The sequence below is a fragment of the Chiroxiphia lanceolata genome, chromosome 4 (genome assembly GCF_009829145.1).
Source record: "Chiroxiphia lanceolata isolate bChiLan1 chromosome 4, bChiLan1.pri, whole genome shotgun sequence".
Classification (NCBI taxonomy): Eukaryota; Metazoa; Chordata; class Aves; order Passeriformes; family Pipridae; genus Chiroxiphia; species Chiroxiphia lanceolata.
In genome coordinates, this window is record NC_045640.1 from 25,913,860 (window position 1) to 26,202,217 (window position 288,358).

At 37.3% G+C, this 288,358-nt stretch overlaps 2 protein-coding genes and 1 long non-coding RNA gene across 4 annotated transcripts; all 3 read right to left on the minus strand.

The window, feature by feature from the left end:
- Window positions 1–127,891: 127,891 nt before the first annotated feature.
- On the minus strand, window positions 127,892–227,737 carry KCTD8 (potassium channel tetramerization domain containing 8). The gene is made up of 2 exons (XM_032686318.1): window positions 226,834–227,737; window positions 127,892–129,206 (listed from the first exon to the last, which is right to left on the minus strand). Exons 1-2 carry the CDS (start codon window positions 227,675–227,677, stop codon window positions 128,746–128,748), a joined length of 1,305 nt encoding a protein of 434 aa, XP_032542209.1. The 5' UTR covers window positions 227,678–227,737; the 3' UTR covers window positions 127,892–128,745.
- A 25,373-nt stretch (window positions 227,738–253,110) lies between these two features.
- Window positions 253,111–260,163, minus strand: LOC116786045. The gene is made up of 5 exons (XR_004356806.1): window positions 260,106–260,163; window positions 259,193–259,335; window positions 257,639–257,798; window positions 254,486–254,627; window positions 253,111–253,283 (listed from the first exon to the last, which is right to left on the minus strand). It is a non-coding gene; the product is annotated as an uncharacterized LOC116786045 (long non-coding RNA).
- Window positions 260,164–271,866: 11,703 nt separating this feature from the next.
- Window positions 271,867–285,941, minus strand: YIPF7 (Yip1 domain family member 7). 2 transcript variants are annotated; one of them, XR_004356884.1, is made up of 7 exons: window positions 285,873–285,941; window positions 283,528–283,644; window positions 282,635–282,801; window positions 280,794–280,939; window positions 276,176–276,357; window positions 273,206–273,389; window positions 271,999–272,087 (listed from the first exon to the last, which is right to left on the minus strand). XR_004356884.1 is itself a non-coding variant. In XM_032686855.1 (6 exons), the coding sequence occupies exons 2-6, from the start codon at window positions 283,641–283,643 to the stop codon at window positions 271,925–271,927; spliced, it is 774 nt and encodes a 257-aa protein (XP_032542746.1). In that variant the 5' UTR covers window position 283,644; window positions 285,873–285,941; the 3' UTR covers window positions 271,867–271,924. The 2 variants fall into 2 exon arrangements, 1 of the variants encoding a protein (XP_032542746.1); XM_032686855.1 differs by lacking the exon at window positions 273,206–273,389 and having other exon boundaries at window positions 271,867–272,087.
- Between the last annotated feature and the right edge of the window lie 2,417 nt (window positions 285,942–288,358).

Below are 288,358 nucleotides of genomic sequence, written 5' to 3' on the forward strand. Positions count from 1 at the left end.
CTGGAAGGCAGCAAAAAGGTCTCCCTGAAGCCTTCTCTTCTCCTGGCTGAACAATCCCAGCTCTCTCAGACTGTCTTCATAGGCATCGCTCTGATCATCTTCATGGCCTCCTCTGGACTCACCCTAACACGTCCATATCTGTCTTGTTTTTAGGACCCCAGAGCTGGAGGCAGCACTCCAGGTGGGGTCTCACAAGAGTAGAGTTGAGGGACAGAACCATCTCCCTTGATCACTCCTCTTTTGATGCAGCCCTTTATGCCATTGGCCTTCTGGGCTGTGAGCACATACTGTTGGCTCATGTCCAGCTTTTCATCCACAAGAATGCCCAAGTCCTTCTCTGCAGGGCTGCTCTCAATGACTTTTTCTCCCAGTGTATACACACGTCTGGGATTGCCCCGACCCAGGTGCAGCACCTTGCACTTGGAGCTGTTGAACTTCATGAGGTTCCCACAGGCCCACTTTTCAAGTTTGTCCAGGTCCCTCTGAATGACATCGTGCCTTTCTGTTTTGTCACATGCACCACTCAGCTTCATGTCACCAGCAAACTTGCTGAAGGTACACTTGATCTCACTGTCTGTGTCACTGATGAAGATATTGATGAACAATGGTCCCAAGACTGAGCCCTGTGGGACACCACTTGTCACTAGCCTCCACCTGGACATAGAGCCATTGACCACAACTTTCTGACTGCATCCATGCAGTCAATTCCTTATCCACTGAATAGTTCATCCAATCTGGAGATAAGGATATAATGTGAGACTATATCAAAGGCCTTACAGAAGTCTAGACAGATGACATCTGTCAGTCTTTCCTTGTCGACCATTGCCATCATTCCAACATAGAAGGCCACCAGATTGGTCAGGCATGATTTGTCCCTATGGAGGCCATTCTCCAAATGCCTCTTGAACACTGGCAGGCTTGGAGCATCCCTCTATGAAGACTATTCCTGTGTTTGACCACCCTGTCAGTAAAGAAATGTTTTCTAATGTCCAGTCTAAACCTCCCCTGGCGCGGTTCTGAACCATTCCCATATGGATACCAGGGAGAAGTGATCAGCATGAAGAAAAGATGTGAACAGAAAAACGAAAAATTGTGGATCTGAGGCCACAGAGGAAGGGAACAGGGAATAACCTCCACCTTGCAGTGAAGCAGAAGTGGCAAAACTATGTGACAAGTTGCTGAAAAATCAAGTCTGTGCACCCAGACACCGCTGAGTCCACAGACACAGAGGGATTCTGCAGGGGCATCATTTTCCATTCCGCACTCTGCCCCACCCCCCAAGCTCAGGGGCATTTGTTCAGGCTGTTACACCAGGTCAAAACTAAATTTATGTCTTGGTGCTGTTATGTTACGTTTACACAAAAAATAGTTTGACACCAGTACATTTTTACTGATTTCCAGATAAACACCACTGAATATGTGAAGCTGTCTTTCACAGCATCAGTGCATCTGCTTATTAATAAAATGGATTTTTGTTTTAGAAGGCTGCTTCCCCATAAAGCTATGAAAATATGCTAAAAGCAGCCCTATAAACTGTTTTTTACAGACAACTATTTCTATTACTTATTTCTTCAACATCAGTGTCAGGAAAGGACTGCTATTGTGAAGTATTTTCTGTATTTTACAAAGCTACTCTTGTTTAAGCATAAAATAAATAATTTTTCTCTACTGAATTTTTAAATTGGGCAATTCATGGATAGCAAAACTCTCAGGGTTCAAAATTCACAGCTGAATCCTGCTTTTTCTTCTTGCTTCTCTGATCAAAAGTATCATGTCAAAGGAAGTTGATGAAATACTTTTGAGCATTTTTAAATACAAAATTTTACAGTTAAAAGCAAGTTATTTGACATTTTTTACTTAATTGTCTGTCTATGTGGCAATCAAACTATTATTCTGAGCACAGTTTGTAAGTGATGATTTGTGTAATTAAAAGGAAATATAGAAATAGTATTTGTTCTTCTACCAATAATGAATTTTGTCCTCTCATGTAAAATCAATTTGTTTTCTCCCAGTAGTACCACAATATATTTTGCCTTCAATGCCTAAGCACTTAAAATTTTTTGCCTCATTGATCACTAAAAGGACAGGGAAGCTCAGGGAAAAAAAAAGAGAAAATACAAACCTCAAAGTCCAGTATGATACAGCTGAACACTGAAGACCAAATCATTTCAGGCAATATACACCCAATCTGTTGTCAATATACAGAAAAGTGTCATACAGAGCATAATAAACCATGCGTATCTATAGATTTCTGGATGAACATGTTATTGATTCTAGTAGTAATTTTGCATTAGAGTAATTGCTCTCCCCTGTGTCTTCAGACAATATTTGTCCTCAGCCACATACAAACACAGAGATTTGTAGAACTGTTTAGGACAGCCATGCTGCTGAGCATCCCCACTTATCAGAAGGGCAAAATGGTCTGGTTTAAGATAAGCCATCATGATAATACTATTTTACCTGTTTAGTAACAAAACCTGATGAATAATCTCAAATATTTTTAAAGTCTAACTCATTTAGTCTCTCTGAAGTTCATGCTGCGAAGATATTTTAAAATGGATGCATTAGAAGCACAGAGCAAAATGTGACAAAATGCCATCCTAATGACCTTCCGTACAAGGCTACTGGCAGGTTAATCTCTGATAGTACTGTATGACTATCACTAGAATTAAGGACCTACAGTCACCAGTTGGTAATATGCATAGATCTTCTCTTCACATGCATCAGATACAAGCAGAGGACACATTGCTGATGTTAACAAAGAGAGATGAAAATTTCCATTACAAAATATCTTCAACGTTATAGCAAAGATTCATTAAATTTACCTTATTCTAACTCCTTGTTTTTTTAAAATAGTCCTTTTTAGGTGTCTGGGAATTGTTAGTTTGCTTTTATATGTCAGCAACATCTTCAATAGGAAGAAACTCAATAATCACATGCAAATAGATATGACTAGGGTTTTTTTTTCCAGTCATGTTTGCCATTATTCCTTCTTAATTCTTTTCTTTCTAATTTAATGCTGCATTGAGTGCATGCTATTTCCTTCTCTGGAAAAAAAAAAAAGGTTCACAATTAGCGTATCTGAATGGCAAGATGTCATTTCCCTGCCTGAGGATGATAAATACATTGTTGCTAGGAAACAGTTTCTAAAGACAAAATTTTCAAAGGACAGCAGTTATATAGAATTTTAAAAAAATCTGAAGTGTAATCTCAAAGCAATGCGGAAACCTAAATAAAATTCATTTACAGAATTGGAAGGTGAAGGAGGGAGAGGTTCTGTAGGCAGAGACGGCTAGTTAGTAACCTGTTTTACTAGATAACCCTTTTACTACATATCCTAATTTTAACCTCTTTCTATATCATGCAAAACACGTATTTCCAAGACTATAATTCAAGTAGTATTCAAGATTGTTTGTAACTCCCATTTTTCAGGCACAGAATCTGATCATCAAAAACATTGTCTACATGAATAAAAACATGTTAGCTCAGAACAGGACATAGTATGGTCCTTCCTGAAAAGTATTGGTTTGCATATTTAGCTGTATCTGAATTGACGTATTTTTTTTTTTAAAAAAAGACTATTAAATTAGATTAAAAAAAGAGTATTAATTTAGAGAATGGATAACTCTTTTTTGAAAGTCTCAGTAATGTGCCACCATGGCAGCCTCAGTAAAATCTGGGTGATGTGAAATCTGCACTGTAATTATTCAGATACTACAAATGTTTCTGCATGGCCCAGATATCAAATATGTGAGATTTTTCTCTCCTAAAGTGGCTTTTAGAGAATGCTGATTTGGGAGAGTACTCTGCTCAGGTGCATAACTTTGTAGTTATGGGCATAACTTTAGAGAAGTCAGTGTTATACCCCTGATCCTAGATGCCCTCTTGTCCAGTCTGGGACCTCTCCACACTGTGGGCTCCAGGCAAGGTGAAACCACTACATATTCCCAAGGAAACCAGTCACACACTCCCATGACTTGCAGCTCACAGCCTCTGTGCTGAGCAGTGCGGGATAGACCTACTTTTCCCTGCTGTGTTGTTTTCACAGCAATCTCTTGTACATACCTTCCCTACTACGCTGTCCTTTGCTCTGAGACATCTGTGATAACATCCAGGCTGCATTTCAGAAGCATCTGTAGAAAATAACCCAAACCTGCTGTCTCTTGTCCTTGCTCTGTTTCAGGGACATTATTTTTTAGCAGCTGTTTTCTCATTAGTGGTTTAGGCACAACCATGGGAGGGAAATAGACTCTCCAATGCCTGCAATGGCCATGACCAGTAAAGGATATATCCTTCATTGCACCAATGGGAACTTTAAGGACTGAAGGCAATATTCTTGCAGAGAAAGAGGCTGGCTGTGAGCTCAGAAGCTAGAAGTACATACGTGCATAGATATTGGCAGTACCAATTATTGATTGAGATTCTCAAATAAATAAATGCTTAGCAGTCTGGCTGGTATTCTGGTTCCTCTGATTGCTTCATTTGCCAACATCCAAATGAGATATTCCAGTCTGTCCTTTAAAATTCCCTTTCTGCTTTATCAGAGAAAGTTTTTTCCAGAAGTTAACTAATTCACTAAGGTAGTGAAAGTCTATCAGGAAGCAAACAGAATGAAGCAAAGGCCCTGAAGTCAGAGCTCAAGGGATGCTTGGTTGAACAAGAAAAATGCTGATGAGATATTCAAGCTGTGCAAGTGCATGAGACAAAGTGTCTATGTAATGATCATTCCTTTTCTACAGAAGACAAATTCTAACATTCCTTTGGTCCTTACAATAGAAATGAGTTTGATTTTTTTCAAAATGTGAAACTTAGATGACTTTCTTGATGTAAACTAATCAAATTTCCATTATGATTAGAAGTATTTAGTATTTCAAAAAAGCAAAATATATACAGAGAAAACATACACACTGTTACAACTAATAAGTACAATTTTGCAGATGCATAACCAAATTCAGGATTTCCTTGAATGAACAGTTTCTCAATTCAGAGTTTTTGATCTAAGGTAAACATCTGTTTGTAAAGAAACAATAGTAACATCAGCTTGTTCTGACAATGACTATGGAATTTTCATTGTAATAAATTATGATCCAAGCATTTTCCAATCTTTTTATTAGTCGCCCAGGTAAGACTGATTTAAGTATAGAATCATAGCTACATCACTGGATTAGGAAAAAACCTCCAGGATCACTGAGTCCACCTTTTGACCAAACACCGCCATGCCAACTAAACCACAGCAGTAAATACCATGTCCAGTTGTTTCCTTAATGGTTCGAGAGATGGTGACTTCAACACCTTCCCGGGCAGCCCATTCCAATGCTTAACCACCAGGGAAACAATTATTCATAATGTCCAACCCGAACCTCCCCTGGTACAGTTTGAGGCTGTCCTGTCCCATCACTGGGAGCAGAGGCCAACCTTACATTGCTACGATCTCCTTTCAGGTAGTTGTAGAGAGCTATGAGGTCCCCCTGAGCCTTGTCTTCTCCAGACCAAACAAATCGAACTCCCTCAGCTACTCTTCCTATTACTTACTCTCTAAACCCTTCAACAGCTTTGTTGGCCTTCTCTGGACATGCTCCAGAACCTCAATTTTTTTCTTGCAGTTTGAGACCCAAAACTCAACACAGGCCTCAAGGTGCAGCCTCACTGGTGCTGAGTACAGGGGAATCATCACTGCCCTGTCGTGCTGGTCACACTATTTATGATACAAGCCAGGATGCCACTGGCCTTCTTGGCCACCTGGACACACCTTCAGCTCATGTTTAGCCAGATGTCAACACACATCCCTAGATTTTGGCAGGTTTTCAGCCACTCACTTCCAAGCCTATAGCACTCCATGGGATTGTTGTGAGCCAAGGGCAGGACCCAGCACTTCATCTTATTGAGGCTCGTACAATTAGCCTCAGCCCATTGCTCCAGCCTGCCCACATCCCTCTGCAGAGCTTTCCTGTCCTCCATCAGGTCAACACTCTCACCCAACTTAGTGTCACCAGCAAACTTATGAAGGGTGTACTTAATCCCCTCATCCAAATAATGTCTGAAGTCCTATTGCAAGGTATTTCCAGTACACAGAGGTAGGAGTTCTCTAATACACAAACTGAGCAGCATTTTTTTTCTGACTTTAAAGTTTTGTATTCTTACAATGTAGAACAGGTAATGATCGCCCTTACTGGAACTGCATTTACATCTGTAATATGCACTGGCATTAAACAAACCAAAATGAAATTGCTTAAATATCTCAGAATGTAATAATGATTTCTAAGTTATGCCTCTGAGCCTGTAAACTAATGGCTAAATAAAAAAGAAAGATCCTAGGTACACAAGGTAACAAGTGCAGTCCCAAAAGCCCTTCACTAGTTGTTTAGCTTCACGTCTAGAAGTTTTGCTTTTAGGACCCTGCAGTTTTGCAGCCTCAGAAACTGATGTATCAGGTATCTCAGGTAAGTCAGGTGTCTTAGAGACCTCACTGGAACTGTGTTTCTCAGCCCTCTGGGGTTACCAGTCTCGTGGGCGTAAAATGTTGGTGTCCAAGTGCCTTTTTCAGCCAAATTCACCAATACACTTCATCAAAACTTTGCACCTAACAAAAGCCATACACCAGCACTAGCGTCAAACTTGTCCTGGCAGACACAAATTATATTCTGGATCAAAAAGGGCACTTTAAAACACAAGATAAAAAACGTTCAGCAAGATTTACAACTTTCCTCCAGTTTACATGGCTAGTCAGAATTTGTGGGTGTTTAGAACCACAGTGCAGTTCATCTGGAAGGGACCTCTGGAGATGATCAAACCCATACTGCAGTTAAGGCAGACTAACTTCAAACTTTGGAAAAATTGCTTCATGTAAAATCAGTAGTGCAAATCTCCAGAGGTGAAGAGTCCACAACATTGCTTGGTAACTACTGTCAGTGCTTAATCACTCATTTTTATTCCCCACCCCATCCCATATTTGAGTTTTATTTGATACAACTCATGACCACTGCATATGATGTTGCCATAATTTGATGCATAGAACATATATTTAGAGTTTGCTACTATATATTTTTTGTGAGCACTGGATTGGATGAGGTTTGTAGTAATAAATTTAGAGTTTGTGTATTATATATATTTGTGAACACTGGATTAGATGAGGCTTGTAGTAAAAAGAGATTGATAATGTTTTTATCTTACAGATGTCTTTTGGATATGTAAACCCAAAAACTTACAGTAAAGTTGATCATTAGGATTTGTCACTTAGATTATTTTATTTAAATAAGGCTTCTTTAATAGATTTCCACTGTTTAAAACAGATTTTCTAGACAAGAAACATCTAATTGGTGTCAATCGAAATGTAAACTATGCCATAATTGAAGGCAAAATAAAAACTGTTACAGAAATCATTCCTTAACAAGATTTCTGAAACAGGAATATTGAATTTAAATAAAAGTTTGTTCTAAACTGAAAGTATTTGGAAATAATCACTGGATAGTAAGCAACTTCTTCAATGGGAAAATAGGATGAAAATTAACCTCAAGGAAAGAAAGTTTCTATATGCCATGAAATAACCATTGGAGTTATGATTTGCAAAAGCAAAATGCAGGTATTTTTAGGAATTGATTGAAACACATGTAAAGTAATATGTATAATTCCTAGATTAGCCCCTCCTAACTGAGGAGGAATGGTTTTACCAGCAAATTTTTTTACAGAATCAAGCAAATTAAAATGAATTTTTAAGCATTCGTTATTTATAAAGTAGTTCAGCTTCTTTGAAACCTTTAATTCTTAGCAAATCGAGTTTCCAATAAACAGGGGTAGTTTCTGAACATATGACTAAGTTCTCTGAAACATTTCTGATATAAGCTACTGCAGTTAGAGTATTTGCCAGTACATTCTTTCTCTACAACTTTTGTCTGAGGAGAGACCACTCAGCCTAACCTTGAATTTCAAAGCAGAACTTATCAATAAGTTTGACACAAAGCTGTACACCTAAGGTTTTATAGGAGACTATGTGTTCAAATACAATGTCAGTTCTATCCTTAAAATGCATTGTGGAAATGCTGATTTTCTTCAATAGCAAGTCACAGAAAATCTGTTTGGCCCAATAAGAAACTGCATTTACTTCTGAATTCATAAGCTGATCTAAATATTTTAATTGAAAAGCTGCTTTTTTTCTTTTTTTTTTTTTTTTTACAAGTTTGGAGGGATTTCATGTATTCAAAACATTTACCCTTAGTTTTTTTGTCAAGGTTTGAAAAGAGAATTTCTTGACACCTACTTTGGGATTGCTTTGTGCCACTTCTCTAGATAAATTAACTAATTAACTTTGTTTCCTTCTTACTTGTGTGTGTATGTATAAGTAAATGTACTTATCATATTTTACATATATAGATGTATGAAGAATGTTTTCAGTTTTGGCATGATCAAGTGTCACTGGAGGAACAAAGTTCCATCTTTCTTGCAATAACAACAGATGTGCTCTTCTAAATTCAGAGTGGCAGGAAGGCAAAACTGTTCTTCTATTGCAGCCAGCAACTGAGCCCCACACAGGGGCTCACTTACCCCTTGTTGGTTAGATGGGGGAGAAAATCAAAAAGGGCAAAATTGAGCAAACTCATGCATTGAGATAAAAGCAGTTTAATATGTAAAGCAAATCTGCACACAAAACCAAAGTAAAACAAGCAATTGATTCACCACTTTTCATGGACAGGTAGGTGTTCAGCTATCCCCAGGAAAGCAGGGCTCCATCACATGTAATGGTGACTTGGGAATACAAACACCATTATTCTGAAAGTCCTCCCCTTCCTTCTTCATCTGTCAGCTCTATATGCTGAGCATGATGTCTTACGGTATGGAATATCCCTTGGTTCAGTTGGGGTCAGGTGTCCCAGATGTGTCTCCTCCCATATTCTTGTGCCTCCCCACCCTCCTTGCTGGTGGAGTGGGGTGAGGTGCAAAGAAGGCCTTGGCTCTGTGTAAGCACTGCTTGGCAGTAAAAAAACCATCCCTGTGTTATCAACACTGTTTCCAGCAAAAATCCAAAGTTTATTCTCATACTAGCTATGCTGAAGAAAATTAACTCTATACCAGACAAAACTGGCGCAGCTTGTATTATCTCTCAATTAATTCACATCCTCTAGTGTAGCAATATAATACAAAGAAATTACTATCCTCTGATTCTTTTCTACTCTGTAATCAATGCCATGGTTTTCCTTCTAATTCTGTAATGCTCTCCATTGATTCAATCAAACAGAAACAATCCTGTCGTGAGGCTTTATAAGGATGAAATTATTTAGGTTTGACAAGATTTGGGCAGAAAAAGAAAGACTTTCTAAAACTGTTATGTAATTACATAATGGCAGCTGAAATTCAACATGGAGAAATGCAAAGCACTGCGTATCAGGGGGACCAGTTTAAAACTTCTCACATATAAAGTAAGTCCTGAGAAGGGCAATTAAAATTATGGAAGTCTACAAGATTAAGAACTTCTCTAAAAGGAAAGACTGAAAGCAGCAGGACTAATTAATTTAAAGGGAGCAGGGAGCAATTTTGTTATAAGAGAGTGAAAGCTGTTATGGTAAAGATATATATTAAATCAGAAATTATAAGAAGAATGTTAGTCCATGCCCTTCCCGTAATATAAATATGGGAAAGCATTTACAGACAGTAAGATTAATGTATTTGAAATGGTTCAGGGGAATACTTTTTCATGCAAAGTGCAACCTACCTGCAAAACTCCCTGTGAAATATATCATTCTTCCTTATTGTTTAGGATATTAACTCCTCACTTCCCTTGACCAGTAAGAGTAGTGGTTCCCTAGATATCTAGTGTTATGGATTACAATCTCCTCTGAAGCATCCTTACAGTATATCCTCTGAGACCCAGTTTTAAGAGCTGTGTCATATTCTGCTTCAGTACCTGGCTGAGGACCCCAGAATGGGAGAACCGTAAATTCCTAGTTCTCATTGCTAGTGCAGGAGAAATAAGCTTCAGGTAGCTGAGCATTTCCCTGCAGTGGTACTTCTCCTCTAAAAGGAGGGTTTTTTTAAAAATCCCATTGTACTAAGTGTTGTATACGTTGATTCATATCCATGAGGGTACTATAACTTATGCTTAACTTGAGTGTTCATACTGGTTTGTTTCTGCACAAATCTTAGCCCTTGAATCTAGAGGTAACTACAGAGAAAGAGAAGAAATCTGTATCCATTCACTACAGAGACAGCAGACCTCAGCAATGCCATTCCCTAGTGACATCTCACAGAAGGCAACCTTTTTTGACTTTCTCCACAAAGAGTATAAGAAAGCTAAAACTCAGCAAGTAAGCCTTAATTTACAATATATCAGGATGAATTTTTTCTTTCCAATGCTTCTTACTTCCTGATAGATCTCGGGGAAAATGGTTAGTCCTTGCATTCAGGGCCTCTCTGGATTTTCTTCCATGCATCTTTCCCATCTCCTTGTTCTAATAAAAATGCTAAAATAATGTCTTTTTTCCTTGAGGCAATATGGGGTTTATATAAACTTACTGACTGTTATACAGCTACTTGCAGCTGTGTATCTCATAACACTTCCATAGAAATCACGACTTGATGCCTTAAGGCCCTTTTAGTTTCTTATTTTTCTAATTTTGTAAGCTTTATGTGTTTTATAAGAAGTAGAAGTAGATTTTAGAAGCAGCAGCCCTTATTCCCTAACCCTTTAGCACAAGTAGTTTACACATTCCTCAACCCTCTTACCCCATTCCATGCTCCCCATATCAATTCTACCCCTGAATTCAGTAGAAAATGTTTAGTCTTTTGTCAAGGCAAGGCCTATGTTGTTTAGAGAACACTCTTATCTAGGTCTGAACAACAGAACACAGTCAAGAACTAGGTGACTGTGTACCCTTTGTGCTCTGAAGATGATGAAAACGATGAAGAAGTGGTCCCAAAAAGCCCCCAGACCCAATTCCCAGGGGGTGGGCAGGGGGAGGACCAGAGCAAAGGCTACAGGGTGGAAACACTTGGGATTGGACAGATAGTATTATAAATTGTAACATCTCAGGCATGGCCTGCATGCATCTTGTAACACCTATACCTAGGAGCAAATGAAATCCTTTCCTTATTTCACCCTCAATTAACTGCTTCGGAGTTTTTTTTTCTTTAGCAACATTTTAGGCATCAATTGATTTTATAGATTTTTAAAATCTCCTGTGTCACATTCCAGAAACAAAGTACTAAAAACTATTTCTTATCATAACAAAGTCCACTACAAGCTCAGATTTTTTGAATATATGAGTTGCATGCACATAGAATAATTTAATAAAATAATCAGGAAGTTAATTTTAAAGGAGTTTTAAAATAACATCTGGTAAGTTTTTTTACAACAATTTTCAAAATATTTTAAAATCTTAGAAGTATCCTCTGAAAGGAAACAAACACATTTTTAGGTTTTTTTTTCTTTTAGGGTTGAAGATTGAAAATTTGACATATAATACAAGCTTAACTTTGATCATAATACTGGTTTAGGGAATTACTGACTTTCATGAGTATTCAAATCACTAAAAAAAAAAAAAGAGATGGGAAAAGGATTATGTAAATAAAAACAGCAGGAATTTTGGATAAGGGGTTATTTTACAAGCCTAGTTAAGCATAGTAGGACAGTTATACAGCCCAGTCAAGTATGGCTGATTGATTTTTATCTGCAAATTGTTATCAACTGTGAAAGCTAACTGCAGGTTGCTAAAATCAAGAGCCCTGTGCATTCTATTTAGAGAACAGTGGTTGCATAATAAATCTGTTTTCCCATAAAAAGCAAGGAATTAGTATTAATGACTTCATCACAAAGAGCAAGAGAACACTTAAAAGTTGCCAGAGATGCTGGGTTGAGAAACACTGTTAAAATGAAGATTATGATGTTACACAGGAAGAACAGGATTACTCCAAACCCTGGAGGAAAAGAGCAAGACCTCAGAAAAATAGTGCAAATAACAGCACAATATGCAAACTACGCACAGGATTCTTGACAAAGTGGGAACTGTCTAGATCAAAAATTAGTAAATAAATATAGCCCACTAATACACAGTGGCCATGTGTTGGGCGGATTAAGTTTTAAGAGTTATTTCCAGTATAAAATGGTAATGACAATACAGTATTAATGTTAAGATATAATAGGCTGAACATACCACAGGTTACAATCTTACCCTCATATTTTGAGGAAATACAGAATTAAGAGGTGGAGTTAAAGATTGAGAGCTCTCTGTGTGACCGGGGACTAAAAAAGCTTGATTTTTAGTTTAGCAAAACAAAAGTTCATAGGGATTATAATTCCTGTCTATAAATGCAGCAAAGGAGTAAACACGTGGAAAGGAAAGAGCAAACATGAGAGAACATATCCAAAACATTTTTATGTGAATTATTAAAGGTATACACTTTGACTGCATTTACATTTTGTTAGATTGGCTTGTCATGATACTTCAGCTTTCTAGAAGACAAGCACAAAGTTGAATACAAGTTGATAACCAAGTTAAGGATTGGTAGCTGGTCTGCTCTGTGGAACATTGCATGGCAGGAGGGAGTTTTTTAGAGAATAGGGGGAAACATGCTTAGATGTAGACAGAAAGCTCTACATGAAAAATCTCATTTCTGCAGCAGTGCCAAGCAGGTAACAGGGGTGTTTAAGCACCAGTGATGACAAATTAACAAGTAGGATGTCCCGCAGTTCATCAGAATACAATCTACAAAATGTGTAAATCTACAAAAATGTCAATGATATGCATTACATGAAATAGAATCTACAGAACTTCCAATAAAGCTTATCTAAATAGTTAGCATATGAATAATTAACTAGCTCCAAAAGTGCCTTGTAGATACATAATAGAAGACAACAATCAGTAAAAGAATGACACAATAAATGAGGAACTAATTAAAAATATAAAGTGGGTGTTGTAGTTCAGATTTTCTGCATTTCAACCACTGGCCAGCTGGACCTATGTACACCTTGATCATTAGTCTATTGTAGCAATGTGCTGGACATGTATTACACTGCTCTGAATTGATATTACTGTGTGACAGAACAGATGCTGATGAAAATTAAAATGCAGATTGAGCCTAATTTCTGGAAAATCTGGAAGCAGAAAAAACTTCTGGAGAAAACATCTCCAGGCAGTAAGAAAGGTTCTCTGCTTCAGAGCACTGAGAGTACTTTCTGGGACAGATGCTGGGAAGAGCATCTGACTTCTGGGCTGCAGGTTTTGGGCTTCTGGAAGAGGAGCTTTGTACAGCAGAAGTCAGTTCCTTAGGACAAATGTGCAATTCTGTTTTATTCTGTAGCCAAAACCATCTACTCAAGCAAGAAAAATTATTTTTGGAACCTTTTCCTGAAAAACCTCTTGCTGACATTCTGCAAATAATTCTCCTGTCAATGGTGAGTGGAGATTGAGCCAAAGGTGGGAGGTAAAATGTTTCAACCTATGAAAGCCAGCCCACTACTGGTCAGAGCCATCTCACAGTCATAGTATGGCTGTCATGGACTATACCATCACTTTCCCCAACTGACACCATCACTTTCACTGACAAATAACTAGCAACATCCCCATTATCAGTGGAGACTTCAAAACGTCCTGTGACTGCAAAAGTCCTTGAGTAAAATAAAACAAAACAGACCACAGTATCTACAATGAGAACATTTAGAATGCTTAATCCTAGTGTGAATTCTCTAAAACAATTAGGCAGGTTTTGTATTCCAGTGAGGAATATATGCTTAAATACCAGGGATTTGCCTGAGAAACATTTGAAGCTAGGTCATGCTTTCTCTTTTCTACCAAATACAATTAAAAATGTATTGAAATGTGCAAGCTGCACTGTTCATTAAGCATTTGCAGATGCAACACCATGAGGAGCACTGCTGCTGTTCTGTTTTTGGCACTTGACATTACCACAGCAAAAAACATGCTGAGCTAATAGTGTCTGCACATCAGAAAATAAAGCATGACTGGGGTTGAGAAAAGCAATTCCCTAAACTAAATTTCACCTGCAATGCAACTTCTTGAAATTCTCCTTTAAATAAACAAATTCATGGTGAAAATCTAACAAATAAAGACTGTGACTGGCTGAAAGCATAAACAGGTATTTCTTTATCTTCCCAACTATTTCTGTAAGTTTGGATTTCTGTTCTTATTTAGAACTAACCCACAATTATCAAGTTTGAAATCCTTTACAAATTTTCTTTTATTTATTAAATATGTTCAAGCATTATCCTAAATCATGAAAATTTATTTTAAACCTCAAGATTATTAAGAGCAAAATGAATTCAAGATCAGGGAGAATTCTCCTGAAAGTTGTAGGTTTTCAATAGGGCAACTGCAAGAATGTAGTTAAACACATACCTTACATCACAAAAATGCAGGATCATAGAATCAATCATTTAGGCTGCAAAAAGACCTTTAAGATCATCAAGTCCAACTATTAATCTAGCACTGTCAAGTCAACCACTGAAGAATGCCCCTAAGTACCACATAGACATGTCTTTTAAATACCTCCAGGGATGGTGACTCAACTCCTTCCTTGGGCAGCCTGTTGCAATGATTGACAACTCTTTTGATGAAGCAATTTTTCCTAATATCTAATCTAAACCTCCCCTGCTGCAACCTGAGGCCATCTCCTCTTGTCTCATTGCCTGCTACTTGCTAGAAGAGACTGACTCACATCGATGTCTAACCTTCTTTCAGGTAGTTGTAGAAAGTGATAAGGTCTGCCCGGAGTATCCTTTTCTCCAGGATGAATAACCCCACTACTCTCAGAGCAATGGCTTCCAGCTCCTCCTCTTTATTGCCCATGCTGCATGCATTGGCTTAGATGAACTTCATTGATCCCACCACCTTGTTGTTTTTAAGATTGAAACACTTGATCATGTTCAGTAAAAACTTGGTTCCCTGCTCTTCTGGTTCAGCAAAATTCTCTATTTTGCAGCTTATCTTCTAGATTTGTTCTCTGTGTCTGGCCAACAATACAGTTTTTTTCAAGCCAAACTTAATTTGAAACACTCTTATTGGTAGGTAGTCAAGTCTCAGTTTGAATTTTTCTCTGAGTATCTCAGAAAATCCATTTAATGGAGTCATGTAAGACACCAGCCCTAGAGCAAGAAGCTCAGCTAGAAGTTTTACTTCTAAAAATATGCAAGGCTCCAAAAATTCACCCACCAAATGCTTTGAAAAGCCCTCAGTTGTCTAATATCTTGAGGTAAAGAGATGACAATGCACACATTTTCTCAGGAGATACTTTTACTGATAATTTTAGAAAATAAGGGAGAAAATAAGAGATCTAGGCAAAGCATTCCACAAAGCACTGACCCTGCACACACTAAGCCACACAACTTAGCAAAATCCAACCCACCAGTTTTAAGTTACCCAAACTATTAAGAAAAGAGACTAAGAGAAGAAAAAAAAGTAAAGAAAGAGTAAAGACCCCAGAGAGTGCTGAGCAAGTCCAGCTTTCACAGGGTGGAAGCAGGTCTGAAGAGACATAGAGACCATATGCTGCTGAGTTTATGTGCTCCCGTGACCGTGGCCGCCCCTCCCAGGCGGGACTTCCAGCCCACCGGTCACTCTGGGGCTCCAGCGGATAGCGAGGGGTATTGTAGCCATTCAGAGGCTGGGTTGGGCTCCAGGAGGTGCGGTGTGGGTATGCTCCTGGGCTACCTTTTGACTGACAGCTGCTCTAGGTCTGTCCCGTGAGGCTGCAGGGGCTGCTATCAGGGCTACAGACTGACCTCACTGCCGTGAGATTGGTCCCAACCCCACCCCCGGACAGAGACACACACACTTGAGTTGGTTCCAACCAAATAATATAATAATCTGGTGTCTCACAAGTTGCCGTCAAGATAGTCCACCTGGTGTAATATGGGTCGTCATTGTCCTTTTTCGCTTCTTTTCCTTCATGGACAATGATCTCTGGTCATTAGTTTAATGACTAGAGAAGCTCTCCCCATGTACTTGTTTTTTTAGTTCCAGTAAAACAAGGAGAATCAGACATTTCTCTTGGCACACAGTGATTCCTGTTCACTAAAAACTCTCTCACTACAGGTTATTTTTACAAAATCTATAAACATTTTTAAGCATCATAACCCACCAAAGTTGCTTGTGATTTTGAATTGTAGCTTATCTCTGTCCAATGCCATTCTTGGCTGATGGCCTGGCAGAATTATCTAGATCTGGAAAGGTCAAAAAACAAATTTGGTGCCAAAGTGATGATAAGCTGCAGGCGGGACTCCAAGCTTTCCAAATCGCATAAAATGCCAGGGGAATCTTCCTAAAAGATTTTTTCAAATTAATAATTTAAATAAAAAATATTAATATATCTGTGACATGTAAGTAGCAGAAGAAAAACTATAATTTTTCCTGTGTCTGTAAATTATTTTATTCATCAGAATTTTTAAAAACACAATACTAGAGTCAGTGAAATATTACCAGATCATGTGCTGTATTACAAATTCTCTTCAGTGAATGTTTTGTTATTTTGTGCTATGTATGTGTATGTGTTATGTGATCATTTGGAAATAATTTGTGCAATCAGAATGGTGAAAAATACATGTTCTTATGGTGTACAGACTTCTCACTCCTTAAAGTCCACAGTTAATTCAGTGCTTTGTAATTACATAAGAAGAAAAAAACACCTGGCAGAAGTGAATAGATGCAGGAAAGTAAAAAGGTTAAAGAAGGGACATATTAATGGGAGCAGGAGGCTATAGATAGGCAGTGAGCTTGCCATGCCCAATTTGGCTTGGAAAATGGCAGTGGAAAATAAACAGAGCAGCCCAGCAAAGTACATATCTATGCAGGATGCTCAGAAGTAGGTGGGTGCTGGAGCCCTATTCCCGTCTGAACACTGAGAGTCAGGTGAAGCTCTGCTCTCCTGTAGAGCTGCCAGTGCCCTTGACACTTTATTCAGGGCTATCTTTTGCATCTGTGCATGATACGAGATGCATAAAGAAATGTGTCCATGTCAGATCATAGAAAAAAAACCAAACAAAGGTATTGAAGGACAGTTATATGCCAGTTAAAAATGCAAAAGTCATTAGAAAATAAAAAAGAAAAGAAGCTGAAATACCTTATAAAATCATTTTTTCCCAGGTCAGGTGATCATCCTATATTCTTTCCAGATTAGTCTTGCCCATTTCCTCTTTTTCAAATGGATGAAAATATTTAGTTTAATGCGTAGTCTACAGCTCTGATATATCAGGCAGTCAGGAGCTGAGACTGCCACTGCAAAGCCCATAGCTATGGCTAGAACTGTAGCAGCCTGCTTATTTGGCTGCTTCTCACCTCTTCCCTTTTCAAATAATCTGCAAATACTATTATCCTATCAAATGAAACATTCTTTTTCCCCCAGAGGTTTAATTATCAACTTGAAAGATCTACAGTTCCATTCAAACTTGGGAGTGCTTCTGGGATGGGTTTTTTTGTTGTTGATGGTGATATTGATATGAACTGCAGAATGCTTCAAGATGTTTCTCCAGTAGGTGATGAAAAAGATTTTGTGATATGGTTGATAACAACAGTAGGAGTAGTTCATATGTTCTTGGATGAGCAGACTCTAAAAAAACCCCCAAAATCACAATTAAGTGGTCCTCAGAAAAAATGTAGCAATACTCACTGTTATAGTTTTCATACAGCAATGGCTTAGATTTCTCCATCTTACTGCTTTGAGGGTATTAGAAGTAAGACAAACAGCAAGGATTGCAGTCACACTTTTTATTAGTGTTTATAAGCATTAAGTGATGGGAACTAAGTGAATAACTTATTTTCATTTTAGTATCAGGGGATAACAAGTATCAGCACCAATGGCTTGGAAATGTTGTCATCTCTGAGGATGCTGTGACAGACAGGGGATAGTACATATACAGCAACATTAATCCTTTATTAATACCTTGTGACTGGTGTATCCATATGGATCATGAGGCTGCTGTGTGGTTACTCAATACCTGTCTCAGATAAATGTACAGTCACAGGTACTTCCCATGGCATTCAAAATAAATTTATTTAAGAGTGAAATAGCATGCAGATTATCAACAGATGCGGATTTTGGATGTATATGTTTTTCACTATCTGCAATTTTTTTCCCTAGTTTAAATAGAGCATGTTAATACCTTATCATTAACCTTTTATCTTTGTTCTGCAGGCTCCAAAAACTCTGGACTTTCTTGTATTTCCTTTATATTGGATCTGGAAACTACTGTAAACCCAGAAAAATACTAAATGGGTCTCTAACTTGATACTCATTAAAATCTAATTTGGAAAAAATATATTCACATTAACCTCAGGGCTGTATTGAAACCCTTTCAGGTGTCAAAGAGGTTAAATTCACAGTAAGCCCACATAATTAATAAGGCTGACATTAAAGCCTTTATTTTGAGAAGTCTGTTTTAAAGATATATGCTTTCCTGGCTATTCTATTTTTTACAAATAAAATGAATCATCACGCAAATATTTATTAATATGTACATTAATTTATTAATATTTACATTAATTGCTTCCACCAATGTTTGGAGTTTAGGAGTTTGTATTTAAAGATTAACTCATTAATGCTATTGAAAAGCTTTTGCATTCTGATAATCATTGAAGTTATCTGATATTTATTATTTTTTGAAGTTTTTCTAGAACTAACTTTCCTTTCCCTGTCACACAGAGGGTTGGTTTACTAACAGTAAAATGGAAAAACAGTGTGAGATTTTGTTCTCGTATACACAGCAATAAAAATGTTTTAAAAATTACTTCGAATAGACAAATACACAATTTTAATTTACATTAATATATTTGAAAATAATGAACAAATTAATCACAAAATCTTAAAATATATTGTATGGTACTTGTCTTTATGTATTAAATTCAATTTCAGCATGTTCTTCCACAATTAATTGTGTGCTTTAGTTTATTAACTGTTAGAAGTTTCGAAATGTTTTAACTTGTACGATACTTAGAACTGACTACATTTGCTACTGGCTTACTTGAAAAATAGCGTTTTCTGAATGAGATATCTGCCAAATCCTTCTGACTTCAGCTCCACAACTGTGCTGTTTTCTACAGTTTTTTGTGGAAATTTTTAGCAAGTTTAATTAAAATCTGAACTGGAAATTATAAGCTAATAAAAAGAGGTGGTATTAACAAATTGTCACTATTTTCAAAGCAAACTTTTATTTGTGAGCATTTCCTTTTCACCCACCCTCTAGGATACACATGACCCCTTACAGCTACTCTGAGGCACAGGTACTTCAGCAAGTCCCCATTCTTTGCCAGACACTCACTGCTAATTTGCTTTTCCTCATGTTCCCTCAGTAATGAGTTGTTCTTCTGGAGTACACCAACTAAAACACCCAGTCCTCGTGTTTGCAGGTGCTAACCTACTGCTGAATTATTTTGTGTGAAGTGTATTTGTTGCAGATGGTGTAAGCAAGTCTCACCAGGCTCTGCCACTCCTATACACTGTGAGCATTTGCTTCTACATTCTCCTTTACCACAGCAAGGGCTCCTAGCATCCTCAGCAGGGCAATTTGACACCTTTAACTGTGTAGCCTCCCCATTATCAGCAGAAGAAAAGATAGGATTTAGGGCAAGAAATAACCGTACTTAAGAGGTTTTCATTACCATAATTTATTTTTCTACATTCTTGTTGTAAGTACATAAACACTGATAACAAGGCACAATTGTTTCCTTTTTGGTTTTCACTGGTTAGGGGTTTTTTTCAGTTGTTTTTTTTTTGTGGTTTTGTTTTTTTGTTTTTGTTTTTTGAGGCATAAAATATTAAATAGGAAAATTCCTATTCAAATGTCAAAGTACTGAGGTAAAGAGATAGTAATAGACTTTCACGCAGACTTATGATTACTTAAATATGTTGTCTTGAAAAGGCAAACAATCAGCAGAGTTTTTTAAAAGGTTCAGTGCAAATTAGTTTCTGGCAAGGACTGTATGTTGTTCAAGGCATCATTAAAGCCCTTCATTTACGAATTATCTCAGAAAATTAGAAAGGATGCTATGTATGCTGCAAAATGAGACAAAAACATCAGAAGCCCTTTCAGGGCATTGGGTGGCTTGTTCTAGATGGGTAGTGCGGGGTATCATCTGTCACTGCCTTTAGCTCACAGGTAGCAGGAGCACTTGGGAAGTAAAAACATTAATCAGAAATTAATATTCATGTGTGTGCCTCTTAAGAGTCTAATTCTAATCTGGTGCAGTATTTTAAATGTTAAATGTAAACATTTATTCTCCCCATTTTTCAAAGGAGAAGTGTATTTGAGGGCATGTAGTACCATGCTGACTCCTATCTGTAGTCTTTGCCAATAGGTGGCACTAGGAATTTTCACATGCAAATCTGTTGAACTTAACCTTCAGCTTTTAGCCACTCAAATAGTCCTGCATAAACATTTCCCTGTATAAAATGTTTTGGAAATATCACTAGTCCTATCCTTCAGTTATCTACATAGCATCCTTCCACTGTTTTGAGAGAATTTGTTAAAGAAATGTAATGAGTATGTTACTATTCACAGTATTGACACAGGGAGACATTTTTGTCTTTCTTTTTTCTAGCTTATTTATTTTCTATCATTCTTGTACGAGTTAATTTGTTGGAGTTTCTTTTTCAGCTCCCTAGGATGTTTATTGGAACATGACAAATGTTGCAGCTATTTTATGTACACTTTCCACAACTTTTACCAGTGTGGTTCAATAAAAGAAGAAAATGAAAGACATTTGCACCCTGTCATGAGGTTTCTCCTAAGAGCATCAATGCTCTTGCTAGATTCCCTTCATATTGAATAGGGTGTGATGGCTAAATGTTCTTCACAAGGAGGATGTACCTGTGAACAAGCTCTTTGGTTCCTTTCCAAACCAGTTGTGGAAAGATGATCTCTGGAGTGTGATGGAAACAAGCTTCTGCTGATTCCAGTGGGAGTAGGACATCACTGAGAGCTTCTGAGAGGGTTGCAACTCTAGCAGAGAATGAAGCTTGTGAGCTTTTATCTTTTTAATTGACTCTGCTATTAAAAAGTCAATAGCTTTATGCAACAGAAACTTGAATAAAATATAACTACTCTTCTAATGGCTCCTCTTCTGACCTTGCTGGTGATCAACATATTTTTACTGGACTGAGGTTGCAATCGTACTTTTGGTTTCCAAGCCGAATCTTATTATATGTGATATTTGAAAAAGTGCACCTTCGTGAAATCTGACTGGGGGGGGGGAAAAATGACATTTGAAACTGGGTAAGAAAGAGACCAAAATTGGCGGCGGGGAGGGGGGGGGGAGTGGAGAAGAAGAAAGAAAAAGATGGGAGAGCTCTTCATAGAAATACAGGGATGAGTGCAGTAAACAGTGCAGTAAACAACGCATTAATGGCAAATTTTCAAACAGTTTATTCCACAAATAAAAGTTATTGCTAGAAGGATACTTTTTCCAGAACCTGGGTGGTGTCTGCTGAACAGCAAATTAATCAATATTCTTATGTTGAAACAGTTACCTCTGTACTTCCTAAACTCCAGTCCTTCTGCAAGTAACAAAACAAAGGGTGACAGTGGCAGAGCGCTTGACAGTTATCTCTACCCCTGCTGCCTGCCTCTAGCGCAGTCTGATACTGTGCTGGAGCAGTGCTGAGCTCTGCTAGCTCTCTGTTCAGAAGGTCAGCATCAGTAGGCTTCATCTGGGTCAAACTAAACACTTCCTCAGGACTTCTGGTTAGCTTAGACAGTATGAACAAAACCCAGTCTCACCACCTTGCGAAAAACACACTCAGCAGGATGTGCCAAGTGTACCATTTTATTTGAAACCATTGGTTCATGAAGAAACTATCTCAAACCATTCAGTGATGTTCTGCCTCTGAAGCTCCTAGAGGATTGTAAACCAGATGGCATCATGGATAGGCTTCCACTCCTGGACCAGGCTAGCACAGAGACTAAACCTGAATGCTGAAGACCTGCTTCAGTATGGGCAAACAGCAAAGGGAAGATGCGGGAGAAGTAGCAAAAAGGAGTGGGAAATCTTTCTGCAGCTGTGCAATTTGCAGCATAAGGCCAGTCTTACACCCTGGAGCATCTCATTTCACAGGGATAGAAGTGGAGAAGGAGGGAAAGTCATTGGGATTCTCCTGAGGCCTTGTCTGAGATTTCTTTCTCTGCATTCAAGGTGCTTCCCAAGTCATCTATGCCTCATTTCCTTAACAAAGAGAGTGTGGACAGCTATTTTCTGGACAATTTATTTTTTCTTAAAGGATCTCCATCATTAGGCTCATGGCAAACAGAACTATTTCAGGAGGAGCCCAAACTGTAACCCTCCTTAAGAGGGAAGAAAAACCTTCTGCAGGAAGAGAGCACCATTACAGATCTCTGTCTTAGAAAAACTTTTGCTCAGCTTTATCTAGCCCCAAAGAAGTGGTCACAGCACCAAGCCTGGCAGAGTTCAAGAAGCATTTGGACAGTAGTCTCAGGCACATGATGTGACTGTTGGGGGTGGACCTGTGCAGGGCTGAGAGTTGGACTCGACGATCCTTGTGGGTCCCTTCCAACTTGGGAGATTCTGTGTATAAAAACACACATACTATGGCAGATCAGAATAGAAAACAAATACCATGTGGCAAACATCTCACATACTTAACAAACTGACAACATATGCTCAATACTATAGTGTTAGGAACAATACAGGAAATTATATAAACAAAATCAGAACAGGGCTAAGCATATAAACTCAGTATTTCTCAGTAGAGTTTGATGGAAAAAGCTATTTTAAAGTTTTCTTACGGGATTTTAATGCAATTTACATTGACACCTGACAAATGATTGCCAAAAAATTTTATATGTCATTCAATATATGTTGCAAATTTTCATAACAGATTTTGCAAGGGTTATGATATTAAATTTGCATCATCAGTCTTTTTTAAAATAAATAACAACAATTTGAAAGCACTAAAATGATTACTAGGAAGAAGCATTGAAAAAAATCCAATTCATTTTGTATTTTCTAAGACCTCTGCTGTTTTCTGAAGTCCCCATTTATCTCAGAATTTTGAGCTTGTTATGTTGTCAAAGCTTTTGCTTAACATATGTCTTTGTGAACATTAATTTGTGTTTTGGAAAGAACATTTTCTTAAAATTGTTTTGTAGAGTTGTATGAAATTTCCTTCTAAGATGCTTTGATACTGAAGACTTTTTATATATTTAACATGGATGTTTTCTTTTGTACTTAATGTTTTCAGTCACTATTTTTTGGGTGCAACAGAAAAGATCTGGCTGTTGTTAGAGGCTAGCATTGCTAATATACTTAATTCTTATTATTGTTGCTTTTTACCTGTTGCTCAAATGGGTCCATTGATAAAATCCCTTTCTGATATCACTGGCACTACAAAGAACTTGGGGATTTCTTATCATTCCTTTCAGTACTGCCTTTCAGCAACAATTATATAGAGTAGGGCCTGGGTCCTAACTGCTTTTGTACATATTCTAAACAAAATTTTTCATGTCAACAACATACAATGTACTTCTGCAAACACAAGTTGTGGAGCAGGCAGCTTTTTCTGACCAAGTCAGTCTGTTTCTTCTGTTCTTTGTGGCTGGAACTCTGTTTCTTTTTCATTCTGGACTTTGACCAGGATTTTATCATCAAACCATGCTTTAAAATGGTTCTTATTGTGAATATTTGCTTAATTGATTCAAAATTTTAATTATCACAATGGATCGATTAAGTGTGGTTTACTGCATCATACCAATGAGCAGAATTGTTAGTTTTTAGTTTAAAACTTATAAACTACATGATCAAGGATCCTTCGCTGCCACGATGATTTCGACCTTGGATTTTATGACATAAATTGCAGAAATTACTGCTTTTGTATGAAATGACATCCTGCTTTTCTTCTAAGCCCTGAAGTTCTTGACAGAAAATGTGTTCAGAGGGGTTTTTTTCAGTAGCATTGAATGCTCAACACCTGTCTGCTGGCTCACTTAGCAGTCAGAGTTGCAGGCTAAGCCTAGGAATCACATACCATGAACATTTTGTCAGAACAGTGTCTTTTCCTTAGCCTACAGAACATGAGGCTAGCAAAAATAAAATCTTCTTAAAGGAGAATTAGAAAGATTGAAACAATTGATCATAGTTTTCTTCCCATGTTTCTCATTTTTTTCTCATCTTGCTGTTGACAGCTGTGTTGAATACTAATTTTACAGGCACTGGGTTTCCTAGACAAAAATTGAGCTCCTTATTTAAGATCACCAAATCCTGATTTTATGAATTACTGGAAACCTCATGAGAGATGTTGAAGCCTGTTCCTACTGGACTGAAGAAAAAAAAAGCCTTAGATCTCCTCAGAAGCATACGCATTATGGATTTGTCATAAACTCAATATTCAAAGCACACTATTAATGTACCAATACCATATTGGGAGAGGATAGTTTTGTGGCTATGAAGAGAATTGCTCTCAAAAGCACACAGTTTTTTTTGAACCATCTTAATCTTTCTTTATGCTCATGAATAAACTAGGGGTCAGTTAACTTGCCTGTCAATTTTTGTACAGTTGTTACCACATTGTTTTTAGAATCCTGGCATAATTATTTGTGGTTTGTTTCTGTGTCATTTCACAAGACAAAATACACAGAACAGCAAGAACTTGCGAAACAAAATAGAAATAGAAGAACTTTCCTGATTATCTAAGGACCTGTCCTAACTTATTTTTCCCATTGCAGTGAAATCTGACATAGATGTAGGGATGTGTCCTGAGGCGCATCACATGGGTTCCACCAAGGCAAGGAGACAATGACTCACTTTGGGAATCCTGCATAATGTGTCTTTACTTTCAAACCCGGCAACTGCTAATGAAACATTCCAGCTGACATAATCTCTTCCATTAAAATACAAACTGAGGAGATATTTCAAAGATAATCTCCTTTACACCCCAAAACTTCCTTGAAGTTTGAATGCACAGCTAACTGATTTTCTGTGTGAAAAGTCACTCAATGGGGAAACAGATTTCATTTTGCTTCACTGGAATTGTCAAGTAGTTTTCCCCTGGTCTTTTACGGTATTTAGATTGATCTTCTTGTTACAACACCTTATTGTATGTCATTAAATTAATGAAACATTGATTCATCTCACGATGCTGACTGAGTAGGTGTTAAAGTAGCAGATGAAATTCAACACTGATAAGCACAAAGTAGTTCTCTCACAGAAAAATAAACCAAACTATACATACCTAATGAAGGGGTTTAAGTTAACCATTACAACTTTGAAAGAAGATCTTTAAGATGTCTTGGGTAGGGTTCTAAAACATTATCTCCACCCTTAGAAGTTGTAGAAGAACAGTAGTAGAATGCCTTAAGTAAAAGACTGAGAGAAAACAAGAAGTGGTTATACCACTGAATAGCTCTTTGATATGGTCACATCTTTATACATGCACTCTTCTGAACTCAGGTAAAAAATATAGCAGAACTGAAAAAGGTAGAAAGACAAACAGGAAAGATGGACAGAGTTATAGAACAGTGCCCACTCAAGAAGGAGTTCTCACATTAGTTCTCCAGTAGCAGTAATAGGATAGAAAATGAAAAAGCATCAGGAGACCAACAAAGTGATCTGCAAAGAGGTTTATTGTATTGTGTTCCTAGACTGCAGTGCATTGTAAAGATGAGTCAGAAGTGGAGAAACTGATTGAAAATTTCTTGGGTCAGCTCATTTACTTGGAGTGGTAAGTCTGCTAAGAGTGGAGGACCAGTGACAACTTGTTCTGTCTGAGAAGTTGCCCCCTGTGGCATGTCAATCACTGTTTACAGCATCACAGTTCTGTATCTCAATGAATGTTACAGCCACTGGGGTTTTCTGCATGATCATTAGCTTAGCCTGTGAAATGCAGCAAAAGGCATTAGAGTATTAGCTTCAGTCCTGGGGCACAACTTCAGCCGTTAGGCTGTCTGCTTTGTGCAAAGTGGAGCTACCTGGGTTTATTTACTTTGTATGAACAAAACATCTGATTGCTTCTATATATTTCTGAAAACTATGGAGACTTCATAATGATCAAAAAGACAGTGTCTCAGGACTGTGTTTCCAGATTGATGGAGTATCTGATATAAGCATAAAAAAACCCAAATAATGTGCAGGGCTAATGCTAAGTGTATATTAAATTTGGCTGTTATATATACTGAGTGCCTGAAAGCTCTCAGATCTAGTTGTACTTCCTGGCTGCAGGCTTGCTCCATGCCATGCATGGAAGGACTTTGCATGTATCAGCTCCTTTACCCCTGTTTTCATTGGAGGGAGATTATTGTGTCAGAACTGAATGACATTTACTCTAATAGGTCCTGAAATCACCCTGAAATGGGGGATGTGCAACTAATGTACCTGCTTTTCCATTCAGGTGTAAATGAGAAATTTAGTGGGAACAAAACAAGGAAAGATAAATTTAATCTTCCTGGACCTTCTGTTAAAAATTTTGGTAAAGACAGGATAGTTTCGCTTTGGAGAGTTCAGATATTGATACCCAACAGGTACATAAGTAGATCATACTCCTAGGCTGGTGAGCATTTCATATTATTATTCTGTGAAATAATATCCACTATTTTCTTCACAAAATTTGACTTGGGGCATAGTTCTGTGTTTTCTCTCTAGTCGTAGTCTAGAGGTTTTATCTGTAAACATAACCATGAAAAAGAAATCAGCTTGCCTAATTAATAATTTATTGTTATTTCTTCTGTTTCAAAGCTAACTGCTTCCAATTTTCTACTTCCTGCAGGGTGCCCTGACCCATAATTAGTCTGGTGAAAGGATTTGTTGTTATCAGATCTATTTTCGGGCATGCTAAATAGATGCTATATCAACCACCTCTTGTATTATGAGAACTGTTTTTAATATATGTTTGTATATATTGCAGAATTATCAGAATCCCAGGAAAAGCCGACTGTGATACAAATGTTTTTTATTTTATGAAATATTTTTATTTTATAGTCAATTGCTATTAAAAAAAAAATGGCTGTTGCATATATATTCCCTCAAGCAGTGATTTGGACTTCTGGGTGCAGGATGCATTAGCTAAGATATACAACACAATCCTGAGGTGAAGATCCTGTCAATTAGGGGATCCGTGGTAGGAGTAATTATACACATCTCTTGAGCTCCTCAGTGAGATTTTAATAATTCTTTAAACAGCTTTTAGATAATTAGTACTGTTGAATGTCATTTACTGGTATCAATACAATAGCCTTAATTAACAGAGAGATAAAAAAAAAAAGATAGAACAATGCATCGGGAATTTTGAAAATATTAGGTAAAGCTAACTTTGTAATTACATTGAAGTTTTGTGTCTGACACTTCAAATCAATCTCATTATTACAAAAAGAGCGGAAAGAGTTAATAGAATGTGACAAAAAGGTGAGATTTTGACCATTTAAATAATATGCTGATGTCGACCATTCGAAAACCGATGTCACACCTTTGTCTTCCTTTGAACGATTCTAAAGCAATATTTTCTTTGGTATTGGGAGTTGGTAGTGCTTTGGTCTATGAGGACATTGTAAGAGACCCGAACAGAGACAAGACATTAAATTTTGGCTGCCTTGTATAATAAGATTCTATGAAGAAATTAATTTTATTTAATATGCATTTATTACGCATCAGTCTGACTTTTTACTCCTAAAGTAGATCTTCTAATAATGAATTGGAAGATTCACTTTTTCAGTGTTAATGAAAATAGTTCTGCATTTTACAAATGTTAATTTTGATAACACTACCCATTATAAATTAAATGTAATATCTGTATGTGGAAAAATGTGATGTTTTGCCACTTGTTGAGCACTGAAAGATGTGAGTTTTTGATCTTGGAGATCAGCAGGAAAGAAAGAACAACAGTTTACTTCTGTAGTAATTAAAAAGTAAACTGAACATTAGGTTTATGTTTCTCAGATATAAGAGAGATATCTGTTTCTCAGATATAAGAGATATGGGTGATACTAGCAATAGAAATGCAGTCATCAGTAGTAATCTGAAAGGCGAAAAGATGTGAAAGTGTAAGATATCCTCAGGAGCAAGAACAGGTGTTCTTGCATCCTATTTGCTAGCATGCTAAGGATGTTATGGTACGGGACACTTCAGAACCTTAACCCTCCTATATCTTCCTATTCATGTTGCCTCCCTTTCTCTCCAGTGCTTCATATTCTGTGCTGACAAACAAACCTTTTAAAGAAAAATGAAGGATTTTCAATTAAAAAGGAGTTGAAGAAGAAAGTGCTCTTTTTATCTCATACTCTATGAATGTCATCTATTTGTGCCTAAATCAACACTGCATAATAATTTAACACATTTGTTTATTCTTCATTTCCTCACTAGTACCAGACCTTCAACATAATTTACTCTGAAATGTATAGAAAGCCTAAGAGCCAGTGGAAGTAAGATAGGGAAATGGAGTAATGGCTCTTATTCTATGGTCACAAGGGATGGTAATACATGTCCTTGTTTTGAAACATTCCTTCCTTTGTTGTTGTTAGGTTTGGGGGTTGGTTTGGTGTTTTTTGGTTTGTTTGTTTTTTGGTTTGGTTTTGGGTTTGGTTTTTTTTTTTTAAGAGAGGCAAAGCTGGTAAGAGATGGAAACTGCAATCCTACCAAGAAATTGAATAACCATGCTAGAAACAGTGCATAGCAGGTATTATTTACTATTTGTAACAGCTTAAATTTACTGCATTTTCCTGCTCAATTAAAGCATGTTTTTCTCTTGACATCTGTAAATGGGTTGTTGTCTTTTTAGAAGAAGAGAAAGGAGGAAAAAAGAGGAAATTATCCATAAAGAGAACAATGAAGAAACGTAAAAAATTAAACCGCATAGAAATGGCCTGAGTGATTTTTTTTCTGTTTTACATAGGTTTCAGGAAGTTGACACTACGAAAATCATTCATCTGCTATCTGTAAAGTGCACCTTAGCCATCAAAAAATATTTTTCTTGCACACGGTAGGAGACAGATGTATCAGTAAGGTAGACTGGGGATGGGTCTAGCCCATCAGTTCTCAGTTCTGCAGCTGGGAACCATCACATTTTTCTTTTGGAGTGAGACAAAAAAGAAAACATAGTAAAAAGTACCACAATGATGCAATCAGGACAGCCAGCAAAACAGAAACAGACACTTATTTACCCTTGTGGTACAGCCCAGAGACACAATGTAAATTCATTTATTAATAATAAATTCAGTAGCAGAGTGCTTTAGATACATAAGCCTAAATGTTTGTTTAGTAGCTGCTAATCATGGTCATTACTTTCTCGTGATGTCAACAAACATTCACAAAAAGTAGAAAATCTTTAAACTTGATACTCTTTGAAAAGTATACCTGCCTCATACATGCACTAAAAATAAGCCTTAGCAAAATAGAAGGAGGTAGATCCTTTCTTTCCTTGTCAGAAAACAGTCTTAGAAGAAAGTAGGATGAGTACATGAATGTTACCTACTTTGGAATGAGCTTTCCTTTTATGTCTTGAAATAATATACTTGGTCTGTGAATAGTTATCCTGCATAAGTCTGCATTGTTTAAATTTTTGTCAGATAATAATCCATATTAGTATACTGAACGTTCTAGATAAAAATAATGTACGAATCAAAGCAAGAGCAACAAAACAGGCACAATACCCGTTGCTAATAATTTCTTCAGCTATTCACTAGGCTATGGATTTTGTTTCTGTCATTTCAATTATACTATCTCCATTACATTTTCCTTTCCACTAAGAGGATTATAGTTCCTCTCTAAAATTAATTTGGTGTCTATGGATAGTTGCATTTTGATAAGTGCAGTCAATGAGGCTAATTTTACATGTTGATTCATGTAATTTAAGTCAGGAAGGAACTCTTAGATTACTTAGTCTGATCTCCTGTATACTTGGGGTTATATATTTTTCCACAGGTGTGAAACTTACTGGTTGTGTGTGAAATAATTGTTCCATTGAATAATACATAAAATAGCAAATCCATTTTTTTCAGTATATTGTACTGTATATTGTATTACTAAGTCACATTTGCAGTCACAAAATAAAGAAATAACTGTCAATTTGTAATCATTGATTATTGCTTAAGGAGACCCTTAGGAACTTGTATTCCTTGCATTTGTTTTATGTTAAGTTTTTATTTTAAACTATTTCTTAGGAACTGGTGTTCCTAAGAAATAGGAATGTGTGTTGCAATTATCTTCCATCTGTCAACATGCTTTTGAAATACAACATTAAAACTGTTGCATATTTTCCACACCATACTTAAAAATTGCCTCCCTCAACCTATTCACTGCTGTCTATTTGTACAGTGAAAACTCTCTTATACCGTTTTTGTCCATTCCACATCTTGGAAGTCGATGTTCTCTCCTCTGGCCCATGAGATTTGCAAATCTATTTTAGACTTATTCCTTTCTCTCACTGTCTCCTCTTGCATAACTGTCATGTCTTTCCGGATGTGAAAGTTTGCAGCTGGCTACATTAAACATACAAATTGCTCAACAAATTATTCAAGGTTCCAGTTAATCTGTATGGTTGCTCTGAATTCATGGAGATTTATTACATTTTCAGTGTGGTCTATTCATTTTATAACTAAAAATAAGTATTATTTCATATTTACTCTGAATGACGACTGGAAGTGTTGAAGGCTGTTGAGCCTGTAGGGAACCTTGCCCATATCCCCTGATGACTCCATCCAACAGCAGCATTTAAAAATCTGAAATACAGCCCTATTTTTAATATCAGAACACAGGGTTCTTGGATGTCAAATGCCTGGTGCCATTGCCTCTAAAAATCAAACCTGTAATTTTCTCAGATAATTAAACTCAATCATTTGCAAGATACATTTCCTAGGAAAGCATACCAGTTGTTTGCATTATATTTTTACTCTTTGTCTTGTATTAATTACAGTTCTTTATATTAATTATTTTTTGAATTCTTTATGAGCTCTCTCATTATTTTTCCCAGGGGTGGTGTCTAGCCAACCTGCCTATAGTCATGTGGGTCAGTCAGCACACCCTGTCTGAATGTTTGCAATGGCATACTTTATTCATTTGTATTTTTTCTGGCATGCAGAGGATTAATTAAAATCGCTAACAGAGGGTCAGAGATGTCCTCTATCTACAATTTCAGTAAAATGGGGTGGTAATTTTAAAATGTTTTCTTCTAGTAAAGCCCCCTGAATTACAGCTGGAAGAGCTTTGACATTATCAATTTACATATAAACCAGAAAATTATTATGCATCATTATGAAGAATGCTATCATCAAGTGGTGAACTAAGTGGAACTATAACCCTCATTTTTAAAAAGAGAAATGAGGAAGGCCTGGGTTCTACAAGCTGGTCAGTCTGACCTCTGTGCATGGCAAGATCATAGAGCAGATCCTCCTGGAAACTGTGCTAAGGCACATGGAAAACAAGGAGGTGATTGGTGACAGCCAACATGACTTCACAAAAGAGAAATCGTGCCTGAAAAATTTGGGGGGATTCTACAATGGAGTTACAGCACTGGTGGATCAGGGAAAATAAACTGACATCATTTACCTGGACTTGTACCTCTTTCTTGGTGACACTCATAAAAACGAAAGCTGCATTATGATTTATCTGTACTTGAAGTTTCTTCCTTTCCTATCTCCATTTATGAGTGCAAAGATATACTGTGTTTTATCTGCTTAAATTTAGGCAGACAGGTCAGATGGTCATAGAAATGAAGACCACGGTGCCCTGTGGCACTTCTAAATCTAATCCAATACACCTCTCAGTACACCACACAAAAGTTACTTCTGAAACAGATAAAAAGTGAGGCCAGATGAAGGTAATAACTAATTTATAAGCTTAGCAGAAATACTTCCATCTCAAGGGTTAGGTCAGAAATCTCAGAGAGGAAAAGTGAAAGAGAAATGAAGAAACAAAAGTAAAAAACATGACTCACAAATTCAGATCTAGGAACAAAACTTGACTCTTTAAACGTGGTTTTGTTCAGGTCTGATACTAGGATACTGAGCTGGTACAGGAAATAAGGCATTATGTCAAACAATATCAAACAATATCAATTATATCAAACAATATCAAACAATGATATTAGCCAAACCTTATCTTCACAGAATAGTAATTTGTGTATGGCTTGCAATAAGATTTTATGGTCTGACATTGCTTTTCTTCTAAATAACAAGTTGATTAATCCTTAAAAAGTTGTAGATAATTAGTAGATTTGACTTAGTTCCTGTGCTCCTATTGTAACAGTTACACAGGTTTTAGTATTTTCTAACAGCAGGCATTCAACGGTAAGAGAGTGATGAGCAGGCACTATTTATTGAATCTTAGTTTTAGCTAAAACATACACAAATCTGTCTATTCAGTCCTTAGTGAATTCCCCACCACCATCACCCCAACTACACAGGTGACTCCAGGAGGACATGTTATCTGCTGTTGCAGAGTGGCTGCCTTTCACTATCTGGGGAGCTTGAGGCACCAGACACTCCCAGGGCACACCTGGTATGCTGAGAGGGGACTCTTCACAAATTGCAGCACATGTGGGGAGAAAAGGTGGTTAAGCCTCTTTGTAGAGTAGATGAATGGTTATAAAAACCTTGGGCTTATTTTTGTAGATGAATGGTTATAAAAACCTTGGGCTTATTTTTGGACCTGTTTGAGCTATACAGCAAGGAGAGAATCTGGAGAAGGATGGGAAAACAAAAAAGAGAACACAGAGGGAAGTGACAGTGCTGCTGATGGCACCCAAATCTCAAAAAATGTCTGTACATTTGTGCAAAACTGAATGAAGCAGACATGTAGTTTGGACTGAAACAATGACTGAACCTAAGGGTTCTTTTCTCTTGCTGTTTCTTTGTTCTTTAGATTGCTTCACTCTTTCTCCACTGCTGTTGTGAGTTTTATCTTCCACAGACAGGTGATTTCTAAAGCAATCTGAATGTATACATTGATATGACAAAGCTAGACAAATAGCTGTTTAGTGAAATTCTAATATTTTTATGCTGGTTGTTGCAAGTGTACCTCTTGAACTACTTTGTCCTGTTTATCTCTGTGCCTGTATATTTGTGTTTATACATATATATGCATACGTTTTGTTTTGGTTTACACTTGCTGTATTCACAATTGCTGCATATCTGAATCCCAGTACTGACTTCACCATGATTAAAATTTAATACTTTACAATTAGTCAGCTATTCACTGTGGCCCTTTTTGAAGTGGTGAAGCTATGTGTGAAACGAACAGTCTTTTCCCTTTGGATAAAACTCTTGGCCCTTTTATTGGCTATTTATATCAGATTTCTTCCACCCTTTCCCTCTGCCTCTTAAGTGCACATTTTGGGAACGAGGTGTCACCCATATCATTAAAAAAATACTTCACCAAGATTGACTGTGCCTGTAAATTGAACGTGAAGTGTATAATTTCTAGGGTCACTTGCCTCAAGAAATGGAAAAATCTTCATTTTTCCAGCTCTTTGGTTTTCAAATTGTCATTCTCACTCAGTGAGGTCACAGGATGAAAACTCCCTTGTTGAAAACCTGTGTATTGATCACAGTTATGTCTCTGCAGATGCACCATTTTATGGCCTTGCTCTGACATTTCCCACTGCTTCTTGAGCTGTGCTCTGCTGGTTTATTGCATCAAGTATTACCTTCAACAACAATGGTATTCTAGTGGTGACACAGGAAACAATCTCTCAGTTTACACAATGATCATGAAAATATCACGCATAAGTAAATTCAACATAAATTGGTGCAGATGAATCATGAATGTCTCTAGTCAGGTTATGACATTGAAATATATTCTGTCAAGAGCAACTGCCATTTCACAAGGGTATTATTAACACAAGTAGAGGAAAATGGGTATTTCTGAGGATGAGAAATGTTCTATAGCTCTTTGAGGCAATTCTTGTTCTTACTACCCATCAGATACTTCAAGAATACATTTCTGAGAAAAAATGGGAATTGATTTTATCTTCAACTCAGTAATGTTTCCCAATTTTCTAAACACTTCAACTAAATAAAGCTTACTTGTCTTTCCATAGCTAAAATAGTTTGTATGAATGCTTTTCTTGTTTGAGGGGGAGTTGGTTTTTCACAGTTTTCCTAAAAAAAAATTTGCCGAATGGGACAGGCCAAAAATGAAAAAAAAAATAAAAATTAACCCTCTGCTGCCAGCTGTGGAACAATTTGCACGAGCAGATTAATTATTCTTAGGTCACTACAGGTCAATAAAAGCCAATTTTGGTCAAACAATATCAGTTTTCAGTGTTAGAAGGGTATTGTTAGGTAAATTATTGCTCATTTGTTTCTCTGAGGAGTCTACTCTAGACCTCACTCCTATGGAGGACTAGACATGTGCAAGGAATTGAAGGAAAAAAAAAAACTGTTGTGAAAATAATGACTTTCCAAATAAAAATAAAATCACTCCATTAGAATAATCTTGTAAAACAGAAAATCTTGAATATATTCAAGTGATCATACAGCTCACTGGATTTTGCTGTGAGACAATGCTTGATCTGAATCTTCAGGTCATTTTGTGGGAAGGCAAGTGGTAAATGCTGTTTTTTCTAATGCTGATCTACTACTATTTCTGTGTACTGGAAAATCAGAGAGAAAGCTAAAGTAACCATAGTTTACCTTCTGCACAAAAGACATTTTGAGGAATGCTGAAAAAGAAAGCTTGGTAACCCTAAGAAAGCACAGAGTCAGTTTAGGAATCTGCCAAATAGCCTTAATATTAAGACAATTTCAAAGCAACAGTAAAAACTGAAAATTGAAGAAGGTTCATCCACAGCTTTCTATCCCTGCTGTTTTATATGAAATATTTTAATCAAAAGAAAGCAAAGCAAAAAAAAAAAAAAAAAAAAAAGAAATTACATAAAGTTGGTTTTCTCTTAAGACATTGCTTTTTCAAGATTGATCTCTGGAAAGCTGCAGTAACTATTCTTTATTTCTATGAATATCCACCTCTATTACCTGCACACAGAGAAGTGTTTTAGTTTCCTAGTGCTTCCAGTCACATACAGTGAACAGGCAAGAGAGGTAACTGAGAATTTGAAGAATGTGTACTCTGACCTAGTATTGGTCTTTTTAAGGGACACCTTGGGAAATGCTGGGCTGTTTTGTTCTTTGCCTGAGAAACTTGTGAGTTAGGAAAAGCCACTTTTCCCCTGAGTGCCTGAAAAGCTCACAGATGCAGACTACATACCATGCCAGTACTCTAGCTGAGCTACTGGGAAATAAAGGTTAAACCAGATCCTTGGAATAGGTTACTGTGTGGAGACTCAGTAGGAGTCTGTCCACATGGTTATTCAGGGTGGATCAAAGCCATGCAGATGTTTTTTCTTGCCAAGCTTGGGCTTAAACCAAGCACCAGGGGAAAAGCTCAGGCTCTTGGTGTTAGACTTGCCTTTTAGCTGTCCCACTGTGGGCTGTGAGCCAGTACTGATAGGGCAGATTGCACTTCAGCAGGGCTCACCAGTGTGTATCCTGAGCACAGCCTCAAGCCCAGGTGGACACTTCAAATCAGAGCTACAACAAGCTGGCTACGTGGAATGAAAATTTACTTACACAAGACCTTAGCAGGTTTGAGCCTTCTCTCAAGTTACCCTCACTCACCTCATAGGGCAGATACAACTTCAGAGTGAGAGAAGAATAACAAAAAAACTGAGGATATCATGACAAATTATGAGTACATCAGTACTCTTTGCCTCTTTGTGGCAAAGTGTAGTAAGACACAGAGAGTTGAGCTACGCAGAAATTGTGCCTCGAACAACATCAACATGTTGTACAATAAAAAACTTACATTGTTCATGAGGGACAGCCTTTTTTACTGTCTCCTCAGTCTGTCTGTTTTTTCTCCATACTATTTTTTGACCACTCAAAACTCATATTTCATTATTATTGCAGAGATTTGCAAATCTCTTTTTAGTTATTTAGAACCTGAAAAACCCTTTCAACTTTTTGTCCTATGAATCTGCAAACCATGTAAAGGAATAAAACCAGAACTGCATCTCACAAGATACTACTATGTTTCTACAATTTTTAAACTGAGCATCCCAAGGGGAGTCTTTATAATAGTCTTCATATAACAAGAACAAGAAAGTAGCAGCCATAAAACCGCTTACCTGTTAAGGTTAAAGTATCTTCTATTGATTCTGCAAATAAGTTCATCAGAGAAATACAAAGTCTTTAAAATGATTTCTGTGTAAAGCACTGCACACCATATTGCAACATAAATGGTCCCTAAACAAGCATGTTTGAGAAATCAGTGAAGAAAAATAACTCATTAGGAAAACGATTTTAAAATAGTTTGCTCCTTCATCGATGGAATGGGTATTATTGCCCTAGAATGATTTAATTCACCCTAATTATATTCTGTTTGATATCTGCAGCTGTTTTGGAAACAGGCTACTGCTGTGTAAATCCAAGAGATGTTCTTCATGTCATTTGAAACCCCAAAGTGCTCTCATTTTCAAAGGCATTTTAAGCTGATCTTTACTTAGAATCATTGAATTTTTCAGAGGAATATAAATAAATAACTCAAATTTCTGAATCCTATCACTTACTTAGAGCCTATTCATCCTCAGTGTACCTCAAAAATGTATATACATAGAATAAAGTATGTATTGGCATTACAGTTTAGAAAGTTGTATAGATGCATGACTGTATGTGAACAGAAATATCTTTGTTTTGAAATGTTCATTGAACATATCAGTAATTTTGGTGGTTTTTTTCAGTTTCAACTTACTTTATAACAGCTGTGAAGTTGTCTCTTCAGCAGCTTTTCAACGCAGTCAGTAAACCATTTTGTCTGAACCAAAAGAGGATACATTTCCGCCAAAAAATAAGTGTTGTATAATCATCCTTCAATGTCATTGGCAGTAGCTGTCCATGTTACAGTGCTACACTGCATAATACACATAATGGTGATGTGAAGGAATTTTTAATTAAATATTGACTCAGAGATGGCCACCAGAAATGGAAAACAGCAAACACTGGTATTTATACTGGATTATCATCATCAATTGCAGGCAAGATAGCAAAGTGTCAAAAACCACAAGGGCCTGTAAAATGCATGAACAGTAAGTGATGGCTTCCTGCTGCTCTCTACAAATTACTAATCAACAAAACAGAGCAGTTTGTTTTCTTCTACTGTGAAGGAAAGTGTTCTCTTTAAGTAATCTTAGAAATGGTTACAATTTGTTTGGAGAGAAAACAAGGGAAGTCAAATGCTTTCCTTCAAATAAACTTTACTTTAAACGATAGAATGTTAATCACGGGTTAGAAATTTAAAGTCAATGAAGTTTTATGCTTTGGAGGTAGAACATGAGCAGAATTTAAGTAATGATTCAAAAAAATAATCTGCAAACTTCCATCCATAATTACTATGTTTTTTTTATCAGGCGAGCTGATAATAGGACTAGGTTGTAGCTAAATAGAACATCAGGGGTCTTAAAATGGGGACCTCCCACACTGAGTTTACCAAAGAAGTCAGTTCATTAGACCCAGTTTTAGACTATCCAGTGCTTCCTAGCTTTCCACTCCCCCAGCTGAATGTCACAGTCTAACACGGTCCAATCCCCATGTATGAACCAACTTAATCCTGAAGTGTATTCTGCTATGGTGTCTGCAGGAAAAATGAAAATTATTTTTCTGCCCTACAGTTCCCCTCCCAGTTAAACAAATATATAGACTGATCAGACAGTTGACCACAGGGGTATGAGAGGCAGGTTTGATTCCTGCCCTCTACTGTGAAATCTACCGCCCACTCTCACTTAAAACTCACAAGCTTTTGCAAAGGGAGACCACCACCAAAAATAAAAAGACTGTTCTTGTTCCTCTTTGGAAGGAATGAAGCACAAGGTTTGGCCAGTGAATCCCAATTTGCCATGGATCTTCAAATCTCTCATCCTCAAATTCTTAAAATCAACTATTCTTTCATTCATGATTGGCTATTTTATCTGCTCCATCCTGCCATGCTCTTTGCAATGATTTCCTTGAAAAGGTTCACAAGCATCATCATGAACTAAGCAGTGAGTAAATGTTACTAATCCCTGAGAAAAATTTGGTTTAATATGTAGGTTCATGGAATTAAAAGTTCTTTTGTGGATGTAGCAAAATCAAAGAAAAGCTACAATGATAACATGTACTCCTGAATATCCTGACATTAACTTCTGGAGACTGAAAAATTCCATTCACAAAAGGAGACATCTGAAGTTATTAAAAAAATACTCCTCATCTAGAAATAAATGGTGTTTTGGGAAACAGATTAAAGCTCGAATATTTAAATTTTACACATTTTTAATAAAAGAAGCCTCATACATTTTAAACACTATCAAGATTATTCTTCAGAGAGTGTTTCAAAGCTACGTTTAGGGAAAGATCTGGAAAGAAATATAACTCAGACATTTACCAAACAGTTGTAATGTACAAAGATCTCAGGACTCAGAATTCAAATTATTTTTGGACAAATTCTCAATCATCCCCTTTCTTTTAAATAAATGGGCAGATCATGAATAAATGTCAGTACACAAAAACACCTTCGTTTTCAATTGCATGCAAAACTGATAAAAGAACGTGAAAAAATATAAGGACTCTGTGGAAAACAAATTGCATTAAACAGATGCAGTTTGTTATTTTCCTAAAATATTCCAATTCATTGCATATGAGAAATGGCAAATGCTGGAACTACAGAGAAGATTTATGTGACCACAGAGATTTCGTGCCAACATATGAAAAAGCTTTTATTTAGAATCTAATAATAAGGTCTTCAGGTGAGCCTTTGAACACAAGCAGCTACAAATGTTCACCTCATGTCTAAATCAATGTTAGAATAATGAGCAAAATAGAAAGATTTTATTTGCGATAAAGAAATTTCTACAGCAATTTATAAGCATAACAGAGAAAAAATTAAAAGTTTCAATGGAATGCTTTCATTTTTAAGTCATAATTTTGAAGATTTATGGTGGTGACTTTCTTCAGCTGTCAGAGATCTCCTCTATTCTCCATCACCTTTCAAAAATTATAGAAATTAGTCTTAAAAGGATCTCATCCCACTCTTTCAGCAGTCTGGTTGTATTCCACTGGGTGCCATAGACTAATATATGTCAGTTGTTTCCAAGTAATACCCAAATATATGCTTATCCACTGCTAATTGTTCTTCTCCTGGAATCTTTTTTTCCCTAAGCACAGGGTCATGGAAGACCTTGTCGGTGAAGACTGAAGCAAAGAAGGAATTGAGCATCTTAGCCTTATTCAGCATCTGAGGATGCTTCAAGAAGAGACTGAGAACTTGGGACTGTTCAGCCAGGAGAAGAAAAAATTTGCAGGGATCTTACCTGTGTGTAAGTAGCTGGTGGGGGTGGAGGGAATAAATGAGACAGTCTTTCTCTATTTGGTGATTATATAGATTATATGTGAATAAGTAGACTGGAATGGCCACGTGGTTAAGCTAGTATAAAGGAAGGGTGGACCATAACACATGAACAGTACAATCAGCCCCTTTGGTGAAATAAAAGACAAGGCTTTTGTGTAAAACTTTATTTAAAACATTTCTTACTCTGTTGCCTCCCAAGCCCCTTCATCTGTGTTCTTTTCTGTGACAGCAGCATTCCTCCAAACAACAGCAATACCTGATTGTAAGGCAGGTGGGGATTTTTATTCAGCAGATATGTAAATTTTATGTTGATGAAGATTTTTACAATGTGTGTGTCTGGAGATATTTGGCTTGTACTTTTCAAATTCCCGTGGCAGACAGAGTCTTGCTGAGCAGACTAGTCTGTTTTAATCTTGGGCTCAGCAATTTGCCAGGATTACATGATTTAGACTGCATTCATAAGTAAATCAGGACCTGATGAGACTCTTTCACTTTTATGTCACTTAGAAAAAGGAGGTAAAGGAGATGTCATCTCAAGCTAAGTCCATATATTTGGAAAACTACAAGGAAAATCTTTTACTATCTTATGAAAATATCCTGTGACAGTGGTAGAGAGTAGTAAACGGGATCTACAGAACACAGAGGTGTGAGAGGAAGGCAGATGGGAAAGATGCAGAGACATCTGAAACAGAATTTCATTAAGATACTTGTCAGGCCAGAGGGAAAAAAATATGAAAATGAAAAAATAATTTGTTTCACTGTGAAGCTCCAGTAGGATTTAAAAAAAAAATAATAATTATATGGCATTCTTTGAAATGATTCATAAAGATAGGCAGCAGTAGGCTTTGTTAAGACTGTGATTTGGGGATTACACAAGAAAACTCCAAAGCAAACCAATTAGCAACAAACACATCACACAACAGGGGCAAACTGATGCTGGAGAAATTAACTTATACTTGAAAAAATAAATTATACAAGCAGGTGCACAGTACTACTAATCTGTAGTATTGAAGTCATTGTACCATCTCTCTGCAAGACTTTGTGATTCATCAACCTTTCAAAGATATATATACAACTGATACGTAGTATAATTGTTGGTAAAGCCGGTAAGCAAATTTGTCAGAAATTTGCATACACAACTTAAACATGTTTGAGATGTCTGAGACTCGGAGGATAGACTTACTGATAGAATTCTAGCTTGGCAGAGTAGTGGGGAGTTGACAAGCTGTACCCTGGATGGAACAGGCATTAACAACAAAAGACCCTTGGCTGTATTGTTAGCTGACTTGCTTGGCATCCAAAAGTGCCAGGATCATGTAAAAGCCTGACCAGTGTTTGTCGATTGTCATGCAAACTGCTGCAGGTAAGAGGTTTTTGAGGAGCAGCAGCATAGATTTTTATACATGACAAACTTTATGGTCCCATCAGCACTGTTGGTTCAGTCGTTTATTAGGGCAGCTGAAGCGCTGCAAGAACGTTATGTGCTGAGGAATAAATGATTCTGTATGTGTGTATATATATGCTCAGTGAATAACAGGGTTGGTTTGTAGCACAAGCTGATCTGTTCTGAAGATTAAGATAGTATATTCTTGACAGTGAAAGTAAGATACCAGTTCCGAGCCAGCCCTGTGCACTCACCTCTTCTCTAGGATTCTTGCAGTTTCCTATACTTGAGTGTAGCTTTGACTGCTAGAAATTCTATGTGTTCCTGAAATATTTTGTTTTTATTTTAGCCAGGTTCTGTCTTCTTTTTCAACCTACTAACCCATTTTCTTTGCTGATGGACAGACTCTCTGCACAGAGGCCTGGCAAGTACCTTAGGAATTTTTGGCTTGTGCACAATATTACAAGGAAAGTTGTAAAATAGATTATTATGTCATTTGGCATGTGGTTCCAAATCTATGAAAAAATAAGTCACACAAAACTTTTACAAGGAGTTAGAAAACAATCTTGTCTGAGTGCAATTTAGATGACTTTCTGGAACCAGTAGTTTATTTCTCTAGGTAGTACCATAACAACATATTAGCTAGTGATAAACTTGACACAATTTGTAGTGTTTATCTGAAATACACCATATGGGACTGTTATATCTGTCTACACAGCTGATCCTATCTCTGACGTTCCTTAATAGTCTTACTTTGTAAGTCACTGTTGAAATGGCAATTTTCATTTCTTGATACTTCTCCTGAAGTATCTCAGGCTTCTATACTACCTTAATTCTTATAAGCCAGTTATCTAAAAGTGGATATTCTATAAACTCTACAGACCTCACAGAAAACGTTCATTTGTTGACTGTCGTTTCATAATGGTTTGTTTTCTCCCTAGATCTAAGTTAGGATGAGAAGAAACAGAAGCTTGAGAGTTCCCTTCAGAATCTTTCCTGAAGCCATTCAAGGCAAGGTTGGATGGGTCTCTGAATAACCTGGTCTAGGGGTAACTGGAACTAGAGATTCTTTATGGTCTCTTCCAACCTTTACCATTCTGTGACTCTATAATTCTATGATTTTCTAAACTATTTTCTTTGAGAGAAAAGTAGCTACAGCAGTATTTCCTGTCTTTCAATTTTTATTTCATCGTGCTAATGGGATATAGCAGCTGAGGTAGCATTTCAAATGAAGACAACACAAGTGGGAATATTAAAGGACTTCAAATAATATTTTTTAAAGGCTCTCTTCAGTCAGACAATTCACTTTCCTGTGTATAGACAAAAACTGTGCTTTTGGCAACAAATATAATAGGAAGATGTCTTTTTCCAATATACAGATTTTCTTTGATTCAAAGCAGAGAACATTGCAGACTGTAGGGAAGACAAAATTTCAGGGGATCTATGACTTATATGAGGTAAGAGACACTATTTGCAGTAACCGTTGTATGGTAATAAAGACATACAAACTGTTTACTGCATGAAGAAAACAGATTATGGAAATGCAGATGAGGCTGAAAATGGTGTTAATGGAGGTGAGATTCATAGCTGGTAGTGAAAATCACAAAAAAAATTATTCAACTACCAACTAATGGAGATAAAAGCTGGAGTTTATGGTAGACTGTGATGTAGGAGTGATACACAATTCACCAGAACCTGAAAATGAGCATAACTGGTCTTGATAATACTGTAATAAATGTTATCTTCTTTCTTTATAACGTCAGCTGACCTGGGTAACATTTCCATGGTATTGTGAGTTTTTAATCCCACAGGGCATTTGATCATATGCATAATGTTCGCCAATAGGAAAACTGTAGACAAAAAGGAGGTGTATAGAAAGTGAAAAGAACACCTTTTTTGTATCAAACAGCTCCACAAAATACGACTCAGACCAGGTACTGGAGATAAAATTCAACAGTCATGTAGCACACAAATCTGAATGGCCACAGCTGCATTTAAAACAACTTAAGCAAAGACTGAAGAAAAAATTTCTTTTTTTCCTGCCACAGAAGTATGTTTATGTTGTTTCTTCTTTCAGATTTCCATTTAAAGAAATGCCATTGTAATTGATGTAACATTTTAAGGCAGAAATTTTGTCACTTTTTAAACAAAAACCTGTGGAACAGAGATGAATCGTGTGGATGTGTGCCAGTTATTTTTCCTCACCTAGCACCTAGGTGAGCACCTTTATGTATATAGGGTATAGAAACAAAAGCAATTATGCAAAGGACAAAAAAGAAGTTGCTGAAGGGACATATACTGCATTAATTTGTACCAGAGAATAGTTGATTAACTCCACCTTACACTTCTTATAATCTCCTACTTAATTTCTCTTCTTTTTTTCCCTTCTCTTTGCTCTTGGTAACGCAAATTCATTCTCTAGCCAGAGCTAAGAAGCTAAAAAGATTTAGGTCATGATTAAATGCTCCAGTACCAATGACTATCAGTAGATGCAAACCTATAAAAAGGATTCAGTTTCTCAGTTAACTATGAGGATATCTGATTTCACAGCCTCTTTTCATTCACTTTAGAGAAATTCAGTGAAAATAGCATCACTCCATAGTAGAGCATACTAACCACTGTGAAGAAAATTAATTCTACTCCAGCCAAAACCAGTACAATTGGATATTACATAATGGAATTACAGTAAATTTATTTTCTTTAAGTTGTCAAGAATGAGTTATTTGCCTAGGACGGGTTTCTCAATAAATTGAAACATGCTGAATTAAACAGAATGCTTGTAGCTTAATCATGGGCTGATAAAATGCCTGGGTCAACCTCTTCCATTAATAAGGACAAATGTAAATGACCATTTACTCAGTTGTTACTAGTGAATATGATTTCCTGTGTGCTTAGTAATATATGTGTATATATATATATATATATATATATAAAAGCACAATTCTTTCAAAATGAGATTTAGAAGCAGTCACAATAAACCATAAAAACTGACAAATCACATGTTGAAATACATAGAAATTTCCAGGTAGGTACCTAAATAGGTCCTTTCATATGGCCAACATATGTACAGGAGATAGCATCTTAGTATCTGGGTTACTTTTAAATTTTAGCATCTTATTGCTTACACTAAAGTATAAAAAGCAGATCTGGCAGCTACTTTTGTTAGAAAACAGAGAGGTATGCGTGTTTTCCACCCTAACTAATAACCCCTCTTCAATCTGGAGAGAATCTTTCTCCTCGAATTTCACTTCTTCAGGATTCCCCAAGTGGCTGAAACTGAGCCAGAGGATTCATGATGAAAGAAAGGAGCATGAAAAAAGATTATTTCCAAGCTTCATGTTCAGGGTGATGATTGTGTTCAATTTCTTAATCCACACTTTACATGATACAGATGCTTTATTAAAAATACAATGTTATTGTAAACTCACAACCCTGGTCATATTATGCCTTCAACAGGAGACACTTTCCTTAGGCCTCCACAGATAATATTAATTAGGTGACAGGTTTTCAGTAGTATTACCTAAGATATGAAACCTGAATGGGCTTTTCAGCTTCTGCAGTCCTGAATCAAATCAAGGATTAATTAGAGTAGGGTACGTGGTGATCTCACAAAATATATTATTAGTCCTTCATGTATGACAATAAATGGCTTTAAAACACCTTGTACTTTTTTTTCTTTAATAACTGTCACTGGATTTCTACCATAGCAAAATTTTCCTGGAAAAGCTTTAATGAAGAGAAGTTTTGAGATGTTGTGACAAATGCTGATGAAATGCAGATGCAGCCCTTGCTTGACCTAGGAAGCGTCCACCTATTTTATGGGGTTTAGCTAGCTGTACCACAGCCTTAAAGATTTATGAGAGTTTCCTAGGAACAATTCTGTTTATTAATTTCAGTGCATGCTCAGTCATCAAAACAAGTTGCTGGTAGCTAGAGCCTCTGGTCTGCATAGATGCCAAGGCAACTAAGAAAGAAAAAGTGTTTCTAAATTATTAGTGATACATTCACAGGAGAGTTGGAGTGGATCTCTAGTCATGGTCTTTAGTGTTGTGCATTGTGTCACTGGGTTACAGTAAAATAAAAAAAAAAGAGGGGGAAAAGAGGAGTTAGGTGGCGACACAGATTAAAGAATATACAGAATATTTCTTGAATAATTTCCTCCTTCTCCTCCTTATAGGCTGCGAAAACCTTTCCTTTGAAATGTAATGGTTTTGTGTCTATGTGTCTGCATGGAGTTTTTCTACATTTTTTCTATTCTTTTTATGTCTCAACAGATGCCATCAAGGAAGCAGAATATACTTTTTTATTTGATCAGGAATCCCAAGCCCTTTGCTTAATTTCCTCGTTCCCCACTGCTCTCAGCTCTCCTGTTTAGAGACAGTTCCTCAAGAGTGCCATCTAGGTTATGTTCTATACCTGTGATGATTTATCAGCAACTCTAACACCTTTATGATGTAAAGAATATATAGAAAACATAGTAATGGGAGGAAAAAGAGAAGGGCACAACTGAAACACCAAAACTTTGGAAAATATTCAAAAGTAAAGCTATGCAGACAAAAATATAAATTTCCTAGAGGAAAATAACATATTAAAGAGGAAAGGAACACGGATAGACTCCAGTGAAGAGAGCTACCTCTGATACTTTTCTGACCTTGTTTCCTGCAGTCTTATGTGTTACAGGTTCAAGGGAAGTAGTGTTAATGAGCTCAGACAAAAGAGGAGGGTTAACTAATTCCTTGAGAGTGAAAGAAATCTAACATCTTTATTTGTAGTTCCTTTAGGTATCTGTCAAGTGTATTCATTACCTTTCAATAATAATATTTCAGCTGCAAACATACAGTCTGCAAACTGAATGCAAGGCTGGAAGAGTTTCTGGCTGCAGATACACTTGCTAGAGTATCTGACAAAAGAGGACTTGAGCAAAGTGCATGAGATGTCAGTCTGATAAAAATCACTTGACCTAGGATGAGACAAAATACGGACTTATTGCTACAACTGCTGCCCAGGGAAACAGCCTGCAAACAGATATCAATGCTGTCAGCACAAGCCTGCTGCAACAGTCTCAATTAGCAATGTGGCATGGGCCACCTGGGTCCTGCAGCTCACACGTGTTTCCTGATGCACAACTGCTAAAGATTTCAGAAATCTAGGAAGAGAGGGAGTTTATTTCCCCACAGCAGCTCTCACAGTGCTGTGCTTTGCATTGGTACCTAGAAGGGTGTTGATAACACACCAGTGTTTTGGCTGCTATTGAGCACAGCATCAGCACTGTAACATTCCTTCCTCGGGTGAGGGCAAGATCAAGAGGGAGGGGACCCAAGTAGGCCAGCTGACCCAAACTGACCAAAGGGATATTCCATACCATATGGCATCAGCTCAGATATAAAAGCTAAGGAAAGAAGTAGGAAGGGAGGCATTTGTTGTTTCCAGTGGCTGCCTGCTAAGCAACCATTACGCAGTGCTGAAGCCCAGCTTCTCGGAGGTGGCTGGTCATCACTGCTTGTGGGAAGTAGAGAACAAACCTTGTCACTTTTTGCTTTACTTTTGCATGCACAAGATTTTGCTTTGCTTTTGCCATAGTAAACTGCCTTATCCCAACTCATGAGTAATTTTTCATTTTATTCTCTCTCCCCTTTATGGCTGGAAAGGGGTGTGATAGAACAGCTGAGTGGGCACCTGGCATCCAGTCAAGGTCAATCCACTAAAAGGGGATGCTTCATATTTTCTTTGAGTGAATGGTGCAGTTGACAAAGGTGGACTCTGGATGCCAGTCAAGCAGTTCCAGTACTGGGAGCCACAGTCACCTTTTGGAAGAGAGCCTGTGAGAAAAAAAAAGCAGCTCCAGGAAAAGCATAAAGGGCTGTGTGCAATCTAGGAATTCTACAGTGGCAGATGGGAGCAATGGAGCTCCAGAGAGTGAAGTGTCGTATAGAAGGACTATCAATACTGATTTTTCATTTGGCAAGAGAGAGGGTTGTTAGAGATTGCTAGCTTCAGAGACAGGCAGCTCTGCTGGTTGCTTGTTGCCATGGGTGGTCAGCTGGAAGCTGAATATAAGAGACGCCTGGAAGTTGCAAAGTAACCCCTAACAGCTAAAATGCTTTGAGCTTCTCTTCCTTTTCCCAGCAAAATACTAGGTCATTATAGGTTTTATATGAACTCTGTTCCTGCTTGCATCCTTTGGCCTCACTCCTTACACTAGCAGCATGTCCTGCTCTACCAGACTGCATCTTCAGGGGATCCCCTTTCTGTTCTCAGTCAGTCCTACCTTTCTGGTTACACTTAGTTCAGGCCAGAATCAGTAACATAGATAAGGCATGAATAATTTATATCCACCAGGATTGGTTTTAGTCTCTAATGGGAGCCCATGAGAGTGACCCTTTTGTAAACTCAACTCTCAGCTTTGTATACTCACTCTGCTGCTTCAAAACATTCAGAATCCCAGGAGAACTATACTTCTTTAAACCTGCATCTCAGCTGTCTTTGATCTGTCAATAAAAAATTGATTCTGCAGACGGGTCTTATCATTCACTGATATGGTAGAAGGCTTAGCAACATTAATTTTTTTTCTCACTTTCCCCCTTAAATTCACTTCTAAAATATCTATGCAACATCTTCTACTACATGAAACAAAATATATATTTGATCTGATTCCGGTTATATTTCTTTTGGATTTATACTGTTTAACTTAACTGTCTTCTGTTGTATAAGTGATGATTTACATTACCTTGAGTACAGCTTCACCAGCCATTATCCCAGACTTCAAGAATATCCTCTAAACTCTCTCTCAGGTGTTATTGCAAAGTTAACCCACAGCAGTAGACAGGTTAGACAACCTGACTCATGTTAACAACCAATTTTTTTCCCCATCTATTTAATAGCTCATGAAGTTTAAAAGCCAGGTTCCTCATTTACTTTTTACATTTAAACCAATTCATTCTGGTAATGTCTCCCTGTAAAAAGGAGATAACATGCTGTAAAGATAAAAGGGTACCAACATGCACTTTACTGAACGTCGGCATTATGGGGGTTCTGTGTGTCATAGCTGCTGTGCTATTTGAAGATGACTTGAAATAAGCCCTTTAATTGATCTGCACATCAAATGGTGTGAAAATGTAAAAGAGGGGCTTAGACTGTCAGTAGCTTGGTTAGCTCACAGTGTATTGTCTCCAGTGTAATTTCTTTAACAGGCATGGTGATAACCATGGCTAAAATTCATCTGCTGTTAATGTCAATAAATTTCAACAAAAATTCACAACAGGTTGTTGGAAAGTTTTCTTGTCGTATTTCTTTCTTGAATGCGGAATCACTAAAGCAGTGTCAGGATATTTTAGCATAATATCTGCTGGGTCATTTTCACCATCTCTGGCTGTCACAGAAGTACATGGTGTTTATAGAGTGGAAAAAGGTTGGGAAACAGTGTGCTGCAGGCTTTCTGAGAACAGATGTCAGTTAGACACAGAAAAAATAAACTTGGCTCAACTGAGTTTACCTTATAGACATCCTTGGGCTATTAAAAAAAAAACCAACTTGATTCCTGTTCATAGAATTAGAATCACATAGAATTAGTTTGCTGTTAACTTTGTGCTTGATCTAACACTGATGAATTTAACAGTCTTACACCAGGGATGAATGCAACCCTTGGTCTTTAAGGCAATCTTTCCCCTTGTGTGTAACAAAAACACCATATGGTGTCCTTGGCTTCGTATCCATAGCTCAGCTTGCTATTGTTCCTTTCTGGTTCTGTTGATGGAAAAGGTTAGAGCCTGCAGAGCTGGTTCAGTCAGTGCAAAACCTGCAACAACAGAGGGTGAAAAAGGAGTTAAAAGAGAGCTTCATCCATATGAGCCGTCCTGCTCATTCTCCAGGAGCTGTACATTATATGTGTTGAACTCTTTGCTTTTATGGAGTCATAGACTTGAGACCTACAGAGAATCAGAGCAACAATCCTCTTTTTGAAACTGTTCAGTTCCTGTATTTCAGTCAGTGAGATATCCCTCCTCCTAAGCACTTGGGAAAGAAGCAGTGCCTGGATAAGCTCCCCTTCACACCATCTAAATGAAGACCTTTGCCATAGAATATGGTCACCAGTAATACAGCAAGGAGTTAGGGAGCCCAGAGAATTGGCTTTGTCATAGTTCAAAATATAGTCTGAGGATCTTCACTCAAAAATTCTCCTTCCAATGGTGAATCTGTAAGCAAGGAAGCTCCTGTTACAACGATATATCTGCTGAATTTAATTGTCTGAAGTGCTTTTGTCCTACACGGGTATAAAACCTGTGCTTGCATACTGCAACTGGGTGGAATTGTCAATCTGATCATGCCAGTCTCTTCAAAGCCTCTCCACTAGTTTCCTTTCTAAAACTACACCCAGCACAAACACTGTGCCATGAACTGCAGAGCTGCAGCTTCGCCTTCTGCCACATGCCTTGTAGCAGGATTAGCCCCTGCTTGGTCTGTTATGCCAGCCTTTGACTTGCTGTTTGTCTCAAGCATGTCTCAAGTTTCTCTGCTGAGCTGCATGTGGACAATAGATTTCAGATCAGTTTGATACTTTCAGCTCTCTCTCTGAAGCTGTTCTAACACATTCAGAAAGCTTCCGCTGTGGGCTCTCAAAATACTAAATTATGATTGTTTCATATTTCAAGATGGTTTTGTATGTAAAGAAAGATTCAAACACCCTTATATAAAAATAATTATTTTGTTTTATCCAAAGTTTTAGCAAGTACTGAGTTTCTTTTGCAAATAAATTAATTAGTCTTTCATTTGAAAATCAATCCTTTAGGGATTTTTCATGCTGTTTCCAATCATGCATTTATCTCAGCTGAGTTCAGAAACAGCAAGACAGCTCTTCAAACTTCCTGTATCATTAAAATTCACAGAGCATTTATGGAAGAAGAACCATTAAAAGATTTATTTCAATGTTACTGGTGGGGTTGTTTTCGCTCGTCTTTAATAATTGATGGTTCTTTTTCCTGCATAACAAGTTTATACACTTGCAGCATGGCACAGAGGAAAATTCACAAAGCATAGCTGAGTTCTAGAGGTGCTACCTGCCCTGGGTCCCTTGCTCAGTTGAGGGGAAGAGGTAAACTTGACTGAAAAGCAATTATAGAATAAGAGCCCATTTTAAGGCATATAAATCCTCTCCTGAGGAGCTGTGTCTGCCAGTCGATAACAGGACTGGGGGTTAAAAACTCCAGTATTAAAGCTAGCTTTTGTGGACACCCCTCTTTCCTCCCATGGCTTTTTACTGAATAATCACCTACTTTCTGTTTCACAGATTTCTGCCTTGTTGGGTGCACTGAAGGGAAGAACAGGCTGTGTCAGTACTTATTTATTTTTCCTGCCAGCTTCTCTGTCAACCTGTGGTCTTCTGCTTTATTTACTGCCAACTGTTAGGATCCTGCTCTGAGGGCAGAAAACACATCATTTTCCAATCTGCCTGTGAGATGAGAGGGTAGGATTGTTCCCCTTTTACCAATCAGGACACGAAGGGCAGTGAAATTACAGTCACAAAAGAAAAAAACTATAAACACGTTGAGCCATACACAAGCAGAACTGTAATAAGCATTACAGCGTTTTCATTCTCTGTATGAACCAGTATCAATGGAGCGTGAGATTCACACCTTAGCAAAAACTTCTCAAGCTCTGTGGTCTGTTGTGTATCTGTCACGTGGATGGATTTCTGCACTTGAAGAGATGCTTCTCCCTCCTTCAGGCCTGCATCTCCCTGTCCCTTTAGCTTGCCCATTCCCAGTCCTCATCTGAACTGCTTTCAGAGACAACTGGCACACTCTTCAGAAGAAGGAACATTGGAAACCTGAAAAACAGTAGGGCTTTTTTCACAGGTTAGTAAGTTGACCATGTTTTTGTAGGCATTCAGTGAAACAGCTACTTTCCTTAGTCAAAATCAGGGATATTTTGGAAGGCCTTATTCCACAGACTCTTGATTTCAATGTAACATAAACCAATTACTAGTCTTTGCTGCTACCGTTGGAAGCTTTTTTTTTAGAAACTTTCCAAAGAAATGCTGTCTGAAGAGTATTTGCTGACAGGGAAAATTTTAGCTGCAACAGCTGAAATTTGACAAACTGATAGATAATTGAATGCAGGATCTTATACAGGAAGTGTTAGATGGTAGCCATTTTTATACTCATATTACTTCTTAGTGCCATTTGTAATGAGCCACTTGTTATATAACTACATTCCAATTACTACAGCAGTGGATGAGAAAAATATTATTCAACTTTTCATCATTTTCTTGCAATTATAAATGAAATAATTACATTATTAGGGTGTGAAACTTTTCATGCAAAATGTAATGATGATTTCTGGATATTCTTATTTAGACCTTAATGGTAATATGCATAACATTAGTTTAGATTGAAATCAATAGAATCCATAATCATGATAATTTTTTAAGTTATGATGATTATGTGTTATTTTTGGTATTCAAGTTCTATGCTTTTACTACTTTTGGTATTGTTTGGTTTCACACGTAAAAATGTGCAAGCACCAATGTAGAAAATTTGTGTTACCAGGAAAAAGCAGGTTATTATTTTTAAGATAATTGTTTTATGGGTTTGACATAAACCTGCTTTCTCTGTCTCTTGACTGCTGCAACTCATAGGAAGATTATGAGTCACCAGCCAGCAGACCTTTGTAAACTAAGGATAGTAAATTAGATGTGTGAGAGCTTTTCCATTTTGTTGTGGTAGCTGTTACAAAACCAGAAGCGTAGTTTAGGCCTTCATATAACTATTGTAATGTAATTACACTTAATAGAGAATGTTTAAAGGGCTATTTGGGCCAAGCAGATGAAATAGTAGGATATAAACCCCACGTTTATGAGACAAAGTAGCTGTTTAGCTGAAAGTGCTTGTGTCCCTACTTCATTTTTTTTACGGGGCACAAGAAAACAATGTTCAGCATTAACCAGTGAGAGTACATAGTCTTGGAGAAGCCCTGAGGTGCTTTGTTTCAATTCCCTTTCTTTAACAAATGCAAACTGGCATTCTCTGGTAACTGTGTGTGTGCAAAAATGAGGCTGCGGCTTTTCCTCTGACTGCAGAAACTATGGAGTAATCAACCGAATACTCCACAGAGCTCCTACCCATCTGCCATATGACACAATTTAATAAACTGCATTTTTTGTAATCCCCAGACAAAATTTGCACATCTGTTAGCTGCATTAGCCACCTGGGCTTGTTGTAGTATTTTTAAAATATATTAAATGTGTTTTAAGACAGTGAGTGCATTTCTTTGAAATTATCTATTGGAAAAATGCACGCTCAAAGGGTGAGTTTGTAATAATTACAACTCAGTTTACTCACCTTCAGCTGGTCTCAAGCAAAAGGATAGCTCCTGGGAATCATGAGCATGGATATTTATAAGCTACAGGAAATGGGTCCTGAGAGTACCTGTTTTTTCTGCTGTGGTAATATCTCCAGGTTTCCAACTACATAGGCAAAAAAATAAAAAAATTAAAAAGAATATTTCATGGCACTTTATTTATCAGCCCTTATTATGAACTTTAAGTTTAGTGGTGCTTACTCATAATAGGAGCACAAGGTAGTTCACCTTGCACAGGTTGTTGCCTTTTTGTTTTGTGATTTTGTGGCAGAGGCTAAGCACACTACAGCTATATTTGATTCCGTGAAACAGGACTCTGGGTCCGTCCTTGTTCATAGTTAAAAATAGCTGAGAAGAGAGATGTTTCTTTAATGGGAAAGCAAAAAACAAGGCTATAAATCGGCTATAAATTAATTTATCCTGGACTAAAGCTTTGTCCTATTTATTTTCAAATTCAAATGTCTTCCATGAATGAATGGAACTTCTTGAATGAATTGAGAAAACTGGTTCAAATATTTATAAACTAACAAGCAAAAGATTAAATGGAGGCAAAAATGAGACCTGACAAGCTAAGAAATAAAGATTAAGACAGAATAACTCTGCCAGAATATTTAACACTGCTTCCAGCTAATCATATCTACAGCAGGTAGAAGGTGCTGAAATCAATTAACTACAAGTAGTATTGATACTACTTTCTTGTAGATTCATAGGTTTTTGAAGACATAAAAGATCATCAGATCATCCGCTCTCAGCTGTATAATACAGTTCATAAGACATATATTGAGTGCAATAGACTGCATCTCAGTAAATATTTTAGTAAAATATTCCGTCTTGATTTTAAAACAAAAAAGGGTAAAGAATTTAATGCTTTCTTTTTTAATTTTTTCCAAATTGTTAGTCACCTCTACCAGTAAAAACCAAAACCAAAGCAAACTTTTTAAACTAGACTTTGTCTAACTGGAAGTTAATCTTTTATATCTCTGTCAATGTCATTGCTGTCCAGGCTACAGGATATATGTCTGTTGGCATGACTTTTATTCATTGTCCCTTAGTGTATGTATTAAAATAAACTCACTTTGTTTGAATAGCCTCAATTTAAAGGAGAGACCTGTATTATTCCATATGACTGCCCTGTGCTCAGGAGTATTCACCATTGTGTCTGTTTCTTCTGCAAGTTTTGTACTTGTTTCTAGAAGGATGAAATGCAAAAACTATTGAGAGGTAAAGTATAAGAAATAAAAATCTTTCTATGTGGAATCTTGATTTTATTCAATCTCCTATAGCTGCAGAAAGAGACTATTTTGTAAAGCAAGGAAGTAGAGTCGTAGGTTTGATAAGAATTCTACACTAAAGTAAAAAAATTGATAAACTAAGAAGAGCCACATTTGATAATGAAAGACTCAGGCATGGAGGTGTGGATGAAAGAGAAGGAGGAAGCAGGCCAGTGGAAAATACTGTGCATACTGGAGTCCTTTGTAAAGGTCTTAACAATATTCTTAGTTATTGCTGATTAGAGTATTTAAATTAAAACACTGGAATAAGTACAATTCCATGTTACACATAAAGTAATTTTGTCATTTTTTTGAGTACTGACTTTTCACCACTAGATCCTGGGGAAGTTCTCTATGTCTGAAATGTATGACCAGTGTACAGCCTCTCCCTCATGCCACAAAATGCCCTGTAGTAGGGACACAGTTTGCCCTGCTGACATTATCGGAGAATCACCCAAGTTTCCTGAACTCGTGTGTATATTCTGTCTTTGATATGCTCAGTAACACGAACAGACACACCATGTAGCTTCTATGTACAACAATACTGGAAGCATAAATAGGTTACAACAGAGCATCTAATGGCTTTCGTATATGTGGCATATAGATTAGTACATACTTGTTCTATTGAGAAATAGTATTTTTTTTCTGAGAGATCAGCAGAGTGCAGTGTCACTTTATTCCTTCTTCATTTCACTGAATATAAAGAAACAACTAGGAGTTTCAATTTGGTTTTATTGAAATATAATTTTCTTGACTAGCTTTCTTGGGAAGTTAAATTTTATCTTTATTATATACTTTACACAGTTTCCACAAGGGGTAAATGATTATTAATAGCAGATTTTGCACATTTAATGAGCACCTGCTATGCAGAGTGGGTCAGTGTTTTTGATGAAACATTATGAGACACTTATTATAATTAGTGCAGTTAGATCTTCCAAATAGCTGCCTTATCCGTAGAAAATCAGATTCTCAGACTTACTTTGCAGGTGGTTATAATACCTGCTGATTTAGATGAGTTTCTGGCTGTTTGGGAAACATTTATTACATTGTCAGTATTTCTGGAGAAGTGCTTAACTGCAGTGGCTATAACCATGCAGAAATGTTCATATTTGATTAGGCCAGTTGCCTATTTATACGTCTGTCCTGTCTTTGACAATGGTTAGTATGAAACAATTCAAGGGGAAACGCGAGAGGTTGCCTCCTAGGCAAGCACAAATCATCCTTCTTGATTGAAAGTTTCTCTTTAGTAGTCCTCAGCTGGATTCACTGCAAGCATGTGAATCACATCTAAAATGGGTGGTTCTTCTCTAATTTAGCTCTCTGTTTGCTTTTTCCTTGTAAAAAGTCTTAGTTCAAACATGCCTTGAGTGGACCAGCACTGGGGCCTGCTTTTCTTTATCGATGTCACCCTGCTAAGTTTGGACATGGCCACTGACCTACATATGTACACTGCCTTTTTCCCATTTCATCTTTAGCCTGCCTCATTTATTTAGACTGTCAGTTCTGCATACAGCACAGCCAAAAGAGCATCCCTTATATGGAAACTCTACATCTCTGCATGTGAGTGTAGCAAAAATAATTAATAAGATTCCTTTTCAGTTACATACCAAATTGGATTACTAAGATCATGACATTATTTATTTATTTATTTATTTATGAGGGTTATTTTCAGCAATATTGGTTCCTTTCATGCAAAAGCTTTGATTTTGTCAAAGGTTTTCTTTAAACCAAATTAAGTTATACCAAATGTCTCTGCTAAGAAGGCAATGTTACCCCTTGCCTTACTTCTGACATATTAAAATATTCTTTGAAATGCTCAATTCAAACAATTTTAATAAGAATTTTAAGACTGCTAATTCTGCAGAAAATGTTCATGTTACTTTTGAAATACTCCTCAGTAATGAGTTCTGAGAACTGGCCTTCTGTGTGTGTTTGTTGAACTGCAAAAAAAAAAAAAGTTTTAATATAATATATCCTTTTAGTCAAATAACATCCTTGAAATGTAAATGTGGAACCATAAAAATAAAAAAATAATTTGTTCACTGCAAACTGGTTAATTACCTTATGAAGCAGATTAAACTACCTTTATTTTCAATTTATGCCCTTCCAATAACCTACAAGATAACCATAAATTATCTTAAAGAGAAAAACATGTTAACATTTAGTAAATGAAGTATTGGAGAGGTATTTTAACAGAATGTACTGCAACCACACAGTGTTCTAGTTTCATAACCTGCTATGTTCCATATAGTATGGCTGGTAGTGTTTTAGGGGCCCAGATTCTTGTAACTAGCTAACTGTTCTGTTGCTGAAAAAATGTATTATATCTGTTGGTTTACCTTGCATTAAGACTCTCATTTTCAAACCTCAGTTTTACTCATTTTTTCTTCAAGGAGAAAAAATAGAGAAACAATTTAGCACAGAGTTTGAAACATAAAGCTATGAGATTGCTATGGGCAAGTTGATCATTAACTTTGAAATTCCGTTTGACTAACTTTTCCATGCCCATTATGCAAGGTTATTTTCAGATTTGGTAAATATTTCCAGCATGAGAAAATATTGGTGCAAAATAAACACATGGAAACTTATCAACACAAACATTGAAAATATGTTTGCAAATATGAGTGAATTTCTGCTTTATGCTTGCAGAAAATTCACTCTACTTCAAAAGCACAAACACTTAAAAAGAAGATATTTTTAAAAGAATAGTATTAAAGCATTACAGTTTATTCTTCAGTCTTTTCTGTTTACAGTCTGACTAAATAATAGCTAAATCTGAACTAAGTGTATCTGTAATGTTGGTATCTTACCGATTATAGTGTGATGTATGTAGACATTTTGCATATGCCAATATTATCTACATGATGCTAAGCATCATTTTTCCTTTCATATATTCTGGCTCAGGGAAATCACTCATGTTAGCAGGGTCAAAAAGCACTATAGGTAAGATGCCAGCTCAGAATGAATCATTATGTTTACAGTTTGGAGAAATCAGTTCAGTTTCCAAATTAAAAAAAAAAAAAGTTTTAAGAATTCTGCTAATGTTCCTAACAACTCTAGTATTAATTACCTATACATCTCTTGGGCTCAAAATACACTAAATGAAACAAATCTTTCCTCTCCCCACTTTCCAAATCCTTATTATCAGTTCTTAATAATCATCTGCCAAATGATGGTCAAAATATTTCATATATTGTTTCATAACTTGGGAAAAAACTAATAAACAAAGGAGTGCTTTGATCAAAGACTCCTCTTGAAGAGAAGATGCAGTTTATTTGGAGGCTAATAATCTTGAAGTGCTTCAATACTTCAGATCTGCTACAATACAGTTGTCAAAATATTTTCATTTTCAGAACCCCTGACTTCAGAGAAGCAACTCTTATTGTCATAATGATCCATGACCTAGTTAAAAACACATTTATTTCCTACTTTTCTCTTCCTTCCTCTTTTCCCTTCCCTTCCCTTCCCTGCCCTTCCCTTCCCAAACCTTCCCAAACCTTCCCAAACCTTCCCAAGCCTTCCCAAACCTTCCCTTCCCTTCCCCCTCCCCTTCCCCCTCCCCTTCCCCTTCCCCTTCCCCTTCCCCTTCCCCTTCCCTTTCCCTTTCCCCTTGCTTTTCCTTGCCTTGCCTTGCCGGCTTTATTTTGCTTTACTTTATTCTCTGCCTTGAGGTAGCTTTAGGATAAGAATCACACCATTGCCAAAAGAAGGGAACATGCTGGCTGGTACAGGTGCTTCAGCCCTGATCTGAGAGCACCAGAATGCTGGTGCTACCAGAGTAACCAGTCACAGCTACACGGACAAGGTAAAAATACAGTAAATTCTGTACATTTTGTGTACAGCTGTGTTCTGTAACAATCTAACCAAGCTTCCTTCCTCAGCTCCTTTTCCTTCATTGTACTGTCCTTAATCCAGTGTGGGAATTGTCCTAAGAATATGCATGTAGCCATTTGCATCAAAATAGCATAGGTACACCAAATCTAATGTTCCTGTGAGCCAAACAGCTTCACACACAAAATCCCAAAGCAGGAGAGAAAGTTGTTCCAAGCTTCAAGGACCTATGAAATGCTTTTTTTTCCAAATGAGTGGTTCAGGCATAGATTGCTTTTCAGGGATCAGAAACAGCACCAGAGATTGCTTCTATATACTATTTTCAAGTCACACCTGCTCACCATGAGGCAAGATGTCAGAAAATAATGAAGCAACATTATACATATTGAAGTTGCAAGATGGGAAATGGGATCAGATCAAAGGTCTCTGAAGGATGAAACTTAGAAACAAATGAATTTCTGACACTGAAGAGTGAATAATCTATCTTTGAAAAATCTTTCCTCAGTCATTGGAGCATGCTTAATGGGTTTTCTGTTATCTTTTTTTCCTTCATGTTCTTTTTTGAAACATCTCATATGACAGAATTGAGTATTAAAAACACAGAACTCAGTCCAGCTACTGCTGTATATTTTCCACAAAACAAAAAGTTACACTGGTATTTTACATACAGATGTCTATAAGTGATGTATTTACTGACCTCAGTATGTGTCCTGGCAAGTAATCTTGAAAGTTGGCTGGACAAAACTACAGAAAAGATTGCCATTTCATGTTAGTCTTTGGGTACCCATGCTGTGGTGGTGTGTTTCAGCTGTATGTTCCCAGATGTGTGGCCATTGAGAAAGTGCAGATCTCTGCAATTTTTGCGTTTTGATTCCTATACAAAATTCAGACATGGTGATGCAAACTGGCGCGTGCAATTGCAAAACAGGTTAGTCTAACATACTAGGGAGTTAATTAACGTTATTCAGAATATTCTCATGTTGGGTTGCTGTAGCACACATGGTAGGTGCTGTCACCATCAAAAGCTTGGAGCTGAGTGCCTGAAATGAGAAAGAACCCCTAATTGGCATCACAGCTACTACTCCACTGACTGCTGATGCTTACAGTACAAATGATCAAATACAAGTAGCTGAGTAGTTAGTGGAGCTGAGGGAAACAGCCCACTACCGTGACCCAGTTCACTGAACTCGGTGGAGACATGATGATTTATTTCAGGTGAGGACGTGGGCCAAACAACGAGCTTCAGCACTTTGAACACTGCTGAACTTCTATCTCACCATGTCACAGGGCATGCTCCTTTCATTTTCAGCAGAGTGCTTTAGAGACTACTCTCTTTAGATACTGTAAATGCTGCCCTGCACTGAAAATATCCCTCTCTTCAGTCATTTTGGTTTTAAAAGTCACAGGATCACAGATGAAACCTTGGAAAGGTGTCTCTTTCCATCCTGTATTAATTCATTGAAATTCTACTCATATTTAGCGTAAAAGGCAAAATATTTCCCATGAATCTCTGGTCAATTAACTTTTTAATGTTCTTAAATAATTCTTTTCCAGAAACATTAATGCTTATAGTAACGAAAATTGCTTCCGAAATCCACAGAGTGTTCAAAGTCTTTGGAAAATAAGATATAATACAGAATATTAGAAAAGAAAATATAGATATGAGCTTATTTCTTTACTGAAAAGTCAGGCTTGTGAATCAAAGTGAATTTAAATAATTGTTTTTCAATTTTAAACAGACTTGCAAGGAAGACTATTGTTTCCTTTGACATAGTAGAACAATTTTGAGAACAGGCAATCTTATTTGAAATGACTGTGTAGGTGTCGTGCTTAGCTAATCATGAAATGTCATTTTCAAAAACATTAATGTATTCCTCTTAGAATGGGAAGCAAAGTAATGCACTTTGTAAATGAGATCAGGATTCTTCAAGCTTAGAGAAGTACTATTCACTGGCTGCCATAATGCTGGTTTCTGTCTTCTAGTAATAAAAGCTGTCATACTTCCTCCTATGAAGTGCTTGAAGGTGAGGACTGATAAGATGAACAAACAATAAAACCACCACAAACAATGCTCTTGTAAAGAACACACAAAGCCGTAATAGCAGATTTTAGAAATTTAAGTGCAACAACAGAACTGAACTTCCAAAAAATTGTTCCTGTATTCACATATTACCCGAGTAAGTGGGAGAGGGGGATTTGTAGTACTCCTCATAGAAGATCTGAAGCCTGGAAGGTCACATTGTGGTGGTCTAAACAGCTCTTAGAGTGAACAAAATACATTCTGAACCTGCTGTATAAATCTAATGAAAGAGCATAGCTCTTTTTATGGCACGAAAAAGCTTATTCTAAAGCAGAGTTATGGAGTTACTGTTAGTTCAAAAGAAAAATAAGTCCTCCACAACTGATATATACTGCCCCAGCCAATAAGAACACTTTTATTTTTTTCTTATTTTAAGCAATTCTGCATTTTTTCTACTTTTTTTAAAGTTCTCTTCATAAGCATAACATGCAAATTTTCACCATCATTTAAGGATTAGTGAAGGTGAAATCCTGGAACACAAAAGCTAAAACCTCTCAGATTTCATTTAGTTTACTCTCTCAAGCAGTTATTTATGTGACAATGTTGATTTTTCAGTAATTCATGCATGAAACTGTCAAAAAACTATTTCCACTTTCCAGGAGTACAGTGAGTTTTTTGACATACATATTGGTGATAGACTGAACAAATAAACTATCTGTGAAAATTTTAAAGGGTTGAAAAATAAGGACATTTTTCCAGACCAGCAAACTGCTTCATGTAACCTCCTCATAAACCAAGAGCTGCCAAAGCACACATTAATTTTGCTAGCTTAGTTTCACATCCATTTTGCACTTTTGAATCATAAATCACAATGTCAAAGCATGTTATATTTTACTATTTCTAACTTTTAGGCTGAGATAACAAAACAAGTATATTTTCTAGGAATGATAGGCACATAATATTTTCTGATGAAATACAACAAGCAACTATGGAGTAACTAACAATAAAGATGGGCCAAAATTCATTTTCCTTGTTGTCTGGAAGTGTTATTTATAATGACATGCTTCGTGCTAATGCCCAGCATACGAAGTACTCACTGAGGCAAAAAGCAAGGAGTATGTAGTTAAAACTTCCCCAAAGTACAATCTTCTTTGTAAACATTTTGGAATTTTGCCTACAACACCTTTCTGATACCTAAAAGGAACATTTCATTCAACATTATAACTCCTGATGTATCTTTCAGTGACAGAGAAACTGGGTAAAGTAACTTGATTATAATGGAATAAAGAGAGATTTTCAATCAATGACTCTTAAATAATCATGCATAAAATTCTAGAGAAACTGAGTAATACATCTTTGATTATTGGTGGTTTGGGACTAATGTTGTCCGTTATTATATATGCCTGCATAGCTTATCCAAAATGAGTCCCAATCTGTTTTCAGTTGTTACTGTTTCATTTTTTTTAACTCTTCAGTATTCATAGTCATCACAATGGTGGAAACAGAAAACAGCTGAAGCTGGAAGAGTTCAGTGTGACTTAATTGACCTATGAGTTTTCTGTTTCAAAGATTTGCCTTTTTTTCCTTGCAGCCTGGATCTTCTACCTAGGCCCTCTATTTTTGAACTATCATCCATATTTTTTTTTCAGACATGGCATTTTATTTCAATATTAGCTATGAAAAGAAAGGCAATCCCCTTTTGCACAGAAGTATGAGTATCACTTATAACATGAAGTCCTTTTGATGTGTTAGTAAATGTGAAAAAAGGTGAGTATTCAGACACTAAAATAATATGTCCTAGTTCTCTTGAAACAAAACTCTGCTACTGTGACTGAAAAATAATATAACTTTTTTTTGTTCACATGCTTTTTCCTTTAAAACATAATGTTCATCGTATATTTCCTTCTTGTCAAGTGGGAACCACACGTTCTCTGGTCAGAAACAAGTTTAAAGGACTGCTCTCTCTACCTCTGGTATGCAGTTTTATTGGGAAAGCATTGTTCCTTCAATTCCTTATTTGAATATTAAATCAACTTCTGTCATAACAGCTCTGCCTCAGTTGTTGGATAAATTCAGTTTAATGCTGTTGGTCAGGCTTTGAGTCACTCTTGAAATATTCAGTGATCTTGAGGGTATCCTCATCTACAAAAGTTAGTCCAACTGAAAAGAAACTCTTCATTGACAGTCACTAACATCTGGAGAGACTAGTGGATCTCACTCTGAATTTTTTGTTAACAAGAATTGAGTGAACAGTCAAAAAAGCAATCATTGCAAGAAAAGAACTCTGAGATATTGGCAGGATCAATATGTATTGCCACTCTGCCAGCCAGAATAGTGTCTACAGCCTGCCATTTTCATGTATTTTTCGTACTTTTTTTATATAGAGAATACAGGAGTGTTGAGGCATATTTAAAAAAGGTGTATTAAAGATGCTTCAAATTCAGCCTTTTACTTTTTCTTTCTAGATGCTTTTTTAGTTTCTGGGAAATTCATTTGGGCATCCATGCCGAACTATTCTTCTGGCTAGTAAAACCAGCAGTATTCAAGGTAAGTCTCTCTCGAATTTGACAGCTATTTATATTTATTATCCAAAAAGTCTTCTCTTGCATACTGTTTATGTTTGTGCTCTTGCTTCCTTTCCAAAGATGCTTATATTTGCTGAGAGAGATGCACCTAGGAAAAGCAGCCATGCTGCTATTCATTTTCACCCCCTCCTTTCATTTCTGTAAGAAGTTCACACTATCACCGTATGTGTCAAGTAATTTCTCTCAGCACTGGAGGATGCAACAAGTGGACTTGGTCCTATCTCTTGAATGAGAATATTCACATTGAAACAGTCTTATCATCCATCCCAATGGTGAGCTGAAAAAATTAGAATGGCCATGTATGTTTAGTTATCACTGGTGCTATTCTGTACTGTCTTTAATGAAGAGACATGCTAAAGACTGCTTTCATTTAAAACCAACCTGAAAACACCTCTGTATGAATGTTTTCCAACATATCCCTTACTTTTCATATATGGCATATAAATAATTGCCGTAGACATGTACATGTCTCTAGGTACTTGGAATGAGACTGGAATGAGACTGTAGATAATGAGGTAAGAAACACCCTCTCTTCTACCTTCATGTCACTTCTATCAAAAAACTCAAAGAAAAAGGGTTTCTGAAAGGATAATTGCAACACACAGATTTTAAGACTAATTTTCCCTTTCTGTGCTACTAAGGCTTTGAACACTCGGAAATGGTCCTGTCTGATTTATTTAATCACTTCTGATCACTTTTTGTCTAGGGCTCTGTATTAAGGGATGCCCCTTTCAATTAAAAAAAAAAAAAAAACCACAGCAAAATTTTCCTGTTTCCAGTAAGGGAATACACACCCCCCCAAGCTTACCCACCTGTGGATACTCATGTCAGCAAAACTCAGTGACTTTTGTTTCCTGTGGAGCAACATGATGCCCCAAGCAAACAGGAAAAATGCATAAGCACAGCTGAATCTACATAAATTTTACATCCAAATAAGTCCTTGTGAAAATGGTGTTATGTTAATTGTCTGACTCAGTATGCTATCATGTCAAAATGTAATCATCCAAATTCATCACTAGATCCAAATGTGTCACCAGCTGCATGTATCAGCAATTGAGTTACATGAGCCATTCATTTGGCCCTGTATGTAATTTATCTAGTATTTATGTGATCTATATAAAAATAATTTCTTCCTGGGTCAGGACAGTGCTGCAAAGTTGATTAATGCTTTTGTCATTTCACATATTGATTATTGTAATTCACTCCTTATTGGTTCCCTCCCTGCATGTTGCACAAGCTTGAGATTATAAAAAATGCTGCTGCACATATCCCAGTCAAATTATAAAAGTTTAATAACATCACCCTGGTTTTAATGAAACCTCACTGCCTCACTGCTCATCCATGGAATAAGTATGGTGTTCACAATTGTTGGTGTAATATGTAACCTTTCTGAACATTTGCTGACTTATTGAGGGAAATGACCTTTCTCTTTTGTCACATATTGGTTTCTTGCTTAGTTTACAGCAGTCATGCAGCAAACAAAAACATGACTTGTTTCTTTTTGAGTCCCTTATGCTACTGATCTACTTTTTTTCATGTTATGTTGTTTTGAAACGTACTTCTCACAGAAGTACATTTCATCAACTTTAAACACGCCCTCTGAAATATTATTTTTCCAAGGAAAAGAAGAAGTATAAAGAAGATTGATCATAGTCTTTGCTACCTGTTTTTTACCTTTAAGTGGTCCCACTTAACTTCTTGAAGTTATAATCTGCAAAAAAGAATTTTCCCCTTGTTTAATGATATATTTGAGTCTTTGAAAGATGTGCTAAAATTCTTATATTTTCCCTCAAAATCTGGAAACTAATCCATCCATACATTTTAAAGGAATTCAGGAAACAAGTCCATATAAATACTCGAAGTTTTCCAAAAGTAGATTTTCTTCTAGGGTTCATATTATCTTTGAGAAAGAAATTATCAGTTTTTCTTGGCTGTTTGGTGTAATTGAAAGAGTATGCAAACAGGTAAGTAGACAGTGAACAAAAAAGGTGTGATCTATTATAAGTGTTCTTGAAAGAGCAGTGCTTCCCTTGTCTGAAGAAAGTTGTCTTTCAATACAGGTAGATTATACGTAATTTCAATAATGGGGACAGTTTAGGAAAGGCAGGTGTTTAAAGAAATGTCTTCTTCTGTGAAGTCTACACACTGTATATTACATGACATTTTACAGAACTTAAAGAAACTGTAAATATAAGGAAAAACAGAATATGGAAAACATACAGTATATCTTACTCCATAGCTCATCAAGGTGTTACAGAAAAAAAGATTCCTGGGCATTAAGTTATTATTTAGACAAAACTTTATGAGACAGTTCTTAAATGTAATTGTTTTATGCCTTTAGCATATTTTTGTTTTAACTGAGCAATAATGGTCAAGTGAGGGCACTTCCTGATGATTAGCAATTAAAGAGAGGAGATGATGGCCTCAGGTTGAGCTGGTGTTAATTCCTAAATTATGTCTGAACAAAGTCTGATTTCATTATTCTAAGATGAATTCCCTTTTTTTCATGTAATTTAGTGTGGACTGACAACAGAGAAGATCAAAACCTTCTTTTTTATCCAGAGACTTATTTCTAGACCACCACACAGCAGTGTGGCTCAAGACCAGAAGCAGTCTGGTACAAAAAATGTGAGAAGTAGCCCAGGCAATGATGTTCTGCAGTTAACATGAGACCAGTTTTGCAGCATGTGCTGAAGTGCCTTTTATGGGACAGACACCAGTTGCCTTTCTCCCACTGTGTAAAAGAGGGTGTTGCTGTGGATTTAAAAAAAAAACAGCCCTTCCATCAAGCACAACTTCCCAAGGGAGGGTTTGAAAACATATACTGCACTAGAAACAGGATTTTACTTCAGGATGAAAATCCCTGTTTGATTATGCTCTCAGCTGAAAGAAACTGGGTTTTTGCTTGAACATTCACCTTCCAGGGTTTTTTTAACCTGCTTCTATTCTTCTAGTCAATATTAATTTCAGAGACATTTACAGTAATCAGTGCAAATGTATAATAGGCACAAGAACAAAAGGCTGAATTTGCAGGCAATCCTTTAATGCAATGCAACAACAGAGGAAAATAAACAGAAGAAAAGAACAAGAAACTTCTCTTTCTGCAGACAGAAGAAAAGAACATTAGGTAAACCAAAATATTTATATAGTATGTGGTAGTTTACCCTTATTTTCCTTAACTTTTTATGAAGTCTTGTTTAGGCTGTAAAGAAGTCTGAATTTAGCAGAGTTCCTGCTGGGAGTATTCTATTTTTTTTTTCTTTTTTTTTTTTTCTACAGTTGAAAAAGTTCTTCTGGATTATTTTTGCCAGGATTTACAAAGAAACATCAACATAGACAAATAGTTTAGGTAGGTGAAATAGGCAAAAATTATATATTTTATTCAGTCATCACCATATATTTGAGACTACTCAAACATTGTAATGAAGCTAGGAAATGTATAGCAGTATACCTATAGAAAAATACATAAACTGCTAACTATTGGCAAAAACAAAATTAATTTTATTACTATTAGTTTAATAGTACTGTTTATTTTCAAGATCAACCAGAAGAAATCAATATCCTGCATTAAATGCTTCTACCATTAATAAAGAGAAAGTAGAAAATTTAGGTTATGCAGTAAAGCAAGCAGAGAAGATGAGAGAGTGAGGGTATCTTGAAAGTCCCAGAAGGGTAACTGTGTAGATGGTCTTTTCATACCACCATAGGTGTAAATTAACATTCCTGGCAGGTTCAGACAGACAGTAGAGTAACTGTGTTGGAATGAAGACAGCAAGAAAATGAATTCTTTATGCAGCTTTCATACTGGCACAACCTTTACTTATGTGCTGATTTTGGCTGTGGTAGGGTTAATTTTCATAGTAGTAACTGATATTATCAAGTATTGTAATGGGCTACCCAGGGAAGCTGTTGAGTCAGCGTCCCTGGAGCTATTTGGAAGACGTGGCACCTGCGGCCAGGGTTTTGTGGTGGACTTGGCAGTGCTGGGCTGGATTCAATGATCTTAGAGGTCTTTTCCGGCCTAAATGATACTATAATTCTATGATTCTGTGATCCTAGTATGGGACTATATTTCAATTTGTGCTGGAAACAGTGTTGATAATTCAGGGATGTTTTAGTTATTGCACAGCAGTGCTTACACAGAGCCAAGGCCTATTCTGTGTGTTGTACTGCCCCAACAGTGAGGAGCCTGGGGGTACACAAGAGGAGATGCAGCAGGAACAGCTGACACATAATGACCAAAGGGATGTTCCTTACAATATGGAATATGACTATATGCATCATGTTCAGCATACAGAACTTGAAGAAGATGATTGAAAGGGGGATGTTTGAAGTGATGGTGTTTGTTTTCCAAAGTAACTGTTACGTGTGCCGGAACCTGGCTTTCCTTGGGAGGGCTGAACACCTGCATGCCCATGGAAAGCGGTGAATTAATTCCTTGGTTTGCTTTGCTTGCATGAGCAGCTTTTACTTTACCTATTGAACTGTCTTAATCTACAAGTTTCCTCACTTTTATCCTTCCAAATCTCTCCCTCATATAGACATGCCAGGGAGCAACCAAACATCTCTGTGGGATTTAGTGACAGGTTGGGGTAACAACATAATCAAAACTACTTTCAGAAGACCCACCCCTGTGAGTGAGGGCCTGATGAGATACTCCTTCCAACAATTGTATCAGGAAGCTCTTAGCAGAATATTATCTCTGCAATAATAGGGGACTACTCACTAGTATATCATGTTCTTACTGCAAAAGGATTTTTTTGATGGTATCAAACTTCATATTGTCATTTCAGATTAAAAGGTCAATAAAATTGCTTTATCTTGCTAATAACAAACATTGATGATTGGTCAAATGTTCTTTTCGTAATTTCATTTTGTGGGATATACTAGAATTTCTGCTTTTGAGCAAAAATGGATGCCTAAATCATGGGAAATTAAAATGGAAATTCTCACCTGCATCTCTTTAACCTAATGTTCTTCCTAGGATGGATGAGCACATCAATGAAATGTGCTTCGACAAAATCTTTAATGTCTGTCATTAAAAGTATGTAAACCAAAATGTGTTTTGACAGGATTAACAGATATACACATTCACTTGAAACACTGAATAAATTTCTAGTTAACTCTGACCCCATTCTGATATTACTTTGGGAAAAAAAGGCAGGAGGTGAAACATAGTAAAGGCTGAAACCTGTTTGAGAAAATAAAAGCTCTGCCTATTTTTTGTTTCACTCAGTAGTTTCTGGTGATTTGTTTTTTTGTGTAGTTTCTTTGGTTTGTTTTTTTTGTTTTGTTTTTTTTTAAATAATCTTCAATGCTGGGAAAACATTACTATTTAAAAATATGTAAACGCATAGCACATGTTCAGGAAACTCAAATACAGTCTGAACAATCAAAAGACCATTAAGAACATATTTTGGTTTTGCATAAAATTATAACTCTCAGAACTAGTGATCTGAATCATTGCAAAGCTTAGAAGTAGAAGCTGTATGATTGTAACTTGGCTGTATTTGGGTAATTCAGCTAGATATAAATTCAAGTTTACGAAGTAGTATGTGCTATTTGCTTAAACAGTTCGGGTAAAAATAGATTCTGAAAAATCTGTCTATACCATAGCTCAAAACCCAGCAACAATTAATACTTAACTGATCACAGCTATGTTCTTAATTGTTCTCATACACTTTGTGCATCATTTTTTCCTGAGTTTTAGTGCAGTAATAAAAACTTTCTCCCAAGAAAAATTAACTAGCACTAAAAATTAACTGAGTTATAATGTGCAGACTTTGATCTAAAGGTGAACTGCCAAAAAAGCAAGTCCATGTAGAAGATTTTGCCTGTCTACACTAGAAACACCACTGTTGGAAAATTCACTAAGAATTGAATAAAATTTACTGTTTATAAAAGCACATTTCTGTGCTACCGTATAAACACATTGTGCAATGTGATTTATTGAGTGCAAAGGATGAATTTCATTTCTCAAAATCAGATGTACCACAATACTAAACAAAAGAAAGAAAATTGTTAGTAATAGGTTGTGCCAGTCACAGCAACTAGCACAAACAGAAACATGATCATATATCAAAAGTCAAAGTTTTATACACATCCAAATGAAACATTCCCCATGTGGATGTACTCCATATACACTTACACATAACCACACGTGGATATTCTCCACATGGATGCATTGCTATATCACAGCAACCATAAATATCAGATAGATCAGTTAAATTCCCTTAGATAAAATGATGGCTTGTGATAGAAAGCCATTAACCAAACTGCCACAGTGGCGGTCTGAAAAATAAAAGCTAAACACGATCCAGTATGGGGGAACTGGAATAGTTTATTGAACACAAGAACACTATTTTAAAGGTATCTGAGGTTGGACATGTTAATGAAGGGGACGAGCTATGTTAATTATGGAATTACACAAGTTTTTACTACTGTTGCCCAATGGGTTAAACATTTCCTTCAACTAAGATTACATAGGGGGAAAGGATTAAGGGGTTTAGACATGGTTTGATACAATCATCTCAAAAGTCTTCTCTGATATCTGCTGGAGCCAGGCTTGATCCATAAGGTAGAACTTTAACAGGTCTTGTGAGAAGGGTCCAGCTCCTTCAGATCACGAGGTTTTTGTCAGCCCTTGTTTTCCTTTGCTGAAAGCTGGGTTTGGGCTCCCACATGCCACAGATTTGCATACTTTGCTTTCTGTGCTCCAGGCACCCAGTTACCCTGGTGCTACACCAAGATATTTAGCTGTGTGGTTTTAACTTTGGTCTATAGATCCTTGCAAGTCACTGTACTGCTTTGAAAAACATCGATGAAAGGAGTTGAGAAAAGGAAGCACCTTTCAGTACTGCAGGAAATCTTTTCAGCAGCCAACAGATCTCAAGAACTGGAGGTACAGAAATTATATATTGGGTCTAGCCACAGGGGTGCCGGCTGTATTCCATAAAGGACACAGCCAAGTGGAGGTATCTGATATATGAAAGATGTTGCATACTGGAAGGCTGCTAAGAAATGGTTTCCCTCATCTATGGAAGCAAGTAGCCATTGAAAGAGGAATCAGAAATAAATTTAATTCACACACTACTGTTTCTGAAGCAGAATTTGATTGTCTCTGTTGGGAAGTTTTGAGATGAATGGAAGGTGCAGGCACAGTCACTTCAGGACTGAGTATTATGGTAAGGTCAGCACAGATATGTTTGAATTAAACAGAGATGGTAGCTTTAGTATGGGGTCAATACTCACTTTGGGGGAAAAAAACCAATTTCTTGTAGAGCACACCTAACTCTGCACACCACAGCTGTACGTTTTAGGCCCTAGAAATGTCATGAAAAAGGGTCATGATTTTCGAATGACTTATTACTGCAATTATTTTTTGCATAGCTCTTTTTATTTACAAGCAAACGTGTTAACAGACAGCCTCTACCAGCAGCAGTAGATTTGACTCGGAGTTCTCCTGGAAAACTCCAAGGGTATATGACTGTAGATGGGGTGTCCCAGTGCAGCTCATAGATGTTCAGCAGAACGAAAAGCATCAGTATCAAATTCAAGTGCTTCTTAGTGTAAAAACAGCAGATAAAACAGGACATGTTTTGAGTCTATGACTTTAGCAGTCACTACATTTGGCACCCTTATCTTCATATTTGTCCTGGAAATTCTTAGGTTCTGGCTGTTTCGTGTTTCAGCCTCTCTCTATAACAGTTCCTTTGCCCAAAAGGACTAATATTTTTGGATTTTAGTAACTCTATAAGTAGCCAAGTAGTTAGAAAGGTAAATTGATTTCTCTCACTGCAAGCTTGCTAAATCATATTGTCTTTTCAATATCAAAATTAAAATAAGCTCAAAAGCCAGACTTTCTGTTCTCTCTCTCGATGTCTTGTACTACTGCTGTTCTGCCTTCTCTCTGCAGGATCCAGCTTGTCATATTTTGAGTGTAATGAACTATAAGGGGATTGAAAAAACATGTAATTTTGCCCTCCGAGTGATTTTTGACAGTCCTTTTATCTCTCAGAAGCTCAGTTCTGTCTGCAAAATGGGGGTAATGGGTTAATTTTCTTCTCAGACAGATATAATGGTGGGAACTAGTAATGAGACAATTTTGTATAAAATTAAGTAAGCAGTCTAATATGGTTCCTAGAAGCTGTCAGCAGCTTCTCATTATTCTATTTTCTCTCTAAAGCACAGTTAAGACTTTTTGTTGCCATTAGTTACACTTTAAATACAAGGTCTGGGCCAAACTAATGGTCTTAGTAACCCCACAGATCAGTCAGTGTGAATCTGCTGAAGTTATTAATGGTGTTACACCAAAGCTCAAACGATGGAGGGAAAACGAGACTCATGCTCTTAATGTTAAAGGTGACCTCTGCTATGCATGCACACTATGAAAATCTACAGCCCGCAGGCAATTTGATTTTTTGCCTGAAAATTACAGTAAAGACTTCTGTATCTGTGAAGCAGCCTCCTCTATTTTTCCGTTTTAAAATATTATTAGTGTGAAGGGCAGAGTGAAAATATTAAAAATCAAATCAGGACTGAGCTAAGAATCTGGTATTAAGAGTCCTTTAGCTTTAGAAATAAGGCGTAGTTCAGAGGTACAGGGGCAGTTTGTGCACATTTGGTGGTTTCTGGTTGCACAGACTCTGCTGACTGAATTTTCCATCTCATTAACCTGAGGTTCCCTAGAGGTGGAGAGAGTCTCTAGTGCTCAGGAATTGTCAGACACAGCTAGATCTGTCATTTGTTTTCCTTCTGAGAAGGCAAAAAATTACTTCCGTTTGACTGGTACCTTCCTCCTGAACCACCCATGGCATGTCCCACGCAGATGCTGCAGTTCCGGCACTGGGGTATGTGGCTGGACATATGTAGAAGGATCTTCCCCTTTGCAGACACATGAGGGAAAGAGAGAGCTTGGGAGATGGCAAAATAAGCTAGAAGCAACATCTTTGTGGTCCAGGAAACAAAAGAGAACAAATAAAGATGAGACAAAGCCTTTACCCTCCCTCACCTTCTGTTGACCTGTACAGGTTGGGTTACACCATGCAAAGGACCACAGCGCTTCCTATATGGCTGACCCTCTAGAGTCTTGTGTGCATACGCAAGACAGCAATACACAAAATGAAACATGGCTCACATGTACTTGCAAAAGTCTCTTTCAGTGTGGGGTATCACAAAGAGTAAATCAGATACTTTCCAGGGATTTCTCAGGAGCAGACACAGATGTTGGCACAGACTGGTAAGGCCGGCTGGTGTTTCTGGTGGCTGGTAGGTCACGTAAAATCATTGGGGTGCACTCAGAGGGAAACTAGGCATGAGATCCTGCCAATGGCCACCTAAATTCGAAATGAATGTGTCTATAGCGATCCATTTGTCATATTTTCTACATTATGCAAGCTGTTGATTTTTCCAAAACTAGTTGTCAAAAAGCATATGGGGAAAAAAATCTTCTACGCTCTCATCATGCTGTAATTCAAATGATTTATTCAAACTAGAGCTGCCAAGCATGGCTTGCTGACTCAGGTGCTAACACACAAGTCCCTAAAGCCGCTCTTGCTTAGTCTTATTCATAACTTGAGTTCATGACAAAGGGTAAGCCTCCCAAATTGCTCAAATTTGTACCTCTGAGACACAGAGTAAGTTCAGAATAAATAAAATGCATTAGAAAATAATTAACCTATTTCTGGTGTAAGTGAGCCAAAATTTGAAGGGCTCAGAGAAGAAAGAAAGGAAAATGAGAATGTGCTTAATTGTAAAATTGTAGATTCTTCCAATGAGAAAAAGATAAAGAGAGAGAAGATGAAGAAGCCAGGGAGCAGAAGGAACTGAACTCCAAGCAACCATTGGCAGCTTGGGGTAGAATACACAGAAGTGACAAGTTGCAGTGGGGAGGTTGTAGCTCACAAAGAAGGCACTGAGAGTTTCCAAATCAGTGAAATGGGAGTTCAAAATAGGAAGGGGGATAATGAGGTTAGGCTAAGAAAAAACTCTTATAAGTTGAACAGAAGGTTTGCAGTGTAAAGTCCAAGAAGAAAAGAGGAAAGCTGAATCAGGTGAGGGGAGAGATGATAAGACAGTTTTGATAAATTATCAGAACAGTATCAGCTGCAATACAAAGGAAATTATATAGCTTCTTCGTCTTACTGAGGAAGAACTGGTGACTTTTAATAGCATTCTAGCAGTGGGTGGAAAGGGAAAAGAGGGATTGAGTTCAACATTCTGCTATTAAGCCTGAGTGACTGGGAGCATAGTAGAATAATCTCACAGTGAGGAGGAATGGAGGGAGGGGAGACACAGAAAGGAAATTAAGGAATATGATGTTTCTATAAAGTTATTTTTCTGTATGTATATAAGAATAATTAATAAAACTTGGTATAAAGGCTTATTTTATCTTCGTGTACTCCATACCTGTCAAGCACAGACTGCAACACAGCACAATAACTGCACAGTGCTATCTGCTCTCAATGAACAAGAGCAGGGATAATTCATTTTCATGTCATGTATCACTCACAGCTGTCTGCTGTGATTGCAAAAGTCAAATTACCACATCCTACATTCACACTAAGCCAAATCTGTTTGGGAAGTGGGGGAAAGAAAGTGGGTGTGTTAATAGCAGATAATTTCCTGAATATATTTATGAGGTCAAAATGGGAACATTAATAGTCCTGTGTGGTATCTAGTACTATTAAATGCGTAGGGTAAATATTCTTGTAACACTTATCCAAAGCATAACACACAAGAGCTTAACTTTATCTTGTTATAGCGTGCTATAACATCTTATAATTTTCTATGTACTTTTTCCGCTTTCTGATAACATGTCTCTAAGCAAGCATCTGAAAGGGTCTTATTCCTGAAAAAAAAAAAAAATGAGATGCAAGACACATATATCAAAACCCAAAGAAAGGGGAATTTTAAAATTAGCCATTCAAGCTATTTGGCCAATGGTCCCTACTGTGCTATTCCACATTCTGGAGACTACAGAACCTGATCCAAAGTCTAGGTAGGGTACTTTTTGCTGCCTTTTTTTGTAAACAGAATTTGATAAAATAAACTAAAGTAAGTCTGTGATTATTACTTTAGTTTTGAAGAAAATTAATTGATGGAAAAATATATTTTTTTCTGTTTCAGGTCTGGTTACTGTTATAAAAATAAAAAATTGTACTTCCTTCCCTGATATAGACTGTGTTGGGATTTAAGCATATGGAAGAATAATTCAGAACAAAACCTAAAATTGTGAATTTTCTAATTGTAGCCTTTCAAAAAAAAATTCAAATTCAGTAGTAAAGTCATGTGTTAGTACAGACAAACTGAGCATTTTGTTGCTATTTTGTCGCTTTGAGGTTGGTGACAAAATTTTTCTGTAGAATACTGATCTCTTCATAAAGACTACTAAACTGCAGTTAGAATAACTTGGCTTAGTCCAATGTGTTTTCTTCCTTGAAGGAATAACTTAAAGTGTGTTGGTGCTGCTGCCCATTTAAAGGATCAATACCAACGTTCAGGGCCTGAATTTATGGCATAATTTAACATCAGTACAAGGCATAGAGGGTATTTTGACTTACAGATAGAGCTTGCTTCGGGTTCTTCCCTCTCTGTCATATGTGGTGAAGCAGTTAGAAGGTGTCCTGCAAAGAAACTACCTGAGATTCAGCCCAAGACCCGATGACAGGAGTTTACCTTGAGTGTCACTGTTTTAGTTATTTTGACAGATCTTTGGTCTTTTAGCAGTGAGAGACAGTGTTCTTTCTCTCTCTTGTGGGGCATTGTTATATGGGAGGTCTATCTCTCTCTTCCGTGAATCCTGCTGCCATCAAAACATCCTGCCAGAGAGTAAGAGAAACAAAGAGAAAGACCTCTACAAAGTGGTTTGGCTACTCTCTTGTGAGGGTCCCACAGAGTGAATGGTTACTGTTTATCGGTAGTTTCACATGAAGGGTTCTGAGATTCCTAGTTTCAGCAAAATGTGACTGTTTACAAGATGTTTTGCTTCCTTGGTGCTATTACTTTGACTCTAGTTCCAGGGCTTGGAGGATTCTTTAGAGTCTTATCTCGTGGAACAGCAGCATTTCAGACACAGTTCTGTCTTTGCATCTGTCCTTCTAAATGTGTATTCAAAAGTACTCTATTGGAGGACTTACTGCACTGGTAGTATGTACAAGCAAGAGGATATTTTTCTGTAGCATAACTTAAATTAGATTTGATTGAAAATACATATAAAAGTGTCTAAAATCCAGAATGACAAAATGAATCAATTGTGTCAATTATCAACCTGCAATAATGCACTTTTGTTACTACTGAGACTCAGTTTCCCTGAAATTTTTTGTTATTGCTTATTTATATTGCTCAACCACTACTGTGCTACACTGCCAATCAAATATAAAGTATCACAAAAATATCTCTGAAGGACATGAGTGCTTTCACCTAAATACATGTTTTGAGCTTAGAAAGAAGAAGGTAGTTTATAATGATAGAGTGGTTCAATATAAAAAATAGTAATTGAATTCCATCCTGTCAGGGATAAATAAATATAAGGAAGAAAAAGTTTCTCTTGTGAGTATTAGGACAGGAAAGTTGAGGAAAGAAATAAATTAGAATAGAAAAGTTTAATAAGATGTCAAGTGTAATAATGGAAATTGCATTTTCCACTGGGTACACATGGGTATGAAATAGCCAGTTGGTGTTGATTCTGTGATTACATTTAAAGATACATTTCATTAAAAAGTGTAGTTGGAATTCTGGAGCCATTAAAAATTGCATCATATGATGCATTCCATTCCCGTTCAAATTGAATGATACCTTTTATTATTTTTCCCTCTAAAAAACACCTTACCCAAAACCACTCATACCATACCTGTTGTATGAGAAAAACTAATTTCATAGATAGAAAATATTTTTGTAATTAGTTTTAACTTGATAGATACATGGGCATGAGTTAATTTTGAAGTGCGTAAATTTAATATATCTCCTACCCCTTTGTAAGGTGATAGATAAGGCCATACAAAAGAAGAAAAAGGCTCCTGATGGTCCCCTGGAAAAACTGTGCACCTGGGGAGACATTCTCAGAAATTGATAAAAGGATTAAAACAAAGAAAGGAGTGATATGGAGACAATACAGCCTTTTTTCGTGAACATCCTGGCTGCCGGCAACTCAGAAAGTGGACCCTTGGGCCTATTTCATCTGTTTATCACCCCAAAATTAGTTTATTGGCTATAGCCACTCAAACTGCCTAAAGAAAAAGGTACAAAAAGAGATTGGACGTAAGCGAAAATTGTGGAGAAGTTCCATCAACTCTGCAGAGGTAACAGATGGGCTGCCTTTTCTCCCTTCACCTTCCTAGGATGCCTTGGGGTGAGTGATTGCTTTATACATATATACTAATTTTACTTTTGCTCCATAGTACTTTAAAATTTTACTTATTCTTTGTTAGTTCTTTTGCTTTAGGGTGGGTGCTTAAATTTTTCCTTTACTTATCATTTGTAAGCTGTCTTACTTATTTGTAAGTTGCTTTTGCTTTAGCATGTGTGCCTATGCTTTGCATTACTATTATTACTACATAGTTTAAGTGTGAGTTTTTTGCAGTTAGACCCTATTCCGGACACAACAAACACCATTAATTGCCAATATTTGTATTAATAAACGTGTTATTTTGTGAACTGTTAGAGTGAGTCCCTTTTTAGGTGCTGACAGTTTCATCCATGGCAAAATAACTCATAGGAAAAAACCTGCTGAGGGGTTTTTCTACCTCCGTTAAGTGTAGTCCTTATATAAAGAGGTATCAAATGTTCTGTCCATCTCTGTGAATCTGTTAAACGAGGGGTCTCATTAGGTGAGATGCTAACAGAATGTTTTGGACATTAAAAGGCTTTGATCTCCTAGGGGACGCTGATAGGAAAAAAATAAAACAATACAAGTTGGACAGAAAATTCATCTTTTCTGCCCCTTTGCACATGACACCTTTTTTCCCCAAAATATCTTAGTCTGTCTTCAACCAAGACAGTAGGGCCCATGAAAAGTCATTTCTGGCTTATAGCTGATAAAGAGAAGTGAGGTAAGAATGGAAGCATCCCTTGCAGACTACAACTTGAGCAGTTCATATTTGTCTATATGAGAAAGCCCCTGTCTCAAGCTGTTCGATTTCACTCAACCATACTAGTGTGTCTCTGAGAAAGAGGTGTTATCTCAGGTAACCAGGACTTGAGTTATAAAACATAATAGATTCAAATCAGAAATTGCAACTTCAGTCTTACTGGTCTCTCTAAGTTTTTTGCATTAGCAAAGTGCAGCTTCACTTAATGACAGAAAGCATCATTTTGGACTTGACTTTGTTTTAGAGTAGTTTGAACAATAGCTTCAGCAGGACCGCAATGAAGTTTTTAATATAGAAGTAACAAAAATCTATGGCTTGTTGCATACCAGAAAGTTCTAAAAATGTAATATAATAATTTGTATCACAGAAAGAAAACTTTAGATTTTTCTAATTTCTGGATTCTAATTTCTCCTAATTATGCCTCCTTCATCACTGAGAGTAAACTATTTAATATAAGTAAGAGTACATGCTCTGACTGGAGGATCACCTTACTCCCTGCTTTCTCATAAGAATACTTACTTAGCTAAGATATAGATGAATCAATATTTGTAAAATATTCAATGGAAGCTGTAGTTTTGTCATCTAAATGGAACATAAATGCAATGGGGAATTAAAACTCTAAAATTAGTCTCAATGGACAACACCCTTGGCTTAATTTGATTTTTTTTTTATGGGGCATTTTTTTCTTAGCATTCATGAGACATATCATAAATTACACTGGTGAACTATAGCAATCTGTCCTTTTCAGTATTTGGTAGTTTGAATGTCTAGAAAGGATAATTTGCAAAAATTACAGGAGCATAATACTTTCCCTTCATGTAATGGAGGGTGATATGTGTCTTTAGAAGCTAAAGTGAAGGTAACTGTATGCAGTGAGATGACCCTGGCTGGATGCTAGGTCCCCACCAAAGCCACTTTATCACTGCCCTCCTCAGCTGCACCGGGGAGAGAAAAAGTCTAGTGAATCAGGATACAGATAGAGAGAGATAACTCACCAATTACTGTCATGGCCAAAACAGGCTTGACTAGGGGAAAATTAGATTAATTTGTTGCCAGTCAAGTTGGATTAGGGTATGAGGCATAAAATCAAATCTTAAAAAACACTTCTCCCCCCCCTTCCCTTCTTCCTGGACTCAAGTTTATTCCAGATTTTCTCTACCTCCATGTTTTCTCTACCTCCTTTCCCATAGTGCTACAAGAGGGGAGGATTTACAGAATCACACAATATGCTGAGTTGGAAGGGACCCACAAGGATCACTGAGTCCAGCTCCTGGCCCTGCACAGGATCATCCCCAAGAGTCACACCATGTGCCCCAAAGCATTGTCCAAATGCTTCTTCAACTCTGTCAGGTTTGCTGCTGTGACCACTTCCCTGGGGAGCCTGTTCCAGTACCCAGCCACCCCCTGGGTGAAGAATCTTTTTCTAATATCCAACGTAAACCTCCCCTGACACAGCTTCAGGCCATTCCCTCAGGTCCTGTCTTTGGTCACCACAGAGAGGAGATCAGTACCTGCCCCTCCTCTTCCCTTCACGAGGAAGTTGTGACTGCAATGAAGTCTTCCCTCAGTGTTCTCTTCTCGAGGCAGAGCAGAACAAGTGCTCTCAAACACTCCTCACGCGGCTTCCCCCCAAGGCCCTTCACCATCTTCCTTGCCCTTCTTTGGACACTCTCTAAGAGCTTAATATCTTTCCTATATTGCAGTGCCCAAAACTGCACACCATATTCAAGGGAGGCCACACCAGCACAGAGCAGAGCGGGACAATCCCCTCTCTCGACCGGCTGGTGATGCTGCGCCTGATGTCCCCAGGACATGGTTGGCCCTCCTGGCTGCCAGGGCACTGCTGACTCATATTCAACTTCCCATCGACCAGGACCCCCAAGTCCCTTTCCACAACACTGCTTTCCAGCATCTCATTCCCCAGTCTGTATGTACATCCAGGGTTACCTCATCCCAGGCTGCAGAATCCAGCACTTCTCCTTGTTGAACTTCATATGGTTGGTGTTTGCCCAGTCCTCTAATTTGTGAGGTCTCTCTGCAGGGCCTCCCTACCTTCCAGTGAGTCAACAGCTCCTCACAGTTTTATGTTGACTGCAAACTTACTTGGTATCTCTTCCAGTCCTACATCCAAGTCATTTATGGAGACGTTAAAGAGCACAGGGCCCAAGATGGAGCCCTGTGGAACCCCACTAGTAACAGGTCTCCAGCCTGATGTCACCCCATTCACTATTACCCTCTGTGCTCAACCCATGAGCCAATTGCTCACCCACCACATGATGTGTTTATCCAGCTGTGTGCTGGACAGTTTGTCCAGAAGGATCCTGTGAGAGACAGTATGGAAAGCTTACTGAAAGCCAATTGGCTTCCATTGATCCACTAGGTGGGTTACCTTGTCACTGAAGGAAATCAGGTTGGATAAGCAGGACTTTCCTCTCATGAAGCTATCCTTCTGTAGTCCTTCTTGCCCTCCTTGAAAATTGGGACAATATTTGTCAGCTTCCAGTCAGCTGGGACCTCTCTGGATTCCCAAGACCACTCAAAAATCGTCAAGAGAAGTTTTGCAATGATGTCAGCCAGCTCTTTGAGGATTCTGGGATGAATCCCATCAGGGCCTGTAGATTTGTAGGGATCCAGCTGCAGCAGCAGATCCCACACAGTTTCAGGGTTGATTGGGAGTTGATCATTCTCTCAGTCATGGTCCTCCAGCTCAGGGCACTGAGACCCCCTTGGGGGGTCTCATGTTAAAGAGACCCCTTGGGGGGTCATCCATGTTAAAGACAGAGGCAAAGAAAGCATTAAACACCTCTGTCTCTGTTCCTGTTTGTGAGGTGACAATCCTCATACTGTAACGGGCCAATAATATTTCTATACTGCTTATTGCCATTAATGTATTTGAAAAAACTCTTTTTATTGTCCCCCAAATTTCTAGCCAGCTTCAACTCCAGCTAAACTTTGGCTGCAGTCACAAAATCACACCTTTTCCTCCTGCTCCTTCCTCCTCACACAGTTACCCTGCTACAGCATTTGATCCATCCTCTGGGAGACAGTCTTCCACAAACTTCTTCAACCTGAGTCCTTGCCACGAGTTGCAGTTCTTCATGAACTGTTTCAGCGTGGGTGCCTCCCACAGGGTGTAGTCCTTCAGAAACAGGTTGCTCCATCATAGGTTCTCCATGCAGCCAGCAAAGTGCTGCCAGCAAACCTCCTCCAGAGTGGGCTCCTCTCTCTGTGAAACCTCAGATCCTGCCAGGAGCCTGCTCTGGTGTGGGCTTCCCATAGTGTCACAGCCTCCTTTGGGCATCCACCTGATCTGGTACGGGGTTCTTCAGGTGCTGCAGGTGGATTTCTCGTCCACCATGGACTTCTATGGGCAGCAGAGGGACAGCCTGTCTCACCATGGTCTTCACCATGGAATGCAGCGGAACCTCTGCTCTGGCACCTGGAGCACCTTCACCCCCTCCTTCTGCACTGACCTTGGTATCTACAAAGCTGTTTCTCTCACGTATTCTGACACCTTTCTTTGGCTACAGTTGTGCAGTGATTTTTTCTTCTTAAATATGTTATCACAGCAGTGCTACCACCATTGCTGATGGACTCAGCCTTGGCTGGTGGTGGGTCCATCTTGGAACTGTCTGGCATTTGGCTTGTTGGACACAGGAAGCTTCAGACAGCTTTTCTCAGAAGTCACCCCGGTAGCACCGCACTAAGCAAACCTAGCCATGGAAACCCAATACAGTGTAATATAACAAATTTGTGTTACCCTTCAGTCTTCCATGTTTTACAGCAGCAATAAAGTCAGAAATCCAAGTTTAATATTTACTTTTTGTGGGATATACCAGATTAGTAGAATTGGAGAATTTTCAGCAAAGGACATCAAGGTTAATTCAAATTATGTAATGGCTTATGTATGAGAAGTGTATTTATAGAGCAGAAAACATCCTCAAAAAGAAGCAAATATTAGGGAAAAGGTGAGAGGTAAAAAAATTGTGTACCTCATCAAGTAATTTGAACAGAGTGAATAGTGCATGAAACCAAATAATGAAGAGTGAATCTGATCAAATGGTCATGGTCTCCTCCAATAAAAGAGTAAAAAAGCTTCAATAGAAACTAAAAGGTAATTCTGCAAGTGAGGGATTTATTCTGCAACTCACTAAGGAGATGCTTATGCCATGGAAGGAGACATAAAAATTCCCTGTTAAGATTAGAAATAACCGTATGTGACAGGCATTAGCACGTTATGGAAGTGTGTGCAAACTGATGAAAATTATAGGAATGTGCTCATATATTTGTAATATAACGTGAAAAGATTTTTTTCTTAATAATTTAAATATGAAGAAAAAAGAGTGAAACCTATGATCTAACTTTTCAACTTGAAATTAAAAGAAGCTAAACAGAAAACTACTTTTCTTAATTGTAAATAATTGAATGTAAGATTCTTTTCTGAAAACTAGGCTAGCTGTAAGGTCTCTGTAAAGAGCTGGAAAATTACAAAATATTTTATATTTTCAACACCAAAGCTCTCCAGTTAATAGTTTTCTTTGTCAGATTTTTTCCCTTCAGGCTGCTTGCACAGGCCTAGGTTTTGCAAGGTAACCTGACTGCACAGAACACCTCAATGAATCAGGTACCTAAGAAGAGGTATGAACTGCATTAATGACTGCTTCAGAACATGCTACCACTTCAAAGTGCAGGCAACTTTTCTTCCCCTCCCACACCAGATGACATATCATAAAGCAAAACTGAAAAGCACTATTGATGAAAGCACCGTTATATATCTCTGTGATTTTTTTCCCATTAATTTACTTTTATTCCTGGAGGACAGTTGCCTAGATCACAGTCCTCCCCAGAAACCGTGCTGTCATGACTTCAAAAGTAGTCAGGAAGCTTTGAACTTTAGAAACAGTTATTTCCTTCTTAGGAGACTATGAACAAAGATTAAAGAAATAATAAATTACTAGAATCTATAGCACTTATTACTGTCTCAGAGAAAAATAAGATTTTTAAAATATGGAATTCAACAGCAAAATCAGGTTGATCTACATACCCACACACTGAACAGTGAACTTTTAATTACATGTACACAAACACATCCACAGCGTTGTGGTTTAATGCTTTCTTCATCTTCTTTCTGCTCTAGGTGACAAAGATCATCAGGAAGGAAAAAAAAAATCACCATCTACCAGGATACCCTGACACAGTATTTATTCTCTTCTTAAATTCTACACTCATCCTTTTCTGTCTTGAAGACTTGCCAATGCATTTGAACTTGGGCAAAAGCTATGGCAAAGTGATCTGTTTGTCAAAGCAACGTTATTTCTGCAGAATGCCTTCTCATCTTGATTAGATATAATTGTCTTCACCAAACTGAGGTTTGCATTCTACAGTGACTTCCTATTTGTCTGTCTCTCTTGAGACTGGGATTCATTTAGTCTCATTTTGACTATCTGAATGGTGAGGATCTATCTATGCTAATCATCTACATCTCTTGGAAGACAACAGAAGAAGATGAACATTTGTCAGGAAGTGGTTCAGGTGATAAAGTAAGACTTTTCTCCCTTGACGGAGGAAATCTAGTTAGATAATTTATGGCTAGCTTAGACTGGATGGTCTTTTTTGGTGGCTAAAGTCAAGGGAGATATATCCCATCCTTAACATAGATTTTGTCACTTTAAGCTACATTAAACAGTCTGTGTTTGGAAGTGCAGGAGTCAGAAGCTATTACCTGTGTGATCAGTCACATGGAAGATGTTTGACCCTAGTAGCACAATAAGGAGTTTTTTGCTTTGTCAAACACGAATCTATATTTGCAAGTGCCACCATATCCACTGTTCTCCTTTGTGCTCAAAGACACTTTGACATTAACGCATGACTGACTCTCATGAAAACCACATACCACCATTCCATGATAGTCAGGATGAATGGCTTCACGGGCCATTTTTTTCAGCTGTTTTAGGGAAAAATAAAAGGGATATTTTGTGTGTAATTTCCCCATTTGTATTCAATCCTATTTGTACAGATACCTCACTCTGACACCAGCCAGATCTGGGGAAAGGTCAAGATAATCCACACTTGGACTCAATGAAAGAGAAAGTGAAGCTGGTCCTCCTTAGAATGACATAATAACAAGCCACTGGTATTTTCATATTCATTGCATGTCTCACACAGAGGTTTCAAAGAAAAGAAAGCAGGATTCGTGACAAGGGACAGCCTTAGGACACATGAAAAATGCTTGATTGGCTTTTTTTGTCATTTGAGAGAGAAAATAATATCTTTCAAGGATATTTACATTTTCCTTCACTTCCCCACCCACACCTGTCCTAAGTCTTATCATTCTCAAGGGGGAACAGCTTTAAAGATTTGATTTTAAATTTTACATATTGATTGTCACCCACTGACATGAAAGAAGTACCAGGTGTGTGAAATGAATGAATGTAGTAGCAGCAGAGTTCTCTGCCTCTGAAACACTGGCTTGTGAACTGGAATTCAGGAGTGGCCTGTCCTCTGTTTGTCTGACAGTTGACACAGAGTTTAATAGTTTTGTGCCTTGCTTTGCCCATCTGGACAGTGCTTACATCTTTGCAATGGTATTGAGCTCCAAAGGAGATACCTCCATTTGAGAGATGTCACCTATAATTTTAATTTCATCTGTAAGATTCTGCCTTACCTATTTTATCCCAATTCTCAATTTCTTTATCACATCTTGTTTCTCTCCAACATACAGTATTTGATCCTTCCACAATTTAATACACTGGAGAAATTATTCTCCTGTAAATTTGCTTTACATTGGCACTCAAGAATTCTTCTGCACAATTTACCCCATTGCTGGTGCCCTTGAATCAGTATTACTCTGGTATCAAAATCGAAGCAATGCACCAGGACACCAAAATATTTTATGAGGAATCTCTTATGACAAACAAACTTCATTATTTTCCCTCAACTTTCTGTAATATAGGCAGCAGCTACAGTTTCTTATGAGTACATGAACCTGAAAGAATCTCCTGGACTTCTTCCAGGCACCAAGGACATATCCAAAGAAAGCATCAAATTTTCTAAAAATATGTTCATTATGCATTTCACTTCTGAGGACATCCAAAAAGAAACCAGTCATCTGAGTTTATTTTTATCTAGCACAGAACCAAGTTTCTATCTCATATAAGTCAATGGTAAGTTTCTATTGATTCCAGTGACACCAGGATTTTGCCTGTACAGCTCAGAATTGGGTCTTAAAGTCTTCCTTCCAGTCAAGAGAAGTGTGAAAAAATTATTCAAATGTCCACTTACAAAGAAACAGGAATTATTTTACAATGTCTGCCTATTATAGAATTTCTTCTACATGAATAGAAAGGAACCCGTCCATGCTATTGAAAACTTTTTCTTTCTCTTGATGCACAAACACTGCTTGTTTGGAAAATAATTTTGCAGGCTTCAGTGATTTATTTCACAGAATCAGAGAATGGGTAAGGTTGGAAGGTGGGTCGTCTACTCCAACCTCCCTGCTCAAGGAGGGCCGTTCTAGACCACATTGCACAGGATTGTGTCCAGATGGTTCTTGAGTAACTTCAGTGAAGGAGACTGCACAACCCTCTCTGAGTAATCTGTTCCAGTGCTTGGTCACCCACACAGTAAAGAAGCTCTTCCTCATATTCAGGTGGAATTTCCTGTGCATCAGTTTCTATCCATTGCCTCTAGTCCTATGGCATGGCAGAATCAAGAGATAAGTCTGATTCTATCCTCCCTTCAGATACTTCTGTACATTGATGAGGTCCCCTCTCAGTTTTCTCTTCTCAAGGCTGAACATGTCCATCTCACTCATCCTTTCCTCATAAGAGATGCTCCAGTTCCTTAATCATCCTTGCAGCCCTCCACCGGACTTGCTTCAGGAGCTCCATGTCTCTCTTGTACTGAGGAGCCAACAACCTGTCACAGTGCTCCAGATGCGGTCTCCCTCCACCTTAACTCACTCTATTGTCATTAGGATGAGAAAACAGTCACTTAGAGAAGTTTGAAATTACGTACTTCTAACAAAGCCAGTGGAGGTAATTATGCAGTAGATGTTGTACCCGATCCACTGTCTAAGACACAGCAGGTAAAAAAAGTTGAAGTGGTATCACACACACTTTCTGATGGTTAGAAAGAGAACAGATTTTTCTAAGTCTCTTTGGACAGGGTAACTAATTTCTAGCTGATTAATAATTTCACTTCAGCTCCACCTGGAAAATGAGATAGAGGTTTGTCCTGTATCTCATTCCCTGCATGTTGTATATTAATTTCTGCAGTGTTTATACTTAAGGATGAATCCTTCAAAATGCTGTCCTGTGGCATAGTGTTCTACTGACACTTCTCTTATTACTGCAAATAAACCCTAAAAATATTTTATAATCGGTGAAGAGTAGGAAGTTAAATTGTTTCTGAGAAAACCACTGTGTAGCCCGAGCTCTAAAGAATGTTAATAGGAACAGAGCAAAGTAATCCTAACAGTGGTATCACCAGAGGCAGGATTTCAAACAGTGAAAGGGAAATCAGGATGTTTACCTTACTAGAAACCATTAATCCCTTTTAGGATTTAATATTTAATTATGGGAAAGTGTCAATCAATGACTGGGTCTCCACTGTGCTATACAGAGAATTCTGTCTGGCAAAACTAAATCTAAAGCTAAAGCTCTTGTCTTGCCCATGTGAATTCTGGGTTTGATTGTTACTGGCTATGAAACCATTGTTCAAAATTCCATGAATAATTCAGAACATATATTTGTTTGCAGCAAGAAGTCCAGAAGCAAGAGTTCCCAAATTGCTCTTGCAATTTTCCACGAAGCACATCTGACTTTGTCAGGAGATAACACATGGAGAATAAAATTTATGAGCTCTGGTTTTTCAGTTCCCCTTTATATCTGGAATGAGATTTCTGCTTCCTCTAACCTAGAAGAGTGCTGCTACTGGGCTTGAGCTTTAAACTGGGAAATTCTGAATGAGCTTGATTATATCATCTCTGGTTTCAGAAGCGGTGCTATCCTGCTTTATTCTTCTGGGTAAAGCTTTAGTCCCGACCACTAAAGAAGACTCTTCTAGCTTTGCTGACTAAGACAGTGTCAGTCTGACAAGGTGTCACCATTGTGCAGACATCTGAATTCTCCAAGAAATTCAAACCAAAGATCCCCTGATGTAACTCTGTATCCTGCTCTGGGAGGGAGACAGCAAAGAATTCTCTTATCGCTTTTGGAGCAGAGCTGGTAGTGATCACTTGCTCGCTTCCTGAGCAGCTATGAATAGATCCCCTTACATAAGGTGAGTGAAGTGGAAAGACATACATTAAACACATTGTGGGAACAAGGTGTATGTCAGACAAGTCTGAAAATTTGTTTCCCCGCAGTCTTCTGAAAATGTACATTAAAAGTGTGCTACAGGCAGTCCCTACATCAGGCACTTCTGAAACTTGTCCAGAAACAGTTTACAGCACATCAGCCCAAAGGGAGAGACAACAATGAGGGCAAGTATCTCTGCACTGCACAAAGGTGGGCTGACTCTGACTGTACTATGCTAAAAATACTGGTAAAGCTGTACAAAGTAAGAGAGTACTTCATAATTAATTTTCGTACCTGTAAAAACTAGAATTGTCTGGAAAACATCAGATTCATTACAATAGACTTTCTTTGCACAGGTGCAGCAAATAACCTTCTGTGATTTCCTGAATCAAACAGAAAAATGAAGGCTGGATTATAAAACTTAAATAGTCTTCAATGAGTTCTTTGCATTAAAAAAAAAAGTTATAAGGAAGATTTAATAGTACAAAAACCTGTATTGATTGTATGAAATGGGAAAAAAAAAGAGTGGCTAGAATTATTTTCTTATTATATAAAAAAAATATGAAACTTGAAATCAATTCTTTGTCAGTGCTGTCATTTTTACCAACCTCAATACATCACCATTACCCCATTTAGGATGAGAACAAAGATACAGAAATACAGACCATCAGTTTGTCATCACATTTTTTTTTTCCAGGGATGGAATGTGTTCTGTCTAGTTTTTCATTTTGCTGTTCTTCTACTGATTCAGATTATCTTTCTTTCAGATTGTATTCCCATATTTGAAGCCTTTTAAATGAGAGAAATGAAATAATGGACCCTCTTCTGCTTTTGCAAAAATAGTGTCCAGGAACAAAGGAATGGAAACCATGGATGTGATGCATATGCAAATATATCTGTAAATTCGTTCATTGCTCTGTGAAGCTGAGCTATATATCCTCAGTGGATATATTTTTCTATAGATTTTGGAAAGTATAAATGTTTGTCCTTTTTTCCTGTTTAGTTCTTAGCTTTTCATTAAATATTTATTGAAAGTAGGATCTAAGAATCCAGTTAACTAACAGATTTTCTTCTGACTCATTTCAAGGTCATTTGAATTTTTTTGAGCAAAGACATTAGCTCAATAGAAATTAGTCTGCCATATATAATTTCATCTCCAGTAACACTGATGAACTTCACTTGTTGAAGCACTGTTATGATCTGCATATCTGTCCTCTTTACTTGTTGATATGCTTATTATGTAATCAAAAGTAATGGTCCAAATTCAAATTTATTGAACACATGTGGTTGGTAAGTACCTTACTATAAGCTACACTGATTACATCTTCCTCATTCTCAGGTATCAGACATAATTTTTAAACTAATTATTTCAGAGTTTTTAGGATAAAATGCAAAATACATGAAGACAGTGAATGTTATTTATACTTAGGCTGAGCGGGGATGCAAATAATTTTACAAACATGTGGCATACACAGGAGATCTTCCAATCAGAGCCTGATCTTTTCAAACAGGGTTCTGGTGAATTTATTTTTAATCTCTTTGGCTTTTTAATTCAGGCTTGAGTGCAATTTACCTAATTTCATGCAATTAGCAGAGGTGCTTATGTTAGGATTATAAGCACTCTAGGCTCCTTTAGTAGTCAATGGAAAAAGTCAACACCTCTAGACAACTATTTAGCTCATTAAACTTTGCAGTTTTCCTTTAGATATGTCTCCTTCTCCATCTTCCTAGTGATAGAGGGGGTCTGAGGAGATAATATTCCCGTCTCCTCAGTGCTTTACTGCAGTGGGATTATTCCATGATCTGCGTAGAAGTGGGAGCTTGTCTGAGCTCAATGGAGCATGGCCAAAACTAATATCAGGGTAAATATTTTGACTCTAAAATTCAATCTCCTTGGAAGAAACAACATTAGTTTGGTCTGTGATTTGTACATACACCATTCTGAAAACCATTCTTGAGTCAGAAATGACCTAAAATATGTTGCAATTATTATTTTAGTAATGGTTAAAGTTGCAAATCACTGTTGCCATATTCCTTCTCTTTTCCACATTTCTTGTCATTTGTTTGGAGAATAAATATCCTATAATGTCAGTCTAATGATAAGAATCGCTATAAATGTTACAAAGTAAATAGAGCCAGTGTCAGTAACATAGTAATTATTCTTGCACCTTTTACCAAGTAATCTGCAGGAACATGCAATTATCTCACCACCTTTTCACTTGCTTCATTTCTATTTTATCCAGAAAGGAATTCAAAATCACCTTAACTTCTAAGTTCTTCATGGTCTCTTTACACTTTTGCTGCTTGCTCCCCCAGTGTCTCACTCTAATTGTGAAAGCCCAGTCTATTCTGTCCTCTCCATTTGACTGCACACATCAGGATAAGACAATCACTTCTTTAACTTGTCATATTAACATTTACAAATGCAAACATTTTCATTTTTATTTTTAGGTAACCGTCCAAGTGTAAACAAATCACTGCTTAAATTCCTGCTCTGGGAAGACAGTAATCCATTAAGGATATTTCCTTTTGGAATAAGAGGATAAATAGTGCAGTGTAGAGATTTCAACACTTTCACAAGAAAAGACTAGCACTTTCCTACTGTAATTCCTTCTAGTGTGGATTTTGAGACCATTTTCATTTTTGTTACAGCTATACATACGATTTTAACAGCTCATCGTCAAGATTTAAAATTGTCTCTCTCCTACTTCCACCTGCTTATCCAATTCTCTTTCATCTGTTTCTACCACATTTTTCCCCACTAATATTTTGCCTCATATGTTCTTATGCTTTCTATACCTTATAAGATAGATAAGTATCTGATGCCTTGGACAAACAAATGAATAATTGGTGTAGAGAGAGAATAATGAAGCCAACAGCAAAAGACCTTGGGCAAGTTTCATTAAAAACAAACAAATAAAACTAATAAGAAAATGAAACCAAAACATAGACAAAAGAAAAAAAAATCCAACCAAAAGTAAATGCACAGAAACCCACCTTCCTTCCCCAAACCAGCTTTGATATTTGTGCTTGTGCTCTTATTGTATTGTCCCTACCTGCCCCATGACATTCATCCAAATCTCCATCTGCTCCAGCCTGCTTGAAAAGGTTGTGCAATCTGACTGCTCCTTCCAGGAGAAAATAAAAAAGTACTCTAAAAATCCACAGAAAATAGGTAGAGAAGCTGTACAGGACAACCCCTATTCACCCCTTTTTGGGTCTCTGCATCCGGTACTAACTCTTATATGGCCACAGAACCAGAAAGATTTAGACTATGAGAAAGGCTTGAATCTCTTCCAAAACCAGCAAAAATAGAGTAATTGAAGAAATATGCTTGTAATTTTCTATGGTCAAGATAAGACTGGCCCCAAGTATTTCATTTTCTCAGCAAATTATTTCCTTTCCAATTTTTTATCATTTCATTAACTTTCCCTTACAGTAAATTTTGGTATCTTTTGGAATGGACAGGTTCTGGTCTGTAAGATCTGTAAGACTGATTTATTTCTTATCTGTAAGATTGATCAATCTGTAAGATTGATTTATTTCTACAATAACATTAATTAAAATATTAATTCATATTGGAGTTCTGCACTGCACAGTAAAGACTCCTTTGCTTTTGATGGCAACTTGTTTATGACTACTTGGGTATCTGACAGAGTTTCCACTTTCATAAATTTGAAATTTATTCCCTTGGCATTAGTCTTATACGTATTTTTTTTACTCAGTTTATCTTAGCCATCTCTCATTTGGTCTATGGATAAACTAAAAAGAGGTAATTATAAAAGCAGGAAGAAAAAACCATAAACAGCAGAAACTTACATCTCATACTTAAGATTCAGAAGCAATAAGGCAATAGTGGCCAAAGAATAAAGAAGTAGGAAAAATATTTGGACTCTACAATGAAAACTTTATCCTTCCACTATTGCTTTTAACACTGATTTCACAGGTAGTATCTCAGAAGATGAAGTTAGATATTGCTTCTAATTTATCTCAGAATATATTCCCATATCAAATAAAAATGTGTAAAGGAAGATTATGGACTTCATTGGCTCTACAGTGGTGCAAAACCTGTAATGGAAGTTCCTAGCATCACTGAACGTCAGTAAAATGCAAGCTGGACTCCTTATGCAACCGCGTAGCCACCAAATTCCTGACCTTTGACAGCTACTGCTCTCACGTACACATCCATTTAAGCTTTTTCTTTAAAGAGGTTATGTGACCTTTTTCCTCTTTCCTTGAACAATGTTATGGTTTAAAGTATAAAGATATTAAAGCAAGCTTCTGTTCCTGTTGTATCATAGGGAATATTCTAAAATGCTGCTATATTCGAATCACAATCTGAAGGTCATTTCATTGATTTCCATGCCATTGGTCCCAAGAGGTGTTTTGGTAGGAAAGCATCTTTGCCGTCTCTCCCAGCAAGGATTGCTGAGAACAGATCTCTTTCCACAAGGAATCACCTCTTTCGTGCTGCAGGTGGAAAAAATTGCTTAACTAGCACCAGATAGGAAAACAGAAAACGAACAGCAATACATCTGAAGAAGCTGAACACCCTCTACTCTCTTGCCATGAGAGAGAATCATGGTCAGTCAAGAGGGAATGGATGTAGTTCCACAGTAGTTTAACTCTGGGTTTAACACAGTAGTTTAATACTGGGTTGTTTCCATACAGAAAGTTACCAGGCACCTAAGTAACATCTGCTTAACATTGGGAAGACCTTCAGTGTCTGAGGAATGCTTTCTAGATCTTAGACCTGACTCAAAATCACTGTCTATGGAAAGTCAAGACTGTTTCTTATGTTCTTCAGTACTTCATCACATTGTGTTTTTAATTGTTCAAAAATACAATTTCCATGAGCTCCATCAGAAAGTTATTCCAGAAACTGGTGTTCACCAGGGTTGAGGGGTTTCTGTGATTTCTCTGTCATTCTTGTGCCTGCTGACAATTTTCTTTCAGTTTAAATAGGAAGAGCAATGGCTGAATTACTCCACTATAATATGTATGCACTCATTTGTAGCTCATTTCCGCTCCCATTAACAAGCTTTTCAACACCCTTAAGTAGTAGGAAAGAAAATATTTGCAGCCATTAACAAATGCACCACTTAATGACACTATAAGCCTGCCTGATCAGAGCCCTTTACTAGATATTGGATTGCTTGTTGAAAGTCAATTTTACAAGGAAATAAACACCAGCATGACATAAATTTCACTAGTTTAGTTTTCAGAGGTAGTTATATGCCATATTACTCCTCAGGGGTGAAAAACATAATGTGTGCAAATGAATTTACATACACAGCAACTGATTTTCCAGTGACAATATAATTAAGGCTGTAAAAGACTGCCTATACGTAACAGCTACTGTGGGAGCCTCTTGCGTGCTCTTATATATACACAACAACCATATTTTGTTTTTCTTACTTTGCTGTAACACTTGTCTTTTTGTAAAAAATACAAATTACACTGTGTCTAAAAAGTTTCTAAAAGACTGAAAAGCGCGATATTTAGACCACTGACTCAAATTTTGCATTAGAGAAAAATAAACACTGCTGAATCAAAATATATCCTATTTGTTTGGTATAAGTACTTGTTTTCAATATAGACACATGTACATCATGGGAACAAAGTGAGTAGTTTTAGCACTTTGGTTTTCAACTCTTTTCCAAGATGATCACCTGGTATCTGAACCAAGTGCCTGTTAGAGCCCCTCTGGCTCCTGATCAAAATATTACTCCACTGTGGCTTCACCTGGTATTAGGACAGTACCAAGGAGACACAGTTCATTTTCTTCTGTATTAAGGAAGGCTTCACTGCATCACTTTATTTTTTAATTTTTTTACTGCTACTGGAGGAATTGACTGTGTTGCAATTACAGGCACCATTCAAATTTCTGTTCTCTTTGTACACCTGAGAAAGCAGAAGATAAGTGATGGTGGCTTTAAGTAGCATAAGCATGAGTATAAGCACAAGAGTGGAAGGCGAAAGGATAAAGACATCCAAGACTAGGACCTGACCTCCATCACTGAAAAGAAATCCAAGCTATTCTAAAATGCATTTTGGAATCCATGAATAAGGATATTTAAACCAGTACTTTAAACAGGCACAGTAGATAAATATTAATAAATTGAACTTCATTCTGCAGCATGAAGTGGAGAACTATTTAAGTAGATATTTGCATACGCTTTTTACTCTAGTTTTCTATGTAAAATTTCACAGATTTCTCTAGGAATTTTGATTCACTTCAAAACAAAAGCAAAATAAAAAGATAGACCTTTTGAAGCATAAGAAAAGGATATTACTTTCCTTCAGTCACATAAGACATTAATGTATAATAGTTAATAATAAAGGCTGATCAACAGAATTTGTTAAATTACTTTACCAATAAAAACCTACATTTTTCTGGGAAAAAAATCTGCTTTTAATAGACAGGTTAATATTGTCTTAGAAAATCAAGGAACTGAGAAAAGAAACCTTTGAAGCTTTGTATGAGAATATGGAATATTTTATTTGAAAGACAAAAAAAATTCAACTCAAACAGTGCTATTTTCTGCTGTGAGTTATGCTTTCTAATTCAATTGTAGCTCATAAATCACATAATATGTCCTCCATCTTCATTGAGAGGAGATAAACAGATGAACAATATGATAAGGAGTCAGTCTGGAGAGACCATCAAAATGGCAGAATGGGATTGTAAATCCTGAGCAACAATTATAATAGGATCTTCATAGAATCATAGAATAGTTTGAGTTGGAAGGGACCTTTAAAATCCATCCCCCCTGCCATGGTCAAGGGCATCTCAGCTAAGTCAGGTTACTCAGAGCCCAGTCCAACCTGACCTTAAATATTTCCAGGGATGAGGCAACCTGTTCCAGTGTTTGTGAAACCCCATTGTAAAAAACTTCTTTCTTATATCTAATCTAAATTGAACCTCCTTCAGTTTAAAACCATTACCCCATGTTGTATTGCAACAGGCCCCGCTAAAAAGTCTGTTCACATCTTTCTTGTAAGAGCCGTTTAAGTACTGAAAGGCTGCAACGAAGTTTCGCCAGAGCCTTCTGTTTTTAGGCCAAACAGTCCCAAATCTCTCAATCTTTCCTCACATGAGAGATGGTCTGATCATCCTGGTGGCCCTCCTCTGGAATCAGTCTAACAGTTTGATTTCCTTCCTGTGCTGGGGACTCCAGAGACAGATGCAGTACTTTGGGTGGGGTCTCCCCAGAGCAGAGTAGAGGGGTGCTGGCCACGCTGCCTTTGATGCAGCCCAGGATACAGTTGGCTTTCTGGGCTGCAAGTGCACACTGCTGGCTCATGTCCAGCCTCTCATCTACCAGCACTCCCAAGTCCTTCTTAGCAAGGACTGCTCTCAATCCATTCATCCTCCAGCCTGCATTGATACCAGGGGTTACCCTAATCCAGGTGCAGACTTAGCCTGGTTAAACCTCACAAGATTTTCATGGACCCAGTGCTTGAAGTTATTCAGGTCCTCTTGGATGGTATCCTGTCCCTAGGGTGTGTCAACCACACTAATTTAACTTGGTGTCAGCCGCAAACTTCATGAAGGTCCCTTTGTCTATGTCATTGATAAAGATATTAAGTAGCACATTTGTCACCATTTTGAAGAGAGTACCTTGGCATGTTTCAGTTCTGGACTAGTTACTGAAAGAAAGGAACCTTTTCAGTTTAAAACTTTGATGTTTCAAGGCACTTTGAAATTAATTTTAATATTTACCACATCCTTGCCTTTGAATCTCTGTTTTTGCAATATGCATGTTCACAGTGCATCACCCCACACAGAACGTAATCTGCACTTTATTCAGACTAATATTCCTTATTACCAGTTGAACTATCATCTTCAATGCCTTTGGAGCCTTGCTTTTCTTTCATTAGAGATGCTTAGGGATCCTCCCAGATTAAATTTACTGATATACTAAGTCTCAGATTAGATACGCACCACAGCTGCCAAACAAGCAGAGGCAATTTCAGAGCCAGTACCATGAGAAACATAGATCTGTAATGTATTTCTTAAAAAAAAATAGTAAAAATGGAAGGCTCTGAAAGTGTCATTAATGCAAATACATAATGCTGCTATTCCTTGCACACACACAAAAAAGTCTTTTGGAGGTTTCCTGAAAAGAGATGTGTTTTATCTTCTCCACTTCTGATTTCATTGTTTTAAAGACTCTCCATAGTGTCCAATTTTCCCTCACAACAGCTTTAGAAAAAATATTACATATAGTGAAATGTCAGACTGCAAATATCAAATAACCTTAAATTCACACAATCCTACTGGGCCCAGTCAATACACACTTAAATGTATTGCAATATTTCCATTCACTCAGGTATCTATTTCGAAGCTTCACAAATTCAGAAGTGAAATATATATTTGGTCTTCATCATTTTCTATTTTCCTGTTACAAAACTTCATATTCTATCAGGGGCATAAAAAATATCAGGCAATTTTGGTGACTACTTGTGAGCTTTCAGTAATAGTGTGTTTGGATGCTTGAGAGAAGAATTCTATGTCAATGTCTGTCATAATTTTTAATTGTTCTTAAATGACAAACACAGAAATATTTCATAATTAATTGGAAATATGTCAAAAAATCCTAATGAATTTTCAGTGTCTTATTTCATTGTGACTCTGGGTGACCTTCGGTAATATTGTTATAAACCATTTTTCAAGTAGTTGAGATTGTATGTGCCATCTTATTGACATCTCAGTTGTTCTTCTACACACAGGCAGAAAAGAAAAGTTAATTCAGCAATGTGATTACAAGAGCTTTCAAGTCTTCTAGGTCTTTTATAATTAGGCCTTTTATAATATGCCCTCACCATGTCCAAAAGAAAAGTTTGCTTATTTTATTCTCAGTAACCTAACCAATTAGTGGGTGACACAAAACCAAGAAAACACCAAGGGCTTGGACACACAGATCAGACTTTGTTTTCAACAAAAATCTGCTGCTTTGTGGTCCTTAGGGTGTAATGTCACATATTTATAATGTAGTTCTCTATTGCCTCCTACAGCTCTTGCAGTTGGCATTGTTCCAGCAGCTCTGAAGTTCAAAACTGGGATGGCTTGTTTTATTAGGAATTTGATTGTTATCTTGACAGTACTCTTTTGTTTTCACTAGCACTTCAGTTGCAAGTATAAGAAATGCTGATGCCTGAACAGCCTTACAGCTCTAACAACCGCTTTCACAACCATGAAAAATTTTAGACAGATACTAAGTCCTAATGTTCACAGCTGATTCTCAGATATTGCCCTTATTCCAGGGCAATAAATATAATCACAGAGGCATCTATTAAGAAAACCTAACATACTTTCCGCCCATTCTCTTGCTTCTAAAGACTACTACCACAAAGCAGTTTACACAAATCAATAATTCTGTTCCCACTGGAAATGGAAGAGCCACAGTTCTTTTCTGCATTTACACTCATGGTGTAAAATACCTATCCAATTCCACCAGGAAGTCCCAGAGATTTGTACATGCTTTGAGGGCAGCAAGAGAGGAGAGGATACATGAATCATCTAACTAAGATCATTTAGGTGAGAAAATGTTCCCCAGAATGAGCAAGGGGTACACAAGATCCTATTATATAATTTTCTGTCCAGCTTGAAAATTATGGTTTTGTTTGCTACAACAGGAACAATAAGCTCAGAGCTTTACTGCTCCCAGGAGATCAAGGGATTTACTACAGTAATTATAGTAACAGATACAAAAAACCTCACAAATTTGGTGCTCACCTACTGATTTTTAAGGTTTGGGTTTTTTTGGGTTTTTTGGTTGGTTGGTTGGTTTTGTTTTGTTTTGGGGGATTTTTTTGTTGTTTTTTTTTTCGCCAAAGGGAGAGGAAAAATGGATTGCAGCAGCTTGAATCAGGGAGAAAACAGGTATATCTGAAACCAAGTTAAGAAGAATAAAGAAGATAACTGTAATTTTATGTGGAAAAAAGAAAATATGAGAAAACATTAAGGTCTACTTTGTGAGACAGGGATAACTAAGATTTTCACACTTATATTTCAAAGCAAAACTCTGCTCAAAATCTCAAGACAAAATATTGGTTAATCAGTAAGTCCAGCTGCTAGCCAGATAAGGGAAAAAAATAACAAAAGAGATAATTTATAACATTTTCAAAACTGCTAAAGTGAAAAAGAACCTTAAATTGCCCTTACAATATAAAAGATTTCCTAACAGCTTTAGTGAAAATCAATTAACAATACTTTCTCCTGTGTGGCTTCTAATGCACTCCAGGCTTGGTATCAACATGCTCCAGTGGAAAACTCCACACAAAGTTGTTTTTTTGTTCAATACTGCTCCTATTATACAGTGTGATAAATAAATACAGAGAATGAAATTAATTTATTTCTAGATTCAAATGTATCTACTCAACTTAAATGCTGAGCTTCTTTTTTAAGATAGTTTTTCAGAATCATTTTGCTGAAACCATGGGTTTTGAGCAAAATGAGAACCTGACATGATGGTGGGTACCTATTTTCTGGAAATTAAACCCAGGAGTTGAAATGCACAGAGAATGCAGGTTAGAATAAAACCTAAAAAAAAGCATTATTCTTAACACATTTTGTCTATTTATTCCCATGAGAAATCAAAATAGAAAATTCATAACACTAAAAAGAGAAGGAAGTTTACAATGGCAAATATAAGGTTATGACTTATCTAGTGACAAGTTTCACTCCTTGTCTTCATTATTATTTTTTGTATACATCTAAATGTTATTCTCTATATAACATAATATAAAATAATAGCATCATCATGAAGGCTATACTTGCAAAGGCTAGATTTAACTATTCTTCCCAAAAGCAAGTGACCTCCTAGGACCACCAGTTTATTTTATACCTGAAATTTCTCTTCCAGCCATTATATTGTGTTGTTGTATTCGGGTTTCTTGGGAGTTTTTTGTTCTGTTCCATGAGGGTTAGGCCTTGACTGCTCATGTGTCTCAGCACTGACTGATGACTCTGAGTTTAGATGGTGCAGCTGTCAATGGAAAAAGTGTTCTGCTCAGGAAGGCAAAGGCTGTAGCCCTGCTTTTAACTTACAGTAATAGCCTGTGTTTATTTTAACAAAAATAGGTATATTAAATGCTATGGGGTGGTGGTCATAGTGCTGATCATTGGCTCCTAACTATCTTAACAACATTCACAACCAATTGCTGTACAGTTATATATAAGGTTACTAAGCAACAAAACCATAGTAGAGAGCAAGCCAAAGACCTCAAAAAATGAGAACATATAATAATAAACAGTGGCATTGGAGGTCAGAAAGAATACTCCATCTGTGTCCAAAGACATCGTCATTGATTTCTTATCACAATGATGTGATTCTTCATGGTTCCTTAGAACTGATTAACAAAGAGAAGTTATAGAAGAAGTACTGAAGTGCTATTAGTTGCATCTAAAATGCTGCTCTTACCAGGCAGACACCAGATTCCAAGTTGTGGTGAGTTTGGTCTTTACTTGCAGTTAACAAGAGGCTTTCCTTTCCTTTCCTGTTATATCTCCCTACCTATTTTTAGAAGCCTCTCACACTTATTCATGCAGAGCTCGTCAATGTGTGAAATTAAAGTATGAACTGATCAGTGTGTGAAAGTGAGGTTCAGATAGTTAATTTATGAATAAATTATACCAGGGATCTTGAATGCGTTTAAGGGAGGCTGTGCCACCTGCTGAAATGAGCTGCTACTACTACACTGAGAGCTGAAATCAGAATGGCTGAAAGCAAAGACTGGCTGAAATGTACTAAGGTCAGGCAAATTACTAAATACAAACAGGTAATTGCATTTTGCTGGTATGGCTACTATAAAATCATATCTTTAAACAGGAAAGGCAGGATTGCAAAAACTCAGTTTGTACTGTTAAAGGCGTACAATTTAAAGCTAAAGTTTTAAGCTATAGATGTGGTTTACAAATAAACTGTATTTTTCTGCTTAAGTTATCGAAATGAATTGATCCATGTGTGATTCTAATGTCTGGGTGATGTAAGTGCTTTATCTTTTCAAAATAAGTTATTCTGGAGTAAGTAAGAAGTGGATATATCCTATTAGATTAGTCTCATGCTCCCAAATAAACTGAATCAATTTCTTGCAGCTTGGGCTCAAAGAGACTGTGAAGAACATTCAGAGTTAGGAATAAAATTAAATGGAGAAAAATAATAGCATGGAAGAATACCAAAGGTAAATGCTCCATTAGACCTGAACTCCTCTCAAAACTCAAAGCATCCAAGAAAGATTGAAGCTATATACAGGGCACTGGTAGGAAGACAATCAGAAGGTAGCCTTATTCCTGATAATGGAAGGTTCTGGTACACTTAATGCAACTAGAAAGATAATTTTCAAGCCAATTGTGCAGGAGGTGGGATATGTAGCATACTAATCTTTGGTGTGATTGGTAGTACCTCTCCACTTTCAAACAGAGTGGTGGTGGGCTTTGATAGCATATTTTACAGCACTGGCTACAAAGTATTATGTGGACATGATGACGAAAATAAATAAGATAATGTTGGCCTTCTCATCCTCAAAATTCTTCTAAAATGTGCTTTTGCTTTTTCTGAGTTGTTCTGCGAGTATTTGACAAGCAGAACATGTTAGGTAATTCAGTTGTGGGAAAAGTGAAAATTTAGAGACAGATATTTTCCTGAAAAATTACGCTTTAAAACTATGATAAATTTAAAACCATAATAATTAAAAAAATGTTCACATAGGTTTAAAACTGTGGTCCTAAGTCCACAATTAATTCTATGAAGGTGGACCTCTGTGCCTACATAAAATCTGACAATAAGCTGGGAGATACATTCAAGCTCAGCACCTTCTGAAACTGATGAAGACTATTTCAGAGATTTAGAACTAGTGAGCAGAAACATTACCGTGCAGTTTTGTAGACCAGAACAGTTGTGTTGCACCACTAAAAGAAAGCAGATTTGTGATTAAATCATCTAACAAAAAAATAAATTAGTTATTTCTCTGGTCAGAGTAAGGAAGCTCACTGCAGTTCATCATGAGTTTCAAAAATCTTACAAGACATATGGAGAATCTTTCATTCTTGAAAAACTGCAGATTTCCTCAAACATTTGAGTAACTCTAAGATTAAACTGTACTTGCTTATTCAACTCTAAAAATTTCTTAGGTTTTTCACATTTTTTTCAGGGTAATGTTTTAAAGGTGAAATTAGAATGACTTTAAGACTTTCCACAGCTTCTGTCAGCAGGTTTTTTTTCTTCCAAATAATACTACATGGTAGTATTTTGACATTTGTGGAAGATAAGGTTTGCTTTTGCACTTTATAAATGAAACAAAATTTTTTGTTTTCAAATATATAACTAATGGAAACTATAATATTGATTATAAAGTCACAGTTGTTTATTTGTCACTGTTTTAGTTGATTAGGTGACACTTTAATTTTTTTCTGTTCCAATGTTGAAGGAAACCATTCTAAAAGTGTGAAGTTATGTGTAAAAAAAAAAAATTTATATATATATTCCTATTTCACCAGAGTAGTAATGTACTAGATGTCAAGGTAATAGCTGAAGGTCCTTCAAGAATGATGGCATTTTTCAGAGGTAAAAGATATAAGGGATATAGTTCTAGGAAGTGCAACTAGGAAAGGATGAAATTAAAGAAGTTTTGTGGGATAAAAAAAGGAAAGTATGAGAAGATATTTTGCAGCACAGCTTTTGATGTGATTAATGAAGCTTGGTACAATAGTGCACTAAAAAAAGGCTTTTACTTTATGTCATATTGTCTGATCTGGTAATTTTGGAGACTGATTTTCAACATATCTGATAGTTTTATCTAGTTTTTTCTAATCCATTAGTTAGCCCTGTTTTGGCTAGAAGCAGGTATGTGTCAGCTGAAAGGACACAGCCACTTATGTTTATTTCTGCTAAGACTACATTTATACTACCTCTGAAAGGAAATGAAATGCTTTAAGTTTATTTAAAAGGAGGTAGGTTTCTAGGAATAAAAATGGAAATGTGATCAGCTCTATTTGCGTAAGTTGTACATACTTTCCGTTTTAAAAAACCTGTAGTTCCCTGTGTACTACCCTTGTTCCCTAAATAAAAGTGCAACTTGGTGCACAATTAAATCATACAAAAAAATACATTAAAAGCTCTAATGCTGCCTTGTATGGCATGTGAAATAATCAACATTTTCTGCTCATAGTCTCAGCCATTATAATGTTATTACGCAGTCATTAAATTGAAGCTGTTATTCCACTGCTAAAACAACTGATCAATATCCATTACCCTTCAGTGATGGTTGGAGCCAAAATGAGATTATATTGCAAATGAGCCACAGACAAGGTAATAATCCCTCCACTTTGATATATTTAATGGCATCCCTAAAGAAGATAATTTCCTTAAGAGAGAGTACAACTTTTCTATCACGTCTCCAATCTAAGAAATAAAAATGTTCTTTAATTATAAAAAGCCTTACGTACTATGGTTTATAATGAAATAATACTGTTCTTGGCAAAGATAACCACTGCTGGATCAATGAAATTGTTTCTAGTTTCTGCCTATTGAGTTTTACATGTTATAAATGCTGTATTGTATAGAGCCTGTGCCTTACCAAGGAAATGAACAAAATGATGTTTTCTTGAAGTCCGAATGTGTCTGACAGTATAGTATACTTCAAATCTTGCCCAAATATAAATAAATAGAGATGAGAGACACCTCCTTACAAGGATTTTAGTGTCTTTTTCCTATAAGACCTGCAATAATCTTGTTTTCCCTTTCTTAACACTTACAAAATCTGGCTGAATATCTTCTAAGCTGTGCTTGAGTAGTTCTTCCAAGGCCCTGTCAGTCGTTAATTTGAGGGATCCAGCTTTTGCTTTCATCTCTTATCTCTGGATCATTAGTGTATCTGCGTGTTATTATGGGTAATATAATTAGTTATTATTATACTAATTATTGTTATGTATTAATATATTAATTCTGTGTTATGTTGTTATGTATTATATTATTATGTGAGGTTTTTTCTTTTATATTAACAGGGTATTCTCACAAGACAGATGTCCTTACACCCAGATATCCACATCTCCTTTACATTCCACACATCATTATGATATGCAGAACGCAGATGGTTTTTTGACTGCTCAGTCTTGCACTTTTCAGCTGGTCCAGCAGTTTCCCTATGAAGCAAAAGACTTCTCAAGTTGTCAAATAAATTTGGACAATTTCCTAATATATAGTATAAGATAGTACTAAAACATATCTTACTGCTATATCTCAAGTTCTGTTTCCCTTTCCCACTTGTTTTTCTTCTATATTTGCCAGATTTAATTAATTTTATTTTCCAAAGTGTATGTTGTTTTGTCATACGTGGACAAAATACTCAGTTTCCTCCAAAAAACCCTTTTAGGACTAGGACTTTTGGTTTTTTTTTTAATCCAACCTTCTGTGATTTTGAATATACTTCTGGAATATAAATAACACTTCAGCCCTCAATAAGGAAGAGCAGCTAAAAAAAAAAGGCTTTACTTTTAATATTGTAATGACTACTTGGAAGGAAAAATTAACAGTAACTATGATAGGCTTATATAGGCATTTATACTAAGTATAAATAGTTCCTATGGCAGAAAGAATTTTTCCAATACCAAGGTAAAAATATTGGAAGTCTAATAGCTCCTTTTCACATGTTTATATTTGATATTCCTGTGAGTCTTACTTTCTGTAATACTGTTCAGCCTGAGCTCTGCAGCAAGGGTCTGCGAGACTTTTGGCTTGTCCAAATGTCAGTATCTCTGTAAATGTACGTAGAAATAGAGGTAAAGAAGTTTAGCTCTTTCATGGATAACAGTTAGGCTGTTCTCTTTGTAGTCCTTCATACCCATGAAATAGAGGCTATGATTTAATTTTCTACAAAATGGCATTGTGCATCTGAGCTATTCAGTAGGAAAAACCTTCTTGGATATAGTCTGGGTTCCAATAGTAACTTTTGTCATTGCTCTCTTCTTTCTTATGTAAAGCTAAGAACTCCTGCAGTTTTTGAAAAGCTCATATTCCTGGTCCGTTTCTTTGGATAAGCCATCCTTAGCTTCTCACCTCTCTGGCTTGTTCTTTTGTTCTTCTCAAAAGCTTTTTCCTCTTAATGACCCTATTTGATACCTCCATTTAGCAAGCACAACTTGGTTTTCTCCACCAAGGAGAAGCCTCTCTGAGTCTTGAAAGAACTCTGCAAGAAAAAACACTTCTTTGCAAAATCTCCACTTTTTCCTTATCAAGCCACCTGGCTTGGCCACCACCATCATCACTAATGTACTACAGACTGCAGTGGGAGCAGCCCAAGGCCATAGAGTGCTAAGATCATATGGGGAATGGACTGAGGAAGCCATAATGCATACTACAGGGATTTCACTGCTCCTGGCAACCATGCTAGAGTGAGTAAAGTTGACCTGCTATACTGCAGTCACACCTTTGATTGCTCTCTAAACGTACTCTCAGTTAAAAGTTTGTGGCAGAATGGTACGTGGCAGCAAGAACAATTGGATCATAGTCCATGGCTACTCTGAGACAAGATGATAATTCTAGCAATAAATAATTAAAAAAAATAACTTTGCATCATCTGACAGCTCAAATGCATATTTAAAGCTAAAATAAATAAATAATTGTTCTGAGGAGACCCTTACAGCCCCTTCTGTACTACTACATTCTGCTTTATTTAATGTAAAGTACGTAACCCAGCCTGAAAACCCTGACAGCAGAACTGCCACAAGGCTTAGTGGAATTATATGATTTTCTTCCTCTGATCAAACTGAGAACTGACTTGTTTTGGCAAAATTGTAACGAGGTTCTCAACATTGACAGAAGAACGGCAAGTTAGGGAAAAGTGCAGATCGTAAACGCTATCTAATCTAATAAATACTATAATTCTTAATGAGTTTTTTTCTTGGTTTTAATTTTTTCCTTACACAGTTGTTTCTAGAAAGTTTTCTACTCCTAGTTTATGTTTTCTATACAAATACATTAACTGCATCTTAGCTTTCAGAGATCTGAGGGCTGGTGCTGATAGCAAAACTAGATGCTCCTATTTATAACAACTGTTTGATCAATAATGTATTGAAGATGCACAGCCCATAGTACATTGTTACAAACATACAAATGGAATGCCTTTCTCCTACACATGCTCCACAGCAGCTTGCTTTGCAGTGCCCAGCACTATTCCGCTCAGAGGCCAAAGAAAATCTTGCTGTTTAATTGCAAGTCCATTAAAACACCACTAAAGGTTAAGATATTGCAGTTACTGACATTTAAGTCGTAAATAAGCAAGGCTTGAAGAGAAGAAAGGAAGTGGGATGCTATTTTTATTGCATAAAAAGAAAAAATTTTGCTGGAGTCATAAGGCCATTTCTGTTGTTTTTTCAGAGCTGCATTCTCATTGGCTGTGGTTGAATACAACAAAACCATGTCGAAAAAAGAATTTTAAAAGATTGAAATGAAAGAAGACCTTAATTTCCTTTTACTTATACCTGCCTCATCAAGACTTACTGCAGTGGAGGAAAAGTGTACGTGAAGTGATTCTGGTGGATTGATTCTCTTTTATGACACGAAAGTCAAATGAACAGAATCACAACCTGTCCATCTAACTTCATCAAGTTCAGTTGGTACAAATGAGAATAATTTCTAGTGTAGTGCAACGTAATATAGACAGCAGGCCTATTTAGATTTGATGTCATTACTATAGAAAATGAAAATTATTGCGTTCTGTTCAATAAGTAATAATGATCCACTGTAGTCTTCAAATGTCTTAATTTGTAAGAATGGCTTACATAGCCCTAAGCTGCATAGATATTAATGAGAATGTTTTCTCTTTCATAAAAAAAAAAAATTCAAAATGCTTTTTGCTACCCAAACTGATAACATTGTTTCAAGGAATAACATGACTTCATCATTACTTTGAGGTCTTAAATTGATATTAAAAGTCTTTCTGTAGATAATAATCTGAAACTTCTTGAGCTGAATGCAAGAACTGCTTGGTAAAATTCTATAGCTTTGGTTACAAAGAAAGATGTACTCATCTCTTTTACCTTTAATATCTAATACTATTACCTTCCACGATGTTACATACATAAAGAGCACAGTCAACATACTTCATCAAGATAAATAATGTGAAAATAGAAGAGATGTTATTTTAATTCTTTCAGAAGCTACACAAAAAACAATTAACATACTATATTGAATCTTTTGCTGTAATTTTTAAAGTGGTTTTTTCCATTGATTCTTTTTTTGGATTAATTTTTTTTTAGGTTTATTATTATACACTATTTTGCATGATTTCCATTTTCCTCAGAAATTCACGTAATTTGCTTTGCTCAACAGATGGTAACTTAATAGACAATGGCCATCCTGATATTTGAGAATAATTCAGAAAATAATTGTTTTCTGATGATTTTCAGATACCTTAAAGTACACTTGATTATTAAGATATGTCTTACGAACTCAGAAACTTACATAGCCAAGGCTAGTTACCCTTCTCAAGAAAGTCAATATATTAAAAACCAATATCAATTATATTCCCTTTAACATGTTTGAACCTTGAGTCACTTTGTTTCTGTTACAAAAAATACTCATTGTGTAATGGGGTAAATAGAGTTCTGTTTTATACAAGGAAAAAATTCATTACCAAAACCAGTCTATAGACAGAACACATAAATTAAAGTTTAATGCCTGGCCGTTAATCATAATTCTATCATAATAAACTTTTATTCTTTAAGGTTAGTCTCATACATTTTCCTGTTAAATTATGTAAATATTTCTTTTGTTGTTTAGTCTTGATGTTTTCCTAAAAAGTCTTTTTATATGCCTCAGTTTAACAGTAGCTGCACATTGTTTTATATTTCTGCAACACTTTAGTTTATAAATTGAAAAAAACCAGACAAACTGTACCAATTCATCTGGGTCTTCTTGCCTTCTGAGCACATCACTGATGTGTGTAGTGTTGTCTGTTGGATAACAAGTGATTGATGGTACTTTTTTCCTACCTAAATGCTGTGTTATAAGTGTTTAGAATAAAATTAGTTTTTCTAATGGAGTTTACTGGAGTACAAACATCAGTGGAGAGTGTACTAACTCAGTTTTTCAATGGTCCAATCCTTCTCCAGCAGGACTTGAAGTCATTGGAAAACATACATTAATTTTCACAGAGGCAAGTTTTGGTCACAAAAAATTCAGATAGAAAGTCATACAGCACAAAAATAAATTGTCTAAATTCCTGTATCCTTTATCCCAACTTTTTAAACGTATAACTGTCAACATCACTGGAGCTGCTCCCAATTACATTGATATATATAAACAGATTGGGCCCACTAAGATCACGTTAAGACTAAGATTTAAAACAGCCACATTGGAGAATTACCTGATTCAGGTTATCAAAATAAACACTCTAATTTCTGCAGGATTGCCTACACAGACTAAGAGACACAGAACTAAATCCGAAGCAGTAGGAGTCTACAGCTTTTTTTCTGCATCATTGGTTTAATCATAGTGGAAGACCACATTACAGTTTTATGCATCCATATGTACATTTGACATGTCTCTGAGGAGTTGGATGTTTATTACTTTGACCTTAAGTAAAAAGGAAAAAATGCTTCCTTTTCTTTTAAGAACTTGATCATCCGCAGCACTGAGCACATTGTAGAAATGTCAAGGGCTTTGAATTGCCATTAAAGCCAGCAGCTTGAAAGGTTGAGTCATATAGATATTTATTTTATAGCAATTAATAACCTAAGAAATTAACTCACTAATATACTATACATCTTAATTAGAAGCCACATCTTCATTTTAATTAACTTCCTTTAACTTATCCTCTATTTAATTACTTTCCTTTGCAGTTTGCATAACAAAGGTGCAGATTCTATATAAGATTTACAATGAATTCAATTGTTGTTTTGTTGTTTGTTTATGTGAAACTTGATGAGAAGAAAGATGAACACTAAGTGATCTATTTTTACTCTCTAGTTGACATGCACAATTCTCACTGATGCTGGAAGACACATCACAGAGTGTACTCCCTAGTGACTTTAGGGAAGTATTGAAGCAACCCTGTATTTTAGATGTCTAGTTTGTTTTAGTTTATTCCTTCGCACCTTTTGCAATAATTTGTGTTGCAGTTTATGTTACTGCATTACTGTCCAATTACAATTATAGGCTCAAAAAAGTGAAAAATACCAGAATGGAAGAAGATTTGCTTTAAATACAGAATTCAAAACAAGTCATGGACTAAAATAGATGTCTCAACTTTTGAAAAAAAGAAAGACCAAAAAAAAACCCAGCTGAAAAAATACCCCCAGCAACCTCTTCCACCAATGTAGCCTAGTGAATTTACTAAATTAACTTTTCAAGCTTTGCGTAGATTTGTTCCCATTTTTCACTAACTCAGTGCTACACATCTAACTAACATGCTGAGTTTAGTCCACTTCCATGTACACCTTACCTCAGCTAATTGTGCCTTTACGTATCTCCTATTCAGATTACATAAACCAGCTGCACACAGTAATTTTGAATACAATACCACATCACCTGTGCAATGGTTCTACCAGAATATATGATCAGATTCATCATGTACTGTTATAGGTTAGAAATTCAGCAGAATATTTCTTCCCCCGCTCCACTCTAAGAAAAATGGAGTGAGTGAGTGTGGGGAAGGGAGCCAATTAGCTTTACAGAAGATCTAGCCAAATTCCTGGCTAATGGACCATCAGAGAGGCTGGAGGGAGAGGGGAGGAGTTTTGGGAGGGGGTGGCTGGCCCTGTTCGGAGGGGAGAGATTCAGACTGCTGGGTTCTTTTTGGAGGATGGAGACAGGGTCTGTGTTCGGGGCATTTGGAGAGAAGGCCCGGAAGCCTGTTGGTCTGGCTTCCCGCCCTGGTCAGTCCTGACTGCTGGCTTCAACTTGCCTGCGAGCTGACTTTTGTCTCCAGCCTGGACCTACTGTGTTTTCATCAGAGGGTCTCTGTGCTTGCTGGGAGAAAAGGAGGAGCTTTTTGGGGCGCCATCAACTGAGAACCACAGTGAGTCCTGTTGGGGGGTGAACTGCTTTCCTTACCCCTTTTCCTTCCATTGGGGGAAGGGTCCCCCATCTTCTTTTCGGCTTCTCCCGTGACCCGAGACCATCCCCTCAGACCCCTCTCCCTGCGTGGTGACCGCCAGAGCCCAACAGCGCCCCCTGCAGGACAACACAGAGAACTGCAGGATCTGCACCTCCAGTGATCAACCAGCGCCCCCTGCAGGCCACGATTAGGACTGCACTAAAGGACAGAGAAGTATTCATTCAGACCTTTTTTCCTAAGATTACTGTCTAGTTTTTTTTGTGTTCTGTTACTGTTTTTTGCCAACATACATATATTTTTTAATAAAGGGTTGTTATTTCTTCTGTTTTTTCCACACTTCCTCGATTAAAGTCCCTTAATTTTGAATTTACAATTGCTGAGAGAGAGGAGTTTGGTCTATCTCATAACTCATCCTCTTTAGCAAACATTCCAGTCTGCTCAGGCTGAGACATGTACCCAGTTCTTTGAATTTATAAGAAATAAGAGACGGTGAATCAATCTTTCTCATCTTTTAGGCAGCTTTTAGGCAGACTCCAATTCTGCTGTCAAAGGATCAGGCACCAGAATTCCAGCCCCTCAGGTGATTAGCCTAGATAAATGCCTATGTTCACTTAATGCTGACACTGTCCCCCAACTGGCATGCTGTCTCCAATACTCTAATCTCTGCTTCACATAGAATCATGAAATGGTTTGGGTTGGAAGGGACCTTAAAGATCATCTCATTCCAACCCACCTGCTGCTGGCAGGGACACCTTTGACTAGATCGAATTGCTCAGAGCTCCAGGGATGGGATATCCACAACTTCTCTAGGAAACCTGGTCCAGTGCTGCACCACCCTCACAGGAGAGAATTTCTTCCTCATATCTGATCAAAACATACTCACTTTCAGTTTAAAGCCATTCCCCCTTGTCCTGTTGCTACATGCTCTTGTAAAAATCCCTCTCCAGCTTTCCTGTCAGGTACCGGAAGGCTGTAATTGGGTCACCCTGAAGCCTTCTCTTCTCCAGGCTGAACAATCCCAAATCTCTCATCTTTTCCTCATAGGAGAGTTGCTGCATACCTCTAATCATCTTGGTGGCCCTCCTCTGGGCTTGCTCCATGGCTTGGCCCTTCCCATAGTGCATAGTCTGGTTTTTTTTATGGTCACAGCATGCCCCCTTTTTTCACAGGCATCTTCTTTCTCCCTCTGCTTGTTCCAGGTGCCAGTAGTTTGGTTTTAGAGCCTCAGAGACACTTGTCAATTGTAAAAAAACTGTCAAGAAAGCCCTCATAGTTCTTTAAGCCTGAAAGGATCTTGGCCATCTCCTAGTCTAAGCTGTTTAGATGTCTCTACCTTCCTGTTATCCTAGGTCCTCAGTGCTCGTGAAAGGAATTGCAACCTTCCCATTTGAAAGAAAGCAAAGATGTGCACTGAAAGCCTAAATGCAAAAGAAGGCCCAACCCTTGAATTTTTTTTGCATTTTGCAAAAGGAAGCCAGGTGCCTAAATCAGGGCCATGGATCCAGCTTCTAGGTGACAAATAAGCTTATCTAAGTTTGTAAATGTGTTGCTATAGGATGTTTCAGAACTAAATGTATGAATTGGTTAATGGGCAGTCTTGGAGAATAGATGTATGTTGAACATAATGATCCTTCATTTAGGTCAGGAAAACCCCCAGCTGCTGAGACTCAGTTGTGGGAGGGGATGTGAGGATAAGGATGCTGTTTCCCACACTGTTTGCTGAGGCACCTATTATGAATCAATTATGAATACAGAGCATCAGACTGGATGGGTTTTGTTGTGATCCCAGAAAGCTGAGACTAAGATACATCTTGATTTAAGATACTCAGGATGCCAGAATAAATTAAAATGAAGCCATAATAACATACATCTAAAAGGAGAATACCAGCACCGAAGAAATTATATTTTTGTCATAAACACTATCCTGGAGCAAAGAGCACAATGAATAGCAATGATTTTTTAGATAACATTTTTTCTTTGGGACCAAATATAATCTTTTCTATCTCAGTGAACTGTACATTAAAAAGTTTAAATTAGCTGTATCAGAAATCTACAATAAAGGTGAAGCTGGTTTGAAGCTGGCTTCCTGTCAAGTCTCCAAACCTTACCACAAGAAGTTCCCCTCCCCAGCCTCAGGGAGAAGAGGGAGAAAAAAACAACTAAGAAAACCCGAAACGAGAGAGAGAGCTAAAGCAATATATATAAATATATTTACACTTATGTTACAATTGAAATATATACAATTTCACAAGGGAAAGGGAAGGGGGAAAGGAAAAAGGAACAAAACCAAAATAATATATATATATATATATATATATATATATATATATATATATATCCCTATTAGTAGCCTGAGATCTAGTAACTAAAGAGTTCGCAAAGAAATATCCCACCACTCTCCTTGGGACAACTGAGAGTCGCTCTGGAAAGATCGCCGGCAACCTCCGCCTCCCAAGGTCAACAAGGCCTTACCAGGCCTCGCTCCCCAACCCGGCAGACTCAACAGCAGGGAACCTGCACCTCCAAGCTGCCGGAAGGAAAGAGAGCGAAGGCCTTCCCTCCTTTCTTCTTATAGTCTGGCTTACGTAAAAATCGTAGGAAATACTGGGGTTCGGTAGGTTCAAAATGGCATGCAGTTGCTTCCAAGAGCTCTTCACTCAAGCAGATCACCATACCTTTCCCTTCGGAAAGATCTGAAGTAATAAAGGTACTTCAATTTGCAACAGAACACCTCTCTGCTGAAATCTTGCTGTCCCTTGTACATCTCTGCCAGCCTCTGCATTGGTATTGATTTCTCAGTTAAGTGCAGAGGAGCAGAAGAATAACAGAGCATACCGTCTCTGCATGTCAGCTTCTACAAATATAATTAGAAAGGTTTTTCCCTCAGTTCAGAGTTGATGAGCATTCAGAAAATGCCACAGGTGAGAATGCATCCTCTTGTCCCTTCCTCTGTTGGGACACTTTTGAGACAGCAAGGTTTGCTTTCTGTTGCTCACTTGGACAGAGCGCAAAGGCCGGTGGCAGCTTGCCAGTTTATCTGCATCCCTACCACTGTATCATCTGTACACTGCACCCCATGCCTTGAGCAGTCTTCCAGTTGGAAGCACTCCTGATTCAAATAGTCCAGCATCTCAATATGAGTAGTAATGAGTGCACTTGACTGGGTACCCACAAATTAAACAGTCCAGTTCTTCCTACAGGCTGCTATAGCATCTCCTGTGAAAAATCACTTGCCTCTTGGGAACTGAGAGCAGCCTGGGGTGTGTTAGCACAGATCTGGCTGACTTTGCCTGTGGTGATCTCTCAATACCTTTAGACCTCAGAAACCCTTTTCTTTCTTTAGAGGATCATTTCATGGTCTCATGTCCTTCATGGATCTTACTTTTGGATGGTTACAGTTTGTTTTCCTAAATGTAATGTGGTCAAAACATTTGCTTTAAAGCAATATTTTACCACTACATTCAATTCTGCACCAGGGAACTCAAGGATTTTGGAAGTGATTTAGCTTCTGTTATTACTTCTGAAGACATTAAAAATAATAAATAAAAACATAGCAACCAGGGTGAATTCAAGAGACAATGAAAAGTATTCAGAGGTTTATATATATTACATTTCAAATATTTTTTCAGAAGGTATACAAAAAAAAATCTAGTGTCAGAGGTTCCTCTGCTGCTGTCTTATGGAAGAACAAATCCATGTATGCATGCATGATGGAGGGAGTGGGGAAGATGGGGAAAAGACAGATAGTTCTGGGAGCCACACTTTCAGCTCAGGAGTAAGAAAGCTTCCATCTAAAGAAAGATTTTCTTTACAAAATTTCAAAAATTCAGGCATAATGAATATTTGCTAAAAAAAATGAGTATTTTAAAATATTTATTTAATGACCTAAATGTGACAGCAATCTTAAGAAAAAACACTATGCATTCAGATGAGATTATTTAAGATGTTTGTATATTTTTTAAATGCCCAATGTAAGCAAAGATTCCTAACTTTGCACTGACTTTTAAACTTTTAACAAATATCTTCCAAAAAAACCACTTTCCTAGATAACATAATAGGTGAGTTCTGTAGTATGTCCTTAATAACCTTCTGGAACAGAATTTTAAACTTATATTTTTTCACTATTTTGTTTTTATTTTAGTTTATTATATTTTGGGTTTTTTTATCTTATACTCGCTTTTTCTAATAATAATATTAGAAAATATAAAACAGTATTATGCAGTGAAAAGATTCACAAAAGCTATTTCACAATGGAATCCTGTTATGCTAAAATACAGTATCCATAATAGAAAAATTATTTTTGAATGAAATTTATATTTAAGAATTGTTCACTAGCTGTTGAAACTGGAGAGCTCCCAACAGTAATAATAAAGAATAATAATAATAATAATAAAATAATATAATAGATTATTATAGACAAAATAATCTAGAATTATATAAGTTTTGTACATTTAAGCAAAGAAATTGCATCTTGTTTTATATGCTTTAATTGTAGTGTCTTCATGCTATTTTTCTTTAAGAATTACTTAAAACATGTTATTTTGAATTATTTTCTGTGGCTTTAAACTTGAATAGATGGACTTTTTTTCTTCCACTGACAGATCTTGAAACAGAAACTTTTTTGCTGTTGGCTCATGATCATCTCATGATGAAACCATTATAGGTTGACTCCATGAAAAGAAGAACATAGATAGTATGTAGTTTTGTAGTTTGGGCTCAAAAGCATGCAGGTTCAAAGCATTAGGGATTACATATCTATTGTGTTTTATTTCCTTTTTCTCATCTTCTTTTTATTGTAATACTCATCTTAACTCTCACTAAAGTTAAGAAAAGGGAAACTTTTACCTGCAGTAGTTTCTTTAAATGACTTTTCATAATGCACTGGATAATGCACTGTAGGTGCTGGATAAGTGAGGAAAAAGGAAACTAGAACACATGGGATTTTGAATGCTTGCAAAATGTTTTAATTTTAAATGTTTAGGCATGCAATCTAAGCAACTTTCTGACATCCTAAGCAAATGATTTATGGAAGGTGGGGGAAGAAACTCTTATGGCAAAACACATAACACCCACGTCTGTAATTGTTTCTGCCTACAGAATTCCTGCTTGTTTGTGCTGCATTGTTTAGTCAACATAATTTATTTTATTGTGTTTTTAAATCATTGTATCACATTTTTTTATTTTCAGATTAAATCTTTTTCAATCTACAAAGAAGACAACACTTCATAGCTTTTGCAAATATTTACGATCAAGAAAATTACAATTTCTCAATTCTGAATGTATTTAAATATCTGATGTAGGAAATAGCTAATAACAGAGCAGGTTCTCATCATGTGCAGTAGGACACTTGAAATTAAGGGGTTTTGTATCATGGCAGGTGAATAATTTTAGATAATATTCAGCAGAGCCAGCTGAGGTGAAAGAAATATTTTCTTGTGCATCCCACAGAAATAACAGATGACAGTAAAATGAAATAACATCTGTCCTAGGACAGGAGGAAGGGAAGGCTTGGACAGAAGATGAAGAATTTCAGAAAGCTGAAAATGAAGAGGCCTCAATTCTTGAAGATGCCTGGTTTCGGTAACTGATTTTTCCAATTGTGAGTAAATGGAAATCAATAGAGCTAAGGGGGCCCCGGCTGCAGTCTTAGCTGTGAAGACCTAGCTAATTTTTTAGCTAATTGGAGCTACCAGGACCAAAGCAGATCCACTGTACTAATGATTGCATTATTTTGATTTCAGAGTATACTTGCAGATGTGAGTCCTGCATAGAAAATATGAGCTCACATACAGTCATATCAAATCAGGATGCCAGTTTCTATCAGCCTTAATACAAAGAGAATTAATAAAGGGAGAAAGTCAGATAGCTTTGTGTTTCAAGTTATTTTCAAAATAGAAGGTGGGAGTTTCCAAACTAAAGCTGTTGTTGTACTTGTTATCTAAATCAGCAAAGTCTCATTATCTGATCTAAAACTTACTAAAGTTACTGTGCTTGTCTCCACTAATTTCAATTGGCTGCAAAACAAAATTAACTTGGTATTTGGCTAAATTTGTAATAGAAAGGGACAGAACATTAATCTTGGGATCTTTGAGTCCTATATGATGGTTTAAGGTCAGATTTTATTCCCAAAGGTCTTAGTTTGAAATTGTAGTAGTATACTGCTTTTTTTCTGGTAAATTGTCTTTACAAATAGTTTTTTTGTCTCTTGTTTTGTTCATTGTTCATTTGTTCTATCAGAGGTGACACACAGTTTGCTTAGTCTCATTATTGAAACTTGTGCTGTCTTAATAACCTTTCTCACAGTTCTTCCTCAGTCTTTTCCTTACAGGACAGAAAACAAATTTGCAAAGGCGATGCTTCATTAATCAGATTGATTCTATGTCATTAATGACTGTTAATTACAAAGCAAGAAGAAATAAATGTACCCCCTCAACCATTTTGTTTCCTTCCGGAGACATCTTTATGGCCTTTTGAAAGTTAAATGTTTTCTAATATAAATATGTTCCATCTCATCAGAAATATAATTTAATTCTAATTTAATACAATTTGACATCAAAGTTTCTATAAAACAATAACATGATTTTGGTACGATAAATGGTTTGTATTTCTGCTACATTCATATTCTGTTTATTTTCTTCTGATTTTTGTATGGCACAAGCTAGCTGATTGTTCACTGAAACACAAATTGTTATTCCAGTCAGAGAGTCCACTTGCCCTATACATAAAAAAAATTAAGACATTTTAATTACTTGGTGAAAACGGCTTCCTGAATGCAATCACAAAAAATCTTTACTTAATAGCGACGTTTCATATGACATTATTAGAAATCTGTCAAAGAAATAAGGGCATGTAATTTTGATAATGGTAAAACTGGCAAATAAGAGCATCCCAAAATTCAGGTATTATTGCTAAAGAAAGGAAAAACAATAACTTTCACACAAATATCTTAGATATGTGTCTATCTATCAGAGTCCCCAAGGTAATGAAAACTCAAGAAGACTGACTGTCAAAGCACTTGCTAACTTCAGTGTGTCAGGATGGGCTCAGAGGAAACTCTTAAACCTCCTTTAAGAAATGGAGTATATAATTTGCATTGGTAGGCTCTTTGCATTTCTTCATTCATATGTCCGTAGTTTAACTTTAGGTCAAAGACTAGAACTTCATTATCAGGGAATTAGTGGGAATGGTCCCAAAAGCTTTTTGACAGCAAACTTTTCAATCTTTCCTCACATAGGAATAAGAGACAAAAAGCAGAGAATGTCTGACTGCAGGTTACTGCTGTTAATGGAAAAGCTATTACTTAATGCTATGAAGTATGCAAGTTTTTTAATATGATGGATGGCAAAGGCATGGACATTTAATGAGAGAGCAGTAGTTTTCTGAAAAGTAAAATATAAAATGCTTTTGTATCAACAAATATGAAAAATCATGCATGGATTTAAAATAGAAGTCTGCCTTTTTCATACAAAATCATAGAGAAGAAAGCTGACAGGACATATGATGTGGGAGTAAAAATTATTGACTGTGAGATGCAGATCACAGAGGGAAAGAGATGAAAGAAAAATTAAATTGAGAACTTTCCCTGATAGATTGGCTAGTTGTCTACATTTTATATATGTGTAAATAGATTGTGTATGAAAAGAAGCGGTAGTCTAAATTGCATATCTCTGATAGAGTGATATGTTACCTTTTGTTTTAAAATATGGTTTATTTCTCAGGATATATTTGAAAGATTATTCAATCAAAGTTTACTTAATGCATGATGGCAACTGTAAATAGAGAAAAATAGGAACATAGAATTATAATAATAATCTTTTGAAAAAATGCAAAGTTCAAAATAAATAATGATAACCTTGGAGGGACTAGATGGGAAGCAGAGTGTGTGTGGTGTTTATTTAGCAGAGCACATCTGTTGTAAGGACTGATGTCAGCACTGGACAGGATGGAACTCCAATATATGGCAGTGAGACAGAAGATTCCTCAGGCAACAGGAACTTAATTTAATTGCAGTGCAGGTAACTGAAATCACACTGATCAACAGCGTGTGTCAGGAAAAGAAGCAGCAGCTCTGTGGAGGACAATACCTGCATGTCTTTCCACTCTAAAGGGTGAGTCCTACATTTTCCCATGTATTTACATTCCGGTCTAAACTAGGGAGAATTCAATGAGAAAGTAGAGGCCAAAAATGAAACCAACAAATGATTATAGAGACAATAACATATATTTGTGTTAAAACAATCCCCAAGATATATCCTTTCTGGGCAGCATGAAAGAAAACATCTGTTGCAGAGAGAGCAGAGGCTCCGCATTCAGATGATGTTCATCTTTTATGCGCAGTTTGGTCTTTTATGCATATTATGGGACACTAAAGTGATACCTCACATAAACTGTGTCTCCCTTGTGGAATCTCACATTGGGGTAGGTTATTGGAAGCTAACATCCATTACAGCGGTAATTCGAGCTGGGATAGAGTAATGGTATTGTATCAAATTTGCAGATGACACCAAGTTGGGGGGGGAATGTTGATCAGCTGGAAGGCAGGAGGGCTCTTCAGAGGGGCCTGGACAAACTGGAGAGATGGTCCGATTCCAACGGGATGAGGTTCAACAAGGCCAAGTGCCTGGTCCTGCACTTTGGCCACTACAACCCCCTGCAGCGCTACAGACTGGGGGCAGAGTGGTTGGAGACCAACCAGGCAGAAAGGGACCTGGGAGTTTGGATTGACAGGAAGCTGAACAGGAGCCAGCAGTGTGCCCAGGTGGCCAAGAAGGCCAATGGCATCCTGGCCTGTATCAGGAACAGTGTGGCCAACAGGACCAGGGAAGTGATTCTTCCCCTGTACTCAGTGCTGGTGAGGCCACACCTGGAGTACTGTGTCCAGCTCTGAGCCCCTCAGTTCAGAAAGGATATTGAGGGGCTGGAGTGGGTCCAGAGAAGAGCAACAAGGCTGGGGAAGGGACTTGAGCACAAGTCCTGTGAGGAGAGGCTGAGAGAGCTGGGGTTGTTCAGCCTGGAGAAGAAGAGGCTCAGGGGAGACCTCATTGCTCTCTACAACTCCCTGAAAGGAGATTGTAGCCAGGTGGGGGTTGGTCTCTTCTCCCAGGCAACCAGCAGTAGGACAAGAGGGCATGGTCTTAAGCTGTGCCAGGGGAGGTTTAGGTTGGATATTAGGAAGAAGTTTTTTACAGAGAGAGTAATCAGACATCAGAATGGGCTGCCCAGGGAGGTGCTGGATTCACTGTCCCTGGAGGTTTTTAAGATGAGACTGGCTGCGTCACTTAGTGCCATGGTCTAGTAACCACGGCGGTGTTGGATCAATGGTTGGACTTGATGATGTCTTTTCCAACCCTCTTGATTCTATGATTCTGTGATTATCAACCAATAACAGCATACTAATGTTTGTAGGATGCTGTTGCAGTGCATAATAATGAAAGGGAAGTATAAGTTTATATATAAGCATATATAAGTTTATATATAAGTCCTGCTTTATATGCTTCTATTGTGAACTCCTCCATTCAAAATATTATTTGAAGCCCCCCTGCTGAAGCCTTTGGGTCTTCCTAGAAATGAACAGAAACAGATTTAAAATGGTAGTCTTCATTGGTCAGGAATTATTAAACTAACTATTTGTATTTTCTATAGAGAGGAATTTTCTTCCTCTCAGAATACACATTTATTATCAATCCCCCACAGTTTGTTATTTATTGCCTGCTCACAGGTCAGGTCAACCAATTCAATTTTTTAATGTCCAATCATGATTTTAGGATATTTAATTTAAGGCAATAAGTAAGTTGCTAGAAATTTCAGCACATTCCAGGTCAATTCAATAAGTTTTATAATTCTTCTGAAGTTTAAATTTAACACTTTTCTGCTGAATTGCAATCTAATTAATTATCTTCTACGCTACTCATCAAAAGGACTCCTCTTCTCCTACCTTAACCTGCTAATAAATGTCAGTGTTTATGAAGAGGAAGGTGCCCGATTTTCATTTGCACTGATGCTCTTTATAAGGAGTGACAGTAAAAGAGGCCTAATAGGACTGTAAGATTCTTTGTCTCCAGTTTTAAAGACCCCTCTCTACTGATAGAATGGACAGCTGTTCTGGCAGTGTCTAAATAAGCAAAGATTTAAGATTTTGCTAGTAGAGAGGTGAACAGACAGCGAATGACAAATGCCAGCTCTAGGATTTAGAACGCATTAAATGTATATACACTATTTTTTTTTATAAATTGTTCATTTATTACAATAGGAAGAAATTTTTTTTCTCCATAACTCTAGGGACATGCTTAACTCTCTTCCTGTTGATAAGACTTTTTAAGGCTCATATTTTTCCTTCTACCAGCTCCATTGTTTTTAAAAGTCAGTCTTAGCAGTTACATAAATTGAAGGGAGAGGGGGGCAGAGAATGCGGTTATTTTTTTTTTTGTTTCTCTGACAACCAGATATTTCCAGAAGCAGGCTGACATTTCATCATCTTGTATTCTCGAAGAAGGGCTATATTTTGTGGGTGATTGTTTCCAATACACAGAGTTACAGCTTCATTCCTGTCCTGTATTAGTTGAAGCACATAACCTTTTTGTCCTGCATGAAATTATTATGAGTGGTTTCAAATGCAAGGAAGGGGAATTGAGCAGTGAGCAGAACTGTCCAAGGCAGATATTTGCACAGCTTCTATTCCTCCACCTGAAAAATATAGAAAAATGACAGGGAAGTGATTACTTTTAATCAACCACAACTGTAATGACAGAGACATTGTTGCTGTTCCTGCATTTTTGTGATTATTCCATTGTTTTTACTATTTTAGTATTCCAATCTTATTTTAATTCCTAAGAATATATCTAGCTGAACAGCTTTTGTATGCATATACATTGTTAGGGACCATGGTGGCTCCCTGGAGAGCAGCAGGGCAGGAATGGGCAGCCAGGGCTGTTCCCACTGTCCCAGCCAGGGAGCAGGGCAGCTGGGACTCAGGGCCAGCCCCAGCCCTGGGCAGTGTGCACCTCCCTGGGGATGGAGATGGACGGAAGCCAGGGCATCAGCCCATGGAGGGGGATTCATAAAGAGGCAGACTGGCAGCTTTGCTTACAATCCAGGCATCCCAAACTTTGGTTAAACTGTAACTTACCTGCTGCCTAAACCTTCAGGTATCTGTCCATCCATCATCACCTACCTACCCAAATGTCGCAACATGAGTACTCACCAAATAGTTACACTGCAGGCTTTGCAGACAGCTCTTCCAGAAGAACATCTGGTCAGTCACATCAGTCACATCTTGGAATCCCTTTGCTGCTCTGGATTTTCCTGAAAACCTAATTTTATTTTAATTTTATTTTTTTAATGAGATGAGGGCCACTGTCGGGGATGGCTGTTAGTGATGCTAGAGATGAGTAGTCGTTCCTCAACCTATAGATTCGTGCCTGATATGCAGCACTGCTGCAATGCAATCGGTTGAAAGGCAGCCGGTGAAGAAAGCACCATGACTGGATGGGAAAGGGGGGGAAAGGCAACATCTGTGCTGGGAGTGAAAGGGTATATTAATAAGAGAGAAAGTTTTCTGGGCCAGACAAGGTTGGCAGAATTCGGAAATGCCTCCTTTCATTTCTCTGCTGCCTCCCAGCATAGATGTTGCCCTACTATTCAACTTCATTTCCTTTGGAAGGCATGTTTGTACCCTATGCAGCTTACAGAGGAAGAAATAAGTTTCCCATTCTACCCTCATCATCCCCTTACTGCACAGTCACTGCTTACTTTCATGCCCTTAACTCCAGTCTGAAGTCCCCTTTCACTACCTCTCCCAAATGGCACAGAGATGCTTCTGGTTTTCCTACAGTGAATCAGCTGATGATTCCCAACTCAGCCTAGGAATATCATTCTCTCTGAGTATACTGCACCTGCTTCACTCCCTCTGGGACCCTCTACAGCCACTGTCTCATTTGTGGTGGGTAGGGTGAGCCCAGATCCAGCTGGTGCAGGGGGCTGTAAGTGCTGTCCTCCTGCAGCTCTGTGCCCTGCAAGTTCAGGAAAAGCCAAGATGAGCTTATTGTCATCTTCACTTGGGCTCTGTTTGGTGAGGGGCCACACATCTGCAGTCAAGTGTCAGTATGAATGTTGCTTAAGGCTCTCCCTCTGGGGCAGCACCTTGCAGCTTGCTCCATCTTGGGGGTGCATTGCGTGGTTGACATAAGTTGCTGTGTGATCTTCCGCTGCCCTCTCCACACTTCCCAATAGCTTTGTCTTATTTTTGTTCAAGGAGAGACAAAGTTGGCTGCCGGCCCAGATTTGCAGCTGGTGTCTCTAGAAGAAAGCTTACAGAGGGAAAAACCACAAACCAGTAAACAAATAACCCAAATTCCATGCTGAATGCAGTTGGCATCGTTCAGCCTTACATGACATTGGAGACTGAGAGGAGGTTAAAGCTGTAACTACTTTCTCCTGTGATGGGAAAAGCAGTAGTAGTTGCTCTCTCTCCTCCAGTGGTGTCCAATAAACTGCTCCAGGTGGGAGCAATGCTTTTAGCAATGCTGTGTAGTGCAGGAGTTCGAGCCTGAGAAAGACAAAATAAAAAAGGAATTTGCAGTGATAACTTAGAGAGAATACACTGCCACTGCCAGAAAATATTCCCACAGCCAGAAATAAATAATTCTCTCTTTCAAAAAAATTTCAAAAAAAATCAGCTTGTTTTCCCACCTGGATTGCATACACAACAGCACAGCACAGAAGGTACAGATAGAGTGGTTCTGCAAGGAGGAGAATACACCTTTTCTATGATGCAGCATTGCACTTGGGTAATATAAGGGGGCTTGCAAATGTTAAATGTCACAACAGTGAACGGCAGGAATGGGCCAGAAAATTGTTTCAGACAAGTGCCTTCCACAGAATCTGGGCAGTCCCTTTTCAGGTTTGCCTTTGAGGAACTTTGGGTAGAATGCCTGTTTCAGTCAAAAAGTGCCCTCTAGCAAATTATCCCAGTACTTCTGCCTGGTGGATGGGCTTACTTGGAGAATGCAGCCATGTGGCATTAAGATGGAGACCCTGCCCTGAGTCTCTGGAAAGGTCTGGTCTCCATTCTTACAGGTAGATGAACTTCCATGTGCCTTTTTTAAATTGTTTAACCAGTCTTTCTGAGGAACACGATGCTCTTCCGTCTATCCCTCTTCCCTGAGGTAAGATCCCCTGGCTATCAGCTGCATCAGAATGTTGCTCTGCAGTGCTAGCACTTGAACAGATAGTAAACTTAAGACCTCAGTTTTAAGGCATTAATCCTTCAACTGGATACCAAGGGACAAGTACCCCATTCATACCAACAGACCTTTGACAAACCATGAGGTCTTACTTAAACATTAGAGTCGTACAAAAAATGTCTTCATCCACTCAGGAGCTTTCCTGCTTAGTGGCACATGATAAAACTTCCCAGCTATCACACACCAACCAGAATGTTCAGTATGAGAATAGGTTGTATGTGTGCACTTTTTTCTTTTATTTCTATTTTGCATTCTCATTATATAATTTCTAAGTTAGTTGATCACACAGTTGATGAGCAAACAATAGAGCAAAGTAATTTGATAAGTCTTACAAATATGAAGGTGTCAAAGAGGAAGATGGGTAATTAGGAAGATTTGGTGCAGAAAAGCATAGTCTAGACATGAGTTGATTTAACTCACAAGGGGTTTCATTGATTTAAAAACAAATGAAGAGATTGTGATCATACCCCACATTGTAATAAAATTTAAACAGAACCATTCTAAGGAATACTTATAGGAATTACAATAGGTTTCAATTTATGTCACATTCATTTCAATTGTCCCAGTTCCTGTTTTGCCATTTTCAATTGTCTTGGGGCAGGAGACAAGTCTTTTTGCTTAACTGTACAGCACTAAACATGCATCTCATGCAAAATAAATATAAAAGTGAATCATGACAGGCATTCCGGGATATTAAGTAAATCAGAACACACCTGCTGCATCAATAATCATTCTGACTGAATATCAGTGGATGACTAAGGAACCAGCAGAAAATAACACATCTTCAGACCTGTGAGGAAGCATCAACCAGATAATCGCATAAACATGTGACAGCTTAAAACCTTGGTAACTTACCAGCAGAAAAGAATCCTTTAATCCATTAATGGTTTCAGAAAATACATGATATGATAATTCTGGACATGGGTCCTGCATAACATGGCAGTTTTACTGAGATTTTCTGCAATCAAGATCATAATGGGATGTGGCACACATACAATAACTTAATTCATAGGAGTAATATATTGCACTTTGAACCATTGTTAAGGCATGATCTATGAATTTACAGCTATGCTTTCTAAGGTGGGGTACTGATGTGGTTATGGAGATGAGGCCCTTGATGGCTGCTGTGAAGTCAAGCGAGATCTCAGCTCCTGAGCACCAGCTAGGAACTATTCAATGCCTCAGTCCACAGGATATCCATCAGCAGATCATCAAGGTAATCATGTGAGGATGATGAAATTAAAATACCCAAAGATCTCACTGCTCCCCAGGTACTTGAAGATGGGAGAAAACCACTCAAATCTCTTTCAAAGCCATGGAGGTTTTTTTTGCCCTGTTCCTGGTCTGGTTTCCCTCTATTCCCCCCAAGACAGCTTCGCTGAGTGTGAAGACTTACAGAGGGACACAAAAGACTTTGGAAAACTTCTGTAGGTTTTCAGAAACACTGATGTATATAGGTAATTTATTGTAAGCTTGTATGTGTAAGAGTTCTTCTCATTTCTGTACCCGATAGTGCAGCATCATTACTTGCCTCCTGCTGAGATGCCTATCACAGATTGGCTCAGGTAATTGCTGTTTACGACCGTGTGGGAACAAGACAGACTCACTAGGAGTATTAAAACATAGCTCTTGTCAGACAAACTTGATTGATTATTCCTTTCATACACACTACAGAAGTAGTGGATGAAAAGAACGGGACAGCATAATAATTCCTGATTTCAATGTCAAGAAACCTTACTTGTAAAATTAATTCAAATTGACTTAGAGTGGAAGTGGGAAGCTGTGGTTAAAGGTGATAGACAGGTCTTATTCAGATGAGGGGAAGGGCATAGGGATCAATGCAGAGATAACAAGAGTTTTTCAGAGACAGTAAAGAGTTATGTGCCCAAGTCTCAGTTAATGCCACAGGGAATTGGGGATCTCTCTGTGTGCCTTTGAAAATCTCTTTAACTGAGATAATTAGAGAAGTTGGCAAACAAAATGTAAAGTAAGTGGCATGTTCATGAAATTCAGCTAAAAAAAAGGAAAGACTCATGAGCAATTAGAAGACTAATTAGAAACATAGAGAAAGGTAAAATATAAATGAACATTTGAAGAAAATGGTCTGGTTAGAAACAATTGAAAATCTGGGGTGTATATTTCCAGAGGGCTGAAATAACCAGGAAGAAGTGATGATAATAAAAAAGAAAAAAGTCAAGTAAAGTGACCTAAGTTTGCAATTTAAAAAAATCAATAATGAATTATATACATGGAAACATCTCATCGCAGTGCAGGAAGGGAATAACTTTTTTCCTACTTCTGTCCTTCCATTAGTGACCAAAACTAGAATATGTGCATTATCTTTCCCCAAACAGTATTGAACAGTTGGAAGAAGTTCAAGGAGAGTCACGAGACATACTTGAAAAAACAGTCCTTAACTTGCCAGGGAAGTCCCATGTAACTGTTCACATAAATTTAGTGACTGTAGCGACAAAAATAGAAGCCAAGCTTACTTTCTCATCAGGGGCCAAGAGGGAGCTGTTTAATTTTTCCACGAGGACATTCAGGAATAGCATGATAAAACCTGTGAAAGAACAACTGTTTCTCTCCAAGGAGTGGTCTTAGTTCTGCAAGACAGTGAAACCAAGTTTTCCCTTGGCAAAGGGCTTCCCGTCCCTCCTTGTCTGGAGATAGAAGCATTGTATGTCATGTCCTGGAGGGGCTGGGGCTTTCAGTCCTTTGCAATGCCTCCAAATCCACACTGGCATAGATTTAAATCTATCTTCTTTAAGCTCATTTCTCGACTGTATGGCAGGTGTTCAATCACTCAGCAGTCATTTCAACTGCTGATGTCAGAAGCTTACTAATGTAATTTATATCAAGGGTAGGTATAAATCAGAACAATTCAGGGCCAAAGTGTCAGCAACTATTTTGCGTTGCATTGAATCTAATGCTACCTTCAACACAAAAATGACACCATATAACACATAATTCATCTAAATAGGATGAGAAACAGGAAAAAAAGCTTTTTAGGGTCACTGATTGATGGTTTTCACAATTCCTCCTAGGCCAAACTAGCTATCCAGTAGGGATAAAGAATATTCTGTCAGGTGTTGCCTGCTGTCAAAACTTTACATTTACTATGTAGGGAATACATTTATGAAGAAAACAATCTTTCAGCATTCTATCAAGAGGAATCTAAGTTTGGAGCACATTATCAATTATCAGTATTAAATTAATGAATTGCATGCATGTTAAGCAGATAGTATGTAAAGTGATAGTATTTCAGAATTAAACGTTGCTTTGGAATATGGAAAGATTATTTATTGCCTATTTATGATCTCCCTTCCTTTTATGTTAACTTAATTTACTTGTTACTGGTACTCATATGTCCAGGGGAGACTCCCTGCTAAAAATTACACTGTATTGTAAATGAAACACTTAACATCCTCAATGCTAGAACTTCATCTAATACATACATGAAGGATCTGGAGTCTCAGAACTAATCCCACCAAGCTATTTCTACATTTCCTCTTCCTGTATATAAAGAAACATAAAGCAACCTTGTGAAGAAACAGAGAAATTTTAAAAGGCAATGTAACATAGAGAAATGGATATTTCCACTATCTCCATCTGGTCTACTATTGTTTTTCACAATTCCTTTTCCTTATCTGAGGAAAAGAGATGGCCCACTAAGAAGAGGAAGAGTCCTTTGAGTAGGAAAAAATTCTCAAATCCTTTTTCTCTTATATTCATTGCTAACTGCATTGTGTCAATTTGTGCTTTTCCCAGATGTGTCTTACACAATCTAATGTCTGAAGCTGAGGATTGCCAGGGTGCCAGGCTCCAAACAGATGGGAACACAGTCAGTGCTGAGTTTCTCTTCTGGGCACCATTTGTACTCTGTTTTCTCAGTATCCCATTTCATGCTACCACGAGCCCAATTTCAAAGAAGAAACAGTAAAGCAGGAGAGATTGCCACCTTCTGCTGGGAATCTACACATAAGAATGTTGGGATTTGGTCTCACTCTACAGTTGTTTTCTGTGCAAATGGTGATGATCCAGCAGAATAAAACAACAATCCCAGTTCAGATAATAATGCAGAGTGTTCTGAAGGCAAGTACCCACTTACAGAAGCATGCAACAAGTTGTATATCCCCATGAATACTGTGTGAGGAGTAGCTCTTACAGCCCTTACCTGCACCAGCCTTATGCATCCCAGCATCACCATCTTTGAACTGGGATTTCCGACTTAGCTGCAGTACCAACACACAGCAGGTGTAGGTAGCCAACTGGATGCTGACAGCATCAGCGGTTCATCAGTCAGTGAATAATGTCTTTGTGGCTTGCTTCACTGGGTGACTGGTCAGTGCTAGAGAGATCTGACACCTGAAAGTCCTACAGAGAGCGTGAGCTGTAATGCAGTGTGACTTTGCCTTCCAGCTTGTGCTTTATGGCATCTTCTTGTCAGCAGTGCTGAAGTTTTTCAAACCATCAACATTGCCAGTGCATCCAGCTTCCCCCATCATTTTCCAGTGTGGTCAAGTCTCTTCTGAATTTGAATATGTGTCTTCAAGCAAGGAATGGATAAGCTCTTAAACAAAAGTGATTGTATGTCCATGGTAACAATCGAAAAGAGAAGGGTAGAGTGGAAAATATGAAGCAGGCTGAAAATCACTTCTACATAACAGATCCTGCAAAAGAAGAAACTACTTGCTGGCCTATAATATCCGGGCTGAAGTAATGGGTGAATGCTGTTTTTATGGTGAGCCATATCAGTGGTGCAATCCTGCAAAAACCTGAAGGTTTAATAATTTCTGAGCATTCCGAAGATATTGGTTCAGGACACAAGTCACCTGTAGGTGAAGCCCAACATTGCCCCCTTGTTACCAAGTATACTAAATTGGGTTTTCCATCTCCAGTAGGAAGCATATTTTTGAATATCATTACTTGAACAAAGACAGTATTAGCAAGTCAAATGATTCTGCATAAGTATTTTTTTTAAAGGAGGCCACAAAATTATGCTTTATATGCAATTTGGCTCTTTTTATTCATTTAAAGGAATCAAAGTGAATTCTAAAATTCAATTTCAGAATTAATTTCAATTATTCTAAGACAAATTTTTATTAGTGGAAGAAGGGCTCACAAATAATATTTCATCAATAGACCAGTTCAGCATGTGATTCTGATCTTTGTTCACATTTTAAAGGTGTAAACATCATTGTATGGCAAAACTGTATCTCTATTCCCCATCTGTCCAGTTAAAACAAAAAGGATATTAAAATTGGTGTGCATATGAGCTTAACTGGGAGATTACTTGTGAAGGAAAATTTGTTTTATTTTCATCAGTCCCAAATCTTTAAACATAATCTAGAATATAGCATTCTATATTTCTGAATATATTAAGAATTAAACTCAGATGAAAAACAAAAAGGGAAATGTATTCCATGTTAAACTCCCAATAAGACCATAATTTAAGGGATTGTATTGATTTAGAAAAAAATTCTGCAAAAGAATTTAATTTTTTATAAGAATTACTTTATAATAATTTCTTTCAGGAATAGGTTTCATTTATATGTTTTATTACTTCTTAGAAATTTTTATTTAATTTTAAAATAAATTTTATCAAAGCAATTATCACTTATTATAATCATAATGACTAAAAACTACCTGGTCTTTAATGTCACAAAATCAAATTTGCACTTACCTTTAAAAAGGGTAAAAAGGAGGACCCTGGCAACTACAGACCTGTCAGCCTCATCTCTGAGCTTGAGAATATCATGGAACGGATCCTCCTAGAAATTATGCTAAGGCACATAGAGGACAGGAAGGTGACTGGAGACAGCCAGCATGGCTTCACCAAGGGCAAGTCCTGCCTGACCAACCTAGTGGCCTCCTATGATGGACCAACTACATCAGTGAAAAAGGGAAGAGCTACAGATCTATCTGTACTTCTGTAAGACCTTTGACACAGTACACACAACATCCTTCTCTCTAAACTGGACAGATACAGATTTGAAAATAAGAAAATATATAATTATACGGTTTATAGAATGATGCAGACAAACTTTTTAGTAGGGCCTGTTGTGATATGAAAAGGGATAATGGCTTTAAAGTAAGAAAGTAGATTTAGACTATATATGAGGAAGAGATTTTTTATTATGAGGGTGGTGAGACACTGGAACAGGTCTCCAAGCAACTTGATCTAGCTGAAGATGTCTGAGATCATTGCAGGAGGATTGGACGAGATGACTTTTAAAAGGTCCCTTCCAGCCCAAAACATTTTATGATTCTAACTGAAGATTGGCAAATGTGAGTATTTTGGTATTTTTTTAGAAAAACATTATGTTTTTTTATCATAAGCTTCAAATGGAGTGGAATTTTAGTGTACTGACCACCTCCACTGAAGTCCTATAAAAGGCACAGGTTTCCATGGTAGATCATACCTATGCATAACAAAGTGAATAACTGGAAAGAAGAGAAAAAGAAGACTGAAACAAAAAACCAAAAAGCAGCTATCAGAGAAAAATAAGAAGAGTGTAAGACAAAGGGAAGCAATCAACCCCCCACGTGCTTCTAGTACACAATTTGCTTATAACACCTGGGAACTTCCTACCAATCATAGCCACCTAAATGCTCACAAGCTCCCCTGTTCCACCAAATGTCTCAGCTTATGTTCTCCCTAATTATCTGAAAACTGTAGATTAATAACTACATAGATAGGGTTGGAGCTGTAACTGGGTGAACTGGATGGAAAGTGTGATGGGAATTAGAGAATATGACTGAAGGATTCACGTAAGCTGTTGTTTTCTCCCTTTTCTCTCCAACTACAACGCAACCCAATTTTTCACTCTGAAAGAAAGTGTACCTGCCCAATTCCAAAACCAAAATACTTTGTCTTAAGATGCTGGTGTGGTTGCTAAGTAACAGCAATGTCATTTATCTGCCACATCACTCACGCGCCTCATGAACACATGGAAAGTGGTTATGAAAAATCTTACGGTACCCATATATTAAGATAAGTATTAAGATAATACTTCTCAATAATGAATTAAAAATGTTCTTAGAAATTTTAGGTAGTATGATAAAAAGAAAAAAAAAGCTTATAAAAACATTTATATATTGACAAGTTAAAATCAATAGACAGGTCAAACAATCACCTAAGCATACATCGGGCTGTTACTGCCTGGAGTACTGAAAATAACTAGGAAGGCAAGACAAATCTCCAGAATCAACAGCAAAGTTTAATGGGAAGGTTCAAGATGCTATCTGCATCCAAAAGGTATAATCCCAGATGGAAAGAAAGCTCTCTGTAATAGTCTAACTCTAGACTAAGTAAAAACACAATTGTACCCACTGGGGGTAAGTCATGGTTAAATAATTGGAAATTTCATCAGGTAAAGATTAGGAAGCCAAATACTAGAAAAGAGAAAGTAAATGCTAAAGTTGTCTAAGAAGCAATAAACTTTCAAAAGAAAGAATGGGTCTTCTGGACCGGAGAGAAGCAAGCAAGGAACATGAGGGCAGAGCTGAGAAGCTCTGATTTCACACTGGACTGCATCAGTTGGACTGCATCAGTTCAGACTAGACTTACCCCAGATAACTTTCAGGTTATTAAAATGTTGTCAGAAGATGTTGAAGGCAACTGATTAACTGAATAGGAGAACAATTAGAACTAGATAGGTTAAGAAAAGAAAGAGTGAATGAAGTTGCTAAGCTACTATTGGAAGTTTTCTTAAAGTGGTCTCTTAGAGGACTGAAAAGTAATACAGGTATCAGGAATAACCCTGGAAGTTATAATACAACATGTCCTTTTTACTTTAGCTAAATGAGTTAAAATTACCATAACATGTAAAACACCTCTTCTGACACAACTGTGCAGTTCCTGCTACAGAACATGTATGGTGATGAACCCTTCTAAATGTGTTCGTGTACTTCTGTGTGCTCAGTAATAATTTCAAGTCCGTAAGAACTCAGCAGCTTTCTTGCAAACTTCAGTGGTCCTTACCCATTTCAGCTATAGTTGTCCAAACCACAGTTGTCTTCTTGGTTCTCTTGTAATGAGAAAGGTATTTATTTTCCTGTATCATGGTTGAGATAACAGGTTTGTCACAGAGTTGGCTATTCACAGAAACTTTTCATTTGTCAGTATACCAAACTCTGCTGTGATATTTTAAATCTTCTATTTCTAAGCTGACTTCTCGTGAACTTGTCAAATTGGAACTGCTTTCCTCTCTGTCAGTAAAACCACTCAGTTTTTCAATTCAGTCCCTGCTGCTTCTTAGTTTAACTCTCTTCCTCCTGGAGAATCTCTATGGCGGTTCCAATTAAACGGCACTACCCTAAATTTTTTTCCCTCATTTGAAATGTTTTTTGTTTTGATTTTTTTTTCAGCAGAGTAGTTATGAAACATTAAACAGAAAGTAACAATTAGCTTGATTCTACTTTTAAAAGAGATAACAATAGCCAAAAAATCTACCAGATGGTTCTTTTAATAAATACATTAAAGTCTCTTTTATTTTTCTCCATTTTTAGCGATTAACATAAAAACTTTCAGACCATCAAACCAGTTTTCACAATCTGCCGTAAATTTGCATTTCACAGAAATAACCCTGACAAGCACTAATAGATGAACATTATTGGTGCAATAATAAAACAATATAAGGCATATTTACACCATCCTTACATACAGAACACTGTACACACAAAAAAATCACAGGTCCAGAAGAAAGTAAATTCAATCCCTTAGACGTTTTACGTTTATAGGCTTGGTATCAAACAAATAGTTCTCCAAGCAACAGACAACCTCTTGTTCTTGTGTGATTTATTTGTAACATTGTGCTCATGCAAAATAGGTATTTGCTTTATTGCATTAACATTGAGAGAATGTTGAGAATTAGTTCCAAAATCTGATCAATTGAATTTTAAACCCTGTTTCTCTTCATCCTTAGTAAGTCTGAGTCATCTTTATTGGTGACATAAAATGAGGTGTTAACTGATGATTGAGACTTTTATTTGGTAAGTTCCAAAACAATAATGAAGCCCAACTGACTACAGTTAGAAAACCAACTTTCTTGACCATGCACTTTTTTCTTTGCTATTATGAAGTGGTTTAGATGAGATGCCTCTTGCATTTTTTAAGTTTCTATCTTTTTATATATATTTTTAAAGAAAAACATGTACTATCCAACATCCACTGTTCACAGAAAGAAATAAGCAGCAGGAATAGCTCTGGTGGCAGAGTTGGCCAGAAGGAGGATATCAGTAAGTTAGTGGCAACGTAATAAACATCAAATGCCCCAGAGATACGTCATGAAAGAGCTGATCACTATAACCCATATTTCTGTAAGAGTTCAGATTGCCAGGGACGTTTGCGCTCTGGAAAGTAATCTGGAATGTGGATTTTTTTAAAATCTTGGATACATTTTCTCATTTCTTCCTCAACACTCAGCTTCTCACACATCTTCTTTTTGGAAAGATTTGTTTCTCTGGACTTGCTAATGAGAGTTTGAAAGAGTTCACTGTTCCTGCGTTTGTCTGGAGGTGGCATCCACTGTACTGGGGCCTTCTTAGATGGACGATCCAAAGTCAGAGTATTTGGCTGGTGGGCTGTGGATGGTTGAGTGCTGGTGGCGTTTTCTTGAGGGGTGCTGGCTTCCGAGTGGCTGTCACAGCTTGAGGTGGACAACTCATTACAGGAAGTCCCACTTTCACTGCCCTTGTCCAAGACTTTGTCATGTTTTCTTTCTTCATGGTCTTGTTTTGGGGAAATGGTTCGCTGGGGGGGCCCTAATACAAGGCAGGAGAGAAAAAGTATTAAGCAAGCACTGGTTTACACAGAAAACTGATCAGATACCATTTAGAAAAATGTGATTCAGGGTCTTGGCTGGCATAAATTGGTAGCATTTCGTTGTAGGTAAAAGAACTATACCCAACTAATACACAAGTTGAAGGTCTGGTCCTCAAAATTCTTACTCCTAAAAATGTTTACAGAAAGAATAACTTCACTGCCTGTCTGAGAATCCAGGTAATGAAGTGTGCATAATGCTCATGGATTAGCTGCAGTGGAAATCCTTGCTGGTAAGTTTAAACAAACTAGTTTGCTATTATACTGCATGAAGTTTATTATGATAAATTAGATTTTGGCGTATTAGGGGAATACTACTGTACAATTTGCATGGTCTTCACTTGAATAAAAATATTGCAAGGGCTTAGATTAATTTTTTTTTTTGGAAGCTCCTGAACAGTCTACTGATACTATTCTCTGCAGATGTCAACTCTGCAGAAGCCCTGGACCAAAAAAGGAGTATCAAACCTTGAATAAGAGTGATCACTCACTGTTGACAGTCTTTAGGCTTTTTTTTTGTATCCTACAGTGTTTTCACCACACTTCTTACTGTCAGTTGTTATCCCAGACTTGCCTTGGTGCAAGCTCAGAATTTAGCCAGACACCTCTTACTGCACAAGGTGGCAGGGAAAAGCAGGTTATGAAGTTATGGGTACAGAGGCACTCTGTCATGGCTGGTAGAGCAGCCTGCCAGCCTCTTGGCAGGCACTGCTCAGCACTTCACATGCCTGAAAATCAAGTCTAGGCTGTTATTCTCTCCATATATCATTTTTGCTTTGAAGTCTTAAGCAAAATGAATGTGAAAATTGGGTGGTAGCCGCTAAATCTGTGCAAGCATTTTCATTTTTGAAGCTTTATTTCAACACTCCAGATGTGAAGTGAAATTATGCTATGCTGACATCACATAAACGTCACAATCTTAATTAGGACACTACCTTGAGCTGACAGAAATATCTACAGATTTCAAGAGGTGTTGGATCAGACCAAAGGGAAACATTTCAAAGATGTTTAAATATATAAATGAAAATGTACAATGGGGCTTCAATGGGAGTTGTGTGCTTGCTACAAATCCTAAAAGTGTCCAAATAGGTTAGGTATCTAAATATCTTATAGTTTACCCAGACACTACTAGCATCAGTTAGCTGCCTTTGGCTAGACCAAAAGTCAGGGTATGACAGCTCTACCTTGAGTCATTGGGACAGAGTTGGCAGGAGATTTTTGACTGACTTAGTATTTTGTTCAGAATTACAAATTAGAAATACAATTACAATTATAAAGAATGCAGAAGCAATGTGAACACTCCAGTGTCTTTTTGACAGTGTAGTTCTATGATTCAAAGGAATCTAAGAAGATTGAAATATTTTATGAGACACAGAGGAAAACAAAACAAAGTAAAACACAAAGGAAAATAAAGAATAATCTAACAACAGCAGCACTGAACAACCTGCTTTACTTTTGTTTTAGCCAGCATCCCAGGATGCCATGTCATGTTTCTGTAGTCCATCTAGAGAAACCCATGAATAACCAAGAGTCAATGAGAGGTAACAATCCATCAGGGCTTGTATACATTATGCAGAATGAAAAACACAAGCAGTTTTCTACTTCATTATATTCAATCCAAATATTTAACACATGGCTTCAGCGATTTCCCTCCTCCTTCTCTTCCAGAAATATGTTCACCTTCTTAAATAGATTTACATGACTTCCTTCTATTGTTGTATCTGGCATTTCATGCCTCAAACTATTATATGAATATGCTAAATTGACAGTCAGCTGGCATTATGGAACTACTCTGGCTTTGCAGCATGCAATTATAGAAGTGAGTAGTTAATCAGACAGTGATTTCAGTATCATCACTCTGATTTTCCATAACATGATTAACATCAATATCTAATCTAGTTTACAATCTTGGTTTCTTCAAATATAACAGCCCACTCTAAGACTAAGAAACTAAAGTTTTCTGATAGCAATATTCTGTAGACTTCAACTCTCTTTCCTGCCCATTTTTTTTTTCCATAACTTCATACATCAAGATATTATTTCCTGTTGGTCTCATTATACTTAATTCTTTATTGGTATTCCTTGCTTTTCATGGGCTAAAATCTGCAATGGATCAACTAAGGATCAATTTCAAAAAAGCACTTCACACCTTCAAGAATATAAAAAAAATCCATTTTCTGCTATAAGATTATTCAGCAGTGTGACAATAGGCAGGTATTTAAATGCTTTTTTGGATCACAGCCCTGAGGTTCAGTACCTTACATCACTGAGCTCTATATGCTTCACCGAATTGCCTAAATTCAGAATTACTTTAATCCAAATACAAGTTTCTCCCACACCTCTCCTTTTAAAAATTAACAAATCCTCCCTCACAAAGAATTCTTTATATGCCTCTGCACTGCTTTCTCAGTAGTGTGTTATTAACAGAAGCAACAGTTCTGCTAGAGGGGAGGTTTTTCTCACAATATTTTCTGCCTACTGAAACACAAAAGAATTTTTAAATACATAGGAAAGAATCCTCAAAAGATTTGTTTAATTTTCAACATCATGGATTACCAGATAAATTTAGCTATATTTCTAATTCAGAAAACATGCCCTCTATGCTGCCACATTCTCCTCTGTACCTCCTCAGCCATTTCAGAAGAACACTAGAGATATTCAAACAGTTCAGTCTACCTGAAACTACTCATTTTCCAGGAGTGCAGAATAGTTCTTAAAAACACAGAGAAAGCATATTCACTCCACCGTGCACATAGGTTGGAGAAGACCTTATAGATCAAGTCTAACTATTACCCTTACACTGCCAAGTCCACATATGACACTAAAAAAATCACTGATTTACAACCTGTCTCTTCCGCTCCCGCCCCTTCTGGGATCTCCCACCTGCTGCTGGTTCCTCATCTTAGAGAAGTTGGAATTGAGTCACTGTATCTTGTTCCTCTCCAGCTCATTCTCCTCTTCAAAGATACATCCAGTTGCCCTCTCTACTGCCTAGTTCTTCAAAACCCAGGTAGCACTTCTCCTCCAGGCAGCTCCAGTAGACATTAATCTTCTCAGTTCTTCTTTTTCCTTTAATGTTCTTAAATGGCTACATGTCTCTTAGAAAGTCAAAAAGTGAACTGGCCCTTTTTCTGGGCTTACCAGCTCTACTATGGTAGTGTCATGGTTTAACCCCATGCAGCTACCAAGCCCCACACAGCCGCTCACTCACTCCCCCACCAGCATGATTGGGGTGAGAATTGGAAAAGTAAAAGCTACAAAATTCGTGGGTTGAGGTAAAGACAGTTTAATAGGGAAAGCAAAAGCACACATGCAAGAAGGAAACCAAAGAATTCATGCACTGCTTCCCATGAGCAGGCAGGTGTTCAGCCATCCCCAGGAAAGCAGGATCCTGTCATGCATAATGGTTACTTAGGAAAACAAACACCATAACTCCAAACATCTCCACTTCCTCCTTCTTCCCCCCACTTTATATTCTCAGCATGATATCATATGGTATGGTATGGAATATCCCTTTGGTCAGTTTGGGTCACCTCTCCTGGCTGTGTCTCCTCCCAGCTTCCCATGCACCCCAAATCTCCTCACCAGCATTGCGGTATGAAAAGCAGAGGCGGCCTTGGTTCTGTGTGAGCTCTATTAAGCTCAGCAGTAACAAAAACATTTCTCTATTATCAACTCTGTGTTCAGCACAAATCCAAAACACAGCCCCACACCAGCCACTGGGAAGAAAATTAACTCTACTCCAGTCAAAACCAGCACAGGTGGCTACTAGACTTCCAAGTCTGGTAGACTCAAAGAACATCTTGAAGATATTTTTCTGATCAGGAAGGCACAATTACATTTACTTTGGCTATATTTATTCCTAACTGTGTTGCTCTCTGCACTGATTTTAGAACCGACTGATAAAAGAATCACTTTCAATTGCTACAAAATATGCATGGAAAATTATCTAGAAACTCATAAACTGAAGTGAAAATCTGCTTCTACCAATTATGACAGCCAAAACAGAAACTAGAAGTCCTCTCAGAATTCCTCAACAAACACTAACTGAGCAACAGAGCTCCATTCAGCAACAGAACATGGTGAATACCACAGCAAACCATCCACTGGCCAAAAACTGTTTGTTGAAAATTGTAACCATGTACTTCTGGAAGTCAAATAAACATTACATAAATTGCTGTAGATACTCATGAAGTGCAGTCTAAATAACTATTTGGACATTATATTTATATGCTTATCTATTATATATATGCTTATCTATATTTCAATTTTTGTACACATTTATTTTCTTAAATATTAATACAACAGCCTTAAAATAAAGGAAACCATATTCAAATCCAATTAACCTGAATGCTCCATAACCTGGCTTCACCAAGAGCAAATCCTGCCTGACCAACCATGGCCTTCTATGATGGAGTGACTATATTAATGGACACAGGAAGACCCATGGTTGTCATCTATCTGGACTTTTCTAAGGCCTTTAACATAGTCTCCCACAACATCCTTATCTCTAAACTGGAGATAAATGGATTTGATGGGTGGATTGTTTGGTGGATAAGGAATTGACTGACAGTTGCATCCAGGGGGCAATGGTCAATTGCTCAATATCCATATGGGCATCAGCGACAAGAGCTGTCCCTCAAGGGTCTGTAATTGGACCGGTACTGTTTAATGTCTTCATGACATAGATGAAGACAAAGATGAAATATAAGATTTACAGATGAATCGAGTGTTCCCTTAGCAACTTTGCAGATGACACCAAGCTGAGTGGAGTGATTGACATGCCTGAGGGATGAGATGCCATCCTGAGGGACCTGGACAAGCTTGAGAAGGGGGCCCATGGGAATCCCATGAGGTTTAACAAGGCCAAGTGCAAGCTGCACATGGGTCAGGGCAATTACTGACATCAATGCAGGCTGGGGAATGAACAGATCAAGAGGAGGCATTGGGAGTGCTGGTGGATGAGACACAGGACATGACCTGGCAATGTGTGCTCTAATTGCAATTGGATTTACATTTTTAATGATTGGGATAGCTATTGGACAATGTATGATTACTCATTTTATTGCTTCTGCTGCTTCTGTCTTTTCTCCTACTCTCATCACCCTCGTGGACAACCCATGAACTGAGGAAAAGTCCATGGAAGACAGTGTTTCAGCTACAGGGTGGTGTAAGGACTGAGAGCACAGTTGCCTGTCTCAAATACTGTTAAGGCCACAGAAGGACTTTGCCATGACATAAGCACAGAATGGCGATAACTCCAGGCCTGGTAAAGGTGAGATCTGGTTAGCGCATCCTGGGTAATCATCCAGACAAAAATTCCCACTGTGGAATACTGTGTAAAGGAGCATATCACTGGTGAAACAAAGGTCACCCCAAGTTATGGGACAGATGGCATCTGTGACCATCAACGACCACCAAAGCCCCTCCTTAATATGCCTTTTGGGATACCTGGAACTTGGACTGTAAGATAAGCCCCCACAGTGGGAAACTGAAATAGGATAAAGGTGGTATTATTGTCCGGGTGTTATCTCAGACATAGGGAAAGTTTAACAAAGCTCAGGGCGAAGAATGTATCACTGATTATGGGCACAAAGAATGCAGAATTTACAGGCCATGAGGAAAGCCGCTCTACTGAAATCCGCTCTCGCTGGGTAAAATGTAATTCTGGCAGGGGGAGATCATGGCCATCAGCTCAAGGTCCACAGACCCAAGAAACCCACTGACTCAAAAGAAGAGAAAGACCTAGCATGTGGACTAATTAGCAATAGAAGTGAGGGAATCAATTAACCAACAGAATAAGAGAACTGTGTAGCCATTGAGCATTAATTCCTTTGTTTGCTAAAATGTATAAATGATGGAAAGTTTTGAATGACCTCAGGACCCCCTCCACCAAGAAACCTAGGGTGAAGAAGGACCAATGGGACATAGCTGGATCCATGGCTGGTGACTGTCTTCTGCTTGATCTCTCTCACCTCCTCCTTCACCCCTCCGTTTTCCATTATTTTCTATCTCTCTTCCTCACATTCACTGTTAAATAAAATCCGCATTATTGACAAGTCCAAGCCTATGGACTTGTTTGCACATTAATTCAGGCAGAGGTATCTCTCAGTAATCAGACCTTAACATGTTCATAGCTCAGAAAGCCAACATCAAAAGCAGTGTGGCCAGCAGCTCAAGGTAGGTGATTCTCCTCCTCTGCTCTGCTTTCATGAGACCCCACCTGGAGCACTAGGTCCAGCTTTGGCGCCCCTAACACAGAGACCTGTTGCAGTGAGCCCAGAGGAGGCCACAAGGATGATTAGAGAGCTCGACCACCTCTCCTATGAAGACAGGCTGTGAGAGTTGGGGTTGTACAGCTTGGAGAACAGAAGGTTCCAGGGACACCTTATTGCAGCCTTTCAGTACCTAAAAAGGGCCTAAAAGAAAGATGGGGAGAAGCTTTTTAGTAGCACCTGTTGTGATGGAACAAGGAATAATGATTTTAAATTAAAAGAGCGTAAATTTAGACTAGATATAAGGAAGAAAGATTTTGCAATGAGGGTGGTGAAGCACTGGAACAGTTTGCCCAGAGAGGTGGTGGAAACCCCATCCAGAAACATTCAAGATCAGGCTGGACGGGGCCCTAAGCAACCCGATCTGTTTGAAGATATCCTTGCTCATTGCAGGGTGGAGTTGGACTAGATGGCCTTTAAAGGTCCCTTTCAACCCAAATCGATTCTCTCCTCTCCCGAGGTCAAATGCCCGGTTTCTTGTATGCACAGTGTCAGCTGCATGAACTAACTTCCTCACTGAGCTACTCAGCCCTACAGTGTCTCAGAAATAATTTGTTTATAATTCAGTTTATTTTTACTGCAGAATGTAAAAGAAGTTGTGAACACTTGCACAGATTGCTGCGATTAGCTATTTTAGTAACTACCATGTTGACATGAAAAATAGAAAATCTTAGCTCTGGAGTGCCACAGTTATAGCTGGATGCAAGACATGTATATAAGAGTTGAAGCTGATATAAAAACAGTCATTTGAAAAAAAACTCATAACAAAAAACTTTAAATGTGTTTATATGTAGTACCTCAATCAAGAAGAATAGAATCTGTTAGAGATGCTATCTTTCACTGTTGTTTCAGAATATATGCATGAAAAAAGTGGACTGATTTGAGTTTTACCAATCCCCTTGCCAGCACTACAAAATAAAGCCTGTTAGTTGATTTAAATAAAAACCTAAAATCTTGAGTCTTTTTATGATGTCATTTTAGCAAAAACAATGTTCTTGCAGGTCTTTTATCTTCATAATTTCCTGTTTCTTAAAATGTACTGAAAAACCCAAACCCCAGCCTTACTAGATACAGTCTACTGAATTAATGAAATAACCCAATTAATTATATCAGTTCCTTTGAACTGATATAGCTATACACAAAACTAATTATTGCATAAGCAAAAAATTTTTAGTAAATTTATTTATGAGAACTTCAACAAACATCTTCAAAAAGATGTTTCTTGCAAGAACATCTTTAAAAATTGCAGCAAAATGGTTAATAAAATTATGGTGTAAAATACTGAAACAGTAAAAAAATCCCATGTTTCTAATTGATTTCTTAAAAAATGAAAACAGGAGGGCAACAGGGTTTTCAACTGGCTGATTTTACTGGATGGCTTAGAAACATAATAGCAATGAGAAAAAGGGTTATTTTTATTTGTACCTGCAGAAGAAATGATCTCTAATCCAACAATATTATTTGCAGTTTGAGTCAGAATTTTTGCATGCTTGAAAATATTGACATTATGTGATTTTCACATGATTTTGCATGAAATGAAATTTTCCCCACGTTGTTTCGCATAGTGAAAAGTCCTTATTTTTATAGGCTACAGAGGACCTTTAGTCTGGGACACAAATAAGTTAAACACCTGAATGAGCTTCTCCTCTACCTGCTAATTCAAAATGACATTATATACAGAGTGAATATAAAATGAAACCTTTTGTGTTGTATGATTTAATCCTAAGAATCTAAGTAAAATTAACTATACTATATATAAACTATATATATTAACTATATATACATAAAATTTACAACCACAGAAAAAATACTAATCAAATCTCACATTATGATGGACTTATCCATCTAATATATCTAGGGTTTTTATTAGCTTCCACCATGACTGGAAGTATTACATGAAACTGAATGCTTAGAGAGAAGTCACCTGTGAAATCTGATGACAAGTGATGGCTACTGTGGGAACACTTTAATTACCAGAAGTCTGAGTACTTAATATCACACTTCAGTAGTAAATGATTACCTTTTATGTCTAATTTCACTTTAACTTTATTTATTAAAAAGATTATTTTTAAAAGCTATAAAAGGATAGCTCTAAACCCCTGACATTTTTGGTGGCATAATAATGGTATTTTAGAAGAAAATCCTGTTCTTAGAGCTCGGCTCAACACAAGAATTCAATCCCTGAGACGGGCACAGGATTCAACTTGCCTCTTACCATTAGAGTGGTAGGTTAAAACTGTAGCTTTAGGGCTGGCAAATCTACAAGGCACTTCCTGACCACTGTACTCTGTCCTGTTTAATGTACTGCAAAATTAAGCTAAATCCATTGCTTGGATCTAGCAGTGAGAGTTTATGTGAGTTATTTCCATACAGCTTGTCACAGAAACTTTGCTACTAATTTTAGGTATTGCAATTTACATCTAACTTAGTTCTGGGGGTTGGAAGGAGGAGGAGAGATGGAAGGCCATGTCCCAAGAAATGTCTATTTTGAGGTTAATATGGAGGCCTATACATGAATTAAGTGGCATGCAGTCCTCAGCTGTCCCTCTGCCCATGGATGAATTTTATCCATTATGAACATTCTAAACAATCAATACTAATAATTAAGTGTATAATATGAGAAATACCTTGACAAGCTCTTGACAAGCGGTGCACTTATGAGAAAAATTGAAGAGTTCAGCATAGAAATTTCTGTGGTATAAAATTTTATGTGGGAATCCTTATGCTGTGTGGCTTCAAATTGATTCAAGTAAAAAAAAAAAATATATTCAGTTTCCAATTTGGGTCTCATATGGTACAAAATTTCAAACCACTTTTTGAATTAAAGGCCTGATCCAAAGAATGCTTAGTGTATAATAGTGAAGTATTTTTCAGAAAGGAGGATTGAAATTCAGCCTTTCCTATTTTCTTCCTCCTTTGAGATGAGTGATGAATTGCTGTGGATAGCCAAATGCTCACACTTTCATGTTCTTTGCTCCAACTGAGGCTTGGTTTTAGTCACTGCAAAGCAGAATAGCTTCAAAAAAAATGAGAAGAACGTCTCTTTCACTTTCGATTACTTCAGGGTAAAATATTCATTTGGAAGAAGCAAGTTAACTTCCTTCAGGCACAGGAGAGAATTAGTATCTGTGAGGCTTTGATTTATTACTCTGCTAAGTCCTGAACTCTTGGGTAAAAGGCCAGCACTGTTGACGTATCAACTACAGTGCTTTGAACAAAACCTGAATTTTACATGATTCAAGAAAGCCAAGCAAATTGGCTTGCAAATGAGACTGCTGCAGAGAGGCTTGTGAATCTCAGAAGGGCTTCCTTGACATGAAAAATAACACTTAGGTTACTCACATTTTATCAAAACAGTTTTATAAACTATGCCCTATGCTCTGGCAAAACTTCATATCTACAGGGCATGTAGACTGGTTTGGTTTCATTAATAAGCTGATTCTGAGCTGAGTCTGGGTCCAAAACTGCATTCATTAAAAAAAAATAAATTAAGACTTTATTGTTGACCACATTTAAGTCAAAGACAACACACTCTGTGACCTTAAGTTCCATAGAATTAATTAAAAAATAAAGCCTGTTCATTCTAGCATGAATGTAAAAAATGATCTTAGAAGGAAAGCAATTTAATGCTGAAAACAGAAAGGGTGAAAAATACTGTCTTTTCTTAAAGAAAAAAAAAAGGAAGTTAGAATGACTTCTATAACTTTACATACTTTACTCAAAACGCATATTTTTATTGGCATCCCTAGACAATTCATTTTTAGATGAAGCCAAGCAAAATTACTGCAAATAATACTTTAGCCCCCAAATATTTAAACGAGAACATATTAATTCTATGTTCTAAAGAAAACTCCACCATATACTTAATTATCAAGTTTGTTAGAATATAGAACCTATAATAATGTGTTCAATGAGTCATTGTAGATAAACTAAAAAAATTATGAGATTTTTTTAAAAAAAATCATGGAGATAAAGGCAAAATATACTCTTTGATTATTTGGAATTGTTTTACTACATTTAGAATTTAATAGAACACGCAAATTTCCCCATAATACTTCCTCTCCTCTACTGCCAAACCCATCTCACATGCTTTGATTCCATCACAAAATTTCAAAGTGTGAACTGTACCCTGAAGTCTTCTTGGTAATGTTTCATAATATTAAGAAAGAATTTTAGGAGTGTTTATTTGCTATTTCATGCACATTTCAATAGGAAGAATATGTCTGTGATTGCACTCTTGATGAAGCCTTTTATTTAAACCTCCTTACCTGCCATGGAAAGATAATAAGACACTGTGTAGCGACAGCAGCTGTATTGGGCATAGCTCCCACAGGGGAAATTACCCTTTAATGGTGTTAAACTCGATGGTGTGTGAATGGTTATGTGGTACTTGAAGTGAATGAACAAATTCATCTTTCAGATTAGGACCACATGCCTGTAAGTGATAAGTACTTTGTCTCAAAAGTAAAAAAAAAAAAGAACACGACATAAAAATATTTTTCTGTCACATTTACTACCACCTGATGTTAAACTAACTTCTAGAAAGGACACAGTAGAATGAATGAAATAAATCAAGGAGGAAAATTTCTTTGCTTCTTTCCAGTCAAGTTGTATTTTAAATATTAATATTATTCATGACATCAAAAGACTAATTAGTATATATAAAGGCAACTATTGTTGTTATTTGGAATGACAGAAGATACACAATAAACCATCTGTGCCCAGCTTGAATTCATTAGATATTTCACCTGAATCTTGTTTTGAACAAATGACCAACCCACGTGCCTTTCATTTGTTACTCTACCAGCTGGGTTCCATGCTAGGCCGAAGAGTACTTAAATAGGAGAGACAGAGTAAAATTCTGCCAGGCAATTTGTTGTGTTCCAGTAAAACTAATGAAGAGTCTGCAGGTTTTTATTAAATATATTAATCTTAAAAATTTGAAGTCATTCTGAGAAGTGTCTTTTCTAGGTAGGTAAGATAAAGATGACAGGAAAGGCCAGTAGTTTTTATATCCAACTACAAACAGAGTCACACATTGAAGATGACATTTCTATTTTCTGAAGTTAGAGATGGCTATAGCATTAATGCCCTGTTGGACATATGAGAAGAAAATGAAAAGTTTGGAATAGATAAGATACAAACTGAATCAATATCAAAAGATCCAAAGCCAGGAAACCACCAAAACTGCCAATATCTACCCCCTGTGTATTATGCATGACAGATTTTATCCATTTGGGGATTATATCACTATGTTAGTACTTTGCAGCCAAAGATGTCAATCTGTCTGATTACTCTTGAAGAGAACACTGTTTAGCAAACAGGTTGCACAGTCTTCTGCAAAATCATAGAAGGAAAATTAAAAAGTCTACTCCAGCTAAAGGAATACTGTAAAGTTATCTGACAAGTTCCTAGCAGGCAGCACAAACTTTCAGAGTCAACCAGATGCTTCACATTTTGTATATTAAGTTATTTGACGAAACAAGACTCATTGAAGCAGTATAGAATTTTCTTCCTGAAGCAAGATCCAGATGTCATCACATTCTTCAGTGGTGATCATATGCTATATCACTCTCTGCTAACAGCAGAGTAATAGCAATAAAATACAAATATTATACAAGTAGCAGTACAACTGAACTTGATCTTCAGATTGGAGGGATTTGGTTATTTTAGAATGAAAGTACTTTGACACAAATGTATTTTACATGTGGAATAGTTGATTTGTTCTTCCCCCACCTGCAGAAATATTTTTCCCTTGCCAAAAATCTGAAAATGTAGGTACTTAAAATAATTTTAATGCCTGAAGGAAGTCTCAGAAATTAATGCAGTGGTATACATGACATGAGCTATCATAAAAAGCATGCTTCTTCCATAACTTCACTTGCTACACTGAATAGCCGCAACTGTTTGTATTTCGGTAACATCTCGGCAACATCTGGTAGATGTTCCTGCCATTCATTTGCAAACCATAAAGTATGTTCATGCTCAGCTCTGATATTGCCTTTTTTGACTGGTTATTTTTGAGCAGTTGTCAGTTAAGAGCTAAAATATTTTGTTCTGCCCATGAAAAAATACTTATTAGATACCTATTAGATGCAGTATTTCCCTAAAAGAAATAGTTAATTGATATTAAACTCTACCAAATTATAAACTTGGCCAAGTAAGACTCATCTAGAGTGATACTCTCAATATACCACAAAAAGGAGTTACAGGAGTGATCAGAGGTGGATCATGCTGCTCTTGTAAACCCCATTAAAATTTCAGTGCTTCTTTCCCCAAACTAGCGCTGGCAGAAAGTTAACACTGGCACTTAATTAACACTGATCATAGAATCATAGAATCAGCTGGGTTGGAAGTGACCTCTGAGATCATCAAGTCCAACCCTTGATCCACTACTGCAGTAGTTACTAGACCATGGCACTAAGTGCCACATCCATTCTCATCTTAAAAAACTCCAGGGACGGAGAATCCACCACTTCCTTGAGCAGCCCATTCCAATGCCTGATTACCCTCTCTGTAAAGAATTTCTTCCTAATATCTAATCTAAACCTTCCCTGGCAGAGCTTAAGACCATGCCCTCTTGTCTTACTGATAGCTGCCTGGGAGAAGATCAGTGGAAGAGAGTTCCTTGTCACAGATCCATCCGTCTTCTACTCAAGCCCTTGTAGCAAAGGTACCTTCTATTCTTTCAACACCCAGAGTACTGGGTACTAGTAGAGAATCTCAGTGTCAAGGATGTTAAATGTCTTAAAGCTTTTCTTTCTTAAAAGTTTTCTTGTAATCACCTTAAATGCAGGATTAAGTTACAAAAAGAAAGAAAAAAAAGCAGCTAACAGCATACTTGCAAAAGCTCTATTAAAGGTTGACCTTGGCTGGATGCCAGGTGCCCAACAAGAATCTCTAGCACTCCCCAGCCAGACAGGGGAGAGAGAATAAGATGTAAATGACTTGTAGGTTGAGATAAGGCAGTTTACTAAAGCAAAAGGGAAAGCTTGCACGTGTGCAAAAGTGAAGTGGAAAATAACAAAGTTTATTCTCTACTTCCCATCAGTGAGTGATGGCCTGTCACATCCCAGGAAGCAGGGCTTCAGCACGTGGAGAGGTTTCTTAGCAGGCAACCATTGTAAATGAATGCCCCCCCTTAGCTTTCATATCTGAGCTGACATCATATGGCACGGAATATCCCTTTGGTCAGTTTGGGTCAGCTGGCCTAATTGTGCCCCCTCCCTCTTGATCTTGCCGTCAATTAAGGAAGGAATGTTACAGTGCTGATGCTGTGCTCAGCAGTAGCCAAAAAACTGGTATGTTATCAACACCCTTCTAGCTACCAATGCAAAGCACAGGACTGTGAGTGCTACTATGGGGAAATGAACTCCAGCTCAGCCAGACCCAAAACAAGGGCACAAGTGACAGAAAAGAAAGACAATCACTCCATCTTCATGATACAGAAACACATCCTAATGCATCTCCCTTAACCTGTGGCTTTAGAGGCTCAGTTCTATTTCCTATCATATTTTGGTATCCTCAGATAACATTTCAAGAAAACAGCTGTTGGCCTGGGGAAGGATATGGACTTCTATATCCCTGTTTATCCCTGATACTGTGCCCCGTTCCCTGGGGATCCCTCTGAGGTTGCTGGTTATTATCATTCCCTTTTCTCATCTTCCCTTTTCTTCTAAGGACATATTTATTTGTAAGTCAATCAGGAATTTCAGTCTGTTGTCAACCACATTACTGGCTGCTGCCTTCTGCTTTGTAAATATTAATATTGGTTGGGCATCTGCTCAAGTGTGAAATAGTCTTTTAGCCACCAGGTTTGTGTTTGGCTACGCTCTAATCAGACTTTCAGGCAATGTGAAGCTCAATGTCTTTTCACTCAGATAAGCAACACTCTTCTTTGAACCACTCACATTTCTTTTTTCCTAAATTCATTTAAAATTCTCAGCTGTCAGATGTGGCTCCCTATGTGGCCATATAAATGTTTGTGCCAGAACAACAGGCAACAGAGGGATGGGAGAGCATATTCAAGGAAAAGGACTGCACTTCTCAGTGATGGTTTACAGCAATTTGAAACATACGTGAAGCAATTACTTGCCACCTTCTGACACACATAACCATTAAATATATTGACTTAATAATGTCCTCATCAAATACAGTTTACTTTCAATAAAAGGATATGTGGAATGCAAAAAATGCCATCTCAAATACAGTCTACCAGTCAGAAACATATTTTAGTGGAACTTCAGGGATTCAGTCACTTCAAAAATCACTGCTTCTCTCTTAGAAACTCCAACATGAATTAAAGCAAAGGAAGAGTGATTAACACAGTAATTTCAGGAATTTTTGCTTTGACAGTGTCTTGGAAGGAAGATTATTCATAACTCATTGGTAAGAACTCTCTTCTTTGGGGATTGTCAGTGGCTTCAGTTACTTTGTTCTAACAGCATGAGTAACAGGAAAAAAACCCCAAACAATAAAAAAGGGACAGGATCAAATGTCACCTTTGTGGCTTGCTTCCCCATTCAATTTCAGATACTAAATTACAATTTTTCCTCAATATTTTTTATTTCTATTTTTCTAGTATCATCTCATATGACTTTGTCAATTACATTGTCAGTCGCTTTAGATAAAATATGAAATCCTCACTTCTTCCTTCCAGTTCTCTCAATTTTACAGGTTACTTTCCTAAGGACATGCCAAATAAATTAATGTTTATAGAATGTGTATAAAACGTGCTAGTAGAAAGTTGTCAAAATACTATGCACTGGCTTTGGCCTTAGAAAAAGTCTCATATTAAATAAACATGTTGGACATCAGCCATCTTGGCAGGCTTACATGATACTTATGATAGCACTTTAGGCAATAAGCAAGTGCAAAACATAGGGAAACGCACACTTTAATCAAGTCTGCATTTTATTTTTGATTACTGAGAACTAGCAGTGAATTATAGGAACTGGGTAAGGGTCCACAGTGAATTACCCTAAGGATTCAAACACTAAGAGGGGAGCAATTCCAGATATACTCAAGATCATATCTGTAGAGTTCATGCCTGTCCTTGCTGGTCCCTGGGATAACAGAAATGCCTTAATCTGCAAGAATTCTGTGAAAAAACCAGAAATGTTTGCTGAAAGCTTTCCATAAGTAACAGTGATGGTCATCAGCAAAGTCTTTCTCATTTCTGTGTATGCAGTATGAAGTACATTTCAGACTTACATTTCAACGGTGTAGCAGTGCCATTCACCTATTTTATCATTTGGGTCGGGTATATGAAAAATACAGTAAAACAATATGAAATTTATGGGGCACAGCATTTCTAAACTATGTAAACACATACCAATTACCCACTATCTTTAGATCCAAATTCTTAGATCACCCTTATGGAACAATTCAAAGCATTAACTCAAAGTAGATAGCTACAGAAAATCTGAAAACACATGCTGAAAACAAAATCATATTTATATGGTATACATTTAAGTAAAAAACAAAATTATTGAGTATATAAAGGATAATGAATTCACTCTGCACACAACATACTGTCCTCTGCAAAAAGCAAAAGAGTTTGTAAATAATTTGCATATTAAAGTGTTATATATGCTTACAAAGTATTATGATTATATGACATAAACTCACAAACAGATAAAATACCTGAAGGTTGAATTCATGAGATGAATTCTCCTTGGGAAACAGTGAAACTACAGAGATTAAAACTACAGTATAGTAAAGACAATAAAGTTCTTAACAGAAATCCTGAGTATTTGCAGAACAAATTACATTTTTGACAGGACAAAACCAAAAGCATTTAAGGCACAGTCACACTGGTCACACTTAAAAACTGAAAACACACAGGTATTGCAACAGCAATTGCAGAATTTCTTCAGACCCTTCTTAGATAATACTTGAAGACTAATACTTAGATAATACTTGCAGACTATGTTCTAGCAGTAGACTACATTGTGCACAATGTAGCTGGGCTGCATCATCATTAATTAATAGATAACCTTTGCCTGAACATGTTAAAATCAGGTTAAAACATGACAAGAAATAACATATAGGGAGAGACAGAGAGATGTGAAGGTACAAAAAACCAGCAAAACCGCTCATCACGATAGACTGGTTATTTCAGACCAAGAGTTGTCTAATCTCAAAATATATATGAGCAGCATAAAACCAGAGGGGTTTAAGGAGGATTTTGAAGGGTAATAACACAATAGCTTTGCAGATGTTCGTGGTACCTTCTCCATCAAGTAAGAAGCAGCCTCCAAGGTGACATGAATACAAGCAATAGAGAAAGTCACCATGGTCTGGTTGGAGATAAGTTTCTATTGCAACACTAAATGACAGGACAAACAAGGTGAGGACAGGCAGCTAAAGGCCTAAAGTGTGAGGACAAGCAACCCACATCTGACATAAAAATGAGACATTCAACGTAAGAACTGAGAAACAAGGGTCAACACAATGAACTACAAACATTATTTTTTTAACAACACAAAGCAGATGCTCTGGAAACAAAGTAATATTTTCCACTGCTAGATACTGACGTCTGGGTGGAAGAGATGGAAAACAAAGACCCTTTTTTACAAATATAATTTAATTCAGATTTCTAAGTAAGTCTATTTAAGGCTTAAAACCTAAGCTGCTTTTAATATTAACAAAAGCACCCATAAGCAATTTCCATCCAAATATAAGACCCTGCTTCTTCAGTATTATCTGAATTTAATGTGCATATAATTAAAAGTGTCAGTTGCCAGAAACCTTTCCTCTGTCCTTGGTCAAGCAGCTAAATCGGTCTATAGAGCAACTAGTTCCTGGCTGACCTTTCCATGCTTTCCTCAATACTTTCTACCACATTCTCTTGCCTCAACATAGTTGTTCCCAATGAACTACTCCCATCTTCTTGCAGGGAAACTCAAAGGTTAAACAGCATCAGATCTCTTCTGAGCAACTTTAAGCTTGAAAAATTAGTCCTACAGAAACTATATACCCTTCTGATTCAAATTTGTTTACTAATTTAACATGACGTGTGATTTGTTGCCTGTAATATTTATTTATTCCTTAAATACTTCAAATATTTTCTCTAAGGTGACCACTGGTTGCATCCAATAGTTGCATTTACATTCCATCCCTGAACAAGTAACAAAGAATCTGATTTACTAGTCCAGGTATAACCAGCACTGGAAAGAACAGGAAGACTTCATCCTCCTCTTATTTCAAATGTTTCACATATTTATCACGAAACACAATACATGTAACTGAGGTATTTAGTCACTTACTAGAGTTTGCAATGAATAAATTATGACCATAGCAGACTGAAATGTGTTTTTTTAAACACATTCTTTATTTAAATATTAACTATATTTTCAAAGTTTTTAAATAAGAAAATTATAAATAATAAACCATGGACTGCTTTTCCAATATTCGGCAAATTGAATACCAAATAAGTATTGAAGGCTATCCAAAGAGAGTGAGTGACAGTGTTCTTTAGGGAAAATCTAATTTCTTACATTATTCTTAGAAAATTTTTTTAACTAAATATATTGAATCTCGAGAGATTCATAAAACATACCTTAACAATACTGAAATAAATCTACTATTAGTCAATATCTAATTTAGCCCTAATGGACAAAGAAAACAACAAAAAAGGCCTACAAGAAAAAAAAAGTATGAGAATTTCAGAGGAGAAATATACAATCCGCCACAATCTTACATTCCAGTAAATTATCTGAAGAATGTTTTAATTAGGAGCTGAATAGCTTTTGTAGCTTGGCATAGCAAAAAAAAAGAATGAGAGCAGGAAAGAAAAACACATTTAGGAACCAACCTGGGAGAGTGAACAGACAGTACTATTGAAAATTTTCACATCAAATTTCATTTGCTAGACAAACCTGAGTAATTTTGATTTTATCACAGCAACCTACCTTATAGTAAAAACATTACATAGAAAATAAAAACCTCCTTCTGATTATCACCAATAGTTCCTCCTCAGTTTGACCAAAGGCACAGTTAATAATTGTTTTACTAGGGTTTAATTTAAGCTAAACTAATTTACTTTGTCTTATTTTCTTTTTCCATCTTTGACTGGCTCAATGGAGGATTGACCAAGCATATGGAATATTTACTTCGGAATTTCATCACAAAAAAAAGGTCAGTTAGAAGAGCAGCATTTGATGCATTTTATAATTAATCAATTTATAATGAATACAGTCTTATTTTTTATTAATTGGCATTTTAATTGCATTCACATAAGACATAATATTTTAGTTTACAAAAAACTAAACCACAGAAAAAGTGAAAATAAAAAAAAAAAGCAGTTGATATGAAAACACATCTTTCTTCTAACACCCATAAGGCTTGGGAATATTTAATCTTTCAGAATACAAGACTCATCTGTTGCCTTACAGATGCTGACATGAGTCTGCAATAACAGTTGCAGTTCTGTGTTTGGAAGTTTCAGTTTGAGCAGCCCAAATTGAAATCTGCTTCTGACTACAGCTGTGGTGGTGCTTCCATGGGTGACTAAAAAGACCAGTGTATATACATTAGGGCTGGCAGAGGCCAATGGTGTAACTTCACTGACTCAGATCTTCAAACTGCCCAGTTATTAATCAGTGAAGGGGCTGTCTGTACCCTTCTCACTTTTAGTATTACCCAGAAGGGAATCCAGTATCAAAATACCTCTCTGTTATTATATTTATTGGTCTTATGCTTCCTACATACTCGTTTTTCCTACTATTTTGATTCCTGTGTAAAATAACTTCATTTAACCAAACTTTATCAATGATAGTGTATATTTCCTATTCAGCTGTACATTGAGCTTTCAAATACAACAAGGTAGTTACCCTAAACAAATTGTTTTTATATCTGAAAAGGAAATTTTCTTTTGCATTTCAAAGTCAATATTAAAGTCAGGGTTTTCTGTCTCAGTGCCTGAGTTTCTCCTTCTGTAAAATGTTAAGTTGTCCCTTCCATTAAATGCTTCAAGACCTGCTGCTGAAAATGTTATATGACAACTGGATACTAATAATATGCTAGATTAAATCCCACTGATTCCTTACAAATTAAATACCAAATTTATTTCAGCGTTACTGGTTAAAGAACAGGTGGGCCAAGAGAAATTAAAATCAAGATCACAAACTAGGTAACAGGTTTATCTTATGTGACTGTAGAAAAGGTCCCTCTTGTATATTCTTACTACTATTTCTGGTCTGTTAATGTGTGGTATGTCACAGTATTACTCTAGATTGACAGATTTAGGAAAGCAAAAGAAGTCAAAGTCCTCAGTGGAAAAAATGAATGAAAATCCAGTGATTACAATATTGGTTCTTCTGCTCCTTCTGGTTGACTTTGATTTTCACTCTACAGTCAAAAGTTTATTAAATTATCCCTTCCTATTTGTTTTTTTTATTGGACTTAATGTCAGTGGATGTCAAAAAGAGGAAGAAAAATGTGCAGATATAGGATCCTATATTCTTCTCACGAGATACTGTAACTTGCACACTTCAGATCTAGCTCTTGTGTTATCCTTAGTATGCACAAATGGCAGAGCTTTAGAGCTGCCTTTATCCCAGACAAGGTCACTGACAGGACATGCACACTGGCAGAGACTTTTAGTGACAGAACAAAAACTTTGAGATTTCCTTTGAAACAGACTGTCTGCATTTAAAACAAAACAAAACAAAAAAAAAGGAAATGCATACAGAGAAGTTGCTTTTCTGGTATATCTTTTTATTTCCCCACAACCAAACTTAGAGGCTCCACAAACTGGGAACAGTGACTGCAATATGGTGCTATTTCATTACTCTAGCTGGGTGTGTTCTTCCTAATTATACTAATATCAAGTAAGAGGCACAATCTTAGCTACATGTTCTGTTTCTTTGGAGAAACACTTTAAACTGGATTCTTTAAACCAGTCATGAAATGCTTTCTGACACAAATACCACCAACTGTTCCTTATATTAAAACCAAAATGAAATCAAAGAACAATCTTCACAGAAAACTTACTAGCTTCTTTGATTGTACTTTTCAACATACTGTCAATGATACTGTTTATAATTTACACTCTTCAGCAGACATTCATAATAAGAAAAAAGAAAACACTTTTTTTGTAATACCTAATCATAGTTGAGATATTGGATTTTTTAAAATATATCAGGGTCTGGAATACAATTGTTTCTTCTCTTGCTCAAGGTGTATTTTGACTTCTGTCGTTTGTTTTAAGACGTAAGTTTTTTCATTTCAGCAAGTGAGATGCTTGCTGTAGTTCTATAAAATAATGTAAAGAAAGCAGCGAAATCCACATAAGTTAAAAAAAAAGGATCAAAGTTATTTAATAACTTCCAACATTTCTTCTTAAAGCTACTTTTTTTTTTTTAGGAAAAATAATTAAAATCCATGTGCTTAAAATATTTTAGTTTTTGATGCAACCCATATTTTTCACTGAAAAAATATTTCAGCAGTTTTTTGTGAACACAACTAGTGCTATATTTGCCACATCTTACACCATCCTATGTCTGTGACACAACTGAACCAATAGTTTCACTGATCCCTTTTATGGTATTTGTCAGAAGCTATTTTAGTGTCTTTATATGAAAGAATAAAAGGGAGAAAGAGACAAAAAATTGCAACAATTTTAAGGTGTACGGTAAGGTAATTAGATAAAGGGTATCTCTGGATTATGCAGCATCTATGGTTAATGCACATGCAGTACTAAAAATACAGATATAGAAATACATTTCTACTAATAGCAAAACGTTATATAATATATCCGTATAACAAAAAATGTCACTTATTTCCTCAGCAGCTGGAGGCAAGCAATTATTTCACAATCATCACCTCCCTTGCTTCCTACTGCTATTGTTGCACTCAATAATGAGAATTTCAATTCTGGCACTTTCATATGGTTACATTTCTTATAGCACGGCTTGGATTCTGAACACAGCTACACTCCTGTGAATCCAGCTTCACACTAGCAGTGCTGATGAAGGTGCTCTGGGCTTTCATCATGCTCACAACAGAACACAAGTTCAGTGAGCTCATTTCTTTTACTCTTATATATTAACCTGAAACACGTGCAAGAGAGACACGCTTCTATATTCAGCAATGTTACAGTTGGACCTGGAGGTTCTCAGCTCCTCTTCCTTTTATCACCTGCTAAAACATCTTGGTTTCCAAAAACTCGGAAATGCTTTCACGGTCATTAGGAGTTAGGATTATATTCTATATTGGAACTATTTTGTTACCCTTGTAGTTCATTTTTTATAGTTCCTGTTTTTTTAAAACATAGATGCTAGAAATGGATGCTTTTAGATGATGAATTATTTTCTGCCCTCTGGAACAACCTCAGTAGGTGGTCCAGGCACAGTCATATGGACAGCTAAAAGCCTGGAAAGTGGGAAACTCTGCTAGAAATTGTGTTTCCAGAATGAAGTGATAGCTGAGTTGAGTTTCTTAGGATAACATGCTGCACTTAGCTGTAGAAGTTTGACCACATATGCCTAAATCTTCTCTTTTTGATGTGGCTTTCAGCTTTCCCCTAACTGGAACACAGCTTAGAGAGATTTTCCACTCTCCTGTCACGTAAGCAATGAAAAATTTCAAGGTTTATCCCCCTCATGTTTCTTTGATAAAGACTTTTCTAAGCACATTGAGCATTTAAGATAAAGTCTGAACAAAAGCTTATGGCTGGGAAGTGAATGAGTGAAAGAGCTCTGGAAATGGTATATGCAGTAGCTGATCAGAGATAAAGCTAACAAAAGTAACATTGGATGAAAGCCATCAAAAATCATTTTTAACGGGGACATAAGTAGCCAAAAGAATGTGCCATGCTCCTTTTCCACCCTGCCTGCCACTGTATGTTTCTAACATCACTTGGTGATACCTGTCCAACATTTCTTTGAAGCATCCATATAGGAAAATGGGCACCTGCCTCTTGCAAAGAGGTACATTGCAGTGTTGACCATGTGACCTGTGGGGCCAGACATCGTGGCTGGATGCCCTAATGCTTACCCAGCCTGGGCATCGGGACAGGGTCACCCAAGAGAGCCCCCAGGGAAGAGCTGGGAGCTAATGCTCTCTAAGGAGAAGCATCAGTGCTGACCTTCAAGACATGCTGCAAAACTGCTTCCCACTCCTTTCAGCTCAGGAACACTAGCTAGACAACCATGTCAATTAAGCCTCTTGTTTTTACTTGAGCATTTTTTCAGAAACAAATTAAACTCTTGCTTGTATCAAGGGATAACCTGAGAATGGGCTAAATTTATAGAGAAGCCTGACTTCAAATGTAAGAAACAGTGATAGTCACTGAATGGCAGCCCACAACATTAAACTAACCCCCTCTATGAACAGCATGTCTTTTCAGGATTAACAATTTATGAAGTTAATGCACATCTAAGTATGCAGCTGTCCTTCTCTATTTTTAATAACCAAAATGAAAGTGTCACCAAGTAAAAGGGGAAAAAAGCTGTTTCTCAATTGGGACTGTACAGAAAGCAGTGGCAGAGTTATTCTCTGTGCTGTAAAATGGTACTAACAAATTTTGTCATGGAGATTAATAATACTAGATAGACCATGTATATATTTATACATGGTCTATCTATTTTATATGTAAATATGTATATTTTTCCTGCTTGCCACCAGTTTCTTGGACTTTGGTGATGAATGTGCTATAAATACTTTAACAGGAATAGAATCTGCAGTGGCACAAAAGATGAATTTTGAGCAATAAATATTTTTGCTAAGATATCAGTACAATGTCCTACTTATTTGAGGAGTATTGTGAAACTGTGCAGTAATGATCTGCAAAAAGCCAGGCAAGAAGATGACTGATATGGGAATACAAAGGTGGCTACACACCTGAGTAAATCGGAGGCAAAAATGCATTGAAAATTGAATTGTTGAGCTACAGAAAAGTCACAAGTGGCTTTTTTGTTCAGAATCATACTTGAGTGTCATTTAATATTCATAGTAATGACTTTTGACAGAAGCATGCTGCTAAAATGTGGTGACTCAAAGGTGAAAGTTATCAGTTAAGAAGGAAGATCACACTGATGAAATGAGGTGATGCTGAAGACTTAAATGATAAAAACAGGATGGAATGCAATGGTACAAAATGCATCTAAGTAATTATTAACAAGAATTTCTTCTTTAAGCATCTGAGTGGTAAGAAAAGGAAAGCAAAGAATTGGTTGCGCTAATTGATCACAGTTCCTCCAAACAAAGTAATACAGCTACCAAAGAAAAAGTTGTATGTAATTCCAGAATATGACAAATGAAGCATACCCAGAAGGAAATATTGTACTGTTCTACAAGGTACAGGTAAGACCTGACCCAGAACGCAGTGTTTCATTATGGCCTCCCATGCTTACAAAAGACAACTGCAAATTAAAGAAAGTGCTTCTAGTTTTTTTCACCTTTTTTATATTTAATATATTTTTTTATTTGAAAGCCCAAAAGAAGAAAAAGCAATGCAAACAGAAACGACAGTGTTTGAACAAAAATAAGTTGACTTTAACTAATTATGAGTTCAGAAGCTTTTTAACAAGCAGAACAACAAGGTTTTGCAGTTTGATAAATTCGCAGTGTGATAATCCACACAGGATTATATGTGGTTACTTAAGACAGTACAAATTCAACAAATTGAGAATTATCTTCCAGCCACATCTATGAGACCCCAAATCAGCAACAAGCTAGGGATTGATCTGCCTAGATAACTTCCTTATAAATACTTCTCAAAAACTTTCGATAAATAAGAGAAAAAAAAATCCGAACCAGGTTTTCCTTGAATTGCTTGTGCTGTGGGTTAACTAGTTTTATTCTGGGAATTGCACACCTAGCAGCTTTGCAGACCATTTCCACCCTCAGTACACCCAGTGAGGGCACCAGGCAGAAGCAATCTTTCCTCCCTTTGCCCAGACTACGTAAAAGTGCAGTGTACAGCTTACAAGAAAATAAATGCAACGTGCTTTTTGTCATGTCTCACAATGAACCTGGTCAGTTATAAATGAAATAATTTTTATTAATTCTGCATTCTGCCCAGAAAAACAAACAAACAAACAAACCAACCAACCCTACCCAACAGGTCTTCCCAGGCAATTTGCTCTGCAGCTGGCAGTAGCACATGTTTTGCACACATGATGCTACAAACATGGTGGTATTAGCCAAGCTCTCAGTAGAGCATGTGAGACCAAGACACTGTGTCCAAGACACTGACATCCCTGACAAGAAAGGACTACAAAATATTTTGAAGTCAAATGAGAATAATAATCCAAACTAAAAAAATATTTCACAAACTTTATACTGGTAGGAAACATGATGAGACTGTGTTAGAAGATCTGCTGGATTCAACTTTTATTATCTATTTAAAACTATGTATGCTGCTCTTGATCTTTTGGAAACTGTCTTAACAGCTCTGTTTACGTATAATGATAGCAGGTCCACCTTTTAGTGAAACCCTGTCATCACAATTGGTGATTATGTGCCCTACATGCTGTTGATTTCATAAGACTTCATCACTTTCATGGCTGTCAGTCTCAGCACTCGCAATGTTACGTTCCTTCCTCCCACACTGTAATTTCTTTAGCACAGGGCAGGCAGTGGAGCATGATGTTTATGCTGCTATCTCCACTGCTGTTGCTACTTCATCTAATGCATCTGTGATACAAGTTGCTAAATCATCATGAGAATAATAATGAGTTATGAAGCAGGCTATTTATTATACTAGAACTATTCAGTAATGTTATTTTTAATGTACATTTAATTTCCATCATCACTACAATCTGCATAGAGCTGCCTATAAGTCTAGAACAAAAGCAAATAATTGTAATCCAGAGTCATTACTGCTACAGGTTATGAAGTAAATTCATAAACACATATGAAAACCTTTCCTGTAATTCAGTAAGGTTACTCCTTTGGGGTCATGTTAGTATTTCCCTAGTTTATCTGCATGAAGCATCAGTTACTCTGTTAAAAAAAAAATAGTATACTGTGTCCACTTTCGGGGCAAAATGTAACACACTTTGCTCCTCTGAAGGTCTCAGCAGCAACTGAATACAATATTCGCTGCCACTGGACCCTAAACATCTGTTCATGGGAGAGGAACCTTTAAGGTTTCTTCTATATTCATCCTGAAAAACCTACATTTATATTTATACACCTGCGCTGTGATTTCAGGGGGGAAACTTAGACTTACAATCCCTCTGGAAGCCAAAGAAATTTATCTCTTCTTCATAGTATATTTGTAAGGCAGATACCCGGCATACACCAACACAACAGGTCATCAACAGGGGCAGAATTCAAGGGAAATATTAAAAGTAGCAAGGGTAGACACCTCCATTAGATCTTGCTGAAGGGGGACAATAGATCTAAAGCTTAAACTCTCTCTTATTCTCTGTGTACCTCTAGGTTACTGTGCCCTGAAACAGGAAAGAAATTAATGTGCTGGCACCTCAGGTGCCTCAAATCACAATTTCAGTGTTGCACTAATATATATCATTCTTGTTTGTTTCCTACATCATACATCAGAGATGTTCCTTGTATCACTGAGATATCATGTATTTCTAATGTAAACAACAGTGCAGCCTTTTCATTCATATACTCTAATTTTTTACAGGCTGTTTTGCTCAAAAATCCTGTAGTCCATAGATAATATTCTTGTTGAGAAGGTCTCCTGATATGTAGCAAATACTTCACCCATAACAGAACATATTTAATATGAAGACTTAATATTCTTTATTAATTTCATCATTAATACTTACTGAAAACGAAAAGAAAATGTATAGCACCTAACTAGCATCACAGCATGTGCAAAAAACCCAAATAAATGCAACATAACATATATTATGGAAAGCTATTGTTAAGATTATCTAATACGGCTTGTATTGGAACACTAAATATTGGGTATGCCTGAGTGAAATAGTTTTTACTGATTTCAGTGATATCAGTGCTGCTGTAACTGTTTGTTGCCGATACCCATTTTGCCTTACTTTCCTTTTTCAAAATTTTATGTAGCCCAGTCTCACCTTCACTACTCTGCACAGACATTTCAGTGTTGATTTTCTTCACCCTACAACCTAAATTAATACAGTGAATACAGTGAAATCTTTGGATTGTAGCATAAGGCTGAGCCATGGAAAGAAAACCTCTACAAACAAATACATACTAGTAAATATAAGAAAACTCATCTACTGGTGAAGGATTGGCCACACTGTGTAACTACTGTCAGTCTTCTTTAAACAGTTATATCCAATGCCAGAATATTTTTTCAGAAAATATTTGGACACAGTTTTGGAAAGAGCATGGGTCAGGGTCTGTTCCCACAAGGTTGGTTGCACATGGCTACAGTGGTTTTGGGTGAAGAGATATTTGTTGTATAAATAGGGACTTTTCATCTCAGAAATAGTTCTGCCTTCCATTCCTTTGCTGAGAAGCATAAGAAATAGTTAATGAGGGATCAAAAACATGCAATCTAAATGGTGTTGAACAAGCGCATTTGCCTGTATCTGCTTTGCTGTTGTTTTTCTCTAATGACCAGCTGCAAAGATAGAGAGTTAACAGGCATTAAGCAACTCTACAGCAGCTCTGACACTCACAACCATTGCTTTGGGTTAAACTTCATACAACAGCTCCCCGTGCCTTCAGTGCTGCAGTGTGCCATATAGTCCCTCTTCTGAAGTCTAAAGACACCTACTGGTATGAGACACTCAGAACAAAAAGCGTCTTTTCTGCAGAGGTATCTCCAAATGAAACACACATGCACTGCAGTTTAGCAAGATATTACAGTTGAAATAATTAGGAGTTTCTTGTTGCAAAATGGTTTGGAACATAGCAATTCTAGCTTGAAAGTAGATTTGCATATGGGAGCTTAATTTATCAAACTGTGGGATGTATTTTGGAAAGAGAGAGAATACAAATGAAGAAAAAGAGAAGCATATTTAAGATGATTATGCCTTCCAATTACATACATCTTTACACCCTGTACACTTATCTTCTGACATGTAAAGCTTCTATTTTCCAAATAAAACACCTCAACATTTTAATTGAAAACAAATACAGAGCAAGAAGCATTTCCTAATCCTGTAGGGTAAAGTGATATAAAGCCAGCTAACAGCACATTAAGATAAGGAATACAGCCTAATTGGTGATAAAACGTCAATATTCCAATAGATGTATAGCAGCAGTCCATTAGATTTAATTAGGCTCCCTCAGTAAGTAATAAATCATGTAAAAGAAGAATTGAAAAAGAAATCAGCTGACTGCTGGGAAACACTCATGGGTTGGTTTACCAAGGCCAATCTTTGAGTAAATTAGGAACTAGCACAGACATATTAAACAGAGGGTTTGAAAAAAATCCCCGATGTCTAATATTAGTACAGGATTAAGAGATTACACAAAAGCACTGTTGATCTACTCAGGTTTTAATTATGATCTCATTTATTGATATAATAAAAAAGTATTAAGAAAGATTCAAATGAAGGGAAGCACTAGAGTGGAAAACTGGGCTGCTTATGCACAGCCCTATTCTGAAAACTGATAACAATTAGTGTGCAGCACATGGACACTGAAGCTTCACCCTGTGTTCAGCGGGGCTTTATGAAGCTGCCCCTGTACACGCTATCAACTGAATTAAAGCCTGTAGTTCACAGGCCATGAATCGAAAATGAAATGCAAATGAATTGGCAGCTGCATCTGTGGAATCAGGGTGGAAGAGCAGCAAGTGCAAAACACACAGGCTGAACACACAAAACCAAAAAGACAAAAGGGATACGACAGAACATAAAAGCAGTACTTCTGTGGAAGAGTGAAAATACAGTAGACTTTAACAAAGTTGCTTTTAGGTTGAGATTAATTATGAGATTTTGTATTTCCATGGTTCTTCTCAATTCTTCATTAAAAAGACGTCTGGAAAGGAGCATGTGACATTTTAAAAAAAACCTTAAAAACACATGAGACACAGAGGACATGAAGCAAAAGAAGAGGAGGTTTTGGGTTACTGTTTCCATGGCATGATAGGAATAAGAGAATACAAGAAAACATTTTCAGACCTGATCAGAAAGTAACAACTAAATTTTTAATGTTTTACTTTTGCAAACTAATTACAATAGTTGCTATTTCTACTCTATTTAAAATGGATCTGATGAAACTGGAATAGAACTGACATAAGAGTGCCATTTCCCACGGAGTAGACCTTCTCTAGTCATGTGTAAACAGCAATAAATAGTCTTCATTTATTCAAAAGTGATGCTATGACAGTTTGCATTAAACCCTGAGACAGGCATTTAGTCTGCATGTACAAATAGAATGGGACTGGTGAGATGGCTGAAGAAAAGTTTCTGGGATTTTTGGCTTTCAGGAAGAATTTGATATTCCTTTAAATTTCTGGTCCTAATCTGCCCTCTGTGAAACTACAGAGTGGAGAAAAAAGTGATAGGAAAAGTTCTACAAGTGTTTTTAGATTTAACTATTACCTTGTGTTTGTCACTTTTAACTGTACATTAATATTCCGTGAAATTAGTTCAGTGGTAGGGAGCTAGGCAGCCAGGAGTAGGGATTTATTTTAACTTAGGTACGAAACACTTTCACCATTTTAAAAACCAGTGGCTCTGTGCTATGCTTCAGTTTGAGACTATCAAGTTACTGACAGCTAATACATTACACCAAGAATCATCTACAGCGTATTTTCAATGCTACACCTGAGCACCAGGGCAGTACTAACATGCATCACTTCTGGCATCAGACAAGCTTCATCAGCACTAGCTGGAGATGTGCTCCACTGCCCTGTGTAGATCTGTCCTATGTGAGGGAAAGAGTGTCCAAGCTCCACTATGCCTTCAGCAGTTCATTCTTCTTAATTTTGTTTTTATTAATTTGGAGATGTCCTGTATATTTTCAATTTTTAGAAATGGTGGTGTATCCATGCAACCTGTGCATGGTTAGTATGTTGAAATGCACTACTACTATGACAGCATCCAGTCAGTCCACCCAGAGTGGGGAAATTTGCTCAGTGATTTCTTCAGTATTGTGCAGTTTTTAGAAGACTAGAGGTTGTAACTTGGCACTTTCTGATAAATAAGGTCTGATAAACTTCTGTTTTTCAGTCCAATACCTGTAAAATTGGTGGGTTTTATCTCTTGGAAATATATGGTAACGGTTTAAATCTCCATATAAGTTTATTTGTTGAATCTTTTTATTATTACCTTTCACAGGTAATTTACATACCCTTTTGGCAGCATTAAACCACTTACTATTCAAATTATTTAGTGAAACAACTCTCAAAATTACTTAGTTAGGATCTGTAACCCACACATGCAGCCACATCCTTAGACTCACATAGAATACATATAGAGAGAGGATATTTTTAGTATTAACTTGAGGATTTAATTTGTTTGATTATCTAATTCCAGTTCAGTAGAGAATAATTTTCTGATTTGACCTTGCTGTGATAGAGTGCTTGATATTTGCTCAATTTAAAATTAGGTACAGTAGCCTAGGTTGGTTGATGTGTTTTCATAAATGTTTTATTAAAACCTACTAATACGGTCACATTTTGTGAAATAAATAATTTGCTCAGTATGTATCCTGGGCATTCATGAATAAAAGAAGCTTGCTACTTGAGAACATTTTTTAATCTCGTGATTAAAAAATCACGAGATTATTCATTGGAGGTTCATTGGAGACAGTGAAACAATGCTTAAAAAGGAAGTATGAAGATGCAATCATTAATAGATTTTATTATATCTCCTGGTCTTTCATTGGTTTTATGTGGTTTGATTTAACTAATTTCAAACTAAATGACTGAAAAGCATATTATGCTGTTTTTACCCATGTTACCAAAATTCTGTGTCACATTGGCAGTAAAATTTTAGATTCTCTGAACTAAGCAGTAAAGGTACGAATGGTGCACTACTTTTCTTACATAGAATGGGAATAATCTAAAAGTATCATACAAGCAACTTCTCATAATTGATAATAACTTATAAGTACAATTTCTCTATTGAGAGTTTTGCATAAGATCCTTATAGAGAGAACCATGTGGAGGACCAGAAGGGACTCAAGGAAGAGCTGTCATAGGCACCCAGGTAACACCTGAACCATGCAATCCCAGTTAATGCTTTCCCATCACCTCCTGGATTAGAATGTGACTTCTTTTTACAAAACAGCTTTGTTGTGAGAGGAGGGTGCACACTCCCCCTTCATCCAGCCTGATCTTTTGAATCACGTGTATATTATTACCTTGGCTTGTAGCCTTGCTACAGGCTTGTAATGAAAACCAGTGGCACATACTGACTTCCAGTCAGCATTGGGGCCACCCTTAGCAGAGAGCATGCAGAGAGATACAGATCCTTTGTGTTTCCAGAGCAGAAGATACACCTAAATCTGGCACTAATGCAAGAGCTTGGATGGGGTAAAGAAGCAAGAGCTTTACTGACTACTTTCTCATGGAGATTCATAACAGAAGTGTCCACTAAAGCAGCTGCTTCTTACCATTCGTCAGGCTGCTGGAAATTCATCAAAATTTACAAACCATGTATGTTACTTTTGGGGAGAGCAGGAAGGAGCAGATTATTTTAGTCTTCATTTCTAGTACAGAACATGGCAAAGGGAAGAAGATACAGAAGTGTCCTAATGGCTTATTACATTTTTTACCCTAAGAACTTTAGAAATTAATACATATTGCCACAGTTATTGTGTTTGCTTCAAAGTTTTATGTACTTCTATTAGTATACTCCCCATCACCTGTGCTTTCCTTAAACCTTCCTTCAGATAAAGATGCATTGATACTTCTAATAACTAATAGTTATAATGAAGGAAAACGTCTGTCAAATTGTCATTTCTGTCAAAATATTAAACCATTTTTAACAACCATACCTGATAAATACAAAGATGAGGAAGAGTGTGTGCATGCAGACAGCCTTGATACCAAGCATTCTTCATTATTTCTTTCAAAAGATTATGTATTTCCCTAACTCTATATTTCTGTGTTCATCAGAAATACGTGTTTCAGAAAAGAGTTCTAAGTATCCCTGGTTTTGCTATCTTTTTTTTGCTATCTATCGTACCCATGTGTCACTGCATCACTGCCTATATGGCATTACTACTATACAGTGAAGAGAATTGCTTTATTAATTAACAGAGGAACATGGGCAATAAACACCTATTTAGAAAATGGAAAATAAGTGACTCTGAATTCAGTGCCTATTGGAAGTATTTTGAATGTTACACACAACAGTTCATTTCTTTTATTCATTGACCGTTCATCCAGATAGTATGAATGAGTATGTTCTAATAAAGTTACATTTAACATCTATAAATGTTCAGAAGGAAAATGCTTTTCCTTTGGGGCACATATTCATTTGTTCTACCTAACTAGTGTCAGCATCCAGACAAATTCCATGATGAGAAATTGATACTATCCATGCAAGGTATAAAGTTCTTCATTTGTGACAGAATATTGTAGATATGAGGCATCAATTTCCCAGTAGTGATTCTTCTATAACAAGCTGAAGAATTCTGAAAGTTAGTAGTTTCTGAGCTTCAGAAGATTTTAAAGCTTAAAGAAATTTTTAATAAAAAATTGTAGGGTACAGGAAACCTAAAACAGGCTTTTTAGGCTGGATGACATGAAGTGGGCTGTTGACTATGACATCAAAGCTCTATGTACAAGGTATTGAGTAATATTTTGAAATCCTTGAGATTTGCTTTTTCTGCTTTCAATTTTTTAACTATTTTGAGTCACACAAACATATATGAGCAAAAAAGGTTGACAGGTATATCCTTTGTTGTCCCCTGTAGTTTGGGGACATTTTCATTTAATCTGTTCACCAAACATGTCTTCATTTCTCATGTCTTTTAAATTAATGAGAAAACATAAAGAATAAACATGTAATCAAGAGCACAAACTCAAGATATATTTTCCTAGATGTAGTAGACTGAATTCTATAGAGAAAGTTGCAAGAAAAAAGGGCAACAATGCTAATGAGAAAATATTTGTATAGAATAATTTAGGTTGCAAAAGACCTTTAAGATCATTGAGTCCAACCATTAACCCAGCACTGCAAAGACCACCACGAAACCATATCCCTAAGTGCCACATCTAAACATCTTTTAAATATCTCCAGGGATTGCGACTCAACCACTTCTCTGGGCAGCCCATTTCAGTGCTTGACAACCTTTTCGGTGAAGAAATTTTTCCCAATAATAAATGTAAACCTCCCCTGGCACATCTTGAGACCATTTTCTCTTGTCTCATCACTTCTTCTTGGGAGAAGATATTTGTATCTGGCTACAACCTCCATCCAGGTAGTTGGAGAGAGAAATAAGGCCCCCCGACCCCTCTTTTCTCCAGACTAAAAAATCCCAGCTCCTCATAAGACTTGTGGTCCAGACCCTTCACCAGCATCTTTGCCCTTCTCTGGACATGCAAAATATTTAGAAAGTCGCTTCTTGAAGGAAGAAGGCTATTTACCGAATGCCTACAGAGTGGAGGAGTCACAGGATTAGGGTATCAACACTCTTGACTTTTAGGACTTCAAGTTTTATCAACAACTACTGAAGAATAAACATCACAAAGTGAGCATTGTTTTGGTGAAATGGGTGTTTATTTCTGCCTTACTAATTACCCATAGACATGCTGACTCATTATTAACTCAATTTTGTGGAAACAATGTGAGCTGGAATTTCCCTGCTCTGGATGAACCTATTTGGACTATTCAAAGTCAAACAGCTACAAGTTTTGCTATGTGATTAAAATTGTACAGGTTAGTCCTGCCTAAACATCCTAACCTTTGAAAAGTGAAAATGTAATACGCAAAGGATGCTTATAGGTACTTCCAGAAAATTAATTGTTTATTGAACCAGATGACACCCTTCCCAATTATGATGGGTAGGGCCATACTGCAGAGGAGGTCCTTAGATCTCTGCTACAGCCTTTCCTTAAAACACTGCCAAACTCAAGAAATAAGAAATCTCCATTTCCCACAGCAGAGACCAAGAAAAATTATACTCTGGAAAGATGTGTTCAACTTTAGTATTTTATTTCAAACAATACTTAATAATACCAATAATTAAATCTCCTTTAAGGGGCTAGTAAACTGTTTGATAATAGAAACTTTCAGAAAGAATCCTAGTTAACTTAAATTATAGAATTTTACAGTGAACGCTAGCTATGAAAAAAATCTAGTGTCTAGTACAAGTAATTTGGTATCCTCCTCAGGAATTTTGCAGTTACTATCGTTATATTCTGGATGCTGAAAATAGCAAAATGAATAAAACGTAATTGGACTAAAAGCCAAGAATGCTAAGTCCTTTATTATAACACCTGAACTCAGTAGCATGAGAAGAACGTGCATATCCTAAAGACATATTTTGGAAATAATTATTCCACTTTTATATAAAACAGAGCAATTAAAACTCCTCAAGTGATCTCACTTATACACACTTACCTATTTCATGCCTACCACTATATTGTGCCAGCAATCAGCAGGGGCAATCATATTCTTTTCTGTTTCTGTTTAGATGTAGAAATATTTTCAGCCTGTGTGATAAGACTATTTGAAATACAACCCTTTTCTCACCTGATAACCATGTCATCCCAACAGAGGTGAAGCTTTTCTTCCCTATCAAGAAAAGAAGCGTCACTCGTCCTTGGAAGCATATGGACACAACAGGGTTTATTAATGAAGAATCAGAGAACACAAGTCACCTTCTAGACCAGAGCAGTGACGGGGAACTGAAGCACAATAATCTTATGCTTTTTGTTGTCACCAAAATGCTTAATCCTAGATACTCAATTTCTCCCCACTACTCTACCAGCTGCCACAGTTCACTCGCAGCAAGTAAACTGTCAGGAAACAAGAACACATATGGAAAAACAAATACTGAATCTCTTCCTGAATAATGGCTCAAAGTGAGAACAAAAGGTACTTTGTCTTCTTCAAAATCAGGTTATAAATGCAGTCCCTAAAAGACAGTTGGAATTTTCTGAACACAGAGATTTAAATGCTCAATTACCTGTTCTATGAATCCCATGAGCTCCAGTCTTGGAACATTCTCTCCAGAACAGGAGAACACATGCTTCTTTAGCTATATTTGTAAATATACATCCATTTGAACAAAACAAACAAACAAAAACAAAACAAAAAGAAGCAAAAAAAAAACCAAAGCCCAAACCCTTCTACCTGATGTAACCTAATTGCAAACTTGTCACACAGACTGAGCTATCAGGCTGGCCCAAGCAACTTTGCCTAACATAAAACTGATGCTAAACACTGCAAGGTTATGGAAAAGCCACCATTACATATCAATACCAAAGTCAGTGGTGACCATAGTGTAGAAGCACACAGTTTATCTTCAGTTTACTTTAACCTACCAAGATCACATTCCAGTAGACATCTAATTACAGTAGCAGAGCTCAGCCCAGTCTCACACTAAGGACTTTATTCTGTTCCTTGAACAATGCTGTTAACCTCACAGATACAAACCCTCTATTGCAGCCAGGGCAAACAACAGCAAAGTCTGAGAAAGAAATAAACCCTATTCCTGACAGAAAGCACTGAAGGTGTTAAGTTTACTAGAGCAGTGAAAAGGTATATAAATCTTGCAGCATCATCTCAACATCTTCAGTTTGAGCGGCAGGGAAAAAATATTCATTCCTACTATTCTCCTTCCCCGTGCACAAGAGACAACTATTGACTTAAGAGTGCTGAAAAATGAAGGAGCAGTTTGGTTGAAGTCTCCGAAATGACACTTTCTGAAGTAAATTCCAATCTGTATTGCAGTCAGAAGCAAAAGAGCTGTCAGAGAGATTTAACTGTCAAGGAGCAGTGTTTGGAGGGATGGTAAGTTAAGTTTCATGTTCTTACCAAAACACACTAATTCAAAACAGATTTACTTTAGGATGAAAATTGATAGATCAAGAAAGTTCAAATTATCATAAGTAAATAAAAACCATAAAAGAGGAATAATTCACTTTCATTAGTGCTTCAGACTGCCTTTCCCTTGAGAATTCGTTCAGGAAGAATAGTTATTTGTCCACTCCAATCCAGTAGTACTGAAACTGGCTCTTGTTATTCAAGCAGTAAGGAAGCATCCTCTCTGATTAGGCAGTAGAATCAACCATCTTATGAAAAAATGTATTTCATTAGTTCTAGTTTATACTGGCAGGTCTTGAAAAGCAGAAGATAAATTCATTTTTTTCTACATAATATTCTAAATAAAGAAACTACAAAGTATAATTTATAGCCCAAAACAATCAAGTACTTGGTAGACAGCTCTGAAACAGTGTTTCCAGAGTCTCTCTTGACTTCATTTTCCTGATTGCCACTGTACCTCAATCCCAAACACTGTCCCAAAGGACAGTCTTTCAGCAACAGGTCACCAACACATTTCTCTCCTAAACCAGTCTTCACAAATGCCTACTGCTGTCACTTCCACTTTAAGAATATAGTCAATACATACTCAAATTATATATATAAAAAAAATCTGCATTCCAAGTCAATATTGACATAATCAAGCAGTTATGTTTACCTGCACAAGAAATGTATCTTATTTCCTTCCGTAACCCATTTTATTATTATTATGTTTCTTTAAAGAAAACATAAAACCAGAAATTAGGTAGTAAACTTCAGACAGACTTTCCTTTTTTTTATTTATACAGTTAAAAATCCTGATCTTTACATGTACCATTATCATAAAGCTTAATAATAATTCTTTCGTATCACCAAATAATATTGTGTTGCTTTTCCAGCAACTTTGTTCTAAGAAGAAAGATTAACATAGTGTACGATTTTGTTAGAAGTGGTGGGTCTGTGAAGTCTGTCTGAAAATAATTTTTACTGTAAGTGGAATGAGGAATATTTCCCATCCCCTGTTGTAGCATGAGATGCAAAAACATTTTACAGGAATGATATATACATACACACAATGAAAGAATTTTCTGAAGAGAAAGAACAAAAACTCAAACAAAACACCTCAAACCATTAAAATAAAACAAGCATCTAAGTGGAACTTTACACAGTGTTATATTCATAACTATTAAATAGATGATTCTGGAGTTTATTGCCTGCAAAGAAGGCAAAAAAAATCTACTGGTACCTTATTAAAGTGCAGGCTAAACTTGAACCACATATAGTAAGTAGGCCTCCAGCAAAGTCAAAGCACTATACATTTGCTAGCTATAGAAATACAGTATCAGATACTGATTTCCAATGCACTATGTGGATTTGCCAATTTTCTCATATGAAGCCTCCCTATAGGGAGATCAAGAACACCTAACTGGCAAATTTTCTACTGATATGCAGGCGTGCACACACACACACAGCACTTGTCATCTGCGTTTTGAGCCAAAACTAGGCGGGAAACTGTGGCATGAGAGGAACACATATTCAAGACAATGAGCTTTGCTGAGAGAGCGTACGTTTCTGTTAAACCTGGCTTAGCACATGTTAAAATGCCAAATGCTGAGCAATGTTTGGATCGGAGCTTGCTCCAACTTGGGTGGGTTTCATCTGCATCAGCCTGAAACCTGCAGCCTCTGGCCTCAGAGGGGAAAATACTCTGGTACAGAGACCACCTACAACAGGATGTGCAGACTAGAGGCTCTTTAATGCATCTCATGGGGGCCTCAAGGTTTTACTCATCTAAAAGTACCCCAGTCACCACCACCTGCCTTTAGCTTCTGAAAATCAGCAGCTCTGCCTGTGCAATTTTCAATACCAAAATACACACTGGTAAAGATTCTTCTGTCAGAGCAGTTATGTAAGTATGTCATAGAAGATTAAGAAAAAGTCCAAATGAACAGCAGCAAAAGCTGCCAAAGGAGCCCAAGAGGCTAACCCTGAAGTCTTCATGTTTTATTTCACTAAAGTCTTAATATGTTTCTTTTAATTTTATAAAAAGATATAGGAGCACCTCTGAAAAAACAGTATCATTTTCAGATAAATTCTATCTTTATCTACTGGAACCAGAAGACAAATCAATTTTAAAATCCTAATTACAAGAGCAGACATACTAGTCTAGACACCAAATCAAAACCAAAAAACATTAGGGGCAGATGGCCTGAAATAAGAATTCTTTCATGCAGTGCAAAATCTCTTAAAGCCTAAAATGGAAAACAAAAATAGAGTTTCTAAAAGTATTTGGCCTGAAGCATTATATTTTTAATGTGTTAACTACTTCTGATGCTGTTCTTTACACAGTGTTCAGTGTAGGCTGTAATGCATTTTCAACTATTTGCATGCTAAAGTGGGAGAATATTTTACTTACAACAGTTTTTCTGCAATATGAGGTTTAATAATACTTCACTTTATTAAAGAAGCCCCACCTCTGATAGCCTTTGTTAGAACTGCATTTCCTTTTTGGTGAGATTTCCTACATAATTTCTTTTTAACCTCTTCCATTTAATGATGCCATATTAAAGTCGCAAAATATTTCATGAAGACAAAGCAAGATGCATTCTTGAAAAGTCAGGACTTTCCCTGGGAAATATACAAACTGGATGGAGGCAAAAGATAAAACAGGGCCGCTGCTTGCTGCTATAATTTTGGGAGGGGTAACTGATCCTTAATATAATGGAATACAACTGTGCAATAATTTTTTTAAAAGCTATATATGACTTGAAAATCATGGTCAAAATATTTTCAAGCTTTTCAATCTGTACCATTTGGCTCTGGATTTCCAAAAACTTCCAAGGAAGTTTTAGATGAATTCAAATTCTTATCAGGGTCTGAAGTTTATGACAGCAAAATCCTCATAAATAAACTCCAATTTTCAAGTTCTGTTATACTAACCAAATGAAGAGAGAAGCAGTTAACAACTGCTTCCTCAGCCAGGAACTGCTCTATAAAGTCCCAGCAATCTCTTAAAACAAATGGCTAATTACAATTCAAATAAGTAGATGACCAGTTCAGATGATGACAGTGTTTAAGTGCCTAAAAAACTGAGCTAATCCTATGACCTCAGTTGTATGTCTTGGCAGGACTGAATCCAGCATGTCCAGAAAAGCTGATTCAATTCCTATCACCATTGATTGGTAGGATTAGATGAAAATGAATGCCTGGCTGAGATGTTTAGTTTCTTTGATATTATTTCCTAAACATATATATATATATATTATTTAATTATATATCTGAAATAAATAATTCCTTCTAATTGCTATGAACACCTCATCTCACTATTGGGCTCAGAAGTTGACTTCTTTGACCTTATTTTGAAGAGAACAATCCAGATGGTATAACCTTGTTGTTGGCAGCATCAGAGATGAAGCTGATCTTAATTCCAGCTAGAAGTCTAGCTTGCTCTTTGATCACACGAAACAAGGTCAAACTTATTTTACCTGAAGGTGTACCCTGTAAAACTCAGAAAAGTGCTACAAAGAAGCAATAGAAGCATTCATAATTTAAATGACAGCATGTTTTATACAAAGGACTGTCAAGGAGTATGACAAGGCTATGAAGTAAATTGAAGAGAATTCAAGGAATCAATTGCAGGTGGTAGAGCTAAATGAGGAGGACTAAAGTCATAGTTAAAAGAAAGGGCAATGGAAATGAAAGGGGTTAGAGATAGATGTAAAATCACTTTAGTGATTGCCTAGCACATTTCTAGTATTTTACAAGTAAAAAACTAATTGCCAATTAGGAGAAAATAGTTATGAACAGCATAATAAAAAAGAAAATGAAAAGTTCTAAACTTGAAGAACCAAAAGACTCAGAAAAGAAGATGAGGCAGCCTGCAAACATACTTTATTTGTAAGCTGAGGTTCATTTAGTGATTGAAGTTCTCTTACTAATGAAAACATGAAGAGAGTCTTATACAGCTCACTGGTCTTGTGTAAGTCTCAGCAAAAAGATGCCGTAAAAAAATATCATGCAAGAATAAAAATGATTTTTCCACTAATTTCTTGAGGATTTTTGTGAGGACCATTGTCTCAGATGTTTTATTTCAATTTTTAATGGTATATGAATCCTTTTCCTGTCTCCAATGCATGCACATACACATACAGCACATACAGCAGTCTTATAGAACACTGCAACAGCAGAAAAATATCACAATGTTGCACAGTTGTTTATCTAAATATAAAGCTTTATGCTCTAATTACCAGCAAGCTCAAAAGAGAGGAAAACAGAGTAGAAAAAATGAGAAGACCCACTGAAATGATGCCATGAGACATTCCAGGGATGGTTTCTATCTGTACCCACGTCCCTGAGATGTTCTCATTTGCCTGGCAGTATCTCATGAAGATGAATGGACCACTTCCCAAGTCTTTGGAGAGTTTCTGAAAGGGCACAGAGACATGAAAGAGAGAAATGATAGCATTTACCTTGTGCATCATTTGATAGATATTTACTGGCATGGGGATCAGGTGCTTTACATTTTAAAAAATAAAAGAGAACCGCTCAAGTTCTTTCAGATTTTTTCACTTTTCTTGCCCAAGTTTTCACAAGCCACTACTGAGGGTTTTTGCTTTTTTCTGTTTCTTCTAATTAACTAGTTTAATTTTTCAAATTCTTCTGGCTTCTATTAATATTGGTACCTCGCAAATACAGCTTAATAACAGGTAACTGCTAACACAGCTTCAGTATGTATGTTTCTTCAAAAGCCTGTTAACGCAGATCTCTTCCTTTTTAATAACAATGTACGTAATGTACCTTTCTCCAGCTGATCTCAAAGTTGTTAGTTTGTCTTCAAGTTCACACTGGCTAAAATGCAAGTAATCCTTAAAGCAGCATGATAAGCCTGTTATTAGATTAACTTAACAAAAATTTCAGCCTCTTTATTAAAAAATAAATAAGAGTATGTAGAAAGACATGGTGGTAAGTGAATTTCTGGTACAGCTCTATTTAGGCCAATGTAATTTCCCAGAGAGCTGTAAGGGCTTAGGTCAATCTCCTGTTCAAAATATGCTGAGATGGTACACTTCCTCCACCACACGGTGGGGTCTAACCATGTTCTATTCCCCCTGAACCAAATTGCCTCTGGAAGACAGTGAAGATTTCCTTGCTGCCAGGGACAACAGAAGCTTACCTGATGGAAAAAAAAAGGACATTCCTCAAAACCAGAGCCACTACTGCATCTTCTCCTAATTCAGTATGGATTCCTTCCCTGCCTTTCTACAAGGAAATATAAAAGTCAGTCACAGTGCTAGGCCTTCACTGCTAGTTGTGGAGAGAAAGGATTTTAGCAATACCTGCTAACTCCTCCAACACCTGTAAAGGAGAGGAGATTGGCTAACTCCACAGCTAGTTGATGGTTAGGTATGCATGTAATGGAGCAAAACTCTTCCCTAGAGATAATGTAGTAACATGATATACTCTTGTAGCAGTTGCAGTTTGGAAGGTTCAGGCTGGTCATTGGGAGAAACTTTTACTGGCACACACCGCTCAGAGAATCTGTGAAACCCTTTCCTTTGCAGTTTTTAGGACTCAGCTAAACAAAGCTGGGCTGACTTTCTACGAGGTCAGCGACTGTCCTGCTTCAGGGAGCACACTGAGCTCAATGACTTTGGGAGGTTCCTTCCAACTCATACTTATTCAGTGAGCATTGTACACTTAGAGAGGCCAAGTTGGATGCCTTAAGGCAACAAGTGGAACCGTATTTGTAGAACTGTCAGATGGTACAGAGGCATTTGAATCTGCTCCTTTCCTGTTGGACCTTTGGGATTCTGGATTTATTTCTAACTAGGTCCTTTAAGTATGTCCTGATAATGTTCAAACAGTCAAAATGGTCTATTAACTTTGTTAACATAATAAAGCTTTACCTTTAAGGAATCTGTAGTTTCCTTAGTGACTTTGAGAACGTGAGCTCTATATTCCTTTCTCATGTTTTTAAAATCATTGTCCATGCCAGAATGTGTTACAAAAAGGTACCAGAAAAGCTTTATTTTCCTGAATTGGAATTCCACATACTCATGTTTTAAAAATTACTAGATATAACATAGCAGCTAAACCCTCAGCTGATAACATAACACCACCATTTTATGGAAAATTTAACACTATTTTAAATTTGCATAAAGACAATTATTTAAACAGCTATATAAATAATAAATTCTTTGAGTAGCCTAGCTGAAATTTATCTATATTACTGAACATAGAAGCTTTTCAGCATTTTCAGTCTCTTCCTCTGGAGGACCAAACCTTTAGCACAAGATTCTGTGGCATACACTGCAAACATAAAAATAAGGAAAATGCATAAAACATATATTATATTTTAGAAATTTTTTAGCAAGTATTTAAAAGATTCAGATTTTTCTTGATGCATTTTCAATTATGTGATAGTAATTTTTAAATATCCTGAAGTCACTAATATGTTGTGAACTTAAAAGCTTCATAGAATTCCATTCTAAAAAGAACAATAATCCGTAAGATCACTTCTCTTATGCTAATATTCTTCTTCATTAATTTCTGTTTTGCTTTGGAAATCTAAAGTTACTTTTTTTTTTTTTTTCAAAAAAGTGATGTTCAAAAATATTTTTAAGTTGATTCTTTTGAGTAAACAAATTTTAAACTGAACTTTAGTGAAAGATTGTTTATGGAAACAATATTCCAACTAAATCTGTTCAAAATATCACTTGCTTTTCCAGGCTGTTATGAAAAAAATGTTGTTCCCAAATATGACAGGCCTGTATTCCAACAGTTTTATAAATGCAAATTCACCTTACATAGACATAAATTCAAAAAAAATATTTCAAGAAATACTTTTAACATAGGTTTTACATAGAAGATTTTTAACAAGTGGGATTTTTTTCTTACCCTCCAAATCTGATAAAATATTTCTAATACCCAAGTATCACTTTTCTATTAAAATACAGATCACATGAAGATTGCTCATCAGATGTGTTCATTTTTTAATCACTCTTCTAATGTGTCACTTTTCTGTTAAGAACTGAAATAAAAAAATTAAAAAAAAAGCACATTAAGCCAGTTGGGTTTAAGTCACCTTCATCTGATTAACTGTTACAACAGAGAAATTAGCATGTCTGTAAGCAATTGAATAAACATTCAGTAATTAACACAAGCGACAATAACAATGTAGAGTAGTCGAAGGACACTGTTTACTAAAAAGGTGATTTTGGTAACTCACAGATAAAGGAAGCAAAGTTGGCATTATCTTTTCTTCCTGTCTTTCAAAAATTCTAGTGAAAAGAACAGCTCATATGGAGCCATTTAACTTTTCTTTTCCTATGTTGATGTCAGCTTTGCAGTTATACTTGGCATAACAGCTTTGATTAAACATTTTATATAATTGTAGGCTTCCTGAGGGGACTCGGAAAAGGAACTATCAGGTGCTTGGGTTACATTCCAGATGGCAAGAGATTTGCTCAGCTTCACACTCTTCTTCCCACTGATGATACTAAAACACAGTGGAATTCATTTGCAAGTAATTCCAGGAACCATCAGGCTGAATTTCAAAGAATTAAAAAAATCAGCAACTCTGCTCTTAAAACAAAACAGTTGATTTGTAGATATTTGTTTTATAAACAGTTCCAAGACTTTCCCTTGAGTAATTCTTAAACCTGTGTCTGCAAGCATTACATTCTAAAAGTGCTGCTGTTGCACTAAGGTTACACATGAACTGAAATGGCTTTCTACAGTTATTTAATCCTTTCCCACTCCTGAGTTAACATGCAGCTAAACGGATACTAGAGTCAACATCCTCTAGAAGCAGACACATATAGTAAGGGCATGTTGAGAAGGCAGCCCCCAATTAGATTCATTTGGGTTACCACCACAAATGGCCACTATCAAGATAAACTTTATTTACCACAGCAAGTTAGCTTCTGCAAAAAGTTAGGAGGGATCCAACCCCACCTGAAAAAATACCAATATCAAGGTACACCTTCAGGATGTTTGGGAACAAACCTGAAGACACTGTAGCTCTATAGTCTGGAGAGCATCTGAGAGTCTGGATGTGGAGGGCTTGGAGGACAATCACAGTAACCATTCTCAGAAATCCCTAAGAAGCCTGTTCTGCTGTTTGCCATTTCCCTGATTCTAGTGGGCTGTCAATTGTTCAGACTTGTTTCTGACTTGCAAGTAGAATGTTTTAATGTATGTTTATTACAGGTATAATGATAGAGCTGGACTGACTTCTGGAATTTTCCTATCCCATGAAAATTGGCATGCAGAATGGGACTGAGCACAGTGGAGGTATTTCCACACAAAACTTCATCCCAGAAATTGTCTCTGGCAACTGAATATTCCTAAACTCACTGTTCTGAGTTCAGACCCGCTGCTTCTTCTCATGCACAAAACTGCACCAGGCTGAACTCAATACCTGCTATAATAAATACTGAATTGGACATTTTGGTTTTTATTTTTGCACCCTAAAAGACTCATCAGCTGGATTTCAGGCTCAAGACCCAGCAACAGACTGGCTTTCCCCTTCCCATACTCATTAACACATGGCTGTGACAGCTTGAGGATGGCCTGAGGAAGAGCAAGAAGCCATGGAAGACTGAGTACTGGTTCTGTATTTCATCAAAAGACCAATAACAATAATGAACTGATTGTCCTACAAGAACTCTTTGAAAGAGTGGCTATAGACACCCAGCCAGAGGAGAGAAGCATGAACAGATACATTTTTTCTAACCTGGAACCAAAGTTTTGTTTTGCATGTGGAATAAAATTATAATGCAGAATGACAACTCAACTCACGCTAACAACTACAAGGAGTTACTGGCTAAAAATAAAGGCTCATCAGAGCTACTATGTACAGATTCACTCAAGGTTATTGCAACACACAACAGCAGAAGTGGCAACTGCTGTGAAATGAATGCCTGATTTGTTGATCCCAATTCCTTTTACTCACTCTGTATTAACCACTTTTTTACTGCTAACAAGGAAAGCTGAATGAGTAAATACTTACACAAAACTGTATGACTTGATTCTCATGTCAAAAGCTACAGAAGGAGTGGCATACCTTGGAATGGGCTTCACTGTTATACAGTAGACCATAGTTTTCAAATGAAGATTCATCAAAATATGTCTGACAGAATTCATTATCCTTAGTAAAACAAGGAATTTAACCGTAGGTAGTAATTTGGAAAATTAACATCAGTAATCTAATGTCAGACTGTCTTACCAATATAAGGTAAGATTAAGCAACTCTTGCATCTCAGGTTATTTCGGGACACAGAGTATTTCAAACCCCACTTCACTCTGCATAATCAGAATATAGAACTATTGCACTGGAGCATCTTAACATAATAGTAGTATGAACGTGAACAAATTAATTTTGTGGAATGACCTCTGCTTTCTTATCAATATAGGTTGCAGGTATTACTTTTGACTTATAGAATGTAAAACTTGAAACACTATTTTACAACAAAGGATTCTTTGAATCAAAGAACTAAAAGTAATGTGAAACAGAGTAAAGGTCAGATGTATATGACCTTGGAAGATTAGGATGAACTGCAACTCTTTAAAGCTTCTGAAATCTTAAAAAAAAAAAAATTAAAAAGAAGGTCGATAAAGGATTTAGTCAATTTTCTTATGAAAAACAGTTTAATGAAAAGTAAATCTTATGTGCTATGAGATATGTAAAATGTCATGATTGAACTATATTACAGATCTAGCAACATAAGTGACAATTAAAAAGAATATTCTTCGAGTCATAACATAGTCTTATGAGCCAGGAAGCAACCAAACAGCAGAGCTACAAAAATGATTATTTCATGCCACTTTGGAGACTTGAACATGTAGAAGATTCAGAATCCATTCAAGGAAAAACTACTTGAATATAAATAACAAAGGATTACCTCTTCTGTACCTTTTGCAGAAATCTTCATTCAAGAGAACAGTCACAAATGGATAGATCAGCTTTACTCAGAAAGAAAATCTGCAGGAACATGATCATGAAGGGTGGTGGACCTCTGCAAATGATGACTTTGTTTGCAATTCAGCTGATTTCAATCTATTAATTTCCTTTTATCTGCTTAGAAAACTCTTTACAAGTATTTTCAAAAGCATCTCTGAAATTATTCTCTTTCCATTAATAAAACTGCCAACAAATATCACATACCTGCTAGAAATTAATGTGTAATTATATAACATCCTAAGGTTTGGAAAGTTAGATTTCGAGGTCATAATGTCTGCAACTTATTCGGATGGTCACAGGTTTTTAGCAGATCAATGATGTATTAGAAAAAAGACGCTATGATTACTCTGTTTATGTAAAATACTGTTCTCTATTCCTATGAGCAGTCTATAAAGCATAGACATTAAAAAATCATTTTAAACTACACTAATTCTTCAAAAAAAGCTATTTTTGGTACCTGTGCATTATACATTTATCCACAGTCATGTTTTGTATCTGTCAAGACTTGTCACAAACACCTAGGAGAGCTCACCTCAGAGTAATCTTTATGAATTTATGTTTTGTCAGTCCTTCTAAAATGCTGTAAAGTAACAAAGTTTTCCCCTTCTTCTTGAATGGATAAGAAAAATAGGCATTTGGAGATGTTTGGGGGCACATGAAAAGTCAAGAAGTTAAGACAACAGAATAAAATTCTTTGCAGCTATAGTGAAGCTACCACACTGATGTCTCTTAAGAAACAGCTCTGTCATGCTGTTAATAGTACTTATTTAAATAATAAATATCTGAAATTCCATTAATTTTTAAAACCTTAGCCACCCACTAGGTGTACTCTACATTTTTAATCTGGCAAGGTCTTCTGCTCAGTTTTACAACCTTCTCCCTAGTTCTGAAGCAGAAAATGTGACTCTTACCTATGGTGAGACAAAATGGAAAGTCTTGTGAAGAAATTATTTATCACGTGAATAATTTCGTAGATAGGTAAGAAAGATTCCTCCATTTTTAAAGAATTATAAACGATGTGAGGCCAAGGCAGCCTGACTGACTCGCCAGTCATTACAAGTAATCAGAAAATTTGTGTGTAACGATCATTATCAATAGATAATGAAACTATCTTAATGCTTCTAGATTTTTCTTTTCTTTTAATGCAGACTTGTATTGCCTGTTGCTTTTAGATATATGTCAGGAGACATACATGAACATTTCAAATAAAAATGTGGCAGCTTCTTAGGAATTTGCATTACCTATATGTTTTTCAAAAAGCAGTTATAGTTCAGATGGTGTCTGACTTCTGTGAAGCTGCACAGAGCTGCAGAAGAGAATAAATCCTCCATAGTTTCTCTTGTGCACCCATCTGGGAAGAACAGCAGCTTCAATACCGAATAACACAGCTGTTCTTCCTCATTTTTGCCCTGAGAGAAGTTTCTAGACTGCTTGGACAACACTTGGGAAGGCAGAAGGAAGTACATTTTCTGGTCTCATTCAACAGATGTTCCTTGAGGTGTATATTATCTGCATGCTGTGCCTTTTTGAGGTCACTGAAAGGACATGGATTTTTCCAAAGGATTCAAAAGACAGAGGAGTAAACTGGCATGATGGGTTTCTTAAAATACTGTTTCTTGTAACAGTCAAGTGTAAATAAGCCTGACCTTGCCCTGTAGCATGTTCCTCTGTAAGGAATCAGAAAGAAAAGTAAATCTCCAGCTACACTAAAATAGAGAAAGGAAATTGGGAAGATGTGGAAAGAGGCAATTTTTTTGTTTCATGACTAAGTGAAAGAAAGGAGAGCTCATCACTTCTAAATAAGTTACGAATATTAGCATAGTATTTACCCTCAAGGCAAATGAGACAGCTCAGATTGACAACAAAAACCTCCCACGGCAACCAGTAAATACAGGTTTGGCATTTTTAGGACAGAGGTTCTGGGACTGCCTAACCAAGCTTCATCAAAAATTTACTGAAGCTGGTAATAGGGCAACTTTTTCCCTCATATAGGACTCCAATGAAAACCCACAAATGTTCAAACCTTTCTAATAAAAGCAACAATGTACATTCATTTATTTCTGAATGGACTCTTGCATCTGTCAAAAATAATTTTGTGATATGAACTTTTACAATGAATAGAAAGACTTTAAAGTCAATGAGAAAATACAGCAAAGCATGTAATACAGCAAGGAAAGTGAGAGTAAGGCACTTTGGGATGCTATTTTAGGGCTATGTTTTTATTAATTAATTTCACTATCACAGAGCATCTGTCAGCTATGGCAAAACGTTAAGGAAGAAATGAATGAGAGATTGTACTGAAGAGAAAAAAAATAATGCATAATGAGTTGAGTATAAAATTATCCCCTGTAGACCCTCAGAAGAATAGTAGATTGAATCACATGAGGAGCAAACTAAATCTGTTCATACATCCTCTGTTGGGATTGAACACAGCCACATCTGGCTGAGACAAGGGAAAAATGCTACCTTCTGCTTTTATTCTCACAGGCAGTGCAGATTGACACTTTGGGTGGCTGAAACCACAGAGCTATATGTATGTTTTCTAAACGTGTTAATTTTTTCCATGATTCAGACAATGTAGCTGAATACACTTTTGCTGGAAAAAATCATCAACAGCCTATCTGGACTGGTTTTGCTCCTTATATTTGGCATAATTCCTGGAATTATGAAATAAAGAAATTTAATAAAGTATATATCAAAATGCATCCTGAAATTGAGATTTAAGTGTGTATTCCACTGTACAGACCTTGCATAGTGAATAACAGATACAAGCGATGTGACTGATATGAATTTTAAGCAACTAATATTCTAAAAAATATTCTTAAGTCCAAGGAATTTTCACATGCAACTGGATAGTTTCTGTGTAATCACAGATAATGAATATTTTTACACATAAATCACAACTTGATTTAATTCATGGAGGTGTTTTAAATTTTACTTGTATCTCCAACCACATAACTATGCCCTGTGCATCTCAGAGCTCCCTATGCAGCATTTTTAAATCACTTATCATTTACTACAAACTACAGAAAAGGTTAATGCTGCCCTTTCATATTCTGTGCACTTCTTCTTCCAGAATAGCCAGATAGTGATTTCCTTCAGCTGAGTCCCTGGCCATATTGCGTTGGAATGTTTCTATTCACAGTGCAGTGCCAGACAGATTTCCACTGCCAGTTATATCACGGGTTGACGTTATACCACCAAAAATATATAGCACCATTGCTAACTGTAGAAGACAATGAACTGAAAAGCTCCAATGTATCCTTAAAAAAGAGTTGTAGTAAAGGGGCTCTAAATCTCAGTAACTGCCGCGTGGCTGCTGCTATAACCAGGAAAATTCCTACTTCCATGGACTAAGCCTGTTGTGATACAGTGGTGAACTGGGACTGCCCAACTAGTTCATCTTTTCCTTTCTGCCTGTTAAGAACAGCCATTTAATTTTCTTATTTCTATTATCTTTATCCTCTAATACCATCATACATTGGAGATCAGAAGATGGGGAAAAGTGTTTCCTTAACAATATCAAATTAATTATTAAAACTACAGTTGTTCTTATTGTCTTGGCCTCAAATACTTACAAAGTATATGAACTTCCCTTAATTGTACCGGAGGAATTAAAAATGTGCTGCTAATGTGCAATTCTGCTACTAATATACTTTATCTAATGACATTTAAATGAAATATTTTGTGCGGGTTTGTCCCTACAAGTCAGGTTTATTTTTTATTTTCTGGGATAAAGCAATACTTGTTTTATATTTTAAATAAAAGCAATCATTGTAGTGGACAGTTTCCAGTTGAATAATTCCCTCTCTGCCTAGGTGTTTACATGTCCCTTGGCATATGTCTCCTTTCTTGTAACAGCTCAACATTTCTCCAGTCTATGCTGTAAGTCACAGTAGGTTATCAAATACCATGACTGGAAGCTATGAAGGCAAGGAAACAAAAAATAAGCAGGTTCTCACATGTATTTATATTTCTTCCTATTACATCTTTTCTGTATTTCCTCTTTCCCATCTCACAAAATCATTATAAACTCATCATCCACCCTGGGCCCACAGATGCTAGGAAGAATATACTAGCAAACCTCCATGTCTCAGGAGAGGCCATGCCCAGATACATCACCGTGTTTGCCCAACAGGTCAACACTGCTCAGTACAAAATGCTTCTTAGCTGCATCTGCCATAGGAAAAAGCTATAAGCAAAAAGCCTCCCATGAGCTCTCATACAGAATTCACGGAGATGCAGAACAAAATACAAAGCAATCTGATTTTAAAATTACTCATGCAAGCAACTTGTAACTATGTACAATGTTCTCCTGCCCAATCAAGCTTTCTCAACACATAATTTTTTCCTTACAGATGAAACATCTTCTAGTCCTAGCATGATTTGTTTTTTCGAACACCTTATATATATATATATGATTAAAAGTTTAATGATGTTTTGATACAAAAGAGCATTTGCATAGAAGGACATGCAGCTAATACTAAATATAAAATTTTGTCACTCATCCTTTACATCAAACCCAGTTAAGATTTTACAAAGCATCTGCAAAGGTTTACATGAACTCTCTCAGTGTTTGCTTTGGTGTGAACTGGGTTCATCCCTCTAAATTATGATAGCTGTCAGCAACTATAAATTATTCAAAGCTAATGAGGTATAGGAAAGCCCTCAGCATTCCTGAGGTTAGAAGGACAGATGTGGTATTAGACAGTTATTCTGTCAGTCATGAAGAAGTGATGCTTATATGACCACTAAAACAGCCTTAAACTGGTAATATGCCACTGCAGCACTGAAAAGTAATGGCTCTGAACCCCATAGTTTAGGCCATACTGTCCTGGGTATCCAGTAAAGAGTGAAGTGGATATAGTTCCTGCTACAAAGACAACAATCTAATACACTAATAAACTAAGATATTATCTTATGACCACTTTCTGACCTCAATTATACTGCTCCCAATCTCCTATAACTTCCCTCTAATTCATTAATCAGTAGTTTTTTTCTACAAGGTTCAAGAGCAGGTATGTAATACATATTTTATAGTGTGTTATATAAAAAGCAAATATCATTGTTCCCATTAATTTCAAATACAACTATTTATTTTCCTACAGAAACTGGTTTAAAGAATATAATCATTCATATATTTTGACTGACCTATCCACTTTTAAATCAATTAGTTCTGTCTTCTGGATTCCAGGATGCTAACAAGACATCTAGACACCCACGACAGAAAAAAAAGTGCTGGTTTCTAGAGATGACTGCTCAGGTAACAAATGCCTTATGTATCACATGATCTACTGCAGACTGTGACCAACCATAGCTGTGGGCTGCAGACTTAGTGATCCCAATTAATGTACAAACTTTGTACTGTAACACAACACTATGATAATTACCAGCTCCCTGTGTGCTATCTTCACTGAACAGCATCTCAGTCATCTATTGTTTCCAAGCATTTGAGCATTTCCCATCTTTCCCCTTCTTCCCTCCACAAGGATGGTGATTTTCTACAATAGTTCTGTTCCCCTGAAGTGAATTTGTACAGTAAAGGAAAAGCATTCTGATTACAAGATACTACACAGCCAGTGAAACCAGAAAAAGACAAATGAATTTCCTGTACGAAGAAAGATAAAATGATTGTGGGCCATATTGATAGGAAACTGCAAAATCAATTCTTTTTCTTGGTTCATCCTCATTGTCTCCACACGCATGCAGAAATATCTGATGAAATATGTATGTATAAAAGTACACGCACAAAGGATTGTTTGCAGTTTCTTGTAAAAAAATATTTGCAATACGTCTGAAAAAATACCAAAGAATAAAGTACACATGATTTTACAGATAATTCCTTTTTACAATAATTCAGATTTAATTTTTACCTGTACCACAACTTCCTGTCAGATTGGAAATCTCTGTTAAGGAGAATCCTTAGCTTGCCATGTAGAATACCTTGAATAGCTGAAATGGTCACAAACTTCACCATTTTTCAGTTAGGGTTGCTACAAGTTCTTTTGCAGTATTTCCACAGACGATGAAATTACAAGTATGCAAGAGAGAAAGACTGTAAAAAAGAACACACATTTTCCCACACATGAACCATTCAATTGAAACAGAGTCTTGTTCCGTTTGTAAGATGCAGAGCAAAGTTTAGGAACAACTACCAGGTTGAAAACTTACATATTAAAAAGAAATTGAAAAAAAAAATGTAAGAGTATGAGTCAGTAATGCTTATCAAATCCTGTCCCAATGACAGCAATCTTACTGCAGAGTTCCTCAACAGAAGCCAAACATTCTAGTGATGCTAAAGAATGACAAATCTCATATACCATTTATTCTTACTACACTTACTGTTATTTTTAATATTGTTTTATGATAATAAAGCCATTTCCTCCTGTTACAATCTTTCTGAAGAAGTGAATGATGCTTCTTTATGATACATTAGATACATGCACTGTATTTTTGTTGTCCATTATGCTAGTATTTTATTCTGAAATAACTCCCAAAGGCCTGCTATCAGTGGACAGCAGATGGAACTTTATTCTTTTCAGTGGCTGGAAAACTTCCCAAAGTAATATATGTCTTGTTCCTGTATTCATTGCTCAATTCTGATGTACACTGACCAGTTCTCAAGTTAGAAACAGATCTATACAGAAATGGAACTGAATGTATGTTCTCTTTTTAGGGAAGATTCTCTTCCGAGAGGTTTAACGGAAGCCTTGGGACCATTCCTTCAGCACTTCCGAACACTGCTTGTGAGAATGGGAAGTCAGTCACAATGAAGACGCTCAGAACTTTAACGCTGAAATGGACCTTTTTAATTAGTCAGAAGTAAAAAAGAGCAATCTGTTACATGCATGAATAACATTATATTAATTGCCAGTAGATGAAACTAGCCTTTTCTTTTAATGCCTCAATCTTCCATATGTTCACCATAGAAAGTTGAATTTGTGGTACTTGAAGGCAACTGAAGGTCAAGGGAGCCAATTAAGACCAGTTGTCATGGTTTGAGCCCTCCAAAAATCCAATTTCTAAGCTCCCCACACTTTGCCTCAATGTGAGAGGGGTTTTCAGACATAGCACATCTACTAGCATGAGGAAAATCATATCAAGATTTATTACTAACACAATAAATACTATAGAAACTAAAAAGCAAATAAATACACAGTATTAATACAGTCTCTACCACCCCTGGGGTCCTTCCACATCAATCCAGAAGAAGAACCCTCTAGGATGATAGCTAAAGTCTCTCTCTCACTGGGGTATCAAGGAAGGGGTCTTCTTTACCCCCACCAGCTGCTTGGCCTCTGCTGAGGTCTCCTCCTGGACTACAAGGGAACATTTGTCTTACCAGGTCTTCATCACGATTTACAGTGGGTCAGCTTTTGAGTCCTTTCCCCCTGGTTCGCAAAGGTTCCTCCCAGAGAGTAAGATGTCCACTCTTGCTCTCTGAGGTACAGGGTTTCTGAGTTTTGCTCAGTCTTTATATCCCAAATAGTTTTCACCAAAAGTCCTTACCCAGAAAAAGCCTGTTTGGTTTGGCTTCTCTCTGTTTCAGCTGCTGCAGCTTTAGCTCGACTTCCACGTGTTACGGGGAGGTATTCCTCCCCCTGCATCCCTCCTTCAGTTTTCGGCTGCCCCCGTCCAAACCTCGTGTAGGGCCTCCTCTGAGCCCCTTGGCCTGTCTCTCTGTTGCTCAGTCTCAACTCAGGGTTGCCTCCTCCCCTGCCATTGTGGAGGGAGGGAAGTGGCAGCGAGACTGCTTGAAGTCTTTCTCTCATCCTCTGCCTGGAATTCTTCCAGCTCTGCATGATCTCTGCTGCTTCTGCAGCTCTGGGCCACCCCTCGGCCCATCTCCGGCTTGGCTCTGATGCTGTGCCTGCCTGCCAGGGGGAGGCTGGCTCCAACCCCCAGCTGGCCTCTGAAGCCCTGTGCCACTGCCTCTTCAGGGCAGTGGGGAGAAACGGCGACGAAACCACCCTGGCCCTGGCCGAACCAAGGCCATGGAGGCTCAGGGGCCCCCCGAGTTCAGGGGCCCCTGGCCACCCATCGTGGCTCCAATTCTCTCTCTGCCAAAAAATTCCTTCCGGCTGTTGTAATATTCTAATTTCACAGGGGCGAAATGCAGCTCTGATTGGCCCCTGATCAGAAACTCACCTGGGACCAACCACTTCCAGCCCCCACCCCCCGAGGGTGGCTCAAAACACAACACCAGTAGAGCCAAATGGACGCATTTTGACACATGCAAAGACAAAATGTGAGAGTGTAAATGCTTTGATCCGAACCCCAGACAGAGTAATAAGACACATATTATGAAACCTCGTAACAAAGCTCTGAATCTGGCATTAAACAGCTGACAAGAAAAGGAGACTGGGTTCCATCCCCCTTGGTAAAACTGTGAGGATCAGCATTGTGACAGTTCAGATTCCGGTTTATTTTTACATCCATCTCTAGAATGAAATGAGCTGATGCTGTTACATGAATAGAATATCCAAATACATTTTATTAAATGTGGAAAAGTTCTACTTTGACATCAGAACCTGCTATTTTTACTGCAAATTTCACTCATCACAGGAGGTTGTGACAACTTGCATTCCTTTGTGCTCTTTCATAGGATTGTGTGTAATGGTCTTGATTTCGAGTATGGTTTCTGGAATGCCATTTTTTCAGTTTTGGATTTCCTTTTCAAGAACTCTTCTATATACCATTCTCCTCTCTATAAGTATCCAGTTCCATTTCCATGTGCATGTAGGCCTTCTTGAAACCCTGACTTTCCTAAGTCATATGAATATGGTAACTCTGCGTTCAGTAAGAATTACAAGTTTTCACAGCAGCATTTACCGTTTCAGCTTGGGGCAGGCCACTTAAACTTTCCAACACTGGTCTCCTGAACAAATATTTAACCACAGCTAGGCTCCCCACCTCTACAGTCGGGATAGCCAGAAGCAAAAAGAGAAGGAAGAGAAATAAAGGAGAATAAGATGCTGCAGATAAATTTTGCCTCTTGTTGCACTCAAGCAACTCAGCATAATTTCACCAAGGTTTTCAGTGGGTGACAGGTAGCTGATATCACTCACAGCTCACCACATTGCCAAGAGAACTGGGGGGAGATAGGGGGAGGCTGAAAGCCACAGAACTGTAGCACTAAGAAAGGTTAATTACCTGGCACTTTTTCAGAAACAACGAAAAACAGTTCTAAATTTCTTCCACAGCAGTTCAACCATTTTGGACTATGAGAATATTACTGAATATTTTAATTCACCATACAGTGTCCCTACATGATTTAGCTATTCTAGTATATTTTAACAGATGGACTTAGTCAACAGCTGAACTTCTAGGTTGTCTCTCAGTTATGAAACATAAAGGGACATAAATCCACAAAGGTGAACTGTACTTAATGGCTAGTCTGGGTAGACAAAGAATTTTTAAACAAATAATACTAATTCCAAGCATCCAAATTCAAAAGATAAGTCTACAATCGTATCACTGGCTTTAAAGTCTTGAGAGGAAGAAGGGAATAGGATTTGTGTTCATTTCATTCTAATGAGGTGCACTTGTCAATCATGTCTTTCTAACTTACAAAAGCCAGTAACCATTTTAAGATATAATTAATAATAATAATAATAATAATAATAATAATAATAATAATAATAATAATAATAATAATAAATGAAGCCTAAATTCTGAATTATCAGATGAACCCAGGAGCTTAGTTGCAATTTTTGGAGAAAGAAGACCAAAATGGGGTGGGGTGTGAGGATTCTTGGTAAATCAAGAGAACTATCATAGAATTTGGGTAGGTAAAATATCACATAATTTGACTTTTTAATAAAGAGATATATTCATGTATATTGCATTGTACTAACTGTATGTGGCTCTTAAAGACACCATCTCATAAATAGATATCAAAACACTTTATGAAAGTAATCAGAATCAGTACAACTACTTTACAGATGGAAAAACTGGGACACAAAGAACTGAAACCACCTGACAAAGGAAGCAGCCAGCAAAGACCTCATATTGACCTTATATCTCAAAAATCCGACAGAAGTATTTCTTACCCAACAGTATCTCAAAAGAGGCACCTCTATACTTATGGATTTTACTCAGAGACAATAAACTGCCCCCGTTAAACAAAATGCAGCTTCTTATCATGCACAGTATCTTGCAATTTTCTCATCCATTTTTTTATAAAATCTCGTTTCTATGCTTAGTATAACCATCTGATAAGAACCATTTCCTGGAAGCTTCAGATCTGATCTAAATATAAACACCTGTTTACGCTGTCTTTCTGAATATGTAAAGCTTTCAGGCTTTAAATTAGACTGAAAACACACCAAAAAATTCTAATTACGTTGACTCTCTGTATTTGACACCCAAAAAATTAAGTAAGGGCAAAGTATAAAAAGGAAGGGAAAAGTAGAAAGGATAATTTCAAGGTAATGCCACTGTCTTTGCCTTAAGCATGGAAAAAAAATCAAGGGGTGGTGTATCATAAAATATAGTTTACCAAGTAGAACACTTCTGTCAGTAAATATTTGTAAATATTTGGCAATCAGCACCTAAATTTTATAATTTAATCCTGGGAAGATTTATGTGCAAACTTAAATCTACTCCAATGCTTAAAGTTTATTGTGTGTGTAAATCTTCAGGATCACCTCTGAGTCATCCATTTAATGCTTGTGTTATAAAACAGTGCGTCACCATATAAAGTAATGTATCACTCTCATTATTTTTGAAATAGGAACTTTATCTGGGAAGCTAACTCCGACCATATGGGCTGACAAGGCAACATTTCCAAAACAGCACAAGAACACTTCACATGAAAAAGCTGGACATGAAAATAATCAGAATTTTCAGAATTACAGCTCATGTTTACAAATCTCAGTAATTTTGAAATATAAGATCATTTGGCTAATTATTTACAGGTTAAAACTCTTGCCTAGTCTTGACCTATCACATATGACAAGCCATTAAATACTGAAAATGAAAGCATGGCCCTATAAAATAAAGCATAAAAATCAGCTTATACTTGTAAAGGCTCTGCACTGTAAAAAGGCTGTATTCACAAGCAGCTTCCGTTTGTTATGGAGTATGTTTTGAATTTCCTACTGCTGACTCATGGCATAAAGCTAGGAAACACAGTCAAGATAGAAAGACAGGCAGACAATTCACTATTGGCAGATAAACTTATTCACAGTGGTGAATTTGGCTCTAACGACATGAAATGAGGTGTCATGAAATCCTAGAAAAACACAGTTTTCGTGTGCTTTTATTTAAAAATTAGAGAAAATGGAAAGAGGTATATGGAATCATTAGGCTGACAACACTATGTTTTTAGCTACAGCAGGTAAAGCCATAACAAAAACAAACAACTGATAACAGAAGCAAGGTGCATAAAGCATTGGGTTTCTTTACATCCTGAATGTTTCTTTACTGATGGAATAATCTATCACCTACATCAAAGTTTTGGGTAAAAAAATGCATTCTTCTGCCAATATTAGGCAGCACATGGAAACAAACAAATCAACCAACCAAAGCTGCAGTGGTGCAAAGAATAAAAGAATCCAAGTCATTAATTGGGGCTTTTGCATATGATCACATGAGGTAAGTACTCAAGAGACATGAGGTTTTCAATAACTGGGCAAATATGCAGGCACAGAACCTTGGTCACAACCCTGTTATAGTAATAGCAGGCATATTTCATACCTGTGACCTTTATTCATGAGGTTTTATTTCTTTCATTCATTTAAACCAGCTGTGAAACTAACCATGCTCAGTACAGAATGAGAAGACAGAGATGTTTTTGACAGGCAATTACAGCCCCTCACACTCAAGTCTGCATGGTACCAGCTCCCAGCTGGCTGCAGCACAATAGAGAACTCCAAGATCCCAAAGGAACTGCCTGTAACCAGAGAGCTGGGACAAAACATTGGTACCATCTTTATCACACTCTCATAAGCACAACCACGACAAGAATTAACAGCAGGAAAAGCTGCTCCAGCTTTTTCAGCTACCTATTCTAAAGTAATTTGTTAACTTCTTTACCTGTATCTACAAACAAAATAATTTCACTTTAATATTTGAGATTGCCTAATTCTTTTTTTCATGTTTCATATTATCTCAGAAGCATTCTTTTAACAGGGAGTTTAGCTAAAAAAAAAAACCAAAACATACCAATCGGTGTTAAATCCCAGATATTTATCCTTTCTAATGGTACTCAATTTTTAATCTGGTGAAGAATTTATACGGCTTTCAGAAATAGGTTCTCTCAAATACTGCAATAGTAAGTACATGTTACTTGAGATTTATGTTGGGGCATGGAACTGTTAGAGCAAGTCCAGGGGGGCCACGAAGTTGATAAGAGTGATGCCTTAGGATTCTTAAGATTTGTAGCATATAGATTTTTTAATACATCTGTATAGTTTCTAACACTTTAAAATAGCAGTTAGCAGTTACTAAACTCCCTTTCTCATGCTTTGTACCAAATTCACAAAATTCTTCAAGTTTCCTTTAATGCCCTTTTCAAGGAAAAAGATTTTAGCAAGTACATCTTGTTTGGGACATGTACCTGGAAGGACACAAGATATTATTGCAGTCAAAGCAACCTAGGAGGCCCAGAGACCTTAGAGAAGCTTTAAAGAAGGCATGTGATGCTGAAGATGATGATGGTGGAAACAATACTTAATTTGATTCATTCTTCACAAGTCATTTTGTCCATTACGCATCTTCTATTTGAGAGCTGAATTTTTCAAAATAGGTTTAGTTTTTAATGAAGGGCATTTCAACAAAGGAGCAAATACCCTGCATGTTACTATTAATTCAGATCATCAGTAATAAAGCATATTTCATGTTGTAAGATCATACATGTTGAAGAACACTAGGTTACTTTATGTTAGAACAGTCCTTGCAAGAGCTGCTGTTGTAATAATCAACACATAAAGTGCAAATTATTGGTCTGGGCAAGCCTTCCAGCACAGATGGGCTGCCCCTGAAGGCAGAGATTTTCAACTAGCTGAAGCAAGATACAATTATTTCCCACTTTGCCCCTGAGCATTTAGAACAAAACAAATAAAAATCAATCTTTGATTGGCAGTGAAGTGAAGAAAGAAATACTCAGGGCTAGTGGAAACACTGAACAGGAGCAAACACTCTCTGTCTAGTTTTCTAAGTAGTAGGTGCCTGAAAAAAAGATACATAAAATTTAAATAACAACATACATAAGGCTAGAGAGTTTACATATATTTTTACAATCAAATGCAGAAAGGATTATAAACTTTTTTTCTTATGTAGATGATGTTAATATCCTTCACCATACTATTGCCATTTAAAACTTGCAAGTACATAGCAATATTATTTAGAACTAGGAGAGTGTTTATCATTCTCAAGGTCAAATGCTTACCTACAACCACGAGACTTTAATCATCACCACTGCTCTTTAAAATAAATACTTTAGACCATGGATTCTCTTTCATAAAATGAAGAAAACATGAGGAAGAAAACATCTCTTCTGCATTCCATAAAAGCACTTCCTTTGAGTATATTTTTTTCTCTTCTACTTTTCTGCTATCATTGATCAATCAATAAACTTTTTCTAAGTTTATAAACATCTACACTTAACACTCATTTTCACTGTCACAAATATTATAGTGTTTACTCATTTTTAGGGGAAAAGATAATATATTCTATTTTTAATGAACATTCTTCTATAAAATAATTTCAGTATCACAGGTCATGGACTCAGAACTCCAAACAGGAAATCACAGAGATATCTGAAGATTTAGATGCTATCATCTACCAAAAAAAAAAAAAGTTATCTATTTTTATTTCTTCTAGAAGAGGGGTGTACAGAGTTGCAACTAAGGGACAAAAATATCTTATCAGTCCAAACACATCAAGCATTTCTCAATTCAATAATGGTTAACCAAAAAAAGCATATAGGTTCAAAATTATGAACTTAACTTAAAACTAACCTAGTTCTCAACATCTAGATTTTGATACTGGGTAAGTGTTCTATGTGAAGTATTCATGTAGGAGAGAAGAAAAAAAATCCTGTAAATAAATTATTAATTATTTTCTCATCTCTATTTCAGGACACCAAGTGATGTGCTTTGGTGTCTCCAAGTTTCTTTTGCTTTAAACATAAAATATTATCATATTTTAAAATTTAATGATCAAGTCATAAAGATACTACAAAGGATCTGTGAATAATAGTTACTTCAAAAGTATTTTGGGTAGGTAAAGTTTAATGTTGACTTTAGAATGAGTAGTTTATTATTTGCCAACAAAATTGTCTACCTTTTCTTGGTCAGTTTCTTATGGGCAAAATCTATTTAATTTTAGGGAAAACACATAGTTTGCAAAATTATTTCCCAAAGTGTATCCAGAGATCTATTTTCAGGCCTCATGCTTTGGGATACCAGCATCTACATTTTAAATATCAACAGCAAAATATTTTTTTATCTTTACACACAAGTAGAGAAAGTACCTCTATAGGATCCTCAGTATTCATACACCTTTCTGGGCATTTACTATTTGACATTGCTTTTACCTGTTTTTCATGACTCTATCTTTTGTAGTATAAGCTTGAAGGCAATGTGTACTTCATTTTACTACGACACTTTTCACCAGCATATCTTCCTCATTAACATGTTATTCATTTACTTCTGAGCTCTGTTTCTTCTAAATAGTTAAAGAGCTCATTTTGTATTACAACATTATGATTAGCTTTGTATCACCTCTTAAAAACATTGAAGATCTATTAAAATATTACAGTTTTATTCAGACGAAGTTTGAGAGCATGAACTTACCCCCCGCTGAAATCAAGTTAACACTAAAGGCGGTCATCTCATTATCTTAAAATAGGCTGTGCTGGGTTTAGGTGGGGTAAAGTTAATTTTTTTCCCAATGGCTGGTGTGGGACTGTGTTTTGGATTTGTGCTGAACACAGGGTTGATAATATAGAGATATTTCTGTTACTGCTGAGCAGTGCTTACACAGAGCCAAGGCCTTCTCTGCTTTTTGTACTGTCATGCTGGTGAGGAAGTTGGGGGTGCATGGAAAACTGGGAGGAGACACAGCTGGGACAGGTGACCCAAAGTGACTAAAGGGATATTCCATACCATATGATATCATGCTCAGTATATAAAGCTGGGGGGAAGAAGGAGGAAAGGGGGGATGTTTGGAGCGATGGTGTTTGGCTTCCCAAATCACCACTATGTGTGATGGAGCCCTGCTCCCCTGGAGATGGCTGAACACTTGCCTGTCCATGGGAAGAACTGAATTAATTCCTTGGTTTGCTTGTATATGCAGCTTTTGCTTTCCCTAAGCAAAAACTGTCTTTATCTCAACCTGTGAGTTTTCTAGTTTCTACCCTTCCAGTTCTCTCCTCAATCACACCGGTGGGGGAGTGAGGGAGCGACTGCGTGGGGCTTGGTTGCTGGGTGGGGTTAAACCATGACAAAGGCGTGTGACTTCAATCCTCCAGGTTCCTCTGGAGGTACCTCTCTTCGTTTACTATACAAAACTAAACACAGATGCTTTAAACCTTACCTAGACTAGATACTTACAGGTAGCCTAAAGTTTGAAGCGTGAAGGTTCACCACAAGCATATTCAGGACATAAGCATGTCTTTGAACATTATTACAGTTACAATTGTTGGTATTTAGCAAAAATTGAGGAATAGACAAGCTCAGATACAAGAAAAAAAGTTTTTAAACACAAATTAAAGTAGGGTAGCCAACTTCCAATGGTATGAATCTACTAGTGAAGAAGGCCTTATTTGAAATGTAATCTAGATGCAACAATATCATAGCTCCAAATACATCAATTTTCATTTGGAAACCTTTATTTCAGTTCATTAAAATTTTATCTGTGTACCTAAAAAACAAATTATTGGGATGTTGGGTTGAAAAATTGCTTCTAGATAAATATTTTAGATATTAATAATATATTATGACTTTTGTTTAGATTTTGTATATTGCGCTACACATTATTATTTCTTAATTATGTTTTGTCACCAGCAAGTAATCAATTTTCATTATACTTTTCTACTTGAAAGACTTCAAGAACCTAAAGGCATTCTGTGAAAGCTTTGAACTTTCAATTTCTATTGTACTTTCCATTTCTCTCCCTATTCTCTGCTTCACACTTACATATTGAAAAATATAGCAAAAAAGGTCACATGTGAAAAAGAGAACTGTATCAGCACTAAAAACAATACAGTATTGGAGTAAACAAAATGAAAAGTAGATCTTTATAAACATAGATCATAAAGGCAACAGAAACAGTTGTTCAAACAATTTAGTAAATTGCTCTTTAGTGACACTTGTCAATAGAACTTTTATTTCATCTCTGAAGCTACTATAGAATTGAATGTCCTTGGCATTCCAGTTTTATAAATCATAAGTTAAACTAATTCTTGAGTGGACTTAAATTGGTAAGCCCTGATGTTTTTCTAATTTCTCTATCTCATACTTTCCATACAAGAAACTTTTTATTCATTACAGACCTCTTGGAAATAGAAACCACTACCTATTCCCAACCAGGACTGTCATTTTGTATATAAACAAGTAAAATCAGCCAAGTACCTTGAGTTTTACTTTTCTAAAAGAAAAAGGCAACTAAGTTTATTGCAGAGCATTTTCAAATAGTCATAACTACGTGATACTCAGGTGGAATAATCAGCTTTCTGTAGCAACAATTCAACAAAGCATGCGTAATATCTTCCAGAAATATTGTTATTTAGGAGCAGGGTACAGTTTTGAAACACTAGTGGCAAGACTTGACATCTACATATCTTATTGTATGGATCACTGTTGGTGATATACTTACGGTGATGTAGTGTACTAACTTAGCTGTATTTTGTATATTGTTTAATTCTATAGTGTTACTTTTCATGCAGAGCACATGCCCAGCTATAGTAATGATTTACTGGTGTTGATAGTTAAGCATTTAAAAAAAGCAGCGTCATTAATATTAACAGCACTAAAATTTTTCATAAATACAGTCAAGTTTCAAGAATTACAAAAGGTGATTAGTAATCTGCAAATATATCTATTGCAAAAAATCTGCTTTTTCAGAGCCAGAAATGCCACAAGTGCGAAGAAATGACATATGGTCAAAACCAGACAGGCTGCTAGCCAGCAACGGGATAACTGAACAATAAAGAGGACAAAGTTATAACAACCTATTTGCCATGTCAGGCTGTCGAATGGGTTTCTAAAGATATGCAAAGATTAAAGAAGGAAAGGCTAAAAAAAATCTTGATATTGTCAATGCAAAAAAAGAGGGAATAGCAATAGTGGTTGTGTTGGACTTGTTGATTTTTTTTCTCTGAAAAAGACACCAGACTCCTACATAGATATGGAAATGACAGCAGATAGCAAAAAATGTTTTGTATGCATAAAAGGCCACTTAAATTATCTGAGGTATGAATATCCAGATGAGATGCCACTGCTCCATATGCAGACTATTGTTTCTGGCCTACAAAGAAATTCTGTTACACACAGTTACTCCCTGTGAAGGTGATTTTGTTCATACTGCTAACCACAAGAAGTCACACTTGTTTGCTACTGCTTCTTCAGCAAGACATGTCCCACTCCACAACTACAACTCTAGAGCTCTGTCAGGAAGGGTGCAATCCTCCAGAAGAACACGCAGAACCAGCAGGACTGTGGCACCGCTCCTCGGAGAAGTAAGCAGTGGTCTTGAGAACAAGCAGCAAGCACTCACAGCATAAAGGGCTGCCACAGTCACTGAAATAGCATCCTTGCCTGCAAATTGGATCAGCACAAATGGGATGGGTTGAGTAACTCAATGTAAGTGCTTCTGCATCATGGGATTTGATTTCAGAATTCTCTAAATTCGAGAATATTTTGAAATGAGAGATTATTCCCAAAACAAAACATGCTATTCTTTCAACTGCCCATATTTGCCATTATAGATGCTTATGACACCTGATGTGTAGAAGAACAAGGCATAACATGAAATCACAGACAGTTACATTTCTGCCTACATCAGCTGTCATTGACTGGATATTTCAGTTTCATAAATTCAGCAAACTGATATGGGTACTGCTGCCACCACCACTGAGGTCTGATGAATCACTGAATGCTACAACATTGGCCTTCCTTCAACCACACGTGCGGTCTGCACTTCATCTGTGCAGTATTTCAATCACCATCCTTGTGATGCACCACCAAAACATGCTGACAGGTTGTGCCATTCTACCTGTATCAAGTTTGGATATTCAATTCCCCTCTTCTCCCAACCAAGTCCTAGAAGTGACTGCCACATAACCACCACCAGAACGTTTTGTCCTTGAACATTAAGAGAAAAAACTGTTTGAAAAATTGTTCAGAAGAAAAAAATCATATTACTATTCTTGAAGACAGTTGTTGAGCAATCTTAGCCATGTTACAACATAACTAAAAAGTTCTGAGTTTGAAAGCACATCCAGAAGTGATAAATGAGTGTATCACTACACAGATTACTCTGTGTGACATGTGAGATGCTATCCAAGAAACTGTTGTCTCGCATCTGCATTGATGCCTCTGTGTTTTTCAAAAAAGAACACACGGACTGTGGCAGACTCTTACTTGAAATAAGTCAAGATCACAAGTATCTACTGCAGTAGTTTCTGCTCTTTGTCTGGTGTGACTAATGAGTTACCAGGTCCTGTCATATCCAGCAACAGACCTGCATTTCTGATGAATTTGAGGACTTCGCAAAAAATCTCATTCATTTAAGCTATCACCATCAAACAATTACGGTGAATAAATGATGTAGACATTTAAGAGTGCCTTACAAAGAACTCCCGAAGGAGACCAGCCAACAAAGCTTGTCAGATCCCTCACTTGTAGCAGGATACATCCACAGCTAGGCAAGGACAATCTCTGAGCAACAGTGCTAAAACACAGATTTCACCTATGTCTCTGCTGAATGTGTGGGATTTTAGTGTACCACTAAGCAGCCCCGATTCACAGTCCAACTCTCCTTACTCTTGTTACTCAAGAGAGACACACTGCTGCTGGGCTTGTGGGAAATGGCTATTTTGCAGTCTCCCAAGAAACTTGCCCGGTTGAGGGAGGTAGGTGTATTGCAAATATGTGCTAGATGTGCATGTTGCAGAGGTATGTCATATAGGGAAAAGGAATATATATATACAAGGGAGACTACAATTTTGGTGGATAGGATGAAAGCTTACACAGCATGTAGGGAGATGTATTGGGTCTGGCTGAGCTGGAGTTCATTTCCCCACAGTAGCCCTCACAGTGCTGTGCTTTGCATTGGTAGCCAGAAGGGTATTGATAACACACTGGTGTTTTGGCTCCTGCTGAGCACAGCATCAGCACTGTAACATTCCCTCCTTAGTTGAGGGTAAGATCCTGGGAGGGGACCCAAGTCGGCCAGCTGACCCAAACTGACCAAAGGGATATTCCATACCATGCCAGATATAAATATTCCATACCAGCTCAGATATAAAAGCTGAGGTAAGGAGCAGGAAGGCAGGGATTCATTGTCTCCAATGCCTGCCTGCTGAGAAACCGTCATGTGTACCGAAGCCCTGCTGCACAGGAGTGGCTGACCATTGCCGCTCATGGGAAGCAGAGAATAAACTGTGTTATCTTTTGCTTCCGCGTGTGTGAGCTTTGCTTTACTTTTTGCTTTAAATAAACTGCCTTATCCCAACCCACAAGTTGGGGTTTTTTTCCATCTTGCTCTCTCCCCTGTCCCACTGGGAAGGGGAGTGATAGAGTGGCTGGGTGGGCACCCGGCATCCAGCCAAGGTCAACCCACCACAGGAGATAATACAAATACAGATGAAAGAGTAAAAACTGGATTTAAAGATTGTCCCAGAAACCCCCTTGATAGACCAGGGAGTAGAAGCAGGAAAATGGGAACTGATACATACTTGGTATGCATAATTTTGCATGCTGTGAGCAACTGTACAATTGCTGTCCATCTTAGTAGTGGTGCTACACACAGAATTACTCTGTGTAGATGTTTGAGCCTCACTGCATGTGGCTTAATTATCAAGTTGCTCTAGTAAAGCAGCTCTGTGGATCTGCTGAAGAGACACTCCTGTCATCAATGGCAAGGTCCTGGCTAAGACAGGACAGTCTAGAGATGGGGAGGTTTCACTCACAGTACTGCAGAAAACCTGTCAGCATGTGCACTACAAGATTCAAAGAATCTGAGAACACAGGACAAGAATTTTAGAAAACATGTTGTTTCTCCACATGATTTTGTTTACAGGAATTGAAGACAGTCCAGATGATTTGTATTCTTCTGTACTTGTGTTGAGCATGGGAATACTTAGCGCAAGAGAGGAGAGAATGTCATCTCTTCCAATTTCCACACAATTTTTCTTTCAGTAAGTGGCCTCTGCCAAATGTGCACTGGTGAGAGATACACAGTTTTTGCACCCATATAGTTTCAGAGCCAGGAGGGATAAGTAGAGTTGAATTCATGTCTTTTTACTAGCTATTGGCAGGCAAGGGATCATTGCCGGCCTAAGTAGACAGAAACAACAGACTTAATAGCAAATCAAGATACCTGTGCAGAACCCTCTAATTAGGCTTGAGGACCTGCAGCTAAAGGTAAAGCTACAAGTACTGAGAGTGAGTGCAGGAAATGAGGAACAAATGTCATTGTCTGGAAGGATTGGTATCAATGGTAGATTTTGATAACATTTATATCTCCATTAATTTTATCTAGACTGCTTCTAAAGACTGGGAAAATGGTCCGTGGTCCTTTAGAGCTCTTATTCCAACGCTGCCTTGTCCTTGCTCTTTTTCTGTCCTGTTTCTCCTACTCGTATCAGCTGGCTGTGTTTTGTACACTTCTGGTGACACCTTCATGATGTGGAGTTCACCAATCCGCTGGGGCATTGTCCATAAGGTGAAGCTGATCAGTTAGAACACAGTCTGACCCTCACCACATAACCTCTCATACAGAGAGCTGCATCCTTGCTGTCTGTGTGTTTTGTGCACACTTTACAGGCTTGTAGCTGCTTCTGGATTTTGTGATCTCAAAGGATGTGGTATTTCTCAAGATGGATGCCTAGGTCTCTCAAGTGCATCTTGTCTACAGTGAAACTAATCCATCTGGTCTGGTCTGAAGCAGCTTCATAATAATGAAAGGTAGGCACTTACTTTGTGTGAGATGTTTAATTGCATCTTAGACATCTAATTTCCCATCTTACAACAGACTTATACAGACAACAAGAAGTTGCAAATACACATGCTCAATGGGTATTGTTGAGGACAGTGATAGCAGATTGATCTCAATGGGAGGGAAGTGCAGAATGCAGTAACACAATTTTTAACAACAGTGCATGGGAATGGGAAGGCTGAGGCTGGAAGCATAGTCACTAATGCTGACAGGCTGTAAGTAGAGATGGAAGAAAAAAGGCAGATTAAACAAATGGACATAGATGAAAGGCAGCTAGTTATGGCCGGGAAGGGTGATGATTCAACAACTGAGACCTACTCAGCAAGAGACAATCTTTGCGAACACACAGCTGAAGTGTTCTTATTGTTTATACTAAAGTTGCTTGAAACAAGTGTGAAAATAGACCACAACTGTGGCAGCCCAAAGTAGCATAGGAAAAATGAGCAGAGAGCGTTCTGCTGTGAAGCAAAGAGTCAGAAGTCTAAAATCTGAGCAGCTGTATGAGTGTCAATTACCAGGAACTGCTCTCACAACAGAAGTCTGTATCTTCCCTTGATTATTCTTTTTATATATAATAATTTGCTTAAGATTACGATGGAAGTGTCTAGGAAATTGAAGACAAATAGTTCATTTTAAAGGCAGAAACTTTACTGACTTTACTGATGGTTGTGTGCTGGTAATGAGGAACGTTGAAACTGAAGATTTAAACATGAAATACTCTCTTATCTTTATTGCCATATGTTTCAAAAACAAATCCCACCTATGGTGTTATTAGCAACATCAAAGCTTTTGAAAATCTTCTGGAAGTCTTACATTTTCCATTTGGCTCAGAGACACAGAGGAAGGCTTTTCAAAGCCCTTGGGAATATATCACAAACACAGTTACATATATTAATAAGAAAATGCCCTGCCTTGTAACAAAAAGACCAGCTTGCACATTATAGCCAAGTCCAGAGGGACATATGCAGGTGGGTTGAATTACAGGTGGACTAATAAGCAAAAATACTGATACCAGCTTATTTCCATTTCAACGGGAGCTTGACATTACATATTAGATGAAAAAGTTGGAAATTTTTCAAAGAAAAATGTACGTGGTATTTCAAAAGCAGCTATCATTTTAGCATATTGTGTGGAACTAAAGGCCAGAGGAAAAGATTACTATTCAAAATGCTCACTCTTCTTTTTTCTTCTTGCTCAGCTACTCCCTGGCAGAAATGGTAAAAATGTAGATTTTAACCTTTCAGAAATGTACTTCACATGATTCCACTGATTGTAATATTACACTGTCATATTTCTCTGTGAGGCAGTTGATGATATTGATGAAACAAATGGCATCTTATGATTACAGACATCGTGCCATTGATTGACCAAGAATTCAATTATAGACATTTCAAAGAAAGAATATGAAATATTTCAAAGCTTTAACCTGGTAGCTAAAGTCATCCTGGGCAGAGTGTTTTAATGCACTTTATTTCCATCGTGGCACTATTTAAAAAACAGAAAGCTTTTTACATAAAGTTGATTAGCTCTTACATCCTGGAGTATAACTCAAATATGAATGGCTATGCTAAGCATTTGAAATACTGTCCTGAAACAGTCTGAAACCTACACATTAGTAGTAAAATATACAATTTCATTTAATAGCAACATGAGTACTTCTCAAAAGTAGATTTCCATTATAGTATTCCCAAATGACTGTGTCTATTATAGTCTATAAATAAAAAGCCAACTCACAAGACACAGATTGGACTCTGTGGCTGAGAATCAATGGGTCTGACAGTGCCAATGATGCCTTCTGTTAGCATAAAATATATTTCACAGTCAAAAAATTACATCTCAATATATATGTACAATCAACATTCCAAAACACATAGCATGTTATGGCGAAGCATTCAAAACAACCAATGAGAATTTTAAAATTCTGTAGTAGATGTGGAAATATCATAAAGTGAGACTTAATACTTGTCAAAAAGATCTGAAAAAAACCATGTGAAATTTAAATCTCATGCTACTTCCTATGTATTGCAGAGTGCATCTACTCCAAAGTTCTGAAGTGGACAGTCTTATCATTTTTGTGCAGAAGAATTACATTGCAGGAATGATTTAAGTTCACCGTGTACCAAAAGCCTAAGGCAAACAAAATGTCTAAGTTAGTAGTAAGAATGTCTTTTTGACACTAGAAGAGATAATGAATCCTATTACTAAAACACAGCAGTAAGCCTAATTTTGAAGTCACATATAAATTATAATTCCAAAATTAGCATTTTTTATTTCACTCCTACTTTTAATATAGTTTCCTAGCAAACTGGTCCATAAAAAATGTAAAGAGGAAACAGCAGGCAACAACTGGCTCTTCGGTATACATGCTCAGCCTCTGAAGCAGTTGGATAACCTGGATAACTCAAACCTACATGTAATAAAAGATACATGTAAAACTCAGCCATAAGAACACACTGCAAGGGTGCAATGGGAAAAAGGCAGCATTGCTGATGACTGTGGAACAGGGAAATCCCCCAGCTGGCACCCGGCAAGCAGTGAAGAACACACTGTGCTCTCAGCCTGGGCATGCCTGCATTCCTCCTGAAATGAAACCAGCTCACGCAGAGCCAGCTCCGGTGTCTCCGCATCATCAGCACACTTAAGCCTGAGTTTGAATAATTCATCCTTGGCTAATCAAGAGCTGACCATAACTGGATGAGCTGAGCCCATTTATTAAACATGACACCTGTAATTGTGGTTACAAGCAAAGGAAAGTTTTTCCTATATGGGGTTCAAATACCCAGATCTCCAGTGCATTAGCTGCTTATTCAGTTGAAAGACTAACATATCTCATAATGTCTTCTTAGCCAGTATTACGGATGTTGTTTAGCCTGCAATTTTCCTACTGTTAGTTTTCAATTTTTTACAAAAGCTCAGCATGGAGAACTAGTTTGCACTGAAAAGACTAGAAGTATTTTCCTTCTACTTTCCTTTCCTTCCTATTTCAAACACTTATATTTATCCATGTAATTCCTCACCTGCATTTTGATTCTGCAAAGGAGTACAATTTCTAGTTACTCGCACATGCTTACCATAGCCCTTAAAAATGTCTTGCAGATTTGTATTTTATTGTCTGATTGTGTTACGCTGTATTTAAAGGAAATGATGATCCCACACGTGATATGAACACTAAATCATATATTTAAAAATCTTCAATTGTGAGGGATTACAAAAGTTTAAAAATTACTACAAATACTCACCTAGAGAAATAAGATTAATTACCGGGTATTAACTTCTAATAGTATACTGCCATTGTCTCTGGCGGAGAACAAACTGCTGACAACATATCTGACTAGCTTCAGTCAAAGGATCAAGAAACATTTTAACTAAAAACTTTGGGAACAGCTATGAAATGTACAATATGACTGAAGATTGCTGCTGAAGTTTCTGCCAATATGACTAAATATTCTTTTAATGTTGCTTTTTATTTACTCCTATGAAATGTAGAATTCTGATAACTACAGCCTAGAATGCTCTTTTCACTCTAACACATGCTAAATTTATAACTTCTCCTTCAAATTACTAATGTTTAATAAATAATATAATTAATATCATTCTTTAACAAACGAAAAAAGCATACTTTGATTTTAAAACATTCAAATGTTCAAGAATTCTATGCAGCTAATTTTCTTGAATCACTACATTAAGTTTTAGCAACAAAAAATTCAAAAACAAGGTAACAAGCTACTGTGTAAAAATTTAAAAATATATTTTAAACCCAGGATAATTTAGGGCCAAACGTACAATGTAAAGTAATTTTAACTCTAATGTATGCAGTTGTATGGCTACCATAGTTAATAGCACAGTTAAAAATGTAATTAGACCAATACTTTTGTACAAAGAAATATGCTGCTATTATCTCAGTGGGAGATAACTCTGGCCTTTAACTTGAAATAACTCTGCAAGTTACCTTCCTGATAAACAATGCAATATTAATATCACAGCTGGGAGCAGTTCTCTCTCTGAACACTCACAGCAGGCGTCAAATTTGTTGCTTAATTTTTGTAAGAATTGTAGGATTCTTATCTAATGGGTATCTTTAGCATCAAGTAAGAGGAACAAGTAGAGTTTAAGACATAATTAAAGTAATTTCATATATAAGCTAACAAAAAAAAAATCCACTAAGCAGCAAATATTAAATCCTGAAAAGCATAAATGTAACAAATTATTCAAGCCATGTGTAATTCCATGATGCAAGATTCTTAGCTACCAGTGATAGAAAAATAAGCAAATAAAAACTGGGGAAAAACAAACAAACAAACAACAAAAAACACCAGAAAACCCCCACAAAGACCTGGGGAAATGCTTGTATATGTATTCAAGTTATGTTGAGATTCCAAGTTGAACTGCATGATATATTATGGTCTCAGATAAACTTTTAGCAGGGCCTGTTGTGATAGAGCAAGAGGTAATTGTTTTAAACTAAAGAAGGGTCAAATTAGATTAGATATAAGAAAGAGGTTTATTACAATGAGGGTGGTGAAACACTGGAACAGGTTGCCCAGAGAGGTGGTGGATGCCCCATCCGTTGGAAACATTCATGGTCAGGTTGGATGAGGCTCTGAGCAACCTGATCTAGTTGAAGATGTCCCTGTTTATTGAAGGGGTGTTGGAGTAGATGACCTTTAAAAGGTCCTTTCCAACCCAAACTATTTTATTATTCTATAATATATCCTTTAAAAAAAAAAAAATCAGTGACAATCTTACGGACTTTCTAGATGCTTTAAACAAAAGAAACACTGTTTTGACTAGAAAAGGGCAAAAGCCTGACACAGGCATTTCTTTCACTTTGAACACCACTGATCTACACCTTTTATATGCATCAAGATGAGAGGCTTTCTTTTGGACAAAAAGCACATTATTTGGTAACTGACTAAAATTGAAATGTAATACAGATGCACAGCAGGCCATCTGCTCAATTATGAGATTATTCCAAATTCTATAACTAAGGAATTCTCTTGAAAAAAACTAATAGACTGTACCTATCCTAAGTCCATACCTAACACAACTGTCAAATAGTAAGTTGTGATAAATGACAGTAAGTGCTCTGCAGTTCTTTATTCTCAGCCTAATTTTACCCACAGCTCATTTTGGCATTTATCATGGCTCCTCTTCCCTTCTGTTAATACTTGAGATACAAGATCAGGGGTTTAGCCTAATGAAAAAAAAAAAAATCAAAAATAGAAAACTGTGTTTCTCAAGGAAAAACAAAACTGCACTCAAAATTTGAAAAATGCTGATTTTGTGCCTGATGTTTACGATGACCATATTGAAAGGAATTTTCTTTTACAGTATTTAGTTTTGTTTTTTTTTTAAAAAAAGTGTCTTTTAAATTGCTTCTACAGTAACTTCAGCTATTTCAAAGAGCAAGGAGATTTTATAGCTACAGAGTGCTCAGCAGTTTATGCACCAGAACAGTCAAAAAGAAACTTCTGAAATCCCACAGTCAGCAGCTCTTATCTACATTTGCTTTTAATTCTACATAAAATAAAGTGAGATTAATGAGAATGTCAGCTGTCCCACCTGTCAGTGTTATCTAATGATGGAATAAACAAAACACAGAAAAGTGTAATAACATATTGATGTTTTGCTGCACAACCAAAAATCCCCAGTCGGAGATTTTGTGTTGCCTTTCACAGAATCCTTCCTCTCGAAATTTCTTTTCTAATTTTAGCAGATGCTGAGGTCATACATATGATGACCAAAAGTTATTGTTAAAGCGTCTATTCCCCAATACATTCCCTATATTTTTTAACAAATATAGGTTTATATTCTTATAAAAAATAATGCAAAAAACCCAATGAAGACTGTCTGTCAAAGCATCTGCACAGTATGACAAACAACACTGGATCTAAAGCAATATGAAGAAGTATCTGGACTACTCCACTCAAGTAGCCACTATAGCTACATGTCAAAGAAACAGTTTATAAAAAGGGAAGTGCTGGGTCCTGCACTTGGGTCACAAAAATCCCATGCAACCACAGGCTTGGGGAAGAGTGGCTGGAAAAGTGCCCAGTAGAAAAGGACCTGGGGGTGATGGTCAACAGCAGGCTGAACACGAGCCAGCAGTGTGCCCAGGTGGCCAAGAAAGGCAATGGCATCCCAGACTGTATCAGCAATAGTGCGGCCAGGAGGACTAGGGAAGTGATCATCTCCCTGCACTCAGCACTGGTGAGGTCACACCTCAAGTACTGCATCCAGTTCTGGGCCTCTCACTGTAAGAAAGACACTGAGGTGCTGGAGTGTGTCCAGAGAAGGGCAACAAAGCTGGTGAAGGGTCTGCAAGGAGCAGCTGAGGGAGCTGGAGTTGTTTAGTCTGGAGAAAAGGAGGCTTTTTTTTATCGCTCTCTATAATTACCTGAAAGAAGGTTGTAGCAAGGTGGAAATCGGTCTCTTCTCTCTGGCAACTAGACACAGGATGAAAGGACATAGCCTCAAGCTGCACCAGGGGAAGTTCAGGAGGAATTTCTTCACTGAAAAGGTTAGGCATTAGAATGGGCTGCCCAGGGAGGTGGTGGAGTCACCATCCCTGGAGGTATTCAGGAAATGACTGGATAGTGCTATGGTTTAGTTGACAAATTGGTCATCAGTCAAAGGTTGGATTCGATGATCTTGGAGGTCTTTTCCAACTTAAATGATTCAGTGATTCTGTGAAATTTATATTAAAAAAGAAAAAAGAGCAGCTTTGCATTCACTGTGGTCACACTATCCTCCATCTATAGGTTGTGAGCTCTGCATTATGGTTGCAACGTGGTGGTAAAAAGACACAACGGCTTATAGATAAAAAGGAAAAACACTCAGAAACAGAAGAGATCAAGGAAAACCTTCTTAAAAATAGAGGGTTCAGATAAGTCAATAAGATCACAATATCATGAAAAAAGAATCAAAGTACTGTGAAAAGTGATGGGCTGAAATGTAATACTACTACCAAGTGAACTGATTGCTAATCTGCTAACAAGAAATTTTTAGATGGAGAAAGCAAAGGACAGGAAAGATATAACTACCTTAATGAGGGAAACTAATGTCTGCATGATTTGGCTTTGTGAAAATAATTAATATTATCCTAAAATGTGTAAAAGCCACCACAATGAAAAAATCTCATTGAATGTAATCTATACAACTCTCTCTTTCTTCAGAAAATATACAGTTACACAGAATTGGATGCAGAAAATAAAGCTACTAGAGATCAGAGGAATGGCAACACTATCATTTAGTAGCACATGATGAAATCATATCTTGTGCATCCTAGCAAACCAAAACACACAAAAGATCTGATTTTAATTTATAATGGAAGAAGAAGACCTATTTAAACTGAAGCAGTATCAGGACATAAAAAGAATAAATCGACTCTCACTAAAGCTAAGGCTGGACACTGTAAAGTGTTTTCTAATCAACAAAAGTAGCAATAGTGAAGAAACTGATAGTTTTTAAACTGATGCAGATGTACATTTAAACTGATACAGAATGCTTTACATTTACTTTTTAATGCAAAAGTCTAGCTCGTTAGCATGCAGAACATCACTCCCATGCTTGCATCTTACTTTCCTACAAGCCAACCAGTACAGCTGGAAGTTGCACGGAGAAAAAAATTAAACAGAACGCTAAATATGTCTCAGTGGGTTACTAGAGGAAATCTGTTATTTTATTTTTACCCTTGGTCTTAAGATACAAAATATATTTCTAAATGAAGATCAAGAGAGGAAATAATCCACCTCATCCAATTCTTTGTTTGTTTGTTTGTTAATTATATTTTGTTCTTTAATGAAATGTGTGAATAATATTTAGGTTACCTTATCTTTCCTTCCTACAATAGGAGATGCAGGATTATATACAACATTAAGGTTCACTACTAACCTGCAGGAAGAAAGACCTATCCTGTGATAAGAGCAATAAAAGTACTATCACTCTACTCCCACATAGCCACACTAGAAGAACTGAGAATCTCTGATCTTTCCAGACCACATCATAATGAGTATGATCAATTGTATTTTAGCTCACAGAAATAAAATTATTACTGTATCCCATTCATTTACATAAGCTTTAAAGTAAAAATGCATCTGACTGTGACTGATTCCCTGTCAGACCTTCGCTGGATTCAATCCTTCATACTCCTCCTCAGCAGAACTACTTAAGCAATCATGAATGTGCAGGTTTGGGGTCCACTGCTGTACTTCCGGGAATTATAACAGCCCTACAGGTACTACTTTTCAGAGATTTCACTCCCAGAGAACAGAACATCAATAAAGAGCATCTTTACATCACCAAATGGGCAACATATATTGGCAATTTTGAAACACAAAGATATAAACCACCAATAGTTAAGGAGAAGAAACAGGATTTCAAACCTTACATATTATGCTATGTTTTTCATAAGAGGTCTGTAACAAAATGAAGCCAAATGAAGCTTTCTTCACAAGGCTCTTCCATTAAATAAATACAGTAGATGAATACAAATTCTGTCACAATGAGAAGTTAAATTGTCTATGTGGACACCAGACACTAGTGTCTTCATCTGGGCATCACACTAATTGCTGCCTATATTGCCGTGACGAGTCAAAACTAGTAACACATGAAGCAAAAATTCATTATGCCAGACTGATCTATTCATACCAGACAACAGAAACTTGTAATAAAAATCAAAGTTTTGAAGGTATTCTATACATGTTACTATGGAAACTTAATAAGCAGGTTGTTTTATTTTTGTCCTTTTCTTTTTTACACACATCTTCATTTGCTAGAAAATCAAATTTAATGTCATAAAATCATGGAATCACTGAGGCTGGAAAAGACTTTTAAGATGATCATGCTAACCTGATACTGCCAAGTCCACCACTAAACCAAGTCCTTCAGGAGGGTTCAAACTCTTTTGTAAGCTGGAAGGAGGAGTAAGATAACATTCATTACTTATTTTCCCCAAAAGCATCATACTCAGAAACAAGTTCCACCCTCCAGCCAGGGAAAAGAGAATTACATCCTCAGAGTATAAATTCAGCAACCTTTGCCTAGGGATTTTTGGCAAACACTTCAAATGAAAATTAACATTGCCCCCAAACGAAATTATTTAAAAAATGTAAACAAAAAGGAGGAAAAATACATGATATGTGGTTCAAGAACAGAGGGAAAAGTGTAATGTGATTTAGGAAGAACATGAATAAATTGAGATTTTGTCTCTTCATTGTGTCCAACAAGAATTCTCTACCAGTTTCAAGGGATTTTCAATTGGTCTCTCCAATACAGTAAATAAACAGCAATTACTACTAAAAAACTTATGGACTAAAGCTAGCAGAAGAGAATGTTTTAGGGTGGATGTTCTTAACTCCACTGATACTTTAATTGTCAAATAGGAAACTGAGTGCACTATGATCCAAAATGACAAAACATTAGGCATGTCCATTAAGTCCAACAGGGATGTACTTGTGAATCCATTGTGTTCTGGGGTTTGTACAAGCACTTGATCAATTAAATCATCCTTAGCCACTTAGAAAATGAAAATGCTTTCTCTCACCTTGTCCTGCCCCTGTTTTCAAACTCCTATGTTTGCCCTGACTTTTTGTCTCTATGAAGTATCTCAGATCCCTGCCTTGGACACCAGCTTGCTTTGCTCATAGCAGCCCTGGGAGAAGCAGCGCTGCCACAAGCCACCCACTGCATTCAAATGTCAGAAATGGAGGAGTGGTGAACTGCACAGCCGATGACAACACACACCTTCTCAAACTGTGATGAGCTTCCAAACTAAGAAAAAAAATAATTTTAATAGTAGTAACCGAGTTGCTCAGGACCAGCAATTTTGGGTATTTAAATTAAAATGCCAGTTCTGTTTTTTGCCTTCTGCCTATATACAGTGCTGTGATCATTCTGGATAAATATCCTGTGTCTTTTGTTGTTGACTTCTTAAGAAATAGCACGATTGAATACGATATTCCCTTCCCCCTCAATTCCTCTTTAATTTTAATGCTTCATGATTCTTTTGTAATCTTTGTATAGAACAGTATTTTCCATAAATGCTTGTTTCAATATTAAATTTTATGAAGTTAAAATGACAGTGAGGCAACGCTAAAATTACACACCTAAAACTGGAAATTCAAGTCTACAGAATACAGTGTGGGCAATAAAAATGGCTGATGGGTATTTAACTTTGAGGATGCCTTTTAATTTTTTTTTAATAAATAATTTTCAATTTGGGTGAAATTGGCCATTTTCCCTTTCATTTCTCAGAAACTTTCTTAAAGATAAGAAAATTCATTATGTAATGATGTAGTAATACTAGCACAGACATTATTACATGTCAGTTTTATATATTATTGCCTCTAACAGCAGGAAGGACATAAATCTACCTTACTACCTGAAACAAGGCAGAAAGTTTAAAAATCACAACAAACAAAAAAAAGGACAAAAATGTAGACTCAAACATCTTATTAGTTGTTATTTAATCCCTATGCCTACTTTTGGTATGTGTGCCTGTCTTAAGAAATAAAATTGCATAAATCTTTACTACTTGTGCACTGTAAAAGGGCAGCCACAATTTACCATATGCTCTAGCTTTCGAGCAGTATGTCCTGCCAGTGCTCAGGTCTTCACATAAAGAAAGTGACATAACTGATCTAAATCTGAAAGAAACAGGCATTTGCTAAATAAAAAAAAAAAAAAAAAAAAGACCCCTAAATGTGGATTTTGGTAGTAGCCACAGCAAGTATAGAAATCAGAGGGCCAAACATTTGGCTTCATGGACCTGGTGCAGGCATCTGCCTGTACAGTAGGAAAACATTCACCAAAGAACTGGATTGGAGGGAGCTTGGACATCCCAAGGGGTCTTGCTGCCCATCCACTCCTTTGCACATTTTTTTATAAAAGAGGCTGCATCCGATGAGAAACTGTCCTCATATGCACAGCGAGGGACCTGCACGAGCCTCTGACTAAGCATTCTGACTCTGTGAATAACCCAGGGCAGTTAAAATGAGTGTGAAAAATGCTAATCTGCCTGTTGTTGTAGATCCCCCAGCAGAACATATTCACAGAGCTCTGCAGACTATAGCAGAAGTTTCTCACTTCTCCACTTGCATCTGAACCTTCTTTCTAGTGAAAAACTTGTTTTTTTCAGCTGGACTGAGGATTTGAATCTACAGCAGTAACCAAAAGTAGTAAATGATTTTGAGTGTGTTGCAGAATTTTACTCATGAATGCAGTAAATTAAGAATGCATAAACAGTGAAATTATGTGATTTAGCCCCTTTTTTAAAAAACAGGAATTGAAAGAAAAAGAAGGAAGTATGGCATTTTATAAAGAAAATACCAATCTCTTATCTCTATTATGCCACCCAAAGAACTTGCATTGATTTGGAACAGCATGTGACCATAGGAAGTAACAGTTAAGGAATGCAAACAAGAGAGCCAGCTGTTTTCCATATGCATGGCATGATAGAGAAAACAAAAACAATTAAGAAACAATCAAAGCTGATGTCTTCAAAATGTTTTAACTTCCCTACAAGTGAAATGAAATGTGATAAAGTGGACTACATGTAAAAAAAAAAACACATGGGTACATCTGCAATTGGTGGTAGAACAATGTGTTCCAGTCAGAAAAAAACATATAAAGAGATTTTTAAATTAAAAACAAACAAACAAACCCTTCAAGGTAATTAAATAAACAGGAAAAAAAAGAGCAAGGACAAACCACTAGTGGACAGTAATAGTAACACCAACAAAAATAATCAAAATGCACACACACACACACAAAAAAAAAAAACCCACCACCCAAAACAGAAAAATAAAAGGAAAATCATATCCCAGTGGAAAGGATAATGAATTAATTTATAAGCCTCTGAAGAAGAATATGACCAACACAACCTGGTAATGTGCATTCACAGGTCAGAAAGCCAACTGCATCCTGGGCTGCATCCAAACCAGAGTGGCCAGCAGGTCAAGGAAAGTGATTCTGCCCCTCTGCTCTGCCCTTCTGAGACCAGGAGTGCTGCATTCAGCTCTGGGGTCCCCAGCACAGGAGGGAAATCGACCTCTTGGAGCCAGTCCAGAGAAGGCCACCAAGATGATCAAAGGGCTTGATCACCTCTCCTACAAGGACCAGCTGAGAGAGTTGGGGTTGTTCAGCCAGGAAAACAGAAGGCTCCAGGGATACCTCCAAGCAGCCTTTCAGAACCTAAAGGGGGCCTACAAGAAAGCCAGAGAGGAGCTTTTGACAAGGGGATGCAGTGACAGGACAAGGGGTACTGGCTTTAAATTGAAGGAGGGGTATGTTTAAGCTAGATATTGGGAAGAAATTCTTTATTGAGAGGGTGGTGAGGCACTGGAACAGGTTGCCTGGAAACGCTGTGGATGCCCCATCCCTGGAATTGTTCAAGGCCAGGTTGAATGGGGCTTTAGGCAAACTGGTCTGGTGAAAGGTGTCCATGGTAGGGGGTTTGGAACTAGATGATCTTTAAGGTCCCTTCCAACCCAAATCACTCCATGATGGCAGGAGAAGAAAAAAAAAAAGCTGTATATATCCAAATAAGAAAGAAAAGGCAAAAATCAGGAAGACAGCAGAAGTGCTTAATGAATATTTTGAAAGAGTATTTATGACAAGAAAAGCCATTCAAAATTGAATTTATGATTAAGATGCTTTTCCCAAGTCCAGTGAATCAGAAGGATATCTTCCAGGTGATGATTGGAGTAATTCAGGTGCAATCCACAAAATTTGACCAAGTGGATGGCATAAAAGCTGCAAAGAGAAGTGCTAACATTAATTTGACAAAAGTGGAAACTCTGTTGTTCCTGTTGTGGAGATGACATTTCAGAATCAGAAGGGGGCAAACAAAACACTGGGGATGGGAAGCAGCAGTATAAATCCATAAGTAACACTGGTTAAAGAGAGCAGCTTGAATGTTTTCTTCATGAATGCCAGACTATCAAAATTGCATAGACTTGGCACCTTGTTTGGGTTTGATTTTCAAAAGCACAGCCAGAGTAAACCCAAGAAAACAATCTGGAAGATCACATTGCCTTTTTGAGGAAATAAAGTTTGAATTAGGATTGTGTTAACAAACAAGGATAATCCTTATGCTTACAAAGCCTGTTTCTTAAAAGCAAACCTACTCTCAATTAAATAATGGATATGAGTAAAGACAAGTCATTTGGGTGGTTTGAAGCATCCTGTCATTCATTTGTTCTTCAGATTTAATCAGAACTGCCATGAGAACAAGATAAAAATTTCCATTAGAGTGAATTGCTCTCGGCTTGCACGAAAAAAAAAAAAGAGTTCCTGCTGTTTCGCAAAGTGCTGGGCACAGCTGTTAAAAAAAAAAAAAAAAGGAAAACACCTACAGAATGGCTACAAGTATCCAGTGGGCCCTATATCTCTGAATAGTCTCTATCATCCAGTCCGTGAAACTGTGTGCTCTGGAACACTGATGACAAATTCCTTGTACAAAGGGAAAATCTCAGTTTTATCATCTTACCACAAGATGAAAGAGAACCAAACCACAACAGAACATAAAAACAACTCCTCTGAACAAGAAACCTCCTCAAGTTCAAATTTTGGCATAATATTGTCCATATACTCATTTTTTTCTCAAGACATGTCATACCTTTTCTTCAAACAACTCTGTGTCATCCTTCCTTCTGATGTGAAGAAGCCAAATTGGAAGCAAGTTTCTGTTTTATGAAAACCTCCAAGACAAGATATTTATACTCAAATTCAGAAAGAAAAAAATCCTTGTTGCAAACTGAAGAGGTACATCCCTTGAAAAGCTAACCTGGCAATCAGAAAATTCATCAGGGAGGTGGGAAATCTACATTCAGTCATTTGTTCTCTCTGATTTAAAGAATTGGCAACTTCCACCTCCCACATAACTGCCTCAAGCATGAGGCTCACTCTCCAGCACCAAATTCCTGACAAATTCCCATTTAGCACCATTTGTTGCCTGCCCTAACTAATAAGGAATCATCTAAGAGGTACTATCAAACATAATTTGCATTGCATTTTTATAGCAAGCCATCTGCATCTTCTGCTCTGGCAGAGATACGTAATAAATTATAGGCAGGACTATCACTTTCTGTGACATGCAAAAAAATGGTAGCAAACAACAGCAGCATATTTTGCAAAAATATTCAGTTTCTGTGAATGCTGCAGTAGAAGATAGGTAAACATTTATTTGCCCTGCCTTCCTTCCAGCAGTATTAATGAAATTTCAGCTACTATGGCAGATTCAGTAAAAAAAAGTGCGAGAAAAATTTGTATTCCTGTATTCCAATTTGGTTTTATCCAGCTCATTCAGTAGGGATGTAGCAAAAAATAAAACAATAAATAAGGCAGAAGCTGCATGCAGTGAGGTCCTAGGAGACACAAAGTTTAGTTAAATTTTCTTTAAGAAAATGTATTCATGGCAGTACTCTTCCCAGCCGCAGGCAAGAGCTTTCCTGATTTTTCAATGTTTAACTCTAGTGAAAAAGATGAAAGTATTATGTCAAACTTACCTTTGTGAAGCATAAATTGGACTGAAACTTGAAACAATGATCTTATTTTTGAGCAAACTCTACAATGAAAAGACTGTTCAGGAATTTCACAAGGAGAAAATATGTCTTTGACAATTCTTGACTTCCTGACTTTTTTCAGGCACTTTCATACCTTCTTTCTTTCAGCTGTTTCTCATACAGTCAATCATTCTTATGTCAGGTCTCTTTTTTTCTTTTTCTTACAATTACTTGTCTTTTAAGGTATTTATTTTCTCCGGATAATGATATGTGTCTATTTCCTCTGTCTTAACAGTAGAATCTACAGTTGGTATTTGCTGTTTTTCAAACTCTGTCTCCTCCTTTCACAGGATGAGGGGAAGGTTTTCTTTAAAGAAGGTTGAAAATATGAACACTAGAGACACTTTCTTTCTGTAATAACCTTGTGTTTTCAAGGACCGCATTGAACATCGTATCCTAATTTCAAGTTGAACTTCAAGATTCCAGCTTTTAGCTTCACCTGTTACTGCTACATTTACATTTTCTGAGCCCATTTGTTTCTAATCATGGTCTCCCCTCAGTCCTCACCAACAGACCTTTCAGTTAGTTAAAATACTTCAAGTTAGCAAACTTCCAGTCTTTTGTCTAACATGCAGTATAGGACTGCATCCCAGCTCATAGGTGGATGTGCCCTGGCTGTATTACAGCCCTAAAACTGCAATATCTTGGTGCACCCCAGCATCTCTCAGCTCTCCATCTCCACGTCTCCGGCACTTGGTTTTCTTGGAAAGAGAAGGAAGCTGTGTTTTCTCTCACTGACTTCTCAGTATAGACAACATATGGCTCAAAACTGTGAGGCAATCTGCTCAGAATCTGGATGCAATTGCAGCTCTAATGCAATACAGCATTCACTTGAAGTTTGTATGAACCCAATTCCTTGAGGACAGGACTGAGAGACAGTCCCAGTTCATCCCACATACAGCCAAGGCAAGCCTGGTTCAATCAGCTTGAATAGACTTTCATTTGTACAAAGGAAGAGGGGAAGCAATTTGCATCCTCCTTTTCCCATCCATATTGGCTCGTCAAAAACCAGTCTCCTATCTGCAATTTTTTGAGCTATGTATATAGAAGGAATCATGAAACAGAAGGATTTCACCCCCCCGGACAAATTTAATCAATTCCCCTATCAAGCACTAGTGCTAAGGCAGTGCCATCTAGTGTGGAAAACCAATATAACAAAGAAATAGGAAAAATAATAATAATAATAAAAAAGATACAGACTATTTACTAAAACATAGATGAAATTTTAGTGGCTTCCACCAACTTTGAACACCTACACATGATATTCATAACATTCATCATTCTACTTTATGAAAATGCACATAAGCCCTTCCTTTTAGGGAAAATCCCTTACTTGATAGGCTGCAATGGATTCCATTAGATTGTACTGTGTCATGTCAGACAGCCTCAGCAGAGCCCTTAGTGCCAGTATCCTCATTTGGTGTAACTCTTTGAAACTAAAAATAAAATTCTAAAGTATTTAATATCAGGAATCTCTTGGGAAAAAAAGAGCTTTTTCTTAATTACCACATATTTTATTGCAACATTACAGTTTCAAGACTTGATTGTCTAAATCATGTGTGGTAGTTTAGTCTAGGCCTTCCTTGGTGACCAGTTTGTGACCTGTTTTGCCTGGACCGGCTTTGTACAGATGAAGTGCACATGAAATGAGCCAATGGAGCACAGACAGGACAGTTTTACAAAACTTGCAGAGCTTTCATAAAGATCACTGATTATAAACACTTTTATATTATTCATTATTTCTACAACTGGTTGTAATCTCCATATTACCAGAGATGATCAAGAATTTTAAGTACTCAAGTAACACTGTAATCTACTTCTTTCTAGAACTATAGCAAGACAGTGTTACATACTGCTTGGCTGATGCAGATATTCTGTATCATCCTTATCACAACAAAACCCTGTTTAGAACACAAGCGCTATCAATGACTGAAAGTTCACATAACACGAGCTTGTAGAAAATAATGCAGGAATTCTTTTGTATTGCATGCCATAGTGCAAAACAAACCAACACAACATTATAAACATTCTAATAATCACCATGGATCAACAAGGTATTCATTTAACTTTTGTAAAATGTACAAACTCACAACAATTATATATGATATGACACTGTGATTCTGAACTATATTGGTACAACCTTCAATTTCATGCAGGCTATGAAAAAGAAATAATTTTGCCAAGTACTCAAAGTCTGTCAATAACATTACAAGGCAAAATACTTTTCATGAAGAACTTGGTTATGTGCCTCCCAAGCCACCATATGTCTCAATTATAATATTGAGCCAGGATGTCACAATCTAGCTAATGTCTTTCCTTTAAATATTTAGATTGTTAAACACAGATAGATAAATACAATGATATATGATGCATAGATTTAAGATCATGATATATTAGATTTAAGAAATATTTAGCAATACTGTGTTGCTACATTACTAATGTAGTTCCAATGTTAGTCTACAAATATGGGTGGAAAGAGGGCACTGAAAAGATAGTGAAATGTAGCACAGCAGACAACAGGATCCTGATTCAAATAATCATATATGAATTTCAGACTTTGAAAATATAAAGCAAATATCTGGCCCTCAAGGTTGTGAAGAAAAGCTTGTAGCTCATGACACAGACAGAAGCAAAGCTAAGAGACCAAATGAAGTCTGGAGAAGAACCTGAAAGAAGTTTTGAAATAATGAGGTCACCTATGCAAATCACTGAACAGCCAAGCTCCACAATCCACTGCTTATAGGTCACTGCACCAACCTAGGAGGAGAAGAAGGGATACGCTGAAACCCTGTAGCTGCTGCTCCTCAGGATCCCTTCTTCCCCTCTCTAGGGAAGCCATCTCTGCCACTCTCCCAGAAGCAAAATACAGCCAAGCTACAGGGTTTTAATACCGTAAGCAAAGGTTTTACACCATATTTAACGTGAACACAGAGGGACAGACTAGCTCATGCCATCAAGACACCCAAACCTTCTCTAAGAAGATGTAGGTGAGCTCGTAACAAAGATATCAGTACCAATCTGCCCAATCCCTCCATCACCATAAATGTTGGTGCAGATGTACTGTACCGTAACAATACATTCCCCACCCAAGAGAATAACTTTAGAGAAGGAAATATATTACTAGGCATAACTGACACAATTCCGTTGACATTGAAAATGTTTTGACAACCTACAACTGACATAAGAACTTTCTTAAGATCTTTTTATTAAGCTGCCTCTCTATTTTTACGTATGTATATTTATCCATTAGGTGTCAATCAATGCAAGCAATGCTTCTGTTTTAGTTTATTGTCCCAAGAAAAGTTTTAACAGCACAAAGAGCCTCCAGACACATCACTTCAGCAATCTTTTCAGTAATGTGGGAAAAGCAAGAGAACAGCCAACAATTTTTTGTATAATCCTTGTTATTAGTGCCTCATGTTCTATTCTTACATTAAAATTTCAAGAAGGAAAAAACTAAAGTTGTTCAAATATCCTAATAATTAACTATCTTGTATTTATGCTATACATCCATTTGGCAATGTACTACTAAAAAATAATTCTGCATTGCTCATATTTGCTGTATGATTATTTTTTTTTAAGTTTTTCAGGCTACCAAAATAATCCTTCTCAGCATTTTTGCAGTTGCTACATAAATTGATTCAAGCTATGCTAAAGGAAAAGAACAGAGGCTGACAAATTCCAGAAAAAAATGTCATATTAAAGGAACTCAACACTGATTAAAAACATTGAAATGGAGAGTAACCGAAAGAAATCCAAGGTTATCTGTCACCTTTGTGACAGACAGCAACAGAATCTCTCTAAGGAATGACAAAAAAAATGGTTAGAGGTTTAAACAGTGGTGATATGCTAAATTTGTGAGAGTTCTTTCTTCAAGCAATATGTGACCAACAATCGCAGTGCTATCCAACATCTATTTTGATAATTTTTTCAGATACTTTCTCAACTGTGGCCTATTTAACATCTTATTGTTTTGAATTTGGGCCAGAAAGTCCTATAAGAAACTTTCTCCTGAAGTAATTGTTCCAATTCTGACTACAAGTAGGACACACAAATGTAAGTAAAAAGACAACATAAAGTTAAGGCTTTGAAGTTTTTGATTCTCAGAATAACCAGAATTTATAGTTTTGTAGCATCTACTTAATTTACCTGCAGCATTTCATTCTTCCTTTTCTGAGAAGTGTTTTCAAATAGCCAGTGCCAATGCAAATCACATCAGAAAAGAGAACCATGTAATAATTTAGGAATAGTCCAACCTGTTGGTCAAAAGCACGGTCAGTTATGAGGTCAGATGAGGTTATCGGGGCTTCATCAGGACAAGTCCTGAAAACCTCCAATAAGCACAACATGCATAGCATCACTGCACAGCCTGGTCCAACACGTGACTGCCTTAATGGAGGAAATGTTTTGCCTTTTATCAAGGAATTTATAAGTCTATTAAGAAGCCTGAACGCTGAGTGTTATATGGCTACCACATGTAACATTTAATAGTCTTAATTTCCTGATCCACAGTCTAACACCATACACCTTTTTGAATAGAAATTATGGCAACATGCTCTGAACCAGCAGTAATTATCTAGTATCTTGCAACACTCTTGTAATATGACTGCTTCATAATGAAGAGCTTTTACCAGTATTGCTTTCACTGTTATAAACTGATTTAATTGAGCAAATTAATGACTGAGAGCTAACCAATGCTAGAAATCAAGGTGATGGTAAAAAGTCAATTTCTGGATTGTTAAACCACTAATATAACCACATGATAAGAAAGAAAAGAAATAAGTGCTGTTTATTGCAAGTCACAGAGGTGATACGAAAAACTAAATTTTCCAAACCAGTAGTCTGAATTCAAATTTGTCTATCCCTGCTGCTTGCCCAGTACTCAAAGAGCAGACAGAAATTTTCACTGAACTTGACTGGATTTTCCAAAAATACACTCCAGATTGCAAGCACTGATTTGGAGGTCAGAGCTGTATTATTCTCAAATGTGATTCATTACTTGGGTCATTAAAAAGGATAACTATTTTTGCTAGTAGCCTCACTATTGATGACAGAGGATAACCTCGACTCCAAAATCATGTATTAAAATGTTTTACAAAAACCAAGTGCATCTTCTCAAAGTATGTTTGAGAAGTATATTTCTAGTATGTTCAGAAAATGCAGCTAAGCAACCCCCAAGGTTCCGTCATACTTTATATGCATCATAAGTCTGACAACATAGAAAGGCTTCATACCATCACATCGTTAATATTAATTATAAATAAAACATTATTACATAGACTAAAAAGTAATTTTTTTTTCCAATATGTTTTTTTTTCCAAGTTACCAACTGCTTATAACAGGTGCTTTTTTCTCTTCATACTTTGCAGCCAAACGTAAAGAATATTTATATTAATTACATTAAATTTAAGGTAATTACTATTGAATTTAACCTGCTTCAGCAGCATGGTTGCAGAAACACAGTGTCTCATACGACTGACTGCATAAATATTAGTTAGATGCAACTCTTGCCTTACTAGTGCCTTTGACCAAGCACTCTTCACTTTTCCTGCAGAAAAATAACTTAAGAAGGTATTTCTCATGTTGTTTATTAAAAGTTTTTCAAATTGTGGAATACTCCACCCCGACTCATTGCTCTGGTATTCTGAGGCTCTGTGATTACGGTGCCTGGCCAGAGCTCCTTGGAGGATGCAGCTCTTGGCTGATTTGCTGGTGTTCACAGAATGCAGACATGGCCCCCACAGCACCAGGTCCCCAGGGGACACCACCAAGCTGTTCTGGCCCTGAGACCCACTGGGTTTCCCCAGTCGAGCCCAGGACCCATTTCAGCTGTGCTCTCTTGGGCCAGCAGACCCCAAGACGGCAGCAGGGACCCTCTCCAGCTCCCCACAGCCCTGCTCTGACCAGCCACAGGCCCCACAAAGCCAAGTCCACCCAAAAGCACCAAGAGCCCCATATGTGTTTCTGGCAGGGGTGAGCAATGTTCAGCCTTGCTCCTAAGTCCGTATCAGACCCCTCAACTCAGAAAAGTAAAACTGTTTTCTGCAGACATGGACACAGGCCAGGCAGCTTTTATTCATGGCATCCTCAGCAGTGGGATTTAGAAGGAAGCACTGCCAGGAGACAGTCACCAGGGATCTGATTACACAGACAGCATTTAACCTAATCTCCTCTGCCACAAGCCCATTCTGCTTCCTGTAATTAAATGTGATCACAGATGCAATAATTTAGGGGCATAATTCCACCAATTTAGATACCAAACTACTTCAGCTACAGGTGGAAAAAGTAAATACTGAAAGGAGAAGAATAAAAATATGAGTGTTATTATGATGGGAGGTTGGATTACTGCGCAGCTAAAAGTCATATGAAGATATAAACTTAGCAGGTTATGAGGTACAACTTGAAAAATTTCAATATATCTAAATAACTGAAATATTTCTGAAAAGTTTGTTCCTTCTATCCTAAATTACAGGATTATTCTGAAGTCAAAGGATATCACTATCTGCTACTCCATATTGTTTGGGGGGAGCAAAAACACACTGTCTGTCTGTCTATAAGATTTAGAAACCTTATATGCATTTATTGCATCCCCAGAAAAAAACTGACAGCATGAAGATGAGAAATCTATATTTTCAAGCTATGATAACACTAAAACAGGTAAATACAGCTTTCTGAGGGATTGCTGACAGAGAAAATGAAAATCTATGGGTCCTGGGAAAGTAAAAATTCCAAGCAGGATTACTAATTACAGTGGTCTTAGCTATATTCCTTATGGAGTTTCGGTTTACGCTTTAAACATGACAAGGCTTAACTACACATACAGATACTGACAGTTCTGCTGCAAAGAGGGGGTTCTTCAAATGGGTAAAAAAGCAGAAAGGAAAACACGGAAAGGCAGGCGTGGGATTTGATGCCAAATTTTTGAAATTTAAGGACGACACACAAACCTTACTTGAACTAGTCCCATTCCATCTTGCATCATAAAAAGCTTAGTTATTTTGTTCTTCCCCCCCCCCTTAAGCCAATGTAACTTCAGCAATATCGATCACACTTTTATAGAGCTGTATATTGGTATTTTTAGAAGGACAGAATGAGTGATATTTATATTACCAAACACTGAAAAGAGACAAAAATAGGTGGAAAGGCAAGAACAGCCATGCCTCCCCTTTGTTTCCAATCTGCTCAAAAGCCACAGAACATTAACAACAGAAGTAGTAACAGCTGTCTGAAGAGAAAAATACTGAGAAGTGACTGCCTATAAAAGGGTGACTGTGAGAAGAAAGGGAAAGAAAATGTGTTTACTAAGAAAAACTAGCAAAAAGTGGTGTTTAGTTTTAATCTTTCTCCACTGTATTATCTACACATTACAGTGATTAAATTGTTGGTACTCAATTTTACTGATTTATTTTATCTGCCTTCCAGCCCTTCTGTAGTTGATTTTCATATTATTTTGTATTCATGAGTTTCAATGAGAAAGAAAAAGCTTAGATTAAGAACCAGAGTGTTAGAGAATACTTCTGTATACACAAAATGGACATTTGTCATTACTGTCATAGTTTTGCAGGTATGGTGGTTTTAATGGTAACAGATGGGGGTGTGGGGGAAACTTGTTTAATTAAACTGTTAGTAAGACACTATGAAAGTAAGACATTATGAAAGTAAATCATGAAATTATGCAATTCTGGGCCATTTTTCCTCCTATTATTAAATAAAAAGCTTCACAGATCCCTGTGACATATATAAAATGTTCACCAATATAAAGCCTTTGGAATGATAGTACACTTGTAATAACTTTCATGGAATACACTGACCTAGTTGCAATCCTTACAAGGATCTCTATTAAGTTGCAGAAGATTGTTTACAACAAAATGTGACAAGAGTCCCCAACCACCAACTCTTCTCCCTTCAGGAATATTTGTTAATACTGCTAAAGGGTGAAACCCAGCAAGGATTAAAGAGAAAAGATAAAAATGCATCTGAAGTTTATTGTTGTTTGCTTATATAGAAAATAAAATATACTGATTTTGTTTCTGAATCATATCCTTCTTCCAACACAAAGAGAACATCTCTGTACATATTAAATATAATACAACTGAATATATGCTAAGTGAATACTTGGAATATTTAATTTCATTAATAAAAGTTAATGATGATGCTGACTTCTCCCCCCAGTTTCTCAGCCCAGACCTTCTCACCCTGAAGAGATGTGCAGCATACCTGCTTCAGTGCACCAGTTGCCATGTACAGTTGCACTTGTGATTGAATTTTGTCTCTGGATTGAGTTATTCACAGTATTTTTTAAACAAGTGTTGTAAAATCCCTTCAAAAGGATGTACTAGTAATTTTTATTCTATAAGCCACACCAGTTTTCCTTATTTCCTAAGTGCATGTCATTGGAACAGAAAACACGTCAGGTACAGGCAGTACAAAGCCAACCCAATATGCACAGAGCCCTGAGGAGGTGGCAGCCACCTGGAGGCAGTGACAGTCCCCAGAGGCAGTGGCCCCTGTCTCTGCAACCCTTTTGCTCAGAGCCCCTGCCATAGAGTTCAGGCATACTAGGAGAAAAGAGAAAGGAAACAACTAAATTTTGACCCAACTATTCTCAACTGCAAGATATTGATGAAGGAATCGTTGCAGCACTGAGAGCAGTCCTGACACTGCTTATGGCCAGGCAGACCACATAGTGCAAAGAACAGGTAAACATGTTGTTCCATTCCTTTGAATCCTCTTTTGAGCAACTTTGAGAATGACAGTATCAAGTTTCAAGAAGAAATAATATTTGCAGAAAAGTTTTTAAAGCACTGTATTTATCTTGTTGCTAGAAACATGAGACTCTCATTAACACCCTTGTGATTTTTACCAGTGTCTGGTCAAGTCCCCAAAATATTTAGAGCTGTGATGATATAAATGAAGCTGCACCTTGCAGCAAGATGCGGTCTTCAGTTTAAATACACCTTCTGAAGCTAAACTGTCAATATGTAACAAACATGACAAGTTTAGCTACCACAATATGATAAAATGCAACCAAAGTGGAATGGCACTAGTTTCTAAAGTTGCCATAAAAAAATACAAATCATCACTGCTTAACTCCTGCCAGGATTATGTCTTCTAGAAACAGTTATGAAACCAAATAACCACTCCCGTAGTTTGCATTTCACTTCTATGTGAAAGACTAGCACAAGACTATTTGCTGCTTCAGACCCAGTGAAGATGCAGTTTTGAATGGAACTTGATTCTGTGTTTCACACACTGTTGGTCCTTATATATATGATTAATCCCATTTAGGTCAAAGAAAAAAAAAGAAAAGCAATTAATTCACTGAATATTCCTGAATTTATATGAGGAAAAAGCTAAATGTGCAATGGCTGTTACTGGCTTAAAAACAAAAAATAATAAAACATTTAAATAAAAGTACTTAAACACTGCTGAGAATGACAATTTCATTTTAGACATAGTGCTTTTTTCCTTTAATGCTTAGTCAATATATGAATTTTAAGTAGAGTATAAATGACCTCTTCCCAAAAAGAACATGCAGTTTTATCAAGCTGGAGCAAACAACCTCCCCAGGAAATCCATCATGAAGCATTTGATTTGCTAAAGACAAAATGAAATTTGCCTAGTAATTTTTTTTAAGCATTTTCCACTGGACTTCCTGTGGCTCTGTTTATAAAAGAGCTATGATTTGAGTGGCATTAGTACTCCACATGCTTTAAGAAACAAAGATCTTGTAAAAGGAAATGAAATAAAATTGTTCTTGGATATAAAAATAACATCTGTTTGTTAGGTTAGGATCTTAGCTGGTATAGCATCTCCAGCTTTTTTCAACAATTATACCAAGTCAAATAACCACGAGCCAAATAACCAATCTGTAGTGTGAAAAAGCCCTGGAGACATGACCTTGGTCAGCTTAACTCTGTAACAAACTTCTTGCATGACTCTAGTAGTAAAGTACTCCAAAACTGGAGACAGAAACTCAGAGGAAAAAATCTGAGAGAGAATCCAGAGCATGGCTGTGCTATTCACCTCTCCTGCAGCGCGTGACGCCCAGGACCTGCCTAGCTGCTGAGACAATGTAGGGCAATGCTGAGCTGGCTGCAAGCTACACCAAACCCACCAGTCTCGAGCAGCCCAGAGGTGAGACGGATGCAACCACCTTACACACATTCCTTCTATGCCCACCTGGCTCACCAAAGATCTCACCCTTAAACCGGTAACACAGCGGAACAGAAGCGGTTACTTCTGGTCACTTTGTTCAGGCCGTGCTGATAGTCAGCTGGACCAAGAAGAGGGTCTTTGGGCCACTTCTCTCCTCATACCCACAGAATATTACTTTTGACCTCTCATAGAGCTGCCTGAGCAGTTTTTCATTTCTGGAGACCTGTGTTTAAATGTGGAACTATGGCACAAAGGGGATAATGTGACAATCAATGAAATCCCTCTTGGTGCAAAGCTTGGAGAATTTTAGTTTGCCACACAAATTCTCACCACAGTATAATAAATGTGGTATTTGCCGCAATGGAGAAAACCAGCAGTGAAATACCAGCCATATCTTACTGAGAAAGCAAACATATTGTAAAATGTATTTTATTAGCAGAAACGTTTTAATTTTAAATCATCTGCCTGGAACAATATTAAAAGGAAAGTTTTTTATGCATAAATTCTGTGCTTGAACAGCAGATAACTAGAATGTCATGTTGACACCAAAGAAAAAATAAAATATGATTTGCTCATCCTACTGTGGAAAAGTAAACATTTCCCTGCAACTACTGTCATAAATCCTTGAAAATCTATTAAGTGATCTGACACCAAGAAGTGCTTTTCCTGCAAAATAGTACAGATCCAGCAAAGTCAGCTTCTCCGACACTGTCACTCTTTTTCCCAAGTAATCCACAAGAAGTACCAGTCTGGGATAATATCAAAACCAGTGTGTTTCCATTTCCCAACATCAGAAACAACAGCTGCAAGCATCAATTCTTGCTTACTTCTTATCTAGCATTGATCCTTGTATATACTACCCAGGATAGTTGATTTTCTTAGTTAATCTCTAATTTTACTTTTCAAATACCACACAATAGTTCCAATATTCAGTTCTAAATACTAAAAAGGCTCCACAGTACTTAAAAATATGATTTTATTGTAGTAGGACCACAAACTGAACATACTGAATAAAATGTGGTCGCAAATCATTGTGTCCAGTTTTGCATATTTTGACTGAAGTGTAAGAAAAATCAAGAGGTTCCTGGCATAGCTTTTCACTGCAGCAGTGTCTTTATACCAGCTGTTGAATGCAGGTTGATTTCATTTTTTACTAAAAAGCCATATTTGTTCAGAGTTCCTAATCTCATCTTTTAAAATAATTCTGAAATAGTGTCTCTTGGTTGAAACGATGACTAAAATCAGAATACCAGTTACCAGTAGTCTAGATTATCACATTATGTCAATTGGTAGCATAAGATATTCTTATATTAGTAATTTATGACTGTACACTTTGATTCATCCCTTGCGATTCAAGGACATATATTTTGGAAGAATGACAAGATAGTCAATTATTTATTTATTTTTAAGATGTATTAGACTTGAGCTGGAATCATAAGGCAGAATATCCTGAAGTTTTATGTCAGTTTTCCAAAGTCACAGGACTGCCTACAAAATTTCTCTTTTAAGGGCTTTGCTCAGTAGTCTTATCAGAAACAACATTCCTAGATCTTGACACTGTTAGAAAACTGAAGCTTTTCTACACTGTGCTTGTGATACTGATTTAATCCTTTCTGTCATCCTGTACCACCACAAATTTGTACTCTAATCTTTGAGGCTCTGGTTCAGGCTCAAAGTAAATTGTTCAACTTTATCTCAGTGTGCCACAGAGAAGCAATACCCTTTTTTTACCTTTGTCTTGGTCTCTTTTCTCCCCAGCCTGGCACATCTTACATATATTTGTTCCGTATTTAAAAAAAAAAAAAAAAAAAAAGCACATGTATACTCCACATAGTAAAAACTCCATCAAATAAGCAGTGATGGCTAGAGAGCAGCTTGGCATGGTCACAGAAATCACCCACAGGATGGCTCTCACACCACTCTGCCCTCAGAAGAGCAGTTTAGGGTTATCTGCTGACTCACTATCGTCTTGCTATGCCAGTGTGACCTTGAACTGGATTTGGCATTTACAGAGCAAACTCCTCAAAGTATTTTACATACATTTGTTCCCTATGTTTCAAGTGTCACCTTCTGTTTTCTTCTCCTTTTTATTGCAATGACACAAACAATTTTGGTTGGGTTTTGTTGTTGTTGTTTGGTAGGGTTTTGGGGGGGCTGGTAGCATAATTTTGTTTGAGTTTTGGGTTTTGTTTTTTTCAAAATACCACATTGTCTCCTAAAACTTCATTGCTTCCAACTGCTTATTCCCCACTGATTAAAGTTATTATCACTTGTTTATGACAATTTCCACAGCAACCAATATAATCTCAGAGTGCTGTGACTTCAAGTGGAAAATAAGCACCATAAATTCATGCAAATGTCACCTGTTACAAGAAAAAAACAAGAGACAAGGAAACAGAAACTCACATGTGAAATAGGAGTGTCAACATAGAAAGGATATCAAAGTTTTCAGGAAATAGTATTGCATTCTTCCTACAATAAAGATGTCAGTTCAGCACAGAAAGCTTCCAGCTGAGCACAATGCTCTCAACACCCATAAGTCAGACTGCACAGCAGATGCTAAATGTAAAATCCATTAAGACCAATTAGATTCCACGGAAGAAAAAAATAGTCATAGCACACACAGGCAATCTTGCACTACACAACAGTACCAAGAGATACAGCGAACCACAGAAAAACAAACAAAAAACCCCCCCAAAAAACCCCCAACCAAACAATGTACATTGCACCCTTTTCTCACAAAGAGGCCAGCTAACAGAAGGTATGTTACAGTGCCCGCAGTCACATGAAGAAGCAAGGTCTCCTGTCTCCAGTTAGAAGCCACTTCTGTGAAGGCCATCACCTATTGTACACCAACAGATAATTGATCCATTGTCCTCCATGGCAGTTTGAAACTAAGCAGCAAAAGAGTTTCAGCCTCTTTCCCAAACTCCATATGAATTTCATGTTACATTAACCTGATCCAAGTCATCCCCGTGTGTGATGAGGTGAGAGCATTAATAACATGGAACCAGGCTATTGGGGGGTAAAAACAAACAAACAAAAAAAGGGAAAGTTGGTACACTGATAGAGTCTTTTCACTACCATGTAAAAGTTTATTCCTTTTATTGACCATTAGGAGATGGGAGTTGTAATGGACACACGGAACAGATATGTGAGCACTTTCCAGAACTAAGCCACCAATACAAGATGCAGGGTAAATTCTGGCCATGTGCTTAACTGTGTAGACAAATGAAGATGTCATTGCATGCATGATAGCTTGAACACCACTGGGGGCAAAGAATGTAACATTTTTTTATAGGATTTATACATACTAAGAAGGAAAGTCTGTTTTTGTATTTGTCAGGACATGTTGCCAAAGGCTGAAGCATTATTTCCTGGTAAGCAATTTCAAACAACCTCTAGTTTTTCAATTAGAATTAGTCTGACTAATCCATCCCTAGATATTAAGCATTTCATAAATTAGTTAAATATACATGCAGTATCCCAGGTGAATTTGATCTGCTGGAATGTTTAAGAATATAAAATAATTTCCATTTTATTGGAAAAGTGATAGATGGTATTTCAACTCAAAAAACCTACCAAAGTTTGAGAGATAATAGAAACAGACCTGAAAACTGTTTCACAAACCAACAGATTAAACCTCTGGCCTTCAAATATTCCTTAGTAGTTCTTGGTGAGAAACTTATTCATCTACTTTTGACCTGAGGAAACAAGCAGAATGTATACATCTTCATGTATGTTTCCAATCACTTTGCTATCTATCATAACTAGGAAGCAGAACTGTCCACAGCCCTCACAAGAAACGGTGAAAGAAAAGTTTATATGACTGCTATAGACTTACCGATCAACAACTAATACAGCTGCTGATGGTTGCAGAAGCTCATGCTGTGAATAACAAATGCAAATGCAGGTACAGTTTTTTCCAGCGGGACATAAAATGAGGTTTCTTCTCTACTAGCACCGAATTAAGCCTCAGGCACTGGCCAAAACTGGAATAGGCTCCCTAAAGTCTTTTGTTATGATATTTTTTTGTCTGTAAGACACAGTCCAAGGCTGTGCATTCTCCCTGAGAGCTCTTGAAATCAGCAACTTCCCAACCAAAACTGCCTCCTTTCTGGGGTTCATGGGGACATTTGGCAAATAAAAAAACTGAAAAGCAGCTGCTCTTCTTCTTGTCTAGTAAGCCTTGCTTCTGAGCTAGGAAGGAACACGATCCTGGCTAATGTTGTTGGAGACCCTACAGCCAGTAATCCCGACCCATCTTCCCACCCCTGCTGCAGAGCACCAAGGCTTCCAAGGTTTGCTCTCCCTTCGCTGGACTCTTGTGCATCAGTCAGGCAAGGCAAGGGGAAGCACCCAATCCATCCAGGGCATTTTGTAATTATTATTATAATAATAAAGTATTTTTTTAATCAAGTCTCCATCAATTGGGCATCTAGTCAGCTTTTAAAAAAAAGAAAACAACAAAAATTCCTAAAGCATTTACTTCAGGCACTGTGTTTTGCATATTTATCTTCCCACTTCGGTGATTTTTCTTAAGTATTGTTTCCATCTTGCTGTATCTCAGAAAAATCTATCTGATCACACAACAATGTACAAAGTTGTTATACAAAAAGGTTTCTAAATGTGTAACAAGCAACAAAATTAAAATACAATCGACATCTTTTCAGCCTACTTTTATCTCAGCCATTTTTTGCACTCAGAAGTAAAAAAAAAACAACCAACCACCAACCCACCCAAAACGTTAAGCAAAGACAAATTTTCAGTTAACTGTATCAATTTTAGTAATTAAGTAACTGTTTTACTTTTCATAACATCAGAAGCTGGAGTACTAAAAACTAAAACAAAAATCACGATGTACAACATCCAATTCATCCCTGGTATTATTCCACATAAATCAGTGGTATTACACCAGGGATTAATTTGGAACAGTGATGTGAATTAGAGGACTGTATACAGCAACCTCATCATAACACAGACACACACACAAAAATAACTAAAACGTTATGAGCATCACAAATGCACATAAATAATTATGCATCTACAAATCTATTTCTAAGCCAGTGGAACAGACTATTTCATAGTCTTGATAATAACAAAAAGGAATTTCTACTATTTAGAAAATAATTATGTCCATTTTTCCCAGAAAAATGATTTAACAATATCAAATATTTGATAGTAAAATACTTAATAGAAGTCCACCCAGGAGAATGTGAAGCTTCTCTACAGCTCAGTTTTTACATATCTTATTGAAATATGACCAGATATAAGTTATGCAATGACTCTTCAAAAACTGTTTTAATACTGTTTTCAAGATTGATCTGAGTAGTTCAGTCTGCTCAGCAAAGGGTGGTAACCACCTCTATAATATATAGCAATCCAAACAACGTAATTAGTTTCTCCTCTCAGTAGAAAACCATTCACAGTTCCCTCCTTTTTTAAGTACTGTGCCTAAGTCCAGTTTTGCACACAAAACAAGTTGCTTATGTTCAGCTGCCCTATTACTGAAGTTAGTTGGAGGCTGCATCTCCCACCTCACCACAGAGGCAGGCAGATGCTCTGCCAATTCGTCCCTCCTGTGCTTAGGGAGCATGAGACCACACAGAGGCAGGAGAAGAAAGAAGTGAATGCACAACATCTCTCTCTTCCTCTGGCTCACTCGACTCTCAAACACATCTGTAACGTTTAAGGCTGCCTCTCTCTTTCAAAGACAAATCTCTGCCAGGGGTTTGTGTTCTCCATCCAGCTGCGGTTTCATCACCCGAACCCGCTGCTCAGCCAGTGCCCTACATAGCACTACATACTTTGCCAGATTGAAACTCATTCGTCATCGCTCGGTTTTCCGATTTGCGAGTGACCCGAAACCTTCAAGGCTACCCACAGCCAACTAGCGAAGTTGCTCAGGAGCTGTGTACTGGCTACGCAGGGGTTTATTTTCTCTTTTCCATTTTTCTACCACTTTAGAGCCTGACTCTTTCTTGCTCCTCGGGAAGTTGGCTGTGCCCTCGCTGCTCCTTCCCTCCTGGGTACCGTGCCCAGGCGCAGTGCGCTCACTCGAAGAAAACGCAGCAATAAAATATTAAAACCCTTCCCTGCTCGGGGCTCCGCCGCTGAGATCTCTGCGCCGCCTGGCTGGCAGGGAGCACCGCAACTCTCTGCGCCGGAGCAGAGCCGGAGCCGTGCCCGCACCGCACCCGCACCCGACCCTCCGGGCGCCGCAGCCCCCCGATCCCGACCCACCGCGACTTCCCCCGGGAGACCCCGACACGTAGGGGTCAGCTCTCCCCTCGGCACCAAAAGGTAGCAGCAGCCCCGGCTGCTTCACGGAGTGGGGGGAGCTGCTTCCACGCCGCGCTCCGGACGGGGCATCAGGCAGCCCTGTCCCGCCCCCACAACGCACAAAATGGAATTTGAACTGTGGCGGTGACAGAAACGAGTGAGAGGGGAAAGGGGGCAGCCCACATTTCTCTCCAGCTTCATGTCGCTTTGGGACAGCAAGGGCTACAGCATGGGGGTGCACCTGTACTTTTAACTTGACACCGTCATGCATCCCCCGGGGGTGGGGACGAGCAGGACGGCACGGGAGCGCGGGCAGCACTTACTGAAGAAGATGTACTCCGTGTAGCTGCTCCAGATCTTGTCGTCCCTGTACTGGTTGATGAAGGCGGCGGTGCCAGTGGAGTTGCAAGCCACCATGTGGAAGCCCGCCTCGGAGAGCCGGTCAAAGGCTTGCTCCAGGTAGGTGAATTTGAGGTAGAAGCGGGAGGTGTACTTCTCGGGGGGGCGGTCGGGATCGCGGCTCTCATTGAGGGTCTCTCCGAAGACCTCCTTGGCCAGGGCGATCCTACCGCACACCATGATGCGGGCGACGCGGCGGAACTTGGCGTCCGCCTGGTTGTCCCGCACCGTGGTGTAGGAGCCGCGGTAGCCCACGGTGAGGAAGCCCGAGCGCTTGTCCAGCGCCGCCCGCTGAAGCCGGTCGCTGCTGCCCTGCGAATTGCTATCCTCCAGGTCGCTCTGGCAGCCCTCGTCGTTGAGCGAGCTCTGCTTGGTGACCTTGGGCGACAGCAGCTTCACCAGGTCGCCCAGCTGGAAGTATTCGGCCTCCCGCAGGAGCCGCTCCTTCTCGGGGAAGTGCTCGGGCAGCGCCAGCTGCTTGTCCCGCAGGTAATCCAGCACGTACCTGAAGAGGAAGCCGTCGCGGTCGATAAAGAAGCGTGCCCGGCTGTCCCTGGGCAGCTGGCGGGCCGCCGCCGGGCCGCCCCGGCACGGGGAGAACATGGTGGCCAGCGTGCTGTCCGGGACGCTGAGCAGCGTGGAGTGCCTCGTCACGTACACCTGGCCTCCCACGTTCAGCTCCACCACCTCGGGGAACGGCGAGCCCGACGGCCCCGATACCATGTCGCTGATGGGCAGGATGCTGCCGCCCGCCTCCTTCAAAGCCATGGCTGCGAGCGGGCGGCCGCGAAGGAGGGTCTCCCTCCTAAAAAAGCCGGCCTCCCTCCACCCCTCCTTCCCCTCCCCTCTCCTCCCCTCCACCCACACCTCCCTTCCTCCTCCTCCTCCTCCTCCTTCTCCTCTTTCTCCTCCTTCCCCTCCTTCCCCCGCCGCCCGGCGCGCCCGGAAGCGCCTGGACGGAGCCGCTGCTCTGGCGCCCTCCGGCACAGCGGGCGGGCGGCACGACCCCTGGGACGGGCTGGGCTGGGCTGGCCGACCCGATCCGCCCCCAGCGCCCCCTTGCCCCTGCCCTCTCCGCTCGGCGGGGGCGCGGGACCGCAGCCGCGCTGGGCTCGGGCCCGAGCGGCCGCCAGAGCCGGCTGCTACTTGGCAAAGCGCTCCCGCGCTGCCAGGCTCGGCCCAGGGAAGAGCGAAGCCCCTACCCCAGCTCCTCCCCTCGCCTCGGCTGGCTGGCTTCGCTTTGAAATTATTTAACACCCCCCACCCCCCCTTAAAAATCTCCCAGCCTCTCCCAAATGCTTATGTCTCTCCTACACTGTTGCACCGGTCAACACTTGCAGAGTGCTAGAATGGTGGTCGTCCTTCCAAAAGTAGCATCCAACAGGATGCATATGACAGCGTTTTTCCCCATCTTGCGTCTGTCAGCATGCCTTTACTGTGAGTGAAGGGAGCATTTAATTGAGGGCACAAAAGAAACCAGTGTTCAGCTGTGCTGGTGGCACAAATCTAATGGGCCCTAGTGGGACACAAATGCTGTATTTGATGTCTTCAAGCTTTGCTGTAGCACGGCACACTGGGATCTTCGTTTTCAGAGAAGCTTGACGTGCTTGCTAGCTTGACGATGGAATTGGGGTGATTCAGAGCAGAAAAAAAGTCAGCTGCCATTAGGATCCAGATAACAGACACTGATTTTGAACACGTTAGTGTCTGAATTCTTGGCTGTGAAGCAACTAAATTTGTAGTAGTGGAGTTTTTTAATCTTACTTGTTTCTACCCAGAGCCACAGCTCACCTGCATCCAGATTTCTGATGCATGTACTTTCAGGCTGTACTGCTGGAATATACTGGAGCCCAGACTTGTGCCTATGTGTTGGGTAAGAGATGTACAATTGTTCTTGCCAGTAAAATCTGAAGCCTAAATCTGACTGTATTTCTCTGACTATCATTGCTGCACCCAGTTATGCTGGGTGGTTCATGCATGGGAACACTTCAGCTTTGTTTTTTTTATAACCCTCTAAATGTTAAGGGTTCAGCTGTTAATTGTGCCACACAGAGGCAGGAACCCAACTCGTTCTTCATTTAAACAAGAGTCACTTCAGGCCTGGGGGTAAAAATTATCATTTTGCAGGCAGATACAGCTGCAGTCTGTCACTTCCTCGCTATTGTGCTGTGATCAAGACAAATGGTCATCCAAAGCTTGGTCAGGCCTTTTAAACCACTAGTGTAGACTTCTCTGCTTTAAAGCAGTAACATACACATCCACAGCACTTCATCCAACCTGTCTTTCAAGGTGGAACAAATCTGTCCATGGTGCTACTTTCCTCCCTCCGTTTGCTATACACTAACACTAAATCTGTGTTGAGAGAGAACTCCTCTAGTTTTTACGTGGTTAGTGTTAAGGGAGGCACATCCACCACCCATTGGATCAAGAGTGTGGCCAGACTGAGAAAAGACTCCTGGACAACTAGATGTGCTTCAAACATAAGAATTATGTGGGAGTAAAAGGGCTTGTCACAAAGAACAAATGTGCAGGAAGGATTTCTGCAGTGCACTTCCTTGACCACTTACTGAAACCAATTAATAGTTTTGAAAACGGAAATAACTGTAAGAAACTAAGTAAAATTCTCTCTTTCCTTTTTTATTTTGTGTGAAATGCAGAAAACTCAAAGGTCAGAAAGGTCTGAAAAAACATTCAAAGGTCAGAAAAACCATTGGAACTGCTAAGCAACAAGAAATCTGGGCATCATTGTTTATTGACCATTTTGTCATGTGTTTCTTTCTTTAACTTCAAATCCTTAAGACACAAGAGGAGACGGTTTTCATTGTCTTGTTCATTTCTGTAGGAGATATTATTTCTCCTGAGGACTCAGTTGAAAGGTTTCTGCTGATTTCTAAGAGAACAGATTTCATACCCACCCTCTTCTGTGTAATATGGGATAATAGTTTGCCCATGTGTAAGACAACTCATGCCAGAGTGTTGCATGGCTGTGACGCTGCAGCATCACACTGATGAGCAGCACTGAGCTGCTCCCATGCCCTATGTGGTGCCATTAGCAAGGGGACAATTGCATTTTTTCTCCCCTTCAGAAGCCCATGGCCTTGGAAGAACTGTATCTTAAACCTTCTCTTTGGTGACTTGTGTCTGTAAGGATATGTAATCTAAGGATACACAGTTTGGCAAAACAGAATGAGATCATTAATCACATAGAATTGCCAGAGTTTGGCAGGTTGCGTAGAAGTCATGCATAAAATAAATATTATTGTATTACTCAGGAAAAGCAGTTTTTTCTGAGGATTATCAGGTAAAGAAGGGAGAATCAGTGCTACATTCTTCCTAGTGTCAACAGCAATTGCCTGAGGCACTTGAGAAATCCTTTTACCAAATACTTGCAGACTCTTCTGTATTAAGCTCCTTTATGTTGCCTATTATTTGGTCAACTCGTGGTTTCCTCTGTGAATAAGTATATACTAGGCCCAATAATGTCTGTCTTTGAGTTGATGAAGATAGCCCATAAAAATTATAAAGGTAATTTTTCTTGAGAATGGGCACAGAGAACATATTTGTGTTCCATGGAGTAAGAAGCATCTACTTACAGGCTTACATTATGTGTAGTGCAGCAGCATCCTGGAGTGCTATTTGAGTGAAGTCTAAGGCTAGTACAATGAAAACAAGTAAATCTTTAGGTACATAACTAAATATCCTTAAGCTTCAGATATGTCAGGGTTTCTCAAGCTTAAAGTGGAGGGAAAAAAACATCCGCAGGTGAAAAATCTGTCTTGATCTGTTTCCTTATCTGTAGGAGTGTTTTGAGATAGGGCTGAAGAATTCATGTTAGTAAGAATGTCTTTTGGAGGTTCCCTTAGGCAGGCACACAGTGCAAGCAGCAGGCGACAACAGCAACACCCCTTTTGGAAACAGCCTGGAGGGACACAGGCAGGACAAGTTCCTCAGATAAAAAACTTCTTTTCACTGTAGTCTTTCCTGCCCTGGAGTCAGTCAGTGTGCTGGTTTGACCAGGCTACGTAATAAATCTAGGCTTAAATGAGAGGATCATGCTGAGAGAGGGGGAAATGACAGAAAGGAAAGTCAGGAAGATCATCCAGACTACATCATGTAGATCACCCAGGTCATTCTTATAAAAAATTCATGTAGGTAAAAGTACACATTTACTGCTGCTCAGACTGTCCAGTTCTGAAATGGAAATTAGGATATCAGGAATTAATACATTTACGTGACTTATTGCTCAGTCAGATTTTGAATTGATTTACCTAGCTAAAGGTAACTTTTTTACATTTAAAAAAATGTTTCAATATTCTCTTATGAAACTGTATTTGGTAAAATCTGGCAAATAGAACATTTAACGTTTCTGAGAAGAAGAGAGGTGGAAGCAAGAGTTTTCTTCACAAGAGACTTGTTTTAAAGACACAGTTCAGCATCATTTAAAAAAATCATTCAGTAATACAATCCAAGGTGATTGGTTATCATGAAATGAAGGATACATAATGACTTTTCAAATTATAATTGTAAAAAAACCTTATTTCTCTATGAAAATGAACAACGAAGTGGAGGATAATGTGTAGGAGAAGAACAAATACTGATATTAGGCACTTAATTGGAGGTTCTTAGAGAGAGAATTAAAAATATTCTGTAATCCCAACAAGTGAATAAATTAGGTTAACTTTTTTAATAAGGAGTAAATTATTCTGGTAGGCTCCCAGTGAAGCCAAGGGAACTTGGTCCTTTGTCCGGAGTTGCAGGATCAGGGAGGAAGAGTAGCTCATCATGCAGAAAAAGTTCCAGATGATTACTATGAGCAGGTCTACAATAATTACACAAATCACCTAATAAGAATTTAAGATGATTATGTTGTCTTTCAAAAAGTCATCAGCCCAAAAACTGACATTAAAACTGTCAATGAGAGTGTGAGAAACTGCCAGGAGAATCATATTTCTAAGGCTGCTGTACTCTGACTCAGTAAGCCTAGAAGTCTTGGCTGCTTTCACAATTCCTTCTCTCTATTTGGTTGTCATTTCTGTCATTTTCACAGTTATTAATATTTTCCTGTTAAAAATTCTTAGATCTTACTTGTTCCTTTATATCTTTGTTGGCAAGAAAGTATCATTCTAAAGAAATGACTTTTCTAAAGACTCTGAGCTTGTCAATTTTCTAACAGTCAACACTTCAATATAAATGTTATGTTTGTTCCTTATTGGCTCATTCCTCACATTTTCCTTCTGGCCCAAAAATTCATCCGTTTTAAACCTTAGAGGTATTTACATGTAACATTTCATTATTCCAAAATTATTGGAATTCTGTCTTACAAGGATTTGTATTTATGTAATTAATTCTCAGAGTTAAACAGAAGCACTCATACGTGTAAAGTTAGTGCTGCGGGAATTTGTACGTTCAGGACCTAAACAGCATTGTATACATTTACATCAGTATTATAGATTATTTAGTTGCACTACTGGGACTGAAATCAGAAGAAATTGGACTGCATGCTTGGTTCTGGGAATGTAGAAACTTTCTTCTTTAAAGTCCATTGTAATTCATAGCTCTAATTTAAGTTGCATTTGAAACATAGCAAGTAGTTTTTAAGGTCTCAAAAATTATGAGTTTTCAGGAGAAAAAGGTTTGGTGAGAAGTTTTGTCAGTCAGGTTAATCAAGAAAGAATTTAGCAACTCTTACTTCCCAAGGACTGGAAGTTTCAGTCACTAATAGTTAATTTATCCCTTTTCTGACAGTATTTACTAAGGTTACCACTGTGAAGTCAGCTCCATCATACCGTGGCTTAAGTGATTTGTTTGAATTATTCATGACAACAGCTGCTTTAGCTTTACCTGACAAGTTCTTTGGGTCCAGAGTGAGTCACTTATGAAAGTTAAAATAAAGCCTGTGTTTTCATACTGTAGCAGTTTGGAGTATTCCCTAGGCTATGCTACAGTACCAAAGCAAAACCAAAAGAACGAACAACCCCAGGAATTATAAGCCAGTCTTGCTTCATTGCAATATTTCAATTGTATTATTTTATCCAAACAAACACAAGAATAATTTGATTTTTTATGTCACTGAATTTGTTCCTTGAACAATGCACAATTTCTTTTTCATCGTTAAGTTTAGCACTCAGAATTAGCATTCTGAAAGTACTTAGTTCATAGTTCCTTTTCAGGGCAGAAATGTGTCTTCTATGTAAATTTTCACTAACCTAAATTTAAATTCTAACTCTGATGTATCAAACTCTACATTTAACATATTCTGCCTATAAACACCCCCATAGCAAGAGTCTGTTAGCTTGCTGTTAATTAGGCCTAATAGCCTGAACAGTTATGCAAGTGTATCCCAAGTATGACAATGACATTTTTCTCACTTTTCTCAGTGTAGGCTGTAGTTAGCATTTGAATGTACTATTTTTTCCTTCTTCATTCATTTATCTTTTCTAAAAAACATCTTTTAAATGTTGATCAATGTGAAGTCATTTCCATAGAAGTACTGCTTATTGATGTTCTGCTCAGCTGCTCATTTCTTTCTCACTCTCAAGCAGCAATTTCCCAGAGTCTGCTAAAACGAACAGCTTGATGGAACAAACGTATATATCTGCTATCATGTGATTTCCTTATAGTAAAGCTAGGCTATATTTCATTAATACCAGGTTCCTGAATATTGAAGCATATAATATGTTCATTTGCTATAGCAACACTTTTTATACAATTATGCACCTTTTTCTATCATCAGAACACTGAATCTCATATTCTCTTGCTACCACTTCTTTATGAACCTAAGTTGAATGAACTACAGAAACCTCAGGTACTGATAGGACACAGGTGTAGCGGTACACACTTGTGCTGGAGCAGCTACAGTCTGACTGTAACTCTTTTGTCAATAAAGATTTTGATTTTCATGTATTTTAATAGAGTCTACATAGTCAGCTCCCTTTGGCTTCAGCTTGTGCTTGTGGTATTCAGGAGTTCTGATAAGTAGGCATTTAGTGTCTGCATGGATATGCACAGGCTAGCACACAGAAATTAATGCAGCAGTGTTTATTTTGGGAGCTCCCTACAGTAGTGCAAATTAGGACTCTTCTAAAACCAGTATAGATTTTTCCCTGTTTGCTCTAGGTTATCTAATATTGGAATAGATGATCACAACGATCTTTTCCTTCTTCATTATAGGGGAAAATTTCAAAGAAAATATAATAAACAATGCTTTTCCAGCTTAAGATTATGCTTAAGTTTTTAAATGCACAAAACCAAGAAATGTCATTATTCTAGTAATATTCTAACCATATTGTATGTAGAGTTTCTAAGTGAAAAAGGAAGAAGAAATGTCAGGCATGGCTCTGATTCTGCAAAACACTTAGGATCAGAGCTATAATAGAATTTTCAAGAACCTATCCTGATTCACAAAAGTTAGTATGAGTGAAGTGCCTAAACAGGAGGTGCCATTTTGGCACTGGAGAAAAAATATTTTTGCAATCTTTGAAGAGCCCCATTGCTTATGATGAGAGTACTGATTAATATGAAGGCGTTCACATGCAGTGCAGGATCAAAGATTATACTATGTCTTTGCTTCTGTGTCAGTTATACTGCTGTTTCTTTAGTATAAAACAACATTGATATAAAGTATAAAATAATAATTCATAATGCCTTAGAGCTTACTCTCTACTCATGTCATTCTGCATGAGACAAAATATCATAGTGAAATATGAATATTTGTTTGTAATTTCCATATATTCTTTTCTTCTTTTTTTGTGTACTTCTTATTTTCTTTCTGATGTTCCATTGTAGAACCAAATCAGAATACAAAGATATAATTGCTTTGTCATGCAAGGGGCTGCATTCACAAAAGAAAGTTACAGAGGCTGTTATAATGATAAATTAATGATAGCTAAAAGAAAAGGTATGAAAGTGGCAAGGCTCCAAAGAATAATACAGTAAATTAACACATGAGAATGAGAAAGTCAGTAGTACTAATAACAATGTGCATTTGATTTTGCAGCCAAACAAATTATTATCACTATTAAAATAATATTAATAAAAGACATAAAGGAAAAATAATGAAGTAAAATTTATAGTGGTGGCCGCCCAAAAGGATTTAGAGATGTCTGCCTCCCACACTTTAGAAGACAATAAAAAAAGCCATAAAAATAGACAAAAAACAGACACATGAAAACAACACAGTTAAAAATGTATTTTAGTTGAAATTCTGTACCATATTATTTTTTCTTAATGCGATGTTGGTAGTTTGTAACTGTTCTACGTTGCAAATGACAGATTTTTTTATTTTTTTTTTTTGCTAAGGAACAAACTTATTTACAGGCATATATTTAAATATATATTTTCTTTTTGACTAAGTACACAAAATACTGTTAATGACCTGTACGTAACTTCTTCACTGTTACAAGGTTTTTTATCAAAATAGACAGTCTTATTATATATATTTAAGATATAAGATGTATCTCTATCTTAAAAGGAAAGAAGGCAAAACTACAGAAGCTTGGTATATTTAATCTCACAAAATGAAAGCTGAGAGGAGTACAATTACTATACATGGCTGCAGTATGAAATCCTGAATGGCCATGCTGGCCCAAAGTCAGATAGGTTTAAACTGATCACAAATATATTTATGCTGGAGACAGGAAGATGGTCAGTTTTAGAAGAGGGGTTTATTACCCATCATATTTTATTGCTAAAGTCAAAAGGACAAAAAATAAAATAAAACCTGAACCAAACAGCCTCAAAAAAGCAACCTTAGTTTGTTTTAAGATGTTTCTAGGAAGTAATGAAATAATATATTTTATCTGCTAGCCTTTTCTCACATTCCTTGTGTCTACATTTGAACTAGAGCACCATGTGTGGACACACCTGGACCTCACAACAGAAGGCTATGACTTGTTCAGAGAAGAGGTAGGTGGGAGGCAGTTCTTGCGGGAGCCACGCCCACAGGAAAAAGAAGCTCAAAAGGCCTAGCAGGCCTTTAATTTTCCACAAGAAAAATCCATGTTGATGCTCAAGAAAAAACCAAAACAAAACAGATCTACCAAGGAGGCAGGCATGGCTAAATAGGGGGGAGCAATACAAAATTGATGTACACAGGTAGTGGGAGTTAGGACAGATTATGAAAGAGGATATAGAAACATTGCTGAAGTGTGCAGTGATGTGATTGAAAAACCAAAGCTAAATCAGGGATAGCAAGGGATATCAAAAGCAAAAAGGGCTTCTTCTGCTACATAAGTAGTAAATCAGGCAAGGAAAGTATATACCTGCTTGCCAAACACATTGAGTGATGCAGTAACTGCAAATGCAGGCAAAGCAGAGGTACTTGGTGCCTCTTTCATCTTGGTCTTCACTGACACTGTTCCCAGGCATTTTAGTGCAGAAGCAGGGATCAAGGAGCAGAGAAATTCCAGTATTGTAGGACGTTCAGCTCAGGGGTCTCCTGAGAAATCTTGTGTTCTATAAGTCCACTGAACCTGAGGGGATTTCTCTGAGGGTATTGAGTGAGCTGGCTGATGTCAGGCTGCTCTCTGACAGCTTTGAAAGGTTGTGGAGCTTGGGGGAGGCACAAAAGACTATAGAGCACCAAGTGCTGCACCACATCTTTCAAAAGGCAAGACAATGATCTGCGGAACTCCAGGGCAGTTTTCCTTGCTTCTGCCCCTAGGGAAAGCATGATCTAAGTACTCTTGGTAGCCATTTCTGGCCACATGAGAAGTGAGCATGACTGTACTGTAGTTACTTGAGTCTTCCTTTTTTAAAAATGGGGTTATGTTTCCCCTTTTCCACTCACTGGGGACATCATCAGACTGCCATCGCTTCTCAAATATGACAGATAGTGACTTAGCCACTTCTTCTGCTAGTTCCCTTAATCCCATGGATTTGTGTACCCTCAGGTTCCTTAGATGCTCTCAAACCTTATGTTCTGCAGTGGGTGATTCATCATTCTCCCAGACCATGCCCTTGCCTTATGTGACTCAGGCAGTGTGGCTGGAGTACTTGCTGGTAAAGACTGGGGGAAAAAAGTAGTTGCATACTGTCAGCATTCTCCATATCCTGTGTAATCAGGTCTCCTATTTTCTTCTGGAGGGTGCCCACATTTCCTCTAGTGTTTCTTTTATCATTGAAATTCTTTGTGAGGACGGTGAGGCACTGGAACAGGTTGCCCAGAGAAGTTGTGGATGCCCCATCCTTGGAAGTTTTCAAGGGCAGACTGGATGGGGCTTTGAGTAACCTGGTCTAGTGGAAGGTATCCTTGCCCACAGAAGGGAGATTGGAACTAGATGATCTTTAAGATTTCTTCCAACCTAAACGATTCTATATGATTCAACTGCCCTGTCTCCTGTGAGATTTTGAATTCCTGCTGACCCTTAATATATTGAATGGGAAGGAAAGGCTTCTAGAAATTATCTGAGTGCATCAGTAACTCAGTTTTTTGGATATTCTAATGTTAGAAGAACATCTTATAGTCAGCTGAACCTATTCAAGCAAACTGAAGTCTTACCTGAACGTGGCTTCTCTAACAAATACATATATAGAGAGGATGAAAACAAAAAGGTAGAGTATATGTTAACAATGGTTTGGGGTTTTTTGTGCTGGAAATGTGCTATATGACAGATTAATGGGGAATTTGTAGACATTAATATACCATAACGTAAGCTCAATAACAAAAGACTGTTAAAATGCCTATATAAAAATGGAAAGAAGTCTAACAAAGTAGATAGTCTTATGAAGAAAAGTAGAATATTACGGACATAACTTAAATCTGGTTTGCAGATTACATTAGGTGGGCTATTAAAAATAACAAATATAGATTAGATGAAGCCAGCAGAAATGTGAAATAAGAATCTTTCCTTATGAGCAGCAGTCCTAAGAATGAGACTACTTCATCCCTTTTTACTTTGGAGAAGAGAACTTGGAGAAGGATAAAAAATGTTGTAATACCAGCATAAATGAGCCAGCAAATTCATTGTTGTGAGGAGATGTTTGGGTTTTCCTTCCAACTGGTCCACTCCATGCTATGAGAAAATGCAGAGAGGAACATTCTTCTTGTTTTCCCATGCAGGTGTTCATATAGGCATTGATTTACTTGTTACTTGAGTGAAGAACAGTGGTGACCTGGTCATTTCTAAGTCTACAGTGTCATTCAGGGTTGAATTTGAATTGGTTTGAGAGAATAAACTAGTTACAAAGATATGCTGTATTTCACCTTCTCCCAAAACAACAGCTCGAGTGTGAAATGACTGAGTAAATGAAAAGGCATATGGAAAGGTCAAGAGAGCTGTTGGAGTAATGGGAGATTTTTCTTAACCTAGTCATGGATTTGAGAGACTCAAGTGGAAGAAATGAAGCTGGTAGTATACATATGGAGATAAAACATAACCGCTATTTTCTACATCATGTTTCAAAATACTTTTAGCACAAATACTGCTGAGAATGACAAATCCCACAAATATGGAGAAGGAAGCATGGAGGATGTCAAGCATAAAGATAAGATTAAAAGAAAAAATTGAAGTGAAACAGAGATGTGTCCTATTAAACATCAAACTGACATGTTTCAGGAACTAATGATTAAAATCCAATGTGTTGAGGTACAAGGGAATACAAAGATTTCAATTACCAAACACACTAAAGCGCTTCAAGCAGGTAATAAAGGTAATATAAATACCAGCACTAATAAAGCATTAACACAGAATTAAGAATATGGCCAACTAATTTTGGCTTTGACTAATAAATGTTGTTTTAACATTGCTTCCAGTTTTATGAAGTTTATATTTATATTATAAATCATGAAACATTATGGGTGTTGCTCATTCTTCTGTCTGCTGGGAATTGGAAATTGAGGGATCATATTTCTGAAACCCATAAAATATTAAAATCTTCAAATTACTTTTAAAAAATATTTTATTTATTTATTCTCTGTGTATGTTGCAAATGCATCTTAAAACTGTCATTGGCAGCCTGTGTTCTGTCAGCTCCTGGGGTCACCAAAAGGGTGAGTTCCATCTGAATATAAGGAAAAACTTTGTTTTGACAGAACACTGAAAAAGGTTGCATAGAGAGGTTGTAGAATCTCCTTCTCTGGAGATATTCAAAACCCACCTGGACGTGAGCCTGTGTAACCTGCTGTGAGCGAACCTGTTACAGTGCAGGGCTTGGACTAGATGATCTCCAGAAGCCCTTTCCAACCCCAACCATTCTATTTTCTGTGATTCTGTGACTAAGTTAAGGAAAATTACTTCTATGAGGTTGAAGTTTATTACATAGTAGGACATAACCCCTTACAAGTGATGCTAATCAAAAAAAGTTGAAACCACCACCTTAGCTGAATATAAGATCTATCTTCCTCACTACAGTTGCCTAATTTTATATCAGAGATTTTTATAATGAAAAATTATCAAGTAAGGCCTCCAGTTTTGCTGTGGGAGGTTTGCACCACTTGGGTAACTCGAGTTACTGTAGCATCAACTGTGGCAACTCTACGAGGGAAAATCTACTGTACAGTTCTTCACTGCTCCCATCTGTACTTGCAAGAATATGGTACTCAGTTCTTCAAGGGTAGCATAATTTAGAGTAGTTCAAAGGCTGTTTAAAATGTGCGGTTGCCTACATGAACCTAAAACTAACTTTAGTTCTCATGTGTTTTAGTGTTGTGCAACAAATTACTGCTGTTTGCAGTAGCTGAATTGGCGAAGGAAGCAGAATAAAGCTTCAGTACAATTTTATGGATTATTTTTTCAGATTATGACCTACATGAATACTTACATGCTTTTCTTGGTGTAATTTCCATCTGCCAAGCTGATGACAGATTTTGCTGGCACGCACAAGAGCACTGTCACCTTTCCAAAGTGATGTCTTTAAGATGTATGATACAAAAAGAGAATTTTACTAAGGCACAATATGACAGTGGAGCGTATTCTAAGTATTTAACCCAGAGAGTCTGCACTGCATGTAAAACAGAGGAGAATTTGGCCCATGGGACCATGCTTATCTCTGGGAGAAAACGCACACCTTCATCAGTAATGTTAAACAAGCAATGAGCGGGGCCAAATTTTGCATGTGTGGAAGGAGTATGTTCTCAGCCAGTTTATTCATCTTTTAGGCATTCTGTTGTAACATATAATTAGATTTCTACTACATAGCTAATCATAGAGGCTGGTTTTATATGAGGTAGAGAGGCTGGCTGCCATCCATGCGTTTTTACTGCATTAAAAGTAAATGTGTTGATAGTGTTAAATTTATATTCATAATATCTGTGGTTGAGAGTGTTTTACCTAGGAGATCATACCACTACGTTTTAACGATCATGTCCAAAGGGTCAACACCTTTAAACACTTCTATTTGAAAAGAGGTAGAAAAAAAATACCTTTTGTCTTCTTGAAAGCTTCCCAGTTTAGTTTTCTTATGGTTATTTTTAGAGTTATCTCTATTAGTTCAGTGGTGATAATGGGCTCAGGACATACATCAGAACAGACACTGGCCAGAGGAGCTTAATGGTGAGAAGAGGTAATAAATTATGTGTTAGACCAAATGTATTCCTAATACAGCAGTGCACCAAATACATTTTCATATTGATGGGTAATAATTCTCCCTAAAGAGCTGATTGAGACTACCTGATCATTGGGAGGCATATTTCTAGGGAAGAAAGTGATTGCTTTCAATATAATGGAAATCTTGGTAGAAGGCACCTTTGTGTTCCACTGATCTGTAGGAATAACCATGTAGAAATAGAAAAGGAGAATGCAGCAAATTAGGTCAACAGAACAGAGATTTGTATCTTAGAAACTTAAAAAGCAAAGAAATTGAGTGAAAACCTAGCTTCCCTGAAATCAACCACAGAACTCTCATTTACCCTGATACAATTTTGCCTGACAAATCAGAGTTTATCTCAGCTAAAACTCTGATTTAAAAAAAAAAAAATCTAAGTAGACAAATTCATTGTTATTATACTGCAGAGCAATAATCTAAAGTCTTTAACCCTGATATGAAATAGCTTGTTTTCCCATCCTCAGCCTTTTCTAGACCAATGCTGGCTTGAGGGAATTTGCTACACTTGGATGAAATATGTGAAACAAAAAGCTCAATGAATCATGCAAAAAAGCAGTGAAAGTGCTAGGAGGTGCAGAGGGAAAGATTGCCTGTTAGAGAATTAAATAGAAGGGAGAGTGGAAAGGAATCATTTTTTGAACATGTAAACATATCACCTGAAACAAAAACCTCCAGCTCTACAAAAATATACACTAGAGACCTAAACTAATTTTAAATGCTGCTTTTTTCATGACATTTTTTAATAGAGGTTTATGTTTGATCTATACCTATTAATAATGAAATCCTGTCATGTTAAGAAGCTGTACTGGACCTTTGTACTCCTTAAATCTCACTTAAAAATTCCAAATTAGGTGTGAGACAATAAAATGCTGTGCATTTTTGTGAATAATGCCATAGAATACATTTTCCATTTTTTTTAATGAGATCAAAATAGAAGTAATTTTTTTCTTCAAATGAGCAGAGAAATGCTTTCTCCATGGGTCAACAATATCCCATAATTTTGTTATCACCTGCATGCTTTAGGCAAATATTTCAGTTCATATTCAGTTGCTATACTGCGTTGGTTCATAATACAGAGAGTTGTCTGAGTTAGTTTACATTTATATTCAAATGACACGCTATGATTCATTTTTTAAAAGACCCTTTGATAACACTAAGTAGCCTGATTAAACATACATCATTATGGTACCTTATGTCAACCAAATCTTTATGAGGCAACATTGAAACTGCCTTTAATGTTTATCTTCAGTGATGTCCAGAAAAAGAGACTGAAGCCAAGCATGGTCCCGCCAAGAATGGAAATTTGAGGAGTTGTCCTCGTTTATAATAAACGCACTCAGCTGGGTGCAGAGCAGCTAACTAAGGAGCCAAAGCTCTAGCTGGGAGAGTCTAACTACAAAACCAAACTAGACTGACTTTCAAAACTACAAATATAGGGTCAGGATTAATTTAGGTACAGTCCAGAATACTCTCAGTTTAGAAGAACATCGTGTCACTAAGCAGTGGAGATATATACAGATCCAAAGGGCTATTAAATGAAAATAAAGTACTGTGCTTCCAGGGGTATTTACCTTCAAAATCCTAACTGACCCCGTTTGCCTGATCTCCTTTTACAATACCAGTTGGGAAAAAACAAACAAACAAAAAAACAAAAAAAACAAAACCACCCCAAACAAAACAAAACAAAACAAACAACAACAACAAAACCAAACCAAGCCAAAACAAAAAACCCACATAAAACCACAACAGGAGGAAAAGCATACCAAGCCAATCCCAGGCTCTTCTAAAAAGTGGAAGTTTAACACATAAACAGAAAAATTTCCCTTTTAAGTCCAACTTATTTAGAAGATCTCATTAAATGAAGATCTAGAAAAACAGATAGAAAAATACTATATATGGGTCCATCTTCCTTGTTATAAAACCAATGTTATGATGAACTAGGAAGCAAAACTGTCTTCACTGTATTTAGATATTGTAATTGCACCACAATTTCTTGCATTTGAAATATTTTAAGACAATATAGGAAAAAGGTTTTAAAAAAGTAAAATTTGAATTTAATTAGTGTCTAGTGAGTTGCCAACATTCATGGCTCAGTCGTTCCAATAGGAGGGTCCCTACTCCATAAGTCTGCAAAAGGTTTCTTTTGCTTTGTGTGCATCATAAGATTTTGCCATGGGGCTTAACATCTGGCAATTAAATTTTTATTTTAGATTAAATTTGTCTTCCAAGTTTGCTGATTAAATCCCTTCTTTTTATCTTTCATTTTTCTGTCCATTTCTTCCTATCTTTTTTTTCTAATTTTTCCCAGTTTAGGATACTGTTTTCCATAAATACTTAAAAATGAAAAGTTTGATTATTGTACATATGTTGTACTGCACAAAAGAGAGTGGGCAAACCAATTAGAATCCAAACATGGCACTCAAAGATAATAGTATGAACTGAATATATTTTGCCCAAAAAGTAGATCCTGCATGCATTCTCAGCATATGGGTAAAGTAAATTTCAATTTTTCAGTCAAGTTCAAATATCAAGTTCATCAATCAAATGATGACTGAATGGTATAAGATGGTAAGCAACAGGAGGATGTATGAAATAATGCACAGGATCCTTTCTGCATTTTCTCTGGTTCCTGCCTTACCTGTTCTCTCATTCTGCACCTTTGTTTGCTTTCACTCCCCTGTCCCCTCTGACTATCTTCTCTGCTTCTTTTAAGTTTCAGGGACCTCACACTTTTCTATGGAAGTGGCAGGAGATGGTCTTTAGAAGCAACAGATGAAAATGCTGTTTTTCTTGCTTAAAAAATTGGATAAATTGGTGTAAGAGGGGCAAATCCTTCCTCTGTCTTCCCACCTCCTTTTGCACCTGCATTAGCAGGAGGAACCAAGAAAGGACAGTTGTCCCAGAAGAAAATAATGCGTTTCTCTTTTCCTAGCACAGACTGATGTTTCATGGCATATGTGCAGGAGGTCTGAGAAGCCAAAATCCTTCACAGATACCTTTTAATAGTCTTTCTTGGGGATTTCTTTGCCTAGTATTTCACCAAACAGTGAGGTGTGCAAAATTTCATGGAAGGAGTGGGGAGTTTTCTCCTTTCTTTATCCCTTGAAACATTTTGATCAGTTCTGAGTTCTTTGACTTGAACGGTCAGACAGTTCACCAGAACGAGACAGAAGTCTTGTGGGAATTCATCAAGTGCCATTGCCCACACTGTCAAACTTTCACATGACATGCTGTAATGTGCTTTTTGTGCACTCTGCTTTTGAGCATCTGCGAAGAACATCATGTTCAGACAAACTAAGGCAATGTTTGCATGCCAGAGCTCTGTTTAAATGAGATTCATATACCCTTAATAACTAAAATCACATCCAAAGCATAGCTTGATCCACACTGATTTTTCGTATAGGGATTTATAGTCACTATGGTTTTGAAAAATGGACAGCACTAAAATAGTATGTCTTAAGTGCTTACATTCTTTTCCTTCATGTTATAACCTAAGGTCATGGCAGACAACAGCAAAAGTTCAGGCATCTGTCTTTCAGACAATTTAAAACCTTCACTATAACTGTCACTTTCCAATCACAGTTTCATTTCCATTGCAAATCAGAGTCGAAGTCCAGGTATTTTTTTTTTTTAATTTGTGTAACTAGCATTAGAGGATACAATTCTTCATTGCAGGCTGCTCCCCGGTATGTTTTTCCTTTATTACAGTTACAAAGAAAATAATTTTCTCAAACGTTGTATTAACCTCAGTTTTGCCTCCTTTCAGACATCCCCAGTGCATCCTGACATGTTCACACAGCTGCCTCCACTGCTTGTCATGGGACTCCTTGAGGCTGAACATGGCTCCAAAGAACATGAAGGAAAGCACCTGCAGACTCAAACAGCTCTGATAAACTGCCTGGAAGTGAAAGGGAAACAATTAAATGGAGGAAAACATTATTTATCCTTCTTCCTAGTTTCTACCATTATATTACATTACAAGAGGGTTCAGGACTCAGGAACAAATGTCGACCTATGAGAACACAAGGCACAGACTGTATATGCATTTGCAAGTGTGTTGCAGAGGATCAGAGGATAAAAGCAAATTTAATCTTTTTTATGAATTAATCAACTGCAAATCTACTTCTTGTAACTGTGTAAGGGTTCTATTATCTGCTTTCTAGGAATCAGCTTCCTATTGATATTAATGAGAATTATGTGAGCTTAGTTATGATGACATTAATTTAGTTATAGAAAAACATTTATCTGTTCTAAGTAATTGAACTGTAGTTTTCTAGGACATGCATGTGCCCTTTTTTCAACAATAGATGTATCTATGGTTTACAGGAACGCTTGCTAAATACAATATGCTATTTATTTCAACGTACAAAGTGGCCAATCCTTTTTCTCCTTAGTATTTTCACTACTTGGAACAGCTTAATTCTGATTATGTGATACACTTCTACCTCATTGAAATGTTCGCATATGAACATTTGAGAAATTTTCTCGTGTAGGAAATGGAACTACAGACGCAAAGTGGGTTTTTTCAGTGACTCATCTATTTCTACTGATTTCTAAAACAAATTGTTATTACCTAGAGTAAATCCCTAACCACACCTTATGCCTATGTTGTCCTAAAGTTGTGCTAATTTGGAATCTTGATTTCTGCTGTAGATGGATGGTGGGGTAACTGTGTTAATTGTTCAACAGGCTCAGATAAATTTTTACCAGGTATTACCAGTATAGTAATGCAATAGGGAAAAAGAAGTCAGGATTGCACCAAAACCTAACCATACAAGTGTTTCTTGCTTATTTAACGTGGGAAATAACATCCTCATGAAATCTGTTTTGTACTCGCAGCCGGATGATATCTCTCTGGTCCATGGAGGAAAGTACAGCTCTTACATTCCTCTCCTTATGCAGGCACATGTGTGACAATCTTCCGTCTTGTTTTTAATCAGAGGAAAATTCAGGCAAAAAAAAAGCAAGACTGAAATCTATTTTAATCTACTACAGTGATTAAAAGGTGAAGTTTTAGTTAATGGTACTTTGTTTTGAGGAAGATTGTTACAGCAGCCAAAAGACATGCACACCTATATATCATAGAGCACCACCACATCTAGCAAAAAAAGCTTGATGCTGCCAGCTTCCTGGTGAAAATCCCTCTTAAATCATAATAAAAGACTAAATCCCTAGCATAATACTTTCTGAAAAGAAAAATACAGCCTGCCAGTATCCTGCTTTAGCTGGGAGGTAGGGAAGATTTCATTCACTCTTTATCAGTGTTTATGTCCATGCCCTTTCTGTACAGATGGAAATGTAGTGAAGCAGAAGATATTTGGGAAATAGAAGCAGGCTGGCGAAGACTTACAACAAGATATGAAAATAAAAGGCTCAGTCCTGTGTGTTAGAGATGACAATGCAAACTAGCTCCAAATCTGGAATGAATCTTTCACTTTTTCAAGTGCTGTTAGTTTGTTCGTTGGTTGGGGGGGGGGGGTTCCACAGTTTCTAGTCTTGAATACTTATTAATAAAAGTTCTTAATCAAATGACTGTCTTATATTTCAGTTACATAATGAATGGATAGCTGACCAAGGAGAAAAAAACCCTAAGATGTCAAATTATTGTTTCTGAAGGTTTGTTGAACTTTTATAAGACTGTTTGATGTGCCGGTGTCAGCGCTGGCTTCTACCATGTATTCTTCTGGCTTGTGTACTAATAAATGATGTCTTCTGAGGGATTGACACAGTATGACCTTGGATAAGAGAGGATGTTTTGTTTTCTATTAAATATGGCATATCTCTGCAGTCTTTCAGAAGTGTGTATATCAAAATATTGGAAACAATAAATTAAATAAGTAAATGTTTGCGCCCAAACATATATAAGTACTTTTTCTTGAAGACTAAACAAATCATGGTTCCCTAAAAAAAAGCAAGAAGAAAACCCTCAGATCCCTCTACACAGGTCTACAGTCTCAAAGTCAATGTTTCGAAAATGCAACTAAGCTTGATAGGAAAGCAAGAAAGAAAAGAGAATGTATGGACATACTACAGTCCTCAAGGTATGAAATTCTCTAGGCTCTGCCTTAATCTTCAGCTCTGCCTTTCCTCCACCTTACAAGTACTGCCAGAAGGCTCACGCCTGTGCACTGCACTATAGTGCTGATCCAGGACTCACACTGCTCTTTTCCAGAGGAAAGCCTACTTAAGAGTATCTGCCTCTGCCCCTGGCACAGAAACTCTTCTCATCTGGTTAGAAAAAGTGAAGGGTTGAGTTGAAATAGTTAAAGCAAGCATCTTATTGTTATTCAATTTAAAACAAGATGAAAGGCAAAATGAACACTGAGTGTGAACTGTGTGGTTTAGAATAGAGTATCTCCATAGTCCCTTAAGCCCTTCACAATTAAAACATCATGACAGATTTTAGTATTTTGGAATCTCTCCCAATACTACTTCCAGAAAAACCTTGAAGTTCAATATATGGAAAAGTTTCTAGGTTGTCTAGTCTGTCCCATGCCAGGATTATTTTCACTGGTATTATGCCAGTTTTCTAGCTACCTCCAGAGTAGCAGCCTATTTTTTCTCTTTGTCAAGGATAGTATTTTTCTGGCAAGAATAGTATAAAAAAAAAAATACTGCAGTAGTTTCAATGGAGGACAGCCAAAAAAAAAAAAAAAAGATTGGAATAGGGGAAAGAAATGGAGAAGAGACACAGTGGAGAAAATATTGAAATAGAATAAAAGGAAAGAAATATGTCAACAGCACAGGAGAATAAATAAGACATTAGGAAGCAAACAGAAAATTAGCAGAGAAAATAGCAAACATCCAAAAAGAAAAGAATTTTAACTGGAAGTTATTGGAGAAAAAAAGGAAAATAATTCTTTTTAAATCCGAAAATAATGTTATGTTGACACATAATTGCCAGAAAGAAAGACAAAAAGATAAGAAATTTTATTTTTTTTTCCATTCCTTGCTATTTTCTTGCCTGGTACCAATTAAATTCTTTGTCATATTTTTTCCTTTTTTTTTTCCCCCATGAATAACTTCTTTTTCAGTTTTTAGACGGGTATCTTAAACAGTATTTTTCTAGATTATTGGGGCATCCCCTCACTACTACTTTTTTGCTGTGGTGCATCAACCTTCATGATGCATCAGTGCAGTGATTTATTCATAAAATAATGGCCTCTGGCTATCTGCTATGATCATCAGTTTTAATACATCCCTTTTAGGTGATTTTTTTTTTCTTGTTCAAATAGATGGAAAATAATAACAGGGACTCAGAGGGTGCACAGGACAAAAACAATAGCAATCTGTATTTCAAATGAAATGAGAATTATTAGTAGCTTGCTTACTTTTGGATATCTGAATCCAAAGCGGAGTTTTCATTTTTAATCTGGGAATGTACAAACAGCCAAAGATGGGCAATAATTCTGAATAAAACCTTTTCTGTAAAAGCATCAGTTATTACAGGAAAGTATAGCTACAATCCAACTTTGTCAATATATACAAAGACATTATTAGGAAGAGCAAAAATATGGACCTTTGCCAAGATATTCAAGATTAAATTTCCAAGTCTTATTTCTCTTAACTATCCTTAAGTGCTCTCTGCTTTGTAGAAATATATTTTTTGTAATCCTATGCACAAGGCTGACATTGTGACCATGAAAATGTTGGTAATTCTTTTTCTTTCAGAAAACTTTGAAAAAACTATGTTGTAAAGTTTATATGTAAATCTGTACTGCTTTGTCATCACACAACTACATAATACTTCACAATATATGTAGAAATTAAAAATTTGTTTCTTAAAGGCTAAAACAGAGTCCAAAGAACCACCCAGAGCCATATAATGACTTGGGATTTATCAGATGAAAATTTCCAGGACATCAATTATAGTTGCTTGCTAATACAGACACACACATCACATTAAGTCTTTCAGAGTCCTCTCATACATAAATCTTCCATTTTGTTTTCATAACAATAATATGTTGTCATCTTATCTGGTGGCATGCAATGAGTTATTTAGTAGAAAAGCAAGTATTACTACTACTCTTTCATTTCCAACAAAAGAGTCCACTATTCACAGAAGAAATTCTTGCTTTAAGCCCCCAAGTTCATGCCCTCACCTTTAATATTGTAAAATTTCAGTTTTGCTTTAGCCTAAGGACAGGTTTTGAATATGATATTCCAGTCCTTCTCTAAACTGAAAACATTTCACGTCTGATGTCCCCACATTTTGTAGCAAAAATTGTGGAAGCACGATCAGAATGCAATACAATCAGCATGACTTTTCTAACAGATGAGATTTACAAATGGGGAATTTTTATTGCTGCTTGCTTGATTGCTGCAGGTTTTTTCTTCTCTTCAAAAACAGTGGCAACTTAATTCAACAACAGAAAACTCAATCTCACACATCAGTGCTGGTAGTTCTTTTCAAGACATCATACAAAAAGTTTTCCCTGTATTTTTTATCACAATTGGTAAAAATTCAAATTTGGTCTTCTAAAGAACTTTCTCACAATAGATATCTTACTAGAAGTGGTTATTTTTCATTCATAACTTTCTAGGTGAGAGAACCAAATCTGCCATGGTACTGAGGACCACACTGCTGTGGGTTTTGGTGGGGAATGGGCATGAGTGAACAGAAATTCTGAGAAGCCTTCCAAGAAACACACTGACCTACAGGTGAAAAAATACAGCAGGTCTTTGAAATATATAAAAAAATTCAAATAACATCCTAAGCTCTCAGAACTTATTAGCCTGCTTTGAATATCTGAAAAGTAAATCCTGCTAAATCCCACATATGCCTGCAACCAGATGTGGAGACAATAACAAAGTATAGCATTGATTTTTCGATTTATTTTTTTTTCCTGTGTTATTTTCCTTCTAGTATTATCTCTCTCCTAACATTTCTTTAGGTTAGCATCTCTGGGGTAATTTCTTTAGTGGTAACAACAGTGAGGGTGCTGCCTTAAGCAGGATATAGCAACCATTTAAATAACACACTGCTTACAGCTCCTTAGCACAAACACAGGTAAGATAACACAGTGGTTAAACTCCTCAGAGCCATTACAACTTGCCTACATTTATGTTCCATTCTAAATGCTGAATAGAGTCCTCAGGACAAAACTGAAATGTTCAGTCTGTTGCTTAGATACTACTTTCACTGGCTTCATATGAAAAATCTACGTATACAGGCAAATAAACAGATAAGTTAATAGGCTAAACCCACAACGGACAAACATAAATCACTACTTTTGTACTATCTTTTGTACTATATTTGAGGATGGGAGAAACAAATGTGGAATACATAGAACGCTAACGCAATGCCAAATGAAAATATCTGTGCTTTGCTGGGATGCCTCCTCCACGCATAGATATTAGAGCCAGTCTATCCTAATGAAACAAGTTATGTGAATCTGTATTCATTCAGGTCATTTGGTTTATCTATGTATGTTCTTGCTGTATAAGATACATAAATGTTTGTTTACTTTTACAGGAGTCAGAGTTTGTGACTTTCCAAAACCCAAACAAAATCAAGATCATACCCTAAAGTTAGAAAATCACCTTAATCACATACGACATGGGCTTTATTTCCTAAACCAGAGGAGTTAAATTTGCAATGGTTCCCATATTCTATTCTGAATGCCCAAATTATATCTAGTGAAAACCACTTTACTAAAAGTAGATGCTGTTCTGTACAAGTATTAGATTGGTTCTTCCTATGCCATTTCCTCAGTAGGGGAAAAAAAAAAAAAAAAGAAAATAGAGAAGGGAAAAAGCATTTTGCTATGTATTCTGCTCTGCTAATGTCCAAAAATTAATTTGTTAATTTTTTAGCACCAGTAATTCATGACTTGGAGCAGCATGCTCAACAAACTGAGTGTTATGTAAAAGCTGACAGTTACAACATCACAATACCAAAGCATTACCTCTTTTTAGTTATGGTGACTAATACTACTCTTGTGATACACATCAAAAATTGTATATAATTTGGAGTAACTCCATTCTGCTCTGCTCAGCAAAATGAAATGGCAGATTCCTGCTTTTTCCCTTTTGTTATGCTTTTTGTTAATCCCCTGTAAGATGTGTGTACTTTCATAGGCTTTGCATTAAGAAATAATTGTGAAAGCAGCGAAACAGAGCAGAATTCAACACTCAGATTCAATACCCAATACCTCTTTGCTGGAGGAAAGAACAGACAGCAAAATAATTCTGAGTTAAAAAGCAGTTATGTTTTGTAAACAAATTTTCTCTCTGCACTAGCTTTTAATTGTTTATTTGGTCCTGCCTGAAGCATTATTTTTTATATCAGCTTGTCATTTAGTTCATATACTTACTGCAAAAATTAAAAAAAATCTGTCAAGATATTTAAAATGGCAAATCAACCTAACTATACACATTAAATGTACTTTTCATCAATTTCCACTACAAAAGAGTATAAGCTAGTTGCTCTGCACCATTTCTGTTGCAACTTCAAGATGAATAATTATGTATATATGCCATTTTTTTATATTTCTGAATCCGACTTTTTTATCTGGCAGGTACATAGTAAGCACTGACAGAATTACTTGTCTTTACATTTTTTCTATAAAGAGTTATTGTAACAATAATGACATTCCTTACATTATATACTGTCTGCAAAATTATCCTACTGTGGATTATAATTTTCCAAACATAGGTTTTGGTGAGAGAGACTGAATTGTAATGATTGATTTCCATGTTTGCTTTTATGAAATGAGCTGTGCTCAAATATTATCAGTATGTATATTTAAAAAAACCCCCACAACTTAATCTTCTCACCAAGAATCACGTATTAGCAGAGATAATCAGCGTTGTTTGGGTTTGTTTTTCTGTAAAAAATATTATTAAATATTGTATTTTTATTAAATACCATGCTTGATTTTTTCTCAACTTTTCCCTAAAATAATGAAGTATTGACAAGTGGATTTTTTATGTAAAGAAATAGGTCGTTATTTAACACATATTTTCTACTAAAACAAGCAAACAAATTGTTTAAGTCAAGGAAACAAAGAGACCCAAGCATTTAATCACATCTTTTTACAATTTATAATCAAACCAATCAAAATAATTTTATTAATTTTCTGTTATGAACCAGGTAACATTCCTTAGTTCCTCCCCCCTGCATGGCACAATACCTTCCTTGCCTTTAACTCCTGGCTGTCCCTTTCACTGTGCCAGCTGACAAAGGGTTGGGGGATGTTTATACAGAAAACCAGTTCAGCTATTTGATGCCTATAGGCTTTTCAGAATAGGGAGAAGGCATTCATGTACCTAAATTCCTTGCTGGAAGAGAAATGTTTATTAAGCCTTCAGGTCAGATAATCCCGATGTGCCATTGAGATCCCTGATGGTTCAGGTCGCATACAAAGCAGGGAACTTTGTTGGGAGAACAAAGATTGGGTGTGAACAATTTCTCCTGCATTTCTGTAGGCCTTGCCTTGGCATAGCTGGGTATAGACAGTAAAAAGAACTGCATAGCTAACATGGCTTCAGCCTCTGAAACTAGAACAAAGGAGGATCAGTGCCAAGGTTAAGGTGGAGCTTCAAGAGGGTAAACCTGTGCCCTCATCTCATACAGACACCTGTTTTAATCCAATTAGCACTGGGCAACAAAGTATGTTTCTCTTATGTACCCAATGCTGTACAAGAAGAAGTCACACGTTGGGGTGTAGAAGCAGTATATAAAGAGTATCCTTCTTGTAATAAATGGACATTTTGCTGACCATATTGGCCTGTGAGCAATCTGTCACAATCCCCTCCGCCGATAGAACTTGACTGCTCCCTCCTGGTCAGCCCCTGCAGAAATCAAGGTATGCAAGGACAGGGAATATGTGCTCAGGTCTCATCCTGGCATAGAGTCAGAAATCCTGGAGGTAATCTCTCACAGCAAAAAGGCTGGACAAGGTTCCCATAGTCCATGATGCAGCTATAACCTGAGATACCTACTTGAATCTTCCTTCTTCTGAACTTACTTCTCTTTCTAACCAAGGGCTAGATTTTATGATACTATAGAAGTATATATCCCATGATAAAAAGCTATGAGAAGTAAAATCATTCCCATGGAAATTAATCTGATATTTAGAGGATCCCAGTGAGAAGGATCAAGTTCATTATCCCAAGCCCTCCCATTGCAGGAAGAACCAGCATGGAAAAGAGGTCATTGCAGAGGAGTGCATCATGACTTATGCCCCTCAATATCCTGTTTTAGTGACGGAGTAGAGGTACAGATGGATAGAGCTTTTGAGTGCCTGAAAGAATTATATAAAATATAACTGTGGTTCTATTTACTGTAATTAAAGTAATTTGATGTTGCAAGGTTAGATGGTTCCTTTCTGGGTTTAGTATGTGAAACAATATATAATATTGAAACTATCATAAATGCAGTTACTTCATTAATAATCAGTAAAACTCTACTTCTATGCATACATTATTTACTGAACTGTATTTATTCAGTTAATTAATATTTAAATACACTGCATAACAATTTCAGATACTTTGAATAGCATATGTTACATCCATTCTCCCTCTACACTAAGCGGAATCCCTTCCCTTTCCTATTAAACATCACTGTTCAGCAACTGAAGGAATGTCCAGACTGGTCCAGCTAAGGTCCATAGCCATATAGATAACAGCAACAATTGCTGGTTTAAATAACTATTTTAATTATAAAATTTTTAACTAACATTTTCTCTAATAAATACTGAACACAGAGTTTGAAAGTCTGAGATTAAAAGACAATGTATTTTTTTAATTAATTTTTTTTTTATAGATCAGCAAGTTACAGATAAGTTGGCTGGTTTCAGTCACCCAGTTTCTCAAGATGATGCAGGTCCTGAGGAATAAATGTAAATCTGCTGGACTGTTCTGGTTTTGACTCGCGTAGAGTTACTTTTCTCCACAGTAGCTGGTATGGGGCCGTGATTTGGATTTTTAATGAAAACAGGGTTGATAACATAGTGATGCCTTAAGCCCCTAATCGTTTTTATTTTTCTAAGCCTTGTAAGTTTTATAAGTAGATTTTAAAAGCAGCAACCCTCCCTCCCTTGTCCCTTGTCCCTTTCCCTCTAGCACCCTAGTTTACACATTCCTTAACCCTCTTACCCCATTCTATGCTCCCTATATCAGTCCTATCCCGGAATCCAGTAGGAATGTTTAGTCTTTTGTCAAGGCAAGGCCTAGATTGTTGGCAGAACAGCATATCAGGGCCTGAACAACAAAATGAAGTCAAGAATTAGGTAACTATGTACCCTTTGTGCTCTGATGATCGTGAAGGTGATAAAGTAGGTGGTCCCGAAATGCACCCCAGACCCATTTTCAGGGGGTGGAAATGCAAAGGCCACAGGGTGGACACATCTGGGATTGGATGGATGGTATTATAAAATGTAACATCTCAGGCACAGCCTGGGCGCGCGTTGTGTAACATCTACTGCCTTGGCAAAATAAACCCTTTCTTATCTCACCCCTAATTAACTGCTCCGGGAGATTTTTTCAGCACCTAAATCCTACGGCAACAATAGAGATGTTATTATTATTGCTGAGCAGGACTTGTACAGCATCAAGGCCTTTTCTTCTCCTCATACTAACAGCGAAGCAGCAGGGAGTGCACAAGGAGTTGGGAGAGGACACAGCCAGGACTGCTGACCCCTACTGACCATAAGGATACTCCACACCATATGGCATATGGCATATGGCATATGGCATCACGCTCAGCATATCGAGCTGGGGGAGGAAGAAGGGGATATTTGAAATTATGGTATTTGTCTTCCCAAGTCATTGTCACATGTGATGGATCCTGTTTTCCTGGGGATGGCTGAACACCAACCTGCCCAGAGAAAGGGGTGAATGAATTCCTTGTTTTGCTTTGCTTGCATGTGTGGCTTTTTCTTTAACTATTAAATTATTTTTATGTCAACCCATGAGTTGGATAAAAATAATCTTTTTTATCCTTTTGATTCTTTCCCCTATCCCACTGGTGGTGAAGTGAGCAAGTGCTACATGGTAGTTGACTGGGGTTAAACCACTGCATAAACTCACCTCAAAACAAGCAGATATAGTTCATCAGGGCATTTAGGCTCCTTTTCTGCTAAAGATTGAGGATCTTTGGTCACAAGTCCATCTTCAGAGGAAAGGTCATCTTACTTTTGTTTCAGTCAAGAGATCTATCATATCCATCAATCTATTAAACTATCAGCAGATTTTTCTGTTGGAGCCAATCAGATACAGCAAAAGAGTATTCACAATTTCCCCCTCCCCCTCGCCCCCTGCTCCCCCTGACTGGTTTATTCTCTTTGGCTAAGTTGGTACTTAAATTTTTATTCATAGAAGTAGCTGTCCTTCAAGAGCACATGAAATGGGCATGTAGACATAATGAGAGACACTGTAGATTTTTTTATTTATTTGAACATTTATTAATTTCTCTGTTCATTCACTTTATTCACTTTATTCTTATGATTCCTACACTCATCCTGAATAATGTGGTCACAGAAAACTGCAGTTTAACGAAAGTATGCCAACATTTAAGCATATGAGTTGTCACTTTGAAGTCATGTATCGGGGGTCAGAGGGAACAATTTGGAAGCTAAATTATGAGCCAAATAAACCCTAATAAATTTTTCACATAACAGTCCCAGCAGATTCATCAGCCAGTATTATTTAAAATAGCAGCACATATCTTAACATACTTGATATATTGTACAAGGAATGGAAGCACAGAAATTTTTGTGCTACAAAAAAGAATGTATCCTACTATCATAACCACATATTTGATGTACCTTCTCCATGACAAAATTATACAAGACAGTGGACCAGTAAATTACAATATTCAGATGCCTGCTGTGTTTCAGCTAGTTGAACACACCTTTGCTCACTCTACTAATCAGATGTTAAGCCCTTTAAATTGTGTTCTACAAAAACACTTCTAAGACATAATTTGTCTAATTATCTACTGCTTTTCTACAGGAGACGAGAGACAGCTCAAACCACAAGGCAGTGTAAGTGGTCTCGAGGAGCGTTTTACCTCTGGTAGAGTTTACTTGAAATGACTGAGTAGATGTTTCAGGCAACCCGTTTGTGACAGGACAGTAAAAAGTTGATGTGATATGTTTGATATAATTTCCTTTGGCAAATAATAGAAACCCTTTGAAAATGAAATGATTTCCACTTTCAAAACCAATCTGTTCAGAAGCTCTCTGTCTTGAAGACAAGAGTCTTAAGAATTCACCATCTGGGCTGAATTCATTGTATTTGTAGGGAATAATTCAGGTCATTTACATTAGTCATCTGCTACAGGAAAATATCCACTTATTATAATAGATATATATATATTCTACCAGTGACCCAAGTAAGTTAGGTGCAGTCCTATCACGGAGGTAGGCATCAAGATTGAGTTCTGAAGGGCATTCCAGCATTAAGGGAAGATGTTTTAGGGTGAGAGAGTGTTAAGGCTTAAATGAATGCAAGCATAAAGTGATGAGGAGCCAAATCCAGCTGCAGTTAATTTCCCAAGCAGAGACAGTTCAAAGGGGACAGAGATAGGTGCTAATATTTTTCTATTATTATTAATTATATTTTTAAAGAAACAAGAAACTGATTATTTGCAACCAAACACGGCTCTTGGTTAATTTTTTTTTTTTTTTTAAACTCTTCAAATTAACCTAAGAGCTTTTTTGTCAATCTGGGCAAATCTGGAAGAGATTTAGAAACAAATTCAGAGAATCTTTGATTATGATTTTCTGTATATAATTTAGTACTCTGCCTTCATATGCAAAATCAAATTAAAATAACTTTTACTTAATTTCAATATATCACAGCATCTTGGGATGATATATACTTCTTGTGTCCATCAGAAACTTCCTGATGATGTGTGCAGCAACATCTCATGTCTCCAAGTTGTTATGAATCAGGCAATATTCCTGGTGTGCTAACCAACAGTGAGAGATGATAATTCTGTTCATGTATTAGGGATTAATCTACTGCAGTAAGGAATGTATCTAAAATGTACAAGATTCACCACACACACCTGCCTAGCACTTGTTAGAGTATATACACAGATGGCCAGCCCTGCCATGGAGCTACACTAACAAAATAATAACACAAGAAATAATAACATACTACAAAGAGCTATAAGGGGGGAACACATACATAGAAATCTAATTCTGACATGGCTACATTAACAAGATAGCAACATAAGAAGTAGCAGAAATGAGAACTCATCATGGCTGATCTTCGCGAACGAAGATTTGGGAAATGAGAACTGATTGATAACAAAAAGGGGTCACTAACTTAAAGGAATTGCTGATGGAGCTAGAAATTACCAGTGCAAACATATCACAAATGCTGAAGAGGTATAAAGGAGCAAAATTAGGAAAAACAGGAAAAAGTAAGTAGGAACAGCCTATTTATTTGGGAGTGGATGAGGGTGGTAAAAGGAAAAAATTGAGAAGTTAAAAAGGGAGAGAAAGGGAATGTAAGCAGAAGTGTATCATTTAACTAGCTGTTTAGGGATATCTATTAGGCAATCTTCTGTTGATCCCTCTTGGAGAAGGAAAATAAATCTATTATTGATCTGATGATATGTGTGTCTGATGTTTTTCTGGGGTAAGTGGAGATACTTGAGGTGTTTTTTCTAAAACTGGTGAGGGAATAAATGAAGAAGATGTACCAATCCTGATAGCTGTGGTACTGAACTTTTAGCAGAATTCATATTCAGTTGAGCATCTAAGCTCACAATAGCCAGCAAGCTAAAAAAGCCATTTCTAAATACTGAGAAACACTCAGTCCCTTATGCTAAGCCAAATTCAGTATTCAGGATTCAGTATGGTTGTTAGCTGCCAAAACCACTTGTTACTTACCCATATTAGCATGGAAGTAGTGATGCCACATATTTACTTAACCCTGTAATGGTTTTATGGGAGGGGGAAACCCAGGGGAGACTCAGATTCAGTTTTGTTCCTTACCTGAATTAGACCCGCATCTCCCTCAGCACAATAAGAAATTATATCATGTGGAAGTCTCCTGATCTCTTCTGGTATATTTTATGTAAAATACTTATATAATTACTAGATCAGAATTAATGTTTCAAGTCATCTATTTATGCTTAGAGTTACTCAGATAGCTCACCAGGGTTATATGGAAATTTGGAGTATATGAAATCCGAACGTGCAAGCTTCATAGTCAAAATTCAAGTACCTGTGTGGATTTGTATGTGCTAAAGTTACAGTTGTGATGTCAAAGGTCCCAAATATCTTGTCCTGAGTACAGGTAACTTTTGGGTTGGGTTCATAATTTTTTGGAATCTGCAGGAATTTTATGCCTTGCTGATAACGGCTGAACGTCTCACAGCCATTTTCTGAAACAGAAGACAACATACAACACAGAATTTGCTGTACAATACAGAAGCTTAGCACATGCTGTTTACAGTTTTACACTACCTTCAGTATCATAATGCCCCAGCGAATGTTGCATGCTTTAGAAGCTCTGAGAATTTCTAAAACTTTGTGGTTTTAAGTGGTCTATGATTGTCCTGCTGTGAAATTACAGAAACAGCATACTTTGTAGCAAACTCCATTTTAAGTTTTTCCCCTTCCACTTGTAAAGGGAACCAAATAGCACTTCATTTATTGTCTACTGAATTAAACAGTTGTAGAATTACTATAGTGTTCCCAGTGGCTTCCATGTTACTGTCTACAAGCTGATAAAACTGAAATCTTCTCATAATGTCCTACTGGGACAGAGGCTTGGGGTTTGTGTTGATCTGAACATTTTCTATACCTGCTATACTTTCTTGCTTGCTTTTTGTTCAACCAACAATCTTTTGTGCTACATGACCACTTCCTATAAGAAAAGCAGAAAATCTAATTTTAAGTGTTCACTTAAATGTGTGAATGATAGATTCAATAAAATAGACCTGTTCAGATATTTCAGTGTACTGTACAGGCCTCGATGTTAAACCCTTATGTCTCATCTCAGACATTTACTTTAGTCAAGTTATTGGCAGTTTTGCCAATAAAATTTTTCTCAACAAAATGTTGAGATTTATCTTGATATTAGAAAACAGAAAATGTGTTTCCAGACCTACAGCACGTGTGCCATGTAGAGAGGTTGAGACATCATACTCTGACAAAGAGAAGGTTAAGGAGCAACCTAATAGTAGCCTACAACTTTCTGAAGCAGACACAAAATTGCAGAGACAAACTCCTCAGCTGTGGCAAATGGCACAAGAGGCAATAGCCATGTTGGACATCAGAAGAAACTGTAACAGGTTGCCCATCAATGATGTAGACATACTAGGAAGTTTTCAAGACTTGGCTAGACAAATCCATGGCTGACATAACTCAGTGCTGGGGATAGTAAGGCTCTGATGGGGTGGCTGGGCAAGCGTCCCTCTGATGTTCCTTCCAAACAACATTTCTCTGACTCTGTGATGCAATTCTGTCATTCTCCCTTCTTAAGTCAGTGGAAATGCATGTGCAAAAGTTTTGTGGGTTTTTTCCTAAAAATCGGTAACTATGCTAATTGTTAAAATAGTTTAGCAGGACTGTATATTATATTTTTTCTGCAAAAAGTAAGCACATAGATGAAGAGCGACAAGGACTCTTGTATTGTAAAGCTGTACAATAAAAAGTACTGCTGCAGACAGACAGAACACTGCAATGAAAACATTTTCTGAGTGTCCCTCCTTTCTTGCATCCACTTCCCCCAACCATACAATGTAATATTTTACTGCTAGCATAGAGGAACTACTTGCAGCTATGCATCCAGGGGTAGCCCAGTGCTTAACGGCCAGTCACTGAGTCCACACTGCCACAAGCAGTCTGTGGGCTGTACAGAGAAGGTGTGCATATGGCGCAGTGTTCTTCAGATTCATAGGAAGAATGAAATAAAATCTACAGGAATAAATCAAATTGGAATTCACCAAGACAGCAAAAATCATTAGGCTAAATAATTAATTTTTCCTTGGACTAAATGTAGCATTAGTGCAATGTAGTTTGTGCACTAAACATTGCTTGGGATAGTGATTTTACAGGCATGATTTATGGGATCAGTAAGCAAAGATTACCTGCTATGCTTGTAAATCTTTGCATTGGATTGATAGTTTACGAAAATAGCTTTAAAAGTAAATAAGGGAGTACTTCATGATTCCCTTAGGGATATGTATGGACTTGCTGAAGAGAAGACACCTCCAAGAGACCTTTCAGAGCTTTAGCAAGGAAAAGCTTTTGGATTCAAGTAGAGTTCTTCAGTGGGTAAATATATATCTACTGCTCTAAATATGTATCTCATGAAGAGAAAGTTTGGTACTGAATAATGAATTCTGCCAAAGCCTCAAGCTTTGTTGGACTTTTCCCTAAATATTTCTGATGAATGGGTAATGCTGCACTAAAGACATAGATTAGAAACTGACTGATCCCCTTCACAATAGTGACCTCAATTTTGTAGATGCTAAGAATCACAAACCAATCAAGCAGTCTCCTTCTTTTCATTAGAGACAAGCATTTATTTTATTTCTGATTTGTATTTATTTCTTCCCTGGGATCTTTTTAGATTATAACACCAAATAAGACAATTTTCCCTAAGGTATATTGTGATTTCTCAGCTTCTGAAGCGAGAAAGGTGTAGAGGAGGCTATGGCATGAGTTAATTTATTTACAAGTACCTGTTTCTGCTGATTAATGTTTGTCTGAACCAGAAGGAGTCGGCTTTCAAGTTTAGTCATTAAAAATGGGAAAGCAATTTTGCTAACACAAACTTTTATTTCTCAGGATGTCACAGCTATTTCAAACTGAAAAAAAAAAAAAGGAGAAAAATAGAAATTAGAAAACTGTCCATTTTTCTGTCCTTAAACCTAAACCTACTGTTGACCAGCCATATGGACAGACATCTCAGGTCTTGATATTCCTACAATCCACCCACTGATATTTGCCAATGATCCAAGTCTGCTGTAGTGCAACTCAGAGTAAAATCCAATCTTTTTTTGCACTAGTTTCCCATCCTGAGCACTAGAATGGTGTTTAGTATCATTCTTGGAGGGAAGAGTAATTCCCCTTACTGCAGGAACTTGTGGATGAAATCATAGAATCACAGAATCATAGAAATTGTACATTCCGCACCAGCTTGGAGGACAACCTACTCGATCAATGCTCCCCATGCTCCCCATTTCAAATTACAAGCTGGATTGACAGACATTACAGACGGTATGGCTTGACCAGAGTTACTTGAATACACTGATTTACATATAATGAGAATGCAGCTGTAAGAAAATACGGTGAGGGAGGCATTGCTACCATACATTTCTGTTGTAAATGTATATTGCACAATAAAATATAAGTGTATAATGAACAATATCAAATGATCTGGTATCTGGGGGCTCAGCCTGGCCATGGTTGTCCTTCCAGGACTCCCTGAACTGACTCTGTTTCTACTCCTGTAAAACCCATCCATTTGACAATAGCTGGGATTGTGGTGCCTAAATGGTTTCCCAGTGCCACTCACCAGAGGTGAGGAGGAGAAGAGATGGGTGATGTCCACCTTGCTTCCTTGCTTCAGGATCTACTACTGGCACATCACTCCCCAGGATAATGCAGGACCCTGTGAAGAACTACTTTTTGGGGGAGATTAAGATACAGGGAAGGAGATCAGTGAACCTAGGATGGACAGTGGATAGGAGCAGTGTAGTGACAGAGCAGGAAGATAAAGGACTGCAGAAGAAGAGAGGGAGTGGCAAAAAAAATTATTCCAATTCTTATGCATCCAGCACTTTTCAACTCTAGGGTGCCCACCTCCCCATTAGTTCACCTGAATCATGCAGTGTCTAGATCCAATCAGCCAAGGTACAAAACTTTGGCTTAGATGGTTGTGGAAATTCAATGTTGTGAGAAAGAACTGTGAGGAAGTGTGTAGCAGAGTCATAAGGAAAAATACAGAAACATAACAATCTAAGGGGAAACACAAGGAGTTGGATGACAGCAATTGGAGATTGAGAAAGACCATCCAGCAAGAGCTCTTTGGGTGTCTCCTTGGCATAGCCTAGTGGCTCACTGAAGCCCTTAGACATCTCTTACCTCCATTAGACAATGAAGTGATTGCTTTATACATTGAAACCAGACATATTTTGATCACAGCATCTCTTTGTGCATGCCTAATTGTGTCTGAACAACATGACAGGGTTACAAGAGCATCATATGTCATCGCAAGTAGAAAAATCCTAAGGACTGGTCCCAGCCTATCCACCAACCAGACTGACTAGCAAGACATAAAAAGAGAGACAGATCTCCCTTTGTTCTTTGTGCACTTTTCCAAAAATTTTAATAATATTGGGATATGTGCTGATATCTATTATATTCCACTTGATATACAGTTTATGAGCAGTTGAAATGGTATCAGGAACTTATATGTTCTCAGTTTTCATAGTGAACAATAACAGCTCTACCCTAACACAAGTGAATCTAGTGAAAGGATTTCTATTGACTTGGATGGAGGCTGGAGCAGTATTCAAATGAGGTAGAAAATGATTTTCTCTGCTTAATTTTTATTAGAAATTAATCTAAAGAACAGCTGACTTTAAAAGAAAATAATGAAAATAGTTCATTCAGTCTAATTTCCCTGATGATATAGAAATATTTGTCTAGGATCGGACTAATTAGTATGAAAGAAACATTTGGATAGACTGAAAATCTTATTTTTCCTTTTCCTTGCTATTTGATTTCAGTTCAAATTCCTTAATAATGGAATGCAACTTTATAAAACGCCCACTGCATGCAAAAAGGGATAAGCAAAATAATACAAGCATATTTGTGATGAAGGCATTGACCCAGTTCTTTGTGTTTGTGTTCAAAAGTATAAAGAATAGTGCAATTTCCTCTTCTCCATACTTCTAACTAACACAAAGCTATGCAATGCTTTTTCAGTGATCCAAGCTAACTGAAATCTGAGACATAGCAGCTTAAGTTAGCTTTGAACTCCTGAAATTGGAAACAGCCTACTCTTGTAATTTGATTCTTTCTGGACATCTTATCTACTTGTGCCTATGCCTGCACCAAATTTGCTATTTACCAGTGATTTATTTGTAAATCTGGTCCACTTAAGCACATCCTAGGACATACTGAGGTAAAACAGAAAAATATCATCTAGTTCTCCAAAAGTTTTATGAATGTTGAGTCCGAACTTTCCCTCAAATTTCCAACACTTAGGTTGTGTTTCTGTTCATTCAAATGGACTGGGAATTTGTATCTCTGTTTTGAACAAATATCATCAAAAAGATCACTTGTGCATCTATTTGCTAAAATGGAATACACCCTATCAAGGGCAAAGTACTTACTATAAATAGTCAGTAATAAACAGAATATCAAGAGCATGTGATGGATTAACAATTGTAAAGAATTACTGCTGACCATGCACATTGTCTTGTCACACTGGACTGCAGGATATATATATTAATGGAGTTTACTGCAAAAACATTTCTGGATCTCATTGAACTGATTACTACCTACAGAAATAGACTGAACAACAGAGTTACAGATATTTGATTATTTAAAACACTACAGATTATTTATAAAATGAATTAGCTCACAACTAGTGAAGTGGGTTTGGATCTGGCACAAATACCTCTACTGCTCTCAGCTGCATCACACAGGATGCATTCCTCATGTCAATAAACTGTAACTATTTTGCAATCCTGCTGTAGTTTATGCCTCCCATATTTTAAAACCAAGACTCCTAAGCAAGGAATGGGAGTGGTCACATTTGTTCATACCTGTAGTGGCCTTGGGACATCTATGTTTTCCACTCTTCAGCTTTCTCCCCTAAGGTTTTAATGAGGATCATCAAAGGAAGAGAGACAGACACTCTGCCTGAGATCTTTAATTTTTTCCCCTCCCCACACTAGGAAGATGTGATCGCTGGGAAGAAGTGAGGTGTACAGTGACAGGGAAAAAGCAGGGAAAAGGCAGAGGAGGAGGAGAACATGCCAAGCAGTAGAGCATCTTGCTGGCTGGAGGCTGCCTGCTTGGCTCCACTAGATTATGTCATTCACATAGTCCATCATTGGTCATTAGGGTCATCCCATCTGATATGAAGTCCACTGGGTTTAAAGACTGAAGACATGCATATGGGGATCTTGTGGCCCAATTAAAAGAAAACTTACTAATTTGGGGAAGAACTATTTTGTGACTTGCCTTAGGCTCCATCATCTGAGTGTCTGTTAGTTTTTAAGGAACTAAGCTCTCCTCACAGCATCTTTATGAATTGTGGAAGTATCATTATCTTCACTGAGAAGTCTCAGGGCCAGATGCTGAAAGACGCCTGCATCTAAAGGAATATGGGATATGTCACTAAGCCCCTTTAGGATTCAAAGCCCAAGTTATTGCCCAAGGTGTCTGATAGGAAATCCAGCAAGGTGCCCGAGCTGAATCCATGTGGACCAAGTTTCAATCCAGTGTATTAACCACAATTCCTTTTTTTAACAGACAAAACCTTATCCCCTTAACTCCTTAAGCAGCTTGAAAAATTTTGGTAAACACTTGTAAACAATTTATGCACCAACTGATGCTTTTAGCTTCACATTGTCTGATTCATTCACATCTGAATGCAGGACATTGCATGCATAGGGATTTGTAGGCACCAAGGATATTATAACTGTTGCCATGCATTGTATTTGCATTTCTACTTTCCTTAAATGTGCAACATTGTTTTGTTAAGCAATCAGAATGCTAATACCCCTGGCACAGCTAGAAAACATTCAAGTGCCCAAGTACACAAACTATGCAATAAAGTACACAAAGCCCAGCAAGATCATTAGTACCATACTGCAGTGATTACAGAGTAAAGTGCCTTCTGTGGTGCACTAGTTAGGCTATACAGAGGGAAAGCTTTGCAGTGTTTTAATGCAATGATATTTTTAATGCAATTGTGTGCTGCTACAGCAGTCATATTTCACCAGCATAAGCTGCTTTGGGAAAGAGACATTATTTGTTGCTTGTACACTGCCTAGGTATTATTCTTGATTGGCCATTAGGCACTGCATAGCAATGATGAGGATGAGGATAATAATTATAAGAATTATGGTCTTTTGTCAGATGAAAGCCCCATCTAGTTCTGTGTTCATTTTCTGATAGTGGTTAGAATTGCATTTTTAAGCAAAAAACATGAGGAACCAGGCATGTATAGAGTGACTCTTTCCCTGGTATGGCCTTTGAGTTTCCAAAAATGAGTGGTAAGGATGTAAAATCTGGAACTAGACTCTGTAGAGATCCTCTAGCAGTTTGTTTTGCACCATGGTCTCCCTTGTAACTTAATGACTCAAAATCAGATAACTAGCAGTCTATCATTAGTGAACCTACCTTCAGCGTTCCTGCCAGTACATACACACACACAGACACTATATATATATATATATATATATATATACACACACATGCACAGAAAGAACAAACATACACTGTCTGGTATATGCCACCTACCATTAAAGGAAGATGTAGATCTTCAGTATAGCTATCTGAAAGATCTACTGAGAGAAAAGTTAAAGTTTTAAAGGAAAAGTCACCCTGTCATATCATGGTGTAAAAAACTATGTCAAACCTTCTTTGAGACAGGGGATGGACTAAATGGCCTCCCAGTCTTTCCTGCAGTAATTTTTTCATGAATCTGTGATTATTCAGCTGCTATAACAGTTAGAAAGTTTTAATTGGTCTGAAATAGGAAAATTCCTTTCATTCTGCTTTATCATGTAACACACACAATATTTCATCTGGTGGAACCAGACGAAGGACCTGTAAGAACTGTGGTCACATGGGGACCATAGCTCTTCAGTAAGCCACAGTCATAGCCTAGGAGCTGAACATACATCTCCTGGCCAAGAGCAGCAGGGAGAGAGACATGATTTATCTTAGCAAAAACATCTCTACATTATTCACCGAACAAAGGTTGTGGGTCCAGTGGGCACTTACATGGAAATTCCTGCTGCACTTCAGGGTATTCTTAGCCACTAACCTTAGCAACTGATCTGAGCCTCCTCCTTTGCAGCAGGACCCAAGTAATAATCAGACTGGTGTGCTGGAAAGAGAGAATGTAAGCATATAGGCAGGGATGGCTGTGAAGCAAATTGCAAAGTGCACCATTAAACATGTCACCTCTGCCCTCAGAAATTCACATCTCCAGAGTGATTTTCTCTTTTGACAAGTGGTCCTCTTTATAAGGCAGGAAGCATTAGGAGTGCTCATATCTCAGTCAAAGGGTTTCCTACGCAGTGCCAACAGTTATTCAGCAGTACTCATTATGCAGGTGAGATATATCGCAGTGCTGCTACTCTGCAACACTCTGCAGATCTCTATGCGCCATGTGCACAATGTCTGAAATATAAGCAAATTTATGCTGCACTCATCCTTTTTGTGGTTATTAGTGTCACTTAGTATCATCTTCCTCCAACAAATTGACTCACTAAGCAAAATGCACAAGTGCACTTTAAAGTGGATCACATTGTCATGCCTACTTCTTCTGAAGAGCCGTGTCATTACTACTTTTCACAAGGAATAACTGCCTAAACTGTTTCACATTCTGCAGTGCATCAACACTGCTCTTCCTCCATTCAGTTTGCAATTCAGAAGAGCAATGGAACAGTAATGCATGACTATCACATCGTTCTACAATGGAGAGACAAAATCTAGTGCTCACTTTATGCCTCTTTAAACATTAGGGTATTCTGTTTCTGGAGTCTTTTCATTGAGATATGCAGTGGTATCACCTCTAAGGCCTTGATCATATTTCAAGTGTCAACAAGGTATTTGCATTAAAACTACTCACAAAATACATTAGAAGTTTCTCTCTCAAAACTATTGATGAGATGACATATAATCCTAACTGCACAGTCAGGTGTAGACCAAAAGGACTAATGATGGCCAAGTGCTGATAGGATTTTATTTCCAAAATATTTTCACATTGTTCACTAGCACTCCTTCTTTCTCTGTGTCCTGTATTTTCTAGAAGGCTAGTGGAGTATCAAAAGAATACAACAAGGGTTCAGACTGTTAAATGGTAAGATTATGACTAAATCCATGAATTTAGAACCAGAAACCAAGAAATCAAATATGAGGAGCAAGAAGAATTTTGGCTAAGCAGCAGAGTGAGAAGAGGTGTTAAAGGTCAGAGTTGAGAGCAACCAACAATCTACTAAGCTGAAGAGCAAAGCCAGAGCCCAGTAAAACTCCATATCACACATTTAGAGCTCAGATAACAAGTTGCTAGTGCTTGAGCTAGACAAACTGTGGCCACTCAATGTCCAGGGATGAGGGTTAAACTAACTGCAAAAAAACCAAAGGAATAAAGTTCTAGCCAGGGATTACATTTTGCAACCACACATTGAGAGAGCTTTGTATGCTTGATTGCTACAGCTGTCTCTACCCAGAACTATATGTGGGTCACCAGTCTTCTGGGAGACTGCCTGTGGTAGTCTGGTGGCTTTTTGCACTTTATTGTTTAGGAGTGCTTGTCAAGAGGCTGTCAGGAAAATCACCAAAGTAATTGAGCTCAGACCTCAGTAACTTTTGATAGGACTGACCTTTGTGCTTTTGAAAATCTACCCCCTCTTCTCTGCAAAGCAGTGGCTTCCCATGTAGTCTGTTATACTCACAACTATGAGTGTTTGGTGTTTCTGTGACCTCTTTTCACCCATTATCACTTCACCTAATGTCATGGCAAAAGAATGGTAATGATTTTTTGTTTTTTGCAGTCGTAATTAAAATGCTACCATAGCAGAGGGTACATGTTGGCCAAGATCTTTATTATGCAACTGTATGCAGATCTCTGTGAATTGCATCGTTCATCTAGTTCAGTGATGCAGCACCAAGGTCACTGGGCAGTTTTAAGCTAATGTAGAGACCATAAGTCTAATAAATGTGCTTGGTAATCACGGCAAACATATTGTCATTGTCACAGATGTCATTCTTTCAAAATCACTTGGCAAAAAACTAAAACACAGCCGCTGTGCATGCTTTTACCTCTCCTAAGAATGCACCATCAGGAACATCGAGGAGGTGAAATTGTTTAAGCAGAGAAGTTATGGCCTACAGCTGCAAAATTGGTACTTCTCATAGCACCATTGCAGTTTGGTTAGAATAAACAGGCAAGAGACTAATTGGACATGGAATCAGTGAAAGGAAAATTTTGATAGAGCAGAATTTAAAAAGGAACATATCCATTAGTAATGCCATCACAGGTAGAGATCAATTTCTTATTACAATGATCTAGGCAGGTTGACGTTAATTATGCAGTTAATGTTTGTAGCCATTATGGTGCAGTAACCCATTACTTGCTGATCCAGTAGCCTTTTGTTATCTGACAGAAAATACATTAACCAGTAAATGCATCGTGTCACCGTGAGCTTTGTCATTACGTGCAGTGATTCTCCATAGAGTTTATCCGATGCTGCAATTGCTAATTTATTTGAAAGGATATGCATCATCTCCCAGGCTGGGCCAACAGATTGCTGATATTATGCTGTTATTATGCCCTCAAAAATAGCATAAACTTGTTGGAGCTCCAGTGTCTTGCAACTTATCATATATATGGGGTTTTTTCACATATGCAAATGTCTATCATATATATGAATATCCTTAGCTACCAGGCATGAAAAAGCCCACAACAGGATGACCACAAAATATGCTCTTGACAATAAGGGAGTAAAAAGGAAATTTAAAACAGGTACAATTTCTTGAATTCTTCTATCATTTATACCTATTATTGATAGAAATAAAGATGAGTAATTCAACATTACTCTAAAATTCCCTTAAGAATATTCAGTGAACAGAAAATGCCAACATGTGAAGATGGCTGTTTAGCAAGGAGCTGAAAAAACATGGTGGCAAGAGAGGTCTAAGTCAAGACACAGACCTGTCATGTCTCATTCGCAAATGACATAAACAGCGTAGTCATGAAATGAGGTCACTGTTTTGTATATAAACTTTCTGTGGCTTCTAAGCTAAGAAAAGCAGAAAAATATTACCCTTTGCTAATGCTTTTTCACCAGGAAATTCAGCATGTGTCCAATTCGATGTGTCAGCAGCTTTCAGTCCTCAATTCAGCTTACCAACAGTTAAACCATTCAAGGTCTGTATCACAACCTATTAGAGATGATGTGACAAGATGATTTTTGATAAATAGTGGAACCTTGGTACTACAGAAGTGGCCCTTGACTTGCCAAGGAGACCAGGTCTCTTGGAGTAACCTGATGTTTTGTCAGCAGCTGCTAGTCAGATATAGCAATTTTATTGTCCTTCCATACTCAACTACATGCTATGGTCTCCTCTCATCCAGAATATGTTCACTTTCATACCCTCCTGCATTTAATTCCAATGGAATAGCAAAATGTTTATCTTACACCAGAATTCTGCAAGTTTCTTTCTGAGAGTGACCTGGAATACATCTGGCACACGAGAAGTGCAGTGGAAGACAGGCAAACACTTTGTCTCCTACACCTCTGCCATACTGCCTCTGTCCAACACTGATTTCACCATTTGAATTAACAGAAAGGACCTAAGTAAGTGCCCACATTTGTGTGTGAATGCACATTCAGAACTGAACTTTCATGTGCATGCTACAAAGAACAAGAAACCAAAGACAGATTAGAAACCTTGTGATTTTTTTTTAACTCTTTGGGGTGGGAAGCATGAATTAAAAATCAGTATTTGACTCACTACTATTTTATAATCTTCTCTTTGGCAAGTAGAAAGTAACAGTTTGCCAGGCTTGTATTTAAACTTTCATGGAATGATGTGGGGAAGTTAAATATGATGGCTGAGGCAAGAGAAAATACAGGAAAGATAGATGGTGTTGGGAAAGCTTGTCCAGAGAGTCAGAACAAGAGTTTATTAGCAAATATTATTTTGATCTAAGATCTGTTTAAACCATTTATTTTTGATGAAGTACCAGTTTGTGATAGTGGCCATAATATTTTTAGATTCAGGAAGCACGCACAGGAATAACAGGGCCAAAAGCATCACCATGGCTGTGCTAACCTTCAGAAAGAAGAGCTAGGAAAAATGAGGAATCTTATTTCAAAGAAGTAGAAGGACACCTAAGAGAGGTAAACCCTACCAGTCAGCATAGAGACCCCTGCAGGACACCATACTGGGAGCACAGCACCAGCATGTACCAATCACCAGAACTCCCTTGGGAACAGGTAAAAGGAAATTGGCACAGCTAAATAAAGTAAAGCAAGGGAAGTTACCAGAGTTAAGAAGTTAGCATTCAAAATGATGAAGACATGTCTCGGTGAAGGAAAGAAAAAAGTTACAAATTCTGAGAGAATAAACATAAAACTATAATTAGGCTACCATTTGCTTTGTAAATGTTGTGGCAAAATTTCAAGGTGTTCATTTTCCCCATAAGTAATTTGTCTTGTCTATGACAAGTCAAAAGACAAATCAGTGGCTTAATTCACTGTTTTCCCTGCCATTCATATCATGCAGATCAGGATGAGAATGAAGTGCTGCAGAATTGAGCCATTTTATACTTGTTTTAGTCAGTATGAATGATAATAGGAAATGTAGGACAAAAATGGATCTAAACGTTTCTAAACCATCTTTTCTGAACTCTACAACAAGTGCAACCATACAAATCTTTCCCCATTGAGACATCAGAATGGCATTAGTGTATGGTAAATCAAACCATCTGATTTTTATATCCATACCCTGGAGTCACTTTATATGTTTATCTGTGCCTCATTACTGGCAAATTTACTCCCTGATACAGCAGGGTCAAATCTGTCATGCTCACAAATGCTGATCTTCCAAGTTCACGCACTTCCCATTTACACGCAACTAGATCCTGCCTAGTTATAGCCACAATTTGCTTAAGGGTCATTACCTCCAACTTTGCCTCTCTGCGCCTGTTTTCGTAGCCTTGCAGCAAAGAAATGGATAAACGCAGCATTTTTTCCATAAATAAGTTGTGATTTTTTATGAAATCGGCTGAGTATACATTATCTTTTGTTTACTTCTCATGACTTGTACTCTGAACTAGTTCCATTGGAGTTGGATAAAATGAATTCCAGAATGGTTTGCTTTAGAATTCTTAAAAAAACCAAATATGACAGCAATGGGAAATATTTTTACCACAGGCTCTTTCAATTCAGAAACAGAATCACTAGCTTGAGGACAAACAGATCATGTAATTTAGCTCTGACCTGAAAAGGATTAGGAACACAATTAATTTTAGGTATTCTCGAGCAGTTTTGCCATACTAAACTTCTGCATAAGTGCTTGCAGTATCAGAACCCTCTGTCTCAGAATCACTGGTCCACTGTCTAGAGAAAGAAATATTTTGAAAGCAATTCACCAAAGCATTTAAAATAATCTATAAATTGGAGGATAATCAAGATCATAGAAATATATATCAAGAAGAAAGACACCCTTAAACACTAACGAAATAATCTGCTGCCAGTTATTGCCTTCACATTTCCGTTTATTTCAACTATTCGTTTTTCCTATCTCTGTCTACATCTATCTTCATTTTCTCTACTACCGCGTACTTGATTTTGTTCTTGTTATGACTGCACACAAATCTCCAGTTCCTCTTGATGGCTTGATACTCCTAATATTATATTTTGAAACTTCCTCTTGTGCATTCTGTGCTTCATTACCATTATCAAAATGTTTGGTTTCTGTAAAACTAAATAGATTTTTGGGGGGCAGATAAAATTATGGAGATTTGTACTTTCCTTGCTCAAATACAGTTCTGCCTTTCAGAGACTTTTTAGTTGTCTGTACTTTGCGTGGTGCTTTTCTGCAGTTACAGCAGGCAGTGGTCTAGTGGCAATTTTAAAATATAACATTACTGTGCATTACAAACAGTACAATGGTGTTTTGGACAGCAACACCTCTTAAAAACAAACAAACAAACAACAAGACGACATTCCCAGTTTCCTCCCTCTGTTGTATGAACTTGTTCTTGGGCAAGTCTTCAAATCACAAAGCATGGTCACTCAGTCTTCTGTTATAAAAAAACCCCAAACCCACACATATAAATTCTGGATATTAATTACTAATTATATAAGATGGCAAGCTGCTTTTTTTGAAACAAATAAATGCGCATTTTTGCTTGATGTACTATGGCCATTAAATATTTACATAATTGCATTCCAGTTACTCTCTAGCACATGTATTATATTATAAACACTCAGAATTTTTCATTTAATTATAATTTATTTCATATTTTTTCATTTTCACTTCCTTCTCAATACATTTTTTTTTTCCTTAAGCTGTAAGATTGTTAAAACACTATTATTGAGACCATCTACCTGTTAACTTGATTTTTTTATTTCATTATAAGCCATTAGGAAAAAAACAGTAAGTCACAGAATCTAATTTTGTTAATGGAACTTAATGCAACTCTAGACAAACTAAAAATAACTTGAATCTAATAAATAACCCCTTGCCCCTCCAACAACCATGAACAGACTTTAATAAGACTACCAGAAAATACATCTCAGAAAACCGTTAGAAGTGCAAAAAGTCCATAAAGTAAAGCACACGGGTATGCAATCAGCAGCTGCTGTCCTTCCATAGCCAATGCAGAGGTAAAAATTTTGGAGGCTGACAGACTGCACCATCCAATAATAAACAGAGCTAACAAAATTCCTGGGATCCCCCTAGGAGGAAAAAAAAAAACAAAACACAAAACAAACATGATAGAGTCCACATATTATCAAAAGTAGCATCAAATCTTACATGAACTCAAGTTCATGTCTATCAGCTTGCTGTTGATAAGGTAACAGTCACTGGAAGAACCAAGGACTGACTATCATAATGAAAGTCAAGCATAAGAACAAATTAAAACTGTAATCATAAACAAAAAATAATTTCTTCAGCATGGATAAAAGCATCAGCATGGATAAAAGCATCATCAGAAGTACTTCTAAGAGGGCAATGCATTTAGAAATAAATCTTCTGGGACTTCAGCAGATGCAGCAGCTAAAGTGTAATATTAAAATTAGTAAAGATCCTATTTCAGCCAAAATCAGCTTGTAGAAGTTGTTTGGTTCTAAAATAACACTACAGACCTACTCTTCCATCAGGAATCCTGACGACCTGGAGAGATTGCATTTTTGTAATGCATAACACAAATTTTAAGTGTGCCTTGGACTCTGAGAGGAGGCTCTTAAAGACTCACACCTCAGCTGAATGGGCAGAAAGGCGGTGATTGTCTGCCAGGAAAAAGCTCGACTGGCCTTTTAAAACAGGGAGCAAATGGAGCATAAAGTAAGGAATGGGAAAAGAACCACAGAGGAAAAATATTTTGCTCATCCTGGCATCCTTCTGCACACTGAAAGAATGGTGACTTTCCACACTGCCCCTTGGCGACAGCTGGGCCCTTCTGAAGTTACATTCTGCAACCTCTCAGGAGCAGAGTGGCCTGGAGAACTATGATTATGGAACTGTGGTTGAAAGCCCACTGAAATTCTCCTGCAGATTACAGAGGGCTCACTATTAAACCCTGTAGGAACAAAATCTAACCAATAAATAATGTTTCACATATGCTTTATTTGCAGTCTATTTGCAGCCTGCTTCTGTAAAATGCATGAGATCATGTGCGTAATACACTGCTGAAGTACATAATGAGATCAGCTGCGTTACACACTTTCACTGTTTCAAGAACTTTGAGAAACAATGAACCTCTGCTAGTTCCTAAAGGCCTTCCTGGTGCCCCGCTCTTCCAAAGCATCACCGTAACAGAACCAGAAGGGAGAAACAGACCGCGTATATTTACATTGGTCCTTTTATCAGAAATCATCTCCACTAATATTATGATTGCAACTAAACCATGATGAGTAAAGCTCTCCTTATGTAATTGACTTAATTTACTTAATGCAATCATATCACATAAAATAGTTCATTCCTTAGCAATCCAGTCTCCAGGCCAGTGAGGTACTTGGTGTTGTCAGCTGTTGGGACTTTGAGGGAGGAAGGATAGAATTGATTTTACAGTGACTCAGCACCTCATTGCAACTTGAACATGTTAAAAATAAAACATGAAAGACAATGTGATGTAATACCATCAATTTAAGTGTTCTTTAAATCTATGCGGTGGCATTCAGGGAAATTACACCGAGCTTTGTGAAGCAAGTTTCTGGCCTCTTCTCCAAGAGAAGATGCTAAGTTGCTCACCTAAACAGAGAGCCAGAAATTCAGAGCTAGTATGGATGGCTCTTTCAGCAGGTACCCATGCTGGCAGAGGGATGGGATGCAACAGCAACATACTGTGCAATGACCATTTTCAACTAGTATAATGACTCTTTAGGGGACTATCACAAGGCAGCACAATTTAGAGATGTGGATGCTCTGCCTTGGACTGAAGTCCAATGGCCTCTTATGGTTTGTTCCAGGCCTGGCAGAGAGCAGGAGGGAAAGATGACATAAAATCATATTGGAATCAAGAGATACCTGTGTGCACTTAAAAATTCAGCCCTCAATCTAACATGTTATTGGCAGAGAGCTTTTGTCTGGTACATCCATGAGGTCAAATCCTTTAGCATGGGAGAAGAGCAAAAAGCAGATGTCATGCTCATAGTGACTAAGAGGACTGGGGCTGTACTGGCATGAGATTGAGATGGGGGTACAGATGTGAGCAGACCCTTTCCACTACTCTCTCTCTCACATCCTGCAGATGCTGTCACCAAATGGGTCCTTTGCATTGGCTGGGTCTAAGAATTTCTTTCTCCACTCTTACATTCATTTCCTTCAGTGTTTAGTTAAGGAAATAGCTTGACCTTTCTGTTTGGGCCTTTTATAGTAAAGAATTTTTGGGGTTTTTTCCAGGAAAAAAGTCTGTTGATGTTTCTCCCAGAAAGATGGTCTAATCAACTTGGGCTTACACATGATAACAACTTAGATGGGGCACAAACAAATCTAGTTCCATGCAAGTTTTCTCTTTGGTGCTATTTAGCACCCAAAATGCTGCATATATTGTTTTATTTAGTTACAGTGAAATAGCTAATCATGAAAATTGAGAATTATTTTATTGCTACATGTTTGCAATTGATGAGTGCATTATCTTAGGTATATTTTCTGTGAAAAACCCCCTGAGGTAAGTTCTTTACATTTTGAAATAGAAATAATATTTTTTACAAATACTAAAAAACCTCTATGAATGTGTCACTGTCTTTCCTTTGCCATTTTAAATAAGCTTTTAAATTAAAAATAGTGAAGTGTATGTTGGATTTAAACATTGCCACTTAATTTTAATACCATGTTTGCAATAGTTAACCTTGGTACTTGCTGTGTTCAAGCAGTTTCATATAGCAAATGAGAAAGGACTGCAGAATCCTGTTGATAGGTACTTAACATTTTCAACCCATTTTAGACATAACAGTTTAATTTTTTAAAGGCTATCACAATATAGCATTTATAGTTTTTCAAAATATGTCTGTAAATTTGCAGCATTTTACAAATGTGTAGTGTGTGATGGGGGATTCCTTGTACAGACAACAGTACCCTGCACAATTGTAACAGCTGGTTTGGAGTTCACCCCATCTGTCTTACAATTATGTGTCTGCACATTTTATTAGGCTGGATTATTAAACAGGTTAATCAAGAAAATATGGGAAGTGTAGGAGAACAGAGAATAAATGACTTCTTCAGTGTCACTACTACACATCTTATCAAGGACAGCTCAGAAACACCTTAATACATGGAATATGGTCATGTTAAGCCATCATAGCTCCACAGAAACATGCAACAAGAATTGTATAAAAATCTTCATTCTGCTACATAATTTCCTTTAAAAAATTATATTTATCTATACATATATATATATATATATGTATATATATATTGCTTTTCCAAAGAAAACAAACAGGGCACTTTCTTATTCATCAGCTGTCAAGTTCCATACATTACAGATTGAAGAGTTAAAAATGTCAGAGAACAACAAAGTCTAAGAAGGGAAACCACTATTAATAACATGTTAAAAACAGATAAAAGTTCTGCTCAATGCCTTCATGCAAGATCTGGAACTTTCTTGTACTTTACTGTATGTGAACAGGGAGGTAAACACAGTCTGTATCTCAAAGGACTAAACAAATGATAAGGAAAGAGAGGCTTGCCAAAAAGTTTCCTATCCATAGATATGTAAATGAACAATCCTCCACATGTACACAGATAAATACACCACTGCACATGTGGTATTTCAAAGTATTTGGTTATTTTCAGGTTTGCAATTACATCACAACTATACCTCAGAGTATACAACTCTACTACATCTTAAACACTTGTCCTAATTCTCCAAATTATTAAGGGTTATAGGATTATTTCATTCTGCCCAACAGAAGGAAGGAAACATAAAGATGAGAGGCCTGATGCTATGAACAAATAAAGAAACAGGAGAACCAGCTACATAGACCCAAAGTACAGCAGTCACTTTTTAAATTGATACCCGACTTCAGTCACTGTTGGCCCTGTAAAACAAAAGGCACATCTGAGGCTACTGCAAAAATCTATCAGCACTCTCAGTCCAAGTGAGAAGCCGTGGATTAAGGACTCATACTAAAATGAATGTATACCAACCCTCTCAAACACTTCTGTCCGTTTCCATCTACACAGACACAAAAAATGGTGTTTTGCTTTACAGTTTCAGAAGCCAAAATTCCCTACTTAACCATTTATAAAATGTTTTGCACAACACCAGTCTTCTAACTAACTATTTTCCAAAGGATTCCTGTTGTGATAGACTGGTACTTACTGTAGTGAGAAGATAACTGCAGAAGACGACAGGATCAGCATGGGCAGCAGACAATAGCCCAAGACACTTGCAACACAGCCATGTGAGACCCCCAAGTCACTCATCAGGTTCAGCAGGGCATGCATAACAAGGCACCCGATGGCACTCATGCCATACACGTAGCCAAAATGAACTTTTCCTGCCTGGAATAAATATGAGTAGGCATTAAGTTTCAGAACTGAGCAAGTAATCACAAAGTAGTGAGAGAACACAGAATTAGGTTTCGTTTGTTCTTCGTGTTGTTGACACTCTCCGCTTCACCTATATTAGTTCAGTTGTAAACCACAGCTGATACTTTTGGGTGATTTTTGCATAAAAATAATTTAAAGGTACAATTGAGAGAATGTGCTTGTTGCTAACTTAAAATTACAAGGCTGATTCTCAGTCTTACTCTCTTTGGGCTCTGAGTGGGGCAGGAATCGGTTGAGAGACTTGGGAGGGTATAACTGGGAAGTTACAAACTGAAGGAACAAACTGAGAAGAAATTATGGGAAGTACATTTTAATAATTTCTTTTTAGTCTCAAGAAACATCTTTTCAACAGGTGAATATGGGGCTGTGAAAAACTGTCCTAAGTAAATTATGACTCAGGTTACTTGATATGGTTTATATTTTATTACAAACCTCCAACTTTAAACAGGTCGGCAAAAAATTAGTAAAACTTTGCTTAAAATATGCTATTTTTCAGGATGAATGTGACCATTCTTCCCTTTGACTACCATGAGAAAGACACATTTCTGTGCTTAGATCAATACAACATGTTCATTTCAACATAAACCTGAGTAGTTACTGTCAGCTTGTGTTCTTTTTCTTGTCTAACAAACAAAAAAAATCCTAGGTGCTTTTTTTTCCTTCCAGATTTTATTCCTTTGAGTGAATTTAGTGCCTGTGAAAGGTACCAGCCTGGTAGAGCTTGATGTTTTCTAATTTATGCACAAAGCTAGTAAAACAGGCAACTGTGGCCACAGCAGTACCAATTCCTTCATCTCCTGCCATCAGTTTGAATGATCACCTCCAGGCATAAGTGCATTGTTCACTCCCCAAAACAAAACAGTCACAAAAGACTGTTGAATATTTTTTGCTCTCTCTTCAAGCTTTTAACAAATTAAATACTGATTGCTGGCTATGCAATACCGTCATTTTCACATCTGTACATCACAAAAACATTCATAAATCAGAAATAAAGTTTGTTTTGTCTTGGAACTTTGTATATTAATGATAGCATGCACCTGTGAAGGACAAAGCTCTTAGCTGGAACTCAACTATTGACTCAGGACTATGGAATAAACTTCTCAAATGAAGGGCCGCTATGCATCACCTTCCTGACACATAACAACATGTCTGTACACATTTAAAACACAGGTGTGTTTGTGCACAGACACAAACATATCTATATATTGCCCACTATATATTATATATTGCATATGATAAACCACACGAGAATCAAAACTATTAGATGGTCTCAGTTTTCTAGTCAGTTTGTGGCTTATGGTTGGATTCTCTTGTGATGGATTAGTTGGAAACATTGCATTTTTTCATGTTTTGTGATATTTGCTAGTATACCTTCCATGGTGATTAAGGAGGATTAAGAAGACCTATCACCTTATTCATCCATATATTTTAATAAAATTTGGGGGAAATCAACTTTGAGGACCCTTCTTCTCTGGCCCCTCTTCCTCTATCCATGCACGTGGAAACTTATCACTGGATACCAGCAGTGTTTGAGCTGGACAGACGTAAAGCAATGCAGTGGAGAGGGCCTAGCCTAGTGATGACACAGCTTGAAAGTTCTAATGTTGCAGGCTGGTGACAGCTCACCAGCTCTGGTTGGACAGCAGTGCACACTTACGTGAAAGGCAGATTGAGTCAATAAGACCCGACTTTACATCAGCAACATTATCCTGTTTGCAAATTGACCTGGCTCACTTCTGAGCTCTCATCTGGTTCCAGTCCTCAATGGTTAAGACAGGTACAACCAGGCTGCCTGTATCCTTGCAACATTCTGAGTGTTGGCCTTTTCCCCATCACTGTCCTCCACCATAAGGAATAATCTATTCCTGAACTAACAGGGTAAGAAATCTTCCTATTTAGATACAGAATCCTCTGCCAGCATTTGCATACTAATGGTATAAAATAATCAGGAAAAATTGCTTCTACAAATAAAATTCATGATAGCTATAGATATTTTGGAAGAGCAATACTACCTCAGATTATTATCAATTAGAATTTCAGTCATTAATGATTCATAGTAAGTTTAGCACCCATAACGGTTTGGGGCAGCCTTTGCTATATACCAACTAAGAAAAGTGCTGCTTCAAACAGGTACAACAACTACAAGTTATATTTTAGGCTGTTTGTTTCGGTGTATTTAATTATTCTACACAGCACTATTTATCAGCTTAGTTTAAGATTAAGAAATTCCTGAGCCAGATATGAAGGGAGCACTAGCACCAGCAGCTACCTGAAATCTCCACTTGGTGAAATGTTTGGTTTGTGGGGCAAGGGCGGGGGGCGGATAGGCAGCTGAACGTGCTGGTTCCAATTTTAGCCATCTTTCTTAACATATGTAAATATATTGACTCACACACACAGGAATACTCCCAGTTCACAGGGATGTAAGCAAAACCAGAATCAGGCTTGATTAGTCTGACAGGCTTTGATGAATGGAAAGAGCTAAATTTGTCCTGCGGAAGGAACAAGGTTAGGAGAAAGTCAGACTTTGTGTGCTTGTTTGCATCTGCCTGGAGTGAGTACTACTGTCCTCAGCTGAAGTGGATAGGGAAGTCTGATTTCATACAAATGACTACGTAAAATGCAAAGCAGCTGAGACAGCCTTCTGCTAACTTTTGTGCTGTCATTGTTTCTCATCCTACAATTGGGCTGCCCTGTTATACTAACATAAGGAAGATCAAGTCCTGCTGCCGGGCTAACAGCCCTTTTCTCTTTCTCTCTGAAAGAGCTGCTACCATTTGAAGAATATCTTTGCATAATTTTCCATAGTTAAAAATCTGAAACTAAATAAAATGTATACATTATTTCAGAAACAAGGTCTCAAACAAATTCTGTTCCTGGTGCTATTAGAAGAGACTTATGTAAGTACAGAAGGATGGTTTACACAGCTGAAGAGCCACTTAGTATTCAAATGCATCTGAGACAAAATAAGCAGCCCAAATTTCCAAGATGGCACATGGAAAACCCATACACTTACTGCTGTGAAGTTATGGCACAAAAACATTGGATTATATCAGAGGATACAATCCTGTAGGCCTAAAACTTTCTAATGACACTTAAAATGCTTAATATCGCAGAATAAATATAAGTACTTTATTTCAATAATAGTAGTCTAATATTCATTAGAATTGTTGGCTATTCAGGAAGAAAAATCAACAGGAAGCATTTTTTCCATTATTTCTTTGTCTTAGCTTTTCAACTTTCTCCATTTACTACTCTCATATCTTTATTTCTCCATGTGGAAAATAGCCTGTCTTCTCTAGCTTCCTGTCTTCTTTTCCTTTTATTCCCTTTCCTCCTGCCTCTTCCACCCTTATAAAATATTTTTATTTTTATAGGGGCATAAATAATAATAATAATACTTGCCATTTATATTGCGGTTTGCACATTCAAGGTACTGCCCTGACAATGGAGTAAGAATTTTCAAGAATCTTCTGATTCAACAGTATTTATCATAGAGGAAATGGAGAATTAGAGACCCATTTCTCTCACCTCAGTTGCAGAGCAGTAAAGCCCTTCCCAGGGTGGTCCCACCTTACCCCTGTCTGATGAATTACTGCCAACAATCAGAGCTGTACTTCAGCAACACTAGAAACCCCCTGTTGTCGATGATAAATAGATGAATTCAGAGAACTGCACAATCCCTGTTAAACTTCTCTCCTGTAGGAAAGCTATATTCATAAAAGAGAAGGTCAAATACAGGCTACCATATTTTGTTAAGCAGACAATATAGAAAAAAGAATATAAACTAAGAAAGTACTATTAAAATTTATATGAAATTATTGCAAATTTGAGGAGAAAGGAAAGTTTGAAGAAAAAGATTGTTTTCATTTCTTTTTTTCCAATTATTCTTGCTATATAAAGATACTCTTTTTATATCTCTGCACTCCCTAAAATAACATAGAAAGAAGATAATTTCAAAACAGTGTCAAGAGTGTTAGAAAAACTGGGCTGGTCTGCTATGTCTTTTTATTACCTACTTTAAAAAACTCCTTGTTAGGTCCTTATCTAGCACATACTGCTATGCTTTGGGTGTTCAGAGCTTCTCCAGGTTATACATGGCACAGATCTGTCCTTTGTTCATATTAAATCCCACCCCAAAAATGTTATGGTCTTTTTTTGTCTCTGGAAGTAATACGTCAATTCACCTGTGTTACTTCTGCATTACATTTAAACTTACTGCAGGTACTTTCAAAGCAAGGAGACTTTTTAACACATAATCTCAGAACAAATGGCAGCACATGACTCCTTTTATGCCAGTACTACATCTTCTGCAACTTCATATGCATTATCACCTAGGCATTAGCTTGTTGGAAAAGAAATCCCTGAAGATTTCCACCACATCCTACCATCAGCAATGTTGCTCCAAGGGCCAAACAGAAAATGATAGGTCCGGTGAGGTCTGTCTCATTCATAATGCTGCCATCTGCAGGCTTCATTGGATTTAGAACTGTTAATGTTTTCTGCCATATATGCTCAAAATTGATCCCAAGTTCTGCAACAAGAAATTTCAGGATTGTTAATTGCTTACAAGAAAACAACACTTTCACAGACACCCATTAGATATCACAAAACCACAAACAAATTAATTTCTTCAATGAAGATAATATTGTAGGATGACGTATTCTTAGTAGAAACATGCTGTATACCCAGTATGTTTGAGAGTCGGCTCTGATTCTAAATTGGAATATTAATTTATTAAATCAAACTTTAGGCAATGAGCAAAAAAATGCCCTCAGCATTTTTGAGTTAATATTTGTTTTTCCTGTATTTAAAACACATATATCTAATGCCACATCAGCTTAGATGTTGAAAAATAAGTTAATTAACAGCAGCTGCAGAATTTAAGATACTCAAGAACACCAAGGACAGAGAGATATTTTTTAATTCTGGTAAATCTGACGAGAAATGTATCTTAACTCTGAACTGCCAGAGGCACTTAAAAATGACATTTGTCCCTTCAAGGCAAGTTAATAATATAATGTACAGTGGTTTTTATAAGCTTTTTTTTTTTTTCATTTAAAAAGTAATACTGAGACCCCTGGAAACAGAACAAAATTCTTTCCCAGTAAAGCTGATGGGAATTCTGCCACAAACTCTACTGGGGCAAAGATTTGTTTTATAACTTCTGGAAAACACTTCAGCTTGCAAGAGTAATCAACTTCCTTGAGATTCTCCAGTAAGGGAAAAGTTAGGCTCAGGACTTGGTGCCACAGTTGGCAGCATTAAGACTGACAATTTCTTAGTTCTTTTTGAAAAACCAAGTCTTTATCTTGTTCCACCTGTCCATCATCTTGAGCTCAGCCAAAACATTACATAAATAAAGCTATTCTGTACTAAAATGTGTGTCTTTAGTCAGACCTATGTGTACATAGATAGGTACATCTCTGAAGCCTTGGGGATCACAAGCAGTCATATTGCAGCATCTCTTTTACAGGGTGAGCTGCATGGGAAGATAAATGCTTGGAGGTCTTAGAGGTAGAGATCTAGTTACCTGTATCAGAGTGATCTTTCTGGCTTTAAGGCAGTAGTAGCACCTTTTAAGTAGTAAAAACTCCACTTGCCTCCCAGTATGCAAAAGCAGCAGGCTGAATATGCTCCTTTCACATTATGCTGAAATAATCACAGACAAATTCTCCAATTCTTTTTTTTTTAACGCAGCACAAGTCTTTTGCAAACTACAAAATCAGCCAGTAGCATTAGAACGGTTCAATTGTCATAAAGAATGACATTGTTTGTATAGTTAAATGATTAATTATTTGAAGCTGAAAGCAGCTTTCTCAATTTGTTTCCCTCTGAAACAAGCTACTTAGCATCTTCAAACTATTACATTTATTACTAGATATGCAAAAAGGAGGATTATCAGTATTTATTAATTATAGATTTTCCAATATGTATGCAGGATAAACATAGTGGGAAAAAAGATTTGGAAAAGTGAATGCAAAACTTATTGTTATGCTGCCATCTAGTGGTGGTAAAGTATATGCCCTATATGTCATAAGGCTGAATGAATCCATGGTGAATTCAAAGAAGAAAATGTAGGTTTAGGGGCCAGGAGCTGTTGGCTGAAGCTCACACAGCCAGGTTTGGCAGCTCTGCTGCAGTTTCTCTAGTGATGGCCACTAGCCGGCAAAGAAAAGTAGATGCACCCCCAGGAATCATGCATGTTGTCCATGGGTTTCTTTTTTACCTTCTAGCAAAGGAGGTTCCTCGTCAAATCCATCAGCATAACCAAGATGAGAGAGAGTATCGGGACTGTACGTTGGCTGCAGAATCTGACCTGTGTAACTCTTAGAGGACAGAAGCATGTCCGATGGGCCAAAAGCTCCGGCTGGAGGTTGCTCTCCTGTTTGGCTCCTAGGACAAGAAGCAAACCAAGCCAAACACGTAACTGCAATGAGAAACATCTTAAAGTTACTCACTATGTAGCATCTATTTTTCACCTATTTTCAATTTGGGGAACCCAGACATTTTCTGGACGTGATACCTGCTGTGGTTAGTGAGAGCTGAGCTGCTGACCATGGCTTTGCTTTCCTTCGCTACAACTCTCTATGCAAACAGGCAGAGCTCCTTGCCAGCCTGCCAACACTCTTCAGCCCATCACACCAACTCTGTACCCACCCAGCTCAGGCAATGGTACAGTGCAGGCACCCACAGGATGAAGGTGAAGGGAAAGGGAATTTAGGAGCTGTGAGGGCACCCACAAATTCAGGCACTCCTGACTTTTCCATCCAGCAGCCTGGTGTCACTCCTCAGATATGTCCATACTGCTAATGAAAGAGCCATTTTTTTTTTCTTGAATTTGAGAAGGATCCTAAAGAACTTCTTGCAATATGTGCCCTACATTTCACATTAATAGCATGAAACTCAGTTACTCCCATCAGGCAAAAAACCTGTAACATCAGTTCTTCTAAAAGTAGCACAAAAACCATCCTTTAAAAAGAAAAGTTCGGTAAAAAGTATTCTTCTCTTGGGAAAGCCTAGATGATCACTTGAAGTCCTTTCCTGCTCCTGCAAGCCCCAAAGCCAGCCCTGGAACTGTCAGCTGCTGAAGAGGGAAGCTGCAACAACACCTATACTTACTTTGTGCTTCCAGAGAGGTTTTCGTTAGACCCATAGCTGTTGCAGCCTTCCTCCTGGTCGTCTATGGTGTAATTGGACTGGTAAAAGTCGAAGTGAAACTGCTCAAAATTTGACATTCTGGTTGAGAAATGATTGTACATATCAATAAATAGCCTTTGCAACAAATCTTTGCTTTGAACTGTCTTAAATTAAAACAGCAAACCTTAAAGCCACAAACTCAAGAGAATCTTTCTGTAGAAGCTCATGATAATGTGGAAGTGACAAAAAAGATGCTTTACTTTCTTTAGGTGTAACAGAGGAATTAATCTGCTGCTACTGTAAATTATGATATATTAATTGAAAAGTGGTATATAAGATATCCTCTCTTGTTACTGTTACCAAAAATAATGTAAGTAATTTTTAAAGAATATATACATATGTATCAAATAAAGTATTGTTTTAAACCAAGTTCATTTTTCTACTTTCAATAAAAAAAAATTGTGGCCATATCTGAATGCTTAGAAATTAATGTTTTTAAGAAATATTTTAGATTTCAAAAACAATTACTATTTACAGCTATTTATTTTTTGTAATATTATATATGACTCTCATAAAACAATAGAAAACCACAAATATGTTCACAGGGTTTGTGATTTCTGTTCAAGGACACTGTAGCTGGCACATCAGTACTACCAGAGAAACATTTTCACTGGCCAGAGACATGCCTTGTAAAGGACAGCACACTGGATGGTTAAATTGGATTAATGATTGCATGATTTCTTGAGGAAAGAAAACATATTAAAACATATCTTTCTTTCCTACTAACCCATAGTTCAGCTCTGCAGCTACGGACAGATTAGACTAAGAAAGGAAAAATTTGTCCATGTTCCCTTCTGCATTCTGACTAACTTTTTATAACTATTTGAATTTTGCATACACAGGGTTATTTCATGTATCCTGTGTGTAGGCAGGACTGGTTGTCTGGATCATATATAAGCAACATAAAAAATTAAACACATTGGTTCTGTAACACATTGTGTACCTTTTGGTATTATTGTTTCAAACTGCAAAGATACTTTATTAACTCTTATATTAACATGTTATTAACTCAGTTATTAACTCAGTTATTAACGTCTGGCTATAAATCCACAGAACAGCTTCAAAATTGGCAGGTCTACGTTTGAAGCCACAAGACTAATGACCAATCCTGTTTCACCTCAGTGTTACCTTTATGCTGAGCCACAAGTGGCAAAGACATTACACCTATGCTCAGAGCAGTGAATCCTCTCAGGGACAGTCCCAGCCCCAGAGCGGTTGAGGCTGGAGAGCACCTCTGGGCAGTGCCTGGTCCAAGCCCCTGCCCAAAGTAGGGTCACCAAGAGCAGGCTACTTGGCAAAATGTCCAATCAGGTTTGGAAAAGTATGGCTTTGTCATTTTCACTCCCCCTTATCAGGTGGTGATATTCACTGGTGAGATCCCCCTGAGCCCACTCTCCTCCCAGCTAAAGTTCTTCAGTGATTTAGGGAGCGGTGTAAGTGGGATTTGCCTGTGCAATGTGCGTGCGCACACGTGCACGCGTTTCACTGCTTGGCTAGCACTTAGGTGCTTAAACCCTTAAAATGCACAGAGAAGTTATAGAACCTGATTGATAACCATATCCATATCCAGTTGGCTTAGATTTTCATATGAGATATTTCTCTCTCCTATCATTTCCCATTTTCTTCATTTTTGTCCTCATTTCCAGCTTTCCAAATGCCATTGGCAAAATATGCTTTTGACCTCACAGTTATTCTCACAGTTATCTCAATATTTATCAAGCACACACTGCTTATGGGAAAGATCTTTGCAGATCTCTTTGTAGATAAAAATTATAAAGATTAGTATTTGATCAGAGACCTTGAAATGCTGCATATTAGAGTTTTAGATTTTTTTTCCCATTATCAGATTAATCTCTGGGGGCTCTATTCCTTCTTTTATCTAGAGTTCAAACTACAAATTATTCTTACAGTATTTTCTTAACTGTTGATCTATTATGCATGTTTTCCAAATTTAGAAGAGAAATTATTTTTACATTTAAAATATGAATTAATAGCAATTAATTGTACCAAGCTATTTACTGTGGCTTTATTTGGAATTGCACACCAATTATTCATTTGTTCAATGAAGATTTCACATGGAATATGTTTTAAGAAACTTTAGTTGGTAGCTCTACCTCAGTAGTTCAATTCTAGTAAGTTTTTAACGTTCTTTGCTGTCGCTATAAGCAATGAAATTATTCCTTACTCAGGCATGCTATAATCTATATAACAGAGTTCAGGAAAAATAAATTTATTTTTGAAAAGAATTTGGAGTTAAGGTTACTTACTTTTTAAGATATTTGCTGAAAACTCCAGTCTCTTGAATTTACATGTTGGAGAAGACCTAAAATATCCTCTTGCTTCAACACAGATGAGCTTAGTGCTATTTATAAGACTCTAAATTTGATCTTTGAACAGATGCACATGAAGGAAAAAACCCCCACAACCTGTCAATAGCAGGGTCAGCATTTAACAAGAGCTAACAACAATGAGCAGAAAAGGAATCTCTATGGAAAGAAGAAAAAAAAGAACAAATACTTTTCCATATATTTCAACTCAATAATCTAGATTCCCTCTTAAGTAGGTATTTATGAAGATCTTGGTGGAGTCCCCACGAGCCGAGCTGTTAGATATTAAAAGGTTTTAACAACATGTAATACTACCTGTTAAATTAGTGGGGTGAATATGTTTATGTGAGGGTGTGTTTCCAGCACATAGAGACTTACAGATGTTGCTCATGTCTGGCAGAGGGAGCTTTCAACTGTGTGTCTCCCGGCGAGATTGCAACGCTCCCTGGGATCACAGTGGCAGAGGGAAGGAGGGTGAAGGCACTGCCAGGCCAGGTCCACCTGCTAGTCCAATGTCAGGGCCCTGTTCTCCAGGCACATCCCCTTACCCCAATCCTTCTCCAGAAGCTCTTGTCTACTTGGAAAGCAGTGTGTTGCAGTGCAGCACCCACCATGCCAGGATCAGGGCACAGAACCTCTGTTCTATAGTACTGGCTATTAGGAAACTTGTAGAATAGTACGGATTTTTAAATAGCATTTAAACTTCAAAGATGGCTTTTCTATTTACACATACTTTTGTATAAGATACTTAACTAGTCATTACAAAGGCTACCTTTTTCACTTATTTATTGGATAGCTTCCCAATGAGCATTTGGGCTGTTTAAGGAATGGGTCATTAAATTATATAATATGTATATCTATGTCTCAGATGCATATTCAATACTGTGATGTTGAAGGCCAAATGATTCCATTTCACTAGCAGAATAACCATGCCCTGTTAGCACATGACTTACAATGCTATGGAACAGTTACAATATAGATGCATTTTTAAATAAGCGAAAATGACGTTTACCAAGTTTTTGCTCATTATGTATGTCCAAGAAAGAGTCCAGAAATAAAGGATAGGGAGAAGCAGAAAAATACATTTGTTTCTGCAAATTAAGGGTACTCTAACTATAGTATTTATCACAGCTATTGTTAAGTTTCCCTCATGCTCTTAAACTTATCTCCTGCTATTTCTAGAATAACAGTTCATGCTGCTACACACACCAAGGTGAATTTTCAGTTTCACTTAGCAAACTGCTGATCTCTACAGTGTCTAATCATCTCAGCTTAGATATTATGGCTTGATCTTGTTTATACCAAATCAGTGGGGGGATACAGGACTAACTTCTGTCCCTCAGAAAGGTAATTAAAATTTTTTGGGGGTAATGGAAAAATCGTAATTTGCTAGGGTTATGTCTGTTTATTTTAATTTTAAAAATTATTTGTTTACTTTTCCTACTTTCTGTTAGAAAAAGTTTTTTATATATATAAATATATATATGTAAATATATATTTATGTGTGTGTGTGTATATACATATACATAAATGCTAGTGGCTGCCCGTTAAGAACTGGTAATAACTATCAGACAAAAAACTTCAGAGAAGGAATTCAAATAGAAAAAACCACAATGACTAGTAGTGGAGCATGGTTGAAAAATATTTTAATAGCCATTTAACATACCACAGTTAGAAGAGAAAGCCATCTGTAAATAAAAAAAAAAAAAAAGAAAAAGAGAACAAAGAACTTAAAATTGCACCATATATATTTCTCTCTCTCTAAAATTATATTATATACCTTATGATACATATACATGAATTACACATATATATTACATTAATATCTCTGTGTATATGCACATATAAATGGACATATAAAATACAAAAATGGAAAATAACATTAGTTGAAAATGATGAAGCAGACAAAAAATGAAAAGAAGTTAAGTTTAAGTACTTGATAGGAAAGTGACTGATAGAAACAAGAACTACCCGGGTGTATTAAAAGCAGACAGAATCATACCACTACTGCCATGCTCCTGTTAGATGAAAAAGGGATCAATAAGACAAAAAGAAATGCTAAAATCATCATTTTAAAATTCTGCATCTAAAAGTTTTAGAAGGACTGGTTAAAAACTTTCTATGCTGTTGAGTTACAAAACAACAGGGAAGTTTGGGAAGATCAAAACTAATAAATATGCTAAAAAGGCTAAATAAGATGCTCTGAGTAATTATTGGCCCATCCCCATGAGACCGATGCTAGCAAATGATGGGCTCAAATAATAAATAACTGAATTGACGAATCCAATCAACATGAGCTTTTGGAAAACAGCTCATTTCAAACTAATTTATTTCCTAACAAGATTTGTAGTTAGGAAAGGTAACCACTGAGGACCTATATTTATACAAGGCCTGTTACTTGATTTTGCTTCAATAGATATATAACC

Excerpts from the sequence above, each read along its gene's own strand:
- KCTD8 (XM_032686318.1), bottom strand. The coding sequence starts at position 227,677 with ATGGCTTTGAAGGAGGCGGGCGGCAGCATCCTGCCCATCAGCGACATG. Across the intron at positions 129,207-226,833 it reads CACGGAGTACATCTTCTTCA|GGCCCCCCCAGCGAACCATT; the intron begins GTAAGTGCTGCC and ends GCCTTGTATTAG.
- YIPF7 (XM_032686855.1), bottom strand. The coding sequence starts at position 283,643 with ATGTCAAATTTTGAGCAGTTTCACTTCGACTTTTACCAGTCCAATTAC. Across the intron at positions 282,802-283,527 it reads AACCTCTCTGGAAGCACAAA|GAGCCAAACAGGAGAGCAAC; the intron begins GTAAGTATAGGT and ends TTCTTGTCCTAG. Across the intron at positions 276,358-280,793 it reads TTGGAGCAACATTGCTGATG|GCAGGAAAAGTTCATTTTGG; the intron begins GTAGGATGTGGT and ends TATTTATTCCAG.